This window comes from Stegostoma tigrinum, chromosome 37 (assembly GCF_030684315.1).
Source record: "Stegostoma tigrinum isolate sSteTig4 chromosome 37, sSteTig4.hap1, whole genome shotgun sequence".
NCBI classification, from domain to species: domain Eukaryota; kingdom Metazoa; phylum Chordata; class Chondrichthyes; order Orectolobiformes; family Stegostomatidae; genus Stegostoma; species Stegostoma tigrinum.
Window position 1 is genome coordinate 20855646 of NC_081390.1, and position 260986 is coordinate 21116631.

Here is a 260986-nt window from a genome sequence, read left to right on the forward strand (position 1 = left end):
ACGTGTGATTTTCAATCTGTTCTCTAGTTACCTCAGATGGCAGACAAATACCACACTGTGTGCAACAATGATACACAGCACGATACTGAGCAGTGCAACAACCATTTAACAGAGTATCCAAAATGGTCTGATGGTTTAGCAAAAGAAGACAGGAGTCAGAGACAGCATGTAACCTGCTCGGAGAATCTACTACAAGGGATCATAGTCTCAGGATAAGGAGTCAGTCATTTATGAGTGAGTTCAGGAGGAATTTCTGCACTCAGATGTTTGTGAATCTTTTATGCTTCCAGACGGCTGTGGATGTTCAGCCATTGATCATGTTCAAGACTGAATCATCGAATCATTGTGATGGTGAGAAAGGAGGTCATTTGTCCCTTTGTGTCTGTACTGGTTCTCTGAGCATTTTAATTTAGTGTCAACATCCTGCCTTTTTCCTGTAAACTTATACATTGTTGCTATTTAATGCCCTCTTGAATGCTTCAATTAAACCTGTTCTGAGGAAGGGTCACTCAACCTGAAACATTAACTCTGACTTCCCTCCCCCATGCTGCCAGACCTGCTGAGCTTTTCCAGCAATTTCTATTTTTATCTCAATTGAACCTGCCTCCACCAGACTTTTCAGTGAGCATATTCCAGACCCTAACCTTTCTGATGTAAAAAAAAACCTCACCTTTGATTCTTTTGCAAAGCAATTTAAACTGTGCCCTTTGGGTCTTGATCCCTTTTATGAATGAGAACAGTTTCTCCCTGTCTACTCTCCCCAGGCAACTCATCATTTTGAAAACTTTTATCAAATCTTCTGTTGCCTTCTTTTCTCTGAGGAAAATGGTCTCAATTTCTCTAATCTTTCCTCATAATGGAAAGCTCTCATCCCTGGAACAATTCTTGTAAATCTCTTCTGTGCTTTTTTTAATGCATTCATATCCTTCCTATAGTACAATATTCCAACAGAGGTCTAACCCCTATCTGATGCATGTTCTGCAGAAACTTCCGGCTCTTAAACAACATGCCACGATTAGTGACTCCTGAATTCTGTATGCTTTATTAATAATACTCTCTTAAAGATGCCAGTCCTGCCATTATTATGAGTTACACACACAAACATTCAGGTTTCTCTGCTCTGGTACACTCTTCAATATATGACCCTTTTATGTTATATTATTTCTCCATGTTCTTTGTACCAAAATGTATCACCTCATACTTCTCCACATTGAACTTCGTCTGCCAACTATTTGCCCATTCCATCAACCTGTCAATGTCCTTTTGAAGTTCTACACTGTCCTGGTCATATGTTTATGATTCTCCAAGTTTTGTATTACCTGCAAACATCGAAGTTGTTCCCTGCAGTCAGCAGAGGTCTGAGTACTGATCCTGGGAACTTTGCCTACAAACTATCCACCAGCCCAAAGAACAGCCATTAAGCATTGCTCAAGTTCCTATCCCTCTCTTACTATCCCTTCTACTTCATGAAGTACAACTTCCTTTATGCAGCTATTGTGCGGCAAGCATCTTTTGGAAGTTCACATACACCATGTCAACACCTTTTTCTTCATCAACCCTCTCTTCTACCTTTTTGAAAACTTCAGAAAGTTAGGCAAAAAAGTTACTCCTTTAACAAGTTCAAGCTGACTCTTCAAATCAATATATAGTTTTCCATATGACATTTAATTGTATGCTGAATAATTAGGGTAGCATGGTGGCTAAGTGATTAGCACTGCTACCTCATAGCACTAGGGATCCAGGTTTGATTCCAGCCTCAGGGGATGCATGTGTGTGTGCGTGGGGTGTGTGTATGTGTGCGTGTCGGGTGTGCATGAGTGTGTGTACATTCTCTTTGTGTTGGTGCAGTTTCCTATGGCTTTACTCACAGTCCAAAGGTGTACAGGTTAGGGTGGATCGGTCATGCTAAATTGCCCATAGTATCCAGGAATGTTAGGTGGGTTAGCCATGGGAAATGCAGGGTTGCAGGGATAGGGTAGGGGTCTGGGTGGGCTGCACTTCAGAGACTTGATGGGATGTAGAAATTCTATGATGAATTGTTTCTTTTGTTTGTCCATTGGATATGGATGTCACTGGCTAAGCCAGCACTTATTGCCCATCCCAGTTCTAGAAATTTCCCCACCACTGACTTTAAACTGACTGGTCAGTCAGTTCAGGGCTTGTCTTTACAATCTTTATGAACACATTTATAATGCCTGCAATTCTCCAGTCCTCCCATACCATCTGCAAATCCAGGCAGATTGAAAGTTGAATGTGGGCAAGATTAGCGCCAGAGCCTCAGTAATTTCCACTCTCACTTCCTTCAAAATCCTTGGATGTATCTCATCTGGTCTCGGATAAATCTTTGGACATGTTTCCCCGTGGCAGGCTGATGGAGAAAGTGAAGTTACATGGGGTCCAGGGTGTGCTAGCTAGATGGATAAAAAACTGGCTAGGCAACAGGAGACAGAGAGTAGTAGTAGAAGGGAGTTTCTCAAATTGGAGACCTGTGACTAATGGTGTTCCACAGGGATCTGTGCTGGGACCACTGTTGTTTGTGATATATGTAAATGATCTGGAGGAAGGTGTAGGTGGTCTGATCAGCAAGTTTGCAGATGACACTAAGATTGGTGGAGGAGCAGATAGTGAAGGGAACTGTCAGAGATTACAGCAGAATATAGATAGACTGGAGAGTTGGGCAGATAAATGGCAGATGGAGTTCAATCCGGGCAAATGCGAGGTGATGCATTTTGGAAGATCAAATTCAAGGGTGAACTATACAGTAAATGGAAAAGTCCTAGGGAAAATTGATGAACAGAGAGATCTGGGTGTTCAGGTCCATTGTTCCCTGAAGGTGACGACGCAGGTCAATAGGGTGGTCAAGAAGGCATACGGCATGCTTTCCTTCATTGGAGGGGGTATTGAGTACAAGAGTTGGCAGGTCATGTTACAGTTGTATAAGACTTTGGTTCGGCCACATTTAGAATACTGTGTACAGTTCTGGTCGCCACATTATCAAAAGGATGTGGACGCTTTGGAGAGGGTGCAGAGGAGGTTCACCAGGATGTTCCCTGGTATGGAGGGTGCTAGCTATGAAGAGAGATTGAGTAGATTAGGATTATTTTCATCAGAAAGACGGAGATTGAGGGGGGACCTGATTGAGGTCTACAAAATCATGAAAGGTACAGACAGGGTGGATAGCGAAAGCTTTTTCCCAGAGTGGGGGACTCAATTAGTAGGGGCCATGAGTTCAAAGTGAGAGGAGGAAAGTTTAAGGGAGATATGCGAGGAAAGTTCTTTACGCAGAGGGTGGTGGGTGCCTGGAATGCGTTGCCAGCGGAGGTGGTAGACGCAGACACATCAGCGTCTTTTAGGATATATTTGGACAGGTACATGGATGGACGGGGTGAAAATAGACACAGACCCTTAAAAAATAGATGACAGGTTAGACAGAGGATCTCGATCGGTGCAGGCTTGGATGGCCCAAGGGCCTGTTCCTGTGCTGTAATTTTCTTTGTTTGTTCTTTGTGTTATGAAATCTGGAGAAATGAGGTTCAGGCAGGAAAGCAGGGAGAAAAAAAACAGTCACAATATTATTGAATGCCAGAGGAGGTTCAAGGAATCAGACAGTCCACTTCTCTAGTTTTTTTGCTGCTCTTATCATCCTCGTGGCCTTAGTTACAACTTGTAGCCCAGTCTTGTGATGCATTCTATAAAAGTATTTCACAGAGCCCCAGTTTTGTAATCTGAATAAATGTGAAATGTAATACAAACCAAAGTTTATATAAAAGCCCTTGAACTACACAAGAGTGTTTTAAAAATCCTATTTTTTTTCTACAACTAAACAAATTATTGACAGTTTTTAAAATTTTGTCAGATGACAACAATTATTTGGGATTGTTAGATTCTTTCACACAATCCTTGAGAGTCATTATGACAGATATATCATCGAGGAAACCTAAAGACCTATAATGTGACTGAGCTTCAAGATTAAACACAACTGGAAGCTACAAATCTGTTTGGGTGCTTGATCACGTAATCAGGGAGAAATGCACCATTTCTCTGAAAACCTGCCATCTGATAAATCCCAGACCAAGCCTACTGCAGGTTCTAAAACACATAGCATGCATTTCCTTTTCTTCAATTCAAAGCACAAAGGCATGTCTGATGCACAATGCCATGATCCCCACACTGAGAGGGCCCAGAAGCAAGGCTCAGATGAAGCCCAGCCAGATTGGGGATCGAACCCTGTACTGTTAGATTTCAATGTGATCCCCCGACTGCTAGTCGGCTCCGAAAGGAGTCTGAGTTGCTGAGGTAACATAGACTTCTACATATTGTGGCCTGGAGCTACTGATAGTAATAGTAGAGGCTTCAATGTTTTTCCACCCCACACAGCTCACTAGACATCTCTCCCACTGGCCTTTGGTGGGCAAAGAGAACCTGACAACTAGGCACACTGTCCTCATCCATCAAGCCCTGGATTGGGCTCAAACCCAGAACCTCTGGTTCTGAGGCAGGAGCAAGAGACATTGCTCTGGGAATACAATTTAGGGCTGGGGAGACTTGAAAACGGTGGACCTGAGTCTCAAATGACATCGCCAAATTTTTTTGTAGAGCATTACTTGTGTGAGTTTACTTAGTTTGGTAGCACTTGTCTCCTTGAGAAAGAACATTGTGTGTTCTAGCCCTGTTTCCTGACTCCATGTTATATCCGAAGTGAGACTATGTGCAAGTACCGAGAGAGTGCTGCGAGGCCAATCAATCCCAGACATGAAGAATCACGATCATTGCCTATTTCCTGAGCATGTTTCAAAATTGTCTGGTGTTATTCCGAGGGCAGCAAGTTGCTCAGCTCAATGATTCTCCCTGAATCAACATCCCTCAAAGCTATTTTACAGTCATAAAATCCCAACAGTGTGAAAGCAGGCCATTCAGCCCATCAAACCCACATCAACCCTCCAAAGAACATCCCACCCAGTCCCATCTCCCCTATCCCTGTTACCTTGCGTTGCCATAGCTATTGCAACTGGCCTGCACACTCCGGGCAATTTATCACCTAACCTGTACACGTTTGGACTGTGTGAGGAAACCGGAGCACCTGGAGGAAACCCACGCAGACATGGGGAGGAGGTGCTCGCGGGTGGAATCGAATCCAGGTCCCTCGGAGCTGTGAGATAACACTGCTAACCACTGAGCTACTGTGCTACACATCATATCACTGGTTGAATCATTCTGACTGCAGATACATCAATTGTCACTGTACTTAGAATTATTGAATACCGCAGGACGGAAACCATCCTGTTCTAAGTTATTTCCCCACGTGATCTATCCAATGTAATTTCAGCTGATGCTCACTTCTTAAATCATTTTAAAAGCAATACCAGCTTCATATCACTTTAAAGGGAAACTAGTCAAGCAGATAAAGGATGTAGGAATACTGTGGAGTTGCAATGATAGATTATATGAGGAAAAATTGGAAAAGGACTGGATGGAGCATTAACACACTGTGGACTGGATGGGCCATATGGCATGTTTCTCTGCTGTTTGTATTGCTATGTATAAAACCCTTCTTACAGTTGCACTACATCCAGGAAATGAAGAACCTTTGAGGTGTAGCTGCTGTTGTAATGTAGGAACCACAGAAGTTAACTTGCACACAGCAAATTCCCTCAAACGGCAATGACTTAATGAGTAGGCAGTCTATCGCTAGGTAGACGGTTTGACGAATAAAGATTTGTCAGAACAGTCTAACAACATCCCGGGAGTTACCACTGAACAGAAGCTGAATTAGATTAGCCATATAAATCCAATGGTTACAATGGCAGGTCGGAGAATATTGCGGTGAATAACTCACCCCCTGACTCTCCAAAGCCTGTCCACTGCTCATAAGGCACAAGTCAGGAGTGTGATGGGATACTCCCCACTTGCCTGGATGGGTGCAGCTCCAACAACACTCACACTTGGCACCATCCAGGTCAAAACTGCCTGCTTGATTGGCACTACATCCTCAAAAACTTACTTCCTTTGCCAAATTCGCTCAGTAGCAGCAGCGTGTGCCATGTGCAAGATGCACCGCAGAAATTCACCAAGGCCCTTCAGCCAGCACTTTCCAAATCTACAGCTGCTACCATCTGGAAGGACAAAAGCACCAGATATTTGGGAATACCACCACCTGCAAGTTCTCCTCCAAGCCACTCACCATCCTGACCTGGAAATATATTGCTCTTCCTCCACCGTCGCTGGGTCAAAACCCTGGAACTCCCTCCGTAAAGACAGTTTGGATATCTCTCTACCAAGTGGACTGTAGTGGGCAAGAAAATAGGTCACCACCACCTTCCCAAGGACAGCTAGGAATAGGCAATAAATGCTGGACCAGCCAGTGACACCCACATCCCATGAATGAATGAAAAGAAAGACCCTAAAGCAAACTCCTTGCTCTTCTTCAAAATGTGGAATCTTTCAACTCCACCTGAGAGGGCAGAAAGGACCACAGTTTAGTAACTGAAAAAAAACTAGCACATCTGACAGAGCTGCCTACCTATAAACTACACCGATAATTCAGCCAGAAGCTCCAGGTCAAATTTCTGGAGTAGGAATTGAACCCATAAACCTTTTGAATCAGAAGCGCACAATGCACTGAGCCACAACAAACAGCTGGCAATGCAGTGATGCGTTTCTACATAATGTTAGGCGTGCAGCAGACCGTAAAGAAATATTTCAAAAATAAACTTTCCCTGTCTGAGCCATCACAATCATCTCAGCTGACTATTTCGTGACCACTTATTGTCCTATAAGCCTTACCTTGTGTAAGACCAACTTGATGAGATTCAGTTTCAACAAAAGATGAATAATTGAACTTGACATCAAAAGTAGTTATTTCTACTTAACAAAATCTTGGGGAAAAATGTTGCCCATATACAAAATGTGGTTTCTAATTCTTAAACAAGTGAATATAGCCTAAGAATGAGGGCCAGGCCGATCAGGGGAGCTGTTCTAGTCATTGCTAATTCAATTATTAAATTTAAATCTGAGATGACTCAATTTATAATTATGTAAGGATATGGGCCCAAAGCAGGCGTGTGGAGTGAGGCTACAGATAAGTCACGATTCTACCGAATGGCAGAACCAGCTTGACGGGTTGAATGGCCCATTTGTGTTGCTATGTTCCTAACTGAAAAGCCGCATCCTATGCAAATAGAACATCTGAGGATTGTTGGAAATTTTTCAGCTCACAGCACTATTTCTGCGAAGCCTTTAATGGGATTGTCTCAGGACTAAGAGTCACAGGTAGAAAGGATAATGCTTGCCTTTGTTGATCAGTGCATTAGTATAGAAGTTGGGAGGTCACGTTGTGGCTGGACAGGGCATTGGTTAGGCCACTTTTGGAATACTGTGTGCAGTTCTGGTCTCCCTGCTACAGGAAGGATGTTGTGAAACTTGAAAAGATTCAGAAAAGATTTATAAGAATGTTGGCAGGGTTGGACGGTTTGAGCTATAGGGAGAAGCTGAGTAGACTGGAACATCACACAAGCTGAGGGGTGACCTTATAGAGGTTTATAGAATCGTGAGGGGCATGGATAGGGTAAATAGGCAAATTCTTTTACCTGGTGTGCGGGAGTCCAAAGCTTGAGGGCATCGGTTTAAGTTGAGAGGGGAAAGATTTTAAAAGGGACATCAGAGGCTACTTTTTAACACAGAGGGTGGTGTGTGTATGGAATGAGCTGCCAGAGGAAGTGGTGGATTATTTAATTATACAATATTTTAAAGGCGTCTGGATGAGTAATTTGAATAGGAAGTGTTTAGAGGGATATGGGCCAAATGCTGACAAATGGGACTAGATTAATTTAGGATATCTGGTCGGCAAAGACGAGTTGGACCGAAGGGTCTGATTCTGTGCTGTACATCTCAATGACTCTCTGACTAGTAATCCAGAGTCCAGGATCATGCTCCAGCGACACAAGTTCAAATCCCTCCCAGGTAGTGAATGACATTTTCTATTCAATTTCATTGAATAAATCCGCACTAGAAAAGTGCGGATGGTGACCATGCAACTACTTTTGATTATCCCAAAAGCCCATCTGGCTCTGATAAGAGGAGGAAATCTGCCATCCTTACCTGGTCTGATCTACATGTGACTCCAGACACACGGCAATGTTCATAACTCGTAACTGTTCTCTGAAATGGCTTAGCAAGTCACTAGGTTCAAGAGCAATTAAAGATAGGTAATAAATGCTAGTCTTGCCTGTGCAGCACATAGAAAATTAAAGGACGCACCTTCAGATACATTTGCTTATGATCTGTGCAACAGTATCTAGAACTTCAACTAGTGTAGGTTTGTGCTCTTACAGTCAGTCAGAGAGTTAAGGGCTCTCTAAACTACCCGAGCAGCAAGATTAGGCTTTTCTTTGCTTTAATGGCAATATCCGAACTACCAATTCCATTGCACTGTGTAGGCTATTAAACTGCTAGTTGGGGTCTTACAGCCATGGTACAGGCCATTGTTCCTGACAATGGTCTTAGAACATCTGACTAGAGTCATTACGGCACTAACCTGGGGCCTGAGAGCCATTAGTACAGATCATACAGTTACTAACTAGGCTCTGAGACTGACCAGAACAGCTATTGGCACTGGGGGGATCTTTAGATAATGTAAAAACAATTCGTAATAGCTAGTCCTGCATACTTCTCACAAACCTCGTGTAGTGGTTGTGACCAGGGCAAGCCAGATGGATCTCTTAGAATATGATCGCCCTGATTGGAGCTGTTAACTGGCCCAATCAGGGAGTCCTGGCTGACAGATATAAACAGGAGTCTCAGGAGTTCTGCTCACTCTAAGAGTTGGGTCTGTTGAAGCTGGATTGGCTCAAGGACTCCCTACGTCAATAAAGAATGATTAGTTGATGGGATAACACCCTCTGTGGAGTTATTTCACTTCATTTGCATGACGCTAACCAGAGGTGCTGAATGGAATTTCAAAAATCTTGAGCGAATCATGCCAACTAGGTAGAGATGAGTACTGAAAAAAGGCCTAGACTTCAATAGAATGGATTGCTGGTGACTGATTGGGTCAAATTGTAGAAATGTCCCTCAAGTAGATTAGTTTAGTTTTGTCATTTCAACATGTAAATAACACAGGAAATAATTGCACTTTCCTGCACTCCAGCAATGACAGTCATTAAGAGAATCTACCTCAATATTCACAATTCCTCATGTATGAAGCATGCTCAATGATGATAATGTCATACTCCCTTTATTCTTGTCCAAAACAATTAAACAACTCTCGATATCTTGCTAAAATACCAGGAGATCGGGTGATTTGATGATAAGACCAAAGGTTGAACCTGTCCATCTTTGAGCTCCCTCTAATTAACCATGCACATGCTGTCCTTTATTGCTCATCCATCAAGCCTTGTGCACCCATTGTCAGTTATTGTCACTTTTTACAATTCACATGTAGTAAAGAAATATGCTATTTATCACCACTCAATAGCATTTCACAAATGGGGAAATTGCTCTGACTACTGCATAGAGCTGCTTTAACCTTTTTTAAATCATGACTAGAAACACCAGCAGCCTCATGAGAACATTTTCAATGTCTGCCCATTCTGTGACACATTATATTAGTGTCCACGTTTATGTAGTCATCGTGTCCATCTATATCAGTATCTATTAGTTGAATATTAGCATCAGCTACAACTCACCATGTGTCAAACACATTTCTTACACAGAAGATTGTGGCTTAAACCTCAAAGGAAAGGTCTAAGTGCAGAAGCCCTAAGCGCATAACTGAGGGAGAATGCAATGTTTGGGGTGTTGCCATATGAATGACATGTTAAACCTGAATGGTTATGTGCAAATATCCTACAACCCTATTCTAATCCAGAGAAGAGCAGGAGAATTATCACCAATATTCAATCAACACGAGATAAAAAAGATCATCCAGGCATAATTACATTGCTGTTTTACAGGAGCTTTCTGAGTACGACTTGGCTGCCATGTTATCTACTACATTCCAACAGTGAATATACAGTCCTATTCCGCCTCAATCCCTCCCTTAGGTTAAACTGCCACTACTCATTTATCATAAAAGAGCAGCCCTATGGCCCACTGGGACTATGGCAACTTTACCTTTACACTTGCAAGGTACTCTACAACTCCAGAGGACTTTGGCGAGTCGTGAAAAGATTTAGATTTAGATTTAGACTTTATTGTCATGAGTACTCAAGTACAAATGTACAGAAGTACATGAGAAGTTTTAATTGTTGCCACATGCACAGAGCAAGCTCAGTACATGTACATAGGTACAAAATCTTAAGAACAAGGTGGAAAGAAAGGAACAAAGTTAGATGGTAAATATCACAGTCACTTTCATATACCATAGAAAAAATTACAAGTTAAACATTTTACAGTCCTTTTTAGTATTATATGGGAAAATAAATAAATAAAGTTAGAAGTTTGACCACTGAAGTCTTTCTTAAGTGCTTAGCCATATTGGGACTGCACCTCCTCCTTGGGCTCAATCTCCTTCGCTTTGGCACACTTTCCCCAAGCTGGCTCAACCTCCCCTGCTCTCGTTGTCATTGCAGATGTTCAGGGAACCTCCATTGCTGCTTTGGATCACAGGCTGCCAAATCCTCCATCCAGGTGCCATCTGCACCAGGCCTCAGCCATGCCTTTGCCGGGCATCAAGAACTCACCCAGAACCATAATATTCATTCCATTTCAGGAAAGTAGGAAGACAAATCCCAATGCCTATGTTGCCTTGTACCAAGTGAATTTTTCTGCATGTCTGGTATGGAAAACTCTTGAAGTCTCCATCATTTTACCAGCCCATTGGGCTGCTCTTCCATTAGAGAGAGAGAGACAACTGGTGGTGGTTTAACCTGAGAGCCACTTCAGGACAGGAGACAGATTGAAAAGGAAAGCTCTTGATCGCAACCTCAGCCAGTACAGGAAATGAACCCACTGCACTGGTATCACAGTGCATTGCAAATGAGCTGTCCAGCCAAAAGAGCTAACCAATCCCCCATCTAGCAGGACTCCATAGACACATATTATCAATGTTCAACTTCTGTGGCATCTCCACTATATTAGCATCAGTACAGGTGCAGTATACCCATGTGCAACTCCCCGTTCTGCTCCCACTCTTCCCCGCACACCCATCCTTACCCTCTCACACCCTACAGAGAGATGGGATGGGACTGCTCAAGATCATTGCATGGCATTAATTATCGAGCAGGGATATTTATTCTAGCCATCAATCCTGACTCACATCAGATAGCTGAGATGAAAGGACGTTATTTTCAGACACACAATTTGGCCCCAGTATTCTATGAATATTTTAAACATTAAACAGTGAAACCAAACTGGTTGAGCACGCATTCCATCACATCTGATGCCTCTCTTTCACAATTCTGAAAGCCACAGCTAGGAAACACATTTGCATCCTGCCTCTCACATGTTTTGGAGAATTTGGCTAAGAATGGCTGTGTAGAGGCACCCAGAGGCAAGCTTCCCAAACTGTGGATCTCAAGATGAAATTGTGGGGCCATGAGGTCCTGGGCAATAATTGCTGACCCATGGCCCCATCAGTGGTGCTTTGAGACCTGATTCCTACTGCAAAGACGCTCCCCGCTCTGTGGCAGGGTCCACCGCACCTACTTGACAGATCAAACACCCCCCTAAAACTTCTCACCACTTGATATGCAAACACTGTGTGCATACTGAAAAAATGTTTGGCAAGCACTGGGCTAGAGGTCCTGCTAGGCTTTGAAAGATTCTTGTAACTATTCTCTGTAAAAGGCCCTACCAGATCACTGGCTGCTGTCTCTATAGACAGGGATGACTGGTGGTAGTTTAACCTTAAACTGAGGATAGCCATACCTCAGCTGAGGAGAAAGTTTGAGAAAATAACTTCCTCGTGCATGATGTGGAGGTGCAGACTGGCGTGGCCCCAGTCAGAAGTCACACAACACCAGGGTATAGTCCAACAGGTTTATTTGAAATCACAAGCTTTCGGAGCGCGGACTTCACCTGATGAAGGAGCAGTGCTGTGAAAGCTTGTGATTTCCTGCTGGACTATGCCCTGGTGCCACCTGACTTTGGACTCAGCTGGCACAGAAATTGAACCCAGGCTGTTGGCATCACTCACCATCTGGCCAACTGATCTTCAAATTTGTACCACACTGGCCTTCCTTGACTGTTCATTAGTCTAGCGTAACATTGCACCAGTCATATCCTCACAGTTAGATGCACCATGTTACATCACTCTCCTTTTCAGATTAATAAGGCTGTTTCTGTTAATGCACTGCTCCTCCTGATAAAATTAACTAGGCATGCTTATTGCTCTACCAATCCACTCTGTGTAAACACTAAACAACAACTCAAGTTTCACAAACACAGTGTTACAGTGGAACAACGTCAACAAATGGATTGTCTAACCAGGAAATGGACTGCCACGTTACACTAGCTATACTCCAAAAGGAACCTGAATTACACCACAGCCAATTTTATAGCCTCAATTTTTTTTCACAATTGATTCAACCATCATTTATCATCCCAATCATAGCGTGGGATGCAATTACAAGGCGATGACTCTCCTCTGGCCAATAATCCCCAGTGATGAGAATATTAAGCAGAAAATATTTTTGAAAATAAACTTGCATTTAAAAGAGCATCCCAAAACATTTTAGGAAGTGCAGCAGCCAATTTACAAATAGCAAGCCCTCACAAATAGCAAAGTGATAATGACCTATTTTTATAATGTTAGTTCAACTATAAAAGAGGACACAGAGCTGAACTGCCCTGCTGCTGATTGAAATATTGATCTTTTTAGGGAAGGTAATGTGTGTAGTTGTAACGTTCAGGGGGGCCAAAGTTTCTAAACCCACCATGGGAACTAGTAGAATTTATATTCAGTGAATGAATTCTGAATTGAGAGCTAGTCTTGCTAATGGAGACTATGAAACAATTCTTGATGAAATCCTTCTGACTCACCAATGCTTTTTACGTTGCCTTTGTTAAATTACTGCCTGTGGCAGCTTGCTGTGCAAAATTGACTGCCTTTGTATCTAGGTGTAGAGCTGGATGAACACAGCAGACCAAGCAGCATCAGAGGAACAGGAAAGCTGACAAGGGTCTAGGCCTGAAACGTCGGCCTTCCTGCTCCTCTGATGCTGCTTGGCCTGCTGTGTTCATCCAGCTCTACACCTTGTTATTTCAGATGCTCCAGCATCTGCAGTTCCTACTGTCTCTGCCTTTGTATCTTCATTGCAATAATAATTGTATGTTAAAAGATAATTAATTGGCTGTAAAGACATCTAAACAAAACCAAATGTGCCACATAAATGCAGGTTTTCTCTCTCCTCTACCTTGTCCTCTCTCTCTTTCTCCTTTACTGTCACCTGCAAACATTGCAGAGAACTGGGTGTGAGACTCCTAGGGAACTGGGTAAGTGTGCTTTCGTAATTGCTAAAGTGGCAATCAGCCGCTGATGGATGAACCCTGCACATCAACACAACGAGCCAAAAAAGCCGAGAGATTCTGTCTAAGCTGTGTCTCAGGTGAGCGGTGAACCAGCCACACTGGAATAAACAGATTGTAAATGATGAAAGCCAGAGCTCAGGCCACATCAGATAGAAAAGTTAATTTCCCGTTTGTCGCTCCCTGCTCTGTTTCCATTTCTCTAATCCTGAACTCTCGAACCGTCTCATCCTGCATGGTCTTGATATATTTCGCTGCCAGTGTGGAGTAGGGGGCCTGGGAAGGAGAGGGTTGGTTGAGGAGTGGGGAGGGCCAGTGTACAAAAGGGATACAGAAACTGATGGGTCATCTCACCTTTGATGCATCGGGCGACAGCTCTGGGCTGGAAGTAGGAAGACAGATTTACAGAAATGTACATCACTGTGCCAAGTGGAGCATCAAAAAATTGTAATGAAATATTAAGACTGTGAAAATCATCTAACCTTGCCCCTCAATCATACTTCATGTTGTTGCTGATAGTTACATTATCTTGGCTGCTGAAGGAAATTATGTAAATTGTGTTGAGGTTCCCCCATATTGCTACAGTCTATCATACTTGATGCTGTCATTACTTACTCCAAACTCAGGTATGATAAAAATGACCAGCTGCAAATAATTACTAAACTAGAACATCAAAAGACTTTGAATGGAAACACCTTTCAGTGTGAGAAAAACCTACACAGACACAAACCAATATGCACATAGAGAACCATACACACACACACACACACACACACACACACACACACACATGTGCACACACGCTCCGCACAAACACACACATGCGCACGTGCCATACACCCATACACACATACATACATGCTCCACACACTCAGATACATGTGCGCACATGCTCCATAACCCGAGCACATGCTCACATGCATCACATACTCAAACACACATGCACACCCCTTTCCATACACCTACACACATGTGCGCACCTGCTCCAAATACCCACACATGTGCACACATGCTTCATACACCCAAACACATGTGCACACTCTTTTATCATACACCCACAAACAAATGCACACATACTCCACACAGTTTTCAGTGAAGCATTTTGCAGCATCTTTCATCAAACATCTCAAAATGCGTTACCGACTAATTACACATTTTCCTTTAAGTGTAGTCAGTGTTATAATCAATGAAAGACAACTGCTAATGCAGCAAGGCATCACAAAGAGAAGCAAGATAAATGATCAGATAATATGTTTGTGGAGCTGATGGTCCAGAGATAATGTCCACCTGGATGTAAGAACCAGAACAGCAGTAGGCCATTCAGCCCATCAAGTCTACACTCTGCCATTCAACACGATTGTGGCTGATCTCTTCCCAGGAGTACATCCAGTGAAGTTATTTGCGTGTAACTAGGAAATAAGAAGAGGATGATCACACTGTTGTGATTGTACTATTGATTCCCCTAACAGTCAGCAGGAAATTGAGAAACAAATTTGTAAGGAGATCTCATATATCTGTAAGAATGATGGGGTTGTAATGATGGGGGATGTCAACTTTCCAAACAATGACTTGGGCTACCATAGTGTTAAAAGTTTAGGTGAAGAGGAATTTGTTAAGTGCGTACAAGAAAAATGTACTTACTCAGTATGTGGATGTGCCTACTAGAGAAGGAGCAAAACATAACCTTCTATTGGTAAATAAGGCAGGGCAAGTGACTGAGGTTTCAGTAGGGGAGTACTTTTGGGGCTAGTGATCGTATTTCTATTAGATCTTAAAATAGTTATGGAAAGAGATAAACCTGATCTAAAAGTTAAAGTTCTAAATTGGAGGAAGGCCAATCTTGATAGTATTAGGCAAGAACTTTCAAAAGTTGATTGGGAGAGGCTAGCCGAATGTAAAGAGATGGTTAGAAAGTGGGAGGCCTTCAAAACTGAGATAATGAGAGTCCAGAGGCGTTTTGTTCATGTAAGTGTGAAAGGCAAGGCTGGTAGATGTACAGAATGCTGGATGACTGAAGAAATTGAGGCTCTGGTCAAGAAAAAGAAGGAGGCATGTGACAGGTATAGACAGCTGGGATCAAGTGAATCCCCAGAAGAGTATAAAGGCAATAGGTGTATATTCAAGGGGGAAATCAGGAGGACATAACGGGGACTTGAGATAGCTTTGCATTAAGCAAAATCCAAAGAGCTTCTACAAATATATTAAGGGCAAAAGAGTAAGTAGGAAGAGAATAGTACCTCTTAAAGAACAACCAGGCCATCCATGTGTGGAACCACAGGAGATGAATGAGATGCTCATTCTAAATGAGCATTTCACATCAGCATTTATTGTGGAGGAGGATATAGAAGTGAGAGAACTTGGAGAAATAGTTATATATTGAAAAGTATCCATGATTATAGGGGAGGAGATGCTGGATGTATTAAAACATGGTAAGGTGGATAAATCCCTGGGACCTGATCAGGTCTATGTAGAACTCTGTCAGAAGCTAGGGAAATGATTACTGGGCACCTTGCTGAGATATTTGGATCATCGATAGTCATGGGTGAGATGCCAAAGACTGGATGTTGGCTAATGTGATGCCACTATTTTAGAAAGGTGGTTAGGAAATGTCAGGGAACTGTAGATCAGTAAGGCTGACATCAGTGGTGGGCAAGTTGTTGGAGGAAATCCTGAGGGACAGGATTTACATGCATTTTGAAAGGCATGGACAGATGAGCAATAGTCATTGTGGTTTTGTTCATGGGAAATTGTGTCTCAGTAACCTGACTGAGAGTTTTTTGAAGAAGTGACAAAGGCGATTGATGAAGTTGGAACAGTGAACATTATGTGGACTTCAGGAAGGCATTCAACAAGGTTCCACATGGTAGACTGGTTCGTGGGGTTTGACCACATGGAATCCAGGGATAGCTAACCATTTGGATACAAAATAGGCTTGTAGGTAGAAGGCAGAGGGTGGCAGAGGAGGGTTACTTTTCAGACTGGGGGCCTGTGACCGGCAGTGTTCCACAGGGATCGGTTCTGTGTCCTCTTTTGTTTGTCATTTATATAAATGATCTGGATGAGAATATAGAAGGCCTGGTTAGTACATATGTGGATGGCACCTAAATTGGTGGAATTGTAGATAGTGAAGAAGGTTTGCTAACATTACAAATGAATCTTGACAAAATGGGTCAATGGGCGGAAAAATGGCAGATGGAGTTCAGCCTGGATAAATGTGCAGTATTGCATTTTGATACAACAAATGAGGGTAGGACTTGTACAATTAATGGTAGAGCCTTGGGTAGTGTTGTAGAGCAGAGGGACCTCAGGGTGCGGGTACATAATTCTTTGAAATATGTGTCACATATAGATAGGGTGGTTAAAAAGGTATTTGGCACAATTGCCTTCATCGCTCAGCCCTTTTGAGTATAGGAGTTGGAAATTCATGTTGCAGTTGTACAGGACGTTGGTGAGGCCTCTACTGGAATAATGTTTCCAGTTCCGAATGCCCAGTTATAGTGAGGATATTATCAAGCTGGGGAGGGTTCAGAAGAGATTTACCAGGATATTGCCAGGTATGGAAGGTTTGAGTTCCAAAACAAGGCTGGAGAGGCTGGGACTTTTTACATTGGAGCGTAAAAGGTTGCAAGTTGACCTGCGAGAAGTTTATAAAGTAATGAGAGGTATATGGAGTTAATGGTGGTTGTCTTTTCCATAGGATGGGAGATTTCAAGACTAGGCGGCTCATTTTAAAAGTGAGGGGAGAGAGATTAAAAAAAGACAGGAGGGACAATTTTATTTTTATACAGAGGGTGGTTCTCATGTGGAATAAACTTCCTGATGAAGAGGTGGATACGGGTACAATTACAACATTTAAAAGACATTTGGATAGATACAAGAACAGGAAAGGTTGGATCGATATGGACCAGGAGCAGGCAGGTGCGACTAGTTTAGTTTGGGATTATGTTCAGCATGGACTGAAGGGTCTGTTCCCTTGCTGTACGACTCTATGACTCTATGATCAATGCTGGATTCACTCCTTTTTGTCATTGAAATAAATTATTTGGATATGAATATAGTAGGAATGGTTAGCAAGTTTGCAGATGACACTAATATTGGAGGTGCAGTGACAAAGCTTATCTCAGAGTACAACAGGACCTTGATCAGATGTGCTAATGGGCTAAAGAGTGGCAGAGCTAATGGTCTGGCCCTGGGGAGTGTTGCCGAACAAAGAGATCTTGGGCTGCATGAAGCTGGAGAAACAGGTGGACATGGGAGTGAAAAGAATGTTTGGTACACTTGCCTTTATTGGCCACTGCTTTTAGTATGGGAGTTGGGATGCCATGTTGTGGCTTTATAAGACATTGATTAGGCCACATTTGGAATCTTGCATTCAGTTCTGGTCTCCTTGCTCTAGGAAAGGTGTCGTTAAACTTTAAAAAGTGCAGAAAAGATTTACAAAGATGCTGCCAGTTTTGGAGGGTTTGAGCTATAGTGAGAGGCTGATTAGACTGGGGTTATTTTCCCTGGAAGCATCAGAGGGTGAGGGGCATAGATAGGGCATATAATCAAGATCTTTTCCCCAGAGTAGGGGAGTCCAAAACTAGAGGGTATAGGTTTAAGGTGAGAAGGGAATGATTTAAAAGGTCCCTAAGGGGCAACTTTTTCACACAGAGGGTGGTGCATGTATGGAATGAGCTGCCAGAGGAAGTTGTGGAGGCTGGTACAGTTACAACTTTTAAAAGGCAACTGGATGGGTACATGAATAGAAAGGATTTAGAGGGGTATAGGCCAAGTGCTGGTGAAAGGGCCAAGAATAATTTAGGATATCTGGTCGGCATGGTCGAGTTAGACCAAAGTATCTGTTTCCAGGCTGTACAACTCTATGACACCAGCTACAACACTGCTGTCCTTCTGCAAAATAGTGCCACTGATCCTTTACATTCACCTGATAACATGGATGGTAACATTTTTTCTGGTGGAGGAGACCTGCTGACAATGCAGCGCATGCTCAGTACTGTACTGAACTGTCAGCCTGAATATATGCTCAAAATCTCTGGATCATGAACTCTTGATCTGCTGACTCAAAGATGAAAGTGGAAACACTGAACTCAGGCTGCTATGCAATGTAGAGAAATAAAAACACTGTCAGGGCATATTAGCGTGAAGGCTGGAGTACACGGCATAAAACACAAGCTCTCCTTCACATTGGAGTGTTTGACACTGTCGTTGGAAATGAAGTGGAAAATGATGCTTTCCTTCAATTTGACATGAAATGCTGTTCATAAACTAAATCAAATTGCTTTGTTACAAACTGAGAACATAAACAGCTTTATTTATGTGTATATAATACATAAAATATATATAAAACAGCTTCACTCCTTGGAAGTTTTGAAAGAGTGTTGGTTACGCATTAGTTCCCAGCCATTGGGACAAGGGAGCTGGATACAGAAAAGCACAACTGTAAAGAGAGTGCAAATTGGCAGCAGGATGTCAGCCATTTGCAGGAAATGTAGCATTTTCCTTTGCCAGGGAGAAATATTTGAAGTCTTATCTCTCTCACCCAAACGGTGTGGGTGATAGAACTGAGTCAAAATGACACACAAGAGCATAGAATAGTCAACACAGGAACAGGCCCTTCAGCCCACCATTTCTGTGTTAACCATGATGGCATTCTAAACTAATCCCATCTCCCTGTACACGGTCCATATCCCTCTATTCCCTGCCTGTTCATGTGTCTGTCTAAATGACTCTTAAATATTGCGACAAGAGAAAAGTAGAAACTTGACTCAGAGTTTGACCCTTTCCAGAACAATAATGGTGGTTCAATGTTGAGTTGTCTTTCCTTTTCTATCCTTTGCCCTCCTGCTTCACTGCAATTGGTGATTCAAATGAGGTTTCAACAGATGCTGGCAGAAGCACAGTCAGATGTAATCATGAGCTTTCCTCAATGTAGGTGAATAAAGCAGCATTGAGTTGTGTTCAAACTGACCTTCTGGCCACAATGCAAAATGCTTCCCACCACTGAAGAAAGGTAATCACTGAGGTATCTGCCCAGATTATGTGCCTGAGTCCTGCACTGGCTCATGTGCAGCTTTACAAAGCTGGGCCACACATCAGCCATGCTCTTATTGAATGGCAGAACAGGCTGGATGGCCTCTTCCTGGGTCCAATCTTCTGTCAAATTTAACCTGGGGAACTGATACTATGTTTAATGGCAGCAGCCAGAAGCTTTCAAAGATCAAGAAGGAATGTCATGAGACTCAAAGGGTCATCCAATTTCTCCCTATTCAAGTCAAGTCAACCATACCCTTATTTAGGAAGCACATCCCCTGGCGTAATGGTGCACTGTCAGAGGTGCTATCTTTCAGATGAATCCTTCAATCAAGACTCCACTGGGGAGGTGATGAATAGTTGACTGAATGTAAATATTAGTGCTGATGTAATAAAGCAATGAACTGCGGATGCTGGGAGTCTGAAACAAAAACAGAAATTGATGGAGAAACTCAGTAGGTCTGGCAGCATCTGTGGAGAGAAATCAGAATTAGCATTTTGAGTCATGACCCTTCTGTTCTGAAGAAGGGTCACTGGACTCTGAGTTATTGTTGACACAGTTTTACTCTCCACCTCAGATGATTTCACATCAAAAAAATCTCAATATATCACTCTGTGTTTACTGTTTAGGTTCAAACAGCTGAACAAATTATTAAATAGCTGATGGTGCAAAGATTGCCGAGACACCATTAAACTGCAATTCAGAATAGCTTTATAAAGTTTTTTTTTATTAATGCTTGTTCTCTTGATCATTGGATCAGCTATCATACTTCTTGGCAAAAGTAACAATCCATCTCTCATCAACTAACTGCAATTCCTGAGTCAGAGATGGAGATTGATGACAGTTACAGATTAAACATAGGCAGGCAGGAGATATTTTTTCACCTTCAAAGCTGTTTTATGGAGCCCATTAAGTCACCATTCTCACTAATCAATTGAGCTTTGGAATTGTGACAACTGGTTTAATCCCTTCTTATAACCTTCTTTCTGTTCTTTTACCAGAAGTGATGGAATGAAGCAAATTCAGTGTATTATCTCCCTGCTACAGTAGCACATGGATAAATTTCGTACCAAACATCAAGCCCTGTCTAGTGATTGTGACTGTCTCCCAGTTTTGGTCACATGTGGTGCCTATATATTCTCCACAATCATACCAGCAAAGTCACAACTTGTGCATCCCTTTCAGTCACACACTAGTAGAGACAGTGCGTGCACTGCTCATTGCTGACTGTAGCGTAATTCACTCCTGCAAGGCTATGGGAGTGAGGTGGGCTCTGTGCTCATGAGTGTCTGTAAATTGTCCGCTTTGGACTCCACTTCTCATCACCCAGTGTCGACTGTTGTGAAAATGTGGCTGAGAGTTGTCTCTTGTTTCTTGTGCATCCAACTGACTGGATATGTGCAGAACCAGTCTGATGTTGCGCTGCAGTTACACTGCACCGACGACAAGTCATGGTAATGAGAACACAGTAACTAGTAGCTAGATTGCCCATAGTATCCAGGGAAATTCAAGCTAGATGGATTAGCCATAAAAGATGCAATGTTACAAGGATAGGGTAGCGGGCTGGACCTGGGTGGGATGCTCTTCAGAGGGTTAGTGTGGATTTGGTGGAATGAATGACCTGCTTCCAATCTGTAAGGATTCTATTATTCTATGGTTCTAGGAGTCAGAGAGGGCAATTCAGTCCCTTAAACCTACACTGCCATTTAATATTATCATACATGACCTCATCTCAGTCTCAATTCTACTTCCCTGCCTGCTCCCCATAACTCTTCAATATGTTACTAATTAAAAGTCTGTCTACCTCCTCCTAAAATTTACTTACCAGCTAGGAGTCCATGGTACTCTAGGGTAGTGAATTCACAACTCTTTGAGAAAAGTAATCTTCCTTATTTCTGTTTTAAATCTGATGTCCCTTATCCTAAAACTTTGATCTTTTGTTCTAGAACTGTCCCACAAGATGGGTTCCCATTGCAGCGTTCCACTTTCAGATTGGCATCTGTCTCTTGGATTGATACCATCAAATTGAGATGCTTTCACTATAAGACTCAAGATGTAGGAGCAGAATTGGACCATTCAGCCCATCTAGTCTCCTCTGCAATTTGATGAAATCATGCCTGGTCTGATAATCCTCAACTTGACGTTCCTACCTTTTCCCCATATCTCTTAATTCTCTTGATTAAAAATCTGTCCACCTCAGCCTTGAATATTCTTGACGACTCAGTCTTGACAGCCCTCTGAGGTAAGGATTCACCATCCATTGAGACCCACAAAATTCCTCCTCAGATAAAAGTAGAATACTGTGGATAATGAACATCTGAAACAAAGAGAGAATGCTGGAGAAACTCAGCAGGTTTGGCAGCATCTGTGGAGAGAGAAACAGAGTTAATGTTTCAAATCTGATATAACTCTTCTTCAGAACTCAAAACCTTTCTCATCTCTGTCTTAAACGGGTTACAACTTATTCTGAGATGATGTCCTCTGGTCCTAGGCTCTCCCACAAGGGGAAACAGTCTCTCTATATCTATCCTGTCAAGTTTGTGAAGAACCTTGTATGTTTCAGTAAGATTTATAGGAGAACAAAAGTGCCCATCCACTTGAGGTGGGACATTAAGCCATGTTCCAAATTTTCCAGAGTTCACTTCTTTTGCAAACCCAGGCACCCAGAATGGTCCGTGAGGCCTGTAATTGAACTTAGGAAATCTAAAGTCAAAGAAGATTGAGTCAGAAATTGTTGTCAGATCAAGACTTACCTCTGGTCCTCTGATAACTTGCTTCTATTTCCCTTCCTTAGCTCTACTTTACCTTACAACTACAAGGGGCCATGCCCCTTCTCGCTACACATGCTCCCTTTATTCCCTGCTTCTTCTTGAGGTAATAACATAATCTCTCTAATAACTCACCCAAGTGACTACTTTGTGAATCTAAACAGACTCTGTGTGCAAGATAACAAAGTATGAAGCTGGATGAACACAGCAGGCCAAGCAGCATCTCAGGAGCACAAAAGCTGACGTTTTGGGCCTAGACCCTTTATCACTGTTGAAGGGCCTAGGCCCAAAAAGTCAGCTTTTGTGCTCCTGAGATGCTGCTTGGCCTGATGTGTTTATCCAGCTTCACACTTTGTTATCTTGGATTCTCCAGCATCTGCAGTTCCCATTATCACAGACTCTGTGTGCAGACTGGTTGAATAGTGAGTTGTCATAGCCAAGGCTAAATCTGCCCATCACATCCAAGAATTATGCCCATCTCTAAGTGTGGCCTCTTACTATAGAATCCATACAGTGTGGAAACAGGCCATTCAACCCAATAGATCCACACTGACCGTCTGAAGAACATCCCACCCAGACCTATCCCACTACCCTTTCCCATGGCTAACACACTTGACCTACACATCCCTGAACTCTTTGACTAATTTAACATGGCTAATCCACCTACCCTGCACATTTTTGGACTGTGGGAAGAAACCAGAGACCTCAGAGGAAACCTGCACAGACACAGGGAGAATGTGTAAACTCCACACAGACAGTCGCCCGAGGGTAGAATCGAACCCAGGTCCCTGGTGCTGTGATGCAGCAATGCTAACTGCTGAGCCATCCAGCTGTCTTCTGTATAGCTTACATCTCTTGATCCAAAATTGGCACCATGCCTTCAACCTAGCCCAGGTCCCAAGCTTTGGAATTCTCTCCCTAATCCTCTTGGCTTCTCCCTTCTGCTAGAAGATTCTCATGCCCCAATCTTTTGGGTAAGCTTTTGATCACTTTCCTGATATCTTCTGTTCTGGCTGGTTTTCCCCTCCCCCTTTATATCCCTGTGAAACCCATTCTCACTTTGGCTATGTTGGAGGTGCTACATAAATTCAAATAGTTGTTGTGTCCATCTTCAGGATATCAAACAGAGATGAGGTGCAGAATCTACCATGCTCATAACTTTATTTCTTTAAGGTGTAAAACACACTGTAAGTTATGAAACAGACACAAACGCAAACAGACTGTGTGTGCAACTTTTAGGGTCACAGCAGACAATCTGTCAAACAGAGTTACAATATTGTATACACACAGAACATAGAATCCTTAAATGTGAGCACTCTTATAACTACTTACACAACAGGATTCTAGCTGAATCATTGGAGTATAGAGACACCAAATCCCAATAATGCCCTCTACTCTACTGTCCTGTCTGAAATATGTTCACTGAACATTGAGCTTAGCTACTACCAAATGGGTCATGTGCCAATGTTATTCCATCACTAAATATCCACTGGGGGAAGGTAAGGATTAGCCATGTTAAATTAGTCAAAGAGTTCAGGATGTAACTTTGATACGGTCAGATAAAAATGGCCTCTGGCCTCTCTAATTTACAGCTTCGTAAAACGCTGTGACGTCCTTTGCAAACTGCCCATTAACTCTTAAGTGTGACTCCAGGCTGTTTGCCACCAATTCCATGGGCAGGACCTGATCCAGGTATGGTGTGCTCAGTGTCGAGCTCACTAACCCAGGCTGAAGTTGCCTCCTTCTACAGCCAAATTTTCCTTTTCCTCCTCATCGTCTCAGTGAGAGTACCTTCACATCATGGACTGCAGCAATTCAAAAAGACAGTTCACCACTGCCTTCTCGATGAGCATTTAAAGATTTAAACATAACAAATGCTGTGACGCCCACATCCCACAAAAGTATAAACATATACATTAAGTTGACAGAGGGTTGTTTCAATGTCATCAACTCAGTTAGAAAATGCTCTGATAAAAGTGACCCCTTTTAAAGAGCCTAACCCTAACCCTTTATTAAGAGGAAAATTATATCGTGAAAAGCAAAGGAACTTGTATCAAGTCAAATCAGATTATCTCTTTATAACTTAATCCCTCTGATGTCACATTTTATGATAGGCCTTCAGCTTATTAACAGGCTGTCTGTGTCCTTCTTAAGGTCTCTGAGAGACAGGCAAGGTCATGAAGGGAGCCTACAGGCAGCAAGAGTTGAACATCACCACCAGCTGACTCAGGGGTCAGTCTACAGATGGCCACACGTACAAACAAAGCAGCAAGAGCTGGCCATTCAGCCCTTTGACCTTGCTCCAGCATTCAGCAAGTGCATGGCTGGCCCAGCTATGGTCTCAACCCTACATTTTTTGTTCCTACACCTGATAAAAAAAACTTTTTCATTCCCTTGTTAGTCTAGAATCTATCTACCTCAGCCCTAAAAATATCCAATGGCTCTACCTCCATGGCAGTGAATTCCAAAAACCCATAACCCTCAGAGGAAAAAAATGCTCATTTCTGACTTAAGCGAGACACTTTTATTTTTAAACCATGTTCCCAAGTTCTATTCTCCTCCACAAAGGGAAGCATCTTCTTAGCAGCCTCCCCATCAGGTCCCCTCAGAGCATGTTTCAATAATGTCATTTATCTCAAAACTCCAATGAATATGAGTCCAAGCCATCAATAACCTCAATATCACAGGTGTCAGTTGAGTGAACATTTGCTGAAAGGTTTCTGTTGCATTTGTAGATATTTTTAATCAAATTAGTCAGATGTCTAATTATGATAATAATTATTTAGTGTACAAGGCTATGGGCCAAGAGCTGGAAGATGGGATTCAAACAGATGTGTTTGTTCCTGGCTGGCGCAGACTGGATGGGGTGAAGGGGATTTTTCTCTGTTCTGGAGATATTACATTTTATGATGTATTTCTGGAGCAGGTGGGTCTTTTGGTCCAGAGGTAGGAACACTCCCGCTGCATCAGTTAATATATATATCAGTCCTTAAATAAGGAAATTAAACAATATATTAGACCAATAGGCCACATTTGACCATTTCCAGTTCATTGCCAAGTTAAAGTTTAAAGACAGTCATGTCCAGCCCTAGATAAGTTTATTACCTATCATAAACCTTAATGAAAAGCCAACAACCTCAAAGCTAAACTGTGGACCTGTCTTAGAAGCTGCCTGACCTGCTGAATGTTGTCCAGCAAAATTCTGCTCTTATTTCAGATATTTAAAAAAGAATCTATTGAGGGATGATCTGACATTCTGCTACAGCAGGCAGGACTTGAACCTAGGCCTTCTAGCTTTGAGATAGGTGCACTACTCCTGCACCACGAGAGCCCTACAGCCATCACAGCTCAGTTAAATCAAAGCCTGACTTGGCAGTCCATTGTTCCAAATCCAAACAATCTGTGTCCCTTTGTGATGAAAGATAATGGGAACTGCAGATGCTGGGGAATCCGAGATAACACGGTGTGAAGCTGGATGAACACAGCAGGCCAAGCAGCATCTTAGGAGCACAAAAACTACTAAGATGCTGCTTGGCCTGCTGTGTTCATCCAGCTTCACACTTTGTAATCTGTGTTCCTTTGATTAGATTGATACATCCCTGTGATGGTCTCGAGGAAATCTCTACACCATAAAATGAATTGACCAACAGCCTGAGGGCTCTTGTGGTGCAGCGGTAGAGTCCCTGCTTCTGAGCTGAAGGCCAAGCTTCACGTCCCATCTGCTCCAGAGGTGTGTTTATAACTGCTGAGCAGATTGATTAGGAAAATGTCTATAATGACTGTTTGCCTGACTAGATACACAGTCGTCTCTTATGGTGCAATGGTAATGTCCCTAGCTCGGAGTCGGGAGGCTGGGTTCAACTTCTGGTGCTGGAGGAAGGTCCAATGGACAGATGCCACTACAATCTCCCCTTCCCCCACTGCATCCCTAAACCAGCCCAGTTCATCCCCTCCCCCCACTGCACCACACAACCAGCCCAGCTCTTCCCCCCCACCCACTGCATCCCAAAACCAGTCCAACCTGTCTCTGCCTCCCTAACCGGTTCTCCCTCTCACCCATCCCTTCCTCCCACCCCAAGCCGCACCCCCAGCTACCTACTAACCTCATCCCACCTCCTTGACCTGTCCGTCTTCCCTGGACTGACCTATCCCCTCCCTACCTCCCCACCTACACCCTCTCCACCTATCTTCTTTACTCTCCATCTTCGGTCCGCCTCCCCCTCTCTCCCTATTTATTCCAGAACCCTCACCCCATCCCCCTCTCTGATGAAGGGTCTAGGCCCGAAACGTCAGCTTTTGTGCTCCTGAGATGCTGCTTCGCCTGCTGTGTTCATCCAGCCTCACATTTTATTATCTTGGAATCTCCAGCATCTGCAGTTCCCATTATCTCTCTCTCCACTACAATCTCACCCAACTGCTTTGGGGTGCAGTGGCAGTGTCCCTATTTCTGAGGCAGGGGGCTAGGATTCACCAGCTCCAGAGGTGTGTCACAACATCACTGAGCAGGTCGATTAGGAAATATCTCAACGAAATGCTTTCTTTCGATCATTACACCTTGTGGTTATTTCTCTGATTCCTTCCCCCCACCCACCGAACATGCACTGAATTCTATTTTTAGCTTTCTTAAAAAAGAATGGTTTAGCAATAAGTGCTGGAGGCTAGTTAACATTTCTGCTATCATCTTGCTGCTTGGAAACGTAGCTCCAGCAGCGGAAATAAGCCGTTTAGCAACAATTTGACTGAAATGTTTTTTGCTTCTTTTGAGTGCGTGGGGGGGCTCTTCGCTTTAACATTTGTAAAGACAGCAGTGCATGTGTGTGTGTGTGTGTGTGTGTGAGAGAGAGAGAGAGAAAGCGTCTCAGATGGTACAGTCCTTATACCAGATTCACCCTCGCATGTCTGTTTAAATACAGCCCTCCTCCTCTGGAACCGCGACCCCCTTCTCTCTGTCTCTGTGCAGAACCCTCTTAAGAGAGTAGTGTCTCCGTCCCGAAATGGATCACCGGATCCCTCCGGTGTCAGCTAAGGGATCTCTCGGCGCCTAGCAACAGCTGCCACCGGACGGCAGACAGGTAAATGAGCTTAGCTTCTGCATTTCTGTTCCAGCCTGAGCTAGGGACAGCAATTCAGACACCGTGATAACGTGGCTTAAAGTACACAGTGAGTGAGCGAGAGAGCGAGTGGTCATAGCGCAGGGATTCCCTTAACACTAAGCTTCCAAAATAGACACCAAACGCTACTCTGAGATGGGCTGTTGGGTGGATACAATCATTTCTACGCTCATTCAGAAATTTACCCGATCTGTATAGCAGGATAATGTTCCTCCCAGTTCTTCCTCTTTACTGATTCACGTTTTGATGTTTTTGTACTGCTTCCTCTGAATTTAAAGCTTTAAACGTCTCACTGGGAGCTGTCAAAGGCTTTGCCCCCCCCTTATTAAAAAGGAACAAACCATTTAAAATTCTACTATTCCCTCCACAACAGCATCCACATCCCTAAACCAGCCCATCACCCACCACCCCCAACACGAGACTATTCTTGCACAGTTCTCCCACCTCTCCATCTTCATAAAGGGCAAGACAGACTTATCTTTCATCACTGTTGCAGGAAGTGCCCCCAAGTGTCTCGGAGTCAAACTAAACGCCTTTAAAGTGATCTCAGAGATAGTAGGAACTGCCGATGCTGGAGAATCTGAGGTAACAAGGTGTGGAGCTGGATGAACACAGCAGGCCAAGCAACATCAGAGGAGCAGGAAAGCTGACGTTTCGGGCCTAGACTCTTCTTCAGAAATGGGGCCCAGACCCGAAATATAAGCATTCCTGCTCCTTTGATGCTGCTTGGCCGGCTGTGTTCATTCAGCTCTACACCTTGTTACCTCTTACCTTTGAAGTGGGACCACTGTTATGGGAAATCATTTAGGTGTGGGCGTTGTTTCTGACTGGCCAACAATGAGGGGTTCCATTGGAAAGGATACACATATTTGGATGGTGACGACTTGTAATGTCTTTGAGGACTCTCCTCTCTTTCTCTTTCTGTTGCCCTCACCATGCTACTGGCCAGGTTCATGCTGTGATTGGGAGGCAGGTCAGTACAGAGAGAAATGTGTGGCTCGCTAAAAAATATACTTTTGCCGCTGTCAGCGATGGTCAACATTGAATAAGTCTGAGCATTTTTTGGGTGAATATATTGAATGGTGGGAAAATGTCATCCAGGGTTTTTCCCATCATTGTGACTTCTGATTGTTGGGACTTCAACAGATTCTGATAAGATGGACAAAGAAAACTGTTCCCTTTGGTTGACTGTCATTGTGTGAGTGGACGCACATGTGGGATAAGAGGGATGTCAAGAAGAATATGCTATTATCATGTGAGTGCTTATGACCTGGAGGGCCTCATTATGAAGGTGTTGGGTGCAAAATATTCGGGCACCAGTGTGGGCAGCCAGTGGCTTACAGGCCTGGTCAGCCCATGTGTGGAAGCCTCCTGTGCTGATGTAATGTTTCTCTGTAGTCTGTTAATCTGCCTGCAAGGTTTATCCTCTTGACTTTATTTCTTGTTCTCTAACTGATACTATGAATCACCAAGGTAATGTATTTTATTTTTATTTCTCTCTAAGATTTGTACCTACGTATTTTGTAACCAAGATTAAGTCATGAGGGCCTAGCTTATGTCAGGGGTGTCGGGGAGGTAGTGGCCCAGTGGTATTATTGCTGTACTGTTAATCCAGAGACCCAAGTAACATTCTGGGGACCTGAGTTCAAATCCACACCCTGGTGGATTGTGGAATCTAAATTCACCAAGACTGTAGAATTAAGAGCCTAATGATGACTGCAAGTTGTCAGGGGGAATAAAACCCCGCTGGTTGGCTATACCCAAGATGGTGGTGGCAAAGTAGCAGTGTTCAGGCTCCTGTTCATCTGTTGTTTTAGGGTTGTACGGTGGCTCAATGCTTAGCACTGTTTCCTTACAGTGCCACGGATCCAGGGTCAATTCCATCCTTGGGTGACTGTCTGTGTGGAGATTGCACGTTCTCCCTGTGGCTGCGTGGGTTTCCTCCAGGTGCTGTATTTCCTGCCTGCAGTCCAAAGATGTGCAGGCTAGGTGGACTGGCCTCACTAAATTGCATGGTGTTCAAGGATGTGTACATTAAGTGGGTTACACGGGGATGGGTCTGGGTGGGATGCACTGATGAGGGTTGGCATGGACTTGTTGGGCTGAAGAGCCTGTTTCCACGCTGCAGGGATTCTGTGACATTTTAAACTTTTAACCGTACTTCAGTAATTGCATGCACAGGACAGTAAATCTAATTCTAAATATCAATTATTTCAAAAGGAGATTGGATTGGCAATTTGTGGGAAATAAACTTGCAGGGATGCAGGGGGAGTGGGTCTGCCTGAATTGCTCCACAGAGAGCGAGTAAGGACTCAATGGTCCCAAGTAGCCTTCTGTTCTGTAAATACCTCATGGTCCTGGCAACATTTCTCCAGTCCTGGCATTGTTTGCCACATGACTGAAGTTCACTTTCAAATTTAAAGGGCTGCTATTGCCAACTGACACTGGTTTTTGGTGCCATGGACTACACTGATTCTCTGTAACCATGTCTGTCCTTGATGAGCCAGGGTTCTATGGGGTTACATTTTGAGGCAGGATCCATAGATGGGGGGAGGGCAGCACAATTTCACAGATGTAGAAAGTAAAGTCACCTTGGTACAGGGGGTTGTTGTCTTAGAGAAGGGTCACCACGCCTCAGGTAAGGGAAATGGTTGAGAAGGAAAGTCCTTCAGAATAACGTCACCCAATGTGGAAATTGAAGTCATACTTGTCACATCATCCTGCACTGCAAACCAACCGTCTGATCAGCTGAGCTAACTGTGCTGTCTCTGAGATGTGAACCATTGTTGGGTCAGAAATTTAGTTCTGTTTGCTCATTTCACAAGACAGTCAGTCTCCTCTGTGGATGATAAGCTGCATTTGTATTGTGCCTTACAAATAAGTAAAACATCCCAAGGTGTTTTGCCATAGCACACTCCAACAAATTTGAACCTCGGCCAAGAAGGTAGATACCAAGGGCAGATGACTAAAAGCTTAGACAAAGAGGGAGTTTTTAAGCAATTAAAGAAAAGCCCAGGGGGTTTAGGGAGGGATCTGTAAGTGCTGCAGGAATATGTGGGTATGTTCAGTTCCTAATGGCTATATATTGGTAGGGGAAGATTAGGGTTCTACTTCTGCCCCTGCTTGGTCGCGTTGCTGGTGTAGGTTAACCAGAGACATTGATCAAGGTTCTGGATTACAAGAGACAACAGAAAGGGAGAAGCTGTCGGATTGTTGAATGTGCAGTAAATGTCAATGAAGCAATGTAGTCATCGGGAGTGACATTTTCATTCTGCAAGTGGTTAAAATCTGCATCTGGGGCAGATGGATACCTGAGCGTACAATAACCAAGGCCAGGGCTTAGGGTGGGGGCGTGAAGAGGGGTGGGGAATGGTTGCATTCCTCAGGTTGGGGGCTCAGTCCAGGAGCAGCATGGGAGTCAATGACTTATGCCTCTGCTCCTCATTAACATCAGAAATGCACTGCCTGAGAGTGTGGTGGTGGCAGGTTTAATCAAAGATTTTGAGAGAGAGTTGGATTGTTACCTGTATAGGAAGAATGTGCAAGGTTACAGGGAGAAAGTGAAGGAAAAGCGACGGGTGCAATGCTCATTTAGAATGCTGTTGCAAACACAGTGGGCTGAATGGCCTCCTCCTGTGCTATAGCCATACTGTGATTCCGTCAGGTATTTTGCATCTTCAGGTATCATTTGACATTGTCCCACAGAAAACATTGATTAACGTAAAAATTCTTGGGACCTTGAAGAGTGTTTGCAATCTTGTTAGTTTCCTGGAAATGCAATTAAAACACAAATTAACCATTGGGCTATGTAGCCAGTACACAGTGGTGTGAGTGGGTGGACTGCACCACAGAATAAGAATTGAAAATGGGATTATGAAGCTTTAATGAATGATTAGAACAGCTTAAATTCAAAATCTGGAACTGGAAGATTTAATCAACTTTATTGTTGACTATGGAACTCTAAATCAGATTGATTAATATGATTCCATACAATGTATTTTAGATCTGTTGGACCAGGATCTAACGTGTATAATTTTTTTAAGAACTTGCACTTCTAAAAGGCCTTTTGGGAACTGGCTAGCTCAGCTGGCTGGACTCTGGTTTGCAATATTGAGAGATGTGAACAGTGTGGGTTCAATTCCTGTACTGGCTGAGATTACCTTGAAATACTCTTTATCTCAACTTCTCCCCTCATTTGAGGCATGGTGAGCCTCAAGTTGAACCGCCACCCGTTGACTGTGTGCCTCCCTCTCTTTTTTAATGGGAGAGCAATCCTAAAGATGTTGTCAAACTTGAATGGGTGCAGAAAAGATTTACAAGGATGTTGCCTGGGTTGGAGGGTTTGAGCTATCGGGAGAGGCTGAAATAGGCTGGGGCTGTTTTTCCTGGAGCATCAGAGGCTGAGGGGTGACCTTATAGAGGTTTATGAAATCATGAGGTGCATGAAAAGGATGAATGGCCAAGTTCTCTTTCTCAGAGGTGGGGGAGTTCAAAGCTCGAGTGTATAGATTAAAGGTGAGAGGGGAAAAAATTAAAAGGGACTGAAGGAGCAACTTTTACACACAAAGGCTGGTGAATGAATGGAATGAGCTGAGGAAGTGGTGGAGGCTGGTACAATTACAATACTTAAGAGGCAACTGGATGGGTATATGAATGGGAAGGGTTTAGAGGGATATGGGCCAAATGCTGGCAAATGGGACTAGATTAATTTAGGATATCTGGTTGGCATGAATGAGTTGGACTGAAGAGTCTGTTTCTGTGCTGTACGACTTTGGCAATTTAACCTTCATGCAGAGCATTTCACAACTCCTGGACACCCAGAGCATTTTGATAGCCAGTGAAGCACTTTTTAAAATGTAGTAACTGTTGTCGTGAGTGCATTTACTTCTCTGCTCCCCCACATTAGGACACTTCAACCTAAGGTTACGAAAGGCGCTACACAAATGCAAGTTCTTCCTTTGTTACTTTCATTCTGGGTGGTGTCCTGGACAATCAGCCAAAAGACACCTCACCACGCAAAACAAAAATGCTACTTCAACGTCAAAATTCCCAGCTTTTGAACGTGCTAACAATTGGATCTAACATGTATAATTTTTTTTAAGAGCTTGCACTTCTAAAAGACATTTTGGGAACTGGTTAGCTCAGCTGGCTGGACTCTGGTTTGCAATAGTGAGAGATGTGAACAGTGTGGGTTCAATGTTTTTTTTAAAGCTACAGGACCCTGTGTTATCATAGAATCATCATAGGATCCCCACAGTGCGGAAACAGGCCATTCGGACCAACAAGCCCACACTGCACCTTCGGAGAAAATCCCACTTGGACTCATTCCCCTGTCCTTTCTATGTAACCCATGTCTAATCCAATTTAATTTACACATCCCTGGACATTAAGGGAAATTTCCCATGGCCAATCCACCTACCCTGCACACCTTTGGACTGTGGGAGGAAACCAGAGCAAACCCATGCAGACTCAGGGAGAGCGTGCAAACTCCACACAGTCGGTCTAGGGTGGAATCAAACCTGGCGATGGGTGAGATGTAGAAATTATGGGGCGTTATTATCAGACCGCCATGCACAGCAAAGTCTAGGTGCTGCAGAGCAAAGTGACTCAAAGGTAGCTCCTCACAATGAGGGCTCTCAGGTGTTCGCTTTCACTGAGAGACACCTGTAGTAAACTGATGCCGCAGCTGCTGCCTCCACCTGACACAGCAGATTGGGAGCAACCATGTGGAATAATGAGATTATTCGCAACTCTGCTCTGTTTGTATCTCTTCTTCCTACCCCCCTCCCACCAAGTCCTTTCAAAGTATACTCCTCCCATTACCCCCTGTGTTTTAGCCTGCAGAACCTGTTCAATGCCAAGATACTTTCTGAACTCTGCTAGCTGCTTTTAAACCACTTTTTTTAATGGTTAAGAGTGTGGGTGGCATTGAGAAAGCAGACAGAAAGTGATGCAGCCCAGAATGCTACCTGAAGCTGACATTTTTTAGCAAGCGCTGTGGCCTGCGAAAGAGAGGCCCTTTTTGCAAAGCTGTAATCATCACCGGATTCCTTCTTCCTACTTAATTAGAACCTTGCTCTTTTGAAGGAGCCTTGTGAACACTGATTGCACAGTGCATTATCGTTTCCACTCGTGAGGTGGTTCAAATCAGCAGCAAGTGGCTTCTGAGTCGATGACCTTCATCAGGGGAAATATTCACTCAGGGCAGGGAGCTCCCCTAACACAGACTCCCCATAAAAGCTGCCCCAGGTGTTTTACCATTGCATAAGTCATTTTTGCAATCATTACTCTCCGTCACCAATCAGTAAAATCTCACAGCTCTCATAGGTTTATTGCAGGCAGTAGTAATTTCACTCATAATCCTTGAACAGCAGGCTAATGTACTAGGGGCATGGGCTCAAATGGTAGATGGCTAAAGTTTGATTACAATGTGGACTTAGCCAGTGATGCCCATGTAACTAGATTAGATTCCCTACAGTGTGGAAACAGGCCCTTCAGCCAAAAAGTCCACACCACTTCTTGGAGCATCTCATCCAGGCCCATTCCCCCTATAACCCACACACCCCTGAACACTACAGGCAACTTAGCATGGCTAATCCACCTAGCTTGCTCATCTATGGAAGGTGGGAGGAAACCAGAGCTCCCGGAGAAAACCCGCACTGACGTGGAGAGAACATGCAAACTCCACACAGACCGTTGCCTGAGGCTGGAATCGAACCCAGGTCCCTGGCACTGTGAGGCTGCAGTGCTAACCACTGAGCCACCATGCTGCCCACTAATAGCAAATGTAAAACCCCATCTGGTTCCAATGAAGGAAATCTGCCCATGGATGCTATGTGACTCTAGAATCATAGCAATGTCTTTGACTCTTAACTGCCCTCTGAGAAACTGGGGAGTGGCATTCAATGTTGGCCTAGTCAGTGACAGCCAGGGTGAAAGAATAAAAAAGTTATTTAAAAAAACACCTTTTTTTATTCATTTATGGAATTTGGGCATTGCTTGCCCTTGAGAAGGTGATGGTTAGCTGTATTCTTGAACTGCTGCAGTACATTCAGCGAAGGTTATTATGTTATACTGTGGTAAATTGTGTATCTGAATTAATGCATCATATTGTATAACGTTGCACTCTGGCTAAGTTATATTGCATGGTCTACATTGATCTAGAGTCTGTTCATCATTCAGCATTTGGCATTTGCAATGATGAGGACAAATCTCTGGGGGTCTTGACTCAAAATGATTCTTGTTCCCTAGTAAACCTAAAAAGCTATTGGGTTGTGGAGTGCTACATTAAGTACGGTGTTGTTTGGAGAGCACTGTGAGGATCTCAGTCTGGGCTGTTGCTTTGACCAAATTATTTCTAGCACATCGAACGGGTCCATGCTTCTTTTTCTGCTGCTCATGAGCTTTCTCCTACCCCATTTCATTTCACCATATCACCTCATGAGGAGATACTATCCTAGTGACATTATCACTGGGCTGTTAATCCAGAGACAGAGGTAATCATAGAATCACAGAATCCCTACAGTGTGGAAACAGGCCATTTGGCTCAACAAGTCCACAACGACCATTGGAGCATCCCACCCACACTCATCCCCCTTTAGCCCACCTCAGCTACACATCCCTGAACACTGTGGGCAATTTAATGTGGCCACTCCACCTGACCTGCACATCTTTGGACCGTGGGAGGTTTTGTGGGTGGCTCTGACCTACATGTGACTCCAGACCCACAGCAATTTGGTTGACTGTTAACTGCCCTCTGGGTCATTAGGGATGGACAATAAATTCTGGCCTGGCCAGCAATGCCCTCGTCTCGTGAATGAAGTTAAAAAAAAAGACTTCTCCACCTTTCACCCTCATGTGAGCATAAGAAATACGCCAGACCATTTGACTCCTCACACTTCCTGGTTGATCTGATCATGGCTTCAGCTCCACTTTCCTGCCTGACCCGTAACCCTTGACTTCCATGTAGATCCAAACAAGATATTTAAAGGTTGTTTAAAACGTGTAAGTGCCATTTGCCTTCCCTTTATTTACCTTTATGTTCATTACATGGGAAGTCAGGGCAGCATTCACTACCCATAAGTAATTGCCCTGGAGAAGGTGGTGGTGAGCTGCTTTCTTGATCTGTTGCAGTCCATCGGTTGTAGGGACACTCACAGAACCATTAGGAAGGATATTCCAAGATTTTGACCCAGTGACAGCAGAGGAATGGCAACTTAATTCCAAGTTGAGATAGCGTGTGACCTGGAGGGAAACCAGGAGGAGGTGGTATTCACATATATCTGGAGCCCTTGGATACTCTATCCGTCTAGAAGAATGAGTTGTAAAGGACCATTGAAGGAATTTGGTGAGCTATTGCAATAGTGTGTTTTTTGGGATCAACCTCCACATTCTTTTGATTTCTCTGTTGGATTTATTTGTAACTATCTTAAACATCGGCTTCCTGAATATGCTAAACACTGTCACACTGATGTAGAACTGTGTGAGTTGTGCAGTGGTTCCCTGATCAAGAGCCATATTAAGCGTTACAATCAATTCCTTGCTGTAGACATTGTTTGTGTTCTTTGTAACATCCAAATAATTTTTGAATGATCATGTTTTCAGTCACACAGGTTTACCAGATTTTTTTCGTTTCAAGAAATGCTTTATTCATAAAGATATCTTTGTATACATTCATAGTCATTAAAGCAGTTCTGTACAGTGGTGGATGAAGATGCAAACAAAAACTGGAGTTTGACTTTATCGAACAAACAAACTAAACCCTTTCTTACGTGTACAACTTAGCATTTACATATATTTGAGGCATCAAGAGGATCTGATAACTGAACAGTCTCCCATTTAATTTTGGCAGAAGATCTTAAAAGGTGATCTCTTCCCCCTGCACCTTGGCAGCAGCTGCCCCAAGCTTTGGTGTGCCCCCCAGCATTTAGTCCTGGACCCTGGAATGTGCCAGTCTGTAACACTCGGTCAGGGCCAGCTCCATTGTTGTACAGCAAAGGAATTGGGGTGACCTATCTTTGGGAAGAGAAGCAGAGGTTCATGTCCTCTGCCTGAGTGTCCCCCAGTTTTTGAAATGTGCTGATGACTTTAAATTCATTTCACCATAGGCTTCGTTGTCTCACAGTTGGGTGCAATCCACATTTGTCCTTTGGCTAGAAATTGCCTGCGTAGCTAGTTTGTTCCATTATGCAGTCTCCAGATTGCTGCAACGATAGCAGCAGGCATTAACATATTAATATTCCCTTTAATTGCTAACCAATTATCATTGGTCGCAACAGAAGTGCTTCCAGTAGAATCTGTCACATTGTCAGTTTGTCACCTTGTTTACTCAGAAACAGCTTGTGAGAGGTGCCCTGAGAAAAGTGACAGAAGTCCTGGTGTAATACACCTCTTTTTGATGCACTTTTTTCTTAATCCAATCTTTTTAAAAAGTTTTTAAGCAAAAGGCTGGAAGACTTGGAGACAGATCTAAGTTGAAGCTGCATTGATGCTTTTCGATGACAGCCTGAGCTGTTTAAGGGTTGCCAACTCTGATTGGACATAACCGTGGAGATTTCATCCCATGACTCCCTGATCCAACCCCTAGTCCCATCTCCAGTACTTTTTAAATCTAAAAAATGGAAACGTTCAAACAAACTGGAATGAACCATAGAATTTTTAAATATCTTATTGTCTCTATAAATGCCCAAATTGATGGCAAATAGATTCCAGGACATTGCCATGCACTCTCCAGAGCATCAAAGAGCAATGTTGGAGGGATGGTGACACTAGACTTTCAGCTAATCTGTGAAGTAACTTGATCGCCTCATCTTTCTGATCTCAGACAGACAGGCCAATCAAGATGCATCTTCTTAATTGCAAGACTTTTTGAGACTCCGCTCCATCCTTATCACCTGCAATGTCTTCCAAAATTTCAACTTACTCACCTCTGTATTTAAAATCCTGTTGTATTGTCATCACTCTCTCTTTCTGTATCCTGCGTCAGATCTTTAACTTGCAGCTGAAGAACTGTTTTCTTGCCTTAATACACTTCCCTCTCCCCCAATAACTTTGTACAATTGTTGGTTATTTTGCCTTCAGCCTGCTGGGCCCCTTGCCTTGAAATTCTCCCCAAATTGCTTTGTCCCTGCCTGACACCTCCACCCCCTTTTCTTTGTTAAGACCTTCCTTAAGACCCACCTCTTTTAGCAAATATTTGGCCTGGAATCATTCCTACCACCCTCCTGGCACCATCTCCTAACTCTACTTTTGGCTCAGTTTTGCTGTTGTACAGAATTATTCAGGACTTACAGTTGAGCATTCTACCTGTAAACATTGAACCTTTTTACTTACTGCATTTTTGATTGTGGACTGAAATGAGCAAAGAACGAAGGATTGTGAAAAAGATCGCTTTGCATATTAAAAGTAAATTACTGAACAGCATTGTAAGTGGTGTTTACACTGCTGCTTTGTTCAACCAAAATTGGAAGTCATACGACACTAGGTTATAGTCCAACAAGTTTGTTTAAATTCTGACCTGATAAAGGAGCAGTACTCTGAAAGCTTTTGTTTGCAAATAAACCTGTTGGACAACAACCTGGTGTCGTGTGACTTCCAATTTTATCCATGCCAGCCCAACACTGGCATCTCCTTGATAATAAAATGTGGGGCTGGATGAACACAGCAGGTCCAGCAGCATCTCAGGAGCACAAAAGCTGACGTTTCGGGCCTTGACCCTTCATCAGAAAGGGGGATGGGGTGAAGGTTCTGGAATAAATAGGGAGAGAGGGGGAGGCGGACCGAAGATGGAGAGAAAAGAAGATAGGTGGAGAGGAGAGTATAGGTGGGGAGGTAGGGAGGGGATAGGTCAGTACAGGGAAGACGGACAGGTCAAGGAGGTTGGATGAGTTTAGTAGGTAGGAGATGGAGGTGCGGCTTGGGGTGGGAGGAAGGGATGGGTGAGAGGAAGAGCAGGTTAGGGAGGCAGAGACAGGTTGGACTGGTTTTGGGATGCAGTGGGTGGAGGGGAAGAGCTGGGCTGGTTGTGTGGTGCAGTGGGGGGAGGGGACGAACTGGGCTGGTTTAGGGATGCGGTGGGAGAAGGGGAGATTTTGAAGTGGTGAAGTCCACATTGATACCATTGGGCTGCAGGGTTCCCAAGCGGAATATGAGTTGCTGTTCCTGCAACCTTCGGGTGGCATCATAGTGGCACTGCAGGAGGCCCATGATGGACATGCCATCTAAAGAATGGGAGGGGGAGTGGAAATGGTTTGCGACTGGGAGGTGCAGTTGTTTATTGCGAACTGAGCGGAGGTGTTCTGCAAAGTGGTCCCCAAACCTCCGCTTGGTTTCCCCAATGTAGAGGAAGCCACACCGGGTACCCTATTTATTCCAGAACCCTCACCCCATTCCCCTCTCTGATGAAGGGTCTAGGCCCGAAATGTCAGCTTTTGTGCTCCTGAGATGCTGCTTGGCCTGCTGTGTTCATCCAGCCTCACATTTTATAATCTTGGATTCTCCAGCATCTGCAGTTCCCATTATGACTGGCATCTCCTTGTTCAACCAATGGGGAGAATGGTTGCAGATGAGCTGGCACTACAGAGTGCGTACACGCAGCAATTACATGACTGGTTTGTGGAGTTGTGACCAGTTGCAATGACAAAAGCCATCTGCTTGCTGACTAGATCATTTGTTCCCCTACAGCTGAATAATAAGGCCGGAACTTTCAAGAAGGGGAGGTGGTGTTTCTCTGTAGTAGAAATCACTTGCTCCCTGAAGAAAACCAGCATAGTGAGTGGAACCAGGTGGGGGATCCATTGACTATGAGGTCCATGATTGGGGTTTTTAATCTTTGTCAACGAGGAAGCCCTAACTGACCAATGTAAATAGAATGTTTAGAATGTCCTCAGTTCAGGGGACTGACTCTGAGTTGGTTGGCCACAGCCAGTGTACTATGCCCAAGTAAATAAAGAGTGACTTGATGATGGGATACCGACCTCTGTGCTGTCAATTCAGCCAGTTGTCTTACCCCACTGATTGTTGCAATCTGTTACTTTTAACCAGTAAGGCAGAGAGCATTATATTTTGTGAACCATCTTCTGCAAGAAAGTAAACGGTACCTGGAAAAGAGAGATTGAAGACCAGCAAGTCCTGGCAAACAGCAGGATCATCTTAACAAACTCTGTGGATAAGGGCCAATGAACTGCCTCCCCCGTTATTTTTCCCCTTGAGCCTTTGTACCAATGTTTTTCTCTCTCTGTGTGTATGTCTGTGCGCGTCTGTGTGTGTGTCTATGTATTGCTCTGTGTGTGAGTGTCTGTGTGTGTCTGTGTATGTGAGAGGAGGTTTACATGGGGGTTAACATTTTAGCTAATAGAGTTATATGTCAACAGTTCATAGTTGTTAATGTCTTGTTAGAATTTCTTTGTAATAAATAGTTATTCCTGTTAAGAGTTGCTCTGAACAAATAAGTAAGTTGGGGAAATTTTGCATACTTTGATAAAAAAACTTATGTGATTACTCCGGGAATAATTGGGTTTGATTTTTCAGCGTGCTAGCTCAGTGACAAGCCCAACCAGTCCATGCCACTGACGCTCATGATGAAGCAATTGTTTATCTAGTGACAGTGCTGTGAGGTTCCTTGAGATTACTTTCCTCTATTTAAGGTACAATACAAATGCAGGTTGTTGTTGTTGAATCTCTGGACAATCCCTAGGCACCAGATCTCCAAACATGGACTGCAAACAAGTGGAAAATATAGCATGCTTCATCTTTGCTTCTGCAGCCCCTGCTGTCACTAGACTCTCCTCTCGGACCCTTTTCTCAACACGTGGCTGTAACACACATCAGCTCCATCTAATCTGTTCGTGTTACATGTAACCAGATAACATGATGAGCCAATTAGCTCCTTCCATTACCTGACCCCCATCTGGCTGAGATAAGGTTACAGCTTGCGAGAGCTTCACAAATCCCCCTGGGCAAGGAAATGATCCATCTGTGGTGAACTCCTCCACATGCTGTCAGGAATATCTCGGTGTCTGCTTCAAGATGTATATCGGCAGGATTGTGTAAGGCATACACCTTTCCTCAATTGGTGTCACTTCCACTTTTTCAAATAAAAACTATTATTACGTGTTTTCCTTGGGCTCCATTTAAACTGCAGGAAGCCAGTCACTGTATTAAATTGAACTCATAAATAATAACCACAGCCCAGCCCTTGGGTGCAGTGTGTCAGTGCAGGGTGGGCTGTGGACTGGGTGACGGGAAGTTAGAATATATTATTAATAACACTTTGCCTTTCTAGGACCCATGACCGAGGGACTGTCCTCTCAATGAGCTGTTAAACCGAGGCAGTCTCTAATTAGCTTCCGGTGCTTGTCTTTTCTGTTGATCGAAATCACAAATTCTTCGATTCATCCGCAAGCTTAAAGATACCGTGCAGTTTGAGTCTTCTTTAAAATATGTGTATCCAAAAATGCATTTCCATAATGCAGAATGTGGGTATAGGCTAGATGTCAGACGCATGATAAAATTCCCCAGAGTGTCGTGAAGTCTTGCAGCTTCTGCCCATATTTCTTTTCTGCACCTTCAGAGCTGAATCTGTTCTTGATCGGGGGACAGATAATCTTGTTTAAAAGCATTTGATCTCCTGAATTCCCTCTGCCTGTCTGGTTGGGGGGAATTAGAGATGAATTTTCAAGATTGCTTACCTCCCCTGTCTGACCCTGGCTTACTGCCAGATCTTGCCTACCCTTAGGCATTGTCACTCTGATCTAGAAGGAGGAGGATCAAGGAGGTTGTTGAGGTTGATGGGAGTGAAATAGAGACAAAGAGCAGAACTTTACTCCATATCATTTGCTTTATATTTTCTCAAAGATTAGGTCTTTGACTGTCTGCAGATTAATCACAAATGGCCATTTGAAATCAAATGAGTCCTTATTCTGGACAATAAACAATCAAGTGGTGCATTGAGTATAGGAGTTTGGACAGCCATGTTGTCGCTGAACAGGACATTGGTCAGGCCACTTTTGGAACAATGCATTCAATTCTGGCCTCCCTGCTATAGGAAGGATGTTGTGAAACTTAAAAGGGTTCAGAAAAGATTACAAGGATGTTACCAGGATTGGAGTGTTTGGGCTATAGGGAGGTTGAATAGCCTCAGGCTATTTTCTCTGGAGTATCAGCGGCTGAAGGGTGACCTTATCTTCTCAAATCTCAAATCTTCTCAAAACTAGCTGGTTACCTTATACACTTCTTTAAAATCATGAGGACTGTGGATAGGGTGAATAGTCAAGGTCTTTTTCTCCAGGATAGTGGAGTCCAAATCTACAGTGTATAGGTTTAGGGGGTGAAGTGAAAGATTTAACCTAACAGACAACCTTTTCACGCAGGGAGTAGTACGTGTTTGGAATGACCTGACAGAGGAGGTGGTAGAGGTTGCTATAATTACAAGATTTAAAAGACATTGGAATGGGTACATAAGTAGGAAAGGTGTAGAGGGATATGGGCCAAATGCTGGCAAATTGGACTAGATTAATTTAGGATTTCTGGTCAGCCTGGACTAGTTGGACTGAACGGCCTGTTTCTCTGCTGTGCAACTCTATGACTGTAAAAGCTCATAGGCCAAATTTCCCAAATCTGATGGATGTTACAACTGAATTAGACATTGCAAATCTTGGGTGGACTTTAAACAAGGGATGTTCATTTTTTTATACCTTTTTGCAAAGACCCTTGTCCTATCCTGTACCTTTTAAGACAGTTATTAGTCATGTGACATTCTGTTATAAAACTGCCACTCCCGCTGTGTAATGAAGCCCCTGTAGTCTGTTCATTCAGTCAGCTACATACATAAGGCACAGTAGCATCAGCACAGAACCCATGCTTTGTGTAAGTCTGAAATTGTTGCTATGTACTTTTATTTAATTCATTCATGGGATGTAGCCATTGCTGGCTAGGGATCATTTATGGCCCATCTCTAATTGCAGTTAAGAGTCAGCCACATTGCTGTGGGCATGGAGTCACATGTCGGCCAGACCAGGTAAGGACAGCACTTTCCGTTGCTAAAGGACATTAATGAACAGACAGGTTTTCCCTAACTGTTAACAATGATTTCATGGTCAGCATTAGACTCTTAATTCCAGAATTTCTTTGTTGAATTCAAATTCCAGCATCTGCCAGGACAAGATTCAAACCTGGCCTGAGACTTTACCTGGGTCTACGAATTAACAGTCTAGCAATGATGCCACAAGGGTATTACCTCTCCAAAGTTAATTAAATACACTTTAAACAGTTGTTTCAAGAAGAATCCTTCTTTGATATCTCACTTCTTCTAAAGGTTTCAATGGAAAGCAGTGATTGTTCGGAAGGAATAATGTTGAATTCAGCAAAATTGCCCAAATACCTTTTTGTTTGTGGTATCTTGAGGGGATTGGAGACAGTGGCCTGAGAATCTGGAGAACTCTGTCAGCTCCATCTTGTTCATATCATGGAGCCACTGGAACGGGCAGTCACGGTTTAATACTTAAGACAGTAAGATATGGAATTAGGCCATTCGCCCCATCGAGTTTTCCCCACCATTCAATCATGGCTAGTATGTTTCTCAACCCCATTTTCCTGCCTTCTCCCTGCAAGCCTTGATCCACTTACTAATCAGTAACCTATCTATCTCTGTTTTAAATAACCGTGGAGAACAGTATGCTGCATGCGAACTTGGGGAAATAAATTGTGATGTCTTGAAGAGTGTCCATGTTATAGAAGAGGAGGTGTTGGAAGTTTGAAAAAGCATTAAGGTAAATAAATCCCTGAGACCTAATGAAGTGTATCCCAGGATGGAAATTGTGGGACCCTTAGCAGAGATATCAGTCTCATTGACAACGATGGGTGAAGTGCTTGAAGATTGGGGGGGTGTCTAATGTTGTGCCATTATTTAAAAAAGGCTGCAGGGAAATGGCTGGGAACTACAGACCAGTGAGTCTAACGTCCGTGATGGATAAGTTGTTACGAAGGATCCTGAGAGACAGGATCTGCAGGCATTTGGGATAGTCAGCTTGGCTTTGTGTGGGAGATGATATCTTACAAATTGGATTGAGTTTTTTGAAGGAGTCACAAAAAAAATAGATGAGGGCAGTGCGGTAGGCATTGTCTACATGGACTTTTAAAATGCCTTTGACAGGATTCCACATGGTAGATTGTTGAGTAAGATTAAATCTAATGGGATCCAGAGAGAGCTAGCCAATTGAGTACAAAATTGGCTTGACGCTAGAAGACAGAGGGCGGTGGTAGAGAGTTGCTTTTCAGACTAGAGGCCTGTGACCAGCGGTGTGCCACAAAGTTTGGTGTGGTAACTACTGTTATTCGTCATTTATATAAATGATGAATGATAAGAATCTGGTAGGTATGGTTAGTAAGTTTGTGGATGACACCAAGATTGGTGTTACAATGGATAGTGCAGAAGGTTATCTGGCAATGCACTGAGATCTTGATCAACAGACCCAGTGGGCTGAGGATTGGCAGAAGGAGTTTAATTTAGATAAATGTGAGGTATTGCATTTTGGTAAGGCATACCGGGGTAGGACTAACATAGCCAATCGTAGGCCCGTGGGGAATGCTTCAAAACAAAGAGATCTAGGATTACAGGCTCATTGCTCCTTGCAAATGGAGTCAGAGATAGACAGGGTGGTGAAGAAGGCTTTTGGCATGCTGGCTTTCATTGATCAGAGCATTGAGTATTGGAGATGGGACGTCTTGATGCAGCTGTACAGGGCATTGGTGAGGCCACATTTGGTGTACTGCATGCAGCTCTGGTTGCCCTATGATAGAAAGGATATTATTAAACTAGAATGAGTGCAGAAAAGATTTACTAGGATGCTGTCTGGACTGGAAGGTTTGAGTTATAAGAAGAGGTTGGATAGGCTGGGACTTCTTTCACTGGAGTGCAGGAGACAGAGGCATACAAAATCATGAGAGGCATAGATAAGTTGACATGTTTTCCCTATGGTAGGGGAATCTAAAGCTAGAGGGCATGGGTTTAAGATTAGAAAGGAGAGATACAAAATGGTCCAGAGAGGCAATTTTTTTCATACAGAGGGCGGTGAGTGTCTGGAATAGGCTGCCAGAGGTAGTGGAGGAGACGAGTACACTTTCTCCATTTAAGAAACATTTGGACACATACATGGATGGGATAGTTGGAGGAATAGTGACCAAATGCAAGCAAATGGGACTAGATGAATTGTGAACACTGGTCAGCATGGGCAAGTTGGGTGAAGGGCCTGTTTCCGTGCTATATGACTCTATGACTCCATGTCTTGGCCTCCATGGCCCACTGCAACAATGCATTCCACAGATTCAACACTCTTTAGCTAAAGAAATTCCTCCTCATCTCAGTTCTAAAGGGTTGTCCCGTCACACTGAGGTTATGCCCTCAGATCCTCGTCTCTTCTGCTAGTGGAAACATCTTCTCCGCTTCCATTGTATCCGGGCCTGTCAGTATCCTGTAAGGCTCAATGGGATTCCCTCCTCATCCTTGTAAACTCCATTGGGCATAGACCCAGAGTCCTCAACCACTCATATGACAAGCCCTTCATCCCTTTGACCATGTTTGTAAACCTCCTCTGCACCCCGTCCGACACCAACACATCCTTCTTGGATACAGGGCCCAAAACTGCTCACTTGAAGGATGGTGTTTTTGTCACCGATGGCAAAACCAACAAGCCCCATGGACAACTTTGGCTTTCCGTGGAAGAGATAATGCAGGACACTTCACAAAACAGACGTCCATGAAAATAAATCCTGGTGTAGGAGGGAGCAGTAAGACGAGAAGGACACAAAATGGGGCCAATGAAATTGATCTTTGGGATGTTTGTTTAAAGGCTAAGGGAGGTTTCAGTCAGAAGCAGGCCAAAGATCTGCCAGCAAAGAGGAATAAATTTATGCAGAAACCTGGAGCCGGAGGAAATGAGTGAAAGAGAAGGGGATTTGAGGATACAGAAATCCTGAGGTAACCTGGAGCAAGGTTGTGAGGTGAGGCCAAGAATTTCAAATATAACATCTAGGCATGGTGCCAACCTAGATTTTTTTTGCATTCAACCAAGGCCAGGGATTGGGTTGAAGCCAATTTTGTTCTGACTCGTGTCAACAGTGTGATTGTCCAAATTGCAGAATTTTCAATCTCATCCAGTTAACCTTACTGCAACTGAGTTAATGTTTCGTCGGTTTGCTTCTTCAGGTATCCTGAGGGCAATGGAATTCATTTGTGTGCACAATTTAGCACTGAATGTGAAACTGAGTTTCTAGTACTCGACTACTTATTATTGTAGTGATGTCCACTGGGCACAACAGTATTGCTCCTCCAAAATTATAGCTAGGGCAGGCAAATAAATATCTGTTCATTAGGTTCATAAACACAGAGCAAGACTGGTGACGGTGGGAGGAATCTGTTACCTTCCTTTTGCTGTTTGCTCTCATTGTAGTAAACAAAGGAGCTGAGTGGAAATTGTAAAGGCTTGTGTTTATCATCTTTTGATTAAAACACTTCAGAGGACCTAGGAGGAAGAAGCCTGACCAATATAGGTAGCATCCTAAATGCTGTTTCTGCCTCCTGACCAGTGTTTTATTTGCAGGTCACACCTGACCAGAAGCTGGTTAAAATGTGGAACTGTCCACCAAATGGACAGGTCCAGGTGAAGGTCAAGATATATGTGAGCAGAAGCTGGATAAACACATGAAGCAAAACAGAATAGATGGGGCTGTGTTGATGAACTTGAGTGAGAGAAGGCTCACACAGACAGTAACCACCAGAATAGACAAGTTGGGCCAGAACAGCATGTTTCTCTGCTGTATAATTCTGTATCATAGTGAACTCCAAAGGCCAGTGGATCAACAACATGTATCTTCAGCTGTTTGCAATGAGCAATGGGCTGACCATATCTAGCCCACACATTTCTTCTAAAGTTCTCGCCTGGGACATGGCTGTCACTGACTAGACCAGCATTTAGTAGGCCTGGAGAAGGTCAGATAGAGCTGCTATCTTGAAGTGCTACAGTGTATGGAAGGTAGGGACACCCACAGTGCTGTTAAGGAAGGAGTTCCAAGATTTTGATCCATCGACAGTTACAGAGGACGATACATTTCTAAGTCGGGATGATGTGTGCCTAGGAGGGGACCTTATTTGTTGTGGGCCTTCCAAGTATTTTTTGATATATCGTTTTAGGCAATAGAGGATGCGGGTTTGGGAGGTGCCATTGTTGGAGTCCCGGTGAACTTCCGCACTGCACCCTGTAGATGTTTCACACTGCTCTCGCTGGTGGAAGGAGTGGACTTTTACAGATGTGTTGCCAATTAAGGAGGCTTCATTTTCCTGGATGGTGTCAAACTTCTCGACTGTTGTTGGAGCTGCAGTCATCCAGGCAAGTAGGGAATAATCCAGGGATTGACCCTGGACTCGATATTAACTCTACTTTCTCTCCACAGATGCTGCCAGAACTGCTAAGATTTCCCGGCAATTTCTGTTTGTGTTTCCGATTTCCAATATCCATAGTTCTTTGGTATTTGTATTCTGTCATGCTCCTGACTTATGTCTTTTAGATTGTGGACAGGCTTTGGAGAGTCAAGAGCTGAGTTACGTACTGTAGTATTCATGATCTCTGTCCTGTTCTTGTAGTCACTTGATTTATGTGGCTAGTCCAGTTCAGTTTCTAATCAATGTTAACACCGAGGATTTTGCTAGAGGGTAATTCAGTGACAGTAATACCACTGAATGTCAAGGGTCAATGATTAGATTCTCTTATTAGAATGACTATTGCCTGGTATTTTTGAGGTGCAAACGTGCCACTTATCAGGCCAGCCTGAATGTTTTCTAGGTCTTGCTGCATTTGGATATGAACTGCTTCAGTTTGAGGCATTGCAAATGGGGGTGAACATTATGTGATTAGCAAATATTCCCAATTCTGACCTAATGATGGAATGAAGATCATTGATGAAGCAGCTGAAGTTGGTTGTGCCTAGGAGAGTGGGACACTACCCTGAGAAACTCCTGCAGAGATATCATGGTGTTGAGATGATTGACCTCCAACAATGAAAACCATCTTCCTTTGTCCCAGAGATGTCTATAGCTGGAGGAGAGATTTCCTCCTAACTGCCATTGACTCCAATTTTACTTGGACTCTTTTGTTCATATTTTTGTAGCAAGCTTCTAATGCAGTCAGGAGCCCAGTGGGCCTGGTAGAACCCAAACAGAGTGTCACGCCTTTGCTGAGTGTTATTCCTTTGCAAGTACTGCGTGGTAGCACTCTTGATAACCCCTTCCACACTTTGTTGTTATTGGCAAGTAGACAGTTTGTAAAATGCAGCCCAGTGTCCAACATTATGTGTGATTCCACGATTAGATGACATTTGATAAATAATCCCAAGCATGCATTACACCGATGACCAATTTAGGATTGTCAATCAGACTTATAATGTGACCCGCTTGCCTTTACTGGAAGCCACATATGGGGTTTTCCGAAAAAGAGTCCCAACCCGAAAACATCAACTTTCCTTCTCCGCTAATGCTGCCTGACCTGCTGTGCTCCTCCAGCTCCACACTCTGTTGTCTATGAATACACAGGGCCCCAGTTTTTGCTGATACTTGCAATATGTACAAACACAGCACATGTTCCCACTCAACAAAATAAGTGACAGCTATTCATTGGTTCATTTCTGAGGGCAACACATTGCTCTATCAGAGTCAACCCGGTTCATTTAAAATGTTAACACAACTTGACAGTTAATTGTCAATCATAAGTAACTGGTGCATTATTTATGGCAACACCTCCACCAATCAAAGTCCACTTCCTAGCTAGTCAACACTGTTGCAGCATAAATTTTGATTTTCCCCATGACTGCTATTCTTGTGAATTGCCCTGATGAGTACAACACACAAGGCTTTAATAAAATAATTAATTTTCCACAAAACCCACATGTAATAATTGTCTAGATGGTATCAGGGGTCTTATTCCACTTCCAGTCCTGCCCCACAGGCTTCTAAAATGTGATGCTGAACTGGAGACAATTGAGGAAGAACTCCCAATTATTCTTTCCCAGTAATATAAGATGATGCACCCAAAACCCATCAAATATTCATTGCACTGAGTCTTCTTCAAAGGCTGGCATTTGGAGGCAATGTCAGAGTCACTATGACATGATGAATTGAGGTTGAGTGGGAAGGGATGCCCTTAATAATTTGTGCTGAATAGTGATTGTGGTTATGTTTTTAAATGGAGGCTAGCCAGTGTGTGACTGTCTTCACTATAAAGCTGGAACAGCTATCTATCATGTCCCAGTGGCCCAGGTGATGACACAAAGCTGGAGTTTGCAGCTTGTGTGGTTTGTTGCACAGTCATAGATATTGCCTTAGCCGAACCACCTGATTACCTCAGAACTTGTAATTCTTCTATAAGCTTTCCCACTGTCAACTGGAAGTCGGACTGTTTTATGTTAGCGTTAATATTTTCCCGAGAAGCAGGGCCTGTAGGAAGCTTAGAGAGGTCTCAGACCATCGTCCTGGTTTGCAAGTGAGATGGAAAAGATCACAATATCAGGTATTTAGCTGTGCGAGCCTGCTCTGTAATTCAGCAAGATCAAGGCTGATTTTCTATCTTAACTCCATCTTCCCTCATGATCCTCTCATCTTTTGATACCCCTATGTTATTGACCGGTGTCTTTTCTATAATATTCATTTATGGCTGGTTAGTTCAGCATTTATCGCCCATCCAGAGGAAAGTTAAGAGTCAGCCACATTGCTGTGGGTCTGGAGTCACATGTTAGCCAGACCAGGCAAGGACAGCAGTTTCCTTCCCTAAAGGACATGAGTGAAACAGATGGGTTTTCCCTGACAATTGACACATGGTCATCATTAGACTCTTAATTCCAGATATTTATTGAATTCAAATTGTACCATCTACCATGGCAGGATTTGAACCCAGGTCCCCAGAACATTACCTGGGTCTCTTGATTGAAAGGCTAGCAATAATACCACTGGGCCATCAACTCCCCTAAATATGGGGATTTTGAGCCTTGAATATATTCATTGAGCATTATTAACTTTTCAAAAGATTTATTTCCCTTTGAACAAGGAAAATTCTCCTCTGCCCTAAATGGCCAATGTCTTTGTTTTGACGGTGACCTTTTTGATCTAGATAGCACAGCTAGGGGAAAGATTTTCTTGGCATTTCTCTGTATATGAGTCTGAAAGCAGCAATACTGAGGAGTGTCTCAAGCACTATCCACTATGATGATATCACATAGACTTGTGGACAGAAAAGCCTAAGATCAAAAAAGTTTGAGATCCAGCATCCTGTCCTCCTCAAAGTCTCTGCAGCAGTGTTTGTAAAATTAATCTAACCTGGAACTAGTTGCTAACATGCAATAAACTATATCCTGTTTAAAAGAAACTCTTCTGATTGGACCAGTAAATGTTTTTTCCTCTACTACACCAAACCAAACATGTCTCGTTGCCTCCGACACCTTGCTGCAGGAGCTCCTATCTTCTTCAGGGTGAGCTGCATGCCTAAACAACACTACCCTACCGAAAGAAAACAAGGAACTGCAGATGTTGGAAATTGGAAACAAAAAACAAAAATTCCTGGAGAAACTCAGCAGATCTGGCAGTATCTTTGGAGAGAAAGCAGAATTTACTTTTTAAATCCTGTGACCCTTCTGAAGATGCTACCAGACGTGCTGCGTTTCTCCAGCAACTTCTGTTTTTGTTTCACTACCCTATTAAATCCTTTCTAAAACCAAAACAAAATCAAATAGATTTGTTCTGGTTACGTAGGCATCATCTATTCTCTTCTTAGAATGTAGGGATGAAGTGGATCTAGGAGCTTGTCCAAGGGTGGAATATTCATGGACATGAGATGAGGACCCACTTTGGTCTCAGCTTTTTGATTGCCTCTTGTTCCAGTCCAGGATCCTGGTAACATTGGCTAGACCCAGTCTCAAGACCTATTTTGTGATCATTTCCCGCCCCCGCCCACCCCACTGAGACTAGTATCACTGATTCTGGAAGCACCAACCTGCTCAGATGTCGAGACAAAGCAGGTTGCACCTGATGTTCACAACCAATTGGCAACAAAGGCATTTTATCTTGGTGGGGCTCCTAATCTATCACTGATTCAGACTTTAATGTTGGAAGATGATGAATCAGAGAAGAGGAGAGTAACTGGTTTGTAGACCTTAGACCACAGCTCACTTCCTGTGCTTGGGCAGCCAGCCATCATCTGGAAGAGGGAGGGAAATCCAACACCAAGACAACAACCTGAAAACCTTCTCCATGACACCCTTTCAGATGGCTGTTGGAACAATGCATGATTGACAAAGGGGTCATGGATTATGGGGAACAGACTGAAAAGTGGAGTTAAGGTTATATCAGTGATAATGGGAACTGCAGATGCTGGAGAGTCCAAGATAATAAAATGTGAGGCTGGATGAACACAGCAGGCCCAGCAGCATCTCAGGAGCACAAAAGCTGACGTTTCGGGCCTAGACCCTTCATCAGAGAGGGGGATAGGGTGAGGGTTCTGGAATAAATAGGGAGAGAGGGGGAGGCGGACCGAAGATGGAGAGAAAAGAAGATAGGTGGAGAGGAGAGTATAGGTGGGGAGGTAGGGAGGGGATAGGTCAGTCCAGGGAAGACGGACAGGTCAAGGAGGTGGGATAAGGTTAGTAGGTAGGAGATGGAGGTGCGGCTTGGGGTGGGAGGAAGGGATGGGTGAGAGAAAGAGCAGGTTAGGGAGGCAGAGACAGGTTGGACTGGTTTTGGGATGCAGTGGGTGGAGGGGAAGAGCTGGGCTGGCTGTGAGGTGCAGTGGGGGGAGGGGATGAACTGGGCTGGTTTAGGGATGCGATGGGGGAAGGGGAGATTTTGAAGCTGGTGAAGTCCACATTGATACCATTAGGCTGCAGGGTTCCCAAGCAGAATATGAGTTGCGGTTCCTGCAACCTTCGGGTGGCATCATTGTGGCACTGCAGGAGGCCCATGATGGACATGTCATCTAAAGAATGGGAGGGGGAGTGGAACTGGTTTGCGACTGGGAGGTGCAGTTGTTTATTGCGAACTGAGCGGAGGTGTTCTGCAAAGCGGTCCCCAAGCCTCCACTTGGTTTCCCCAATGTAGAGGAAGCCACACCGGGTACAGTGGATGCAGTATACCACATTGGCAGATGTGCAGGTGAACCTTTGCTTAATATGGAAAGTCATCTTGGGGCCTGGGATAGGGGTGAGGGAGGAGGTGTGGGGGCAAGTGTAGCATTTCCTGCGGTTGCAGGGGAAGGTGCCGGGTGCGGTGGGGTTGGAGGGCAGTGTGGAGCGAACAAGGGAGTCACGGAGAGAGTGGTCTCTCCAGAAAGCAGACAGGGGTGGGGATGGAAAAATTTGTTGGGTGGTGGGGTCGGATTGTAGATGGCAAAGTGTCGGAGGATGATGCGTTGTATCCGGAGGTTGGTGGGGTGGTGTGTGAAAACGAGGGGGATCCTCTTTGGGCGGTTGTGGCGGGGGCGGGGTGTGAGAGATGTGTTGCGGGAAATGCGGGAGACGCGGCCAAGGGCGTTCTCGACCACTGTGGGGGGAAAGTTGCGGTCCTTGAAGAACTTGGACATCTGGGATGTGTGGCCTCATCGTGGGAGTAGATGCGGCGGAGGCGGAGGAATTGGGAATAGAGGATGGAATTTTTGCAGGAGGGTGGGTGGGAGGAGGTGTATTAGATTGGCCATCTTCTCTACAGATCTCTCTCATGCCCTCTTTCATCAGTTCTGAAATTATTGTGGGATTGTGTCTAAGAATATTATTCAGTTTGTTTGGATGTGATATAATGCACCGCAGTAACCATTCCACACTGCGCTGGGATCTGAACTCAGAACTTCGAGTTAGGTACCATCTGTACGTGATGATCAGCAGGTTTCCTTGCCCGCGTTTGACCTGATACTGTTCAACCTACTGGGGTTTGGAGCAAATGTTGAGGATTGCTCACGTAACTCTGTCCCAAACGCATATCCTTTGTGCTGCCCACACTTCTGCTTGGTCTACCCTGCTGGTGGGTCAGTTGATACCCAGGGACAGTGGTAGTGTTCTCTGGAGTATTGTCTGAGAGGTATAATTCCATGACTAGTTTTTTCAATCTGTGTGACAGCTCTCCCAATTTTGACACTAGGCCCCAAATGTTGGTAAGCAGGACTTTGCAGGATTGCACAGGGCTGAATTGTCACTATCAATGCCGGCTGTCCAGCGACCTTTCCTCAGAACCTGAGCTGAAGCATTAACTCTGATTTCTTTTCTTCACACATGCTGTCAGACCTCCCGAGCTTTTCCAGCAACTGCAGTCTTTGTTCCTGATTTACACCATCCACAGTTCTTTCGGCATTTGCTTATTTAAAGAATTTCTTGTACCCTTCTTGTAACTGAAAATGGTGCCGGATTTTGGTGAGGAAACATTTTTCACACACCTAGTGTATGTGACGATAAATTATTTATTCATTCATTCATACAAATCCAGGTCCACAGGACATTACAGTGTCTCCCGGATTGCTAGTCCAGCAACAGGCCACTATACTCTGTGCTTACTTTTATTCCCACTGAGATCAGGCCTTCACTGACTAGTACAGCCAAAGGCTGGATCATGTCTGTGTTGTCCGTTCCTGGAACACCAGTGGCCCATTTCTGAAGCAATTGTCTCTATTTGCAGGATTTACCCACAGGTTGCCAGAGCAGATGGGATGCCAGATGTCACAGCAAATGGCAGAATTCTAATCCTGCAAGTGCAAGTGACCCTTTGGACCCATGAGTTCCTAGGTGAGAGTGTAGGTTGCTGTTGCATAAAGAAGGCATTTATATCGCACTGGAGCACAGCTATTGGGATGCCATGATGAGGCTGATGCCTTTATAGGTCTCCCCTATTCCTGCAAGGCCCTCCTGCATGGGACAAACCAGTCCGTGGCAAAATAGACGCTGCTGCAAAAGTGCCTTTGGTTAGGTTACAGGAGGAATATTCTTTCAACAGTAACAATTTGCGTTTGTGCAGTGTCTTTAACATAGCAAAATGCCCGAAAGCTTTTCACACAAATCTTGTTGAACAAAGTTAGACAGCAAGCCACTTAAGGAGATAACAGAACAGGTGAGGAAACAATTGGGCCAAAGACGTAGGCCTTAGGAAGCAACCAAGAGGACAAGAGAGATTTAAGGAGGGAATTCAACACCCTGGGCAAAAAATGGCGGAGCAATGGGAAGCACAGCTCATTAGGCTGGATATTTCGACTGCTTTGTTTCACCTGTCCCGGGAGATCACACAGGACTGGATGAGGTTGGTGTGGGGGGAGGGGAGATCTGTATTCCATCCTCCATCAGGCAGGGCATCATCTCAGTCAGATGGACTGAAGCCTTTTCTTATCTCTGCATTCTTGATCTGAGGTGTATAAACGAGATTCCGTCAGTAAATAACAGAGTGTGAATTCAGTCTATTTATGAAGCAAATTATGACAAATCTACATTTATGAAGGTGAAAATAGGCTCATTAATCTCTTGTTTAAGAGCGCGGAGAGAGCCAAGCTAAGCATTTAAACTGAAATTCCAATCATTATGCAGTATTAGTGGCTCCTACAGTACAGAAATATTTTTCTTGAATTCAACACTTACTCACTTGTTTGACATATACCTGACATAAGTAGAACAAGATGCTCATCATGGTCAAATTGGCACTTGACTGAAAGAAAATTACGTACCCCAGAATAATTGAGTGTTGTTACCACCCTCTCTGAGCTAATCACAACCAAATTAACGTGATGTCAATATTATCTCCTGAAGGTGGCAACTCTCATTGTCAAAGGCACCCATTATCAGTCCCTGTAGACAATACTGCCAACGCTCTAGGCATTAAAGGTTATTCTCCTGATCACTAATCCAAGTGAAACCCAATGAAGGTATTTTCTCATCAACCTCTTCAGGGATATTATTGACACACCTGAGGAGCAGGTGTGATTTGAACCAAAGCCGCCTGGTCCAGAGGTGGGGACGCTACTACTGTGCTGTGAGACCTGGAAGACCCATTATGCATCAATTAATTAATTGGATCAGGATGGTGGTGCAGGCTTGAGGGGCTGGAAGACCCGCTAGGTCTTCGGGTCTAATTATAAGTATGTGTAGGTAAGTGGGTGTGGGTCACAGAATGTCCTGTGAGAGGCATGGGGTTGAAATGAGAAGGGCAGGAGTTCTTAAGACAAAAGCGGTTTTCAAGGTGTTAAGAGGGTGAAGAATGAGTGAACAAACACCGCAAGAACTGCAGACGCTGTAAATCAGGAACAACAGCAGAAGCTGCTGGAAAAGCTCAGCAGGTATAGCAGCATCTGTGAAGAACACGATCAGAGTTAACATTTCGGGTCGTGTGACCCTTCCTCACAACTGGGACACCAGACCTGAAATGTTAACTCTGATGTTTTCGTCACAGATGCTGCCAGACCTGCTGAGCTTTTCCAGCAGCTTCTGCTGTTGCTGCTGTTGTTGTTGTTGACTGGAAGGTCAGGGGATGGCAGGGTGTGGTGTGGAATAGCAATGGAGTAGAAAATGTGGGAAAGAGGGAGGGGAAGAGTTGCCAGGAACCACCCAACAGCAGGCAATTTCAACAAACAGAGCCAAGGAACCAGAACCGAACTCTGGTTGGACAGAGAAACGGTAAATGGTGTGACTGTTTAAAAAAGGTGTGGAGAGTGTGTGTGTGTGTGTGTGTGTGTGTGTGTGTGTGTGTGTGTGTGTGTGTGTGAATTGATCACAGCCTGTTCCTGCTAGCAATCACCTCTGTCAAAGTCCCACATTAATCACACTCTATTCATGCATGTGAGCACAGGAATAGCAGTGAAGGTGTTTGACTATATTTAAGATTTTCTCTTCAGCTGACGCTGTGTACCTAGCAGGGAGTTGGGGTGCTGTACTCTTCTGTAGTGTCGAATTTAAACTGATCAGATGCCCACTGATGTGAGAGATAGGAAGAAGTGAATGTTCCAACAAGTCATCTGCACATGGGAATGTTTAGGACAAACTCCAAGCTGAATAAGCATGAACCCTGGGTTCCATTATCCTTCCTGAGGAATTCTGAGTTTAGCTAGTTAGAGCAGGAAGATCCCAAGTTGATAGGAAGAGGAGAAGGCTGTTCAGCGTGTTGTCACACCATTCTGATCTGTGAGGTCCCTCTATTCTCCATGGGGTAGCACTGCGGTTAGCGCTGCTGCCTCACAGGGCCAGGGACCCCGATTCGATTCCAGCCTTGGGCAACAGTCTGTGTGTAGTTTGCACATTTTCCCCGTGTCTGCGTGGGTTTCCTCCAGCTACTCCTGTTTCAGCTCACAGGTGGATAGGCCATGCTAAATTTCCCATAGTGTCTACAGTTGTGCAGGCTAGGTGGATTGGCCATGGGAAAATACAGGACTATAGAGGAGGGAGGGAATGCTCTTCAGAGGATTGGTGTGGACCTGACAGGCCGAATAGCCTGCTTGCACACTAGGTATTCTGCATTGGAATTGCTGCAGCAGTGACAATGCTGACAGAGTTATGAAACACTTCGACAGGATTCCCATTCTGATGCTCAATGATTACGCGTGGATCCAGGCAGAGTCAGAATTACTTTTGGCAATGTGTAGCCCCAGCTTGCTATGAGGATCCAAAGGATAAGGGACGTAGTTGGAACTGGTACCCCATAAGGAGTTAAGGGCTTGAGAAGAGGAATAATAGAAACTGATGAGAAACTGACCAGAAGCCAATTAAAGATAACAAAGTGTGGAGCTGGATGAACACAGCAGGCCAAGCAGCATCTCAGGAGCACAAAAGCTGACGTTTCGGGCCTAGACCCTTCATCAGAGAGCTGATGAAGGGTCTAGGCCCGAAACATCAGCTTTTGTGCTCCTGAGATGCTGCTGGGCCTGCTGTGTTCATCCAGCGCCACACTTTGTTATCTTGGATTCTCCAGCATCTGCAGTTCTCATTATCACAGAATCCAATTAAAGTTCTGCCATTCGGCAGAATACAACTGATCTCTCTGGAGATCTTCACGACCTTAACATCCTCCCCTCCCAGCAATGGGAGCCATTTAAATTGACAGGTCCTTTTTTAATGTCTACAACAGTTCACAAAACTGCACATTGACCTGAAATGTTGAAGTCCCAAGCTGTTTCACACCAGCAACAACCTGCATTTATATACCACCTGTTAAATGTACCAAGTTGTTTCACGCAAACTATGTCAGACAAAAACATGAGTGATCCTCATAAGGAAATGTTAGCACAAATGACCTAAGATGGTTGGAAGTGTTACTTGTAGAGGTCAATAAATTTTTCCAAATTGAAATTCTAATTCTTACAAGATTTCAAATTTTAAGACTTTCGCTGTAACAACCAAACCAAAACCGTTCAGCTAGTTTCCTAGTAGGCAGCTCATCCTCTGCAGTGAAGATAACCCATTTAAATATTTTAACGTGATCAATAACAATATCTCCTCTGCAGTACAACAGCTCTCCACAGAATGACAGTCTTTATCAACAATAATGTCCATGTCAGCTTCTGACAGAGTCATATCACCTCATTTCACTGACCCGCAATGATTCTGACCATTGGAAGATATTTCCTTTCACTTTCAGGGAATTTCTGAGCCAACGACTTCAATAAGATTCACTCTGTTGGTTTCTCCTCCTGGCCTCTTCAGAGATGGCCTTCCCAAGTCTTTAGATTGCCTTAAGGTACACCTCTTCAGTCAGAAACCATTCTCTGTTATAACCTCCTGCCTGGTAGCTTGCAGAGAACTTAACAATTTCTCTTCTATCTGCTGACCGCAGCAGCTGCAATTCTTTTTTGTCTTTGCCAGACCTCTCCCTTCTCCTGTCAAAAAGCTCAGGCACTGAGAGTCTGTCCTCTGGTAGTGTGGCCACTCCTGCCTATGTTTTCAGATGTGAAGGCAATGCTCCAACTAAGTCTCAACCTGGATCCCCTTGTTTGCATTGCTAACCAGTCTCTTGCTGTCAGGCAGAATTTGAAACAGAATGATCACCTGATACTCTTCACTCCTGCACTTTACTGTGAATCAAAGCAACAGTTACAAAATATTGTCATCTTACAGGACAACATAAACAAAATAGAGGAAGGTTTTAAAGGGCATTGGAGAGGAAGAGGGGAAGGCAGAGAGATTTAAAGATAGAATCCCAGAGTTTTGACAGCCTAAAGCACGACTGCTAACAGTGGAATTCTGAAAATTGAAGACGTGCACGAGACAGCATTGGATGAGCATAGAAATCTTGGAGGGTCGTAAGAGCAGTGAGACTACATTGGAATTTTAGTTTGAAGCAGAATTTTGAAATGGAGCCAGGGACTACCAAAATAGGAATCATGACAAGCCTCCCAGTTCAGTTTGATAAGTGAACAAGACTTGGTGTAAGAGAGATAATGGGAACTGCAGATGCTGGAGAATCCAAGATAATAAACTGTGAGGCTGGATGAACACAGCAGGCCAAGCAGCATCTCAGGAGCACAAAAGCTGATGTTTCGGGCCTAGACCCTTCATCAGAGAGGGGGATGGGGTGAGGGTTCTGGAATAAATAGGGAGAGAGGGGGAGGCAGACCGAAGATGGAGAGAAAAGAAGATAGGTGGAGAGAGTATAGGTGAGGAGGTAGGGAGGGGATAGGTCAGTCCAGGGAAGACGGACAGGTCAAGGAGGTGGGATGAGGTTAGTAGGTAGATGGGGGTGCAGCTTGGGGTGGGAGGAAGGGATGGGTGAGAGGAAGAACAGGTTAGGGAGGCAGAGACAGGTTGGACTGGTTTTGGGATGCAGTGGGTGGAGGGGAAGAGCTGGGCTGGTTGTGTGGTGCAGTGGGGGGAGGGGATGAACTGGGCTGGTTTAGGGATGCAGTAGGGGAAGGGGAGATTTTGAAACTGGTGAAGTCCAGATTGATACCATTAGGCTGCAGGGTTCCCAGGCGGAATATGAGTTGCTGTTCCTGCAACCTACGGGTGGCATCATTGTGGCACTGCAGGAGGCCCATGATGGACATGTCATCTAAAGAATGGGAGGGGGAGTGGAAATGGTTTGCGACTGGGAGGTGCAGTTGTTTGTTGCGAACTGAGCGGAGGTGTTCTGCAAAGCAGTCTCCAAGCCTCCGCTTGGTTTCCCCAATGTAGAGGATCGCCCAAAGAGGATCCCCCTCGTTCTCACACACCACCCCACCAACCTCTGGATACAACGCATCATCCTCCGACACTTCCGCCATCTACAATCCGACCCCACCACCCAAGACATTTTTCCATCCCCACCACTGTCTGCTTTCCGGAGAGACCACACTCTCCGTGACTCCCTTGTTCGCTCCACACTGCCCTCCAACCCCACCACACCCGGCACCTTCCCCTGCAACCGCAGGAAATGCTACACTTGCCCCCACACCTCCTCCCTCACCCCTATCCCAGGCCCCAAGATGACATTCCACATTAAGCAGAGGTTCACCTGCACATCTGCCAATGTGGTATACTGCATCCACTGTACCCGGTGTGGCTTCCTCTACATTGGGGAATCCAAGCGGAGGCTTGGAGACCACTTTGCAGAACACCTCCGCTCAGTTCGCAACAAACAACTGCACCTCCCAGTCGCAAACCATTTCCACTCCCCCTCCCATTCTTTAGATGACATGTCCATCATGGGCCTCCTGCAGTGCCACAATGATGCCACCCGTAGGTTGCAGGAACAGCAACTCATATTCTGCCTGGGAACCCTGCAGCCTAATGGTATCAACGTGGACTTCACCAGTTTCAAAATCTCCCCTTCCCCTACTGCATCCCTAAACCAGCCCAGTTCGTCCCCTCCCCCCACTGCACCACACAACCAGCCCAGCTCTTCCCCTCCACCCACTGCATCCCAAAACCAGTCCAATCTGTCTCTGCCTCCCTAACCTGTTCTTCCTCTCACCCATCCCTTCCTCCCACCCCAAGCCGCACCTCCATCTCCTACTTACCAACCTCATCCCACCTCCTTGACCTGTCCGTCTTCCCTGGACTGACCTATCCCCTCCCTACCTCCCCACCTATACTCTCCTCTCCACCTATCTTCTTTTCTCTCCATCTTCGGTCCGCCTCCCCCTCTCTCTCTATTTATTCCAGAACCCTCACCCCATCCCCCTCTCTGATGAAGGGTCTAGGCCCGAAACGTCAGCTTTTGTGCTCCTGAGATGCTGCTTGGCCTGCTGTGTTCATCCAGCCTCACATTTTATTATCTAAGACTTGGTGTAAGTTAGGATTAAGAGCAGCGGAATTTTGGATGAGCTCATGTTTCCAGAGGATGGAGTTTGGCAGGCCAGTCAGGCCATAGCCAGGTCTAAAGGAAACAAAATGTATGCATTCTTCAGCAGCAAATGAGTTGTAGTGGAGGCAGAAGAGGTAGAAGGAGAGGATTTGAGGCTGACTGCTAAATTCTTGTACTTGGATACAACACCTAATGGATTTTTTTTGGATTAGATTAGATTCCCTACAGTGTGGAAACAGGCCCTTCGGCCCCACCAGCCCACACTGCCCCTTGGAGCATCCCACCTAGACCCATCCCCCTATAACCCACATACCCCTGAACACTACAGGCAATTTAGCATGGCCAATCCACCTAGCCTGCACATCTTTGGACTTAGTTGTCCGACTTGGTTGTTCTGTTGAAATCCAAATTTCTTCTAAATCTGGAAAGTCAAAGGAAATGAAGGAAAATATTTTCATGTTGTCTGAACATAAGCTCTTCTACAAGCAAGTCAACCTTTACAAGGCACAATATCCATTGAGTCCACCATTTGCAGTTTAATATTGTTCAGGGCAAAAGCAGAAGTGGCTGGAAAAGCTCAGGAGGTCTGGCAGCATCGTGAATTAAAAATCAGAGTCAACGTTTCAGGTCCAGTGACCCTTCCTCAGAACAGTCCTCTAATGTATACCTTCTACAAGATGCACTGCAGAAATTCACCAAGGCCCCTTAAACCACTGTGCTAGGGGGGGATATGGCCTAGTGGCATTATCACTGCGCTGTTAATCCAGAGACCCAGGTACTGTTCTGGCGACCTGGGTTCAAATCCCAACATGTGGAATTTGAATTCAGTACAAGTAAGCATCTTACTGATGACCATGAAACCATTGCTGATTGTTGGGAAAATCCCATCTAGTTTACTTATGCCCTTTAGGAATCGAAACAGCCATCCTAAGCTACATGAGACTCCAGACTCTCAGCAGTGTGGTTGACAGGGATAGGCAATAAATATTGGGCTAGCTAATAATGCCATTCTGATGAATGAATAAAAAACCTTCCAAGCGCACAATCTGTACTACAACAAAGGACAAAGGGAATAGATATATGGGAACACCATTTGTAAGATTACCTCCAAGCCACCCATCATCCTGATTCAGAACGCTACTACCCCTCTTTCACTGTGGCTGGGTGAACATGTTGAAATTCCTTTTCTTAAACGCCCGACAGATGTATCTATGCCATGTGGATTGCAACAGTTCATGAAGACTGCTCTCCATCACCTTCTCCAGTACAGCCAGGGATGGCAATAAATGCTGGCTCAGGCAGTGGTGCCAACATCCCATGGCAAACAACCATCTTAGGGGAACAATAAATACAACCTTCCTAGTGTTGACCAAAGCTGGAGAACTATTCTTTTTTAAAAGTTGCTCACTGGAGTCCCAGAACGTTCTCGTTAATTCTCACCCCAGTTACAGTGATGTGACTGAACAGTTTGGTTCCTGACCATAAACATGATTAATTTAAGTGCTTGTGGGCAACAATTGGTCAAATGTTTCAATGTGCAACTAATGCTATATGCTAACTAGTGGGAGTACAGGTCCATTAAGAGGGCGCTGGGAATTCTGGAATATTCTTGTTTAAATCACTGTGCATCTAACTCGACAGTTATACAATAAAGATTTGCTTCTTTGTATGAGATTGCTGTGATATAGACTGTTCTGCTCTCTAATGCCTCTTATAATGAACTGTAGCAGTACAGTAATTACCCCGAGAATGTCACTGCACTCGTGACATTGCAGAAGTTCCTTTGAATTTGTAATTGACATCTGCAGGGATTTTGGCATCTTTACAATGTTAAAGGTTAAGGGACAGGTATTCACATTGTCTGGTTAACAGTCACATACTGAGTGGTTTGGTAGTAATTATATGCCAGAAACAATGTGTTATAACTATGAAAAGTGCAAATATTATTACATTAGCACCTTTTATTGCAATGTTGAAATGTTGCCAAAGTTCCTGAGACAGTCAAATGCAGTTCCTGTTCCTCTGAAGGAAATGTGGTAGCCTGTGTACACCAGTGCCATCTGAAAGTTGGTGGTGAAGTGAAGAACATTTCTGTGCGTCCGAATGAGTTGATAGCCCAGACAAATAGGACAAATAACTGACCTGCTGCATGTGGTTCTACAGCTATGAGGCACGCTACAGCAACTTACCAAAGCACCTTCAATAGTACTTTACATTCTCGCACTCTACACCTCGAAGAACATAGAGTCATAGAGGTGTACAGCATGAAAACAGACCCTTTGGTCCAACTCATCCGTGCCAACCAGACATGCTAAACAAATCTAGTCTCATTTGCCAGCTTTTGGTCCGCATCCCTCTAAACCCTTCCTGTTCATATACCCATCCAGATATCTTTTAAATGTAATTGTGCCCACTCCCACCACTTCTTCTGGCAGTTCATTCCACACATGCACCAATCTCTGTGTGAAAACATTGCCCCTTAGTCTCTTTTAAATCTTTCCCATCTCACCTTATACCTATGCCGTCTAGTTTTGGACTCGCCCCACCCCAGGGAAAAGACTTTGCCTATTAACGCTATCTGTGCCCCTCTCAATTTTACAAACCTCTATAAGGTCAGCCCTCAGCCTTCAACACTGCAGGGAAAATAGCCCCAGCCTATTTACCTTCTCCCTATAGCTCAACCCCGGCAACATCCTTGTAAATCTCCTCTGAATACTTTCAAGTTTCACAACATCCCTGCATGGGAGCAAAAACAGAAACTGCTGGAGAAACTCGGCAGGTTTGGCAGCATCTGTACAGAGAAAGGAGAGTCAGCATTTTGGATCCAGTGAACTGGACCTTTCAACCCAAAACATTAAATCAGCTTATTCTCCACAGATGCTGCCAGACCTTCTGAGTTTCCACGGCAGTTTCTGTTTTTATTTCAGATTTCCAGTGGCCACAGTTCTGTGTTTTATTTTGAGCACCTCATTATTGCTGCCCACATTGTGTCCTACTTATGTCCTACTTATGTTCTGTTCATCGTGAAGTTGCACCAGTGTTCTAAAGCCCTTTTTGGATCAGCAAGGATAATGGACATGTTGGATTCATTGCAAATTAGAACATATTCAGCAGACTTTAACTTAAGGTTTTATCCCAACATTTCTGCTCTGGGACAAACACAAAATCTTCACTCTGAGGTAATCTACTTCATTATCTATCCAACCCTTCTCAGGAGTATTTTTGTATGCAGCCATCCTATTCCAAGGACTTCACAGGACTTTCCCACTCAAAGTCAAATTGATATGCAAAGTAACTCTCTCTCTCCTAACTGTGGGCTTTCTCCTTACATTTAAATAAAAACCAAGCAGCATAAATCTCTCACAAACTTTGAGACCTCATTGATTTGTGACACAAGATAAGTAATCTAAATAAACAGAAGTTCAGTAGCAGTGTACAAAAGCCATTAACTCTAAGGCTGGGCATCAAAAACTGCTTTTAAAAGAAATTACTGTGGCAACAAAAATGCTTTACAAGTTAATTATTAACTTAAGACTCACAGAAAGCCATTAGTAATTAATGCAAAAACCACAGACCCAACGCATCAATAAAAACATTAAAAATTAAATTTATCAGTCCTACAGTTTATCACACTGCACATAACTCCGTGAATGTGAAAGCATCCTAGGGGAAGCATCAAAACTTCCAAGTGTTGATAATAAAAAATTTTCTTTGAACACCATTGGAAATGTGAGGGTGGGGGTGTGTAGGCATGTTCACTGAGGCTATTTGGATGGAGGCATTAGAGAAGTGAGAGCATGTGATGAAGCCTCCAGCAGAACATCCAGAGTTGGCAACTGTATTTCCAATGGGAATGACCTCTGCCAAATTCCGCCTGCCGTTTGGTTTCTGCCCAAGGAACTCCACTTGGGAGACATAGGGATTAAAGATCATTTCAATGGCCTCAGCTTCTTCTCAAAGACTGCTGAGCTCCCTGGTGTTAACCCTTCATGTGGAACACTAGCGTGGACTAAATGGATGTAGAAAGCTTTTCATTTCGGAAACATTCTTAGTGACTGTGCCGAGCAACAAGGAACTGGATGGAGAAGAGGTCGAATTGATATAGTACCTTCAATATGCTTTATATGCAGTGGTTTAAGTTGCAGATGAGAAAAGCAGCCATTCTGCACACAGCAAGATCCCATTAAACCACTATGAAATGAGTCACTAGATGACATGTTGCTCATGCCATTGGTTGAGGAGGGAGCATTGGCTCACACTCAGCATCAGCATGCTCTTCCTCTTGGAAAGAAAATTGCATAAAAGCAATGAAACCCAAACGCATGAACAGTAGCCAATCCTATAAAGATTTGATCAGCCACTCGGGGTTTCAAGAAGGAAAAGGTTTTTTTTGAAAAAAAAACACTCAAAAATTGACTTAAACTGCTCAAAGACTTATGAGTTCCTGCAGGCTATCTTGTGTGTGTTTATGATTTCCTGGTCAGTATCAAATGGCAAGAAATGGAGGCTTTTGCTTTATGACGAGAATAGGTTGGGCTTGTGCTCATTAGAATGAGAGGTGTTTTCTTGTCGAAGCATACAGGGTTCGTAGGGGGCCTGACAGGTTAGATGAGGAGATGTTGTTTCCCCCTTGTGGGAGAAACTAAGCCCAGCAGACAAAATCTCAGTAAGGGGGCACCCATTTAAGGTAGGGGTGAGGAGTTTTTTATTTCTGTCTGAGGATGGTGAATTTGTGGAATTCCTTTCTATAGAGAGCTGCAGAGGTAGGTAAGTATATTCAAGGCTAAGATAGACTGATTTTTTTTCATCAGTAAGGAAATCAAAGGTCATGGGGAAACGGGGAAAAACATGGAGTTAAAGATTATCAGCTCAGCCATCATCTCATTGACTTGATGGGCTCACTCCGGGTCCTGTGGCTCCTTTGTCTTTTGGTCTTACAGCAGAAAGTGTCATCACTAAGCTTGTGGGCAGCACAGTGGCTCAGAGATCCAGGTTCAATTCCAGCCTTGGGTGACTCTCTGTATGGAATTTGCCTGTTTCTGCTGGGTGCTCTGGTTTTCTCCCACAATCCAAAGATGTGCCACTTAACTGGATTGGTCACGGTAAGTCTGGAGTGATGGGGTAAGTGCTTGAGTCTGGATGGGATGCTCTTTGGAGAGTTGTTGTGGGCCAAATGACCTTTTTTCTATGATGTTGCTAGATATTTCCTAACCAACGTGTTGAGAAATACAATAACACAGCTCTGGAGCAGGTGGAACTTGAACCTAGGCTTTCTGGCTCAGAGGTAGGAACACTACCAGAGCCTTCCAATGTTGCTGCACAGAACACTGGAAAAGGAAACCCCTCCCCTTTCAGTACTGACCTCATTTGAACAAATACTGAATAATTACCTTTAATAATCTCACGTTGGAGCTGTTTAAAACATAAGGCATTAATTAACTGCTTGGTCCCCAGGTTCAGGATCAGCCATAGTGCCATGAATGATATCTGTGTTATTACATTTACTTTCATTGGTATTCCATAACTAACAATGTAATGCTTATCAAATAATTACTTATTGATTGTAATTTATATGGTAATCCTATTGCTATTGCTGTTGGTGCAGTGTAGTGCCAGACCTGAAGATGTCATTGCACATTAATAACTTTGCAATTACATCCACATGACATGTAACCAATTCTAATGCAGTGTTGACAAATTGCTAGTGTTGTTCTCCATGATTGTTCCCAGTTTCTACTTTGTTTGGTGCAGTCAGCACTGCTAATTCTCAGTCAGTGCCATGAAATGGGGAGCTCTGTACCTGTCATGTGCTTATGATAGTGTGGAGTTGGTTCAAGTGCCTACCTGTTCACTTAAAAGTTGCTCTCAAACCCTCAAAGATCCGTAAGGTTTGTATTGAACTGAATAGAGCCAACCAGAATCGCTGAGATGTGTTGAAATGTGACAGAAGGTATACTGCCCGCTCGTCAGAGCTCAGCCTGAGTTTAATAGCATGTTATGGTCTGGAAGGAGACCTTTCAAGTCTACCACCCTTCGACATCCAGCACGTCACCCTGTTTCTCAAACAAAAAGGTATTAATTCACGGGACATGAACATCATGAGTGAGGCCAATTTCTTTTTACCCGTCCTCTTTGCATTTGAGTTTTCTGATTTGCTGACACATATTGGGGAGCAGTTTGTTTTTGATTCATTTATGGAAAGTAGGTGTAACTGCTGTGAGGGAATTTGAACCCTTGTGCCCAAGACGTGGCCCTTTCGATTAAAGGGAAGACCTTTTAGAATGGAGATAAAGTGAGACTTCTTCAGCCAGAGAGTGGTGAATCTATGAATTCACTGCCACACAAGGCTGTAGAGGCCAGGTCACTGAGTACATTTAAGTCTGAGATAGACAGGTTCTTGATTACCAAAGGGGATCAAGGGTTATGGAGTGAAAGCAGGAGAATGGGGTTGAGAAACTTATAAGCCATGATTCAAAGGCGCAGCACACTCAATGGGCCAAATGGCCTAATTTCTGCTCCTATGTCTTATGGTCTTATGATCATTGTCTCCAATGAAGAATGAGAAGCCTTGTTAAATTACTTTGATTTGTAGTCTCTGATTACTGTATGTGACTTTCCACAGGCATTAGGTTAGACAGCTTTTGTTAGTTACCTGTTAGACCCAAGAAATTTGAAAAATAATTTTACAAAAATACATTGCCCTTTATTTAATATGAGTTTGAAGCTTCCCTATCCTTCCTCAGCTTGGCAATTTGATATTATCATTGGTTTTCAGCTTTTATGCTTCTGGTCTCAGTCTGGCCGTTGGGTCAATGGCTGGTGACTTAAGACATTGGAAAATCACAGTCACAGAAAAGGTACGTCCTGAACTTTGGTAATGAACAGGCAACCAAAAATATGTTGAGTTGTGCAGGACATTGATGAGCTTCTTCTGGAATACTGTGTCCAGTTCTGGAAGCCCTGTTACAGGAAGGATATGTATTAAGCTGGAGAGGGGTCAGAAGAGATTTACCATGATATTGCCGAGTATGGAAGGTTTGATATAAGACGAAAGGCTGGATATGCTGGGACTTCTTTCACGGACACGTAGGAGGTTGAGAAGTGACTTTGCAGATGTTTATAAAATCATGAGGGCTATAGATAGGGTTAATTGTAGTAGTCTTTTCCCTGGGATGGGGGATTTCAAGATTAGGGGACACGTTTTTGAGGTGAGAGGAAGGAGATTTTGAAAAGACATGAAGGGTAATTTTTTTTTCACACAGACATTGGTTTGTGTGCGGAATGAACTTCCTGAGGATGTGGTGGATGCAGGTACAGTTACAGTGTTTAAGAGATATTTGGATAAATAGCTGAATAGGAAAGGTTTGGAGGGATTTGGGCCAGGAGCAGGCAGGTGGGGGTGGTTTAGTTTGGGATAATGTTTGGCATGGACTGGTTGGACTGAAGGGTCTGTTTCCATGCTGTCTGGCTCTATGACTCTGGAGGCTTACTCAACTGTCGCCCATTTCTTAGGGCTTCCCACGTTCCTCCTATGATCATCCCTGTGCTTGCTGACCTACTGATCAAATCCCTTCAGTTCTCATCTTTCCCTATTTCCGTAAACTTCTCCAGGTCTACAAGCCTCATTGTAGTGGCTCATCCAATTTCCACCTCTTGTGCATCGCCTGCATTCTTCACCCAGTCATTGTGGGATGGATCTTCCGGTCTGTTCTCGGAATTTGGGGTGCGTTGTGACATGGGCAGGAGTTTGTTAAACTGCTGAAGAGGTATGTCTACAGTTGCCTGTTGATTACCAAAGTTCAGGATGTGGCTTTTCAGTTTTGCAATATGGATGGCATGACGGTGTGGTCACGGGGCAAGGAATTCAGAAATACAATTAATATTCAGGGGACTCAGGTTTCAATCCCACTGTGGCACACAGTGGAAGTTGAAATCAACAATAAAATCTGCAGCTAATCTAGTGTTGGGTGTGAAACCATTGTTGATTGTTGTAAAAACGCGTGTGGTTCACCAGTGCCCTTCAGGGAAGGAAATCTGATGTGCTTATTTAGCCTGGCCTACATGTATCTCCAGACTCACAGCAATGTGGTTGACTCTTAGTTGTCCCGAGCCTTTTCTTCAAAAGGAATTAAATTGAACAGTACACCAAAATCAGAAACAATAGGCCAACTGAACTCAGTTAACCTTACAAAGTTCTCTCTCCCAACGTCTGGAGGCAACTCCCAAAAACGGAAGAGTTGTCTCACCGATTACTCAAGCAAGAGCCTGATGTGATCATATTCATGGAAACGTATCTTGCAGTCAAAGTCTTAGACATCAGCATCACCATTCTTGAATATGTCCCGTCCCTCCAGCAAGACAGACCCAGCAGATGTGACAGCATAGTGGTATAGGAGGATGTTGCCAGGCAGTCTACAACACTGACTCTGGATCCCACAAAGTATCATGGTGTCAAATCAAATATGGGCAAAGAGTTTTCTTTGGTAACTACATACTGCAATGCCCTCAGCTAATGAAACTACTCCTCCATGTTAAACTGTAGTGAAGATTTGTGCTCTAGAACTTGCCATACCCCGAGTCAAGTTGTTCCACCACACTTGCAAACTGATATCTACCCAATGTGGAAAATTGCCCAGTTATGTCCTATACACAAAAAAACAGGATCAATGTAACATGGCCAATTAGCACACAATAAATCTACCCTCAATTTATCAGCAGAATGATGGAAGGGGTCATTAATAGTGCTATCAAGCAGCGCCTGGTTAGCAATAACCTGTGCGTTGAAGTTCAGTTTGTCTTCCATCAAGGACTCTCAGCTCCTGCTCTCATTACGGCATTGGTTCAAAAGTAGAAAGAAAAGATTCCATAGGCTTAGTGAGAGTCCCTTGACATCAAGGGCCACACTTGACTGAATGTGGCCTCAAGGAGCTGAAGCAAAGCTGGAGTCCGTGAGAATCTGGGAAAAAACTCCCAGCTGGTTGAAGTCACACCTAGTGCAAAGGAAGAAGGTTGTGATTGTTGAAGGTTAGTCATCTCAGTTCGATGACAGCTCTGCAGAAGTTTCTCAGTGTAGTGTCCTAGGCTCAACCATCTTCCACTGCTTCATGAATGACCTTCCCTCCATCATAATGTTGGATGTTCGGGTATTTTCAAACGATTGTACAATGGACAGCATCATTTGTGATTCCTTATAGTAAAGCAGTCCATGTTCAAATGCAGCAAAACTTGGGGCTGTGAAGTGGCAAGTAATATTTGTGCCACACCTGCTCAAAAATGATCATTTACAAGAGGGAACAATTTAACCATCGTTCCTTGATATTCAGTGACATTACCCTCACTAAAGCATCAACTATCAACATCCTGAGTGTTACCATTAACCAGAAACTACTGTGGTCTAGTTATTTAAATACTGGCTACAAGAACATGCCACAGGCTAGGAATCCAGTCATGAATACTTGACCTCCTGACTCCTCAAAGCCTGCCTACGATCTCTGAGACATAAGACAGGAGTGCGATGGAATACTCCCCACTTGCATGGATGAGTACAGCTCCAAAAACTGTCAAGAAGTTTGACACCTTCCAAGACAAAGCAGCACGCTTGATTGGCACCACATCCATAAACACCCACTCTTTCCACCACCAAGGTGAAGTTGCAGCAGTGTGTACTATTCTCAAAATGCACTGCAGAAATTCACCAAAGATCCTTAGACAGCACCTTCGAAATCTATGACTTCTCCCGTCTAGAAGGGCAAGGGTGGCAGATACACAGAAACACTATACCTGCAGGTTCCCCTCTCCAAGCCGCTCACTATCCTGACTTGGAAATGTACTGCTGTTATTTCAAAGTCACAAAATTGTGGAAATCCCTCCCCATCAGCATTTTGGGGGACACCTATAACACATTGACTACAACACTTCAAGAAGGCAGCTCACATCACCAACTAGGAATGGACAATAAATGCTAACAATAAAAACCAGCAATGCCCATATCCCATGAGTGGTTTTTATAAAACAAATCCTTCTCTAAACGTTCTTGTCATTTGTAGTGATTGGAACTAGGCAAAACATCTTTGACTGTGAGATCCTTCATTGGTGATAATGGGAACTGCAGATGCTGGAGAATCCAAGATAATAAAATGTGAGGCTGGATGAACACAGCAGGCCAAGCAGCATCTCAGGAGCACAAAAGCTGACGTTTCAGGCCTAGACCCTTCATCAGGGGGTTGTTAACCTGGGCCAATCAGGAAGCCCTAACTGACAAATATAAACAGGAGATTCGGAATCTCCTCAGTTCAGGGGATGGGCCCCGAGCAGCACTGTGCCCAAGTAAATAAAGAGTGACTTGGTGATGGGATACCGACCTCTGTGCAGTTATTTCAGCCTTCCAACCTACCCTTTCATCTAGACGCTTGATCACTAGCCCTAATGTCTCCTTCTTCTGCTTATTGTCACTTTTTGACTGATTACTCTGTTTCTTAGAATGTTTTATCCCATTAAGTCTATTGTTGTATTGTACGTAGGTATTCCTGACACGTAATGTGAAACCTTGTGAGCACTCAATTTGTTTTTAAACGATCGTTTATTCATTAATGTCAGCAGTGCTCATGGTTTAGAGGCACAAACCTTGGTCCAGCTGTGGACCTTCGGCTCAGAATCTGCTGAGTCAGAAGTGTGTGTGTTACAATGAAGTTGGCTGATACTTAACAAAGTGTGGTGTAGAAATTCATCATGTAGTTAACAATGATGTATGGCAGTTCACTCTTTGAACTGAAATAAATATCTCAATCCAACTCTGCAAATGTAATTATAACAAATCCTTAAAATGAAACAATGTTGGGCCTCTTGAATTTGATTAAAATGGAGGTGGGTAGGGAGGCTGCCACCATCTGAAATAAACTGATAGACTGCACAGGGTAAACGCAGAAACATGAGCAAGCAGTTACCTTGTCACAATCTCATTAGCGTCACAAAAGCTTATTATTGGGACTTGTCCCCCAAGTCACTGCATATGCTTGAACTTAAAGTGGGCAGACAACAGAATCTTGACAACCCTTGATTTTCTAATCAGTGAGGCTGAGTTAGCTCAGAACTGCCAAGAGGATTGAAGTATTGAAGAGCACTTAATTCTACCACTGTATATGAGGGTTTGTGTTTATGAAAAGGGTTGGAGAGGAGTCAAAATTAATTTCCTTTTTTTTGTATTGCGATATTTTTAGGAAGACATGACAGATTTGTGTGATGCAGCTTCATTGACTCTTACTGTTGCAGCTTGCTTTGGCAATTGTTATTGATTAAATTTATTTGGTAGATGTTTCTTGGAGAAACAACGGAAGTTGAACGAAAGGGGTGGTCACGTGAGTTGAGCTAGCTTGAGGGAGAGGTGTCAGAGAAGCTTCCCACTTGGTCTGATTCTCGAGTAATCCATTGTTGACTGTACTGCAGGGTGATATAACTAGAATTCTGATCACTAAGAGATTTGAGGGATATGGAGAGCGGGCAGGAACATAGAGTTGGGGCAGAAGATCAGCTTTGATCTTACTGAATGGTGGAGCAAGCATGAGAGACCATATGATCTCCCTCAAATGTGTTAATTGGAATTCTCTCTGAAAAAGTGTAAGGTTATTTATTTGTGGAGGACGATAAAGTAGGGGATTTATTCATTAATTCATTCAGTGGTGGTCCCTCACAGATGAGGATGACTCTGTTCCGCTCTCAGGGTGAGTCTGTAGGTGGCTGTTGGGGCAGGAGGTGGTCACAGAAAGGGGTAGGTGGGCGTTGGTGTGGCAGTGCACGGTTTTTGGTGTTTTTGCCTGGCTTCTGCTTCTACCCGATGGCAAAATGAGGTGTTCAACATGCTTCTCCTCCACTTTGGGCCAGTGATTCCCAGGTGTTTGTGGGAATGGCACACTTCCCCAGTGAGGCCTTGAGGGTATCACTGAAATGCTTCCTCTGTCCACCTGGGGTTGCTGTATCAGTAGAGAACCTGCTTGGGGAGTCTCATGTTGGTCATGCAGATGACATACCCAGCCCATTGTAGCTGATCAAGGTGGTCGGTGCCTTGATACTGGGGATGTTGTCCTGGTTGAGAACGCTGGTGTTGAGGCATCTTTCTGCTCAGCGGATTTGCAGGATCTTGTGGGGGCAGCCTTGGTGGTACTAAATACACAATAAATAGGAGGCTATTGAGAAAGTTAGAGGAGTGTATGTTCGCAGGTCTCTGAAGTCAGCAGGGCAGTCAGTTATGGTGATAATGAAGGCATACGGCTGCTTTCCTTCATTGGGTGAAATATTGAATACAAAAGCAGGGATGTAATACTGAAACTGGGTAGACTACAGCTGGAGTTTTGTGTACAGTCCTGGTCACTTTACAGGAAGGACAATAAGATTTAAGAGAATGTTGTCAGGACTTGAAATTTGCGGCTTTGATGAAAGATTGGATATGGAGTTGTTTTTCTTACAGCAGAGACATTGAGGGGTGACTTTATCAAGGTAATGAGGTGTGTGGATAGAGTCAACAGTAAGACTGACTTTCCCTGATGAAGACATTATATACCAGAGGGCTTGGGTTTAGGTAGTTGGCAAAAGGATTAGAGAGGGCATGAGGAAAGCCTTTTCACGTAGAGGATGGTGGGTACCTGAAATTCACTGCCTAGTTTGTTGGTTGAGGCAGAAACTAATTTAAAAGGAATCTGAATCTGGACTTGAAGGGCTGTAACCGACCAGAAAGTGAGATTAGAGCAAAAGTTGATCTTGTTCAGGGTAAAAGCACCACAAATGATTTAGATGCTTTGGGGTAGGTACAGGAATAGGTTTCCACTTGTTGTAGTTATCAAGTAGTGGCACTAGAAATTCACATGTGTGGAGGCTAAGGCTAAGGTCAGTGCTGTATCCTCCATTCTGTTCTCGAATGTTAACAGCAGCAGCATTGCATGTAGCTTGTGTGAGGGTATCTGTGGAATGTGTGGACTTAATTCAGTCACAGTTTGATGGGAAAATGAAAATAATTGTCAAGAAAAATGAAGAACAATGTTGACTATTCTGTGCTTGACAGAAAGGTATTTGCTTACTGCGGGTTTATGGAATAGGATTATAATATGAATCAAAAGGTGAGAAACAGTGTGGGGTGAAGTGTACACAAAGTGGATAAAACTCAATGAGTTTTGAAATCTGCATCTCAAAGTGCACTCATTGACCTAAAGCACACACGCTTTTAAAGTTGAGCTCCATTAATAATAGCTGAACAGATGCATTTAAGTTTCATTTTAAATCAACCTTGAGCCAGCAGGTTGCATCCCTGAGCACTTGCACCTGTTTTCTCAAGTGAAGCCAAGTTGCCTCTCAGTTTCTCAAGTCTGTTTGATTTTCTTTCAGTGAATCTTCATGCTACTCTGGTTAATTTGCCAGCCAGTTGCATTTGGAGCAGATATGGGGTTAGGGGGAGAACATGTTTAGATTGGAAAACGTTTAAAGAGAGTGGAACCATCAAACTGCAGTCAAGAATCCTTGACAAGTCCAAATTTCTCTCTTGTTCATGAATAATTTAACCTGGTGTTGGTGAATCCTTGCTGTGCATATCTCATCAACACATTGTAATTGGACTATATTTTAGCACTAGTTTGTGCTGATGCATTAACTAACAACATTGTATTATGATTCTATTGACGTTTTTACTGGACAAATCAAATTCCATTCTGAAATCTAGTTTAAAAGGGTGTATTTTATTCGTTTCAAGGAGGTAGTCTTTTGTTGAACACACTGCCACATAGCTGGTTTTAACAATACAACAAAAGTTTATTACACAAAAGAAGATAAAATAGAATAAACTAAATTACTTACATAATAAGCATGTTTAAAAATGTCAATCTTCCAAGTAAAATACAATCCCATTAACCCCAACAGCATTCCTTAACAGTATTCACACCAGGAGTTGTCATCCATATCACATCTATAGGGGTCACCTAACTCTAGCTTGAATTCTGAAGCTTGAAAATCTCTTTGAAAAGAGTCTTCATACACCTGACTTTGAACTTTCTCAGATTCAAATACCTGCATCAGAGTTTAACTAAACATTCTGGTCTGGAGCTTTTAAACTTACACTGAAGTAACCTGTTTCTTATCAGTTCTATCTTCTTGCCTCAAGAGCAACTGTCTCACACAGCTTCAGTCAGGACTTCTGTAAAACCTATCAAACTGAAAGTAACCCTTTACAAGTTAATGATGATTCATCTAAACTGAAGAAGTACGCAAATTCCATAATTTCTAACTGAAGCTTAATGCATTGCACTACTAATTCTGTGCTTCTAAAGCTCACCTAATGTAAACCCAAAATAATAACTCTAATTTCTCTCCACTGCTGCTCAGACCTGCAGTGCTTTTCCAGCAGCTTTTGCTTCGGTTTTTGATTTACTGCATCCACAGTTCTTTTGGATTTTGTTTGATCAATAAAATCCCGTTAGCTTCCAAGAATGATCTTGCTCATACTGGTTTTTAAAACAAATCATGATGGCTGCAGAAATACTTGAAAATTGATGATTAAACCTCTTCTCTCACACACAAACACACATGCCATTAATTCAAAATGTGAATAAAAAAATCACAATTGTCGGAGCACCTTCGCTGCATAAACATTTTTTAAAAATTCAGTCATGGGATGTGAGCATTGCTAGACGGATCAGCATTTATTGCTCCTCCCCAGTCAATAGTCAATCACATTGCTGTGTGTCTAGAGTCACAACAGATTTTCTGCCTTCCCTAAAAGGCATTAGTGAGCCAGATGGGATTTTACAACAATTGGCTATGGTTAGATGGTTGTCACTAGGCTAGTTTTTCTTTTAAACTCATTCCTTTTTTTATTGTCAGTGGGATATGAACACGTGATCCCAGAACATTAGCTGTTCTGATTTACTAGCCCAATGACATTCCCATTACAATGGCATTGTCCCAAAGCAGCAGATGAAGAAGGAAACTATAGTCTCATAGGCAATTAGAGATGCCCAGTAAATGTTAGTCTTGCTGGTGATATCGCATAGTCAGAAGCAGCATCAAAATAGACTATCCATCTTGTTTTGTCTTGTAATCAGTAGAGTGAAATTGTTAATTTCTGTGCTGGAAGCACCTACAATTCTAGGGCTGTTCTAGTACAAGCCCCCAGAGATGCTGTTGCTGTAGACCACATTTTGCAGTGTAAGCACTCATCTGTTTGTCAAGCAGACATTCATTCTTGAAGCAATTAGTTGGCTACAGATCTGCCATGATTTTATTAAATGCCTGTGTACCAGGCTTTAAGAGCATGGGAAATAGGAGCAGAATCAGGCCATTCAGCCCCTCATACCTGCCTGTAATTCTTTAACATCAGAGCTGATCTGCCTCAGGGCTCAATTCCTCCAACTCTTCATAGCCCTCAACTTGCTGAAATCTCAACTTACCTCCTCTTTAAATACTTCATGAGCTGTCTGCACAGCTCTCTCTAGACATCCACTACCCTCTGGGAGAAGAAAAGAATTTCCTTCACAATGGCCCTCTTCTGCTCCCATGTTAAAAGCTTTACAATCGGGGATAGCAGCTCCCGATCTTTGACGCAAGTGCAAAGGCAAAAAACCGCACCTTGGAGGTTAGAGAGACAAACCAATGCGTTGAATTCACTAAAAACCAACAGGGTTGGTAACCCCGGTCAAACTGGAGCATCTTGTTTTTATAGAATCCCTACAGCATGGAAATAGATGCTTCGGCCCACACCAAACTTCAGAGCATCCCACCTGGACCCATCCCCTTATAAACCCAAGATAATAAAATGTGAGGCTGGATGAACACAGCAGGCCAAGCAGCATCTCAGGAACACAAAAGCTGACATTTCGGGCCTAGACCCTTCATCAGAGAGCTCTGATGAAGCCCTCTCTGATGAAGGGTCTAGGCCTGAAACGTCAGCTTTTGTGCTCCTGAGATGCTGCTTGGCCTGCTGTGTTCATCCAGCTTCACACTTCATTATCTTGGATTCTCCAGCATCTGCAGTTCCCATTATCATTCCCCTATAAACCCACCTAGGCTGTACATCCCTGAACACTACAGGCTATTTAGTGTGGCCGATCCACTTAGCCTGCACATCTTTGGAGTGTGGGAGGAAACTGGAGCGCCCGGAGCAAACCGGCACAGACATGGGGAGAATGTGAAACTCCACACAGTCAGTTGGCTAAGGATGGAATTGAACCCAGGTCCCTGGTGCTGTGAGGCAGCAGTGCTAAAGACTGAGCCACAGTGCTGCCCCTAAATTGGTTTGTGTCCCATCTTGGCCCAGGGGGGTAAAAGTTTAGTCACAAACCCCACTACAGAATGTATAAACACATCAATCATAGTCAGCTCTCAGTTCAACACGTTGGAACATAGCCTGTTGACTGTGGCTGTAACTGCATGCTTGCTTTCATTGACTGATGTACAAGAACACCCAGATCTTGTTGTACTTCCATTGAGATAGTAATCTGCCTTCCTGTTCTTGCCACCAAAGTGGATAACCACACATTTATCCACATTAAACTGCATCTGCCATGCACCCGTCCACTCACCTAGCCTGTCCAAGTCATCCTGTATTCTCATAACATCCTCCTCACATTTCACCCTGCCACCCAGCTTTGTGTCATCAGCAAATTTGCTAATATTACTTTTAATGCCTTCATGTATATCATTAGGTAGGGGATAGGTCAGTCCAGGGAGGACAGACAGGTCAAGGAGGACAAGAAAGTTGCAGTGGGAGAGAGATTCCCTGAGGTTGGTCCGGAGGGAGGAGGCTAACTTCTTCAGGTTAGGCATCCCTGGAAGAGGCTTCGCAATGAGGTTAAAATTGTGATCAGAGATAATGGGAACCCCAGATGCAGTTAATGTGCTCTGCCAATCAGAGATGATGTAATGATTACACACTAATAGATAGGGAAAGAGAGAGAGGGTGTTAAATCAAAATGGAGTTGGACGGGGAAGTAATCCTTTCACACACACACCCCCCCCCCCCCCCCCCCCCCGCCCCCGTGCTGCCCATCTCTTTCGAAAGGCTTTGCTGGGCTTCCTGTCAAGGACACCAAGGTACAAACAGAGCCACGGAAGAGAGGCTGACAACCAGGAAACATGACACCCCCCCACGACCCGCTATCTGGGCCTGTGGATGGTTATTTTAATGTCTTATGTTAATTAAGTTTTGGGCAATCAATTTGCTTGATCAAGTTTGAGGTAGATGATAAAGTCGAAAGCATTGAAGTGCTTCATCTTTTGCTTTCAGCCAATTCTGCTTCCAGTCTATGAGATACCGGTTTGGAATATCTCTGCGATGTGGGTCTCGACACACACACTATTCCTGAGGTCGCTAACTCTTTGTCTCTAAAGCTGTTCAACTCATTAGTATGTTGTAGCATTCCTTCATTTATATCTGCGTTTAGCAGGTTAGAACATAGAACAGGTCTTACGAGGAAAGGCTGAGGGACTTGAGGCTGTTTTCATTAGAAGAAGGTTGAGAGGTGACTTAATTGAAACATGTGAAATAATCAGAGGGTTAGTTAGGGTGGATAGGGAGAGCCTTTTTCCTAGGATGGTGACGGCGAGCATGGGGGGCATAGCTTTAAATTGAGGGGTGAAAGATATAGGGCAGATATCAGAGGTAGTTTCTTTACTCAGTGAGTAGTAAGGGAATGGAACACTTTGCCTGCAATGGTAGTAGATTCGCCAACTTTAGGTACATTTAAGTTGTCATTGGATAAGCATATGGACATACATGGAAGCAGCATCTCAGGAGCACAAAAGCCGACGTTTCGGGCCTAGACCCTTCATCAGAGAGGGGGATGGGGAGAGGGAATTGGAATAAATAGGGAGAGAGGGGGAGGCGGACTGAAAATGGATAGAGGAGAAGATAGGTGGAGAGGAGAGTATAGGGATCCTTACCTGGTCTGGCCTACATGTGACTCCAGACCCACAGCAATGTGGTTGACTCATAACTGCCCTCTGGGCAATTAGAGATGGACAAAAAATGCTGCCTAGTCTGTGATACCCTCATCCTGTGAAGGAGTAAAGGGGAAACAAACTTGACCTGATTCTCAGATAATGAAATGTGAGGCTGGATGAACACAGCAGGCCCAGCAGCATCTCAGGAGCACAAAAGCTAACGTTTCGGGCCTAGACCCTTCATCTGATGAAGGGCCTAGGCCCGAATCGTCAGCTTTTGTGCTCCTGAGATGCTGCTTGGCCTGCTGTGTTCATCCAGCCCCACATTTTATTATCTTGGATTCTCCAGCATCTGCAGTTCCCATTATCACTTGACCTGATTCTCCCTCAGTTATCTTCACCACCCCTGTGGCACTCGCTGTGGCTCAAGACTGGTGGCACTATATAATCTCATTGTTATATGTACCTTCACAGGGCTGAAAAGAAATTACCCACTGTTCTAGCTTCTTTAGTGGAACCGTTTGATTTTATCACAGAAATTTTGTCTCTGAATCATTTTCATCGCGAACCACCTTCATTCTGTGTACCAGTTTTGGAAGACCATAAACCTGAATAAAATCAAATCATTGTATAAATTATTCAGAAGTTGGAATATATAATCAATTTTTTATTGCCTGTATCCCTTCATGGATTCGTAAACTGGGTCACTCACTGCCTTCATTTTCAAAAGTCAACTTGTTTTTGGAAATATTAGTTTGTTCGGTACAGTGTCACCCATTGCTGTCATTTCTCACATAACTTTGCAAAAGTCTCTTCCCATCTTTATTTGCCACAGAATCATAGAATAACAGCAGCAACTTGAATTTACATAGCACCTTAAAATGTCCCAAAGCACTCTGCAGAAATGCTAGAACTTCAAGCAAGTCTAACATATAAGGACAACTGAACACAGTGAACCCACATGTTGAGGTAATCAGATGAAGTGCAGGGATGGATTCCCTCACTATATCCAACAGAATGGGGGTTGGCTTAGCTTAGTTAGCTGGATGGCTGATTTGCAATGCATGATTAAAACCAACATCATTGGTTCAATTCCCACACCAGTTGAGCTTGCTATTGAAAAGGGTTCTCCTTCTCAATATTTCCCCTTAAAATCAGGGGCCTTCCATTTAAGGAGGAGATGAAGGAAGTTTTTTTTAATCAGAGATGGCCTCCCTCAAAAGGCAGTAGAAGAGTGTGAACATTTTAAAGATAGATCTGATTAGGATCTTGATAAGGAAAAATGGTGAAAGTCATCAGAAGTGTAGGCAGGAATATAGAGAAATCAGATCAGCCAGGTTTTTATTAAATGCTAGAGCAGAATCATAGGACCAACATGCATAGTCCTGCTCCCATTTTAACACTTTTCTATTGGACAAAACTTGACACTTGAGTCACATTAGGAGATTTTCAGAAAGGAGAAGTTTGCAGAGCTCAGTTTGAGGAAGTATTTAAAGGACAGACAAAAATCAGTTCAGAAGGAATGATTAGGATAACCATACCCATGATGGCTTGTTAAAAGAGCTACCAAATTAGTCTGTCACACCCATGCCTTGTCTCTGAGCTGGCATTGACATTGTAGACCAAATAATATCTGTCACTGCTTACCTTATGTTCTCTTTTAAGATGCTGCTTTAGACATAGCTGGGCCACTAAGGTACTAAAACAAAGTTGCTGAAAAAGCTCAGCGGGTCTAGCAGCATCTGTGAAGGAAAAAACAGAGTTAACATTTCGGGTCTGGTGACCCTCCCTCAGAACTGAGCCACTAAGATATTAATTTAAAAAAAACAGAAATTGCTGGAAAAGCTCAGCAGGTCTGGCAGCATCTGTGGAGAGAAATCAGGGTTAATGTTTCCGGTCGAGTGAGCCTTCCTCAGAACAGGACGGCCTTGGTCAGCTTTCCTCATATCATCAGGCAGACACAATTAACTTTTAACGGTTACAGATATATCAGCTTACTCCAACATCTCAGTCACTATTTTCCAAATTGTAACACTGTGTGTGTGTGTGTGTGTGTGTGTGTGTCTGTGTCTGTGTGCGTGTATAAGAAACAAATTTCCCAATTGCCCTTCGATTTGCTCACTAATTACCTTAGCCTGCTGCTTTGGATTACTGACCTTCCCACAGTGTTCCATAGTTTAAATGTCTTGCTTTTCGTGATGAGGCTGTGACTTTTGTAACTTAGCAAAATGTGCTGTACTGGATTGGTTAAGCCTGGGTGTGAACTCTGAGCAAAGTAAACAGCCCCACAGAAGCTGTTAGAAGCAGAGATGTAACAAGTGCAGGCACTTTGTGATTGAAATCATAGTAAATAAACCTTTTGCATACTTAGAAACTAGTGCCAACTCTGTATTACTCTGAGACAGTCAAACATATAAAAGATACAAACAGGATGCTGAAAGAACACAGGAAGCCAGGCAGCATCTGGAGGAAAGGAGCAGTCAATGTTTCAGGACTGAAGAAAGGTAATACCTGAAACATTGACTGCTACTTTCCTCCAGATGCTGCCTGGCCTGGTGTGTTCATCTAGCTCCATACTTTGTTATCTGTGTTCTTCCAGCCTGCTGTTTGTCTACCTTGGATTCCAGCATCTGCAGTTTTGTTGTCTCTGTATAAAAGATACAACAACTGCTGCAGGTAACAACATTTTTACCCACCTTTTCTATTAAATGCCCTATTCAAATATTTATGTAAATACTGTATTATGGATTGGTTGCTGATTCATATCTGGGCTATGGTAAAAGAGGATGTTAATTCTGAAGCTGGCTTTCTGCCAGGAGAGGCAATGAAGGTAGTGCAGTTCAAAAAAAACAACATTGAAGAGTGTTTAGGTTTAATGGTGTAAATGTAGCTCAGCGGAATAAACCACACATGGAAACAATCAGACAGAGGTGTGGGGATGAACTCCTTCCACTGTACCCAATAGAATGGGGATCTCTTCAGCTCAGTTGGCTGCACAGCTGGTTAGAAATGCAGAATGACCCCAACAGCTTGGGTTACCGTGAAAGATCCTTCTTCTCAATCTGTGTCCTCACCTGGGGCATGGTGACCCTCAGATTAAGCTGCCACCAATCATCTCTCTGTGATGAGAGAGCAGCCCCACGGTCTGGTAAGACTGTGGTGACTTTCACCCAACAGAGTCAATGAAGCAAAAGCAAAAGGTGTGACCTCAGTTAATCACCTTCTATCTCAATGCCTCCTCTCTCATGACCTCCTGGCGTTTCCGCAGCTACAGTACAGAAAGAATGCTGCACTGTCAGAGCTGCACCTTTCTGATGAGATGTCAAAACTGAGGCAAAATCAACTGCTTCATCTTTCTTCCAAGAAGAAGGGAATTTTATGCTTTTTCTCTACTGAAATCAATTATGGGAGGTGTTCAACACACTGTCCACTCTCTAATCGCTGCATTAGTCTATAACCCAAAGTCAACATAATCCACAAGGTACCTGATTAATTGGCAGCACTAAGCCAAGCGGCAGCACAGTGACTCAGTGGTCAGGACTGCTGGCTGACAGCACCAGGGATCTGGGTTTGATTCCACCCTCTGGCAATATCTATGTTACGTTTGCACATTCTCCCTGTGTCTGTGTGGGTTGCTGCTGGGTGCTCTGATCTCCTCCCCCGGTCCAAAGGTGTGTAGACTAGATGGATTAGCCATGGTGAAAGTCAGGTTATGGGTTTAGGGTAGGGAATGGGTCTGGGTGATATGCTCTTCTTGGACTGGACTAAATGGGCCAAATGGGCCAAATGGTCTGCTTCCACAGTGTATGGATTCTAAGAGTTTATAAAACCTGCAACCCAATCATTCCAAAAGTTTATTTTTTGCAAAGACAAAAAAAGAACAAACTCACATTATCAAAGAAATATATTTTTTGTGCAAGGCAATGTGAGGGAGAGTAGGGTTTTTGCAGAAAAGCAATCTTCCCAAACCAGGCAGCATCTAAATATTGCAACAGGATCAGCCTTGCAGCAACTTGAGTGGCCTGTAGTTTGATCTTAACTTAGTGCGTTGATGTTTTGTGAATTTTTGATTGAAGATCAAATGCTGCTCAGTCTTCCAGAGATCTGGATAATTAAAATGATCTGAGGAAGTGTTCCATTTAGACAATGCATTTTGAATTGCAGATTTTTATTTTGTTTCCATAACAGTGCACTATACAATCTGTTCAATCTGTCCTTTAGCATCGGGACGTGGGTTTGATCTCCGGCCCGTATCTACCCCATGCTTGGTGATGATTGGCACCAGTGCAGCAAACTCATCTTCCAAGGGAACTGGAACATTGATCTGGAGTTTCAAGGTAAGCCTTTGCATGTCAGAAGACTTCAGTTGACTAATTGTAGGTATGCTAGATTTTATATTTTCTGCTTATGTTAAACTATTAAAGCTGAAACAATTGGGTTAATGGTTCCAGCTTCTGATATTCAAAGCCCTGGTTAGGTCACACCTGAAGCGCACAGCACTCAGGCATCACTTCTTAGGAAGCACATATTAGCTTTAGAGGGAGCACAGCGATAGTATTCTACAATAAGACTTGGACCTTAATGGTTAAATTACAAGGAGCGATTTATACAAAGTGTTTCCCAGTATTCCCAACTGAATATATTCGGAATTGTTACGTCTTTGAGTTTTGCCAAATTCTGAGAAATGTTCTGTTTTGTTTTTTGGGTCTCTTTCAAAATCCTTGGGCCAGACATCAGCAGCATATCTGACAGTCTATCTGTGACAATTCTGTTGCAATAGGAAATTGTTGAGAAAACCTTTAAATCTGGGAGTTATTTTTTGTTGTGTGGGATTTAGGATTCCCCTTTATTACACAGGAGCTGAGAGCATTCTGTTCTGTACTTGCACTTGATGTTCAAGTTCAGTCTCCTGAAGACTTGACACAAGTCATTTAAGAAGTTCACAATTTGCCTAATTATTGAAAGGTTCCAAAGGAGGAGACAGACCCCAATAGATAGGCATTGATGTTATAAGCGACAATCATTGTGTAGTCAGGGAGTATCTAAACCTGGAGTGAGTCAATAATGAGTACATATACATGCTTATAAAATGGCACAAATGTACATGAACATGAAAATTACAGGCAAAAGTAGGTCAGTCAGCCCTTTGGGAATACTCTGCCATTCAGTAACATTATGGCTGATCTGTTTGTGTTTGGAATTGTGCATTCCCATCTATTGCTAATAATTTTTGATTTCATTGCCTAACAAGTAGCAAACTACGTCCCTCTTAAAAATATCCAATATCCCATCTCCATTGCCTTTCTGAAGCAAGGAGTTCCAAAGTCACACGGCCCACTGAGGAAAAGAAAATTCCTCTCAACTCTATCCAAACAGGGTGGCCTTTAATTTTTTAAACAGAGCCTCCCAGTTCTGAGTGCACTCACATCTTTCCCACATGTACGTTGTCAGGACCATTTTGTATATTTCAACTCGGGAGCAAGAACATGGCTAACTAGTCACAGAACTTTATCCCAATGCCTAAATCAGCAACATTGGGCCTTACTCACATACATAGAACATAGAACACAGAACATTACAGCACAGTACAGGCCCTTCGGCCCTCAATGTTGTGCTGACCTGTCATACCGATCTCAAGCCCATCTAACCTACACTATTCCATGTACGTCCATATGCTTATCCAATGACGACTTAAATGTACCTAAAGTTGGCCAATCTACTACGGTTGCAGGCAAAGCGTTCCATTCCCTTACTACTCTCTGAGTAAAGAAACCACCTCTGACATCTGTCCTATATCTTTCACCCCTCAATTTAAAGCTATGCCCTCTCATGCTCGCCGTCACCATCCTAGGAAAAAGGCTCTCCCTATCTACCCTATCTAACCCTCTGATTATTTTATATGTTTCAATTAAGTCACCTCTCAACCACCTTCTCTCTAATGAAAACAGCCTCAAGTCCCTCAGCCTTTCCTCGTAAGACCTTCCCTCCATACCAGGCAACATCCTAGTAAATCTCCTCTGCACCCTTTCCAAAGCTTCCACATCCTTCTTATAACGCAGTGACCAGAACTGTACGCAATACTCCAAGTGCGGCCGCACCAGAGTTTTGTACAGCTTCACCATAACCTCTTGGTTCCGGAACTCGATCCCTCTATTAATAAAAGCTAAAACACTGTATGCCTTCTTAACAGCCCTGTCAACCTGGGTGGCAACTTTCAATGATCTGTGTACATGGACATATCTAGCCAGTTGTTGGCTGTCCCATTCCCAGTTACCTGAATTGATAGTCTCAGGATCATAACACAAAGAATGATGACAGAAGAAAAAAAACCTTTATCATAGAATCCCTACAGTATGGAAACAGGCCATTCAGCCCAACAAGTCCACACTGCCTCTCCAAACAGCATCCCACCCAGACCCATTCCCCTAATTTCCTATGTCTAACTCACCTAACCTGAACATCCCTGAACATTATGGGGGAAATTTAGCATGGCCAATCCACTGAACCTGCACATCTTTGGAACTGTGGGAGGAAACCAGAGCACCCAGAGGAAACCCGTGCAGACGTAGGGAGAGTGTGCAAACTCCACACAGACAGTCACCCGAATCAAACCCGGGTCCCTGGCACTGTGAGGCAGCTATTCTAACCACTGAGCCACTGTGCCGCCATTGGTTAGGGCTCAAAATAGACCTAGAACTCGAAAATAACGAGACAATGATCCAGGCAACTATCTCACCTAGTTCCCCCTGACAACGCTTAAAAGATTTTTCACAACCTTCTCTGTCAGCAGCTTTCACTAATGGATTTTGAAGAACATTCTTTACATTTCAAGTCATATTCTGCAATCTATTTCAGTCATAAATTACACAGCTCTGCTTATTCCTGACGATTTTATTAACACTTAAAGATAATTTATGGAAAGTTTAACCTAGTGGCTTTTTTTCCTGGATTTAATCTGCATAACGTTAAGCTTTCTAATTTTTGAACGTAAAAGTGATATAAAGTGGAATGCCTCTCCTGCAGAAACCGGAACAAATGACCATTGTTAATGGTGTGAATTAATGTGATAGGATATTAAATACGAAAAGAATTATACATCAGGTATACCATTGTGGTTGCCGCAAAGAATGAACGATCTGTCACCTCCCTGGCGCAAGTGGTTTACAATTCCACTCAGAAACTAGTAATTTTACAACCTCAGGGATCTCTTTGATGCAAAAAAATTCTGAGGTATTTGGACCAGAAAATCAGGCTCAGTTATTGCTACAGTACCGAATAACAGCAAAATTCCCGGCATCTGTATGTAAAAATACATTGCAGTTGGAGACCCCTTCTGAGTATTGGAAATTGCTCTGGAAAAGGTCCCATAATGCGATGTGCTGCGATGAATCATTTTTTCATCAGCCTTAGCGTGACTGAATCCTGCTGAAAAACACAGGCAGCCAACGCTGCAGTGATTAGTACAGTAATTTTATTAGCCTCAATTTTAAAAATCGCACCAATCTACAAAGCTTTTGCTTCATAAACCATTTAATCCACCATTCATCTGGTGAGTGTACATGAAAATATTTCACAGAATATCTTATTTTACATGGCCTTTATTTAGCTAAAATATAGCAATGGTAATGATTCGTTTCTCTGGGTTATTTGTCAAGATATTCCTGCAATCGTCACCAACCAGCCCTCACCTCTGGCTTCCAACCACCCCCACGTAAACATTTATTGAGTCATACAGCATGAAAATAGACCCTTCTGTCTATCTAGTCTATGTCGTCCATGTTCCCAAAGTGAACTAGCCCCACTTACGTTTGTTTGACCCAAATTTAAAGTCTTGCTTCGGCAATAGGCAGCCCACTTGCTGCTTGGTGTCAGTTTTGGTTTGTACCAGTCTGTTCTTAGTATCTGATCTCGCCATCGTACAGAGTTAGGTCTCCCCCCGCCCCCGGAGGAGGTACCAGGTTATCCTCCCTGCAATGAAAAAGCCTCGCAGTCAGCATGCCTCTATCAGGCCAGGGTAGTGATGTGCATGGCTGCCTGACGCAGCTCTTGGATGGAAATTTAGGAAATGCATCCACAGCTGATAACCCATCTACATAATCTGCCATACGTTGCTGGAGATCAAGGAGTGAAAGGATGCAATCAAAAGCTATCCTCACAATCACCCAGTGCTCCCAAATGTAAAGTCAGCCTGCCCACTTGCTTCTGCTAAGTAGGAGGTGTGTGCCACTGATGCAGTGGTAGGTCCCAATAGCCAATGTACCTGAGATCAGAAAACTTATCATTGACTAATTCTTTGGTTTCATTCATTCGATCCCCTTGGGTCACCGTACCCATGATTCGCATGACTGGCTTTATGCAGCTCTTAAAACATTATCAACTGTGTGGTTCTATTTTGGTGAAGTTTCACCAACTCATTTCTACATGAGCATGCCCCAAAGTGATGCTTTTGGTGGGTAAAATGGTTCAAATGCTGTATCTGTTTTGCGCTCCTTCCAAACAATAATTCTCAGAGGTTAAACAATATACAGCTCAGAATGTTGTATATACTTTCTGAAGAATTCAATACAATGGAAATGACTGGTCCATTGGAATTCAAAGTTTATCAGGAATTGAGTGCTATATATACATAGTGTATGTGTTGTGTTCAGGCATGGAATTTTGAAACAATTTGAATTAAAATATATCTATGATGAGCCAATAGTCAAACATTTAGTCTGAGTAATAATGTGCTAATTCACAAATACTATTGTAATAACTCAGGAAGCCTGGCTGAGAAGGAACATTGTTTTTTGTCGAATATCAAATGAGAGTCACAACTCATGGCGTACATAACTGGTCCCAGTCTGGGACCGACAGTTCTGCAGACACATGCCTGGGTCTGCTTTCTGAATTTTATTTTAAATCCAAAAGAACTGCGGATGCTGGAAATCTGAAACACAAACAAAAACAGAAATTGCTGGAAAAACTCAGCAGGCCTGGCATCATCTGTGGAGAGAAACCAGAGTTAATGTTTCAGGTCCAGTGACCCTTCTTCAGAACTGTTCTGAAGTTCTGCAATTTCTGTTTTTGCTTTATTAATTTTCTTTTTATTTATCCTATGGCTTTCTAGTCAACCTGTTCAGAGATATTCTTGTGTGTTTCTGGAATAGATGGAACTTGAACACAGGCCTCCTGGTCCAGGGGTAAGGACATTATCACTATGCCACAAGTACCTTTGGTTCTGCTTTACAAAGAGCTTGGGTGACATGGTCTAGCTGGGCAGGCCATTGCCTATTACCAAAGGAAGTCATACACATTGAACTCACATGCCTGGGAGGGATCATCACACCAGTCTGCGGCTGAGACAAAGTTTCTGCTGCCTACGGCTTTACAAGTCCTGAACCCTGTTTACTTCTCACATCTTGACTCCTACCTCCCAAAATAATCCTTTCAAATCATGCTCCTAGCCCAGAAAGCTTCCAATGGCCTCAGGTCCACCCCCACCCCCCGCCTCCCCCATCGTATCACTCTCTCTCAGTTGACATCCTCCAACCTTCCAAAATGAGTTTATTGTACATTTCACCATCCTGCCAACCTCCCACACACACACCCTTTCCAGCAGGGCTAGAGAGTTTTGCGTCTGTGATAGCTGTATTGTTTCATTGTGAATCTTTTCCTTGTGGCTGACTCTGTTCTGTATCTTCATACAGAGCATCTTCAGAAACTGTTGGAGTATATTCAGTCACCTGCCTCCAACTCTTCCAAATGTCATCAGCTTCTATGTCCCCATTCACCACATGTGAAGTACCTTAGAACTTCTTGCAACAAGGCAGGAGGTAACTTTACAAAATCAAGATACAATTTTTTTTTCACTTAGATTCTGACTTTCCAACTCAGGCTGGGATGTTGCTGTGCAGTGAGGCAAGCAGTTAGATTCCTAAGAGTGATCTATTCTGCCACACATGGTACACATCGGATTGAAGAGATAGAAAAGGGGTTACTTGAAGAAAGTTTACAATACTTTACAGGGCCCATTCCTTTATTGTAAAACAAATAGCAATAAGAATATAACAAAGTGTGGAGCTGGATGAACGCAGCAGGCCAGGCAGCATTTTAGGAGCACAAAAGCTTTTGTGCTCCTAAGATGCTGCTTGGCCTGCTGTGTTCATCCAGCTCCACACTTTGTTATTTCAGATTCTCCAGCATCTGCAGTTCCCATTATCTTAGCAATTAGAATATTCTTTGTCCTGTTATGCTGCTAAGACAAATTTACACAAAATTATGTGGTAAAGAAATCAGTATTACAAAGATACTTTATATTTAATATGATTCGAAGGACTTGAGTTTTAAATGTTTGCAGAAAAGGAATTTATTTCAAGCTTCCAGGGCATACCTGGAGTGATTTCTATAAAAGAGGCCACTGAAACGACATTGGAGAGTATGTTAGGTGACTGGTGATAATCGGTTGTTTTGTAATAGACTCTGCTGCAGCTGTCTTGAGCGGTGACTGGAGAGCTGCTTGTTTTATCTAGTTTTGTTGGAGGAAAACCTGCTAAGGACAAGCTGATTTGAAAGAACATGTGCTGTGAACAAGCTCAGCTGATCTCTTACATTTCTGAATAGAAAACCCTCTACATTGGTTGAGAGAGCAAACTATTTATTCTTTTGAATGGAAATTGCAGGATTGTATCTCCTGGGCAAGCTGTAACTGTGAGATGCAGAGATACCTGTGCATGATTAGTGACTTCACCACATGCGCCAGAGAATCAGAGCAACTGACTCCAGAACATCCTTATCCTTTAGCTTTGAAGAAGACACTGACCAAAGTGACTTATTTTCCAGAAAGCCAGGTCTATTGAAGAAATCTCCTTCTTTGTCTGTTTTCCTGAAGAACGAGAGTAAGCGAGAGGGATGGAGGGAGAGAGAGAGTGTGTGTGTGTGTGTGTGTGTGTGTGTGTGTGTGTGTGTGTGTGTGTGTGTGTGTGTGTGTGTGTGTGTGTGTGTGTGTGTGTGTGTACACATGTAAGCGTATGCATTTTGGGAGACGTTAACAGCGGTCAACATTTATACTTCTTTTTGAAATAAAAACCCAAAGAACTGTAAGAAACTACAGGGAGTTGTCAACACAGCCCATGCTGTTTTGTTTCGATGCTTCTTTTCTGATCCACTTATGGAATGTGGGTGTCACAGGCTGGGCAGCATTTATTAACCATATTAGTTGCCCTTGAGATGGTGTCAGTATGCTGTTTTCTTAACTGCTGCAGTCTATTTGCTGAAGGGACGCTCACAATGCTGTTAGGGAGGGAGTTGCAGGTTTTGACCCAGTACGCTGAAGAAATGGTGATATATTTCCAAGTCAGGGATTGCTCATAACTCGGAGAGGTGTTCCCATGTAACTGCTGCACTTGCCCTTGTGGGTGGGAGTGGCTGTGGGGTTTGGAAGTTGCTGATTAAGCAGCCTTAGTGAATTTCTGCAGTGCATCTTGGAGATGGTAAACACTGCTGTGACTGAGCATTGGTGGTGGAGGGAGCGGCCGGCTCTCCTGGCTGATGTCAGGTTTCATAGAACATAGAACATAGAAAAGTGCAGCACAGTACAGGCCCTTCAGCCCACGATGTTGTGCCGTGGAATAATCCTAATCCAAAAACAAAATGACCTAACCTACATTCCGCTCAATTCACTGCTGTCCATGTGCACGTCCAGCAATCGCTTAAATGTCACTAATGACTCTGCTTCCACGACTTCCACTGGTAAACTATTCCATGCGCTCACAACTCTCTGGGTGAAGAACCTCCCTCTGACATCTCCTTTATACCTTCCTCCTAACACCTTAAAACTATGACCCCTCGTGGCAGTCAATCCTGCCCTGGGGAAAAGTCTCTGGCTATCGACTCTATCCATGCCTCTCATTACCTTGTACACCTCGATCAGGTCACCTCTCTTCCTCCTTCTCTCCAGAGAGAAAAGTCTGAGCTCAGTCAACCTCTCCTTGTAAGACAAACCCTCCAGTCCAGGCAGCATCCTGGTAAACCTCCTTTGCACCCTCTCCAAAGCCTCCACATCTTTCCTATAATAGGGCGACTAGAACTGGACACAACATTCCAAGTGTGGTCTCACCAGGGTTTTGTAGAGCTGCAGCATAACCTTGTGGCTCTTAAACTTGATCCCCCTGTTAATGAAAGCCAAAACACCATATGCTTTCTTAACAACCTTATCCACTTGGTTGGCAACTTTGAGGGAGCTATGCACTTGAACACCAAGATCTCGCTGTTCCTCCACACTGCCGAGAACCCTGCCTTTAATCCTATAGTCAGCATTTAAGTTCGACCTTCCAAAATGCATCACTTCGCATTTATCCAGGTTGAACTCCATCTGCCATTTCTCAGCCCAGCTCTGCATTCTGTCAATGTCTCGCTGAAGCCTGCAATAGCCCTCGGTACTATCAACGGCACCTCCAACCTTTGTGTCATCAGCAAACATACTAACCCACCCCTCAACCTCCTCATCCAAGTCATTTATAAAAACTACAAAGAGCAGAGGCCCAAGAACAGACCCCTGTGGGACACCACTCAGCACTGACCTCCAGGCAGAATACTTACCATCTACAACCACTCTCTGCCTCCTGTCAGCCAACCAATTCTGAATCCAGACTTTCTTGACTTTCTCGAGAGTTGTTGGAGCTGCATTCATCCAGGCACGTGGAAAGCATCCCATCAAACTCCTAACTTGTACCTTGTAGTTGTTGGACCAGCTCTGGAGAGTCAGGAGTTAACCACTGCAGGATTCCTAGCCACTGATCTATCTTGTTACATTTTTTGAGTAAGCTTCATTTGTTAATAAACCCATAGTTGTGTTTATTACACAGCCTGGTTGTTAGATTCTTTGGTTTTGAATTGCTTTGATTTGATTTGTTTTGTCACATGAATCTCTGTACAGTGAAAAGTTTTGTTTTGTTTGCAGTACAGGCAGATGATGCCATACAAAGTGCATTAGGGTAATAGAATAGACCAAGGAATACAATGTTACGGCTGCAGAAAAGGCACAGAAAGAGCAATGTCAACATTAAATTTAAAATTTGACAGATCCATTCCGAAGTCTGCTAACAGTGAGGAAGAAGCTGTTCTTGAATCTGTTGGTACGTGTATTTATGCTTTATTTTATCTGCTGGCTGACAGAAGAGGTTAGAAGAGATTTTAACTGAGGTTGGGAAGGGTCTTTAATTATGTTGGCTGCACCGAACCCCAAATCAGCAAGCGGTAAAGATGGAGCAAATGGATAGAAGGTTGGCTTGTGTGATGGATTGGGCTGTGTTCACAACTCCCTGTAGTTTCTTACAGTCCTGGGCAGAGCAGTTGCCACATCAAGCCATGATGCATCTGGGCAGAACACTGTTTATGATGCATCTATAAAAATTGTAAAATACAAAGTATTGAATTGTCCTGGTAAGTAGAAAAGCTATTTTTATTTTATACTGTGACCCATGAAGTAATTATCCTGGAGTAATAGTGCACTCCAGCCTATTTCATAACAGCATTAATGTTCTTTGAAAAACATCTTCATATCTCATCATTTTACCATAAGGCTGCAAGAGAAAGCAAGGTCCTGTGACAAAGCATGACTTCCTACCATGATGTGTAATGTGCCTCATTGTGTGATGTGCTAATCAGACCTAACTCCATTCAACTATACAAACCTGTTCCAGGTGCCATAAATACATGACTGTTAGAAGTCGACAATTCAGAAGGGACCTCTTCACATGGAAAGTGGTTAGAATGTAGAACTCACAACTGCAAGGAATAGTGCAGGTGAGCAGAGCCAAGGAGAATTTAAGTGGAAATGAGATAGATTTGCAATGGAAGATGGAAGGCTCCATGCTGTTGAGGTTGGATGGAGTGGAATTGGAGGAGCCTGGTCTAGAATATGAGCACTGACTCTGTTCATTTAGGCTGAAAGGCCTGTTTCCAGAGCTGTGAATAATGTGCAGCTGTAATACTGTGTAAAGCAATAACTGAAGTGAGTTCACCTGTGCTCATTTACTCACTGCTTGTCCTTGCATCAATTCTGAGCCACTCTGGTGCTACCTGTTTCCTTAGCAAGATATATTTACTGTGCATTGAATTTCAAAGCTACTGCAGGGAAGCCTGAGAGTTGAAAGCATCAATAAATATGATCTATGCACAATTAAAATTGGGCAATTATTCTGCCCAAGAAACATATTTCATGCTAGCCTTGTAATCTCTCTCTATCTGTGTCTACACGCAGTGGCTGGATTACTTAGCTCTGCTGGAAGCTGTTAACCCTTTACTCTCCCTCTTTTCAGTGACACTGAGCACCCTGATTGTAGACCAGGTTTGTTTCAAATAACTATAACCAGTGGAAAATGACCGTCATGTGTGAAATTTTCTTGCAATCTGCCCTCACAAGCTCCCCAACATATTGCATTAAATGTAGGATTGTTGAAAAATAAACTTGCATTTATATAGTCCCTCCTATGACCACTGGACATCTGAAAGTGCCTTGCAGCCAGTAAAATACTTCTGAAGTGTGGATCCCATTGCACTGGCTCAATGATGGAATCTCGCTGAGCATTCAAGGTATGGTAGCTCATTGTTTAGCACTGTTGCCTCACAGCACCGGGGACCCAAGTTCGATCCTGGCTTCAGGCAACTGTCTGCGTGGAACTTACACATTTTCCCTGTGTCTGCATGGGTTTCCTCTGCCTGCTCCACTTTCCTCCTACAGTCCAGAGACATGCAGGTTCGGGTGGATTAGCCATGGGGAATTGCCCCATAGTGCCCAGGAATGTGCATATTAGATGGGTTAGCCATGGGAAATGTGGGGCCTGGGTGGGATGCACTTCAGAGGGTTGATGCAGATTGATGGGCTGAATGGCCTCTTTCCACAACGTAAGGATTCTACGATTCACAGTCTTATGCATGAGGGGTGCTCGGAGAGGAACCCTAATAGATACTGGGAGATTGCATGTTCCTGGACAATGGGAATTATTCACTTCCAGGGTGTAGCCGATGAATGACTTTAATTCACTCACTGGGTTTAGACTTCCAATCAATGGTCTCAAATGATATGGTCAGAAAATAAATGAGGTCAAGTGGGTTCACCAACTTATTATAGCCCCAACCCTCTCCTATAGACTTTTTTTTATGCAACGGCCTTTTATCTTTGTAGAATGTTTCTCCATAAGCAGCCTTCTCCTTCTCTCCATTTCTCCCTGTCCTGTGCTTTTTAACTCACTTTCCCACTTTTCCTTATATCTCCAAATTGTTCCCTCCTTTCCCAGCGAAAGAGGGAGAGAAAACTATGGAATGCAATTGACAAGCATTGGATGTCCAATGACAAACTGGAGAGTGACTTAGAACTTCCGATAAGGATCATCATTGACCAGAATCTGACAGCAAGACAAGCCACGCATGGAGCCCCGTGGATTAGCTGATCCATCAGCAATGGTCAGACTCTCTTAATCCTCACATTAATTCATTTTGCTGCTGCGTGAAACCTTTTATCCCGTTTATAGACAGAAACAGATGACAAAAATCTCATTGAATGACTGATCATCTGATTGTTGTGAGTGTTTGGAAACTTCTCAGTACAGGAGCAAACACATGCAAAATGGTGTTTTCACTCAGCCCACAGCATGGACTGTATGTGAGCCCAAAGGGGGCAGGCTGTGTCTCGCACTCGCTGCTGTGAACAACAGAAAAGACATTGATTCCACCGCATATGGACTGTTACCTTTCAAGAAGGCAACCCACTAGCACCTGCTCCGAGCCACTGAGGGACAGCCAAATAGTGCCAGTAATACACACACCTTTACCAACCAATGGGCTCTTGCCTTTCATTGGGGATTAAAAAGAATGGCGACTCCAAATGAAAGACATGGACTCAGTCTCTGGTACAGTGGGGTGCAAGAAAACACGCAACTGTTTAGGTGGAGTGTTCCAAGATGTCCTTTGGCCCATCAAACCTGTGCACTTGATTTAGCAGAACAGCTGTTTATCACTGTATTGAAAATGTTTTCCCTTTTGACATTTATATCCAACTTCCCTTTAAAGGTTGCTATTGAGTTTGGTTCCAGCTCCCCAAGTGTCTTTCAAACCAGAACTACCTTTTTTTTAAAAATCTCCTCTCTTACTATTCTGCCAATTATCTTAAATCTGTGTTATCCTGTCAGTCAAATGTTTTTTCTTTATTTACCCTATCAAGATGTGTTGGTGTAGTGGTAATATCACAGGGCTAGTAGGTCAAAGTCTCTGGCTAATAGCCTATAGGACTGAATCCACTTTTAGAATACTGTGTACAATTCAAAATCATAAACCAAAACAGAAATTGCTGATATAGCTCAGCAGGTCTGGCAGCATCTAAGGAGAGAAATCAGAGTTAATGTTTCGGGTCTAAGAATGGATCAGAGCAATCCCTGTTTATGTTCCTGAACTAGAGGGCATAGGTTTAAGGTGAGAGGGGAAAGATTTAAAAAGGACCTGAGCAGTAACTTTTTTCATGCAAAGGGTGGTGTGTATGTGGAATGAACTGCTAGAGGAAGCGGTGGAGGCTGGTACATTACAACATATAAAGGGCAACTGGATGGGCACATGAATAGGAAGGGTTTAGAGGGATATGGGTCAAATGCGGGCAAATGGGACCAGAGCAGATTGGGATATTTGGTCAGTGCAGATGAGTTGGACCGAAGGGTCTGTTTCCATGTTGTGTGACTCTATGACTCTAAGTGGGTTAACTCCTGCAATGTGAATCCTCTTAACCAGTTGGTTTGGTTCAACAGCAATTAGAAATGGGCAATATGCAGTGTCCATTCCATAGGAACCTTTTTCCATCAAAACATACTAATTATGGAACAGAAGACTAGCATTCTGTCTGGGAGGCTCACTTAAATAGCCCCTTTATGATCGCAGTTTCTCTGGTTCCTCTACATCACTGGAGTTCCTCATCTGAGATATCATTCTGATAAATCTCCACTTCATTTTTTAAAAAATTCATTCATGGCATGAGGGCGTCATTGGCTAGGCCAGCATTTGTTGTCCATCCCTAATTGTTTAGAAGGTGGGTAAGAGTCGACGGCGTTGCTCTGGATCTGCAGTCACATATGGGCCATTCCAGGTAAGGATGGCAGGAACAAAAACAGAAGTTGTTGGACAAGCTCAGCAGGTCTGGCAGCATCTGTGGAGAGAAAGCAGAGTGAAAGTTTCGGGTCCAGTGACCCTTCTTCGATTCCGAGTTTTCCTAGCAATTTCTGTTTTGTTTGGTTGAACGTTCGTGAACCAGATGGGGTTCAGATGATCAGATCAGATCAGATTATCTTTAAGGACTAGCCATTAATTCTGACAGTGCAGTGTTAAAATGTTAACCAGGACACCAAAGATGATGGTGTAGCAGCTCTGTGACTAGTCTAATCATCGAGAGACCTGTTCAGATCGTCAGTGGACATGGGTTCATGGCAACTGGTAGAATGGAAATTCAGTTGATAAATGTGGAGCATAAGTTTAGTCTCAGTCGTGATGACCATGTAACGAGGTCAATTGTTGGAAAATCCGAGTTGTTGAGAGTTTGAAACCTGCAGTGCTTACCTGTCTTAGAGTCATACAAACCCTTCTGTCCAACCTGTCCATGCTGATCATAATCCCAAATGAAACTAGCCCCATCTGCCTGCTCCTGGTCCATATTTTCCCGCTCCTGGTCCACATCCCCCCAAACCTTTCTTCCTCATGTACTTATCTAAATGTCTTTTAAATGTTGTAACTGTACCCACACCCGCCTCTTCCTCAGGAAGTCCATTCCACATGCAAATGGCCCTCTGCATGAAAAATTTGTCCCTTCATATCTTTTATAAATCTCTCTCCTCTCACCTCAAAAATGCACCCCCGGTCTTGGAAGTCCCCCATTCCTAGGAAAAGACAACCACCATTAACTCTATCTATACCCCTCATCATTTTATAAACTTTTATGAGGTTGTTTAAACCTTCTATGCTCCAGTGAAAAAAGTCCCTGTCTATCCAGCCTTTCTTCATAACTCAAACTTTGACCCCTCCCACAGCAACACCCTCTGAGCTGGCCTCAGCAAGCACACCCCCCACCCCACCAGTGCAAATGCAATTTGAAAGGACCAACACATGCTGACTTTGCCATTGTTGCCCAAACCCCATGGAAGGGCCGAAACAAGAGAAAGCCACTCAGCCTGCCAAGTCCACCCCACCGTTCCGTCAGATCCCAGCTGATCTGACATTAACCTCACTACTGCTTTGCTGCATATCCTTGAAAGAAGAGATTGTCCTGCCAAGTTCTACTTCAATATAGCACCATGAAATCTCATATCTGGCCAGACAGGTCAATGGGGCCTTGTTTCCACCTACCATCCACTGTACTGGTTTTTGTGCTGAAGCCCTGCCGTAGGGCTTGACCCCAGAACCTTGTGACTCAGTGGTAAGTGTGCTACCAACTGAGCCACGGCTAATATTGCAAGGCAGTTGAAGAATAAGGTCTGAACAGACATGATGGATGAATGGCTTCAGTTTGCACCATGATTTCTCTCGGATCTATGACCTCACTGTGGGATTTAACTGTGTGCTCTGTGCTTACCTAGCTCAGTACTTCAAGATTATAGCATGTGAAGCATTGGAGAGTTGAGATGAGGCATTAGTGAAGAGCAGGCCTTATGTTTGAAGGAAAGAAACACTTGCTAAACATCAGCACTGCAAATTCAATTATACTTGATCACCTCACATCCCAGTAATTGTTTACTCAATTTTCCAGCGATGAGCAAGTTGTTTGGGCGGGGAGGTGGAGAAACTGGATTTTGTCCATTGAAGGTGCACTCCCCATAACGCACACACATCTAAGTTATCGAAGAATGCTTCGGGCTGCTCAGCAAGGCATGCGTGAAATTGTAACAACATTAGTGGTGCCTCTTAGCTTTGTTTTAATTTGCTGTTACATTGAATGAAAAGGTAAGAGCAAGAGTCAGAAAATCACTGTCTCTCCGCATCCTTTCTGACTTTGGCAATTTGCCTCCGCTCCCAATGCTGCTTATACCTGCCCAAGAAAATGTCAGCACTGAAATATTTTGGAACAGAAAGAGTTCTGCGTTCATGTAGCACCTTTTAGTCCCTCAGGTCCTCCTGAAAAGGGTTACACAATCAATTAGAATCATAAAATCCCTACAATGTGGAAGCAGGCCATTCAGCCCATTGAGTCCACGTCAATCCTGCGAAGAGCATCCCATCCCTACTCTGCATGTCCCATGCATAATCCACCTAACCTACACATCACAGGACAATTTAGCATGGCCAATCCATCTAACCTGCACATCTTTGGATTGTGGGAGGAAACCAGAGGAAACTCACGCAGACATGAGCAGAATGTGCAAACTCCAGACAGACAGTCACCTGAGGGTGGACTTGAACCTGGGTCCCTGGTGCTGTGAGGCAGCCGTGCTAACCACTGAGCCACTGCGCCACCCAATAGCACTTTAAATAAAATCAGAACCAGAAATGCCCAGCAGGCCCGGTTGTAATATGCAGATAGACAGCACCAAAGTTAACATTTCAATTTCTGGTGCCCTATTGTCAGATTCTTTCATCAATTCTGACTGAATGTCACTGACTTGAAACATTATCTCTGATTCTGACTCCATTGGTGCTGCACTGAGCATTTGCACCTGATTTCATATTACCAATATTTACAGTATTTTGCTTTCTCCTTGCATTAGAGTCACTGATGTAATGTAGAAACAAATCCTTTAATTTATTTGGAGAAGGTGGGTGTTGTTTGTTGAGCAAACAGTCATCACCCATCCCTAACTGGCCTGGGGAAGATGGTGAGATAGCAAGGTGTACAGCTGGATGAATACAGCAGGCCAAACAATATCAGAGGAGCAGGAAAGCTGACTTTTCGGGCTTAGACCCTTCAGTCCATCTACTATAGATAGACTCACAGTGCTCTTTGGAAAGGAGTTGCAGGACTTTGACCCAGTGACACTGAAGGGGGACAGCGATATATTTCCAAGTCAGGATAGTGAGAGGCTTAGAGAGGAGCTTGCAGACGGTGGAGAGGTGTCCCCATGAATCATCTGCCCTTGTCCTTCCAGATGGTAGTCATCATGGGTGAGGAAGGTGTTGCCTTGGAGAATTACTGCAGTGCATCTTGTAGATAGTACATACTGCTGCTAAGGAGCGTTGGTGGTGGAGGAAGTGAATTTTGATGGACTCTACGTACTGCAAGTCACTTTGGCAGCATAATGAGCAGACAACATATTGTTTTAGAGATGACTGATAATGGGAACTGCAGATGCTGGAGAATCCAAGATAACAAAGTGTGAAACTGGATGAACACAGCAGGCCGAGCAGCATCTCAGGAGCACAAAAGCTGACATTTCATCAGACAGCCTCTCTGATGAAGGGTCTAGGCCCGAAACGTCAGCTTTTGTGCTCCTGAGATGCTGCTCGGCCTGCTATGTTCATCCAGTTTCACACTTTGTTATATTGTTTTAGAGATGTTGATTGAAACAGAAGCAAACAATGGGACATTAGAGAGAATTTCCTGTCCTCATCTGAAGTAGTGCATTGGATCCATTGAATTCATTTGAGAGGGCAGTTGGGAATCTCGGTCTTAATGACTGATCTGCAAGACACTACCTCTGACACTTCAGCACTCCCTCAGTTATGCAGTTTGTGTTTTTTAATTCACAGGATGTCACTAGCTAGGACACCATTCATTACCTATCTGTAATTTCCCAGGGAGCAGTTAAGGCTCAACCTTATTGCTGTGGGCCTGGAGTCATTTAGTAGAGCAAACGAGGTAAGGATAGCAGTTTCCCTTGCTGAAGTGTACTACCCATTATCACTGTACTACTGAACCTGATGGGTTTTTCCCCAACAATCGACAATGGATTCATGGTCATCGCTAGACTCTTTTAATTCCAGATTTTTATTGGATTGAATTCTACCATCTGCCGTGGCAGGATTTGAACTAGGGTCCCCTGAAAGTTTCCAGGGTCTCTGGAGTAACAGTTGAGCGATAATACCTCTAGGCTGTCACCTTCTTGTTGCAATCTTAACATGAGATTTGAGCTCAAGCCTCTGGACTGGGACAAAGGGATAAGAGTATGAACCACAAAAGTATGTGTGTCACTTTAATATTTTTCAGAAAGCAGAGTTAAATGAGAATGGAGATGGTGAATAGTATCACGGCAGGTGACGAAGAACAAGAGGATCGAACAACAGCTCACTATCCTTTAATCTATTCACCTTACATCTTCAACAATGAAGCTCAATACGCTGTGCTTGATTTTTGACTTTGTGCTCATGCGAAAACCTGGAGTTAAATATCATTGCATTGTTTCTTATGTAGCCCTGTGCCTGAAGACAGGTCCCACAGACAACAGTGTCATGTCCAACATGAGTAGGGCAAAGGGAGCAGGTCCCAAATCCATGCCAGCCAGAATAGGGACTGAACTCCCATGCTGTTAGTACAACACTGAGACCACACTACCTGCCCATCCAACTGAGCCGGTCAATCCATGCAGTGTCTGGGAGATTAAGGTCTAACTCATGGAGACTCCATTATGAATGGCAGTGTACAAGACAAAGGTTGTACCAGGGTACATAATGACATCTTTAAGGATTGAAGCTATGAGTGAAAGGTATAAAAACCAAAAGAACTGTGGATGCTGTAAATCAGGAACAAAAACAAAGTTGCTGGAAAAGTTCAGCGGGTCTGGCAGCATCTGTGGAGGAGAAAACAGAGTTAACGTTTCGGGTCCGGTGACCCTTCCTCGGGTCTATGTGAAAGGTGAAAATTAAGTGAAAGGTATAAACTGATTATGACATTTCATGGAATTTAGAATGTGTGCAAACCCATTCACTTGTGGACTGGTACAAAATTGACATTGGGAAGACCAATGATAGTCAACCATATTGCTGTGGGCCTGTTATATCCAATAACAGGAAAACTTGCAATTATCCAATGTCCTTCATAACCTCTGAACATTTTAAGCCACTTGACAGCCAGTTCAGTATTTTTGAAATGTTAGTGTAACATAGTAAATTTGTGTTAGTCAACTTGCGCACAGCAAGATCCCAAGAACAGCTATTTGTTAATAACCAGATAATCTGATTTCAGTTATTGAGGACTTAATATTGACGTGTTACTAAGAATGAGTCCCTCCCCTTTCTTGCAAATAATGCCATGGGATTTGTACATCTGTCAAAGAAAGGAGATAGGGCATTGGTTTAAGGTCTCTTCCGAAAAATGGCACTTCTGACCAACACTAATAGTTGATCAAACAGAATCCTGGCAAATACTTTGTCAGTAAAAGTCCACAACATTTCAACATTACTTGCTCCCAGTCTTCACCAAATTGTCCCTTAATTGACCCTGTATTTCCTGTGTCCATCTGGTCTGAGGCATCCCCCAGACCGAAACATACTGGATGATAATTTGCACCACTCCCTCAGCACCATTTTAGTAATTTCTAGTGCTGAGATCCTGGTGTTTAGGCCCTAAGCTCTGTAAGATGCTCTGTCTTTCTAGTTCTCCATCCTTTGAAGGAGAAAAAGTTAATACTGAAATCTGTTACTAGTTGGCTATATCAGTTGTGATAGAAGAGATCACATGGCAGAGATGACACAGTGTGGAATCTTGTTCTTAGTCTAAGAGTGTACAAAGTTCATAGAACAGTTAATAAAAGGTCATTTCAGACTCAAATTATATCACTTTAGTTTTGCCCATTACCCAACGTCTTCCAAGACACATACTATTGCAACAGATCTCCCTTCCAGGTAATTCTTAAAACCCAACTCTTTATACAAGCTTCTTTTTTTCCCCTTTATTCCTTAACAGGATGAGGATGTCACTGGCTGGTCAGCATTGATTGTCCATCCCTAATTGCCCAGAGGGCAACTCAGAGACAATAACCCTGCTGTGGGCCTGGAGTCACAAGTAGACCAGACCAAGCAAGGATGGCAGTTTCCTTCCCGAAAGGACATGAATGAACCATATGTGTTTTTCCCAACAGTCGATAATGGATTCATGGTCATCATTAGACACTTAACTCCAGATATTTTATTGAATTCAAAATCCACCATCTGCCGTGGTGGGATTCAAACCCAGGTCCCCAGAATGTTATCTGGGTCTCTGGATAACAGTCCAGCGATAATACCACTTGGCCATTGCTTGCCCTATCTCTATGTGGCTCAGTGTTATTGCTCCTGTAGTGTGGCTACAGAGTTAGAAGATGCCATGTAAATGCAATTTCTTGTTTTGTTACATGGGCAGGATTAGTCAGGACTGATGGAACCTTGAAGGCACAGTCACCACATGGTGTCACAGTGTTGCCTCACTGCGTCATTGTGGGGGCAAGGTAAGGGCAGGGCATCGGAAAGTGCCGCTCTTGCATATTCTGGAAAAGATTGAGCTCCAAAGCAGGAACTTGTCAGATGTGGGCTCACCTTGTGACAGATAAAGACAAACCTTCCGACTGTCGAGCAGACACGGTGTTGCAGCCCATGGGGAGTTAGCGCCCACTGAGTGAGACAGTGGAGTGGCCTTTACTTTCTACTTCCGTTTCACACTCCACCAGCCCGTCGAGAAAGTGGCAAAATAAAAGCCCTTGCGAAAGGGCTTTCTCACGCGTTGTCGTGGAGACTGGGCCAAACCCACACCCACATCTCTTGCTGCACACTTCCTGCAGGAGCCGCCCTCAATTCTGTGCATTGGGTTTTTGTTTAAGCCACAGTGCAGGGTGATTGCACACTTTCTGTCACTTTTATGTTGCAAAGACGGAAGTGCACTCATCAGCAACAACAGTCACTTCTTCCAATGCATCATGGGTTTATTCCACTCCAGTTACCGTGTCACTTCCTTCCGGCTTTGTGACACCACATGAATTCGCTCACTGAGAAAGACATCTTCTTGACAAACACAGAGAGAAGCTCAGTATCTAGACATATCAAATCATATAGTATGGAAGAGGCCATTCAGCCCATCAGGTCTGCAGCAAAAAATACTGCTCTAAATCTTCATGAGTCCCACTTTCCGGTGGTTGGCCCATAGACATAAATGCTGTGACTTTTCAAGTGCTCATTCAAGTACTTTTTAAAGGTTGTGAGGTTTCTCACTTCAACGACCATCCCGGGCAGTCCATTCCAGAGCCTCACCACCCTCTAGATGAAAACACTTTTCTTAATTCCCCTCTAAACCTCCTGCCTTTCAAATTAAAATGCTGTCCCCTTGTTCATAGAATAGAATCATCGAATCCCTACAGTATAGAAACAGGCCATTTGGCCCAACCAGTCCACACCACCTCCCCGGAGAGCATTCACCCAGACCCATTCCCCTACCCCTGCATTTCCCATGTCTAACCCACCTAACCTAAACATCCCTGGGCACTATAGCATGGCCAATCCACCTTAACCTGCACATCTTTGGGCTGTGGGAGGAGACCAGAGCAAACCCGCGCAGACACTGGGAGAATGTCCAAACTCCTAGCAGATGGTCACCCAAGACCCTGACGCTGTGAGGCAGCAGAGCTAAGCACTGAGCCACAGTGCTTCCCCCGATCCTTCAACTGAGGACGAACAGTGGCTTTCTAACCACCCTATCCATGCCGTTCATAATCACTTCAATCACGTCTTCTCTCAGCCCTCTCTGCTCTAAAGGAAACAACCTGAACTGATCCAGCCTCTCTTCATTGCTAAACAGCTCCATCCCGGGAAATATCCTGGTAAATCTCCTCTGCAGCTCCATCGTATCTGTGGAGAGAATGTTGATGTATGGCTCCTCTCTGGAACCTCTTGTGGTTGGCGCAGTAGCATCTTGGCATTGCCACTCTCAGACCATCACCATCCCCATAGCACACCCACAACCAAGCCGTAAATAGTTGCCAATCACATACAAGACAACATGCCCCAGAAGAGTGCTCAGGAGCACACTAGATGTTTGTGGCTATTTTGAGGCCAGGGTTAAGCTGTGACATTCCGAGGTGGCACATAGGAATGCTGTTGCTGTTGCCATGACAATGGCTGGGAAAAACTTTGTGGGATTTTCTGAGCTCAGGTGGACTGCAATCGAATTAGGTGATGGGGTCAAGGTCCCTCACCCCCTCACCTCCCCCAGCCCACCCCGGTGTGGTAGACCACAGGAAGCTGGATGGGCCGAGCCAATGTATTAACACAGTGTGAACAATGGGAATTTTACCTGGCGAAGGAGCAATCTCATTTATCAATCCCTTCACAACCCTGTTCCCATCCCATCTCTATAACAATGTGCTCCCCCAATTTTTCCACTTTTCTACCTCCAACCTCCTGCATTCACACTTTACCCTCCTCATCCCTGTGACTGTATCATCACCTCCCTCGGGCCCACAGTCTGCCATTCCCTCCTCTCCCTCTTTAAGACCCACGTCCCCTCCAAAAATCTCCACTCTTGCCTCTGAGTCACAAAATCCCATTTCTAATGCCCTCTCAGGGACCTGAGTGTGAGAACAACGCTGGTGCAGTACTGAGGGAGGTGCTGCTCCATCAGAGGTGCCATCTTTCAGATGAGATGCTAAAATGAAGCCCCAGCTATCCTGCTCAAGTGGGTGTAAAAGACTCCACGGTATCAGAAGAAGAACGAGAGATTTAACCACCCAGTGCACTGACCATAATATTTATCCCTCAATCAACATCATTGCATAAAAACGATTAACTAGTCATTATCCCATTGCTAATTTTGGGACCACCACAAACTGGTGTGCCTAAAACTATGACAGTGGTTACACTTTAACTGGTTATAAAACACTTTGAGGCATCTTATGGTTGTGAAAGATGTTAAATAAATGCAAGACTGGCTTTCTTTTATACGACTTCCATGAAACAATACAAGAATTTCTTCCATATGAAAGGGGCTATGGAAGTGCAACCTGTTATTTTACAGCCTGAGTCAATGGTCTACTCTAAATCTTCCTTTCCCCACTTCACCCTTCACCCCCTTCAAATTGACCTCCTCAATTGCTGTGAAGTTCAGACAACTCAGAAATGTTCAGCTTTTTCTCAAGAACCCTGAGTACGCTCAAAGCTGCCCTTATGGGAATGCGATGTCCCAGTGATATTATCAGTGGACTGTTAATCCAGCGACTCAAGTAGAATCTAAATTCAATAAACATCTGAAATTAAGAGTCTGATGGTGACCATGAATCTATTGTCAATTGTTGGAAAAACCCATTTGGTTTGCAAATGTCCTTTAGGGAAGAAAACTGCCATCCTTACCTGATCAGGCCTATGTGTGACTCCAGAACCACAGCAATGCGGTTGATTCCTAACTGCTCTCTGCGCAGTTAGGGATGGGTAATAAACGCTGCCAAGCCAGAGATGCCCATATCCCATGAATGAATTTTTTTAAAAAATCCAAGTTAAAATAGCCAGATGAGCTTGTAACATGGCTCATTTATTGTAAGCAACATACATTCATAAACAGAGACCCATACATTGCATGTGAAATGAATGTGTTTTTGAATTACCCAAGGACTTCAGGAGCCTATAGTTACTCATTGCTTTGACTATGGCAACACCTTGGCCAGTAAGAGCCATTTTGCCAACCAATCAGCACCCTTTCCTCGTCTAGGATAAGTTGTGTGAGCTTTTGACATTTGGCAATCTTGCAGTTGTCTTGATAGTGCAAAGTGAGAAACTTCAGGAACATGTCTCTTGTTTCAGCAAGATCCAACAATGCCTTAGGTTTTTGTTTTCCGAGTGACTAAGGTGTGGAACAGGAATGCCCCTTGAATTTCAAGTCTTAATTTTTCCATCTTTTCCCCAGGTCAAACTCCCAACCCTCAGGCAGCCTTTCTGGGTGAAACTGACACAGTCAAAAAACACTTGTCACTTTTGAGCTTTTGGAAGCAGCTCAGAGAATTTACCAGTAAAATACCCAGGATGGTCGGATTATCTCATGAGGAAAGGTTAGACAAGCTAAGCTAATATGTACTGGAGTTTGAAAAAGTAAGACATGACTTGACTGAAACATATCAAATGCTGTTTCTAAAAAAAAAATGTTCATAGTATATTGGCGTCACAGGCTGGGCCAGCATTTATTTCCCATCTCTAGTTGCTCTGGAGAAGGTGGTGGTGAGCTGCCTTCTTGAACCGCTGCAATCATTTAGTGTAGAGGCACCCACGTTATTGTCAGGGAGGGAATTCCAGGATATTGACTCCATGGCAGTGAAGGAGCGGCGATATATTTCCAAGTCAGGATGGCGAGCACCTTGATGGGGAACTTCTGTTATGATGATGTTCCCTGTGTATCTGCTGCCTTTGTCCTTCCTCATGGAAGTGGTTGTGGGTTTGGAAGGTACCGTCTAAGGAACCTCGGTGAATTTCTGTAGTGCGTCATGTAGATGGTGCACACTGCTGCCACTGGGTGTCAGCCATGGAGGGAGTGGATATTTGTGGATGTGGTGCCAAACAAATGGGCTGTTTTTGTCTTGGATGGTGTCAAGCTTCTTGAGTGTTGTTGAAGCTGCACTCATCCAGGCAAGTGGAGAGTATTCCATCGCACACCTGACTTGTGCCTTGTAGATGGTGGACAGACTTTTGTGGGTCAGGAGGTGAGTTACTTGCTGTAGGATTCCTAACTTCTGACTTGCTCTCGCACCCATAGTATTTTTCTGGCTTGTCCAGTTTAGTGCCTGGTCAATGGTGACACCCAGGAAGTTGATAGAAGGGAATAGTGATACCTAAAGAATGTCGACAAGGTTGAGGTAGGTCAGTGGTTGGCACTACTGCACCAGGACCCGGGTTCGATTCCACTCTCAGGTAACTGTCTACTTGGTATTTGGACATTCTCCCCTTTTCCGTGCATAATTCCTCAGGGTGCTCTTCCCATAGCCAAAAGATGTGCAGGTTAGGGTGCATTGGCTATGCTAAATGCCCATAGTGTCTAAGGTTGTGTTAACTAGGTGGATTAACCATGGGAAATACAAGGTTACAGGGATAGGATAGGGTGGTGGGTGTTGACGGGATGCTCTTCAGTGGGTTGATGTGGACTCAATGGGCCAAATGGTCTGCTTCCAGAATGTAAGGATTCTATGTGGAAAGTTTGTTTCCTTTTATGAGTGAACATGGAACTAAAGATCATAGTTTAAAAATAAAGATTCACCCACTTAAGGTAGACATAAGAAGTAATTATTTTACTTTCTGAAGGTTGTGAGTCATCAAGATCTGCAGCACTTTAAACTCTGTTCTTCAAAAAGCCGTGGAAGTGGAGCCTTTGAATATACTTAAGGCAGAGGTGGATGGATTCCTGGTAAACAAAGGGGTGAAAAGTTATCAGAGGGTGTCAGGAACATGGTGTAAACAAATCAGCCACGATCTTATTGAATAGTGGAACAGATTCCGGGGGCTAAGTGACCTATTCCTGCTTCAAATTTGTGCATTCACATATATTCACACCCAGTTGACCCCAAATTGGGTCAAAATCCTTGAAGTCCCTCCCTAAGGACATTGCAGGTCAATCTACAGCATGTGGACTGCAGCGGTTCAAGAAGGCAGCTCACTTTTCAAGGGCAGTCAGGGACAGACGATAAAAATGCTGGCCCAGTCGGTGACGTCTACGTCTCGCAAGTGAATAGAGCAATCCACAAACCTTCAGGGCCTCATATTAATCCTGTGCAGCTGAGTGGGTGTTGCATGAATTAAAATTTGGTCCCCATGTGTTTGCTATGCTATCTGGAGGGGGATCTGGAGGTAAGCCATATTTCAGTCTCTCCTCCAAGTGAGTTTGGGGAGTTTTGGCAATTGCAGGCCACATAAAGCTTACTCACCAGGAAGACCTGAAGTGAAACCCATTAATTAAATCCACCCTGGGAACAGAGGAAGTTTTTTCTTTATTCATTCATGGGATGAGGGCGTTACTGGCTAGGCAGAATTCATTGCTCATCCCCAATTGCCCAGAGGGCACTTAGGAGTCAACCACATTGCTGTGGGCCTGGAGTGACATGTAGGCCAGACCAGGTAAGGATGGCAGTTTCCTTCCCTAAAGGACATTAGTAAACCAGTTGGGTTTTTCTGACAATTGACAATGGTTTCATGGTCCACGTTAGATTCTTAATTCCAGATATTCATTGAATTCAAATTCCACCATCTGCCATGGTGGGATTCAAACCCGGGTGCCCAGAATGTTATCAGAGTTCTCTGGATTAACAGTGATAATACCACTAGGCCGTCGCCTCCCCAAAGCAAAACTTCCTTGGGCACCCGAATGCACAGTCAGATCACAGTGAGATCACAATCTTGACGCTAGTGTGAGGGGGCGTTCGGTGGGCATGGGGACTGGTGACATCAGATTGAGGTCAGTCACTGGTGGTAACTGGGGGTGCTTACAGGAGTTTCAGTACTCTGTGGGCTTATGTTGAATCACAAACGTCGCTGGGTGTCAGCACATTGACTGTGTCAGCACAGCTTGTAGGAATCCTTACAGCCAATTCTCAGAGTTTTGGGGTCATCAACCTTCACACTTTCAATCTGAGTGTCAGCTATATGCATTTAATACTTCATACAAGCAAAGCAAAACTGATTCATTTTGATCTGTGTACTATTTTATTCAGTTTGGAACATTTTAACATGTCAAAGGTGTTACATCAACGCAAGCAGAGCCTATCCCTGCTCCTAATTTATACATTTGTATGTGCACACGGACCTCCAATATTAACCCTGTGTATATTTTAGGAGAATTCATGCCGCTATCAAGTTAATGATACAGTTCTAATGATCAGTCGCTCATCGGGGATTCAGAAACTCGGTAGGTTAGTTACTTTAAAACAATAAAACACATTGTGAGTTATGAAGCATTGCAGCTGACGAAATGATTTCTATGTGTGCAGCTCGCGCAGGCACAGCAGACTAACTGATCAACAGAGTCGCACAGTCATTGAGCTTGGTCAAGATAGAAATTGAAGATTTCTTGCTATTCATCAAACCAGAGATACGGAAGTAGTTCAGGTAAAATGGTAGGGAGGTAGATAAGCCATGAATGGCAGAGCAGGATCCATGAACAGCTTCTCTTGGTCCATTGTTCCTGTTAGAATAATCAAATCCCTACAATGCAGAGAGAGGCCATATGGCCCATCAAGTCTGCACCGACCCTCCAAAGAGCGTCACCCGGAGACCCTGCCTCTACCTTATCCGCATGCCTAGCCTCACATCCCTAGCACTACAAACAGTCTAACATGGCCAATCCACCTAATCTGCACATCTTTGGACTTTGGGAGGAAACCGGAGCACCCATGGAAAATGCACACAGACACGGGAAGACCGTGCAAATCCCCCACAGACAGTCACCGATTCCAACCCAGGTCCCTGGTGCTGTGAGGCAGCAGTGCTAAACACTGAGCCACTGTGCCACCCGCAGTGCATGGAGTCTTTAAAGGTAAGCTCTCAGCTAAAAAAGGTTATACAGAAAATGTGTGTAAAAGCGATGGGGGAGCAGATTCAATGGGCTGAATGGCTTAGTCCTGTTCCTATGTTGCACCTCTGGAACTGAAACAGCCGATAACATGTCTGTACACTTAACTCTGATTGTCCACTTCATTTACAAGGCTATAGACTGATTTTCCCAAATCCACAGCTCCCCAGTGGGAATTTCATGGAAAGATCCTCAGCGAGGATCAATATTTACAATCAGCATCATGATTGCCAACCTTCTAGGTTTTTTCTGGGATTGAGGATTAATTTCCCAGACACTGCTTTGAGCAGTACCCCTGCAAGAAACCTCAAGTGGGGTTAGACAGAGTTGGCATTGAGACAGGGCAGTCAGAAACTTCCATGATTACACTAACCAAGAAGTGCAGCAACCCTATCATGCAGTGACCCTGACAAAAAAAAGACAGAAGTCGCAAGACATCAGGTTATAGTCCGTGATAATGGGAACTGCAGATGCTGGAGAATCCAAGACAATAAAATGTGGGGCTGGATGAACACAGCAGGCCCAGCAGCATCTCAGGAGCCTCTGATGAAGGGTCTAGGCCCGAAACGTCAGCTTTTGTGCTCCTGAGATGCTGCTGGGCCTGCTGTGTTCATCCAGCCTCACATTTTATTGTATTGATCAGGTTATAGTCCAATGGGTTTATTTCAAATTGCAAGCTTTTAGAGCACTGCTCCTACATCAGGTGAAGTCCGTTTTGTCTGGTGAAGGACCAACACTCCAAAAGCTTGCAATTTCAAATAAACCTGTTAGCTATAACCTGGTGGCATGTGACTTCTGACCTCATCCACCCCAGTCTAACACTGGCACCTCCACATCATGACAAAAAATAATAGTGAGATGGAGAACGTCTCATTGCCCTGGTTCTGACAATTTCCATGAACAGATGCAGGACTTTTACAAATATGAATGCATGCCAAACTTTGCTGACCTAGTGAATCCTGTTTTACTCACTCAGGGTATGTGGACTTCATTGGTTGAGCAAGCATTTATTGTCTGACCCTAAGTGTGAATTCAGAAGGCAGTGGTGAGCTGAGTGAAGCCGGTATTATCCAACAAACCGCAGCACCTGGGAACAGGAGGCAGTCACTCCTTCCTGGAATCTGCCTGGTCAGTCACTCACTTTGGTCACAGATGACCTGTATTTTAACTCTGACCACCTGCCTTGCATCCAGAACTCTTATATTTAGCCTAAAATCCATTCATCTCACTTACAAGACTTCCAGTTGATTCCCGACATGGGATGTACTATCGCTTAGCTGCTAATCCAGAGACCCGGCTAATGTTCTAGGGACCCAGGTTTGAATCCCATCACGGCAAATGTGGAATTTGAATTCAATAAAAATCTGGAATTAAAGACTTTAATGGTGGCCATGAATCCATTGCTGATTGTCAGGAAAACCCATCTGGTTCACTAAAGTCTTTTAGGGAAGGAAACTGCCATTCTTACCTAGTCTGGCCTACATATGAGTTCAGGTCCACAGAATTTGATCAGCTCTTAACTGCCCTCTGGGCAACTAGGGATGAGGAATAAATGTTGGCCCAGTCCACGATGCCCTCATCCTGTGAATGAATTAATAAAACATCATTTCTGGGAAAAAGAGTCCAGGATTTTCACTGAATTTTAGGTGAAGAAGTGCTTCTTAATGAGCATGTTTGAATTGGCTTTGAATTTTAAGGTGATGTCCACTTGTTCAGGACCTTGCCTGGAAGAAATATTTGTCCATCTCTTGACCTACCAATTGTGTTAGGTTCTTGAGTAGATTTGCAGCTCAGTTTGTGGATACTGTGGTTGGTTGGCTCGCCGAGCTGATTCATTGGTCCGCAGATGTTTAATTACCCTGCTGGGGAACATTATCGGTGCAGCCTCCAATGAAACGCTGTTATGTTTTCCCACCTGATATTTAAACACTGGGATCCATTGGAATTGGTTACTGTAACCAACTCCAACAGACCCCAGAGTTTAAATATCAGGTGGGAAAACATAACAGCGTTTCATTGGAGGCTGCACCGATAATGTTCCCCAGCAGGGTAATTAAACATCTGCGGACCAATGAATCAGCTCGCCAGAGAACCAACCACAGTATCAATTGCATTAATCTTCTTAAATACCTCATGGTAGATGGTATCCAGATGTTATCTGTCATGTTACTGTGATAAAATGCACAGAAACGGTGCTTGTCCTGAACTATAAAATTCTAACGGGCTAGCCAGGGTAGATGCAGGAAGGATGTTCCCGGACTGGAGAGTTAAGAACCTGAGGTCACAGTCTAAGGGTAAGGTAAACTATTTAGTACTGGGATGTGAAGAAATTTCTTCGCCCGGTGTGGTGAGCCTGTGGAATTCACTTCCACGGAAAGCTGTTGAGGCCAAAACATTGTATGATTTCAGACAGTTGGGACTAACACTTGGGGATAAAGTGATCAAAGAATATGGGGGAAACAAGCTATTGAGTTGGATGTTCAGTCATGATCATATTGAATGGTGGTGCATGTTTGAAGGGCTGAGTGGCCTACTCCTGCTGCTATTTTCTATAAGTTCATGTTTCTATAACAGCACCGTTGAGGAAAGGGACTAGGGCACATCACAAATGTTGTGATGATTGAGCCAGGAGTGAGGTAGGGGCGAAGGTTCCCCTGGCATAACGTAATATCGAAAAGATCCTCAAAGTCAACTTTCCAATCTCTGTGGCCCACAACACAATGAAACTGTGTAAGATAGCCAGTCAGATTCCTCAGTCAGATTTGGTCTACCTGTTTACAGTTTGTTCACCTGTCCCACCTCACAGACCCCATCAGAATAAGGGATCACAAATCAGCCTTGAAATTAAGGTGAGCGATTTCACTGTGGGTTGTGGTGAACCACACTGGGAATGGACACCTGAGGGAATATTTGTGAGAGGAATCATTTCGAGCAGGCTACGAGACAGAATCCAATTCAAGTGCCTTACAAAAGGGATCTCTTAAAGAGACTGCAAAAACACATCAAAAAAAAGTGTGGAAAATAAATAACATGAAAAGTAGTGGGGGTGTTTGGAGGGGGTGGTGAGAAAATTCATCAGAGACACATTAATAAGATGTCATGAATCATTTGGACAGAGGACAAGCGAGTTCAGATGTATTTCCCCAGTGCAGAACAATTTCGCAGTAAGATTTTCTTTGGCAAGTCATATGTTTTACTGTAAACCACTTCCCAACTGTGCTTTTAGAAAATAAAAGAAGCAAAATCTTGACTGTTTTGAAAAGAGGAACACGTGTTTGTGTTCCATGCCTGCTACTTCATTGTGGAACACAAATAAGGAATGCTGTGAGTGGGAATGATTGATTGATGTGTGAACTAAACAAGGCGACCAGCTTTCTAAAATCCTGGTAGTTTGTTTATTTGTAGCAATCCCCTCAGCTACCAACAACACAGCCCTACCAAAAGCCCCTCCGCCATCACATCTAAGTCACATCATTGGGGAATGTCAGTGTGTCTCACAAAGGGGAATAATACTTGGACAAACACAATGCTGTTGTGTGTTTGCCTGCTTCTTGAAATTTCCAGATGTCTCTGTGGCAACTGAATCTTGATCAAAATAAAAGACAAGGAGTTTCCAATTTGGGAAACTCAAAACCTCATTTACAGACACATTGTTGCATGAATCATAGTTTTCTGCAAAAAGCTGGGGCGCTTTCTACCACATGTCCCATGAAACCTTTTATTTGGCAGTTTGAACGGAAGCAAAATACTGAGGCATCCAGCTGTTTTTCCTTCAGTTGAAATAGTGTTGTATTCTTCTCCCCCCTCTCTCATTAGAAGGTCTCTGGTTTGACAGCGTTCACAACAACACCACCACTTGCCCTTTACCGAATGTCTAGAAGTTGTGTTTCCAAACTCTCGTAACCAGTATTCCTGAAGTTTTAGTCATCTGAACACTTGCCCAGTCATACTACCTTTCATTTCCCAATCACCAAATTGTTACATGAAAGTTAAAAATAGACATGGTTCCTGAAATAATTCCACGAAGAATGGCATCCTATCACCAAGTCACTCTTTATTCACATGCCACTGACCCAGCTAGCCTAGAGTGAACAGAACCTATCCATTGAATGCCTCTTTGTTTTTCAAAGAATCACTGCAGTGTGGAAGTGAGCCATTCAGCCCATACTGACCCTCTAAGGAAATCCCACCTAAACCCAGCTCCCTCTATCCTATAACCCTACATTTGCTATGGCTAATCTGCCCAGCCTGCACATCCGTGGGCACTATGGGCAATGTAGCATGGCCATTCCATCGAGCCTGCACATCTTTGGACTGTAGGAGGAAACTGGAGCACCCAGAGGAAACCCACACAGACACGGGTAGAATGTGCAAACTCCGCACAGACAGTCGTCCGGGGGGGGATGGAATTGAGCCAAGGTCCCTGGCACTGTGAGCCATTTTGCCAACACTTCCGTTTATACTTGTCAGCCAGGACTCCCTGATTGATTGGACCAGATTAACAGCCCCAATCAGGGAAGTCATTGTATGAAGTCCACCTGGCTGAGCTCATTCCAATTACTACAGTTCCTTTCCTCTAAATTTTCCTCTGGATATTAATTCCAAATCCAGGAGGCATCAGGGCACTCCTGTATGGTTGAGAACCACACCTACTGGACCCTACAGAATGCAGAACAAGACACAGACTAGGAGCAGGCGATAGTTAATGCAAAGATAAAATAAGGGGTAAGAAGACATTTTGTTCACTCAGACGGTGTTGAGTCTTTGGAACTCTCTTCTGAAAAGCTGGTGGAAGCAGAATCTTTGAATATTTTCAAGGCAGACATAGCTATAGATTCTTGCTGAGCAAGGGGACAAAACGTTATCAAAGAGGCGGTGCAACAATCTGATTAACCATGATCTTAATGAATGGATGGAGCAGGCTCGAGAGGCTAAATCACCTTCTCCTATCCCTAGTTTATATTGATGAGTGCGGCTGAGAGGCTTTTTTTTTTAGCTACTAGAGCTGGAGGTAACGTCAGTGGATTAGTACTTCAGTTCCTCCAAGTAGCCATTAGAAAATGTTTTCTAACTAAGCAGCAATATCAGTAGATGCAAGATAAAATGACAGACTGAGGAGGATGGTGTAGGTCCTAATTCGCTCTCACTGACCTACCAACAATTTGTGTCCTCAGTTCCGACACGGTATTGTGCTTTCCCAAGTGGTGCCAGTGCTGGGACCTTGGTTCTGTTTAGAATTGTCTGACTACACCTTCCCATTGCTGCAGACGTTCGCTCCGTGTTGGACCAGATTGAGCAAATTGTGCACAGACCCAGGTGCACTGCAGTTATAAGGGGATTACATCTCATCATGAGCTATTGGCTATCCTACACCTTTATATATCAAAGTCAGATGGATAACCAATTTTGAAAAAGGATATGGAAATGGCCTTTCCATGTTTGTAGCATATTCCTTGTCTGAAACTGTGGTTTAAAGTAATATTCCAGTTTAATGTTTTCTGCTTTAACAATGTAACAGTGACTGCGCTCATTCTACAACATGGCGGCAACTTGAGAAGGAGCTTGTCCACTCCATCATTCCTTTTCTTTTTTTGTCACTTTATTCCCTCCATTGTCTTTTCTTTTCTCCTCTTCTTGGCCTCCCAGCCTCTGGCCTCATGCTGTCAGAACTCTTAGCCTCTGCACGCAGCCTCCAACCTCTGAACACATTCCACCCCCCCCTCCCCCCGCCCACGCCCCACTCCGGCCTCTGCACCGACCTGACAAGGCATCCTCTCGGCCTGGCGTAATGGCCTGGCATGGAGCCCTCACAGCCCGGCATGGCCATCCCCCAGAGGCGGTCCCTTGGCCCAGTGTGGCCTCAGCATGGACTCCCAGTCTCGAGGTGATTCCAGTGTGATCTCCCAGCCTCGTGAACCCTGAAGTGAAACCCAGTTCAGTCTAGAGTCAAGGCCCTGTGCGGACGTGGGTGCTAGGTACCAGCATGGACTGGATTGGAAGATCATTGTTCTGAACTTTTGTTTTCTCCATTTTATGTTATTCCTGAAATTTGCTTTTTTGCTCCTCTATTTTTCTGTAACTGAAGATGCTGTACCTCGGGACCTTGTACGTAAGATGGTGCCATAAGCGATGACTAAAACTTTTATCTTAGATTTATCTTACAATCCCTACAATGTAGTAACAAGCCCTTCGGCCAAACAAGTCCACACCAACCCTCAGAGCATCCCACCCAGACCCATTCCCCCTAATCTACACATCTTTGGACGCTATGGGGCAATTTAGCACGGCTAATCCACCTAGCCTGCACATCTTTGGACTGTGGGAGAAAATCCACGCAGATACGGGGAGAATGTGCAAACGCCACACAGACAGTCGCCTGAGGGTGGAATCGAACTGCTGGGAGGCAGCAGTGCTAACCGCTGAGCCACCGTGCCGCCCCATCACTGTACTCATTTGAGTCTATGTGACAATGAAGCTAATTCTAATGAATTGGCACTGAGGCACATTGTGATATCTGAAAGATGTGAAAGGCTCCACTCTATAAATTCATGATTTTATGATGGGTAACGGCAAGGTTATATCAACATTTCATGGTGCTTCATATCAAATCAGATGTATTACTGAGGCGCATTGGGTGATATTAAATCAGGTGGTTAAAAGCGTGGTGAAGGAGATGGATTTTGAGGGTGTCTAAAAGCAGGAAAGGGTGAAATGGAGAGACAGAGAGGTTTTGATAAGGGGACTTCATAACTTAGAGCTCGTGCAACAGTAGGCACAGCCAATGTTGGCGCAATTAAAATCAGGAGCACTCAAGAGGTCGGCAGTAAAGAAGCGCAGATATTTTGACAGTACAGATTAACTATAGAAGTTCATCTTTGGGATCGTTTATTAATACTTGGATTGCTGAGTTAGAAGCTTGTAGAAAATCCCACTGTAGAGAAGATGGCACAAGATCAAGACCAAACTGCAGCCCAGTACTGAGGGAGTGCTGCACTATCGTTACTCAATGAAAATTCAAACTAAGACCTTGTCTGGCCCCTGATATAACTCACACCATCACATTTCTTTAGTAAGGACAAGCAGTAGAGCCCCCTTGCTATCCTGGCTGATATTTAATATCAGTAAGGCAGATTTTTGCTTATCATTACATTGCAGTTTCTGGGATCTTGCTGTGCAATTTCTCATATCACAGCAATGGCTAGACTTCAGCGAATCCTCAATTGACTGTAAAACACTTTAAAATATCCTACAGTTATACAGCTCCTTTTGGGTCATGCCTTTCATAGGTCCCAACGTTCTTTTAAACATAGATGCACCTCGATGAAAAAAATGACAGTGCATTGTGCATTACACAGCAAAGCAGTCCCATTGTTATAAATCAACAAGAAATTCCAAATTATTGCGAGCAATGCCACACTGGTATGTAAATAGCTTCATAGAAGCAGAAATAAATTTAGCCATCTTAAAAGCATCCTGTCACGTATTTTACAATGCAATTAAACAGAAGCCATCAGTCAGCCCAGAAGTTATCGCTGTAACATGTAATCAATGGAACAGTAAAAGATTGGGCCCAGTGTCAGTGCAGCTGCTTTCCTTTGTTATCTCATGTGAAGAAATACATAGAAGTGACTGCTCGGAAACAGGCCATTCAGCACAACCCATCAACACCATCTCCATCTAATTCTGTTCCCACTGCTCTGAATCTCACCCTATTATCATATTCTTCTGTTTCTTTCCCCTCATTTAGTGATCTACATTCCCTTCAATGCATCTCACTGCAGTGACCTCCACGCTCTTGTTGTTCTCTGAGTAAAGAAATTTCTCCTGTGGCCCCCACTGAATTAATTAGTGATCAGCTCCTTGTTCTGGCTTCCAGTTTTGGGCTCCTGCTGCAAGTGGAAACATTTGCTCTCCAGAAACCTTGTCAACACTTCCCTCACTGTCTGGAAGACCTCCAGCAGCCCTCAATCTTTTGCAGATAAAAATGTGCCTGTTTGTTCAGGAGAAGAACGAGTCATCTCAAAGAGCTCTTTGAAGTTTCAATCTGGGCAGATGTCCTGGAGATAACACAGAAAGTACTATGTTTAGTCTGATGCTAACGCCTGGCCAGGTTCACATGCAAATCTACACCTGTTAGGGATGCGTACTGTTCATTTCAGCTATGAATATGCTGTGTATACAATGGTAGAGAAGCCTTACTGTGGCAGTGGTGTAGTGGTAAAGCCGTTAGACTGGTAATGTTCTGTGTACCTGGATTCAAATCCCATGGTAAGCAATGAAATTTGACTTCAATAATAAATACCTGGCCTAATGGTGGCCATTTTTGATTCTCATTAAGAACGCATCTGATTCATTAACGTCCTTCAAGGAAGGTAATCTGACAACTTTACTTGGTCTGGCCTACACATGATTCCAGATCCAAACAGTGTGGATGGTTCTTAACTGCCCTCTGGACACCGAGGAAAATAAACGCTGGCTTAGTCAGTGATAGAACATCGAACATAGAACAGTACAGCACAGAACAGGCCCTTCAACCCATGATGTTGTGCCGACCATTGATCCTCATGTATGCACCCTCAAATTTCTGTGACCATATGCATATCCAACAGTCTCTTAAATGTCCCCAATGACCTTGCTTCCACAATTGCTGCTGGCAAGGCATTCCATGCTCTCACAACTCTCTGTGTAAAGAACCCGCCTCTGACATCCCCTCTATACTTTCCTCCAACCAGCTTAAAACTATGACCCCTCGTGTTAGCCATTTCTGCCCTGGGAAATAGTCTCTGGCTATCAACTCTATCTATGCCTCTCATTATCTTGTATACCTCAATTAGGTCCCCTCTCCTCCTCCTTTTCTCCAATGAAAAGAGTCCGAGCTCAGTCAGTTCACTTTCCAAGAACAAACAGTAAGAAAGCATTCCCATATTGCTTTGAACTGTCTGCAGTGCAGGAGTGTACAGAAATTAATAAACTCTACTTGAGAACGTTCAGAAATTCAGATGATATCACAGGAGACCTGAAGTGAGTTTGAAGGTATACATTTGTTTCAGGAGACACTTTTCCTTAAACGTACATGCGTCGCAGGGATAGTATATTCTGCTCGCTCCTACTCCTGTCACACTGATGGTTTATGATCACAGGAATTCAATATAAGTTAGTATAAAATGACATCCGCGCTGAAGGATTAATGGCTGGTAAATAATTACTGCACATTTAATCAACAAATAACCACAGGAAGTAGAAAGATAAAGAAAGATATATATCATAGGCAGACCAAGAAAACGATAAAAATGAGAAAGAAGACAAATAGACATTTTAAATTACATTTTGTTCGCATCTCTTGGTTCCCAAGTTCTGGTTCTGCTAGCAACAACAGAAAACACTGTAAACACGCAGCAGAATCTTCATCAGTTCTGAAAGTGAAATGATGGGTTAATCGTTTAGAATGAAGACCCGACAACCAAACTCAGAATGTCTCTGAAATCCCGCAGTGTACAGTTTGCTTTCTTACTGAAAAAGCAACAACAGCTGTGTGCACCCAGGCTGTGCCTCACTGCTCCATGCTGAACAATTGTTTTACTCTCACTCTTTGACTGTGGTTTCATGCCAGGGTGATCTATTTTTGTCCTTGACTACACTCAAAACAAGACATTTGTTTTTGCGATTACAAAACCATCAGCTACAATAAGACATTCCAATGGGTATCTCCCAATTGGCACTGCTCCTGCCCCAACACACCCAATGTGTTCATACCATGATCATGTCTGCTTCATCGAGTCAATGGGCGGAATTTTCCAGGCAGAGTGACTTCATTAGGCAGGATGTAAAAATTCATTTTCTCAGTTAATGTTTGCTATTGAGGTCACCAAAACTTCCAGCAAGTTCAGCTCTCCCAATAGTGTTTACATTAAGTAGAAAGTCATAAATGCCCATAAACACCTTAGGCCACCATGAGTTATATTTGAGGTCTGAACATGCATGTTCACTAATGTGGTTGTGTGTGTGATGCATGGACTTGGCAGCTAAACTTCTAAACTTCTAAGCTCCGGTGAACATAAAGCTTTTCAGTAACTTGGCTCCTGTATAACCAAAGATAGTAGGAACTGCAGATGCTGAAGAATCTGAGACAACAAGGTGTAGAGCTGGATGAACACAGCAGGCCAAGCAGCATCAGAGAAGCAGGAAAGCTGACGTTTCGGGCCTCGACTATTCTTCAGAAATGGGGGAGGGGAAGGCTGTTCTGAAATAAATAGGGAGAGAAGGGGAGGCAGATAGAAGATGGATAAAGGAGAAGATAGGTGGAGAGCAGACAGTCATGTCAAGGAGGCGGGGTTGGAGCCAGTAAAGGTGAGTGTCGGTGGGGAGTTAGGGAGGGGATAGGTCGGTCCAGGGAGGACGGACAGATCAAGGAGGCAGGATGAGGCTAGTAGGTAGGAGAATGGGAGTGGGGCTTGAGGTGGGAGGAGTGGATAGGTGGGAGGACAGGCTAGGGAGGTGGGTACGAGCTGGGCTGGTTTTGGGATGTAGTCTCCTTTACAAACAAGTTTCTTTTCACACAAACACTGAGTGTCAGTGATGTAGCCTGATTGAGTTAACTAGCCCATGAGAAGTCTCAGTCACACACAAAATGTAAAAAGGGTGAAGTCTCAACAAGCCTACAGGCCTGTTTACAGTGACAGATTATTTTCTATTCATTCATGGGATGTGGGCTTCAGGGTCTAGGCCAGCATTAAAGGCAGTTGAGAATTAACCACATTGCTGTTGCTCTGAGTCACATATAGGCCCAGACTAGGTAAGGACGGCAGCTTTCCTTTCCTAAAGGGCTTTAGTAAGTCAGATGGGCTTTTGTTTTCAACAGTTGAAAGCAGTTAATTTCAGATGCTTATTGTGTTCAAACTTTGCCATCTTCCATGGTGGGATTCGAATTTGTGTCCCCAGAACGTTAGCCTGGTTGCTAGCCCAGTGACATTAACACCACTCTTCTGTGGCACAAGAAGGGCTACATTAGGCCAACGACCCCAGCAAACCAAGACATATAAATAACAAGCGGGACAGCACGCCAATGCTTCACCAGAGGCACCCAGATGATGTTACTGAGCAGGGCGACAAAATGTCTACAACCAAACACTCCAGCTCAGTGAGCAATTCTGCAAACTCATCCACAACCTGAGCGACACATCTCAAAAACTTTTAGGGGCTACATTAGTGACAGCTATTGAGGCACAAGAGGCACCCGATAGAGATGCCTGACACTAACATTCTGTGTTGACAGTCCTGAGCAGTAGCAACCTTAGAATGCCAACACACACTCTTTGGGCATAAAGCAGAGGGTAGATGGTGGCATATACCCTGGTGGTGTGCAGCAGATCAGTCACCTTCTGGTGGCACAGGAACCTGGGCTCTTGAACCACCCACTGGCATTGACCGCCACAGCTACCTCTTTCCAGGCTGTTTTCCACTCGCCAGGACAGCTACTTGCTGCAGCCCATTAGATGGAAACAGCTTCTCTCCTTGGCAGCCTTCATGAGAACATGGAGGGAGGCATTGCTAAAGTCTGGCCTCCGACCTCTCCAGGGATGACCTGGAGATGCCAGTGTTGCACTGGGTTGGACAAAATCAGAAGTCACACGACACCAAGTTATAGTCCAACAGGTGTATTTAAAATCACAAGCTTTCAGAGTGCTGCTCTTTCGTCCTTGACTATTCCTGCTTATCTCCAGGGAGTGACGAGCAGTGGGTGAGTGATATTCCTGGCTTGCCGAGAACAGAATGTTGGATGGGTGCGCCAGCCTGGAAATTGGAATCTTATGGTACGGAACTTGCTACCCATGAGATTTCACCCATACATGCAAATGTAATGAACTGAATAGAACGTAAATGCATGGGAAAATCCAACCCGCAAATGCCCTCACTACAAAACCCACCATATATTAGCCTGGATAGAGGATTGGCCAACTAATTGAAGACAGAGAGTTGGGATAAGGGGGAGAGTTTTCAGGATGGCAACTTGTAGCTAGTGGAATGCCACAGAGATCAGTGCTGGGTTCGCATTTATTTTTAATGTACATTAATGACTTAGCTGAGGAAAGTGAATGTACCATGACAAATTTTGTGTTTTACATAATAGTTGGGAAGGTGTATCTGACACGTGGAATCTGGAGAGGGATAAGCGAGTGGCAAACTTGGGAAATGTAAAATCTGAGGTTATAACCTTTGGCAGGAAGAATGGAAGAGCTGAAGTGTTTTTTTAAAAGAGGTGAAGACTGCAGAAGGCTGTAGCCCAGAGGGATTTGGGAGACCTTGTGCATGAATCATAAAAAGCTAGCATGCAAGTTCGCAGGAAATGCAGAAGGCAAATGGAATGTCAGCCCTTGTTTCAAAGGGAATAGAGTATAAATATAGGAATATCTAGCTAAAACTAGACAAAACACTCATCAGACCACGGCTGGAATATGGTGAATAGGGAATCCAGGGTTATGGGGAAAGGCAGGAAAGTGGAGTTGAGGATTATCAGATCAGCCATGATCTCATTGAAAGATGGGGTGGACTCGATGGGCTGAATGGCTTACTTCTGCCCCCACATCTTATGGATTCCACCCAAGGTGTTAACCTCCACATTCAAAACAAACACACAGGTAAAGTTAGTGCAAGACAGTTGTTAGGAACATAATAGAGTATTTCCCTGGATGGACGCAGCTCCAACAACACTTAAGAAATTTAGCAGCATCCAACTTCCCTGATTGACACCTTATCCACCGCCTTGGGCATTATTACCCTTCGCCACCAATGCTCACTGGCAGCAGTGTGTACCAGCTATGTAATGCACTGCAGAATTTAACCGAGCTTCTTAGACAGCACCATCCAAACCACAATCTCTACCACCCAGAAGAGCAAGGGCAGCAGGTACATGAGGCTATCACCAAGTTTCAAGTTTCCTCCAAGTCCACACCATCCTGACTTGGAAACCTGTTGCCCTTCCTTCACGGCCATTGGATTAAAATCTTGGAACTCTCTCCCTAATCGCATTATGGGTCTACCTCTAGCACATGGACCTTTCACAATTCATTCGCAGGATGTGGGCATTGTTGACCAGGCCAGCATTTATTGCCCATCATTAATTGCCCACAGCGAAGTAAAGAGTGAACTACATTGCTGTGGATCTGGAGTAACATGTAGGCCAGACCAGGTAAGGATGGCAGTTTCCTTCCCTAAAGGGCATTAGTGAACCAGATGGGTCTTTTTTCACAACAGTCAACAATGGCCCCATGGTAATCATTGGGATTTTACTGAATTCAAATTCCACTATCCACCATGGCAGGATTTGAACCCAGGTCCCCGGAACATTACCCGATCTAATGATAATACCACAAGGCCTTCCCTGTGTGCAGCAGCTCAGGAAGGAAGCTCACTACTACCTTCCCAAGGGCAGCTCAGGATGGGCAGTCAATGCTGGCTGTCCCGGTGGTGTCCACATCCATGGACATATGAAGCAAAAGCAAACTGCACAGAATGAAAACTGGCCATTTAGCCTGACTGGTAAATAAAGGTCATGAACCTGAAATGGTAGTCCCGTTTTTCTCTCTCCAAATGCTGCCTAACCTGCTGAGCATTTCAATACCCTTATCTCAGATTTCCAGCATCGGCAGGATGTTGCTTTGGTATTAGTGATCTATATAGGCATTTACACTCTCCCCAAACCCCTTCGCAACCCTCATCATCGCACTCTCTCAACATCACCCTGTGTAATTATCCCTATTGAGCATAAAATTTCAGCATGGGAACTCCGGTGCAGTGCCAATGGATTGCTGCACTGTCAGAAATGCCACATTTCAGATCAGATGCTGAACCATGGCAGCACTCGACTGTTGGGTTGGTTGAGAAACGTGCTGTTTCAAAGATGAGAAAGAAAGTTGGCCCTTCAGGAAGAATTGGGGCATCATAATTAGACGAGAGAGATTCAAGGAAATTTGCAATTTGAGTCACTGTCACCAGCAATGCCAAAAGAGCGATAGAGGCGGTTCCATTGTGAATGTCCTAATTTGGATAAATACTTGAATGGAAAATAAGTGCAGGGTTATTATGGATGAGGCGTGCTGACTGAATAGCATAGGTTTGAGGGCAGAAGGAGCTCCTTCCGGGGCTGTCTTATCATCCAAGCTCACATTTGACATTTTGCGTACCCATGTTAACTTTGACTAGAGGTGCACTGGATAACCTGAGTGGATGTCACTAGCAAATTAGCAGCGACAGCTTGGAAAAAAGATGAATTATTAATCTCTGCTCTTGAAGCAGTCAGTTTTTCTTTTCAAAAAAAAAACACAGATATTTTTCTGCAGCTCCTCACTGCTGCTTCTCATGCACCATGGAAACCAAGGCCATCACACTCAGCTTGACGAAGTAAATGCTCCTGACAGTCTGTAAAAATAATGGTATTTATTATTTATCATTGACATTGCTTTTGTTTCATTAATCTCCGAAATGATTGGGAGATGACACCTGGATCATGTGGCTGCCTGTTAGATGGGCACAAGCCAAAGACAGCTGTAGCCATTTACTACCAACACTCCGCAGGATTCAACAACAACGATGTATTCACATAACACCTTCAATGGAATAAATTACCCTGAAGCATTTTACAGAGGTGGTCATCAAACAGAATTGTCACCGAACCACATGAGATATGAGGCCAAGTAACTTAATGCTTTGCCTAGGAGGTAGGTTTTTGGGGTGGCCCGTTGGCTCAGTGGTTAGCACTGCAGCCTCACAGCACCAGGGACCCGGGATCAATTCCAACCTCAGGCGTTTGTCTGTGTGGAGTTTGCACATTCTCCCCGTGTCTGCGTGGGTTTCCTCTGGGTGCTCCAGTTTCCTCCCACTGTCCAAAGATGTGCAGGCTAGGGTGCATTGACCATGCTAAATTGCCCATAGTGTTCAGGGGTGTGTGAGTTATAGGGGAATGGGTCTGGGTGGGATGTTTCAAGGGGTGGTGTGGACTTGTTGGGCCAAAGGGCCTGTTTCCACTCTGTAGGGAATCTAATCTAAAAGGGTGAAGATGGTTAGCACAGCCCGTTGGTTAGTATGTAGGTTCAGTCAGTTGCCTGGATGACAGGTTTGAGATGTACAGTGATGCCAACAGCTCTGGTTCAATTCCTGTACCAGCTGAGATTACCAAGAAGGACTCTCCCTTCCATGGTGACCAGCCTCCACCCAGGTTAAACCACACCAGTTGTCTCTGTCTAATGAGAGAGCAGCCCCATGGTCCTCTGGGACTGTGGCAACTTCAATGCGGACAGCCTGGATCCAGTTCACATTCTAGCTGAAAAAGGGTCCCAACCTAAACGTCTCCTTTGGTGCTGCCTAGCCTGCTGCGTTCCTCCAGTTCCATGCTGTGTTATGTCTGACTCCAGCTTCAGCAGTTCTTACTATCTCTGGCTGAGTTAACGTTGGCACCTGCTTACTCAATTGCCCCTACCTATTTGATGCAGACTGTTGCCCCTCAAGCGTGAGAACCAATTATCTCTAATATATTGATTGTCCCTTGTGGACTATGGCTGATTACTCACCTTTGAGGCAGGGAGAGAATTCCAGAGCTTTGGGACTGCCATTGTTGGAGTAATTAAAATGAGTCATTCAAGATTTCAGAATCGAGGAGGGGCAAGACCAAGAGAGAATTTAACAAGGGATAAAGGACAGAAGGAGAATAGGAAGAGCTCACCATCACCTTCTCCAGGGATGGGCATGGAAAACTGGCCCAACCACCAAACCCACATCCCACAGAAGAATTAAGGAAAAGCAGAAAAGAAACACAATTTGGCCCATCATGTCAGTGTCAGCACAATTCACTATCCAGTCAGTCCCCAGATTGCACTCTGAGAGAGCAAGAAAAAGGAGAAAGAGGTTGGGTATCCTTTACTCACATGCCCAAAAGCTGAAAGTTCCTCAAAACCAAAGGTCTCTTGAAAATGGGTCCAAATGGATCTGTAGACATGGTGAGTTTGGGCCCTTTGGAAAAACCTTCCGTTTTATGTCTGTTTATGTCCTTTGAAAACAAACTTCACTTGGACCTAAAAGTGAAGATTTTTTTGCCAAAAGGTCTGAACGCACTTGTGGGGATAAATGCATACAAAACTGAGAAGGTCACCGCATAGATTATTACTCTGTACTTAGAGAATGACTGCATTAATACAGAGAAAGCAAAGGGAAAAAAAAAGAACTTGCGTACAAAGGACATCCTGAATTTGTGAAGGGCGCTGACATGTTTCGCCTCCAATGAAGAATTTTTGAAGATTGAGAAAACAAAGGGAACATTGCGGCTGATTTAGGCACAGCAAGATCCCACCAACAGCACAGTGGGATGAGAGCCATCAGATCATCTTTTCAATGACGTCGATTGAATAGATATTGATGGTTGAAATTGAGCCCCATGATTTCTATCTCCACATGAAAGGGCTGAGGGCAGGGGGCTGTGGATTGTTGGTTCTTAGTGATATGTGACATCCAACTGTTGACTTTAGCTCTGCTGCAGGCATAGGTGGTACAGGATCCTCAGGCTTTGACGGTCTTAATGTTTCCAAGCTCCAGCGTTGATATACAACAGGGTTGACTAGTACTCGTCTGGAGAGAAATAGGAGGTTGGAGGCAGATGAGGAGGCAATGTTTACTTGTGGCTTCACTCCACTGGGGCTGTCTCACATGCCCTGGGAGATGCCCAAATGAGTGGGCTTCTAGGAATGGACTAGAGACAGACTGGCATCTTTTCAATGTCAGAGGGGGTCTGTGCACCAGACTTTCTGGCTGGTATATGTTCCGCAGATGTTTCCCACGCTACCTTTTGTAATTTGGGCTCCGGTGCCGAGGAGAGAGATGTCCTGCCTCTCAACACCCAGCACCAGTCATCAGTGGTTTGCAGGAACTGGGGTGGATTTGCTTCTGTCACACTCCCTGCTTTAGGCTTGCTGCTCCAGAAATATGTGACCCTTGGTGTTTCATCCCTGTCTCAGTGGATAGCTCCTGTTTCTGAATGAGAAAGTCATACAGCCAAGTCCCACGCCAGAGATATGAGATCACAAATCTGGGTTGATCCTGCAGCATTGTGCTGATATCAAAGGTGCTTCATTTTTATGTGTGCTGTAGACCCAGAAGTGTTCTCTCTGGTAACATGAACAAAGAGACTGGTTTCTTATTAAGACCATAATAAAATGTAGGAATAGAAGAAAGCCCTTCAAGTCTGCTCTGCCATTCACTGAGATCAAGGATGTTCTAATAATCCTCAACTCCACTTTGCTACCTTTCACTTACTTTGATTCCCTTACTGACTAAATGTCTACCTCAACCTTGAATATACTTAATGAACCAGGCTCAACAACCCTCTGTGGTATAGAATTCCACAGATTCACCACCCTTTGAGAGAAGAAATTCCTCCTCATTTCTGTCTTAAACATGTGACCCCTTACTCTGGGATTGTGCCCTGTGGGACAAGTCATAGAATCACAAAATCATAGAATCTCCACAGTGCATATAGAGGCTATTCAGCCCATCTAGACTGCAATGACCCTTCAAAGAGCACCCCACCCAGACTCACCCCGTAAACACAATTTCCCATGGCCAATCTACCAAGCATACACATCCCTGGACACTGAATAATTTAGCGTGGCCAATCCACCGAACGCACAAATCTTTGGACTGAACTATTGCGGGATTTATTCATCAAGAAATATATTGCAATTCTATCATAGATATGTGTGAAGTCAAACTGATGGACTAACTGAAGGATTGCACAGTCCAGTAGTAACACTTCAAGAAGGAACCAATCTCTTCACACAAGAATATCACAAGACAAGAACGCACACTGATGTTAGCACTTAACTCTCTTCTAGGTGTACACTTGCCTGATTGTATGGACTTTCAACATCACAACAAATGGCACCTGAAGCAAAACATGCCAACGCACTATTCAGAGATGAGGAGAGTTCCCCCAGTGTGTGGACCAATATTGATCCATCTGAAAACAGTACTGTTTAAAAATGCAAGAGTTGATTTGGTCATTATCATATTACTGTTTGTGGGAGCATGCTGTGCATTAACTGACTGTATCATATCAGTGATGACATTGTTAAATGATCAAGTTGCCTGTAAAGCAACTTGGGATGCCTAGGGGATGGGACGTTGCTGTATAAATCTGGATTCTTTCTGCCCATAATCACAAATGTCACTTGTCCATTTTCAAGGGGTGATGTTTACGGGACAGTTGTTACTTGTTGTTGCATTCTGCTGTGGGACACCTATGAGTGTCCTTTTCCATACGCTCACTACTTATCGTTTTCATTCCTCAGCCAATGGCACAGGAGTTCTGCCTGCAACACATTTCCTTGCCAGCCTTTACACTTTAATGCATACCCAATGTATACATACCTGTGGGGGCATTGTCCAGGGATTGTAAATGGTTTTCCAAATGGTCTTCATCAAGTGTCATCTGCAGCTTGGAAGAGATGTTTCACTTGGGGCCTGCAGCTAGGTCAAACAAAGGGCAATAGATGTTGTTAGTTATAGGAAGGGCATAAGCCTGACCTCTGTCAAGCTGTCATCCCTGGTCATGCCAAATATGAATGCACTGAAGACAAATGCATCTTGACGTTCCATTCTGTGCCAGTGAACCCTGGGGTTAAAAACCCGGGAGATAAACTTGCAAACCTCAAAGCTAATATGCCCTGTGACAGCAAACTCCAGTTAAAACACTTCACAGTGCTTTCCATTTATACGGGAATAACATTCAGAGAGAAATCAGAGAAAGGATCTGCATCAAAGCCCTGAAGCAGTTCAAGAGAAGGTTAGATACAAAAATAGAAATGTTGAAACCAGACTGGTACCTGAAAGCACTTTACCCTTCCTCAAACTCATTGAGAAGTCAAGTTGAAAAAAAATGACTGGATTTAGACATTTTCATTTTCAGAATACGTGATTATAAAACCCAGAATATCTCCCTTCTCCCCGATCCCCCTCATGTCCCCTGTTGCCTGTCTCCTGCTGTGCCCCTACAGCTTTTTTTGTTACCCACTTCTGGCACTTGGTCTCTGTCATTTTGTTTTCTTGCTGTCTCTTTCTGGTCTGGCATTCTCTCTATACACCCCACCACAACTAGCCAACAACAACTTACCTTCATATGACATCCATGTTCTAAAATATTCCAAAGTGTGCCTCCGGAACATAATCAGAAAGTAATTCACACTGCATTAGGATAGGTGAGTGGAGAAGTGGGTTTTAAGGAGTGTCGAAAAGGATGAGGGAGAGAGAGAGAGGCAGAGAGGCTTATAGAGGGAATTTCAGAGCTGAGCTGGCTAAGGTACTGCCTCCAATTGTAAACATAAGGATAAGAGTTTTGCAATGGATCCATTACTGCGTGAGAAACCAACCTAAGTCATTCTACAACATTTATTAGTTTCCCCAGTTGCCTCCCTCGTACCTCTACCTAGCTCTCAGCCATAACCCTATGGTTTCTGGTTGGGTGTCCCCGTTAGTAATTTGTTTCTTGAATGTTCCTGTGGATATGGAAAAGTTTAGCCATGAAGCAGGTGGGGATCAGTGAGACAAGGTGCTGGAGACATTGATCCTTTTCTTGAAGCATGAGTGTATACATTGTCTTGTCCCAGCAGAAGGTGCTGTATTGGGATTTAGAAAAAAGTTATATTCATTGACATTTGGTGTCCGTGACAAAGGCAACAGTTATTAACCATTGTAGACAGTGGTGGTGAGCTAATTCTTGAACCATGGTTGTGTCTGCGTAGGGAAAGTACACCCACGGCACAGTTAATGGGTTTCAAGCATTTGCCATCGTGACAGTGAAGGAATATCATATTGTTCCAAGTTGAGATGATATGTGAGTTGGAGAGTCGCTTGCAGGTGATTGGTGTTCCTATGTACCCTAAATACCTCTCCTTGTAAATGCCAGGCTGAAAAAGTGCCATCGAAGCAGTTTCAGCCAGCTGATGCATTGCTCCTCTGACAGCACCTTCCAAACCTGCGAGCCTGAGGGTCAAGTGTAGCAGATACATGGGAACACGACAATCTCCAAGTTCCCTGCCAAGCCATGCACCGACTTGACCTGGAAATATATGGCTGTTCCTTCACCCTCACTGGGTCAAAGTCCTGGAACTCCCCAGCAGCACTGTGAATATATTTATACCCCATGAACTGGAGTAGTTCAAGAAGGCAGATGTTCTCCATTAGGACACTAAGAATGGATGATACAAGCTACCTCAGTTGACAATGCCCACATCCTGTAAAAAATTAAAAAGGAGTACGTCCTGTAGAAGGTTTGTTAGTCAATAGGATTGGAATGGGAAGCAGTTCTAATGATATTACAGCTGTTATCAGTTTCAAATAATGGATACATTAGACGCCCTACAGTGAGACTGAAGCATTGTAATTGAGACGTCCAGTACTTCATTACTGCAACACGAGAACTAGTCTCACTCAAATAAATAAGGTGCCTAAGGTGAAGATAGCGAGTCACTCGTCAGAGCGAGAATAAAAAAGTCAATTCTGTGCGTGACTCTTGATTGAGAAGTCTGGAGTTAGTTTATCAGTTCTGAATCAGCATCTTCTCTGAAAAGCCGTTAGCTAAATAGTTTGTCAAAGCAGGGCAACTGGGGATGTGCAGAGTTAGGATTCTAGGCAAACAGACTCTCGGGCCACATTGCAGGTGGTGACTTGGTGTTGTCGCTTGTATTTCAACTGAGGAGACTCCAACAGACTTGGTTTCAACTTTTGGATATCTTCATGAAAACAATTGAAGTTCCAGCGTAGGCACAGGTCAGGTTGAATTCTAGAAGAGACCCAAATCAGCTTTGTGCGAACCTAGATCAGTTTTGAATTCAAGTATAAGCCCAGATCAGAGGGTAGGAGCAGAGTGACCTTGATTTATAAGTACACATTTTTTTTTATAGGTGGCAGAAGAACCGGTGAGAGCAGTTAGTAAAGCATGCAATGACCTGTGTTTTATTAATAGGGGAATAGAGTACAAGAGCAAGCAAGTGATGCTGACTGTTAGACCTCACATGGAGTATTGTGTTCATTCTCGTGAACCACACTATTGGAAGGGTGTGAATACATGGGAGTCGGAGTGCAGAAGAGATTTACAAGAATAGTTCCAGGAGTGAGAAACTTCAGTTATGAGGCTGAGAGGAGATCTGATAAAAGTTTGCAAAATCATGAGAAGTCTGTATGGAGAATGTAGGGAGAATCTTGCAAAAGGATTAAGAACAAGAGGGCAGTGATGTAAAAATTTGCAAAAAAAAGTGACGTGATGTGAGAATTTCTTTTTCACAACACCAGATTTTTGAGGTCGGGAATGTGCGATCTGGAAATGTGGTGGATGTAGGTTCAAGTGAGGCATTCAAGAGGGTGCTGGAATGGCTATTCAAATAGAACCAATGTGCAAGCTTAAGGGGAAGAGGCAGGAGAATGGCGCTAACTCATGAAGTTTGGTTGGAGAGCTGGAGCAGATGCTTTGGGCTCAAAAGCCTCTTTCTGTGCTGTAAGACTCCCGTGATTCTCCTGTGATTCAGATCAATTTGAATTCTACTGGGAACCTGGTTTTGTGCATGGCTAGAATGGCTTTAAATATGATAGTTTCTTGCTCACTAGAATTGGAAGAGTTTGGGTTTTGCAGGAGATCCCTAGGTTATAGCAGGCAGGTTCATTATTGGGTATTGCACCTCATCAGGGGGGCAGCTGGCCCCTGTGTAACAAGGAGCCTCATTTAACAGGGTCCTCAAATTTAGTCTGTGACCAATATTTAGGAGAAATGACTCCACTCAGCAGCTTGTCAATCTTTGGAATTCTCTACATCAAAGAGGTGTGGATATGCAATCATTCAGCGCATTTAAAGCAGTGATCACATTGAGCATAGACCATGCATTTATTGTGTACTTCTTGTCAGCCCCTTTTGTTACTGCAGCCCCTGTAGTGATTGTAACAAGGTTATTCAGGTGGACCTTGTAGAATATGAGTTCCCCAACTGAGGCTGTTTACCTGGTCCAATCAGGGAGCCCTGGCTGACAGACAGAAACAGGAGTGTCAGGGGTTCTGTTCACTATGAGAGCTGGCTCTGAAGGAGTTGGATCAGTGTCAAGGACTCTCCACTTGTAAATAAAAGCTGACTTGATGATGGGATACTGGCCTCTGTGGAGTTATTTCAGCTCTATTTCTTTCATAGGAAGGATGGATGAGATTCGTTGACAATATCAGAGTGTCAAATGAATGAGCACCACTCCATTTTTCAGTGCCTGTCCCCAGATTGATCTGTCTCTCCAAGTACCACACTCAAGTTTCAATGAATGTCAGTGAGTGACCTCCATTATTCATGGGATCTAGGGAAAACGGAGCAAAGACTTACATTCATCTAGCGCCTATTCTGACCTCACGTCATCCCAAGACATTTTGCAGTCAATGAAGTGACTGTTTAATATATGAAATGCCATGGCCCATTGTACACAGTATGCTCCCACAATTAATGATGATAAGAACAAGATCACTTTTTTCTGGTGATGTTGGTTGAAGCACAAATTTTGGCTTTGGGGGAAAGAAGGAAAATTCCTCTACTTGCTTTGAATGGTGTTGTGGGAGGGGTGTTCTACCCCAGTTATAATCTCTTCCACCAGGCAGAAGATACAAAAGCTTAAACACATCTACCAACAGGTTCAAGAACAGCTCCTTCCCAGTTGTCATTAGAATTTTCTGAATGAACCCCTCACATTTCAAACCTAATGTTGATCTTGCCGTTATGCACCTTCTTTCCAGCCATAGCTTTGTATTCCTCACTCTGTTCCTTGATCTATGATCTTTGTGTGGCATGATCTGCCTGACTGCACATAAAACAAAACTTTTCACTGAACCTCAGTACGTGCCCCAGAGGGTGGTGAAGCCAGTCTCATTAGGGGCATTTAAGTGGCTATTAGTTAGGCATATGGATGATAGTATAAGGGAAAGGTGGAGGTTAAATAGATCTTAGGTTTAGGGTAAAAGTTCTGCACAACATCGTGGGCCAAAGGGCCTGTACTGTGCTGTACTGCTCTATGCTCTATGTTCTATGTGACAATAATAAACCAAGTTAAATCAAAACTATGAGAATAGATAGGGCCTCTGTTCCAAATCACATCTCTGACAGTATGGCCTTCCTCAGCACTGGAGTACAGTGCCAATCTAGATTGTCTCAAGTCAACAAAAGTTAACTCGAGTCATCTAGAGTGGAATTTGAACCCATGACTTTCTTGACTGATGCTAAATTTATGCCAATAATAAGTTCAATGAGTGTGTGAACATTTCAGTGTGGAAATCGACCACCCCCCATGGAAACACTCCACCCCTCAGTGTTAGCTCACAGGTCAGTTTCGGTTCTAAGATTCAAGAATGCAATTTTATTTGAGGAACAGAGAAGAAGCTTAGAATTTTTTTGAATGGTGTGGTTTAAACTTTACTTCCCCTCACATGACTGGACAGTGGTGTGTTCAAAAGTCAGACTGTCTCGTCTACATCATGACATTGTTGGTTCCCAAAACACACCCATCTTGTTACATTGGAAAGGCTGGGCTCAAAAGTGTCATAAATAAGGTTGTCAGGCATCTCCATGAGTTACCCTTAGTGACCTGCCAAACTCACCTTGCATTTATGTTACCAGTCAAATATCCGACTGATTAGACTCGAATGAGTGGATGGTATTCCACTTCGGTCAGTAAGTGCTTAATGAAGGTGAGCCAGTATTGTATTCCACTGACTGCAGCACCCGTTGTAGTACTGGGCGAACAAGTCAAGAGATTTCCCAACAACAACCTGTATTCATATAGCAAATTTAGTGTTTTTCAAATGTCTCAAGGCACGACGTGGGAGTTATGTAGCTGAAGTCACTAAATCTGGTGGATTTAGTGTCAAAAAGGGAAAAGTAAGCCTGAAAGCTGGCAGATTGTTGGAGAACTCTGCCTGGTACATTTGAAGTCCTTCATGGAAGAGAGGCTGTCACTCCCTTACAAAGTCTGTTCTAAAGTGACTTCTGAATGGCACCTCCAATGACCTCGGGTGGCATCTTGGGATGGGCACATTGGTACCGCAACCTCTTCCGTTTCATGAGAACAATTTCTTCAAATATCCATCTTGAGAAATCAAGGCCACTTAAGTGCATTTTTTTTCTCAAAATATATCATTCCCTAAGTGGCTGTGATTGGATGTTGACACTGAGCTGCAGTGGAATGCGACTATAGCCCAACAGATAGGGGTCACTTTCAGTGATGGGGGAACCAGAGCTATTTGTCACTGTGACAACCAAGGATATCACACCTCTAGTTGAGGGTGGAATGGTGGAGAGAGAAAGACAAATGCAGGTGATTCACAAATATCTTGTTGAAGGGAGACAGTAATATATTTACAAAGTCACTCGGCTATTATCCTGACACCTGGGCTAATGCTGTGGTGATAGGATAGGGGAGGTAATGGCCTCGTGGTATTATCACTGGACAATTAATCCAGAGACTCAGATAAAGTTCTGGGACCCAAGTTCGAATCCCAGCAGGGCAGATGGTAGAATTTGAATTCAGTAAAATATCTGTAATTAGGGATCTAATGATGACCATAAATCCATTGTTGATTGTCATAAAAACCCATCTGGTTCACTAATGTCCTTTAGGGAAGGAAAATCCCACCCTTACCTGGTCTCACCTATGTGTGACTCCAGACCCACAGCAGCATGGTTGACTCTGAACCATCCATTGGGCTATTAGGGATGCGCAATAAATGCTGAATGGTCAGCGAATGCCCTTAAAAAAAATTCAAACTCCCCCTCAACAGCTGTTGGAATTGAAATTCAATTAATATTTTGACAATATAACACTGGTCTCAGTAGCAGGGAACATAACCCTCTGGTACTGAGGATTATAAAATCCCATGATGGTTCACTCGTGCCCTTTAGGGTAGGAAATCGGCCATCCTTACTCGGTCTGGCCTGCATATAATTACAGGTCCACTACAATATGTTCGACTCCGAAATGACTCAACAAGGCAGCCACATCAAGGGTAACTGAGGATTGGGCGACAAATATCTGGCCTTGCTGACGTCCTGCAAAAGAATACTAAAAAGTGTTTAATACTGAGAATATTTACTGAGCAACTCCCTTTAAATGCATGCAAACTCACCGAATACAGAGGAAACAGTTAGAAAGGACACATGGAGATGTTTTCTTAGCAACTTGGCCAGAGATGTTATTACACATCTCTGGAACAGGAAGGACTTGAACCTGAGCCTCCTGGCTCAGAGGCCAGTTAGTCAGTCATCGGTGGTCCCTTGCAGATGAGGATGACTCTCTTCCATTCTTGGGGTGAGCCGGTACATGGTTGTATAGACCAATGGGGCTACCGCAGGCTCTGTTACACTTGGGACAGGAGGTGGTCATGGGAAGGGGTGGGTGTGTGTTGGTGTGGCAGCGCGCTCCTGGTGTTGTTTTTGCCCGGCTTCAGCTTTTATCCCCTTGGCAAGTCTTGAGGTGCTGTACGCCTTCCCAGATGCTCCTTCTCCATGTTGAATGGTCTTAGGCCAGTGACTCCCAGGCGTCTGTGGAAATGCCACACTTTCCCGGTGAAGCCTTGAGGGTATCACTGAAATGCTTTCTCTGTTCACCTGGGGCTTGCTGTTTTGAAGCTGGGACTAGAGTACCTGCTTGGGGAGTCTCATGTCAGTTATGGGGCTGACGTACCCAGCCCATCGTAGCCAATCAAGAGCAGTCAGTGCCTCGATACTGGGGCGGGTGGGGTGTGGTGTGTGGTGTTGGTGTGTCTTCCCAGCTGATTCACAGGATCTTGCACAGGCAGCGTTGGTAGGACTGCTCCAATGCCTGGAGGTGTCTGTTGTACACAGGTACACTATCACAGCACAGGAGCCGTAAGAATACAGGGAAATGAAATGAAGAAATATTGCCCAGCTGACAACATCAGGATATTACTGGCAGTAGTTCATTCCAGGTTCAGATGGCTCTGATACACTGCAGAGGTTGATGAGATGGTTGCTTTGTAAGATCCTGCACCATCTGTTATTCCATGTATTATTTAGTGATGAAGTATTTCAGTTTCGAAATAAAGAACTAGTTTGGCTTCTAAACAGAAGATTGCAGTGCACACTTCTGGCCATCCTATAGATGCGCTTCAACCTGAAGCTGCTTCTTCTGTTGTTCCAAGACGATGCACTGAGACAATTAACAGTTTTGCTCTACTCACACTTTCTGCCTGCCTCGTGCTTAATTTACTTAATGATCGGTTGCACCTCCATATACAATCAGGTCAGTTACATCTTCAAAACCTGGATACAGAATCAGCATTTCTCGGTCAGTAACAGATCTCGCTTCTGAGTCAAAAAGAATTGAGCACAAAACTCCAAGCTGGCATTCCAGAGCAGCACCGATGGGGTGCTGCACCATCAGAGGAGCTGTCTTTCAGATGCCTTATTAAACCGGGGCACCAACTACCCACTTGAGCAGAACTTAAAAGCACCCATGATAGTATTTTAAGGCAGACCATATGAATTCTCCCTGGTGTCCGATTTGATATTGATCACTATGTTGTGGGTGGCACGGTAGCTCAGTGGTTAACACTGCTGTCTCACAACGCCAGGGTCCCAGGTACAATTCCACCCTCGGGTGATGGTCTGCGTGGGTCTTTGCCGGGTGCTCCAGTTTCCTCCCACAGTCCAAAAATGTGCATGTTAGGCGGATTGGCCATGCTAAATTGCCCCATCGTGTTCATGGATGTGTAGGTTAGGAGTGTTAGCCAATGAAATGCAGGGGTACATGAGTAGGGTGGGGGATGCTGTTTAGAGGTTGGTGTGGACCTGTTGGGCTGAATAGCCTGATTCCACACTGTAGGGATTCTGTGGATCACATAAGGGAAAGAAATATGATCTGGATCTCACACTGCTGTTTTGTAGGAGCTACAAATTTGCTGCCATGTGTCCTAAATTACTACAGTGAATGCACTTCACAGACAATCATTGACTGTAAGGGGCAGCACGGTGGCCCAGTAGTTAGCACAGCTACCTCACAGCGCCAGGGACCTGGGTTTCATGTGACTATACATTTGAAAATATGCAAAAGGAAAACTGAAGCTGGAGTTCCAGAATCAACCAGTAGCAATAGATTAATACCTGGCGGGTTTGTTCACTTTCTTGGGCTCAGCATATACTGAGGGGTACTTGGAGTTAATATCGTTCAGCTGAACAACAGGAAAGATGTTAGATTGAGGAAGTTATTTCAGATTTGGAAACTGTCAGCGGAGGGAAAAAAGGAGCCAAAATTCAATTCAAAATTTCCAGTCATCAACAGGAGAGGGAAAACAAACATTGAGAGGCCAGAGAGAAGATTATCTCTCTGAAAATGAGGGCAAGATTGGAAAGCAGCACAACAAGAGAAAGATGACAATGTGCAGAAAGTACACAGCCGTATGTGTCATGCCCAATCGTATATCCTTGGCTTAAATGCAGAACTAATTGATCTTCAGTACAGAGGACAGAAACCTGAGCTGATTTAACGTGCCAACTTGCACTTTGTGAATAATCTCAGGATTCTGTTCCCAGTGATGCTTTCTCAGCACGGAGTGCCCAATTTATAATCAACCTGATATCTCACCCTGTTTTATTTCATCTCTGCATGAGTGCGCCACTTCTTGGTTTGTCAGTAGGGTAGCGATTTATGTTAAAAATGATCACAGAGTTGATAGATTGCAATGAACATTCATCTTCTCACTGATGCCCATTGAAGGAAAGAAACTGTCCTTTGTCTGGTCTCTATGTGACTCCAGTCCCATACCAATATCATAGACTCTTCACTTCCCTTGGCAATTCTGTCACCAGTGCCAGTGATCTAAGATGAGTAATATTTTGAAAGAGAAAATATCTGATGGAGCTGATGGACCTCATTGTTTATAAAGGCAAAATAGCGCAAATCTGCAATAAACACAGAGAATGCTGGAGAAACTCAGCAGGTCTGGCAGCATCTGTGCAGAGAAAAACAGGGTTAACATTTTGAGGCCAGTGTGACTCTTCTTCCGAAGAGTCAACATGTTAACTCTGTTTCTCTCTCCACAGATGCTGCCAGACTCTCTGCTCAAAAGCCATTCCAAATGCCTTCCATTGAGAGACACCACCTTGTGTGTTGGAGGACCAACAGTTAGTGATGCTGTTTTTCTTTCATTCTTTTCTGGGAGATGAACATCACTGCAAGGCGAACATTTGATGCTCACCCCCAATTACCCTTGAACTGAATAGCTGGCCAGGTCAGTCAGGAGTTCACCTGAGAATCTGCCACATCATTATGGTCTGGAGCTGAGCTTAGGCTAGACTGGGTAAGGATGCCAGATTTCCTTCCCTTAAGGATATTAGTAAACAGTTTTATTTTCAATAACAATCAATGATAGTATCAGTGACCATGTCAACTGAGAATAACTGTTTGATAACAGATTTCTTGGTTGGATTTAAATGTTGCCTGCTGTTAATGGTAGGATTGGAGCTCTCTGGATGACTAACATAGTTACATAGGGGAAATTGATGGCCTGGACCAGATTATCACTAGATTATTAATCCAGAAACACATGTCATGTTCTGGGATCTGGTTAATTTCCCAACATAGCAAATAGTGGAATTCAAATTTATTAAATCTGGAAGTGATGGTCCAGTGATGATCGTGAAATTGTTGATTGTTAGGGGAAAATTCCATCTGGTTCACTAATGCCCATTAGAGATGGAAACTGCCATCCTTACCTGGTCTGGCCTACATCTGACTCCAGACCCACAGCAGTGTGGTTGACTCTCAACTGCCCCCTGGGCAATTAGGGATGGGCAATAATTGCTGGCCCACATCCTGTGAATTATTATTCTTAAAACATTACACCACTGCCTCACCAGAGGACTGCCAATGGACAACACTAAAAAAAAATTCTATTGAATCAGGGATAAAAAAAAATGAACAGGCCAGCACTTCTAAAGCATTCAATCATGTGCTGTCTGTGTTGCTATGGAGACGAATTCCATGGCCATATTGTAGGTGGCAGTACCAGTGAGATATGTACGGCTAATGTATTCTGGTGGATCTGGGTCCGATTACGGAAAAGAATATTGGTTAGGCCACAAGACCTGAGACATTTAGCAGTACCATTGGATGTTTTGATGGCTGACTTGAAATTGTGGCATGCCCTTTGACACTTTAGCATTCCCTTGCACTGGGATCAAGGTCAGATCATGGAAATCAAAGTCCTGGAAACGAACATGGGAATTTAGCAACAAAACTTTCACTACCTCTCTCATAACCCATGCCTAAATGATACCGAATGGAAATATAGTCAGGTGTTTTTGGCCAGACAGTGGAATTTTACTTTCTAAATTAGCCAGTATGCTGGGATTTCCCTATCTGGCTTTAGAAAGGAAAATTTCAGAAGCAGGATCCCAGTTCCTCTCACTTCCTCTTCAAGCACCTCCGATACCCAGTGTGGAGGAGTGCAGCTGATTTCCTTCCCTTAACACAACGTTAACCTCAGCTCTAACTTCAGCAAAAGACGTCAGTCCCGTCGCTAGGCAACAGCCAGGCCTTTGGAGCGCCACACAAAAGAGCCTGCCCACACATTTTGAAATGTCCGCAATGCATTTTGCCTCTGTGTTTCCCTTCAGCCTGGCTTTGGTGACCTGGACCACAACCAGTTACTTAGCAACTGTCCCCTTCAATCGAGATTTTAACAGCATGTTTGCAGCTCCCCCCCACCCATATTGGGTGTTCCTACACGGCCACATTGGGTATGGGGTTGTTGCTTGTTCTGTTTGTCAACATTGATGCCTTCTGTTCCTATATTTAGGCTTATTTTAATCCTGCCTTTTGCTTTACAGGCAGCACCATTCTTGGCTGAAACTCAAATCTAACGTGAAGCAGCTGTGGCTCAGTAGGAAGTAAATAGTAAAGTCACTGTTGTCCCAGAGGGCTGCTCTCTCATTAGAGAGAGACAACTGGTAGTGGTTTAACCTGAGGGTCACCACACCTCAGGGGAGGGGCATATCACATTCAGGGTAACCTCATCTGTTGCAGGATTTGAACCTACACTGTTGGTGTCGTCACTCGGCATTGCAAAACAGCCGTGCAGCCAACTGAGGTAAACAGCCCCTGTATCTCAGAGACCATTAGCTATGGATTGACCGAACTTAAGTGCGGAATTTTGGCCGGCACTCTGTGCAACACGGGCTGCTGTGATCTGTCAGAGATCCTGTCTTTCTGATGAGGCACCAAACCATGGCCCAAGTATCCTTTCAGGCCAATATGAAAGGTCCTGTGTCACTATTTTAAGGAAGCTGAGGTCTTTTGCCAGTGCCTTGGCTAATAAAATATCCTTTGACCATCATGAATTCAAAACAGATTGCCTGGTCATTACCATTTTATGAGGTTTGTAGGGTCTTGTCAAGTCTATGCGGCTGCCATTTTTGTTGTGACAGTGACTATAATCCAAACAGACTTCGCTGGCGATTGGGGGTGCGCTACTGAGGCTGAGGCTGTGAGAGATGTTACAGAAGTGCAACACAGTGTGGATCTGAAGGAACACAGCGGGCCAGGCAACATCAGAGGAGCAGGCAAGTTGATATTTCGGTTCAGGGCCCTTCTTCAGAAATGCCTCTTCCAAGGATGCCCATTGAAGAAGTTGTCCTCATCCCTTCAGAAAATCCCATTTCTGAAGAAGCCGACCCAACCCAAAACTTCCCTGCTGCTCTGATGCTGCCTGGCCTGCTGTGTTCATCCAGCTCTACACTGTGTTATCTCTGACTCCAACATCTGCAGTTCTTGCTATGTCTATGGACATGCAAGTCTTTTTTGGCAATTGAGTGCCAATGTTAGACCAGTTTGGTGAGGCTCCATGCTTATTTTTAGTTGACAGGCTATAGTCAGGGGCCGCAGATCCACAGCAAGGTCTCTGGGAGCAGAAATTTGTAAAATATATCTGCTGGATCTTCAGTTAGTTAGTGAATCTGGGACTGACCCTATTGACAGCCATATCTCTTCATTAGCGTGCTACAGCTACATCTGTATCAGTTTTGTAGGGACAGAGATTTGACTTTGAAGCATAGATACTGAGAAATGTTTCCATTCCAGAGGACTATAAAGAGCAGAAGCAGGCCATTTAGCCCATCAAGTCTGCTTTGTAGTGAAATGTCCTAATGCCCTTCTCTGAACTGTGCAGAATTTGACTGTACTCCACTTAAGGATATACTATAGAAAATGAAAAACATTTGAAGAATCTTGAAATAATCAAGGACATAGCATGATTAGACTTAGGGTGCAACTTCTTCATGCAGAAGTTCGTGCGTATATGGAATGAGTTGCCAGAGGAATTGGTGGAGGCTGGTACAATTACAACATTTAAAAGGCGTCTGGAAGGCTATGTGGATAGGAAGTGTTTAGAGGGATATGGATCAAAGGTTGGCAAATGGGACGAGATTTATTTAGGATATCTGGTCAGCATGAACAAGCTGGACTGAAGGGTTTGTATCTGTGCTTTATGTCTCAATGACTCTAAATTGGCTCAGTTTTAAACTTAATTATTCTCTGTGTATTTTATTATCTTCTTTCAGACCCACAGCTTAGAAACTTAGTAGCTGTGGGCACTCGACTTTTCATTTTAAATTGCCCTTTGTCCCCTCCCTCCCTAATCTCTCCTCCAATTGTTTTTGCCTTTTGTCAGTGAACCCTTTCTTGAACTCAGTCCTCCAATCAAATATTCCCCTGACGAGCTCCAAGCAGCCAGACATGATGGTGAGACCAATCTACAGTCATCCAATAAATATGATGACAGGCGTAATAAGGGGCCTGCCTAACCTTGGAACCCAAGAGTGTTGCTTAGAACTCAAGTTTACTGAATGCGACAGGCAGTGATGGATGGCCTTTGGTCAAGGCTGAATTCAGAAGGAACTGTTTGTAAGTCATTTACTGAGTTATACGAAGCATTGGATTTCCCAGATTTGGGCAGTAGGTAGCCCTGCCTTCTGACCTCCAACGTGCAAGCGATTGTCCTCCAACTTCATTGTCTTGCTCCAGGGGTGACAATTCCACCTTGAATTTGATACCTTCAGTCCCAGAAGCCAGATTTCAAGGGCTCACATTTAAGTGCAACTGTCTCTCAATTCCTCACTGAGTAACTTTAATGAGTCCCTTGTAAGGCTGAACCCATTCTGGGAGCCAGTGCTTTGAGACTAGTTTATATTGTACCTGACTTTAGCGAGTAATCATTGTACATGTCTTTGTCCATTTTCAGTGCCAGCATGCATGTGCTTTAGTTTTAGTAGGTGAAGCAGGCCTGGATAATGTTTTCATTTCCACCACCTGTTACAAAAAGCTTCGGTCACTCTATAGTGAGAGAGATAGCACGAACTGCCGATGCTGGAGTCAGAGATAACACAGTGTGGAGCTGGAGGAACACAGCAGGCCAGGCAGCAGTGACTGATCTGCAGGCAGTTTGCTAATGGCCTGTCCATAACCAAAACGTCACAGTGATGCACAGCACAGGAACAGACCCTTGGTCCAACTCGGCCATATCCTTAAGTTAATTTAGTCCCATTTGCCAGCATTTGGCCCATATCCCTCTAAACCCTTCCTATTTATGTACCCATTCAGATGCCTTTTAAATGTTGTAATTGTACCAGCCTCCACCACTTCCTCTGGCAGCTCCTTGCATACATGTACCACCCTCTGTGTGAAAACGTCACCCTTAGGTCCCTTTTAAATCTTTCCCCCCTCACCTTAAAATCTATGCCCTCTAGTTTTGGACTCCCCCACCCTGGGGAAAAGACCTTGACGACTCACCCTATCCATGCCCCTCATGATTCAATAAACCTCCACAAGGTTACCCCTCAGCCTCCAATGCTCCAGGAAAAATAGCCCCAGCCTATTCAGCCCCTCCCAGTAGCTCAAACCTTCCAACGCTGGCAACATCCTTGTCAATCTTTTCGAAACATTTTCAAGTTTAACAACATGTTTCCGATAGCAGGAAGACCAGAATTAAACACAATATTCTAAAAGCTACCTTGACTCTTCCAGTAACAAGCTGCACGACAGACCGCAACTTTCCCCCCACAGTGGTCAAGAACGCCCTTGACCGCGTCTCCCGCATTTCCCGCAACACATTCCTCACACCCCGCCCCCGCCACAACCGCCCAAAGAGGATCCCCCTCGTTCTCACACACCACCCCACCAACCTCCGGATACAATGCATCATCCTCCGACACTTCCGCCATCTACAATCCGACCCCACCACCCAAGACATTTTTCCATCCCCACCCCTGTCTGCTTTCCAGAGAGACCACTCTCTCCGTGACTCCCTTGTTCGCTCCACACTGCCCTCCAACCCCACCACACCCAGCACCTTCCCCTGCAACCGCAGGAGATGCGACACTTTCCCCCACACCTCCTCCCTCACCCCGATCCCAGGCCCCAAGATGACTTTCCATATTAAGCAGAGGTTCACCTGCACGTCTGCCAATGTGGTATACTGCATCCACTGTACCCGGTGCGGCTTCCTCTACATTGGGGAAACCAAGCGGAGGCTTGGGGATCGCTTTGCAGAACACCTCCGCTCAGTTCGCAGTAAACAACTGCACCTCCCAGTCGCAAACCATTTCCACTCCCCCTCCCATTCTTTGGATGACACGTCCATCATGGGCATCCTGCAGTGCCTCAATGATGCCACCCGAAGGTTGCAGGAACAGCAACTCATATTCCGCTTGGGAACCCTGCAGCCCAATGGTGTCAATGTGGACTTCACCAGCTTCAAAATCTCCCCTTCCCCCACCGCATCCCAAAACCAGCCCAGTTCGTCCCCTCCCCCCACTGCACCACACAACCAGCCCAGCTCTTCCCCTCCACCCACTGCATCCCAAAACCAGTCCAACCTGTCTCTGCCTCCCTAACCTGTTCTTCCTCTCACCCATCACTTCCTCCCACCCCAAGCCGCACCTCCATCTCCTACCTACTCACCTCATCCCACCTCCTTGACCTGTCCGCCTTCCCTGGACTGACCTATCCCCTCCCTACCTCCCCACCTATACTCTCCTCTCCACCTATCTTCTTTTCTCTCCATCTTTGGTCCACCTCTCCCTCTCTCCCTATTTATTCCAGAACCGTCACCCCATCCCCCTCTCTGATGAAGGGTCTAGGCCCGAAACGTCAGCTTTTGTGCTCCTGAGATGCTGCTGGGCCTGCTGTGTTCATCCAGCCTCACATTTCATTATCTTGAAACCTCAGATAAATGCAGGTTTCTACTCCCTGAGCCTCAATTGAGAAGTCACTGTAGCCCAGTAGCAGAATCACCTCTCTGCTCTGCCCTCTGTCTCCTCAATTCCCTCTCTAAACCTACCCGCCTTCTCTACTTCTCTCGGGAATCAATGACCTTGAGGTATTATCACTTGTCTATTAATCCAGAGAAGCAAGTAATGTTCTGGGGAATTCCAAGATAATAAAATGTGAGGCTGGATGAACACAGCAGGCCAAGCAGCACCTCAGGAGCACAAAAGCTGACGTTTCGGGCCTAGACCCTTCATCAGAGAGGGGGATGGGGAGAGGGAACTGGAATAAATAGGGAGAGAGGGGGAGGCGGACCGAAGATGGAGAGTAAAGAAGATAGGTGGAGAGAGTGTAGGTGGGGAGGTAGGGAGGGGATAGGTCAGTCCAGGGAAGACGGACAGGTCAAGGAGGTGGGATGAGGTTAGTAGGTAGATGGGGGTGCGGCTTGGGGTGGGAGGAAGGGATGGGTGAGAGGAAGAACCGGTTAGGGAGGCAGAGACAGGTTGGACTGGTTTTGGGATGCAGTGGGTGGGGGGGAAGAGCTGGGCTGGTTGTGTGGTGCAGTGGGGGGAGGGGACGAACTGGGCTGGTTTAGGGATGCAGTAGGGGAAGGGGAGATTTTGAAACTGGTGAAGTCCACATTGATACCATTAGGCTGCAGGGTTCCCAGGCGGAATATGAGTTGCTGTTCCTGCAACCTTCGGGTGGCATCATTGTGGCAGTGCAGGAGGCCCATGATGGACATGTCATCAAGAGAATGGGAGGGGGAGTGGAAATGGTTTGCGACTGGGAGGTGCAGTTGTTTGTTGCGAACTGAGCGGAGGTGTTCTGCAAAGCAGTCCCCAAGCCACCGCTTGGTTTCCCCAATGTAGAGGAAGCCGCACCGGGTACAGTGGATGCAGTATACCACATTGGCAGATGTGCAGGTGAACCTCTGCTTAACGTGGAATGTCATCTTGGGGCCTGGGATGGGGGTGAGGGAGGAGGTGTGGGGGCAAGTGTAGCATTTCCTGCGGTTGCAGGGGAAGATGCCGGGTGTGGTGGGGTTGGAGGGCAGTGTGGAGCGAACAAGGGAGTCACGGAGAGAGTGGTCTCTCCGGAAAGCTGACAGGGGAGGGGATGGAAAAATGTCTTGGGTGGTGGGGTCGGATTGTAAATGGCAGAAGTGTCGGAGGATAATGCTTTGTATCCGGAGGTTGGTAGGGTGGTGTGTGAGAATGAGGGGGATCCTCTTGGGGCGGTTGTGGCGGGGGCGGGGTGTGAGGGATGTGTTGCGGGAAATACGGGAGACGCGGTCAAGGGCGTTCTCGATCACTGTGGGGGGAAAGCTGCGGTCCTTAAAGAACTTGGACATCTGGGATGTGCAGGAGTGGAATGTCTTATCGTGGGAGCAGATGCGGCGGAGGCGGAGGAATTGGGAATAGGGGATGGAATTTTTGCAGGAGGGTGGGTGGGAGGAGCTGTTTTCTAGGTAGCTGTGGGAGTCGGTGGGCTTGAAATGGACATCAGTTACAAGCTGGTTGCCTGAGATGGAGACTGAGAGGTCCAGGAAAGTGAGGGATGTGCTGGAGATGGCCCAGGTGAACTGAAGGTTGGGGTGGAAGGTGTTGGTGAAGTGGATGAACTGTTCGAGCTCCTCTGGGGAGCAAGAGGCGGAACAGTCCCTCTTCCGCACCTACACAGGCCCCAAACCCCACCTCTTCCTCCGGTACATTGATGACTGTATCGGTGCCGCCTCTTGCTCCCCAGAGGAGCTCGAACAGTTCATCCACTTCACCAACACCTTCCACCCCAACCTTCAGTTCACCTGGGCCATCTCCAGCACATCCCTCACCTTCCTGGACCTCTCAGTCTCCATCTCAGGCAACCAGCTTGTAACTGATGTCCATTTGAAGCCCACCGACTCCCACAGCTACCTAGAATACAGCTCCTCCCACCCACCCTCCTGCAAAAATTCCATCCCCTATTCCCAATTCCTCCGCCTCCGCCGCATCTGCTCCCACGATAAGACATTCCACTCCCGCACATCCCAGATGTCCAAGTTCTTTAAGGACCGCAGCTTTCCCCCCACAGTGATCGAGAACGCCCTTGACCGCGTCTCCCGTATTTCCCACAACACATCCCTCACACCCCGCCCCCGCCACAACCGCCCCAAGAGGATCCCCCTCATTCTCACACACCACCCTACCAACCTCCGGATACAACGCATTATCCTCCGACACTTCTGCCATTTACAATCCGACCCCACCACCCAAGATATTTTTCCATCCCCTCCCCTGTCAGCTTTCCGGAGAGACCACTCTCTCCGTGACTCCCTTGTTCGCTCCATACTGCCCTCCAACCCCACCACACCTGGCACCTTCCCCTGCAACCGCAGGAAATGCTACACTTGTCCCCACACCTCCTCCCTCACCCCCATCCCAGGCGCCAAGATGACATTCCACGTTAAGCAGAGGTTCACCTGCACATCTGCCAATGTGGTATACTGCATCCACTGTACCCGGTGTGGCTTCCTCTACATTGAGGAAACCAAGCGGAGGCTTGGGGACTGCTTTGCAGAACACCTCCGCTCGGTTCGCAACAAACAACTGCACCTCCCAGTCGCAAACCATTTCCACTCCCCCTCCCATTCTCTAGATGACATGTCCATCATGGGCCTCCTGCAGTGCCACAATGATGCCACCCGAAGGTTGCAGGAACAGCAACTCATATTCCGCTTGGGAACCCTGCAGCCATATGGTATCAATGTGGACTTCACCAGTTTCAAAATCTCCCCTTCCCCTACTGCATCCCTAAACCAGCCCAGTTCGTCCCCTCCCCCCTCTGCACCACACAACCAGCCCAGCTCTTCCCCCCCACCCACTGCATCCCAAAACCAGTCCAACCTGTCTCTGCCTCCCTAACCGGTTCTTCCTCTCACCCATCCCTTCCTCCCACCCCAAGCCGCACCCCCATCTACCTACTAACCTCATCCCACCTCCTTGACCTGTCCGTCTTCCCTGGACTGACCTATCCCCTCCCTACCTCCCCACCTACACTCTCTCCACCTATCTTCTTTACTCTCCATCTTCGGTCCGCCTCCCCCTCTCTCCCTATTTATTCCAGTTCCCTCTCCCCATCCCCCTCTCTGGTGAAGGGTCTAGGCCCGAAACGTTGGCTTTTGTGCTCCTGAGGTGCTGCTTGGCCTGCTGTGTTCATCCAGCCTCACATTTTATTATCTTGGAATTCTCCAGCATCTGCAGTTCCCATTATCTCTCATGTTCTGGGGACCTGGGTTTGAATCTCACCACGGCAGATGATGGAATTTCAGTTCAATGAAAGTCTGGACGTAAGAGTCTAACAATGATCATGAATCCATTGTTGATCGTTGGGTGTAAAACCCATCTGCTTTGTTAATATCCTTCACGGATGGAAACTGCTGTCCTTCCCCTGGTCTAACCTACATGTGTCTCCAGGCCCACAGCAATGTGGTTGACCCTTAACTGCCCTCTGGGCAATTAGGGATGGGTAATGAATGCTGACCTAGCCAGCAATGCCCTGATCCTGTGAATAGACAACAAAACACACTGCTCCTTAAAATATACCTCTATTAGCAACCTTTTGGTCGCCTGTGTTAGGTGACTAGGAACTGAATCTTAATTTTTTTTAACAGATCCCAAGATAGATAGATTTTTGAACAGTAAAGGAATTTAGGGTTATGGTGAGCGGAAGGCAAGTGGACCTGACTCCACGAAACCATGATCTTATTGAATGGTGGAGCATCCCTGAGGGCCAGATGGCCTACTCCTGCTCTCATTTCTTGCCTTCTTATGCTGTTATGTCCCAGTTGCATTGAGTTTTTGGAGGGTGTTTTGCCACAAGGTCTAGATGCTGTGAGCAGCCAGGTAGGCTCAGAGTAAGAGGGCCCTAAAAGAGCAAGGATAGAACGTAAAGATGCAGCCAATTCCAGTCAGTGAGCAAAAGATTGGCAGCAGTGCATCAATTTCTGCCAGTGTAGCTTGCAAGGCAGCTTCACAATATTGAGCATGGTGGCTCAGCGATTAGCACTGCTGCCTCACAGTGCCAGGGATCTGGGTTCAACTCCACCCTTGGGCAACTGTTCATGTGGACCACGCACATTCTCCCTGTGTCTGCGTGAGTTTCCTCCGTGTGCCGGTTTCCTCCCACAGTCCAAAGATGTGCCGGCTATGTTGATTGGCCATGCTAAATTACCCACAGTGTTCAGGGATGTGTAGATTAGGTGGGTAACAGGGTATGGGTCTGGGTGGACTGCTCTGAGGGTCAATGTGGACTTTGTTGGGCCAAAGGGTCGGTTTCCACACTGTAGGGATTCTGTGAGTTTGCTTAGATGAGAAGATGCATATCCATGATGCAAGTTGTAGTGTTAATGCATTTAACAAGTGTTAATCCCCAAGCAGCAGCGCTGCGCTGTACTGTCAGCTGAGAATCTTGCCACTTCACTTGTGGAAATCATAAAAGATGGAGCAAGATGATCTCGATGTGCTGGTGGGCCTCGTTGCATTTATCGCCTGAGTCTGGCTCACATCTCACCAGAGTCCATGTTGCCAAGACCCCGATAAGATTCCACTCTAAGTGTCAAGTTCATGCACAGCAATGAAGTACTTTGGGACATTTTACTATGCAAGGGACACTTAAACAAATGCAGTTTGTTGCTGCCATTGATACTGTATGACGGTGTTGATTGATAGGACATTGAGCACCCATGGAATGGAGTGTGAGTGAGCTGTTAGCATGCTACTTACGCAAAAGTAATTTTTGGAATAAACTCCAGATTTGGGAACTGTCGGCCCAGGTTTTATTTTATTCACTGATTGACTGTGGGCGTCACTGGCTGGTTGGCATTCATTGCCTATCCTTAGTTGCTGTTGAGAAGGTGGTCGTGAGCTGCCTTGTTAAACCATAAGACCGTAAGATATAGGTGCAGAATCAGGTCAATCCATCCACTGAATCTGCTTCACCATTTGATCATGGCTGATATGTTTCTCAACTGCAATCACCTGCCTTTGTCCTGTAACCCTTAATGTCCACACTCACGAAGAACCTATCTCTGCTTTAAATACACTTGGCCTCCATAGCCTTCTGTGGCAATGAGTACCGGATTCACCAAACTCCTCCTCATCTCAGTGTGTTGTCCCGTTCACTCTGAAGTGGTGAAATACTCCAATTAGATAAGTAGGCAAAAGGGTGTCAGATGAGGCAAGAATTTCTGGGCTTGTACACTTTAGCAAATTTTTATACATTATCCAGGCCATGTGTCAGTAGTTGCAATTGCAAGAAAATTGTGAATGACTTTGAGGTGACTTTGTGTGAATACTCGAGTGCTGGCAGTAATGTTAATATTAGAGTAACACAAACACTTAAATGATTCCGTTTCGTGCAGATGTACCACTATCCCCCATCCCCAAGTAAGGCCATTTATTCAGACTGCTTTACAGAAAGAAGTGGGCCAAAATAAAACAACTGGCTATCTTCAGACTCCATCAGTCGGGCAGCTATGAATAATGACATGATCTAATCACTTGGTGAGTGGTTAGTAATTTTCAGAAATGGTCATGTAGTCAAAGGAATTTGTTTAAATGTCAGCGTGATATAGAATTCATTCTTCGAGATACACCAGCGATTGTGGTGTGGAGTGGTTTCCAGCATCACAGGGTTTGGGTTCCAAAGAAACTGGACCGTGTAATTGTTATCAAGGTTCATAAGCCAGTACATGATGTCAAACAGGCACATCCAGGAATCCTTAGGTCAGAGCAACACAAGGGAACACAGGGTTAAATTGATAAAGGCAAGTTTGAACTGATCCTATTCTAAAGAGATCATCACAGGAAATGGACTCCCAGAGGAGTAATTAAAGCAACAAACCCATTGAATCATTAGTTGAGCACCAAAGGGTGAATAAGTGAGGTCAAAATGAATTTCCTTTGTTGTTTGCATGTATTTTTGAGCTTAATTTGTGTGCTGAACTATTAACTGAAGGCTGTGTAAAGGAGAGGTGTCACGTGAAGGTAACTGAAGGATGGGGGTTTGCTCCCTGTGCCTTTTAGCGACACTGTTTATCCTTTAGAACTTGCCTATGACTGTCAGAGGTTCAACTCTAGCGTAGCGACATACACAAATCAATTATTGCTGGTGATGGTATTTGAACTGGTGCATGAAGTATTTTCTGAAGAGGTCTTTGAATGGATCAGAGGCTGCTGATACTATTCATAATGTCAGGGGAAGCAGAAAGCTCAGAGACAAAGGTAGAGGGACCTAAGAGGTGGCTTGAACTTGACAGAAATGCGAGACTCCATGTCAGGATTTATTTATCTTCAGCTTCAAACGTGACCATTCTGCTTTTGTTTCTTTCTTTGCTGATTTTGTTTTTGTTTGCAAGACTGCTTGCCAAGCAGCAAGTTCCTAGCTTTGATTGTAGGCATCGTTATTGAACAAGTAAGGAGTGAGGTGGCCAAGCGTGGTTTGAATTCCTCTCAGCCCTGTAACAAAGTGCCGAGTGCCAGCCCCTACCTCAGTAACCAATGTTTCTGAAGTGCTTTAAGATCAGGCAACATGTTTAGCCACTTAAGGTGGCTAACAGAGCAAGTGTATCATTTTAATTCCGCACCCCAGTCATTTCCGTGGCCTTTGGTGTCAGCCTTGACTCAGTGGGTGGCATTCTCACCTCTGAGTCAGAAGGTTGTGTGTTCGGTCCCCTCAGATGAATGTGAAAGATCCCTTGGTAAGAGGTGAAAAAAATGAGGGGGTTTCTCCCTGACGTCCAGATCAATATTAATCTCTCAAACAACATTATGAAAAGGACACACAATCTGTTAATTACCATGTGACTATTTTTGGGAGCTTGCTGCGTGCAAATTTCCCACTGTGTTTCCAAATTACAACAACGACAACTATTTAAAAAGTCCTGAATTGGTTGTAAAGTGTGTCACTTTGTTCAGTGGCCATGATAAGTGCTACCTCAATGAAAGCCTTTCTTTTGTTTCCATTGAGAACCAGATTTAAGGAGATTGGGCAAAAAAATGCAATGGTGCCATGAGGGAAAAAAGTCTTTTGGCACAGTGAGTCCTTAGGACCTTGAATGAGCTGCCTGAGATACAAGATCAGTCAAGGAATTCAGGAGGGAATCGGATTATTATTTGAAAAGGAAGAGCATGTGCAGGACCATGGGAGAAGGTGGGGAAATGATATTGGGTGGTCTGTTCCATCAGAGGTCAGCACTGACCCAATGAGCTGAATGGCTTCTTTGCTGGGCTGTAAAGATTCTGTGAGCTTATAAAAGTCTTGCAAAATGCCTTATAGCTAATGAGGTTCTGCTGGAGTGTAGTTGCCGCTGTGGTTTAGGTAAAGTAGCAGCCAACTAGGGCAGGAAGTGGGATAGAAACTCAACAGGTCTGTCAGCATCCGTGGAGACAGAGAAAAACGGCGCTGACACACTCAGGAGGAGTCACATTGCACTCAACATGTGAACTTTGCTTTCTGTCTACAGATGCTGCCAGATCTGCTGTGTTTCTCCAGTACTTGTTTCTTTCTCAGATTTCCAGTATCCAGTGTTTAGGGTGTTATGTTGTGATAGTGCTACTGGATTAGCAATCCAGAGTCCCAGGTGAATAATCTAATGGCCATTGCAGATGGAATAATTTGAATTGTCTAAAATTTGGCCTATTGACAAGTATGTAACCACTGTCAATTCTTGTAAGAACCCAGCTGATTCCCTGATGTCCTTCATGCATGATGATCCACTATCCTTGGCCAAGCTGGCCTACAAATCCACAGAAATTTAGTTGACATTTAACTGGCCACTGGGCAATAAATGATGGCATGGCTAGTAATTTGTGCACCTCATGAATTAATTTTTTAAAAATTGTACACTGTTAGGTCTCATAAAACCAGTAAGATAATGGCCACGTAATCCATTTTACAGATACTTGGGAGAATGTTTTTCTTTGACTAATGGCTGCAGGGTCTTTGTTTAAGCTTGAAAGGGAAAGGCAAGATCTTGGTTTCAACTCGTTGGAGTTTAGAAGAATGAGAGGTGAATTTATTGAAATCTTTCAGATTCTCAGGGGGCTTGGCAGGATAGATGTTGAGAGTTTGTTTCCCCTTGTGGGAAAGGCTAGAAGCAGTGGGAATAATCCCAGAATAAGAGAAATCCATTTAAGGCAGGGATGAGGAGGAATTCCCTTCTGTCAGAAGGTGGTGGAATTGTTTATTGCAGAGGGCTGTCGAGGCTGGTAGTTAAGTATATCTGAGCTGAGCTGAGATAGATGGATTTTTAATCAGGAAGAGAATCGAGGGTTATGATGAAAAGGCAGTTGAGGATTGCCAGATCAGCCTTGATCTCATTGAATGGCGGAGCAGACTATTTCTTCTCCTATGTTTTATAGCTTTACATCTCAGTTGAACCTGTGGTATCTGGGTTATTAAACTAGTGACAATAACTGTACACCAAAGCACAATCCCTCCCACCTCAACCTACAGGTGACTCCAGATCCGCAGAAATGTTCCTCCGACAGTTCTGCTGAACCCTAGCACCACTTCTGAGAAAGACTCCACTTTAATTTCTGTACAGCAGTTTTAAGCTTAATGAGCAGGAAAGATAAAAATCTTCAGGATTCAGTATGAAGTGTAAATATGTCAAGATGCAATACCTTGATATGAAAAGAGGAACAAAAAGTATTAATCTATCTTACTTGCCGGCTATTCAGTAACACGATCAAGAATTCAATTAAAGAAGATTAGTTCCATCCACTTGAACCAAGCCATTCAGTGCTTATATGGAAAGAAGCAGCAGGTTGGTTAATAGCTTCTGGTGGGAACCAATCCTTGTCGAGTACAGTGGACACAAACAGGTGTAAGGGTTAACTAGAAATCTTAAACCATTCTGAGATGCCTCAGGAGTCCATCAACACATGAGCTGCCACAGTGGATTGATGTATGTTCAGTTTTCTGGTGACATTCCTGACTGGAATATATCCTTCAAGTTGTGTTAGATTGCTGTCAAACCTGGTGTGTTCCCAGTGAAATCTTAGAGCACTGTAGTCGTGAAATGAGTGGCAGGTATCGTGGGAGGTCTCGTTGCAACTCGTCAGCTCAAACCCAATTCGATGACCTCTTTCTTTCTTTGCCCTTCTTACTCTGTAATTTAATCTTTCTGATCCCAGTTGCTGTAATCACTTGCTTTTTATCTAACTCAAGGAAGTATTTGAAAGCCAAGGACATATGTGTGTGTGTGTAATCCATGAACTAATGTTGACTGTGCTTCAAGAAGCACCTGTCTTTAAATGGTAAGAATGAATAAGCAGGTTGCAAATGTTTGTTCCTCTCTCAAATATTGTCATGTTAACTGCTGATGCAATGGCAAAATCACCAGAAATCTACCACGCTGGGCTAACATTCTGGGCATATGAGTTTGAATCCCACAGTGACGGATGACGAAATTTGATTTAAAAAGTCATCTAAAGGTGGCCATGTGACCCGGGTGAATTGTGGGGAAAAAAAACCATCCAGTCCACTGATGTACTTTAGGGAGGGAAATCTGCCATCCATACCTAGCCTAGTCTAGCCTACATGTGACTTCAGACCCACAGCATGTGGTTGACTCTTAACTAACTTCAGGGCAATTAGGGATGGGTAATAAATGCTGGCCCATGAGGTGAACCCCCACATCCCATGAGAAATTAATAAGTTTCACCCTGAGTATACCAACTTGCTGGATATGTCCTCGTTCTCAGAATAACCATGTCACCCACCATTCGTGACCTGGATCTCTTCACAGAATTTAGCTTTTAGCTTATTCTTTCATTGGATGTCGGAACCATTGACATTTGCTACATATTCCTAATGAACTGAGTGGCTTGCTAGACCCTTGAGGAATGCAGTTAAGAGCCAACCACATTACTGTGGATCTGGAGTCACCTGTAAGCTGAAGTGGAAGGGGCTATGTATTGGTGTGGAGGTATTGTCATTGAGCTAATACTCCAGACCCCATAGGTTCAAGTCCCACCACATCATATGATGTAATTTAAATCCAATAAAAGCCAGGAATCAAAATCTAGCCTCATGGTGACCCTGTAAACATTGTCAGTTGTTTTGAAAACCCATCTGCTTTGCAATTGTCCTTTAAGGGAGGGAAATCTGCCATCCTTACTTGATCTGCCCTCTATGTGACTTCAGACCCACAGCCATGTGGTTGACTGTTAACTTCCCTCTGAAGTGGCCCTAGCAAGCCATTCAGTTCCTGGGAAGTTAGGAATATGGCAAAAAAAATGCTGGCTTTTCTAGCGAAGTCCAAATCTCATGAAAGATTTTTTAAATTAAAAAGTAAGGACATTGCTTATTAAGTCTGATGGATTTGTGTGCCAATTGATGGTAGTTTCATGGTCAGTGTTGTCACTGAGGCTAGATTCCAATTCCATATTGATTGAATTTATACTCCACCAGCTGCCTGGGTCGAGTTGTCATTAAGCCACTGTCTCCCTCCCCCCAAAAACAGATATAGAGAAAGGCAAGTCTTATGAGGAAAGATTGAGGGAGCCCAGGCTTTCTTCATTGGAGTGAAGAAGGATGAGAGGTGACTTGATAGACGTTTACAAGATGATGGGAGACATGGATAGGGTGGTCAGTCAGAGACTTTTTACCAGGGTGGAAATGACTGTTACAAGGGAACATAGTTTTAAGGTGATTGGAGGAAGGTATAGGGGCGATGTCAGACGTAGGTCCTTCACACAGAGTGTGGTGGGCGTGTGGAATATGCTGCTGACAGGGATGGTGGAGTCAGATACTTTAGAGACTGGCGAGTTTTGAGAAGATTTGAGAAGAAAACTTTAGAGACTTTTAACCAAGTCTTGGATAGGCACATGGAGGATAGTAAAATGTAGGGTATGCAGGGTAGATTGATCTTAGTAGCATAATAGTCGGCACAACATCATGGGCCGCAGAGCCTGTACCGTGCTATATTGTCTATGTTCTATCTCCTTGCATGCAATTTAAAAATGAGAATCCCTTCATCACAACTAAACATTAAAATAATTGCTCCGAGCTGTAGTAGCCAATATTAAGATCTGCACTTTCAGAATGTGGCAGGGGCTCAGAAATTAAATCTGTATGAAGAGGTTTGGTACTGGGGTGAAAAACATCAGTTCTGTGCGAACACTAAAGAAAACGGGAGGTCCCCTTTTCAGCAGAGAAGGTCAAAGGAAGATTTGATAGAAGGAAATTTAACAAATCAAAACCATGAACCGTTTTGACAGAATAAACAGCAGCAGCAGGTAGCCAGAGGGAGCGCAGATTTAAGGTGAAGGCAAAATACTGCATATGCTGTAAATCTGAAATAAAGACAAGTGCTGGAAAAGCCCCAGCTGCCTCTGTGACACATTTCAGATGATTAGCAAAAGAAACAAAGGTGGTACGAGCATTTACAAAGTAATTCATGGTGAGTTATGATAATCTGGAAGACACTGTCTAAAGTGGGCACTGGATTTAGTTTCAAATCCATCTTTTGAAAGGTAATTGCATACATAATTTAAGGGGAGATGTTTGCTAGGCTATGGCAAAGGAATGGGGTGTGGAATTAATTGGATAATTCTTTCAAAGAGCCAGCACAAACAATGGGCTGAATGGTCTTTTTCCAAGCTGTGTTGTGCTTAGATCCTACATCACTTTAGCTTGTTCAGTAATACAGACACCACTTAGCATTACTCCTACAACTGTTTATCATGCAGGTGTCAATCAGTAATGGAAATGTCTTCAATATTTTAATCAGTAATTGGGTAACTTGAATCTATCAGAGTGATCAACTTTCAAGCATTATCATAATGAGCTGGTATTGACGCTGGATCGTTATATCCACGATATTAAGCCTTTTTAAAACCAATTGGCAACCAAACCATTTTGACATATGCTTAATGCTACTAAATTATTGTGCTCATGATGGAAAATTAGAAGGTTACTGTCTGTAATGATGTTAATACTGTTAATGTTGACAATCACATGGTAGGTATGTGCAAAGATCATTTGTCTCAACTTAGCTCCTTCACCTTGTCGTTGATCCTAGTGCAGTCAAGACACAATTTGAATAATTTCTTCTGACTTGTACTCCACTCGGTTTGGATTTATGGATCAGTAACTGGATTGAATTAACAACAATTGAGCTGGCATTTTTAAATGTTCTTTGTATTTTTTAATTTGCACTGAGGGTGCGTATTGATTTTTAATCACCATTCTCACTTTAATACTGTTGTATAATGTTAATTAAAATTTTATCAACCAAACTGCTGAAGACTCTATATGGTTACCTTACAGGGTTAGTGTTGATGTTGAATTGTTTATATAATACATCGCTTCTGGACATTTATGACTGATTCAGAGAAGGTAGTGGCTGCAGTTCTGAGACAGTCCCTGCAAAATGATGATTCTGGAGTGTTTGAAAGTACAGCCTTTAAATAGAGGTGTTTTCTGAACATCACACCTTTCCACTTCGGATGGATACAGAGGCATTGAAGCAACAAAACTGCAACATTTCTTGGTTTATTTAAATATTGCTGTGAATTAATAATGACTCCTTGCTTCTCTACATTTTACAGTGAAATATTATTTCAAGATTGATATGAGGTTAATGCTGGAAATGTCTTGCCTGCCCACTGAACCTCAGACACTAATTTGCTGAAAATGTTCTGTGTTCCATGACCTACCCCCTGGGCTAGTGCAGATGAACTATATCTTCAAAACATTGGTAGATATAGCTTTTGTAGGTAAAGGCATTAAGTGATATGGGGACGGTAGGGGGCAAGGTGGGATGAGGGGATTGAGATTGATGATCATATTGAATGGGAGAGAAAGCTCGAAGGGTTGAATGGCCTACTCCTGCTATCTTCCATGTTTCTGTTGCTATGCATTCCATGTCCTCCCTCCCTACCCCAACAGCCATTATATGATTAGTGAGGTGAGGTTAGCAGCTGCGCAACCAGTGGTGTGGTGTTTGAATAACTTTATTGAAATGTGATCATCTCCAATAGATATGTTTTCTGCCTTCAGACCCTGCCTCAGTGCTGACCTGAGCACATAATCCAGGCTGGTGTTCCAGGCCCACTATTGAGGGAGTGCTGCACTGCCATTGGTACAGTATTCCAGATAAAAAGTTGACCTGAGGCACTGCTTTGAAGAAACATTTGGCAGACAAAAGCACTCCTTAGTGTGCTGGCCAGTCTTGTTTTAAAAATCATTCATGGAATGTTAGCATCACTAGTAAGATGATCCTTCATTGCCCATTCCTAATTGACATTGAGAAAGTAGCAGTGAACTGTCTTTATGAACCACTGCAGTCCTTGAAATGTAGGTCTACCCGTAATACTGTTAGAAAGCGAGTTCCAGGATTATGACCCAGTGGTAGTGAAGAAACAATGCTAGAGCTCTAAGTTAGGATGGTGTCTATCTTGGAGAAGATCTTGCAGGTCATGGTGCTCCCAAATATTTAGCGTGCCCTTCTAGGGGTAGAAGCAGTGGGTTTGGGAGGTGTTGTTGATAAGCAGCCTTGGTGAATCGCTGCAGTGCATCTTATTGATGGCCCATAGTGTGCTTTCGTGGTGCAGGGAGTGAATGCTTAAAGTGGCAAAGTGGCAGATGGTGTGCTGATCTAGAGGACTGCTTTGTTCAGCAAGGTGTCGACAATGAGACACAGTGGGTTGAATGGCCTCTTTCTGCACTGTAACAATTTTGTGATTCTGTGCATTTGCTCTGACCATTTATTGTTGAATAAACCAGAGTAATAATCCATTTCTGATCTTCATTTATCAAAGGATTTCAGTTCTCTTTTCAGAAGTATGGAAAATTGCAGCTGATAATATGTAATAAGATGCCAAATCAAGAATCAGCTAACAAAGAAGTTGGATTACACTATTGTATTTAGCTAGCTGTTGTGCTTTTTGGGCACAGCCCTATATATTAGACCTTCAGAACACCAATAGAATAGAGCAGTCCCAATATATTTGAAGTCTCTGGCAAAAACTGCAATTAATGGAAAGGTAGATGCTGACATGAGGCAGAGGAATAGAAAGGTTACTGAAAGGAGGATATGAAGGAAGGCAGGAATCTAGAATGGAATACAAACACCAGGACAGCTCTGTTAAGTGGAATGACCTATCCTGTGGTGTTATATTCTATGTAAATTTGTAATATTGTTTTGTGTCAAATACTGTTAGTTTGGTTCAATTGGAAGCAGTGTTGCTTCTGAGTCAGTATTACTCTGTAGGTTAGTGTTTTTACTTTGGGTTACTACCAGATTTTTCTCAAAATGCATGTGATTCTCTAATATTTCCTTCGAAAAGCAGATCTGCCATCCTTTCTTAGTCCGACCTACATGTGACTCCAGATACACAGCAATGGTTGATTCTTAACTGCTTTCTGAGGTGGCACAGCGAACTTATGTTCATGAAGTTGGCTTAACATTAGCTTCTGAAAGAACATCAGCAGTGGAAAATGATCTTGTCAGTGATGCCCATTGCTGTGAGTTAGCAATTAAAAACTCATAAACCATCTCAGAAGTACCGAATGTCAGTATTGCTGAAAAGAGAAACATGTTGCTAAAGCTTTTCGTCTAATATTCATGACTACAAGAATGCCAAATTTCAAATCATCACAGCATGTATCTGCAAACAAAAGGAACATATTCAGGACTTGCAAATTTTGAACTATCTTAGAACTTGTGGAGCCTATGACTTACACCATGGGAATGGTGCAGGCAATTAGAGCCCACTGGCCAATCAATCAGCACCTTTTTTTCCCCCAAGCATAAATTGTTATGATTATGTGATATTTGGCATTCTTGCATTTGTCCTGGTGAGACCAAAACGACAAGATTCAGAAACTTGTTTCTATTCTGATCAAAAAAAATGAGGCTGATGATCCAGTAAGATAATGAAGAAGTCCAGAAGTCAGGAGGTGGCAAATATTGTGGAGTTTGAGGCAGGTGATCACTGTGATGGTTGGAGGCTCAGTGCTAACTGGAATCCAAAGTTACAAACAGCTGAAGAAGGGTCAGCCTTCCTGCTCCTCTGATGCTGCTTGGCCTGCTGTGTTCATCTAGCTCCACAGTGGTTATCTCACAGACAGCCTGGTTCAATCTGAAAGAGTTTGTATGGAAGAGAATGAAGCCAATGGCAAGCAGACTTAATTCGTGCTGAAGAACAGAGATGATGTGCAATCCAGTCAAAGGCAAAAGAGAAGTCAACACAGAATAATTCACATCAAGCACAATCACCAAGAATATGGTTCGAGTCATTTCGTGTTGTGTAAGCGTTTGGAAATCTAATTGGAGGAATTCAAATGGGAATTTCAGGGAGAGATTAGCTCAGGTTAATTGACACAATAATGAGAAACAAAATGAGGAACAAATACTCCTCAGTAAATTGTTACAACCTGGAATGTAGGGGCTGAAAAGATGACAGAAGCAGATTCAATGGTATTTTCAAATAGACTTGAATACTTAAAGGCAAAAAACTTAGAAAGCTATGGAGAACTGGGGAGGTGGAATGGGACGACTGTAATAGCTCCTTTAATAAACCAGCAATGACATGAGGAGCTAAATATCATTCCACCATGCTGTATCAGTCTATGCTTTATTTATAATTCTGTCCTGTATTTGTCGATGATTCTGTGCTGTATCTGTCTATAATTCTCTCTGTATCTTTTGATAATTCTATGCTTTATTTGTAATTCTATGCTTCTATTTATACACTTCTACGATTTATGATTTCTAAGATCTTCCAAGCCACTAAAGTAAGTTGGAGAAGTGTAATGGCATAGGAGTTAGTGTTGGTGTGAGGTTGGGGCAAGGGTCGTCCATTTAGTTTCACCGGCAGTTCATTCATTATGGATGGGTAGTTAAAACAATCAATCTGAGCACAGATTAGACTACGAACAAAGAAATTAAAGCAAACAGCAATAATTGCTTGAAAGCAAGTGCTGGTTTGTCACTTAAACATGTTATCTGTTATCCGACCGCTATAGGGATAACAACTGGTCCCAGGGCCCTTCTCCACTCCACAGCCGATATGAATGAATGAATGAAACTTGCCTGCTGTTAAGGAATGAACTATCCCCTCAGGACCTTACCCCAACTTTATCACAGTCCATTGGGAGGAAGGTATTGTTGCTTGATTGATGGCTCCAGTCCCTGACCTATGGCTCCTGATAGTCCCTAACTGTGTTCATGTTTTGCTCCTACCGAAAAAAATCTCACCGATTGCAAAATGTATAAACAGGCAGATATGCAAACATCGTTGTTCTTAATGAGGTACAGGAAAGATGTGTGGCCAATAACAGGTACACAATAATCCAGTGAATAGAAAATTCAGCATCAGGCAGACGATTGCAACATATAAATGGAATCATCTATTAGCCCTCACTAGAGAGATGGATGTAGAAACGAGGCTAATAGTGCCCTTGGGTTACTGGCTGTACAGTGAAAGGTCTTTCAGATGAGGCAATATGCCAAGGCCCTATCTCTGGTCTCAGACAAAAGGCTGAAGCCATGACTTACAGCTTGATTAGGAAGAAGAGCAGGGGAATTGTTTGCCAATGCTCAGTCCAAACAATTTCTCTCAACCAACTTCACTGAAACATCCACAAGATCATTTGCTTCATTGCTGTTTTGTAGGAGCTTGCTGGGTGCAAATTGGCTGTAGAGCTATCCTACATTACAAAATTGACTGCACTTCAAAATTTCTTAACTGTTTGTCTTGGCCTCTGAACTGTGTGGTAGGAATCCTTGTGAATAAGTTTCTTCCAGATGACCGCTATTTTTACAGCAGTTGGAATTAATCTGTGAGGTGCTTTGAGATTGTGCACGGTGCTAATCAAAGTCACATTGCGATTTACCTGAGCTTGGTTGCAGGAAAGTCCCTGGAGGGTTGACAGCATTAATTTAGGGATTTCTGTGAAACAGCCGTGCCAACTGATGGGAGACTCTGCCCAAACACAATGGAGAAAGTTTATTCAGGAAGGCACTGCGCAAATTGTGAAACTCCACCAGGAGCATGTGGGGGTGAAGCTGAGGCAATAGAGAGAATGCACTAACCTCCAAGCAATCCATCTGTTCCACCCTCAACACCAGCCACACCACATGGCACAGTCTGCAGATCAAACATGGGACTTACCAGCCATCTCAGAACCCATCAAACTCAAGTAGAGATAACAAGGTGTAGAGCTGGATGAACACAGCAGGCCAAGCAGCATCAGGGGTTCAGGAAAGTTGACGTTTTGGGTCTGGGCCCTTCTTCACAAAATTTTTTTCTGAAGAAGGGTCCAGGCCTGATACGTCAGCTTTCCTGCTCCTCTGATGCTGCTTGGCCTGCTGTGTTCATCCAGCTCTACACCTTGTTATCTCAGATTCTCCAGCATCGGCAGTTCCTACTATCTCCAAACTCTAGTAGAAGCTGGCTGACCTCAATTCTGAGGGACCGACGAAGAAGGATGATACCACTGTGTATTCTTCACCTGTCTCTTCCTGTTTCAATGCATCTGCATCAATTTCAAATGCTATGTGTCTCAGTAGTGTCCACTAGCCTTTGCTATTTATAGAATACGCTCATAGAATCCCTGCAGTGTGGAAGTAGGCCATTCAGCCGATTGAGTCCACACTGACTCTCCAAAGAACATCCCACCCAGACCTACTCTCATCCTATCCCTGGAACCTTGCATTTCCCATGGCTAACCCACTTAGCCTGCACATTTCTGGGCGCTAAGGGCAATTTAGCATGGCCAGTCCCCACTAACCTGCACATCTTTAGACTGTGGGGGAAACTGAAGCACCCGGAGGAAATCCACGCGGACACGGGGAGAGTGTGCAAACTCCACACAGACAGTCACCTGAGGTGGAATTGACCCCGGATTTCTGAGCTAACCTCTGAGTTAGCTGCCCCTCCTAAACTCCTACAATCACTCTTATAGTTTTCCAACCCCTAATTTTGTCGTCATCAGCAAGCTATGAACAATGTCAAAATCATTCAGAGAAAGAGATCCCTGTGCACAACGCTCCCACTTCCTACCAATGCAAAAGCATCCATTTAGCTGACACTGCTCCCTGGTCATCTCACTATCCATGTGCGATTCTCTCCTATTATCATGAGCTACTGTTTTCATTACAAGTTTCTTATCTGGCAGCTAGTCCAGCACATTTTAAAACTCCATCTCCCCATTAACATTTTACGATATTTGTCCCTCACCTTTCCCTCAAAAAAATTGCAATTATGTTGGTCGAACTACGATTCGTATTTTAACAGTCACAGATTCTCTGCTTTGATCCAGGAGTTTTATCAGCTGGAACCTTCCGCACTCTCTGAGGGCCAAAGTCAGAGGCAGGAGGGGCACTTAATTAGGCAGGGTGCTGGCATACCTAGACCCCACCAGCTTCTCACCTTTGCCGGGATTATGTTTAATGTGGGAAAACTGAGTTTAAAACCTCGCACCCTGCTGTCAGTAGAGGCACTGAAGTTGCCAATTAATGACCACTTAACGGCCTCATCCCACCACGTCTGGGATTAACACAGTGAGCCTGTGACCACGTAGTGTTAGATAACAGCTGAAACTGTATGACCAGTGTCTCTCCTCCTGAGTAGTGGGGGAGTGTGTCCCTCAGTCAAAGGAACCCAGTGCCTGGAGATCGAGGGGCCCACTGAAAGCTATGCCTTCTGCCATTGCTGCTGACCCCTCTCCCCATGAAACTCACCTGTGAAACTCCTCCTACCTGTTACCTGGATTGTTTTATTCCTGGGACTCCAGTGTTTTTCCCAAGATTTCAGTCAATGAGACATTCACTCATAGGCCTTGACTCTACGAGATGGCCTACAAATGCCCTTGGGACAGCTTGTCCAATGATGGCTTGTCAGCATACCCATTGACCACCAACAGGAAACTAACACAACCTTGGCACTATCCATTAATTGTGAAGTGAAGTCGCTGTTGATTGGCAAAAGTGACAACTAATTCACGGATAGCAATGAGATAATTAGTTAGCTTTTGGGTGGGTGTTTGAGGGATGATGTTTAGCCAGGTAGTCACCTGATCCCAAACATGCTACCTCTGCTCACTTGTGGATGAGCCTGAAACTACAGGTTATAAATCACAGATTGTTTTATTAGTGACTGTCAAGAATTGAGGAGAACTTGAGCAAGCAGGGTCAATATGCATCTATAAGGGAAAGCAAGTGATAGCACATCACAGGGTAAGAACACTGAGAAGGGCAACTCACCTCCTGACTCCCCAAACGCTGTTCACTACCTCTAGCCAAGAGTGTGATGGAATACTCCCCACTTGCCTGGATGAGTGCAGCTCCAACAACACTCAAGAGGCTTGACCCCATCCAGGACAATCAACTCACTGTTTGGGAGAGAGAGATAATGGGAACTGCAGATGCTGGAGAATCCAAGATAACAAAGTGTAGAGTTGGATGAACACAGCAGGCCAAGCAGCTTCTTAGGAGCATAAAAGCTGACATTTCGGCCCTAGACCCTTCATCAGAAAAGCTTTTCTGAAGAAAGGTCTAGGCCCGAAATGTCAGCTTTTGTGCTCCTAAGAAGCTGCTTGGCCTGCTGTGTTCATCCAGCTCTACACTTTTTTCACTCCCTGTTTGGCACAACTTTCAGCATTCTTTCTCTCCACTACCCATGCACAGTACCAGTGTGTACCATCTATAGGTTGCACTGATGTAATTCACCATGCTCCTTAGACAGCAAACCTCCTCCAAACCTGTGACCACAACCATCTAGAAGGGGAAAGGCAACAGATACATGGGAAGATCACTACTGCACTCCCCTCCAGTCCACTCACCATCCTGACTTGGAAATATATCAGCATTCCTTCACTGTTGATGGCCACAATTCCTTCCCCAGTAGTATCATAGGGATCTGTATCTAGCCATTGGACTGCATGATTCATATGCGCAGCACACTACTACCTTCTCAAGAGATAATGGGGATGAGCAATAAAAGCTGGCCTCCCCACTTCCCATGATTGAACATATAAATAAACAAGTACATGAGGGAGAGAGGAATAGAATGATGTGCTTATAGGGTGAAATGAAATGCAAGGAAGTTCATATGAAGCAGAAACACTGGCATCGACCAGTTGGGTCAAATCACCAGTTTGTGCCTCTGTCTGTTTTACACTGAATTGTCAGCTTCTGTGATATGCTCAAGTCTCTGGTTTGAATACAACTTTCTGTCTCAGAGGTGACAGTGATAACATTGAAGCCAAAGTTGACACTATTGAATATGTTATGTTGCAACGTGATGTTGATTGTTGACATCTATGCCACATCCTGAACACTATTCTGAGTCCATCATCCCTTTGTTCCTCAATGATTCTCCTCTGTCATTTTAGTTATTTATAAGAACAAGTTCAATAAATCATTTTTGGAAAATTTGATGCTTTTCTTTACATTACTGCACACACTCAGCCTACATTCTTACACTTTGGCATCTTCAAAATTGTGAATAATTATATTATATTGACTCACATTGACTTAATTTTCTGTTGCCAGTGGAGGATTGTTTTCTCTCTAAGGTCATTGCTAGGAAATGTGCATTACACAAGCAATATGAGCAGTTGCAGGGACCTGTACAAGTGACGAAGCCCTGCCTGTTTGCAGTAAGATGAAGCTTGCAGAAGGTTTGTGCTTAGAATTGAGATATCTGTAACTGAGTAACCCCTGTATATTTGAAGATAGTGTTTAAAAAATTTGCATTTATATAATATCTCATCGCCCATTTGAAAGTCTCTCAAAATACTTTGCATAGGAAACACTCTTGGAGAGTGTTAACTACAAAGAAAGAGAAATTGATGCATTTATCTAGCCCTTTTCGTCACCTTAACTCATCCCCAAAGCCAATGAAATCTTTTTGAAGTGAAGGCTCTGTTGTAATGCAGGAAACGTTGCACTGAGTCAAAATCCATTCAACCCAGCAGCCAGTCTTTATACACCACATCTTCATACTTTAATTCATCCACCTCGCATCAGGGCACCTTTATGGAGCTGGTAAAGTACATTTTTTGAAGAGTGGTGACTGCTCATAATGTAGGAAATATGGCTGTTAATCTACGTACAGGAAATATAGTGCCATGGGGTATTCTTTGTCATACTTGAGAGATGCTGTCCTTTGTACAAGTCCGTCTATCCAGACAAGACTGTTGTTTATAGAAAGCATCCATGAGGAGGAGGTTCCGAGTCTTTGTGCTTGCTGTTAAGCAACTTCACTGAGGATCACTTGGCATTGTAGTCAGAAATCATGTACGCACTTATCACCTGCAGTGATAAACTGGCCTTAGCATTGCCCAGCAGCTCAGTACCTGCTGGAAAGCCTATTTGATAGCAGTGGCCCTGTTGTCTGGTTTCATCGCTTGTCTTGATGTGCAACAGTTAGGACCCATCACAACAAATAATGCTTACAACCCGCTGCTAGACCTGAATAAGACAGGTTGTCTGTGAGGTTAGCTGTTTGGTGGCACAAGCTGAGAAAGGCTATTTGTCTTTTGCAAAACTGAACTAAACAGTCGGGATAGGTTGCATTGATGAGGTTTATTTAGAAGATTATGGTGTGATCTAATTAAGGCTATTTGAGAAGTTGGCTGAGTAGACAGGCAGAAACTATTTCCTCCAGTGGGTTGGGTCCAGCACCTTCAAGTGAAACTGAGCCATTCAAGAGTGATGCGAGGAACCAGCTGTTCACACAAAGGCTAATGGAAATTTGGAATTCTTTTGACAACCCCTCTCCGCAAGTCAAAAGGCCGCAGACAGAGGATCACTTGAAATTTCAAATTTTAAAATGATGGAATATGGTTTGGCAGAAGTATCAACGAATAAGGAACCAAGCCAGGTAAATGGAGTTAAATTGGGGAGCAGCTTCAGTCTAATTAAATGGTGGAGTGTAATGGAATCTCCAGCATCTGCAGTTCCCATTATCTCTGATATTATCTTGGAATCTCCAGCATCTGCAGTTCCCATTATCTCTGATAGCTTTTGTGCTCCTGAGATGCTGCTTGGCCTGCTGTGTTCATCCAGCCTCACATTTTATTATCTTGGAATCTCCAGCATCTGCAGTTCCCATTATCTCGGACAGCCTTCTCTTGTCTTCCTACAATAGGCTGACTTTGATATTTCTGTGGAAGATCTCAAATAACATTGCCATGGACAGTTCACTCTGTTCCTTAGGTGAGGATCTCACTTTGTTAGAGCTACTTAAAATTTAGGTTAACATTCCAATATGGAATTTTGCCTCAATGGTATGGCCCTTTGAATCAGGGATTAAACTCAGTTCCTGGCAGTGTTAAAAGAGTCAATCTCACACACAAAAGGAAATCTCTGAGTCCATTTAATCTATACTGGCTCTCTGTAGAGAAAAGATTAGAATCCCTACAGTGTGGAAACAGGCCATTCAGCCCAACAAGTCCATACCAGCTCTTTGGAGAGCATCCCATCCGGACTCACCCACCCCTTCCCTAATTCCTGCAGCCCTGCTTACAATCCACCTGGCCTAATCCTGAAGAAGAGTAATAACCAAAACATTGGCTGCTCCTTTCCTCCAGATGCTGCCTGGCTTCCTATGTTCTTCCAGCCTCCTGTTTGACTACCCAACCTGCACATCTTTGGACATTGGGAGAACATGTAAACTCCACATAGGTGCCTGAGGGTGGAATTGAACCTTTGATCCTGGTGCTGGAAGGCAGCAGTGCTAACTACTGAGCCACAGTGCTGGATAGAGCTACCCCTGCTCTACCCCTAGCCCTACAAGTTTGTTTCTCTCAATGACCTGACCAGTTTCCCTTTGTTGATCATTTCCATGCCTACTGGTCTGAAGAGGAGTTTCTCGTTCCTGGCCTATTTAATGCACACATCCACCCCACCTGTGTAGCTGGCACTGAGGCAGACCCGTCCTTTGAATTTCTGCATCTCCATGCCAACTGGAAATCAAGTAGTCCAACTGAGATGTCTTGAGATGATTAAAGATTGTGTTTGTTCTTTCTCTCCACCCTATCTCCAATGAGGAGAAGGGAGGGGAGAATCCTTCCTTAATATTATCAGGGTTTTCAAGCCAACTCAATCCAAACATGGTTTTCCTGAAATAGATGAAGGAGAAATGAAATCCTTCTCTGCAGGTCCATTCTTGCAGAAACGGGAGAACTGCATTCAGATTGAAGGATCAGCCAGGATCATGTTGAATGGCAGGTTGGACACGACAGGCTGAATGGCCTGCTCCTGTTTTCTAATCCACATCACCCTGAGGCATTTTTTCTTGCATGGGAGCCAGGGGCCCAGTTTTGAGACACTCCCTAGTCTTGGATTCTCCTGAGTTTAGACTAAGGCAAATGAAGTCCAAGCAAAAGAACCCAGTCAAAAGAGAGGAGGGGAAGATTTGTTTAGAAAGGGAAGGAGTTGATTCCAGTCAGAAATCCCAGAGTAAAGAGAGAGGGAGCATCCCCAGGAGCAAACCTAATTGAACAGTTCAGTAAGTATGTGTGTGTATGTGTGTGTGTGTGTATGTCTGTGCCAGTGAGTGAGTCAGTGTGCATGTATGTATGTGTTTGTGTGTGTATATGTCTGTGAGTGAGTGTGTGTTTCTGAGTGTATGTCTGTGTGTGTGTGTATGTGAGTGTGTGTGTATGTGTCTGAGTGTGTGTTGTGTAGGTCTGTGTGTGTGTGTGCGTATGTGTGTACGTGTGTGTGTATATGTCTGTGCGTGTGTATGAGTGAGTGTGTGTATATGTGTGTGTATATGTACATGTCTGTGTGAGTGAGTGAGTGTGTATGTGAAGGAGAGAGGGAGTGGGGAATTTGGCTCTCTCCGGGGAATGCAGTAACTCCGAACACCTTAACAAATCTCTGCATTGGATTCGAAGCAGCGGGTGTTCTGGGGTCTGGGGGCCTGGGGAGGGGGCGAATTTCAACCTCGTTACCCAGACAGGGAGAGGCGGAAGGAAGCTGGCGGGCTGATGTGGGCACAGTTGCGAATGTGTGAAGATATATATAGAGAGAGGGAGAGAGGCAAACTCCGCATGTGGGCAGAACTGGCATAGATTTAACCCTTTCTAGCCCGCAGCGCAGCGCTTGACTATTGCTTACAGGAGTGCAATCGGTTCTTTAATGATCGTTCTTTATTTTTGTTTTTTAAAAGCCCGGAAACGCACGATTATGCCCCTATTTTCTGAGGAGTTGTGTGATGCTTGCATATGTGTGTGTGTACAGCCGCAGCTTGTTTTTTTTATTCTTATCATTTAAAATGTGAGCCAGTTCTAGATGGCTGGCAGTCAATACGGTGTTTGTACGTGGACTCTACCCTCTCATCTCTCCCGGAGACTGCTTCTGTGGGAAAGAAGCTGATCGACTTTATACCGTTTCAGGTGAGTCCCAGTGCTGTGAATGGGTCACTCTGCTCCTGCTGCAGATTTCAGTTTAAACTGAGTGGCTTCCAGTATAGTCTGTCTCTCTCTGTCTCTCTCCAAGCTGATCTCTCCTGGTTGTGCAAAATAGCAGTGTTCGGTGGAATATCTCCAGCCTATTATTTAATTATTTTGTGTTTTCCCCTCTGTGTGTGTGTGTGTGTGTGTGTGTAATCCTGTGCCATGCCCGCTGATTGCAGATTATTGCGTTCCGCTACGATTTGCAATAACTGCACTTGCTCTTCAATGTTGCAACGCAGGAAAGGACCGCAAACATGAACCCAGGGAGAAACTTCTGCCCCTCTGTCCGTTGGACCCAGTGCGAAGCAGAGAGGGAGAGAGACAAACAACAGGTTTCCCACTTCTCTGGGACTTTGCAAGCTTCCCCCGGGGCCCCAGCCGCCGTGTTTTGGGGGAGCTGGGAGACTGAGATGTGAAGGTGGAGTAGAGAGGGGAGTGGGGAGCTGGGGAATTCTACAGCGCACTGAGGCTGCTGTTTCTCATTTTCTGCCAGGTCAGGGTCTTGTTTGTTTATCTGAATGATGCCCTTCCTCTCCAAACCCCTTCCACCCCCTCCCTCCCTCTTACCCGTTTATGTTTTGACATTGTGATACCAGTCAGTGCCCCTTTATTTGACAGACAGTATGCAGGTGCACAGTGGCTGACTGTCCTCTCATGAATGGCAAGCAGACCCATGTCACTGCAGTATGGCATCAGTAGGCCCAGGTGGGGCCACAGCAACACAGGTATGTGGCTATCTCTCATGTGTCTGTTCTGTCCTGGGACTGGGGTGGGGGTGGGAAGACGCATGGGCACTTCCAACAACCTACAGTGTCTGTAAGACTGGGTATTGAGAGCGGGGTGGGGACGTGGTGGTGGGTGATCTCAGCTGGGCAGTTTTAAGGCAAACAGAAGTTGCTGGAAAAGCTCAGCAGGCCTGGCAGCATCTGTGGAGAGAAATCAAGAGTTAACATTGTGGGTCCGGTGACCCTTCCTCATTAACTCTGCTTTCTCTCCACAGATGCTTCCGGACCTGCTGAGCTTTTCCAGCAACTACTGTTCTTGTTTCTGATTCACAGCATGTGTGGGTTTTATTTTCCAGTTTTTACTGGATATTTTCTAACACTGTGGAGCACCTGCAACACCAGAGTTTGAGGTGGGGGGGGCGGGGGCGGCCTCAACTTGGCACTTTTAACAGGGTACAGCAGCTGTAAGACCGGGTATTGAGATGGGGAGGGTGTGGGTTGAGGAGAGAGAGAATTTGCAACCCTTTGCTGAGAGATGAGGATAAGCGTGTCTCAAATGGTTCACAGTGAGCAGCATCTACTATGCTGGTGGTCTGGATAATGAGGCAAAACACATGAATTTAGCTCTTCTGAAGAAGGGTCCAGACCTGAAATGCCAGCTTTCCAGTTCCCCTGATGCTGCCTGGCCTGCTGTGTGCTTCCAGCTCCACGCTGTGTAATCTAATTTCAGACTCCAGCATCAGCAGTTCCTACTATCTCTGAATTTACCTTGCGGTCTGGTGCACAGGTGTTCCTACCCAGTTTCCAGGCTGAATTTCCACAAGTCTTTGTAGGCTGTAAGACACATGTACTTGGGCAAAAGCTAGGGGTTTAGAGCCTGGGATGCTACGGAAGGTGTGTGCAGCCTTTCAGAATGGTTTGTCAAACTCAGGTTTTATTTTTTTCGGCAATCAACATGTCCAGAGGTATTATTACACGTTGCTGGAGCAGGTGGGACTTGAAGCTGCGTCTCCTGGCTCAGAGATAGGGATGTTACCACTGTACCACGAGAAGCCCCTGACCTAAGTTTAGGGAAAGTGATTCACACGGTGCAGGTGAGAGACAGCGGTCTTCATACCTGTTGCAGTGTGTGCAGGTTAGGGAATCCCCATTCAATAAAGATGCCAGCTATTCAACTTACTGTGGGATCTTCTTCTGCATGAATTGTCCCTTATGGTTGCCTGCATAAGAACTATCTGTACCTCAATGTGATTTTGTTTTTTGTTTTGGGCTGCTGTTAAAATATGTCAAGAATTCACGAGAAGATTTGAGAAACTGTGATGTTTGTTCCCACGAACAGTAGTGTAGATGCATTGAAGGAGAAACTGTGTTGGAAAAATGCGAGCTGGTGCTCATATTGGGGAGAGGGTGGATTGGGAGCTTATATGGAGCATAAAAGCCAACATGAACTGGGTGGCTGAATGGCCTCAGAATCTTGTTGTGCAGGATACATTTCTGTGTGCCCACCAAACCTCCCCCTGTACTGTATACCCGGGAGGGGTTTTTGTTCTGTAGTAGTGGTGCCTCTCTACCTCTGGACTAGGAGGCTCAGATTCAAGACCCTCCTGCTCCAGAAGTGTGCTATAATCTCTTTGAACAGGTCGCTTAGAAAATAGCTATAGCCCACCCTCCCTTGTCCTTTATTCATACAAGTCCTAACAGCTCACTGAATCCTGCAGAGAACTGGAGGAATCTGAGATCTGCTGATTGCACACAAGGGGAACAACATTGTTTTTGACCCACGCGAGAGAACTTCAAAAAGGGATGTTGCACATCATGACCTTCTGCTGTTTACCTCATATATTTTAAAACAAAATCCCAGCAGTATCTGACTAAGTGCTGTTTAGAGACAGGTGGCCAATGTTTTCTTCACTTCAAAGAGCCTAATGTGCCTCCATTCAGGACAACTAACAGCACTTAGCCCTAAGTGAGGTTGAAGAGTTAATGACAGGTGTTGTGGAGGTGCTTGAAGGCACTGATCTGATGGGGCTTTGTAAATTGATCTTGCCCATTTAAGCCAGTGTCAGGAGTTATTTATGCATGAATTGTATTACTGTGTAATTTCAGGCTGTGTGGTTTTGCTGTGATTGCTCTGTGATTTCCTTCAGCCCTACAAACTTCCAAGAACAGTATGCTCCTCCAGTTCTGGTCACAAGTGCAACTTTGCTTTTAACCATTCCACCATCAGCAGCCATGCATTCAGTTATTGCAGCTTTAAAAATTCCTGCAAAACCTTTCTGTTTCTGTTTCTCTCTCTCTCTCTGTCTGCTGGTCTGTCTATCTCTCTCTGTCTGTCTCTCTTTGTCTCTGTCACTCTCTGTCCATCTGTCTTGCTCTCTCTCTGTCTGTCTCTCTCTCTGTATCGGTCTCTCTCTATCTTTGCCTCTGTCTCTATCTGTCTCCCTCTCTGTTTCTATCTCTCCCTGCCTCTCTGTCTGTCTCTGTCTCTCTCTTTTCTCTCTGCCTCTGTCTCCTTGCAGTTCAAAAATTCTCAAAATACGTCGCAGTGGCATTTACCAGCCAAACTGGACACTGGGCAATGCAAAGAGACATTAGGTCAAGCAGCTAAAAGTTTCTTCAAAGAGATCAGTTTTAAGGAGTGTATTAAAGGAGGAGAGAGAGGCAGTGATGTTGACAGAGGACATTTTAGAGCTGAGAGACTGTGCAACTGAGGATAGTGCCACTAACAATGGGGTGATGGAGAATGGGAATGTGAAAGAGCAGGAAATACACAGAGGTCTTGAGTGCTTGTAAAGTCACTGTAGTCCTATAGGTCTCTCATTATAGAGAGATGACAGGGGTTGGTTTAATCTGTGGGTCACCCTTCCTCAGGCAAGGGGAGAGGTTTAGCAGGTAGTGCCCTAAGCTGGTATAAGAATTGATCTCACACTGCTGGTGTCATACTGCATGGCAAGCCAGCTGTCCAACTGAGCTAACAATCCCCTTGTAGGTTGTAGAGCTGGAAGAGGTCAAGAAATCAGGTAGGATTGAGGCTTTAGGATGGATTTAGGAATGGAGCATTGCCAGAGGAGCAGACACAAGTGCGATGGGTGAGTCAGGATATGGGTAGCAGAGTTCTGGATGAGTTTGCTGTCACTGCAGTGTGAATGCCCTTTCTGATTGATTTGCCTTTGAGGTGATGCCATGGCTTTGTGTAGATGAGGACGATTGTTTATTGGTAATTCCTGGCTTGCAAGCATAAAAAAACAAAATTCTTGTATACCCAGCAACCAGTTTGGATTAACAATCAAGAGTTCCCAGCTCAGGAGCCAGTTATCTCTCTCTCTGCAGTGCCTAATTTCCATGCAGATCCAGCCTGAATTTCTTCTGTTCTGACCTGCCTTTTTTCCAAAAGCAACACAGTTTTTTTTTGAGCATTTCTCCCACACACAGACGTGAGCTCCTCAGCCAGCCGAACATGAAGATAAGATTCTCTCCCCATTTAATCATTCTAGTCTGTGAGGATCTGGCTGCTGCCTGTGACTTTGTGTGTGTGTGTGTGTGTGTGTGTGTGTGTGTGTGTGTGTGTGCCTCCATAATGTGTTAACCATGTGCAGTCTCCATGTGACCAGCTGGTGTGTACTGACAGAAAAACAGAAAGGCTGGAGAAACTCAGCAGGTCCAATAGCGTTTGTGGAGGCAGATCCAAATCCAATATGACTCTTCTTCAGATATCTGGCATCTGCACTGTTTTGCTTTTATTAGGGAAATAGGGCTGGAGTCATTTTTGCTGCTTTTAAACTTGGTTCTGTCGAAGGGACTGGATACAGGAGCACAAGAGGAATAGTGGCTTGACATTATACTGTTAGGATGCATTTGGGTAGATTCCTTCCAGCGACAGAGAATGCAATGGCTAAAGCTATACACCGCCTTCTCTCTCACTCTCCACCACCACCCCCAACCCTCCCTCCCATCCTCCCCCACCCCACTGAAACGCCTTTCAATTTAGGTTCAACCTTCCTCCTCCAGAGTCTTAACCCAAGAGAGAGAATTTCCTCGTAAGTTACAGGAGTCGTGTGCAAAGATGTGACCTTATGGGGATCAGTTTATTCCAAGTTTGCTTTTACTTTCCTGCCCCATCCAATTTCATTCTGATTGTTTTGTGTCACCTTCTTCGTGTAGGTAGGAGACAGAAAGAGATAGATAACCCAGGAGGTCTAGAGAGGAAATCCCAGAGATTGAGGCCTAGGGGGTGCCCAGACAATGTCTGCTGGGATAAGTAACTCACACTGGGTCCGTCTCAGTGTTTATCTGTTCTTCCATCTCTCTCTAATCTTCATCAGCCCTACAGTCCTCTGATCACATTGCAGCTCCAATTGTGCCCTGTCACTCATCCCCTGTGCTCAGTATATCAGAGATATACAACGATTACTCACTAAAGTCAGATACAATATAAGCTAGTCTCAAAGCACTGGCTCCCAGAATGGGTTCAGCCTTACCAGGGACTGATTAAAGTTACTCAGTGAGGAACTGAGAGACAGTTGCACTTAAATGTGAGCCCTTGAAATCTGGCTCTAAGACTGCAGGTAATCATGTCTTCACTTGCTAAGCTTTAGAACTGCAATCCCTAAAGTACTGAGCCCGTCTACCTCCCACTTATCCTTTAGGATAAGTCTAACAACCTGTATCTTTTATCAAATGCTTGGCCACCTGTCCTAATATTGCCTTTTTCTGGCTTGGAGTCAGGTTTGAGTTGATATTTAATCACTCCTGCCAACGACCGCAAAATGTTTCACTCTGAATGTAAATGATGGTATATAAATGCAGTGAAGTTTAGTGAAGTTTTCTAGTTTCATTTCAGCTAAGGCCAGGTTCAGAAAGCTGTCTATGAATTGATGGATTTATTTGACTTGCCTCTTTGCTGTAAAGCCACCAACTGCTGGCCACTTTTGCTTTCAAACTCCAGCCTTGCTCTTAAATTGATTGTACAGACAGCAGGAGGCCATTCAGCCCATTTGTACCATGCAGATGTTTGGCACAGCTGTTGGTCTTGCTTCCCCTCGTGCTGCATCGGGACTTACTTCCTCTCGCGCTGCACTGGGACTCGTTCCCCCTCGCTCTCCACCAAGACTCGCTCCCCCTTGTGCTGAACCAGGACTCACCTCCCCTCACCCTGCACTGGAACTCGGTTCCCCTTAAGCTGCACTGGGACTCACTTCCCCTTCGCTCTGCAGTGGGACTCACCTCCCCTCGCGCTACACTGGGATTCACCTGCCCTCGTGGTGCAACGGGGCTCACTTCCGCTCGCTCTGCACCGGGACTCACCTCCCCTCGCTCTGCACCGGGACTCACCTCCCCTCACGCTGCACCGGAGCACACCTCCCCTCGCGCTGCACTGGGACATATCCTCCCCTTGCGCTGCACCAGGACTCATTTCCCCCTCGCACTGCACTGGGACTCACCTCCCCTCGTGCTGCACCAGGACTCACTTCCCCTCGCTCTGCACCGGAGCACACCTCCCCTCATGCTGCACTGGGACTCACCTCCCCTCGCACTGCACCGGAGCACACCTCCCCTCGCGCCGCACTGGGACTCGCCTCCTGTCATGTACCGGGACTCACTTCCCCTCGCGCTGCACTGGGACTCACCTCTCCTCGCACTGCACTGGGATTCACTTTCCCCTCGCGCTGCACTGGGACTCACTTCCCCCTTGCACTGCACTGGGACTCACACCCCCTCACGCAGCGCCAGGACTCGCCTCCCCTCGCATTGCACCGGGACTCACTTCCCCTCACTCTGCACTGGGACTCACCTCCCCTCGCGCTGCACTGGGACTCACACCCCCTCGTGCTGCACTGGGACTGACTTCCCGCTCACGCTGCGACTTACTTCCTGTCGCACTGCACCAGTTCTGTTGGAAAGAAAGAGAAAGAGAAAAGAAGGAAAAAGAAAAGGTGGTGCTCAGGATCTCCATGTGGAGTGGCCATCTCTGCTTTTTTAAAAATGGATACAAGATAAACATGCTTTCTACAGACTGGAGAGATCACAACTAAACCGATACACAGTTGTCGCTGACATGGTCACTGCACTTCAAGTAATTAGAGTCATAGAGTTGTGCAGTATGGAAACAGACCCTTCAGTCCAACTGGTCCATGCTGACCGGGTATCCTAAATTAATCTAGTCCCATTTGCCAGGGTTTGGCCCTCTATACTCTTCCTATTCATGTACCCATCGAGATGCCTTCTAAATGTTATAATTGTACCAGCCTCCAAAACCTCTACTGGCAACTCATTTCATACATGCACCACCCTCTGTATGAAAAAAATTGTCCCTTAGATCCTTTTTAAATCTTTTCCAACCCACCTTAAATCTATGCCCTCTGGTTTAGGACTCCCCTACCCTGGGCAAAAGGCCTTCGCTATTCACTCTATCCATGCCCCTCATGATTTTATAAACCTCTATAAGGCCTTCTTACCTTTACAGCTGCTTTCCCCACCTTAAAGAGACCCCTTTATTCCCCTGGCCCCACCCTCACTTCCCACCCGTGTGATGGTCACTTGCTGTGCCCGTGGTAATCTTGCTCACTGGCACCTATCCCCCTCTCACTCTTCAGTCCTGCCTCTGCCCATGAAGGAACCAGCCTCTGGATAGTCAGCTCCTGAGAGGTTCACTGTGTTCTAGGTGTGTGGTGGGGTAAACCTTTCACTGATGGGTCAACCATGGGATTGGGCCGTTTTGAAGAGGACTGACAAGTTCCTCCAAGACCCACCATGCCATGTAATTTTGACCATTGGTTGTGAAATATATCTGTGGCTGTCAAGCTCAAGGTTGGTGTCCAACATGGAGCTTCCAGGCCAGAGCCAGGGACACTACCCACTTCACCACCTGACCTCTTAAAAACCTGTTGTATTTGGAGGATGTTGTGAGGTTTATGACAGGCATGACAAGGCACTACATAATTGCACATCTTTCTTTTCAAACAAAAAGCCTCATTGCTGCAGATACCATAGTGGGAAGACTGTACCCAAGCTGTTAAACTTTATTTCTGTCAAAGATTTAGAAATCACAAGCCAGGGCTACGACTGGTAATTCAGCTACAGCATCTGTGCATAGCAGTGATAAAGTGTCTTCATGAGACATGTCACTAAGCTTAACACTGGCCTTTAAACATATGAAGAGAAAGAACATAGTACGCAGGTTATATAAACGCAATCATCTCTGGCATTAATGATGCATGTTGTTGTTGTTAAAGGTGAGATCCTCGGAATATTGAGAGTGGGTGTCATTAAAGTACCATCGATGATATACAGCTCTTTGGAAAAATAGCCTAGCCAGGTGATCAGATGCAGAGCACAAGCACAAAGTTAATGTCTTCATTACTTTTCTCTCAGATGGCAACGAGAACTGCACGCTAACCATTAATTGAGCTGCAAGACAATATTACTGATTATTTTCTTCGCTTTGGCACTTTCAATATTTATGGACACGGAGTCAATTTAGTCCAGTCTTGGTTGTTGGCATATCAGAGAATGGCATGGCCTCCTGTTTTTCAGTCACCCACCTGGGCTATAAACTCGGGAATCCCCTTCTTACACTTCTCTGGCCCTTCACTTACCTCTCCTCCATTGAGACACTGTATAAAATCTACCTGTCTGGCCAAGCATTCAGTCATCCATCCTCATTTGGCTTCCTCCCAAGTTTGTGTTTGACAGTGTTCCTGTGGAGAGTTTTACGATGTTAAAGGCATCGTTTTAATGCAAGTTCGTGTTGTATAGCCGTCTCTTTCTCAGTTTGGGACATTTGAGTCTGGAATCTGTTTGAACCTTTCCTTTCAAGAGCTGAAGGAGAAGAATTTAGGAGCAGGAGTAGGCCATTTGGTCCCTGGGGCCTGCTCTATTATTTAATAAATTGATGAATGCTGTGATTCTGATCTAGAGCCCACTTCCCTGTCGGTCCCCGATGTATCACGAAAGATAAAAAAGGATAAAAATCTATTTTGTTCTGTATTACGTCTTCATGCGATGTGAGAATCACTGCCCCAGGCCAGCAATGTTAGCTCATTCTAATTACTCCCAATAGCTTTCTAGGCTATTTAAGAGTTAAGAGAAACGACATTGTGCATCTGGAGTCACATATAGGCTAGACCAGATAAAGACACCAGATTTCATGTCCTAAGGGGGAATCAGATGAATTTTTAAACCATAATTCACAGGAGTTATATGGTTGCCATCAGGCTGACTTTTAATTCTAGAATTTTATTGAGTTCAAATTCCACCTCCTTATTCCGGTTCCCCCCCGCCACCCGGCCAACTTCCCGTCCTCTTTAATCTCCCCTTCTGAAAAAGATCTGGCTTAAAATGAGCTTTGACTCCACAAGCGGTACCCCAACCAAGTGTTAATTCTTCTCCTCAAATCTCAGGTAATTGCTCAATGTGAGATAAAAACTGAAAGAGCCGTCGATGCTGTAAATCAGGAACAAAAACAGAAGTTGCCGGAAAATCTCAGCAGGTCCGGCAGCACCTGTCAACAGAAATCAGAGTTAATGTTTCAGGTTCTAGATTGCTTTGGTCATTGACGTTATCACTACCACAACGCTCTGGTATCGATGCAACATTACACGTGTGGGATGAACAGGGTATAATTAAACAGATTCACCACTCATTAGAGTGGTGTAGTTACAGTTAGAACAGTGTTTCTAAATAAGAATCAATAAGCAATGCTTCTATGTGCAGAATAACAGCATTACCATTGAAAATGGATATACACAGCTACAGCGATGAAAAACTTTGTGATGTTTGGAGATAGTGGGAACTGCAGATGCTGGAGGATCTGAGATAACACGGTGGAGAGCTGGATGAACACAGCAGGCCAAGCAGCATCAGAGGAGCAGGAAGGCTGACGTTTCGGGTCGGGACCCTTCTGTACATTTGTACTGTTTGCTATTTACTTCAAGCACAGCCCACACTAGATTATAATGTACACTGGTCTTACCCAGTTCCTTCTGGTGCACAAGGTGGCCTGTTGATATCCAGATTGTGCTCAGCAATCCCTCCTTATTCCGCTAATTCCTCAATGCTAAATAAAAACTGAAAGAACTTCAGACACTGTAAATCAGAAACAAAAAAACAGAAGTTGCTGGAAAAGCTCAGCAGCTCGGGCAGCATCTGTGGAGAACAATCAGACTTAATGTTTCGGGTCCAGTTCTGAGAACCTGAAACATTAATTCTGATTTTTGTTCACAGATGCTGCCAGACCTGCTGAGCTTTTTCAGCAACTTCTGTTTGTGTTATTGTTGCTCAACGCTGGCAGTTTTGCCCTCCTGGCTTGAGAGCACCCTAGCTCATTCCAGCAGAATATGGGGACTCGAGACTGAACTTGGAGGAGATCAAGACTTCATCAATGAGGTACAGGGTGGGTCCCACGCTCACAACAAAGTCTTTCATTTTCTGAAGAAGGGTCTAGGCCCAAAACGCCAGCTTTCCTGCTCCTCTGATGCTGCTTGGCCTGCTATGCTCATCCAGCTCTACACCTTGTTATCTCAGATTCTCCAGCATCGGCAGTTCCTACGATCTCTAAATAGTGACTCGAGCTTGTTTGGGTGACTCAGTAGCACAGGGAGGCTAGCAGTGGTTCGGTAGAGCTATAGGGCACTCTGTAAGAGATTGCAGGAGCACTAAGAGAGGTGACAAGCTTTAATTCATTTACAAATCCCTCCTTGGTCTCACTTCTCCATATTTCTGTAACCTCCCCCTGCATCTTCCAACATCTCTGTTGTCCTTTATGTCCAGCCTGTTGAGATATACACTTCTTAATTTCTGCACCATTAATGGCTTTTATTTCAGCTTTTCTCTATCCTCCTTTAAGAAAGGCTCTTTTAAAGCCTCCTTTAGGACTAAAGGTTTGCTAACCAGTGTTAAGACCTCCTGGTGTAATTCAAATTTGTTAGTTATTATATCTCCTCAAGTAGCTCAAGTTTTTGCCTAAAAAATCCTCATTGGAAGTGTTTTGGGATGTTTTACCATGTTTATTTATTTACTTATTTCACAAATGGTTTAGCTTGGAAGATGGTTGTTCTGAACTTCTTGTTTTTGCAATGCTGGACATTTTATTTCTCTGTTTTCTAAGATCTTACAAGTGAAGAAGCTGTACCTCGGTACCTTTATACCTAAGATGGCACAATCAGTGGCGACATGTAAAATTTTCACTGTATTCATTTGACAACAAAGCTAATTCAGTTCAAATAAGAATTCCTAGAGGCAAACATGTGACTCCAGACACGCAGCAATAATGTAGTTGATTCTCAACTGCCTTCTTTGATGGCCTTAGTGATGCACTCACTTCAAGAGCAATTACTGTGTGCAAATCCTGCGAAAATTTCTTTCTATAAAGTCGTTGCAGTAAAAGTTCAACATATGGTGGGTGTGGGGGTAATGGAGTGTACTGTATTTAATTGCAATAAACTGTTAGTAATAAACGAGACTGGCTGGATAATGAAACCCCTCACCATGAACCCAAGTTGGATCCAGCTCGGAAAATACGCTGCTCGATGATCATAGTCATAGAGATGTACAGCACGGAAATAGACCCCTCGATCCAACTCGTCCATGCTGACTAGATATCCTAAATTAACCATTTGGCAGCATTTGGCCCATATCCCTCCACACCTTGCCTATTTATGTACCCTTTTAAATGTTCTAATTGTATCAACCTCCAGCACATCCTCTGACTGTTCCATACACACACTAGACTCTAGTGAAAATGTTGCCACTCAGCTCCTTTTTTACATATTTCCCCTCTCACTGAAACCTATGCCTTCTAGTTTTGCACCCCCTCACCCCTGGGAAAAAGACCTTGGTTATTCACCCAATCCATGCCCCACATGATTTTATAAATGTCTATAAAGTCTCAGTCTCCGATACTCCAGGGAAAATAGCCCCAGCCTACTCAGCGTTTCTCTGTAGAACAAAGAACAGGATAGCACAGGAACGCGCCCTTCAGCCCATGATGTTGTGCCAAACATAATGCCAAATTAAACTAATCCTTTCTGCCTGCCCTTGGTCTATATCCCTCCATTCCTTGCATATTCCTGTACATATCTAAAAGCCCTTTAAATGCCCTCATCATATCTGCGTCCGCCACCAGTCCTGACATGCATTCCAGACTCCTACCACTCTCTTGTGTAAAAAAGATTGCCCCTCACCTCTCCTTTGAACTAACCCCCTCTCACTTAAATGTATGTTCCCTAGCATTAGACATTTCAAGTCTGGGAAAAAGATTCTGACCATCAACCCAACTATGCATCTCAGAATTTTATATACTTCTGTCAAGTCTCCCCTCAGCCTCTGTCACTCTAAACAAAAACAAACTAAGTTTTTCTAACCTTTCCTTACAGCTCATATCCTCAAATCTGGGAAATACCTTGGTAAACTTCTTCTGCATTGTCTCCAAATCCTTCATGTCCTTCCTGTAACGTGACAAACGGAACTGACTGCAATACTCCAAGTGTAGACTAACCAAAGTCTGAGTGTAGCCATTTGGTCAGGAAGAACTTGAGGATTTCCAGCTCAAAGTTACCCTGAATTCATCATTGAGCCCACATTGAGAAAAGTTGTTGTGATTGATGATGTAGGTGTCACACCAGTTTGGATGGATTAGCTCAGGTCAGATTGTGGGAACATGTGCTGCCAGGAGATTGCAGTTAACTGTGTTTGAATAGACCTCAGCGCCTGAGTTCAAAAAGAAAATTAGTCATGTATCCATCTGGTCACCTATTTTGGGCACCTCCGCCTTCTCAGACTAGGGTGGAATTGAACTCAGTTGTGATGCCTCTTGTCGTTGAGCAGTCTGGTGCCGTTTGCTACCAGAGCCTGAGAGATTCTTTCAGACAGTGAGGAGCAATGAACAGTAATGAAACGACACTCTGGCACCTTCAGCAGGAATGGGAGAGAATGGGTTGAGTTTAGGGGGTGTTGCCACTTGGTGTGGAGACCAGACATAGGAAAAATCTTCAGGATTTGATGTTCTTTTCGAAGGTAGCAATCAGCACTTGGAATGGGTTCTGGGAAGGTGTGAACTTTGAATCAGTATACTCATTGCATAACGTTGAGGTTGTTGACTTGCTCCCTGAGCTGGCTTGTTCTCGTTCAGATGTTTCATCACCATGCTGGGTGACATCATCAGTGGAGCATCCAATGAAGCAATGTTGTTTTACTCCACTTGGGATTTATGCATCTGGTCCGTTATGGTGAGTACAGATATAGTACAACATAAATTCCAAGTGGAGTAGAATAGCATCGCTTCATTGGACAACCAAGTCAACAACCTTACCCACAACCGGAGCTACAGATCTTTGCCAAAACCTTAAATTGCATAATGTTTCTTAAATTATTATTTTTCAGGATTTTTTTTATTGGATGTAGGCATCACTGTCATTCCCATTCCGTGTATGAAGTGGAGACTACACAATAGTAAGCTCAGGGTCAGAAGATTACGGATTTGAACACCACTGCAAACTATAGCACACAATCTGGCCAGCAGCCCCAAGTCAGAGGACTAGCTGTGGAGTCAGAGAAAGTTTACTTTGGGGCATTTGGCTATGGCCCTACATAATTGGACTGGTTGATGGTCTCAGGATTCAGGATAGGGCACTTAGAACAGACGTGAGGAGAAACCTCTTCAACAGGTGAGCCTGGGGAAATGTCTGCCATAAAAAGTAGTTGAGGCCAAAACATTGAATGTTTTCGAGAAGGAGTTAACTACGCTTTTTAAAGCTAAAGGGTTTCGGGAATAAGTGGGAACAGGGGACTAAGTTAGATGATCAGCTATTATCATATTGAATAGTGCAGCAGGCCCAAAGGGCTGAATGGCCCACTTCCAGTGTATTCTATGTAATAAATCCCATATCTCTATACTTAAAGGACTGAATGCTCTCACACCCCTTTGGCTGACACTCCTCCCCCAATATGTACAACAATATCTTAACTGGTTGCTTGATTTCTTTGTTGAGATGTTGGTGTGTCTCAGTTGCTGCTTCTGTCTATGTAATAACAGCCATTGTAATTGGTTGCCAAGGGGATGCATTTTTTAGATGTTTTGAGAGACACGATAAGAAACAGGTGTCTCTGAGGTAAAGGTAGGTCTGTCTTTTCTGTCATCTGTTTAAGTTTGAAGTTTGCCCAGTGCGAAGAAATGAGTCTCCATCTGTTCGCTATCTGGAAGCTTCCTGCATGAGGTGACTTTAGACAGTTTAACACCAGTTGCTGACAATGGTCAGGGGTAACAGGGGGATCACCAAAGGGCATTGGAAACCTGCCTGGTGGGTTGTATTGTTGACCCACAGGAAACATTGCTGCCTGTTAAATGAGGTTGTGTTTGAGCGTTCTGCAGACACACATTCCTTGTGTTGTCCTGCACAAACGTTCTACAAGACAAGTTAAGAAAGAAAAGCAATAAATGGCTGGTGTGTTGACATTTGCAGGTCAACAGTCTGCTGCGTGTGGGGGCGCAGTGCAGATTTGCGAGGGATTAGCTACTCGGTGTACCTGCAGCTGACACTGGCGAGAAGGATAAAACATTATGGCATGGAGTCTTGGAACTGGGTTAATTCCTGATGGACAGTGAATGGGTACTTTTACCTTGACTCAAATTTTCTCAAATTTAACCCCATTGGCATTCATTGTAAAGCCAGTTCACAACCAACGAAGGTAGGATACTTATTACATATTGTGTGGTGTGTAGGAACAAGCCTTGCTGTTTACAACAGAAGTCCTGACGACCCCCCACAATAAGAGAAAGACCATTTGTTTGTCGTGGTGTCTCTCTATCTATTAGTTGTGACACCATCAGGTCTTCTGTGACAGTCTTCATGTAGCACTGACTGGCCCAGCGGAAGGCAGTGTCTTAGTGTTATGTAACTGGGCTAGTAATGCAGATATCCAGGCGAATGTCTTCGGTCCGCCTCCCCCTCTCTCCCTATTTATCCCAGTTCCCTCCCCCCATCCCCCTCTCTGATGAAGGGTCTAGGCCCGAAACGTCAGCTTTTGTGCTCCTGAGATGCTGCTTGGCCTGCTGTGTTCATCCAGCCTCACATTTTATTATCTTGGATTCTCCAGCATCTGCAGTTCCCATTATCTCGAATGTCCTGGAGGCTTGGCTTCAAATGCCACCATGGCAAAATGATGGAATCTATTATAATGGTGACCATGTAATGACTGTTTATTGTTGTGAACCCATCTGGTTCACTGATGCCCTTATGGACAGGATATTGCTATCCTTACCTGGTCTGGCCTACTTTTTACTCCATACCTACAGAAATGTGGTTGACTCTTAACTGCTATCTGGACAATTAAGGGCAGGCAATAAACTGCTGGCCTTGCCAGGGATGCCCGCATCCCTATGAACAAACAAAATAAAAGAAATAATCAACAAGCAATATGAGATATCCCTCACAGCAGCCCTCTGTTCCAGAAATGCATGCAAGTAGGCCTTATTGAGACTGGTCATGTAGGTAATGCAAAACAGAACCATCTTCAAAACTGGGACAGTGTCTATTTAACCACAAAGTCAAAAACTGAAATAGCTTTTGAATCTCAAAGTGGTTCATCCATGCTTGGTCAGTCTGAAGTACATTGAGTGTTCCTACAAAGCATTTGTACACAGCAAGATTCCACAAGTCAATGCTTTCTTTTTGATGGTGGCAGCATTTGTTGAAGAGGAATATTGGCCAGGGCAATCAGGAAAAGTTCCTCTTTCATTTATCTCCGACTGCCCAGACGTCCAGCCAAACCAGAGGGAAGGATAGAAAGTCAGCATTACGTCTTCTTTGAACAGCGCAGTCTCTCATCGAAATCTCAATTTTTCCTGGAGTGAGGGCTTCATCTGCCCCAAATTGACTGTATGTACCACCAACTGAATGGATATTTACTGCCCATTCCTTGTTGCCCTGGAGAAGCTGGTGGTGAGCCATCCTCATGGATCTCTGCAGTCCAGTTGGTGTTGATACATCCACAGAGCTGCTGTAAAGTTCCAGGGTTTTGACCCAAAGACCCTGAAGAAACAGTGATATAGTCCGAAGCTGGGATAGTGAGTGGTTTGTTGGGGATCTGCCATGTGCTGGTGTTCTCATGCTTTTTCTGCCGTTGTCCTTCTGAGTTGCTCCAGATCATGGTTTGGAAGGTTGTGTCAAAATCCTCTTGATCCAAACCTTGCATTTGTTCTCTATACTGACTGTATTGTTGCAGAGATAATAAGCTGGATACTTGTTACTCAGTGAACTTAAAACTGCAACATTGACATGAAAAGCAACCACAGCTTATCACAGATTCTGTAGAGCTGAACCTTTTAGTGAGAAAGACCGACCAGAGTAGGAAGTAAGGTTAACATAAGAGAGATAGAGGAAATTATTGTCAAAGGAACCTTATGGGAGAGTAGATTGAGTTCTGGATACTTGTTCTACAGTAGCTGACAACTATGCTACCCAGGATAGAGAAGAGGCAGGGACCAGATAGCTAAGATGGTAAGAACATAACATGTATAGGAGCAGATGTAGGCTATTCAGCCCATCAAATCTGCTCTTCCATTCACTGAAATCATGACTGATCTGATGACCCTCAACTTTACTTTCTTGCCTCGTCCCTACAACCCTTTATTCCCTTATAGATTAAAAACCTCCTTATCTCTGCCTCGAACATACCTAACATCGTCAGCATTGGTAGTCCCTCACAGATGAGGATGAATCTCTTTCACTCTCAGGGTGAAAAATATTCAATGCCTCTCATTCTTGTAAATTCTAGCATCAACAGGCGCAAACAAACCAACCCTTCTCTTACAGCAGTCCCATCACACCCAACAACAACCCAGTGAACCTTCTCTGGACTGTCTCCAATGCCAGTCTGTCTTTCCTTAGATAAGGGGGCCAAAACTGTTCACAGTATTCTATCTGTGGCCTACAGTTTGAGTAAGATTTTCCTATTCTTATGTGCAAGTTGGAAGAGCAGGGTGAGATAATGGCCTAATTGTATTATTGCTGGACTGTTAATCCAAGACCCAGGTAATGTTCTGGGGACTCAGGTTCGAATCCCACTGTGGCTGATGGTGGAATTTGTATTCAATAAAAATCTGGAATTAAGAGCCTAATGATGACCATGAATTCATTGTCAATTGTTGGGGAAAAATCCATCTGGTTCACTGATGTGCTTGAATGGAAAGACACTGACATCCTTACCTGGTCTGGCCTACATGTGACTCCACACCCACAGCAATACGCTTGATTCCTAAATGCCCTCTGGGTAATAAATGCTGGTCTGGCCAGAGATGCCCTTGTCCTAGAAGAACAAGATGGCACTGGAAATGATGCGGAGGTAGGCAAGTGTGACCAATGCAAGGGAAAGATTTGGAAATGAGGATAAAGATTTTAACACCATGTGAAGCAGTGATATTTGTCATGACAACCACCTGCCACCTTCAGAAAAGCAATCATTTGAGGGTTGAAACTGCCTGCTTGAGTGTTTGTAATGTTATAAAAACACAGGGCGTTGCAGAAGTTGGCAGCAGCTTCACACAACAGCTATAAGTCCTTCAGGCTGCACTTTTTATCATTTAGGTCTTAACGTCAGCTACTGCATTGGGATTACTGCCTCATACAAACTCTAGGGTATCCAAGATTTTGATGTAGTTAGGATATGTTGCAGAGATCAGAGCCAGCACCAACTGAGACACTTGGCTGCAGGTTAACTGTGTTATGTTACAGGTTTCCATCCCTAATCTTTTCTCTAAATGCAGTCACTGAGTTGTCACAACGCAAAATAGCCTGCCATGTCTGTGCCCTCTCTCTGAATTAGCGATTTATCTCTTGCCCCTCCCTGGTCCTCTCCCCCATAAATTTGCACTTTCTACTTTTTCAGATAATGATCCAATTCCCTCTTGAAAGGCTCAACTGAACCTGCCTCTGTTGTGCTGTCAGGAGCAATTCTAGTACTACTTGCTATGTGAAAAGGTTTTTCTTTTCCTCACATCGTTTTTGCTTCTTTAGCCAATTATCCTAAATCTATGCATTCCCCTTCCACTAGGGAGAACGGTTTTTCCCTCACCTTGGTGTCTGGACCCCTCGTGAATTTATTTTACCTCAGTCACAACTCCCTTCATGCCACGTTCCTGACCATTTGACCTAGAACTTGTTGGGAGGGAGGAGGTGCTGGTCTCTTACAGGGCGAAAGTGCCAGCCCTGGATGGGTAAGGACCATCAGTTCCCCCTTGCTATCCACACTGTCCTTTCTGCGCAAAAAGGAAAGGTTGGACCGAGATGAGAGTGATTCATAGAATCCCTACAGTGTGGAAGCAGGCCATTCAGCCCATTGAGTCCACATTGGCCCTCTGAAGAACATCCAACCCCCTACCCTATCCCTGCCACCCTGCATTTTCTGTAGGTAATCCACCTAGCCTGCACATCCCTGGTCACTATGGGCAATTTCTCATGGCCGGTCCACCCTTACCTGCACATCTTTGGACGGCGGGAGGAAACTGGAGCACCCGGAGGGAATCCACACAGACACGGGGAGAATATGTAAGCTCCGCACAGACAGTTATCCGAGGCTGGAATCAAATCTGGGTCCCCGGCACTGTGAGGCAGCAGTGCTAACCGCTTGAGCCACCGTGACATCTATTCCTTTGAAGCACAGTCATAACTGAGGTGGAAGTAGGGTTGGCAGTATCTAATCATCTGGAGAATGGTAGTGCTGCAATCCCACGGTCAAGCATTGACTGGAAAGTACATCAGAAAGTAATTCCACACATTCTGGAGGCAGGCAACTCAAAATATGTGAAGGGAGAGAATTTACTGGAAAGGGGAAGGGAAGTGAAATCAATTGGTTGAATACTGAACAGCCAGCAAAAATAGAGTGGACCAAAAGGCCTCCCTTATGCTCTGCTATCACTCTAAGATTATATCAGTGGTGCTAATATCCTGGTAGAGGCAAGTTGGACAAGTACACAGCTGATGAGTGAATTTATGTATGGTTTTTAAGGTGAAGCGAAACCCCTATTGGACACTTGCTCCCTCACCATCTCCCTCTCTCAATGATTGTATCTATGACAGGGAGAGGGGGGTGGGCATCAGTACAATAGAGAATAAAAACAACATGTTCATCTGCAGGTTTGGAACACAAACTATTTTTGGGTGTTTTGTTTTAGAGTGGAGGAGCTTGACCTGTTCCCAGCCAGTTCCTCCAGTTTTACCTGTAATAATTGTTAGTGGCATTTTGAAGTTTTATGTCATTGTGCTATTGTTGTGAGCTGTTTTACTTGGAAGCACAACGTGTCAGAAAAGCACCATCCCACTTGTTAAACACTCTCACGAAAGGCAATAGATTGCCAAACACTCAACAATAGCATTGTAACCTCTGGACTGTTTACTGTGTTCCTTTGCTTAACTCCGGAAAAGTTTTAAGGAGAGTCCTTTAGGAGATGAATGTAATACATGGTCTGGTGCAACCAGGTTCATAGCTCCTCAACACACTTGTATCAATGTTTCACCCTCTGAAATGGGGCGATAATGGGCCAGACATGCAGCAGCGACCCTGGTTCAATGACTGAGGGTGTGCTGCACTGTCTGAAGTGTTTGCTTCTGGATGAGATGTTAAAGCCGTGGTTCCCTCTTCCAGAGGAGATGCTTTAAAAAAGAGGAGAGGAAGAGTGACCTCCAACACGTCACCAAAACAAAACTACTCTGCTCACTCGGAGAAAATCTAATATAGAACATAAAACATTACAGCACAGTACAGGCCCTTCGGTCCTCGATGTTGTGCCGACCTGTCATACCGATCTGAAGCCCATCTAACCTACATTATTCCATGTACATCCATATGCTTATCCAATGACGACTTAGATGTACTTAAAGTTGGCAAATCTACAACCGTTGCAGGCAAAGCGTTCCATTCCCTTGCTACTCTCTGAGTAAAGTACCGCAGATGCTGGGAATGTGAAGCAAACGCAGAGAATGCTGGAGAAGCTCAGCAGATCCGGCAGCATCTGTGGAGAGAGAAACAGAATTAATATTTCGGATGTGATATGACTTCTCAGAATGGTCACTGGTCCATTATTTGTGGGGCCTCACTGTTCTTTTGGTTAAAAAGATTTTCTGTCCTCTTTCTCACTTCACAGAAGCCATGACATAGAGGTACCGATGTTGGACTGAGACAAAATCAGAAGTCACATGACACCAGGTAATAGTCCAACAGATCTATTTGAAATCACAAGCTTTCAGAGCACTGCTTCTTTGTCTGGTGAAGGGGCAGCGTTGTGAAAGCTTGTGATTTCAAATAAACCTGTTGGACTATAACCTGGTGTTTATGTGACTTCTGGCTTTGACACTTCATAGGAACATAGACAGTAAGGACATGAGGCCATTCAGCCTGCTCCACCATTCATTAATGATCATGGGTGATCATCCAACTCTGTACCTTGTTCCCTCTTTCTCCCCATACCCTTTGACCTCTTTCCCCCGATTAACTATGGCTAACATCTTCCTGAAAACATTCAATGTTTTGGCGTCAATGGCTTTCTCTGGTAGAGAATTCCGCAGGCTCCCCACTCAATGGGTCATCTCAGTCCTAAATGGTCTACCCCCTACCTAAAACCTGTGTGACCCTCGTTCTGGACTCCCCCAGTCATCAGGAACAACCTTCCTGCATTTACCTTGTCTAGTTTGGATGCTCCCCAAGCCATGAAAGAGTACGTAGGTGGACAGAGAGCTGCCTAGCTGGGCCATTGCTGCTGTAGAGTTTGGTACTAGTTGGAGAAGGTTAACGAAATTAATAAGAATCATACCCAACCTGCTTTCAGTGCTGCCAAACTATTCTTGATCCACAGGAAATCCCCATGTACAAATCTGTTTTCATCATCTTGTCAGTTTGTTGACAGTTCTTCATTTATCATTGGTCCATCAACATAAACTCTTTTGACAGGCATTTTACCAACGTGTTGCTGATTGAATGGTGTACCAGGATGCTGGCATTGGGTCAAGACACTCTGCTTGCATTTTGGATCCAACTAACAGCATCGCGTGGAGAAAGTGGCATGTGACATTGACATCCTGTGGGTCTGACTGATGTTTGCCAGACGTTAGTGCAGTAAATTACTGGATTAGCTATGCAGCATGGCATCTTAATGGTTTTAAAAAAGGCTCATTCTTAGCCGCTCTGAGCCACTCACAGTGAATCGACATATCAGTGTCTCTACTGAGGGAGGTAGAGATTATGGCTTTGAAGTTAACCTCTGCAAGTGATCCTTTTTTTGGTGGGAGTTTTGAGAATGTGTCTGTGTGTGAGCAGTACATCATAAGCCTTTAACTGCTCAATAACCAAGGTACAAACAGGAAGATATGGAGAGTTCAGTTGGTTGCACCTGGGAATAATGTACATAGCAGAATATGCGATCATTGAATCCCTATGGCGTAGAAGCAGGCTATTTGGCCCATCAAGGCCACACCAGCTCCTCCAAAGAGCATTGCATCAAGACCTATCCTGTCCCTGTAACTCTGCATTTCCAATGCTTAATCTATCCCGAGACAATTTGGGCAATTTAGCATGGCCAATCCACCCAACCTGCACATCTTTGGACTGTAGGAGGAAACCACAGCACCCAGAGGAAGCCCACACAGACACAGGGAGAATGTGTAAAGTCCACACAGTTGCCCCAGGGTAGAATCAAACCCAGGCCCTTGGTACTGTGAGGGAGCAGCGCTGACCACTGAACCACCATGCCATCCCCACCAGGTGATGTAAGCTTGCACTTAATCTCCACTTCTTTACTTTGCTGGTTGCTGTGTGAAGGATCACTGAGCTCTCATGTTTGTAGCTCACTGTGTATATGTGTGGTTACATGCTCCAACCCAGCCTGAACAACTTCCCTGTCGCTCTCACACAAGTGTGTTTCATGATGCTGACTTTATCAAAAACAAAACACCAACACCATCAAAGCTTGAAAGTATTTTTAGGAGAAATTTGCTTATAAGACAATGAAGAATGGAATAATGTGAATCTGATACAAATTACCACAGTGCCTATCTAATAAACCATTGTGTTGTTTAGCTCACACCTTTATCCTATCTCGCAAATATCCCAAAGCATTTTGAATAACGGTGACTCCTGTTATTGTAGGAGAGCCAGTAACATTGTGATAATGTAACTAGGTTGGTAAGCCAGAGCCCCAGGCTAAAACCCCACCATGGCGAGATGATGTATATTGAATGGAATAAAAAAGCAGGTCTAATGACAATTGTTATTTGAAAATAACATCAGGTTCATAAATGTCCTTTCGGGAAGGAAACATGCTGCCTCTACACTGTCTGGTTTACAGATAGTACCATGTCACACGTAATAGTGTTGATCTTTGGCTTTCCTCCTCCACAGTAATGGCGTTGACTCCTAACTACTCTCTGGGCAGTTAGGGACCACCAATACATGATGGCTGAAACAGTGGTGGCTAAACAAACAAATGTTTAAAATACACATTGTATCATAAGACTACATGACATAGGAGCTGAAGTAGGCCATTCCAGCTACTGAGTTTGATCAGCCATTCATTGAGGTTGATAAGGGAGGCAATGGCCTAGTGAGTGGTGTTATTGCCGGACTGTTAATCCAGACACGAAGGGGATGTTCTGGGGACCTGGGTTTGAATCCTGCCAAAGCAGATGGTGGAATTTGAATTCAGTGAAATTCTGGAATTAAGAATCTACTGATGACCATGAGTCCATTGTCAGTTGTCAGGAAAGCCCATGCAGTTCACTAATGCCCTTTTGGGAAGGAAACTGCCATCCTTTCCTGGTCCATATTACATGTAACTCCACGCCCACAATAATGCAGTTGACTCTTAACTACCCTCTGGGATGGGTAATAAATGTTAGCCTAGCTAGCAACTCCCTCACCTCTTGAATGAATTTTGAAAAAAGAGATTGTGTTTGATCCAATAATCCCCAACCCCACTTGCCTGTCTTTTTCCTGTGACCAGTTTAATCGCCCTCCTTTCTATTTGCCTCCCCTTATTCCAGAAATGCCCACAGCACCCACAGAGACGTTGCTGGGATTGATTATAGGGAGGGGCTGAATAGGCTGGGGCTTTTTCCCTGGAGCATCGGAGGCTGAGAGGTGACCTTATAGAGGTTTATAAAATCATGAGGGGCATGGATAGGGTAAATAGACAAGATATTTTCCCCAGGTAGGAGGGTCCAAAACTAGAGGGCATAGGTTTAAGGTGAGAGACAGAAAAGATTTAAAAGAGACCTAAGGGGCAACATTTTCACACAGAGGGTGGTGCGTATATGGAATAAGCTGCCAGAGGAAGTGGTGGAGGCTGGTACATCTACAACATTTACAAGGCCTCTGGATGAGTACAAGAAAGGGAAGGGTTTAGAGGGATATGGGCCAAATGCTGGCAAATGGGACTAGGTCAAATTGGGACATCAGTTCGGCACTGACGAGTTGGACAGCAGGGTCTGTTTCCATTCTGTACAATTCTACGACTCTATGACAATAGCCAGGGAGTGAATGTCTGATATCCTGCACAAACTGATAATCTCTTCATGGTACTTGTGCTTTTATACTTGTATTCTCTTGAACATGCTTCTAAAAAAATGACTTTGAACCACATCTCACGTGCATTCCCACTTTTACATCGCTGTTGCATTTGTGCAATTCGCAATTTTCAATGGAACAACTTTAAGTGTTTAACAGCAGATACATGGGAAAACCTCTGCTGTCAAGTTCCCCTCCAAGCCAGTCACTATCCTGATTCGGAAATGTGTGACCATTCCGTCACTGTCACTGGGTCTAAATCTTGAAATTCTCTCCCTAATGGCATTGAGCGTCAACCCACAGCAGGAGGACTGCAGAGGTTCAAGAAGGCAGCTCACCATCACCTTCTCAGGGGCAACTAGGGATGGGCAATAAACACTGGGCCCTGCCTGTGACGCCACATCCTCCCCACGAATGATTTTTTTAAAAAGTGAAACATTGGTTCCTCTGGGAACCCACGTTAAAACAAGAGTTAGGTTCTGTGAGGTCTTCCTTACCTGAAAATAAACATGGTACCCTGCAAGTTGGAATATATTGTTACTGAATTTCTATTTTGTGAATGAAATAACTTTAAAATATGTAGAAAAAATGTAAATTTCTGGTTGCAGTCCACCAAACCCGCATCCCGTTCCTGGTTGCTGCAGATCCTTCTCCTCCCTGACACTCTGACAACCTGATCCACAGTGACTTCCAGCACTTTTTGTTTTCAGCTCTGATGCGTATTACCTTCACCTTCTAGACCACCCACCAACCTCCCCACCGACTCCCCCCCCCCGACCCGCACCTCCCCCGTCGAAACTGGAGCCAGAGGCCCCCCTGCCCAGGGGCTGCACCAGGTGCCCTTTACTCATCAGGCTGCAGACCCCCAGCCTGAGCTGTTGCTTCTTGTTGCTTATGCTGTGGCTGATGCCAGAGAGCATCTGTTAGAGAGGCCGCAGCCCCCTTCTCCCTGACTCCGTGGTGAAGCTGCTGCTTTTTAAAAATTTATGCACAGGGTGTGTGTCCCTGGCTGGAATAGCACTTATTGCATGTCCCCTAGGTGTTATTGGGAAAATGGTGCTGGACTGCCTTCTTGAAACGCAGCAGTCCATGTTCTGTAGGGTAGACCAATAATACCGTTCAGTGCGGGGTGTGGGGGAATTTCCAGGATTTTGACCTGGCGGTCAAAAGAGCAGTGATATATTTCCAACTCAGAATGGGAAGTGGCTTGGAGGGGAACTCGAAGGAGGTGGTGGTTCCCATGTATCTGCTGCCCTGGTCCTTCTAGGTGGAAGTGGTCGTGGGTTTGGAAGGTGCCGCCTGAGGATCTTTGGTGAATTTCTGCAGGGCATCGCATTGATAGTACACACTGCTGCTACTGAGCGTCGTTGGTGGAGGGAGTGAATGTTTGTGAATGCGGTACCAATCAAATGGGCTGCTTTGTTCTTGCTGGCATCAAGCTTATTTGGTGTTGTTGGAGCTGCACCCATCTGGGTAAATGGAGGGGCGTTCCATCACATTCCTAAATGGTGCCTTATGGATGGTGGACACGCTCTGGGGATTCAGGGGTGTTACTCACTGCAGGATTCCTAGCTTCTGACGTACTCTGGGAGTCACTGTATTGAGAAGGCTAATCCAGTTGAGTTTCTGGACAGTAGTAACCCCCCGCCCCCCCCCCCCCCCCCCCCCCGCCCCAGGTTATCGATAGTGATAGTGAGAAGGGGGATGGATTCAGTGACGGTAACACCTTTGAATGCCAATGGATGATGGTTAGATTGTCTGTTGTGGGGGATGATCATTTTGTGGCTGACTGTGGGCCTTGGTCTTCCTCTTGGCTGGCAGGGTACTAATCACGATGAAGCACAGGAATATCCTGGGGGTAACCAGCAGGAATAGCTGCCTTGGCCTCTCACAAAGCGGCTACCAGGGATCAGCTACAATGTAGTCAGAAGAAACAGGAGACCTGGAGCCTGATATGTGAAACTCCCCAGTGCAGACCTCGAACAGCAGAGCCTCAGGATCCACCCTTTGTGGGTCAAGCACAGGGAGAGGCCACAAACCAGGAAGTCTAGCACCAGATGGGAGGAATCTGAGATCAGGGAGCAGGCTCAGGTCAGAGAGTCAGAACCAGGAGTGGCAAGGCCAAAATGATGCCCATCAAGCCATGTTGTGATGTTAAAAGCACACCAACTTTAAATGGGGAATCTTCAAGTAAGGAGTTACTGCAGCTCTTGTGTAGCATCATATGGAATGTTTCTATTCACTTTGTATGCCCACTGTTTGTCTCATTTCCCCAGCTTCATGACTTTGCATTTCTGCACGCTAAGTAGAGCTAACCCAATCTTCAGCTCTGTTTCCTAAGTTGTCCACACCCCTGTGTTCCACGAATACCCAATGTTTTCTGAACCCTCCTAATTTGCCGTTATTGGTGTACTCAGATCAACATCCTTACAATCCTTCTTCCATACTTGGTACAGCAGCAACATTTCTGCCTCCTCATTGAGGGACCACCACTCTTTTTGATTTGACATTTACCAACTAATTAACTTCCACAGAATTTTATGACTCAGCCAGTTAGTCATGCAATTAAGAGCTTTCTCTACACTGTGCCCTTTGATCTTGTAATCTCCAGTGTGGCACCAAGCCAAAAGCCTTTACTAAACTTTAAATAGACTAAACCCCACTGTCCACCCCTCCCCCTGCTTTGCATGACAACGACTAAAAGGATTCATTGAGATTTGTTGAGTATATGCTACCACCTGCACAGCAGCATTCATAGTGACTTCTGTGTTTCCTGATGCTTTGCACCTCTTTCCTCCAGGACATTTAGTGTTAATGTATCCAATCCCATTTATCTAATGGTTTGACATCCCAGATTTGTTCCATTATTGGAAGCCAAAAGCATGATTTCTTTTTCCCTTTGTTCATTTACAGGATGAGGGTGTCACTGACCAGGTAGCATTTATTGCCCATCCCTAATCGCCCTGAGCAGGGTCTAGAGTCACCTGCATTGTTAGAGTGACATGTAGGCCAGACCAGGTAAGGATGGCAATTTCCCTCCCTAAAGGACATTCGTGAACCAGTTGGCTTTTTTCCAACAGTCGACAATGGGTTCATGGTCATCATTAGATTCTTAATTCCAGATATTTTATTAAATTCAAATTCCACTGTCTGCTGTGGTGGGATTCGAAGCCAGGTTTCCCAGAATGTTATCTGGGTCTCTGGATTACCAGTCCAGTGATAATACCACCTGGCCATTGCCTCTCCAAGTGTACTGTGTAACCAGACGACTCCAAAATGTTTAAAATAATTGGGGGTGGGAGAGCCAGTGAATATAATAGAATCAGAAACAGAAATTGTTGGTAAAACTCAGCAGGTCTGGCAGCATTGGTGAAGAGAAAGCAGAGTTAATGATTTGGGTGCAGTGGTATTTCCTCAGAACACTGCACTCTCCACAGATGCTGCCAGACCTACTGAGATTTTTCAGCAATTTCTTTTTATTGTTTCTGATTTCCAGCACCCTCAGTTCTTTGGATTTTAGAATCAAGTAGAAATATGTGGTCTCCAGGTTTGAACTTGTACCAGGCACACCGACAAGAATGAGGAGCAGGGCTTTTAGGATTAAGATGAGAAGGGATTTCTTCATTCAGATGGTTGTAAATCTTTGAAATTCTTTACTCCAGGGGTTATGAAAGCACAATCAGGTTTCAGATGGAGATCAGTAGATTTCTGGAGACTAATGACATCAAGAAATGCAGGAAATATGTGAGAAAGTAGCATCAAAATAGATCATAGAATCTCTACAGTGTGGAAACAGGCCATTCAGCCCAACAAGTCCACACCACCCTTCCAAAGAGCATCCCAGACTCCCCTACCCTTTCCCTGTAACCCTACATTTCCCGTAGCTAATCCACCTAACTTACACATCCTTGGACACTGCGAGCAATTTAGCACAGCCAATCGACCTGCCGTGCACATTTTCAGACTGGCACAGGGAATGTGCAAACTCCACACAGACAGTTGCTTGAGGGTGGATTTGTACATGGGTCCCTGGTGTTGTGAGGTAGCAGTGCTAACCACTGATCTGCCATGATCCAGTTGAAGGGTCGATCAGCCTCGATGGGCTGAATGGCCTACTCTTTGTGTATTTCTACAAAGAATTTTTAACCCATAGTTTCTGTGTTATTTACATTTAGAAATTGATACTTTTATCACCTCTTTCCAAGCAGCACATGTATAAAATTGTGCAGATGCTGAAAATCTGAAATGAAAATTGAAGATCCTGGAAATTCTCTGCAGGTCTGGCAGCATCTGTGGAGACAGAGGAACAGAGTCAATGTTTCAATCTGTCCTTATGTTACTTGAAGGATTTATCCCAGAAGACATTGTCAGAAATGTAACTTATTTTGTTTGTTACTGGCCCTGTTGGGAAGGGCAGCAGTACATAGTGCCTTGCTGATTCTCTCAATGGTTGTCATTATGTGGAGGAGCTGGTGTTGAACTGGGATGGACAAAGTCAGAAGTCACACAGCACCAGATTGTAGTCCAATGGGTTTATTTGAAATCACAAGTTTTCAGAGAGCTACTCCTTCAACAAGCGAAGTCACCTGACAAAGGAGCAACGCTTTGAAAGCTTGTGATTTCAAATAACCCTGTTGGACTATAACCTGAGAAAACAAGGTGTAGAGCTGGATGAACACAGCAGGCCAGGCAGCATCTTAGGAGCACAAAAGCTGACGCTTCGGGCCTAGACCCTTCATCAGAAAAAGTCGTGTGACTTCTGACTCCCTCAATAATCTTAGTCCCCTTTCTCTCTCATTTCTCTGTGACTAATTTCAGGATTGATTGGCTCTTCTTCCTCTATCCTACACTTTAATCTTTTGTGGGGAAGATGCTTCTCAGAATGACTCATAATCCATGTCACAAGGGACACATTCAGAGCATTCCCCAGTCATATGTTATCAGCACAGTTCTCAAATCTCCCAAAAACCGGACTTCTTCCTTTGTCAACCGCTTTCTCAGAATGCATAAAGTTTCACATTCCATTTTTACCACAATACTTATCCCATTTTACCTTCTCTATACCATTAGCTTTTATCGAAATTCACGTTGGCCTGCAAAATAAATGATTGCATTTCTGGAAAATTCATTGACTGCAAAGTTCTGCCGTAAGGCAGTATTAAAATGTAGTTTCTATTTCAAACGAATCCACTATTCCCAGCCCATTATCTGTTTGTCTCTCACTCTCTCTCCCTTTCTCTCTTTCTGTTCATGAACCTGGACTGTTTCCCTGTGACGTTTCTCACTGTTCTACCTCCATGCCACCACTTGCCAATCCCTTATGCTTGCTTCCTGACTCTTTTAAAATTCATCTGTGGGATGTGGGTGTCGCTGGCTGGGCCAGCATTTATTGCCCATCGCTTGTTGCCCTTGAGAAAGTGGTGATGAGCTGCCTTCTTGAACTGCTGCAGGCCACCTGCTGTGGGTTAACCCACTATGCCATTAGGGAGCGAATTCCAGCTCTTATTAAGTGCTTTTAGTTCTGGCTCACAGGGCAGTGTTCTGTTCTCTGTGACTGAAGGCTGTAGCTTCTAGTCCCCCCCTTTAGTAACTCCAGTAGATTTTCTGTGTGAACACTGCAACACACACTCAATGCTGTGCAGTTAAATGCTTATTCTGTCAGTTGCCATGGAAAACAATCCGATGCCACCACATTTGACAAATAGGCTCCCTGGTGATCAGATCAACATTTCTCTCTCAATCAATATCACTCAACCAAATGATCTGGCGTTTCTCTCAGTGCTGTGTATTGGGAGCTCCCGCTGCTCACAATGGATGTATGGCTTACACTGGAACAGTGACGAATGCAAAAATGCTGGAAATCACAGTAGGTCAGGCAGTGGAAGCCCACTGTGATTTTCAGCACTTTTTGTTTTCAGTACAGACTCCAGCATCTGCAGTAATTTGCTCATACTGAAACAGTACCTACATTTCAACAGCTTTATTAGCCATTGGATGCTTTGTGATGCCCAGAGGCTGCGAAAGACTCTACCTAAAGGCAAATCATTCCTTTCAATATTCATTTGATCTCATGTGTTCTGACCTTGACTCATATCATCAACTCCCCTGTTCTTCACAAAAACACGAAGGCTCTTTCTGGTTTCCGTGATTACTTGAACCATGAGCGTTCCCATATTGAGTCTGCCTTTGACAGCAACACTTAAAAGTTGCCAGTGTGTCACCGAGATCTGGGTTTTCCCCACTTGGTTACTAATCTGAGCTGTGAGAGTGGAGGGAAACTCCCAACCAGCCATCTGTCTTCTCGAGCCACAGGACAAAAAATGGCATTTGGACAGGCAAAAACCAAAGGATCCTCATCTTCCTCAGTGCCTAGCAACTGCAAGGGTGGAATCCTGGGGTCCACTCATCTGTAGATTTGTGGGTGTTAGAGGAGAGAACAGTAAAGGCTGCCAGAAGCATACCAGTCAACAATCAACCCTCAACAAAGCCATATACAGGAGCGGAGGCCAGATACTGGCCTTGCACTAATCCAACCCTTCTGTCCCATTCAGTATACTTGCACTAAGAGACCACGCTCTCCCAGGCCTACACTGCACCTCCCCAAGAAGAGGCCTGGAGCCCAACATCTGTTGGCCTGTTGCACCTTTCCCTTCTGCACAGGCAGTGTCCTCTCCTTAGCGTCAAAAGGCCATCGGTTCAGGCCCTGCTGTCAGCAACTCAGTACAAAATGTAGACGGACGCTGCAGTGCAGTCCCAAGGGAGTGCTGCATGGTCAAAGGTGCCGCCTCTCAGATAAGAAATTAAACACAGGTCCCGTTGCCCTCTCCAGTAAAAGATGCCGTGGCACTATTTAGAGAAGAGCAGCTGTGTTGCCACTGGGCTTCCTGGTCAATATTTAGCCGTCAATCAGCATTAGTCATAAAAAAATGAAAATTATCTGGTCATTACCACATTGCTATTTGTAGAATGTAGCTGTTCATATATATCAGCATTTCCTGCATTACCACAGTGACTGCATTTCAAAAACCACTGGCTGGAAGGACACTTTGGGATACCTTGAAAACATGAAAGAGGCTATATAAATGTAAGTCCTTCTCTCAACATGCAACTACATTTGATTCTGTGCCTTTGCACTGAGAATGGTGAAATGCCATGAGGCAGTGACCAGAAAAATATTGCTGTTCCATTTTTACATCACTTAATACCACCATGCTGTGGTTTGCAAGTTCAAGGACAACAGTGAAATGCTGAAGGCACAATACCAGGTGCCTACTTAAGGGATAAAGTTCTGTTTCCATGATGCTATTGTTCACACATGTGAGTAGAACACAGAGTTGACAAAGAGCTAAATAAGTGTGACATCAACACCAAATGCTGGGAATTAAGATGCATGTGAAGCTTGATTTTATAGATATTTTCTAATTGACCTGTATCAGAGATATGATTACACACCTTTGGAACAGATGGGACTTGAACCCAGAACTCATGGTCCAGAAGTAGGGACACTATCTCTGCTCCACAAGAGCCCCGATAGATTGGTTTTATACCTCTGTGTGCATGAGAAGCTAGTCTTGCGCTAATAGCATGCATGCCTAAGGGATCATCTCAAAACTATTGGCGCCTCCCAAAAGTTGCTGACAGCAACAACCTACATAGTTGAGAACATAAAAGGAAATTCCTACCTGAGGCACTTTGCAAGCAGAATAACAACAACTTTATGTGATCACTTTCACGTCATGCAATGTCCCATAAAGCAAAACATAATACCGAGCCAGGTAAGGTAATCTTAGATATCAGGTGACCAAAATATCAGTTGTTAAGAAGTGTCTGAAAAAGAAGGAAAGTGCGGTAGAGAGGTAATTGGGGAGGAATTCCGGAGTTTGGGACAATTCGCGCAACAAAAGGCACATCCATCAATCGCAGAGCAATTACGATTCGAAGCATCGAAAGGATCAAGAATTGAATTCAGGACAATTTAAGCCAGGCTTAGAAAATGATTTGACACTTAAGCCTAGTCCACATCGACTTGTACATTTTTCATGGAAAAGTAAACAAGAAAAGACCCATCTTCCTATGCTGCGATTTTCATTTTAGTGTTGAACCAGTGAGGCCCTGTCAAAAGGTATGACTACATGTTGCTCCCTGACTCCTAGCTGGACCAATGACAACTGCCTGGGCTGTACCATAGTCTTAGAGCATGGAGCTCTGCATCTCAGCTCAATTTCTCAGAGGTCAAAGGAAACAAGGGCAGCCCAGATTGCAAGGATTGTTGGGGAGTGGTAACCTGTTAAGCCTTTAACAAAAGCAAATAACGAAGAGGCTGGAAATCTGATACAAAAGCAGAAAACACTGAAGAAACTCAGCAGGTCTAGCACCATCTTTTGGAGTACGATCTTTACTCCCCTTCAGTTCTGAAAAAGATTTTCGTACGCAAGTGTTAACTCTGTTTTCTCACAGTAGATGCTGCCAGATCTGCTGAGTTTCTCCTGCACTTTCTGTAGTTATTTCTTAAGTCTTTCACTGGTTAACTGAAGGATAACATTGATCAAAGCCCATCAGTCAGTTCCCTCTGAGAATCTCTGAAACACACACTTGCAGCTTATCTACCAGGTTTGATTTCGATTTAATTTGATTTATTATCGCCCCACGTACCTGGGCACAGTGAAGAGTTTAGTTTTGTGTGCAGTGCATGCAGATTATACCATACAAAGTGTATCAGGGTAATAGAATAGAGCGAGGAATACAATGTTTTGGCTGCAGAGAAGCTGCACAAAGAGCGAGGTCAACATTAAATGTGAAATTTGAGAGATCCATTCAGAAGTTTAATAACAGCAGGGAAGAAGCTGACCCGGCTGTGTTCACAACTCTGCATTAGAGATGAAAATTTACCACTTTTAAGTTAAGAATGAGTTACAGAAAGTGGGGGAAAAGTACAGGAGCATTTAAGACTGTTTCCAAGATCAGATGGGTGTGTGCACTGAATGAATATAATCTGTGTGAAGATTGTTCCAAAAAACAATGATGTCGAACTCTGGGTGTTGCACAATAGAACAGAAATGTTATTAAACTTATACAACAGTCTTTAACACTAAAAGTCACTGCACTATGAGAGACCCAGCATTTTATAACAGGTCAGTACAGTGGAAGATTTATTCAGCATAAATTTAAATCTAACCATGGCACTTATAGGATTCTTAAAATGCATTTTCTTCTTAAAGAAGCCAGTGAAAGGTGTTTTTTGAGTGTTCTGCCATTGCCACTCAGTCAGTGGTTCCTAAGCATGATATTATGTCGATAATATGAGTTAACATGTGTAACAAGACCTGTGCTCTCAGACCTACATTGGCTCCTGGTCAAGTGATGCTTTGAGTTTAAAATTCATCCTCATTTTCAATCTCCCCCTGGCCTCGTCCCACCACTCTGTCTCATCCCATGCCATAACCCTCTACAGTCCTGTACCTGCTGGTTTCTTGAACATCTCCCGGTTTTAGTTGTTCCACCAATAGCCACAGGAACCACAACTGCCAAGGATCTAGGATCTGAAAATACCCTCCTTGCTGGTTTTTGGTTCTCTATATCTCATTGATACTTTTTAGGATTCTCCTAAAGCCTATCTTTTGACCAGGCATTTGGTTCTTTGACCTAATATCCTCTTTTGTGGCTCATGTGTCAGATTTTGTTTGTTCATGTTCCTGTGAAGTACCACTTGAGAGATGTCAATTTGATTTGAGTTATTATTGTCCCAAGATACAGTGAATAGTATTGTTTTGCATGCTAACCGGGCAAATCATACTTTACATAAATGCACCAGGGTAATAGAACAGAACGCTCGATGTAGTTTTAAAGCTACAGAGAAAGTGCACAGCAAGATTAACTCTAATAAATGAGAGGTCTGTTCATAAGTCTGATAACAACAGGGAAGGAGCTTCTCTTAAATCTGTTGGAATGTGTTTTATTCACAAAGACACTACTTGCTGTTCCATTATTAGCGCTCCCTTACTTTTATGAGAATTCGTCCCTTTTTGGAGGGAGCTGCTGAGTTTTGATCATGGTTTCAGGGGCAAAGTGGAGAAAGTCAGGAAATAAGTTTTTTTTTGCTTCTCAGTTGTTCATCACTCTTTGCAGGTCAATGTTGGTTGAACATTTGACAACGGTAACATTTACAGGCTGCAAACTTGAGAGAGGAGTCTACTTTTCATTGTTGAATTTACATAATTTAAGATTAATTGGCCTAATCCAATAACACATCATGCCTAATTAGGATAGTAATTATATTTGTTCAAGTTCAGTAAGGTTACTTCCTGTAAGATGGGTGAATTAACCTAATTTGTGTATGCAAACGGTAACTAATGAAGAGGAGTTCATGGTTTTGTTATCCCTGATAAATGAATTACTGTACCCTCCAAGTTTCATTATGGCCTGTTAGTTTGATGCAGTTTTGCCTACTTTTACGAGCCACACCTAGGAACCCAATTGATATCACAGTGGAGTACCAAGAGTTAGCTTCCTTGCCAGAGATACAGACCTGTGTGTCAGCCAGACTTAAGAAAATTGCAGAATAATACCATCACAGAAGCAGGCCATTCAGTCGATTGTATCTCTTTGATAGACCGATCAATTAGTGCATGGGCATCTCCAAATACTTCACTGACTGTGAAATGTTACAAATCTAGTAACTGGCTGGGTAATTGTTTTTACAGCAAGAGCCCACAAACAGCAAAAGAGGTAAGTAATCTGGAGTGTTTTGCTAATCTTTGTTCAAGTTAAGGGCAAAGATTCTATAGTCCTACCGAACCATAGGGCTGCTCTCTCATTGCAGAGAGAAATGACTGCTGGTAGTTTAACTTGAGGGTCACCATGCGTCAGATAAGGGGTGAGGTCGAGAAGGAGAGTCCTTAATGGCAAACGCAGCTGATGTGCAGATTAGAAGCATGCTGCTCACATTACTCTGCGTTGTTAAACCAGCCATTCAGCCAATGGTACACTGTCGAACAAGGCCATTCAGCCCATTGAAAAGTTGTGTTGACTCTTTGAAAGAGTTTTATTGGGGGGGGCGGACAGCAGGGCAGTGGGGAGAGGATGGCAATGGCACGGTTTTGACCAGAGTCTTTCTTCTCCTACATTGCCTTTTACCTTCACCTGAACGTACAGATAGGGCCTCAGAGTGTATTCCATTCTGAAATAAACAGCACACCTGATAGTGTTGCACTCTCCTAGCAGCATAACAGATGGAAACTAGTCTTGATATTCATGGTGTCAAGTAATCACTGAGTTTGTCCCCAGTCTCACTATTCCATTGCATGGGCTGATTCAGTGTTCTGATTACCCCATGTGCCAGGACACCACATACTGGACTTGAGCATGGGTCATGGTCCTATAATGTATCTGTAATGAGTTACTGATCTTGGACAGCTTGGCTTGGGCTGGCATTTTCACACACGTTACTTAGAATTGGGTGAATGGGGTGAAGGGAGTGATAATTTGAGAACAGGGATGGGGTGATCAGACAACAATTAGTGCCTTTAAACAAGTAATACATTCCAAAGTCCCTCACTGGAGTGTAAGTGGCAAAAAGTAGTAAAAATGTAAAGTCATAGTTCTGATGGGCTACAGGGCTGCTCTATCACTATAGAGAGACTGGCCATGATTTAACCTGATGGTCACTGCACTTCAGGTGAAGGGAGAGGTTGAGAAGGAGAGTAACCTTAGCAGAAATTGAACTCATGCTGTTGGCCTCACTCTGCTTTGCAAACCCAGCTAACCAACCCTAATAAAAATAAGACCAAACACCAGATTTAAGAATAGAGATAACAACGTGTGGAGCTGGAGGAACACAGCTGGCCAGGCAGCATTAGAGGAGCAGGAAAGTTCACATTTCAGGTCAGGACCCTTCTGAAATTTCTGAAGAAGGGTCCCAACCTGAAGCATCAACTTTCCTGCTCTTCTGATGCTGCTTGGCCAGCTGTGTTCCTCCAGCTCCACACTGTTATCTCTGACTCCAGCATCTGCAGTTCTTGCTATCTCAGAGATTTAAGAACAGCTTTTCCCCCACTGTTATCAGACTTATGAACAGACCTCTCATATATTAAAGTTGATCTTTCTCTACACCCTCTCAGTAGCTGTAACACTATTATGCATTCTGCTCTATTACCCTGGTGTACTTATGTAAAGTATGATTTGCCTGGTTAGCATGCAAAGCAACACTTTTCACTTTTTCTGAAGCTCATTTCTGAAGAAGTGTCCCGACCCGAAACGTCAGCTTTCCTGCTTCTCTGATGTTACATGGCCTGCTGTGTTCCTCCAGTTCCACACTGTGTTATATCTAATACTTTTCACTGTATCTCGGTACATGTGACAGTAATAAAGCAAATCAAACTAAATAAACAAATACAAAAACAAAGTTGCTGGAAAAGTTCAGCAGGTCTGGCAGCTTCCGTGAAGGAGATGCTGCCAGACCTGATGAGCGCTTCCAGCAACTTTGTTTTTGTTCCTGATTTACAGCAGCCGCAGTTCTTTTGGTTTTTAAATAAATAGATATTATGACAGCTGTCTAAACTCTTCAGCCAAAGAGCTAGGTTTTTGAAGAGAATTGCCAGAGAGTTTTGGAGGGAATTCCAGCCTTGTTGAGCTGATCAGGGTTAGGGTAAATGGTTCTGGAATCAGTAGGTCATAAGGCCAGTGTTACAAAAAGCGGAGCTTCAGGGCAGTGAATGAGAAAGTGGCGAACGACTTCCGCACGCTTTTTGTAATGAAGGGGAATTTTAAGACTGTCCCTAACGTGGGTGTTCAGCTGTTAGATTGGCCACTGCCGGGTGTTGGGGAGGTGCTAGAACGTATCAGCTTTCTCAATACGGAGAGTGAAACCTGTCGGGTCGGTTGCTTTGTAAGGGAAACTGCGGGGCAGGATCAGGAAAGGGGAAGGACTTGAATCTTGTTTACAAGGAGTCCCAGGCTGAGCACGCACACAGACAAGAGTTGGTGCATGAGAGAGAGAGAGCAGGGAAACTACACTGGGAATTTATGCTTTCGTTTTTTGGGGAAGTTTGTTTCCTTCATCTACAGCCCCAAGAGCTATAACTGCCTGGTGCCTATACTGTGTCAGAGAGAGAGAGAGAGACAAGTGTGTGTGTGTATCGCTGGACGATGAGGGTAAGGAATTGAATTTATTTCTTTTTTTGTTTTTCCTGGTTGAGAGATTCCATGGTGGTGTAGAGCTGTGTGTAAGCATTGAACGAATCGCGCTGTGTTTCCCTGTGTCAGACCCAACTCCTCTCTGTGACTCCTCATGTCCTAATCAACCTGCTCAGAAATGCTGTTGCGGGCTGATGCGACTTTAACGTGGTCCAGAGGTGGGGACGCTACCACAAGAGCCCTTGCCTGATGGATGGGGACCAGGGATCAGGAATGTGAAACAGGTGTATTAACCTAGTGTACAGTTTGAGGGGACTGTCGTTCTTGTGTGTAGAGTGACAGCGGGTTGACCTAGCTCCTGCCTAAACCCTGAGAATGCACTGAGTGGAGGGGTCTGGGGCGGGGGGGGTGGGGGGTGCTGTGAACAAGGACTGTTTAAAGCCCAGTTCCTCCCGTTTATACCTTCACCCTGCACCTATCTGGGCGACCACCGCCAAGTGAGGCCAGTCTAGGGCTCACAGTGTAGGACTGAGGGAATGTTGCACGGTCTTCCAGAAGCAATCTCAAACCAAGGCATCTGGAATATACCCCCAGGAGGGGCTTTTGTGGAGGACAGATGGTGTGTCCCTCCCCGGGCTCCCAAGACCCACCTGCCCCAGAGGGATGTCACAACATATCCTAAAAAAAACTTACTGTATTGCCCAAAGTTTCCATTGGGCAGTTATCCGTACGCACAACCCTTACCACCCCCACCCCCTTTCGCTGGCGAGCTATCGCCGTTAGTGTTTGTGGGATCTTTCTGTGCTATTCCCCCAGTGACTGCGCTACGCACTGTGCAAATCGGAGTGGGCCCTGGGAGCTGCTCCGCGTTGAGTTTTGGTTTTTCTTCGCTCGCACAGCGCGCTGAGTTGCTGCTAGTTTTTTCTCAACGACCATGTAACTGATCACTTGCTCAATACTATTAACCGGCCTTTGCTGCTCTGTGTGTGCAGGGATCAGCTCGTCACTGGTTTGTTGGCTCCTGTGAGACTCAGTTATCTGTTATAGCTGATGCGGCTGTTGTGAAAGAAAAAACCACTGTGCTATCACCTAAATAAAGAAATGTCACTTATATAGTCCCTCTCGTGATCTCCGGATGTCCCAAGTACTTTCCAGCCAGTACTTCTCAGCCACAATGCATGAAGTGCACAGCCAATTTACATAGAGCAAGGGCCCACACAAAATGGCAACATGATCCTTTGTATCGTTGCTGCTCGCCGGATAAATATTGGCTTAGGACGTCAGTGACAGCTCTTAGTGCCGTGGGATCTTTCTGATTATGGCTGAGGTGGGAGTACTCTCTGATTATTGCTGTGGAGTGCCAATCTGAAAATTCCCACTCTGGTACCTGGAGTGGGACTCGAATCTTCAACTGTCCCACTCAGAGGCAGAAGAGCCTGCCTATTGACCCAAAGCCTTTCATAACCCTCACTGTATGTCCTCCTATCCCTCTGGCTGCCTGCACCTAACAGTAAGCTCAGTTGGCTGGTTTATGAAGCAGAGTGACAACAACAGGGCAGGGGAGACCACAACTAGAGGGCATATGTTTAACATGGGAGGGAAAAGATTTAAAACCGACCCTTTTTCGAGGCACCTTTTTCATGCAGAGCCAGGGGATGTGGTAGAGACTGGTAGAATTATAACATCTAAAAGGCATCTGGTTGGGTACATGAATAGGAAGTGATCCAAACGCTCCTAAACGGGACTGCATTGATTTAGGATATCTGGTCGGCATGGACAAGTTTCCGTAATGTACATCTCTAACATTCTATAACAGCACAGGTCCAATTCCTGTGCTGGCTGAAGTTATCATGAAGGTCCTGCTGAGACCCCCTTGCCTCAGATTGTGACCCTCTGATTAAACTCCACACCAGTCATCTCTGTCTCTCCAACGAGAGAGCAGGACTGTCGTGACTTTTTGCAAGTACTTTGCTGGATGTTGACATAATTAAGGAGTTCCAGCGCACAGATACTATCTGCGTGGCACGCTACACCAGTCGGGAACAGGCTGTGTACATTGTGCGCACACATATGTCAGTTTTTGACAGAAACCTTCTGCTTGTCAAGACGAAGAGGTGACAGAGTCGGTGTATTTTTAACTTGCTGCTTTCGCAAGGCTGTTGATGAGCTGTGAGCAACACATGGGAATGTAAGTGAGCTGGAGTTTCTTCTGGTGCTGGACACAGGATACTTGATAAAATGTTGTTTATTGTATTTGCAGGTTGCCCTTGTCCTTCACTCACGTCATCCTTTCAATGCAGTATGTCACATGCTGCATGTTCTCTGAGCCCCATCTTAAAGTCAAGGATGGGAAAAATAGAGGCCACTTATGTCTAGTTTGATAGTTTTTTTTGAAAAAATTGCACAACTCCTTGTGCTGTGGGTGTTCTTACTGTCCGTAGTTGGCCCTTGAAGAGGTGGCATGAATTGTTCTTGAATTGCTGTAGTTTGTCCGATTTAAGGCTATTTGTACAGCTCTTTTTGGGAAGGAGTTCTAGGATTTTGACCTAGCGACAATACACAACAGATTTCAAAGTCAGGGTGGTTTGTAACTTGGAGAAACTTGCATGTGATAGCGCTCCCATTACATGCCTATACAATAACATTATATAGTGTTATTTCCTAGAATCCTCCTTTCATAATGGATTCACTCAGATCTTTCTGCGTACTACCCATGGCCCTCAAAGTCTAACCCCAAGCCCAGGAGATCCAATTGTTACACTAATCAGAACATTTTAGTATTCAGTAGCCCATTTGCTCTGCATCTTAGAGTTAAGAAGGTGCAAGATTGTGAAAGGTGGTTCATCCTCTGGTATTAATCTTCCCACCTGCATTTTTGCATTGTGAAGCCTTGCAATGGGATGCTACTTCATTGCATAGCTGGTAACTCCAATCTCTCATAGAACTTTGGAATTGCAGAAGAAGGACATGTAGCCAGTCATGCATGCATTGGCTCTCTCTGTGTAAGAGCCTTGCAATTAATCCCGTTCCCCTGAACCCTGCCCACAACCCCCTGCAGTCTGTTTTCCCTTAACCAGTTCCAATACCAAGTAGGTGTCTAATGTTTATATTTTGGGGAAGGTACTAGGACCATTACTGGCTGAGGAAGCCTCTCCATGAGCACCCATGTTCTTTCAACCACAAGAGGGAGCCCCTCCATGCAGGCATTAACATAGCCTTTGCATTGGAGTGGCTTCACAGTTCAGGAATTCACCCTCTTTAAGTACAGAGGATTTGATAGAGGTATTTAAAATCAGGGCATGCTTCAATGGGATAGATCAGGAGAAACCATTACTTTCACAGACAATTCAATAAGCTAGAGGACAGAGATTTGACAGAACTGACAGAAGGCTCATGAGGAGATAACACTTTGGAGCTGGAGGAATACAGCAGGCCAGGCAGCATCTGAAGAAGGGTCCCGACCCGAAATGTCAGCTTTCCTGCTCCTCTGATGCTGCCTGGCCTGCTGTGTTCCTCCAGCTCCAGGCTGTATTATCTCTGACTCCAGCATCGGCCGTTCTTACTATCTCTGAGGCTCGTGAGGAGAACATTTTTGATGCAGTAGGTGATTAGGATAAGAGATGCACTGTCCAATAGGGAACTGGATACAGATTTCCTTTGAAAAGGAATGGGATATATACTTAAAGGAAAAGGTTTCAAGGACTAGTGGGAAGGATGAGGAATGGGCCTAACTGAATTGCCCTGTGACAGAGGAATGGGTTTATTTTTCCCTGAACCGCACCTTCTCCAATCTTTGCAACCCATCACCCTGCATTACAGTTGAGTTTACAGGTGGGTATCTGAACACCTCAGATGCCAACCTTTTGATCAGCCCCACGTAACTGTTTGGACACTGAGAGGACTTCAGGCCATGTCCTCACATCTCCTTGAACTCATGCTGAACCCATACGATGGGCCGAACAGCTTTTTTTCTGTGCTGTATTATTTTATGCTTTATTTTGAAATAAGGAGATGGCCTGTGCCTCTAAAACTTCCCAGTCCTTTGCTGTGTGTGTGTGTGTGTGTGTGTGTGTGTGTGTGTGTGCCTTTTTTCCTCTCTCTCAGCATTGGACCTGGGAGCAGGAAGTGCAGCTGATGAGTTCAGGGTTCTGCTTGTGTAGCTGGAGATTGCTTTCTTTAAAATACCTCACATCTTAGTCTTGAGCATTGGCTTGTTTTTGGTAGTGGGCAAGTTTCCTGTCGTGCAGGGCTGGAGCGCACAATGCAGAGGTTAATCCTGGTTGATGAACGGGGTCAGGGAATGACATAGTAAGCACTTGTGGGCATTGTGTTATCCAAACAGGGCCCATTCTCCAAGCCAGCTTCTAATGGCTGTTTATGCACTGTGTATTTTTCAGTTTTGAGAGTTAAGAACTTGCATTTACATATTGCCTGTTACAGATTCAAGACATTCAGATGTACTTTATGAACATAGAACATAGAACAGTACAGCACAGAACAGGCCCTTCAGCCCACGATGTTGTGCCGACCATTGATCCTCATGTATGCACCCTCAAATTTCTGTGACCATATGCATGTCCAGCAGTCTCTTAAATGACCCCAATGACCTTGCTTCCACAACTGCTGCTGGCAACGCATTCCATGCTCTCACAACTCTCTGTGTAAAGAACCCGCCTCTGACATCCCCTCTATACTTTCCACCAACCGGCTTAAAACTATGACCCCTCGTGTTAGCCATTTCTGCCCTGGGAAATAGTCTCTGGCTATCAACTCTATCTATGCTTCTTATTATCTTGTATACCTCAATTAGGTCCCCTCTCCTCCTCCTTCTCTCATGGTCAGCAAAGTAATTTTTCCAGGTCTAATTCAAATATAATACAGGAAAATGATGTCTGCACTGAGCTAGATCCTACAAATAGAAATGTGATAAATGGTCAGATTTTAACAAGTGCTAGAAAACTGAAATTAAAACTAACAACTCGAAGTAATCAGGTGGTGTGTCAGATTCTGGCTAACATTCCACGTGTGCACCAAGCATTACTGAGACCTGGATTACTGACTCCTAAAACCTGAACCTGCCTATTCTCTGAACAGACACTGATGGTGACAGAGTGTATCTCTGGAATGAGATAATGGGAATTGCAGATGCTGGAGAATCTGAGATAACAAAGTGTGGAGCTGGATGAACACAGTAGGCCAAGCAGCATCTTAGGAGCACAAAAGCTGACGTTTTGGGCCTAGACGAAGGGTCTAGGCCCGAAACGTCTGCTTTTGAGGTCCTAAGATGCTGCTTGGCTTGCTGTGTTCATCCAGCTCCACACTTTGTTGCTTTTCTATTTCTGGAATGTTCTGTTTCTGCCTTGCTTTCAGTATGGTTTGAGCCCCCATCTATAATCCACTTTTCTCCCAACATTGACTTCTCCAATTTTTGGAATCCATCATCCTTGATTACATTTGAGGACTTCTCAGGCAGGTACCTGGAGAGTTCAGATACCACCTGTGCTCTGTGCTCTTAACCCCACCTCACCCTTGTAGACACAGAAAGGATTTTAGATTGAGTCTGCACACCTCTCTGAATGCCCTGAATTGCTTTTGTATCTGGTCCTCAAATAATCGATGAATTTATAAAATTAAACAATTAAAATCTGTTCTTAAATGGTTCCAGTGTACTGTAAGTGAGATTAGGTGGATAAAAAGCTGGAATCCCTGACCTCACTATAATAGTTTGGTATGAACAGCAGTGATAGACGCAATTGTATTCATCCCAGGGGAGCTCATGAAAGGTATGATGGATTATCTGTTCATGGGTCTTGCTGCATGCAATCTAGTTGTTTCATTCCTTACATTGTAACAATGACTACACTTCAAGAAAACTACTTCATTGGCTATGAGGCGGGTTGAGAGGTGCCAAGGTTATAAAGGCATCATTTAAATGCAATTTTTTCCACTTCATGGAAGGAAAAGGAAGCTACTTGTTGCATTACAGCGTGAGAATGCTCCCAATATGAATAATTTTTCCTGCTCTCTTTCTTTCTAGGAAACTATGCCCCAGACATCAATTTTTCCAAGCATGCTTGGCACTGGCTGTAGTGGTCATGCCCAGCCAGATTTGGAGGAGAAGTGTGTGGATCCAGTGTACCAGGATGGCAGTTTAGTTTCAGGGTCCCTTGAGGTGCTCATTGAACACTTGGTGCCCACTGTTGACTATTACCCTGATGTGAGTATTCTGCAATGCTTTATTCCCTTTCCCCTTCATCCTTGAGATGCTGTTCCCCTTTGGGTGGTTTGCCTCCATGTTATAGTTACAGGAATCAGCCATTGAGCCTCTTGGGTCTTTTACTGCTAGCCATTGAGATTATGCAACCTGACCTTAAGGGATAATAGGAAGGCAATGGCCTAGTGGTCCTGTCACTATACTGTTAATCTGAGACCTAGGTAATGCCCTGGAGACCCAAGCTTGAGTCCTGCCACAGCAGATGGTGGAACTTGAGTTTAACAAACACCTGGAATTAAGAGTCTAATGATAACCATTGCCGATTGTCAGAAAAAACCCATCTGGTTTTAAAAGGAAGTTGCCAACCTTACCTGGTTTGGCTTACTTGTGACTCCAGCCCCACAGTGGTGTGTTTGACTCTTAAACTGCCATCTGGGCAATTAGGGGATGGACAATAAATGCTGGCCTAGCCAGCGATGCCTTTATCCCATGAATTAATTTTTAAAAATCATTGACCGACAATCCATCAATTTCAGTTCTGAAATAAACAATTGATTTTAGCTTTCATTGCCATGTACAGCAGAGGGTTCCTAACTTCCACTGCCCTTTACAAGATGATATACATCCCATTTTGAGCCTTAGTGAGTCTGGTTCTAATTTTTAGACTCTGCTGTCTAGTCTTAGACTGTCCAACCAGTTGAAATGGTTTTGCCACATCTACCCTCTTTGTTCCCTTTCATTATCTTGAACCAATTGATCAAATCACCCATAGCTTTCTAAATCTGAGGGACGTCAACCCTGGTTTGTTCACCTGCCTTTGTAACTTCACCCTTGAAGTGCATGGGTGCAAAGACACAGGGACTGATAGAGGGAGACTTCTCGGTTAGGAATTGATCTCCCTGCTGTTTAGCCTGTGGAGTTAGGTTGGGATGAAGAAACTGAAGGCATTGTTGCTAAGTTTGCAGACCACACAAAGAGGAACAGGTAGTGTTGAGGAAGCGGGAGGCTCCAGAAGGACTTGGACAGGCTTGGAGAGGAGGCAAAGAATGGCAGTTGGAATACCATGTGGTAAAGTATGAGGTTATGCACTTTTGGTTGGAAGAATAGAGGCACAGGCTATTTTCTAAATGGAGAAAGGCTTCAGAAATCTGAATTACAAAGGGACTTGAGAGTCCTAATTCGGGATTCTATTAAGGTTTATGTTCGGGTTCAGTTGGCATTTAGGAAGGTAAATACAATGTTAGCATTAATTTTGAGAGAGCTAGAATACAGGAGCAGGGATGTACTGCTGAGGCTGTTATAAGGCACTGGTCAGTCTGTATTTGGAACATTCTGAGCAGTTCTGGGCCCTGTACCTATGGAAAAATTTGCTAGATTTGGAGGGTGTCCAGAGGAGGTTTACAAGAATGCCCCCATGGGTGAAGGACTTTGTCATCTGAGGAGTGGTTGAGGACTCTGGGTCTGTACTCGATGGAGCTCAGAAGGATGAGGGAAGTTTCATTGAAACTTACAGAATACTGAGCGGCCTGGATAGAGGGGACGTGGAGAAGATGTTTCCATTGGTGGGAGAGACTAGGACTCGAGGACTGAGCCTCAGAATGAAGGGACGACCCTTTAGAACTGAGATGAGGAATTTCTTCAGCCAGAGGGTGGCTAATGTTTGGAACTGATTGCTGCAGGAGGCTGTGGAGGTCAAATCGTTGATTGTATATAAACAAGACATAGAAAGGTTGTTACAGAGATAGTAGGAACTGCAGATGCTGGAGATTCTGAGGTAACAAGGTGTAGAGCTGGATGAACACAGCAGGCCAAGCAGCATCAGAGGAGCAGGAAAGCTGATGTTTCGGGTCTAGAGCCTTCCATGTACTGTGGGGGAGAGGTTGGTGTGAGTGAGAGGGGTGGAGAGGTTGAGGTGATCAATGTCGTGACGGCAGTTGGAGATGAAGAGGTCGAGGGAGGGTAGGAGGCCGGTGGAGATGAAAGGATTGAGGGAGGCTAAGGTTCTTGATTAGAAAGGGAATTAAGAATTCCAGTGCGATGGCAGGACAGTGGGATTGAGAAACACATCAGCCATAATCAAATGGTGGTGCAAACTCAATGGGCTTAATGGCTTAATTCTACTCCTCTACCTCATGGTCTTATGGATTTCAACTTCCTACCTTGTAGTTTCAGGGCACTTTTTTTAGTTCTGACAAATGAAAATGTACCTGTTTCTTTTTCTTGCCCCCAGCGGACGTATATCTTCACCTTTCTTCTGAGTTCACGTGTCTTCATCCACCCACAAGAGCTCTTGGCGAAAGTTGGGCAGATCTGCACAAAGCAGCTGGAGACGGGGACCGAAGCGGACAAGGTACAGAGCAAGATGTAGCATCTGTTTGCTTTTTTAATCATGTCTAGCGCTGGAGGTGGAAATTCAACCATGCTGCATACTGCCTAGAATGTATGTATCTATTTTCTCTACCAGGGCGCCAGGCAGAATGGCTGGGAAGTGGGCAGTTCAAGGTTGTGGGTGCCCAGATGCATTTCTGAAAGTAACTGGCGGCCATCCTGAGTTGCAGTGCTCTCAGACATTTCATTTGGAGACTGGTGTTGTATTGTTGCTCAGATGTCAGAAAGGCACTAAACCTTTAAGACATTATAGTTAACATCATGACATGTGATGCTCCAGTATAAAATCTAACTCTTTGCTCATTCAGTCAGTGGTAGGTTGGTCAGATTGCTTGTTGGCCTATTAGTCAGCCTCTTACCTACTCATGTAACACAGTAGCAATCTAAATAAGCATATAACGAGATTAGATATGGAAGTCTGCCATATTCTGTTAGTTTATATAGTAGATAATAAACTTCCAGATATCTGACTCAACATGAACAATGATGGCAATGGGATATGTTAGCCCATATAAGATACACCATATAGACATTGACAGTTGTAGAAGCACAACATTGACGGCATATCCTGTACCCCTCCCAGGTCACCAAGAGATACTATAGCCCCCCTACTCCTCAATTAAGGGAAAACCCAGCTTTCCTCTGAACAATGCCATGAAACACTTAGCCAGGTCCCAGCTTAAGCATTTGTCGGACTACATGTTTGTTTATTTTCTTTTGCTTGAATTCGTATTTCTCTTACTGAAGAATTAAACTACAACAGATGAAGGGAGAAAGGCTCTTAACAACAGAGCAGTGCCGGCAGCATGCGCTCGCTGACAAGGGGGCTGGCTGTGAAATTATAAAATGTGTTTTTGACACAAACTCAAAAGTGTACATGCCTACAGCCAATCATGTGAAATCTGGCAGCTCTGACTAACTCGTTTGTTCAACAGGAATGGTCTGTGAGACAGAAATGTGATTTTACACAATGTTGCTGCAAAATATGGCAATATCTGCTGGGTAGCAGAAGGGAAGTTTAACAGTTCTCAGCTCAGATCTGTGCCTGCCTGTGGCAAATAGCTGTGACTCATCTGTCTTTTTTGTCTGCAGTACCTGGGAAGCATATAATGGAGGAACTTTCATTTTCGGTGGTGTCCTTCACCATCTCATAACCTCATAATTTGTTTTACAGCCAGCATGGACATTTTTGAAGTGTGTACTTGCTGTGGTAATGCAGGAAACATAGCTGTCAACTGCACAGAGAGCAATCTTCCACAAACAACCATGTAATAATGACTAGATAATCTGATTTATGGATATTGATAACTCTCCTGCTGTGCTTCAAAGCAATACCATCAAACAGCACCGAAGAAGGCCCTTGATTTAAGACCAAAAGACCATAAGACATAGGAGTGGAAGTAAGGCCATTCGGCCCATCGAGTCCACTCCGCCATTTAATCAGGGCTGATGGGCATTTCAACTCCACCTACCCGCACTCTCTCCGTAGCCCTTAATTCCTTGCAAGATCAAGAATTTATCAATCTCTGCCTTGAAGACATTTAATGTCCCGGCCTCCACTGCGCTCCGTGGCAATGAATTCCACAGGCCCACCACTCTCTGGCTGAAGAAATGTTTCACCTGAACAATGGCACCTCAGACAGTGCTTATTTTTAATTCATTCACGGGATGAAGGTGTTGTGTAGTGAGACCAGCATTTATTGCCCATCCCTAATTGCCCATTGGGCAGTTAAGAGTCAACCACATTGCTGTGAGTCTGAAGGTATATGTAGGCCAGACCAGGTAAGGATGGCAGTTTCCCTCCCGAAAGGCCATGAGTAAACCTGATGGGTTTTTCTGACAATCGGCAATTGATTCATGGTCATCATTAAATTCTTAAACTTCAGGTTGTTATTTTTAAAAACTGAATTTAAATTCCGCAATATGCCATGGCAGGATTCAAACCCAGGTCCCCAGAACATTACCTGGGTCTTTGGATTAACAGTCCAGCAATAGTAGCCCTAGGCCATCACCTCCCCCCTAGGAGGTGTGGCACCTCCCCAGCGCTGCACTGGAGCATAAGCCAAGATTTTTGTGCTCAAGTCTCTGAACCCATAATCTTCTGGACTCAAAGGTACAGATGCTAGCCACTGAGTTGTTACTGTTGGAAGTACCACCTTCCATTTTTGCATGGAGCCCCATGTTCCAGAAGTCTCTCCGTTCCCTGGCAGGGGTTGAAGTCACTGGTGCAAATGCACAGCAAGGCTCTTAGTGTCCCATCTGCTGGCAAAGAGAGATCAGCATTTCCAACGAGGATCCTTGGTCAGAGCTACATTCAGGCGAGCGACTGTGTCCATGTGAGAGCCGTCCTTCCACAAATGGTCACACATCTATTAGGTCCAGCATTTTAAGGGTTTAATTTTCCAAATTCCATCATTTTCTTCTTGTCTGTTTGCAGACAGCTTGGGATTGTAAATAAGACGAGAATTTTTCGAGAGTAGTGCATTGCTGCTTCCATTCCTCAGCTGGCTGTTTCCTGTAGGTCATGGGTCAGTGCACTCGCTGAGGGTCCTCTGTCATGTTTGATGGAAATTATTTGTCTGTTAGTTTGGCAATGACAACTATCCATCGCACTGAACAAAAAATACAGAAGCAGCAACTTGAATTGAGATAGCGCCTCGTTAAAAATGTTCCAGGATGCTCCATGAAGATCAGACAAACTTTGACACCGAGCTTTAGTGATGGATGAGGTGGAGTCTAAGGAACCTCTTAAAAATGGAAGAGAGAGGCCTGGGGAGAAAATCTTAGAACTTGGGATCAAGTCCATTGAGCATGTGGGCATTGATGTTATGCATAACTAGAGTCATACAGAATAGTGGCAACTCTGAAATAACTCAGTGTGGAGTTTACACATTCTACCTGTGTTTGCGTGGGCTTCTTCTGGGCGCCCCAGTTTACTTCCACAGCCTAAAGATGCGCAGAGTGGAATTAGCCATGGGAAATGCGGGATTATGGGCATAGGATAGTGGAGGTTCATCTGGATGAGATGCTGTTTGGATGGTAATTGTGACTCGATGACCTGCCAAAATGGCCTGCGTCTACCCCATAGGGATTCTGTGATTAATGATTATAAACACAGAATGCTGGAGAAACTCAGCAGGTCTGGCAGTGTCTGTGAAGAGAGAAACAGACTTGAAACGTTAACTCTGTCTCCGTTTCAAGAAGGATATTAAACTGGTGAGAATTCAGAAAAGATTTACCAGGATGTTGCTGGGAATGGAGGGTTTGGGATGTAAAAATAGATTGGAGAAGCTGGGACTTTTTCCCCAGGAGTGTCCTTATTGAGGTTTATAAAATCATGAAGGGCATAGATAAGGTGAATAGCAGGTGTCTTTTGCCTAGGGTTGGGGGTGGAGGCACATTTTTCAAGGTGAGAACAGAAAGATTTAAAAAGGACATGAGGAGCAACTTTTTATTACACAAAGAGTGGCTCATATGGAATGAACTGCCAGAGGAAGTGGTGGATGTGGGTGCAGTTACAAGATTTCAAAGACATTTGAAAAAACATATGAATAGGAAAGCTTTGGAGGGATATAGGCCAAGCACAGGGAGGTGGGACTGGTTTAGTTTGGGAACCAGGTAGGCATAGATTGGTTTGACTGAAGGATCTGTTTCCATACTGAATGACTCCAGTATTCTCTGTGTTTGTTTCAGATTTCCTGCAATATTTTGCCTTTTATTCAATGCCAGCTCCAGTTTCAGTACTTACTTATCTGTTTTCCCTTTTTGTCTAATTGCCTTCCCTTCTTTCTTTTTTTGCCTTCTTCCCTTGCTGCATTCTTTGCCTTCACTCTGTACGTCACTCAGAATTCCCCTTGACCTGGATACTCCCTCTGACCTGGTGGTTTTAGCTTCACTCACTCACACACCAGTGGCTGGTGTGCAATTTCAAATGAGAGCATGGTTTTAGAAACATCATTAGGTTAGTACTCTTTAAAAAGACGGGCACGCTGTCAATTAGCACAAGTTCAGTCCCTGGCTCACCAGTATTAGAAGCTCTTTGATTGCATAATGAAAATATCACTGGGTTCTGATGTCTGATTCACCTTTTTGTTCCAGTCAGCCAACCAACCACTGAGATGAGCAGCCAGATCAAATATTTGTCCTCTATCCTAACTCTCTCGTACTAACAGAAATCAAATTTTGTTTTGTTTTTGACTATTGCGGATTTATTTTTCCCCAGTGAAAGTTTTCTGTAATTGGCGCTAAACATTGCAGGAGTTAAAAGCTTTCTTGCGTGTTTCTCCTTCTCCTGCCCAGCCCCACCTGACCCTCTCGCACTCTCTCACTCACCAGACGCCCAGTGTTTTCCTATCCATCCCTTTCGTGCAGGGTCTAGACAGAGGTTGAGGTTGAACATCTGACAGCATTCCTCCTCTTGGCCAAATTCCACAGTTGTCTCCAGTGACGTCAAACAGTTGAGAACAGGCAGTGCTCCGTCGCATGTTGCTCATGGCTACATTCCAAATATCAGGCAGCTTCACATGCTACACCCGTCCTTTCTAATCTTTACCGTGAGAACACTTTGTTTTAGGCAGCAGGGGTTAGCACCTGTGGCTGTGTATATCTTTGTAACTATTACTTGTCCTCCCGAGACCCTGTTAGTGTTGTAGGGCTAAAGACACACTGTGGGTCATTTACCATGCTAGGCGCTGAGTTGTCGCAATGCTTTTAAACTGGTTTTGTGTAAGCATACACTCCCAAACGATGTGTATGTGTGTAGATTCAATCTATCTCACAAAGTGTTTAAGCAGAGGGATATTCACAATCATGGCACAACCTCAGGAAACCCAAGGAAATTTTCACATTTGGGTTCACTCCCGGATTTATTTTAAGGTTTGGATATCCAGGTTTGGCTGCAAAACTTCCTCGGACAACTTGTATTTGGGAAGGGCTCTGTTATTAAAACTCCCCCTTTTACCCTTTAAGATACTTTACCATATTTCCATAATCTCTACAGGCCCAACCTTGAACAGATCTGTCAGCCGCTGATGACGCTATTCAGCTAGTTTGTTAGGTCTTTTCAAATAATTAACATCAAACATTATGTTCAAATATACCAATTGAATGTTTTTGGATGGGTACTGTCTCTTTGCTTGTTAATCCTCCGTGGCCTCTTGTCACTGCTCCATCTCTGCAATCTCTTCCAACTCTACAATCCCTAATCCCAAACTGTCAAACTTACTGATTCCGACCTACAGTGCATCCCATTCTTCGTTGTATTCCAGGATGCTTTGCAGTCTCCTTGGCCCAACATTCCCCAGAGTCCCCTTCCCAAATCTCCTGTTTTTCTATCTCTCTGTTTCCTCCTTTAGGACCCATCTCTTTATCATGGTTATTTCCCTGTATCTCCTTTGGCTCAGCATCTGTCACAGTGAAATACTTCAGGCTGTTTTACTACGCCATAAAGCACTATGTAAATGCAAAGTGTTGTCGTTGCCACACGATTAAACTCTTGGCTTGTTTTCCCACAGGTGAAAGTGAAGGAATTTGTCCCAAAAATCATCCAGCTGCTGACTGAGTGGACAGAAACATTTCCACATGATTTTCAGGATGAGAAATCTATGAAGGAACTGAAGGACATTACTCATCAGATAGCACAGTGCGATGAGGTGAGGGGTTCAGCGGGGGATGGGAAGGATTTCTTTAAAAAAACTGATGTAGTTCTTTACCGTTGTGCACGTGTTCTTTGTTGAGAATGTCCACAGAATTTAATGTTCCCGTATTGCAGGATATTTTGCAATATTTCGATAAAGAGGTTTCCAGTAATGTTTTCACTCCAACATGTTGAGTGTTAGCCTCCTTCCTCAACACTGCACCCCCCACCCCTCCCCCCCAACACCCCAGTCCCCAGCCTCCGTAATATCAAAATTACTGTTCTGTGCGGAGATTCTGGGAAGCTGGGGCATTCTGTCCTTCGAGTGAAGAAACTGAGGGTAGGAGGGGTAGGTGGATTTATTACAACTTGTTCAAAACCGAGGAGCCTCGGTAGCTAATTGAAAACTGTTTGCATTGGAAGAAAAGTGAGTATACAGTGGATACAAATTTTTAGCAATTGGCAAAAGAAATTGAATGGGATGATGAGGCATATTTATTTCAATCAGTGAGTTTTTATGAACATTGCCTCAAAGTCTGGATTTAATTCTAACTTTCAAAAAGTATAAATGTCTTAGAGACACTTACCACCTTTAAGAAGCTTCTTAAAACATACAATTTAGTCCAAACTTTGTCATCTGTCCTAATATAGTAATTACTCACTTAACGTTCTAGTTATAATACTGAAAAGTACAACATTACCTGGAACAGGGTTAAGTGAATTATTTTTTTCTTATTAAAAGTAATGTAAAAGCTAGGTTTTGAAGAATCCTTCCCATCTTAAAGAAAACATTATAAACTGAAAGCTTAAGTATTGTACATTGTTAAAGTACTGTAATTGTAAACACAATGAGATAAATGTAAAATGCAGGACAAATAAGATATAGTAAGAACTTGCAATGCTACCTCATTGAGTGTTTTTAAGGCAAAGATAGATTTTTGAACAGGAAAGAAATTAAGGGTTATGGTGAGCGGGCAGGTAATAGGAGCTGAGTCCACAAAAAGATCAGCCCTGAACTTATTGAATAGTGAAGCAGGTTCGATGGGCCAGATGGCCTACTCCTGCTCCCGTTACCTCAGTGAAGCACCTTAGGAAGGTTAAAGGCGCTATACAAATTTTAAGATGTTGCAACCAGACAGAACATTTACTCGGGAGTTCAATACACACTTCCAAAAGACAATGTTAAGGGATCGGAAGAGAGCCAACAGGCTGGATATGGAGTTAATGTCTGTGTGGTCACTCAATGCTGAAATTTCCTTGTCTCAGTCATTTAGGTGAAGGACCATCCTGGGGGTCACTGAGCACATTGCAGTTTTTGAGGTCTTTGGCATGTGCCCTCTCAGTGAGAATCAAACTGCTGAGATCAAAACAGACCCAGAGGAGCTTCTCATGCAGAGCTAATGGAATCTGTTTTGCAGCTCAAAAAGACAGACCCGCACCCACAAATTCTCATGGCTGTCCAATCTTGGGAGTATGGAAGCTGGGGGCCAGCACAAAGGGTAGAGTCTTCAGCCTTTTTGGGGAGGGGAGTTGTGGAGTGAATGAGTGTGCATTCCATCTTTTCATTTTCTCTGCACAACATCTCTCATCATTCCACTTCCTCTTTCTGCACCCTGTACAGATCAGGATGTAGTCATTACGACAGTAGCGAAGGAAAAGTAAAACATCTCCATGGTAACAAAATGTAGGAGATTCTTCAGGGCCTGTCACAAAACCCCGAGTGTGTTAACAGTGACAAACAGTTTTCAACACATCAGTGTTTGGGTTAAAGCCAGCAAGGGGTTAATTCTTTGTCTACAGTTCCAAGTTGTTTGGGAAATATTCATCCCAGTTTAGGCAAAAAGAAACAGAGTAGCAGCAACTATTAATGGAATGTTTAGCAAAGTGAAGCCAGCACATTCTATATTCTTGTGCTGAGACTCCTCCCCCCGCCCAACTCTTCACAAATAATCCATCTCATTCAATCCCACAATAGCGAAGGCACAATCAAAGGAACTGCGTGCAGTCAAAACCGTTGAGAAAAGTGCTGCTTGAAAGGAGATACCAAAGACTGAGATGAAGTAAATCAGACCCACCACATGTTTTCATTTCAAGGCCGCAGGGCTCCCCCAGAAGTCAGGCTTCCCAATCAGCCTCATGTGAAGGAGCTTTCTTTCCGAACGGAGAATTTGACAGCTCACAGGGAGCTATCAACCCTTGTGCTGGCTCTTCTGGAGGGTTCCTCCAATCAGTCCCCCTGTTTTATCCGTGGCCCTGCATTTTCTTCTATCAAAAGATGCCACCACCTTCAGGCTATAAGTTGCAGGTCACGACAATTTTGCCTGAAAGTCACACGAGGATTTCTCCAGGTAGACCCTAGCAGATGTCCTGTAGAAATGGTTGCCAACACAGTTTTTCCAGAGTTTCAGCTTAAATTCTTGTAGACGATTGGGAGAAACCCCATGCAAGTTTTCTGATGTCACTGATTACCAAGCTGGCCTTACGCAACTTAAAGCTGCCTTTAGTTTAAGGGACATCCCGTTATAATGCAGAAGCCTGAATAAATATTTGGTGCTTTCTTGTGTTTTTTCTTGTTTCTACTAGTATGTCAGCGTTATTGGGACTGCAACTCCAAATATAGAAATTATGAGGAAACGTAGTCTATTCGGCCCGTTGAGCCTGTTCGGCCATTCGATAACATCAAAGCTAATTTGATATTATGGCCTGTACTTTCCTGCCTTATTCCCAAAATCTTTCACTCGCTTACTGCCTAAAAAAAAAATTCAGTGACTTTGCCTCCACTGCTTTCTGTTCCACAACTAATAAACCTTTCACACAGTGGGGAGAAAGTATCTCCTCAGCTCCATCTTAATGGCAGACTGTTTATTTTTAGTGAGTGACCCCTAGTTGGAGTTTGGCCCGTAAGGAGTGCAGCATGAGCTGAGAATGGCTGCTCAGCAAGGCCAATGCCGGCATTACCCATTTTCAGAATACCTTTCCCATTGCATGCTACCTGAAGGGTAATAGTTACTCTGCTCACCAGGTAGTCATTTAACAAAAGTGTTCCTGTAACTTTCAGTTGTAATCTGGACCAGGACTCCTTTATAAAAGCAAGCCTGAAATTCTGGAACAGTCAGAACTTCTAAAGCTCATATATCTGACCCAGTCCTGATTTGCCTTTACATTCAAAGCAAACTTGATTTGGGTTGTATAACTGATTTTTAAAAAATTCATTTATTGGCTGTGGGCCAGCATTTATTGTGCATTCCTAATTGCTCAGAGGGCGGTTCACAGTTGTCAACCACATTGCTGTGGGTTAGGAGGCACACATAGGACAGACCAGGTAAGGATGGCAGATTTCCTTCCCTAAGGGGCGCAAGTGAACCAGATAGGTTTTTATAACAATTGACAGTGTTTGCATGTTTGTCGTTTAGCCAGCTTTTCTTTATTGCAGATTTTTATCACATTTAAATATTACCATCTGCCATGTCCCTAGAGCATTAACTTGGGGTTCTGGATTTCTAGTCTAATAACATTACCATATGCCACCACCTTCCCTTGATTCACTGTTATACCACAAACTGTGCCGCTCATTAAATACCTTAGTTTTTGTTACACACCAGTGCATACCTTCTTGTTTATCCCCATGTGTCCTGAGGTTTAGGGACATAAAGCTAGCTGTTTTATGCTTATGCATATCTGCTTCACTAGTGGTAGGTACAAGTGATTTGGATTATATTTTTGATATCCAGGAATGCTTACTGATGCATCATGGCTCCCCAGTGTAATGCACATGCCTGCCTCCTATCCTGCAGGCTCCACCTGTTCTCTGTATGACAGTGTTTCATCTCTGCTCATTTCCCTCAGGAAAACTCCAGCGTGAAGAAAAGCATTAGTCAGATGACCCAAAGTCTGATCCGCAGCCTCTCGAGCCACAGCCAGTACCAGGAGGCACGGGAGATCATCAAACCATCGGTCACGGACAAGCAAACCATCCTGAAACCCAAGACTCAGTCCAGTCAGAAGGATATACTGAGTGTCTGCAATGACCCCTGTGTCTTGGCCCAGCAGCTCACCCATATCGAGATGGTAGGTGAATGCTTTTGGGGACTTCACAAAGCTGCGTATCAGAAAGATATGAAACGGTGCGGGGTCAAGAAAAGAAGCATTTAAAAGGAGTTTCCGAGTTACCAGTGATGATTTGACATGCACAGATGGTTTGTTTGTCACAACACTGCCCTTTCACCCTCAAACCTGGCTGCAGCCCATTTTTACTGTTACCACAGTTGAGTAATGAGGGCTGATTTTCAGAGTGTGCTGTCCTGGCACACAGTCTCTCTTGAGCAAACAGGGAGTAAGGAGCTAGATGGAATTGCAAACTTTAGGTCAGGGACTCATTAAAATACGGAAGCATATTGTTCAACCTGCAAAGACTGTGCTGGCCTTTTTTTTTGATCCATTAGACCTCATAGAATCCTGCTCTTCCTAATGCACCATACACCTTGTGTTACCTTTTTCTTCAAAACAGTACATTTTCATCCCCTTCTGAATGAACTTTTGTGGATCCTTTTTGAAAACCAGTCTGCAGCAGAGGGTTTCACATGATAACCCAGCTGCTGCGTGTAAAGAGATTTTTTTTCCCTAATCCCTTTAATTCTTTTAGAAATCAGCGCCCTCCCTTTACCATCTCAATGGGCAGTGACAGCAACCTTTCATCACTTAGCTTCATAATTTAGAGGTTGCAGGGGTGACTGAAAGACTTTTTTCTCTATTCGAATGTCTTTACACCGTAAACTTTACTGCACTGTATCTGAGGGTGGGAATACTCTAGTACTGTCTGTGATGTGTACCCGATTTTAAACATGAAAACTGCGTTTCTAAACAGTGATTGGTCTGGCTGGTAACCATGTCCAAATCGATATCTCCTCTATTCCTGCAGGAACGATTAAGACACATCACTCCAGAGGAGCTGGTGCATATATTTAACCACATGGATTCAATGGACAATCACAAGGTAGGGATGTGAAGTTTTGCAATGGTCTGCCTTCAAGCTTCTCCAGGCAGCCCTGCTCATCCAGAGTTTAGCCTTTGAACCTCAACGATTTTCTGTCATTAGTGAGTCGTAACAGGCTGTTTGTTCTGTGAAGAATGTCTGTTTGTGTTTGTGCAATTATTGTGTAACACCGCTACATGTTTCAAGCTCAGTTGGTTGTACAACTCTGGCCTCCCAATGTCGAGATGAAATAGGAGGAGAAGTCAGGCCATTTTGCCCCTCAGATACTGCCCTCTGCCGTTCAGTAAGATAACGGCTTACCTGTTTGTGTTTTCAATTCCATACTCATGTGGTCCCTTTGATTCCCCCGCCCAATGAGAATTTATCCTCCTCTTTCTTAAAATATACTCAATGATTTCAACTTGATTACCTTCTAAGGCAGAGTTTTTCAAAGCTGCACAAGCCTCTGAGAGAAAATCATGTCTCCTCATTCCTTTCCCGAAAGGGCTACCCATAATTTTAAAACGTTAATTTCAATCTAAGACAATACTTCCAGTGTCCAGAGATGTGCGGGATAGGTGGATCGGCCATGGGAAATGCAGCACCATGGGGATAGGATTGGGGGGTTTGTCTGGGTGGGGTGCTCTTCGGAGGGTTGGTGCACACTTGGGCTGACTGGCTTGCTTCCATGCTATAGGGTTCAATGATTCTGTGATTTCTAGACTCACCCATAAGACAAGGTGTCTTTGCAAAGTTCACCTTGACAAGAACTATTCAGGATCTTATACAAGTCAATTGAGCCACACCTTGCCCTTCAAACTGAAAACTGTGAGAAACAGGAGTCGGCCGTTCAGCCTCTCAAGCCTGCTCTGCCATTCATTAGAACCGTGGCTGATCCAACGCTCCTCACACCCACTTGCCTGTCCTTTTTGTGCCGTAACCCTTGGTTTCCCCTCTGATTAACAATCTATCTGTCTGTGCAGTGGGGACAAGCCCAGTCTGTCCTACCTTTCCTCATAATGAAACCCATTCATTCCAGTTCTAAGCCTGCCAAGTGAGTTAATGCTCTTCTAGCTAAAGAAAATATTTCAATGGAGTATGCTCCTTTTCTAATAAATCACAAGGTAGTCTGCCAAACCATCCGGTTACACAGCTGGATGCCATTTTGTTCACTGTTTTAACTCGATGCTGATCATGCCTTTCACTTAGCCACCTCCCTCAAGTTCCAACACTGATGTTTAACAGCTGGTGGGCCACTCGTTTAAAATGGCTCCAGGTTGTTTAAAATGTTCAGGTCTCCCCCCCACCCCATGTCCTGTCTGCTGCCTCCTCCTTCCCACCCATCCAACTCCTTCCCCCTCCTTCCCACGCCCACCCTCCATCTCCTCCACCTCCCCACCTCTGTCCCTCCTCCTTCCCCTCCCCCAGTACAGCACTCCCCTACTCCATCCCCAAAGCCACACTCACCTCTACCTCGTCCTTCCCTGAACCCCTCACTCACAACTCACCTCGTCCTCCTATCCACACCCCCCGAATTTTGTCCTCCTGCTCCTCCCCTCCCTACCAGCCGGAGACCCGGCGTGGGCTGGTTTTGACAGGATTGATACTGGGTTTTAGTTGTGGCTCCGAGTCCGGATTGGAGCCACCGATTTTACTCAGCAAACAGCTGGAAAGAGACAGAGAGAAATCTTAAACCACAAGGCTGCCTGCCTGCATCAACGCCCTCCGGAGTGTTTCGTTTTTGGGATGGAGTGGGGTAGTGGTGTCAGAAAATCATTTATCAAAGTTCTTTGTGTTTCAGCTGCTGGTCAAAGTCTCGACATTTATGTTTATGTTTTAAATTCTGCTTTTTTTCAAGAGCTGTCGCAGTGACATCAAGAAGACCTGCAACTTGGAAGCGTGTGACAACTGGTTTAATCGGCTCAGCTCTCTAGTTGCCACTGAGATATGCAGAGTGAGTTCACAGGAATGAGTGCCTTGCTTCTGGCAAGCAATTACTCACCTCAGCTGCCGTGTGGTGGTGTGTGTCAGTAATATTAGCTGAACACTTGCTTCAGCCCATTGTCTCTGTGCATTTTGGAGATGGGGAGAGAGTCACCCAGGAAAGCATCCCCCCCCACCCCCCATCAAAATCTCCAGTTTGTGTCTTTGGCGGGGCTACACTTTTTATTTTGCTACATCAGTGTTTTGATCCATTCCCACAGTCCACGAAGGTTCTGCAAAGTTTTCACTCTCGTGCTGTGCTCTACACAGAGAGTGCTGGAGAAATTCTGCTAGTTTGGCAGCATCTGCGGACTGAGAAACTGTTCATGTTTCAAGTCTAAAAGGACTGTTTTTCAGAACTCTGCGGGTCTGTTTGTTTCAAGTTTTCAAACTCTGCAGTTTTTTTCGCCTTTTATATAAAAGTGTGTTCATTGTGTGACAGGTTGTGCAGGCGAATATGTGATTGATTGGAGGGAGGAGATGAGAGGGTCTGCAGAATCCTAATTGACTATGCAAAGTCTTCCTCCTGCATGTGTACCCTTCTCACAGAGGCATTATCTAATTGCAGGTTGGGAAAAAGAAACAGAGGACGCGAATGTTGGAATTCTTCATTGATGTGGCACGGGAATGTTTTAACATCGGAAACTTCAATTCCCTAATGGCTATTATCTGTGAGTATGTTCTCTTAGAAACTGTCTGGTTCCTAACCCCCTGCCGTTGCATATCTTCACTTTTCATCACTCCACTGTTGGTAGCCAAACTTCTTAGCTCCTGAGCTCTGAAATTCCATCCCCGCCAAATTAAAATAAAAAATCCCTTCTTCCGCAATAATATGAGTATTATGTCACAGAAGGAAGCCATTCAACCCATCTTACCTGTATCAGTTCTATTACTTAGTGCCAATTCTCTGTTTTCACTTGTTCTCTGCCCCTCCCACCCCCACACACAGCAGACCATTTCCTGCTCCCCCTTTTTTTGAAAGCTGTCTTCTAACCCAACCGCTACTCAACTTGCCAAATATCCCCTGATGTGGCTTCATGTCAGATGTTGTTTGTGAAGCCCCATTGGATATCTTACAATGTAAAAAGCGCGGTGTAAATAAAGCTGATGCTGTCATGGTTCTTAGAATCCCTGCAGTGTGGAATCAGGCCATTCGGCCCATTGAGTCCATATATCCACCCCCCCCACCCCGGCGTACCCTATCCCTATAACCCTGCATTTCCCGTGGTTAACCAACCTAGCCTGCACATCTCTGTTTACTTTGGGGCAATTTAGCATGGCCAATCCACCTAACCTGCACATCTTTGGACTGTGGGAGAAAACTCACACAGAACACAGGGAGAACATGCAAACTCCACACAGACAGTCACCCAAGGCTGGAATCAAGCCCAGGTCCCTGGCACAGTGACGTAGTGATGCTAACCACTGTGTCAGATTAAGGAGAATGGACTCTCTGTCTTCCTGTTTCTCTGTGTCTCTCCCTCCTATCTACTGCTGTCTGAATAATAAAAGCACACAAGTACAGTTTCCTCACTGATAGTACTTGTGTCCTTCTGTCTCAGCTGGAATGAATCTGAGTCCTGTTGCCAGGCTGAAGAAGACATGGTCCAAAGTCAAAAAGGCAAAATTTGAAGTTTTGGAAGTAAGTATTGTGTGCGTGTGTGTGTGTGTGTATACGTGTATGCGCGCTCACGGTTTCTGGAAATCTTTTCATTGCTTCTTGCACAATGATGATTCTAAAATGATTAAAGAGGAGCCATTGCAAATCTAAGTTTCCCTACTTTTCCGGGTCTTCACGCTGCAAACTTGGTAGAATTGTTTTCCTGTGTGCCCTATAGACAGATCTTCCCAGCCTCTTGCTTATAGTCCCAACAAGTTACTTGGCTCAACATAAACTCTCAGCAGGCACGTGCGGAAGCTCACTGCCACCCTCTCAAGGGGCAGTTGGGAATATAAGAAATAGAAGCAGGAAGCATCTGGCCCCACCCCCTCATTCAATAAGATCATGGCCAATCTTTTGGTGGACTCAGTTCCAACTTAGCTGCCTGCTTACCATTATCCCTAATTCCTTTACAGCTCCAAAATCTATCTATCTTTGTCATAAAAGCACACAACAAGGTCACCTCAACTACTTTGCTGGACAGGGAATTCCACGGATTCACAACCCTTTGGGTGAAGATGAATAAGAGATGTCAGCATACCCAAGGAGAGGATAAACAAGAATATCTCAGTAGAGGGATGGTGAGCGGGATAGGGTTGGATTGGTAGTTTGAAAGGAAGAGTTGCCAGGGAATTGCTCAGAAATGTGAGAGAGTTATTCTGGTGCTGAATTGTTCTTGGGGGGCGCAGAGGTGTAAAAGGTAGAGAGTGCGATTTCTTGTATTTTGGATCAATAGTTGGCCTGCCCCTGTTTAATTGCTCTGTGATTACAGCACCACCATGTGGCAATGCTTTGTCTAAATGGCCCCATATCCGCAGGATGTTCTAGGATTTGCACTCAAATATTTACACTGTCACGTACAGGAATGTGATCTCCCTGAGCATCAGATACAAGAGCTCTGCCCACAGGACCTGGGTACCCATTACCAGCCTAAACAATAGCATGGGTCTTCAAAGTATCCTGAGTATTCCAAAAGATGATCAGTGCAGCCTCAAAAACATTATGTTCATTGTAAAGTTTATTTGTCCCACAGCTGTGATGCTCACAGAAAATACTTCAGGTTGAAATTGTTTTGACTTGAAGAGGTGTGCATGAAATTCCTCTCTGGTGTTTTAACAGAGGCCATGACTTGCTTTAAATGGGTCAGTGTCTCCTGTAAAACAGCACAAACATATGCTGAACAAAAACACAAGTTGCTGGAAAAGCTCAGCGGGTTCTGACTCACAATCATGTGCTGATATTGCCACAGCACCATTTTGAGATTCAGTGTATTAATGTTGTTTGTTTCCATCCCCTACTCCACATTCCATGACGTGGGAGCATCATTTATGGCATTTACAGGATGGGCATAGGCCATTCAGCCCATCATATCTGTGTGGATTCTTTGGGTTTTATTTGATGACTCTACCACATCCTGACTCTTGGCCGTAGCCCTGTACTTTCTTCTGTACATGTGTGCATCAGTCACAGTGGGGGCTGGGGAAGTGAAGAAAATAGGAGGATGAACCTTTTACACAGCAAGTGGTATTGTACATGCTGCTGACAGGGTAATGGAAGCAGAGAACATTAACAACATCCAGAGGAACAACATCTTGAGGGGAATAAATTTGCAGTGGTGTGGGGATTGAATGAGATAATGGGACCTACTGGACTTTTCTATGGTGAGCTAACACAGACTCAGTAGGCTGAATGCCATCATTTCACAATAACTTCCTTTCGAACATGGTATAAACTACTTCCACCAGTCTTCCAGGCAGTGCACTCAAGACCATAACAATGTGCTACCATTTCATTTTTCAAAGATAAATCCTTCTTTCCGATCTAAATTTCTGGCATTTATTTACATGCATTTCTGCTTATCCTTCCTGCAAAACCACACCTAGTCCCAATCTCCTGTGGATGCTAGTCCCTGTATCTGGGTGAGCCCTTTCTCCCTCGGGGTCAGAATGAAGGCATGTGCTTTCACTGACATACACAAACCATTGGTAAAATAATCAAGAAAGCTTTCAACCTAACGCCAGATCGTGTGTTTTCTTTGTTTGGTTGAATAGAATCACATGGATCCGTCCAGCAATTTCTCTCACTATCGAACAGCGCTTCAGGGGGCAGTGCAGAGATCGCAAACAGCACACAGCAACCGGGAGAAGGTAAAAAAAACCCATCACTATAGCAAGATGTTACTCAATTCTAATTATCTGTCAGGGAAGAACGGCCAGCCAGGGTTCAATCTTGTCTCTTCTGTGGGTATCAGTAGAGGTTTATAGAACCCATGACACTCTATGTAAGTGGAAATGCATCAGTTGAGAAAGGCCATTTGGTCTAAATGGTTATGTTTGTGTTTATGCAGTGCTCAAGTATCATCCGCATTAATTCTGTTGGCCCTGTCGGGATAACTGACTATCCTTTTCTTACATATACATTCCTAACCATTCCTCAGTGCATGGAGACATTGTAGCCATTTAGCCCATCAAGCCTATGCCTGCTCTCCACAGTGCAATCAAAGAATCACCGTAGAATCCCTACACTGTGGAAGCAGGTCATTCAGCCCATCAAGTCTGTACTGATCCTTCAAAGAGCATCCCACCCAGACACCCCATCCTGTAACCCACCTGGCTTACACATCCCTGGACACTGGGCAATTTCCCATGGCCAACCCACCCTAACCTGCACATCTCTGGATTGTGGGAGGAATCTGGAGGAAGCCCATGGCAACATGAGGAGAGGCCTGTCAGTTGGTTTTCTTTTCCCCAGGCTCTGCCCTGCATGTTTGTTTCTCCGAAGAGGCCATGAAATTTCCTTTCCAAAATATTCACAATCCATGCCTCCAGCACCTTCACAGGCACCAAGCAGCTTCCAAAATATTCACGTCCTCCACCCCTGTAGCTATGGGTGAAAACGATAAATATGCGTCACATCGTCTTTGTGCTGAAAGGAACAGCTTGGCCCTCACCCCTACCCCTCAGCTTCCAATCTTTCTGGGTTCTTTACGAAACAGCCTCACCCTAGTTAGTTTATCACGCAATAGTTATTGAAAGAACGCAGGAATATTATCCACAGCCAGCTTGTGTTCCTCCTTTCATCAAGCCCATGCACAAGAAAGAACAGATTATCTGACTGCATGCCTCATTCATTTCCGCGGGAGCTTTCTGTATGCGGCGTGTCGTCTGCGTTTGCGAACATAATAATGAATGAATACACTTCAAACCATTGTTATTGTGTGTGATGATTGAGAGACATGATAAGGCACTGTGTGAATGAGATAAGACCGGATAAAGTATTACCATTTGGTTTTTCAAATTTCCTTTAATTAAAAGAGCTATTTCTGATTCAGTAACTCAAGGGGATAAATTGTTTCTTTTTGTAGATTGTCATTCCAGTATTCAATCTCTTCATTAAAGATATCTACTTTCTGAACAAGATTCATGCAAACAGGCTGGCTAATGGGCAAATTAACTTCAAGGTAAGGAGGCTAGCAGCAACATCTCACACTAAACAGATTTGTAGTAGGTAGCCATTTCACGGTTCTGTAACAAGACGAATAACGCCACCTGGTATTATAATATTTTTCCCTCTCTCTCTCTCTCTCTCTGCAGAAATTCTGGGAAATTGCCAAGCAGATCAATGAATTTATGATGTGGAAACAGGTCGAGTGTCCCTTTGAGAAGGACAAGAAGATCAAAAACTATCTCCTGACAGCTCCTGTTTACACGGAAGAAGGTAGATGCCTCATGTCAACAAGCTGGGCTTGGGAGACTCATGCAACATCATAGCGTGACATGGTCCACCTCCATCACACTAGTAATTTTGGTGCTTCAGGTATCTGTTTAGTGAGGGACATGAGAAGTCGTTGTTGACCTACCTAGATTGTGACTTGATACCAGCAGTGCTACTTTTGAGTTAGATGCCCCCTTTAAATCGACCACAGCAACAAAAGACAGTGCTTTGAGTAAAAGTGAGCATCAACTTCTACATTAAAAGCAAGATACTAGAGATCTGTGTCCTGGAGTGTCAGTGGAGAGGGAAACCAGGTTAATATTTTGAGTCCCAGTTTGACCTCTTCGGACCTGTCAGGTTCAGTGCAGGTTGGTTTCTCCCAGCTCTTGCTGACGTGAGAGAATCCCAGTGCTATGGGAGGGGCAGATGAGGTAGAGACAGCATGAGGGAAGAGCAGAGACTGAAAGGATGAGAGAGAGCATGTGACTGGAAGGAGGGCAGGGGGCTTTGAGGAAGAGGTGTGGAAAGGATGAAGTGGGTAAAGATAGCGAGAGAGCAAGCTGCAGAGGGTGTGCGCGCGCAAACAGGGAGCGGGAGCAAGAACATGGACATGGGGAAGGAGACAGGTGTGATGATGAAGTTAAAAACAAAATCTACCACAAAGTTTCTGTTCAGGAGAGGCTTTAACACAGACATTCCACTTGGAAGTTCTAACCACCGTGGTGTATACACTTCTTATCACCTTTCCTGCATGTCTTCCTGCTTAATACTGTCGTGCAGTGCAACCTGTGAGTCTGCAGCAGAGCCAGAAAGGGCCTGCTAACTGGCAGCGATTGATCTGTTGTTGATCTTTGACATCAATATACCTGACAATTAAGCATCCACAGCCCAGTGCAGTAGAGAATTCCAGTTTCATCGAGTGAAGAAACTTCTCCTCATCTGCCTTAAGCAAGGTGGATTGAGATACATTCAAGAGAGACTGTAATTGAAATCATTATGGATCTAGCTCGCCTGAACATTCTTGATGCTGGCACAATGAGAGTGATTTAAGCCCATCCTGTCTATGATGAAACTGTAATAAAACACTGAGAATGCTAGAGAAACTCAGCAGGTCAGCGGAGGGAGAGAGACAGAGTGAATGTTTTGAGCCTGGTATGACTCTTGAAAACTGAACGGGCTGGAACTCTGGTCTTATACTGTGCTGTATTCAAGAAATATATCCATTGGAGTGCCCTTTCCTAGGCATCTGCTGTCCAATGAGTTGGGTTAAAATTCACCACTGGTTGTCCATTCCCAGCAATAATAAGCAGCAGACTTATCAAACCAAGAAGTTGTATGGTAGCACGCATCTGTCTCAGATTTGGAGTGATGTGGTGTAAAAGGTTTACCTCTAAAATTTTCTCTCTCTTCCAGCACTTTACTTAGCTTCATTCGAGAGTGAGGGGCCAGAAAATCACATGGAGAAGGACAGTTGGAAGTCACTCAGGTACCAGTCCCCTCACTTCTGTTTCCTATCCTTTTGAGCACACTGTGGCTAAATTGGCATCAAATTGTGTGCAAATGGGTCCATATTTTAAGATCTAAGAATACGCGAATGTTCTCTGAGCTCAGTGGTAGCAATTGCACTCCTGGGAGAGAACAGTAAGGGTTTAAGCCCCATTCCAGGATTCAGTGCAATTTAATACATTAATTTAGTTTGACAAAACATCAGCAAGGTGACTCTCTTTTTGATTGTAAGAATAAATTGGCACAGGTAAAGGTTTGAACAACAGCCGGACTGCTTCTCAAATGGAGGTTTTGTCCAAATTGGATATTGAGAGTGCATTTCCTCAGTAATCCAGGGTTCTGACCCTCTTCCAAGGAAGATTAGAGAAGGAAAAACGCTGAAAAGATTTACCACACTCTCTGTTTCACTTAACTTGCATTATTAGACAAGTGGCCACCTCTGTTTCTGCCTGGATGCATTCACATGGGCTGAACAGTCTTTCCCCCATGCCGATGAGGATGAGAGGCACAAATTTCCACATAATTCTAGTTGATTCTTGCCTGTTTGGCTTCAGATAAGACCTTGTGCATGCTTGTAATTTTTTCCTTGTATTACACGTCAATTTCTGTCAAATGGTTCCTTTTTTTGGGTGGGTTTTAAAGACTAGCGCTCTAAACATAAACCGTCTCGTGTAGATCCATTTTGGCTGTGTCATCTTTGGTACTAGCCTTGCCTCTGAAGTAGAAGGGTGTACATTCACATCCCCCTTCAGGACTTAAACAAACATACATTGGTGACTAAAGAATGAAAGCCAGTCTTTAGGTGGAGACAGTAAACCAAAGCCCTACCTGCTCTTTCCAGATGGATGTAGAAAATCTGATGGCACATACTTCGAAGAGTTTTCCTTGGCCAATATTTAATCCTCAATTGGTACCTTGAAAATGAACAGATGACTTGAACATTACCACATTGCTGTCAGTGGGAGTTTGCTGTGCAAAATGTGGCTGTCACATTTCCTCCACTGCAGCAGTGTCTACACCTCCTAAAGTACAACATTATGTATTTTTAAAAAAACTCTTTGGGATATTCTGCAGTCTCTGTTGCCTCTTTGCATCATTCCTTTGGAAGAATTGCTTAACTGGTCATCCAGTTCTGTTGTATCAGGACCTTCCTGTAAAATAACCACGACATTGCTTAATATAACAGTTGCTGCACTCCAAAGTAACTCACTATTAGTGTCACGTATTGAGGATGTTGCTAAAGGAGGTGAGCAGGGGAAATAGAATGAATGGTACAGCCACTGAAAGTCTCAATACACCCTGGAAAAAATACTACAACTCCTTGCAAACTGCAGTGACTGTGCAGGAAGTTATGAATGACAAGTTGAACAGCAAGAGAATTCACTGGAAGCCACCCAACCCCTCTCCTTCAGGAACATCTCTACTGCACCAAACAGGGATTAAATTTACTGGCCCCTGACAGACTACATTCCTTCACTCCCATAGCTATCGTGTTCAGCTCAACATTTTACACAGCAACGTTAGTCATTGGATTTATTACAACATTGTTTAGTTCCAAAACCATGAGAACCAGGTTATATACACAATTTAATATGGATTAGATCCAAATTGCAGACAACAAAGAACTTCAGATGCCAGAGACAAACAAAAACAAAATTGTTGAAGAAATTCGGCAGGTCTGGCACCATAAGTGAAGAAATACTAAAGTTAACATTTGGAGTCCAATGACCCTTTTGAAGAAAGAACTCAAAAGTTTAACTGTTTCCTCTCCACTGATCAGGCTAGGCCTGCTGAGTTTCTTCATTTATTCTGAATATGTACAGTTTGCAGATTTTTCCTCATCTTATAATCTGAATATCACTGGTAGTTAAAAGACAAACTCATCATCATCAAGGGTATTTAGAGAATATACATTTTTAAGCCGATCACTCAGTTTCAAACTTTAAACTATGAGAATAAACATTAATGTATAATCTGAGGCAGCATGATGGCTCAGTAGCATTCCACCCTCGGGTGCCTGTTTGTGTGCAGTTTGCACATTCTCCCTGTGTCTGCGTGGGGGCGCTCTGGTTTCCTCCCACATTCTAGAGATATGCGGGTTAGGTAGATTAGCCATGGGAAACTGCCGATAGTCCAGGAAGGTATCGGTTGGGTGGGTGGTTACGTGGATAGGGCATGGGTTGCTCTTTGAAGGGTTGGTGATGGGCTGAATGGCCTGCTTCCACACAGTAGGGATCCTAATTTCTAAAAAATTCCTGTGCTAATTTGAACAGTGCCAGGCCATATTTAAAGACTGACCTGAACAGGAAAACATGACCTCAGTTGAATTTATGCACTGAATCCTGGAGAGGGGGCTTAAACCTTAGAGGTTGAGTTTGCGGTCACTGCTAGAAGTAGACCAGTACTCCAGGGTCATGTTAAATGATTAACTCCTTAAGTTTTGACATATTCATTTTCCCTTTCTCTTTTTCTTGGCAGGGCAACTCTGTTGAACAGGGCATGAAGGAACCACATTGTACATATTAGACACTTCAAACCATTTGCACTGCGACAGATTTTAGCTCCAGTTGGATGGATTAAAAAAAAGAGACTTGACACGGTCAATGTTGCTTTAAAATTTGTAAATTTTGGTCTTGATTCAGCCTCTGGTCATGACTGTACAGAGAGAAAGAGAGAAAGGCCAATTGATGGGGCTTTGGTCCTGCTGGTTGGGATACGTATGTTAAACGCCTTTTACAGCAGACTTTGTGCTTTGACTTGTATAATAAATGGAAGACAAAGAGAAGGCAGGAGATTGACTTTTGCCATGGGGCAGGACCCTAAACTGAAGAAAAGCATCATGGGAAATCCCTGGCTGCTATTTCCATGGATACCGGTAGAAAATAAATAGGACAATGGCAGCCTGTGAGAAATTCCTGCTACTGTCAATTCATTCTTTGTTTTGTGATAACTTGCTGCTTCTGTGAGAGAGAGAGAGAGAGTTAGTTACGGGTATAAACAGAATTGAAGGAACTATATGTTGCACCATAATTTTACTGTTTTACGGACTGGGTGATGTTGGAATGTGGGGAGGGGACATTTGGTGGGGGCAAGGGAAGGGGACAAATTGGCAGAGTTTAGACAGGCTTGGTCTTGAGACCATCCTATGAGGCAAAAGGGATCTTTATCCAGCACAGAATGTTTACTGATGGTTTTACACTGGCTTACAGAATGACCACAATGTGATGCACAGGATTGAAGCTGCCCTTGTCTTCTGTGCTAAAGAAGTGTGCAGATTGTTTTGTGTTGTGCTTTATAACTCACATTTTCGCTGCTCTATAGGACTGAAGAACTGTTTCTTTTGTGCAGGGAACAGGCTCCACTTTAGATACTCATGCACTTGAATGAAGGACACAATGCAGTCATTGTTTCACATTCCAGTCTGTAGCCCAGTGGAATGGAAGGTCCCTAAGGCTGCAGGAGCCAGCATTGCCCTGTCTTACTGCAGTGTGTGCATGTTGATGCTGTTCCAACTCAATCCAATCTCAACTTTTTAAAACAACTAATTAAACTTTGTAAGAAAACTATTTCGGAATTTGAAATGTCACTTTTTACAAGACAGCAAGTCTTAAAGTTTTCGGCTCACTGTTTAAATTTTCTAATCCATCACTGTGGATTCATAAAGAAAATTAGTTGCAATATATCATAGATCACCCTTTTCCCCACTCACAGAGTAAAGGAACGGTGTAGGATTGTCAATAGATAACTTCAGGAATATCGTACAGAGGTCTGTGTCTCAGATGGTGAAGATGCAAGTGTATGAGGGACCAACCAGCTTAATGATCAAGAGGAGGCTGAAGGAGACTGACTCCATAAATAACAATCACAAACGGGAGGCAATGGCCTAGTGGTATTATCACTGGATTGTTAATCCAGAGACCCAGATAATGTTCTGGGGACCCGTGTTCAAATCCTGCCATGGCAGATGGTGTAATTTAAATGCAGTAACTGTCTGGAATTAAGAATCTAATGATGATTGTGAATCCAGTGTTGATTGTCGGGAAAAACCGCATCAGGTTCACTAATGTCCTCTAAGGAGGGAAACTGCCATCCTTACCTGGTCTCGCCTACATTTGACTCCAGACCCACAGCATTGTGGTTGACACTGAACTACCCTCTGGGCAATTAGGGATGGGCAATAAATGTTGCCTAACCAGTGACACCCCTCATTCCATGAATGAATAAAGGAAAACAAACATAAAGAAACAACCTGGGAATGAAGATGACAAAAATAAATCCAAAATGATGTATTCTGGCACAGTGTTAAGAACTCTTCACATGGAGATTTACTGACAATTTGAACTTTGAACCTGGATGGTGTAGTCAGGATTTGGGTAAAATTGGCTACAGTGTGCACAATCCATCAATGTGTGTCCCTTTATACAGACAACAGATGATTTTATCCAAGAATGGGATAACAATAACAAGGTACTGTTAGCACCTAACAATGCCTTAGGCACTGGGATACATTTATATCTGTGCCATTGATAATTGGATGGATTTCACGGTGAGCTCCCTGTAGCAGTTACTCCAGTTAAGACTAACTATAATCTTGAGAGGGATCAGAATCCACTCTGAACAATCTGTGAAGGTCTGCTCAAAGGCGTAGAGGGTTGGACACTTGGTGATTCACAAAGTGCCCCATGCATGTACACACAAGACATACGAAAACAGGAGGAGGCCCATCAGCTACCTCCTACCCAACCACCAATGGATTCTGCCATCCAGATGACCATAACATCCTCATTCCCAACTTATTCCCACTCCCTGTTCCTTCCCAAGAATTACTGATGCCTACAGTTCATCCTGAGAGTTACTAACCAAGGTGATTGGTGTTGATCAGCCAACAAAAAACTCAACTTTGTTTCCTGAAAAATCCCTCAATGACAAAGCACAGCAGACTCAGTCATCAGAAAGCAAGAAGGTTGAGCTCTGGTTATTCTAGAACCTCCGTCCTCGAAACCTTATTGGCCTGTACACCCAAGGCTTATACCATATTCTCATTACCCAGAACCCATTGGGATTGTGCCATCTTCACACTGGCATGAATTGGCATAATCCTATTTTTCTGCATATCTGCTCTGAAAATGAGTTTAACCATAACTGCAAGTTGCTACCAAGGAAACTTTCATTTAATAGATCCCTGTTCTGCCAACTCTAAAGTAGTCATATTGGGAGCATCCTGAAGGAAACATTCTTAGGGTGTTGTGAGGAACAAGATTGTTTTGAAAAATAAGAGGATTATGATTTAGTTATGCATTTGACACCAAGTTCTCTTCCTTCCTGCCACCTCCTCAACCGCCACGGCCCATTAAAATTAAAATCCATTCTGTTATTGTTGACTTTATACGTTAGAAGCAACACCGTTCATTTTATTTTATCTCTCGAACAATACCGGCAGCACACACTTCAGTATGGCAACCTGCAAGGTCTCCAAGTATCTACTTGTAAAATATATAAACCCAGCTGAAGATAACCATAGTCTTCTCCTGCTTTGCAAGAACACTGCTGTGGTCTGGGTTTACTGACCCACAGCACCCTGGCAAAAAAATATAGGCAGACAAGAATAAGTACAGTTTTCACAAAGTCCGCAAGTCATTTTCTGGAGCTGCGCACTAAGGCAAAGAAATGCAAACATTAAAGAAATATTGTGTCCTTGGGAAAAAAAAACACGGGAGGAAGTTGAACTGGATTTGCTAACACTAACTTAAGTACAGCAGCTGCTTAATACATTGTGTAAGTGGCAGCATCCTTTATTCGAAAAAGTCTTTCGTGAAAATGCACTGTGGGTTGCAAATATGATTGGGAGACAAACCTCACAGCACTTCAGCCTCCTTTGTGTGGAGGTGGCTTTCACAGGTCTCTGTGGCATCTGCTCTGCAATTTAATGCAATTTAAAAAGGAAGTGTATAAATTTGCCCCTTCCCCTTAAAAATGAACACCTCCCTTCATTTTCTTGCACAGGAAGCATCGCTTCCCAGTCAGGAAAAGACTCAGCAGCAGTCCTTTTATTTTGTTCTCCTGTGAAGGGTTCACTGTTTAGAAGCACTGAATGTGTCGTACACCACTCTCAATGTTTAAGTTGTTGGTTTTTATAAAGGATACTACTATGGAAAATAAATTATGTGAAAATCTTACTGACTGGCTATTTCAACTTTGATTGTTCTAATTGCAAATTTCTAAATTGCTCAGTGTAGGCTTGTTCCCTACAAAAAAAGGCTTGGTGTCTGGCAGTGGGATTTGCCTTTGTCTTGAAAAGGGAAGGGTGAGGCTGGAAAGGTCTGCATGTTGACAGGGGTCTCCCCCTGCTAAAGGATGTGATTTTTACAAAAATGTTCATTTCACCACTAACACAGATGGGGCATCCGAAGAAAACCACTTGCTAGCACATTACGAATGAGAACCAATGTTGCACAGATTAAATATTAATTAAAAACTAGCTCTCGTTCTGTGAGCTTGCTCACAGGAAAACTTGTATTTATGTAGCATCTAGTATTTACGTGGATTGAAATTACGAGGAGAATTTTGACAACGCAGATATTGCCAAATAGGAGCTAAAACAGGGAAGCAATATTGTAGAAGATAGTTAGCACCTGAAGGGTCAAATAATATCAAGAACATACGAAAATATGAGCAGGAGTTGTCGATTATCCAAAATACTCTGATAGTTGATAGGATCATGGCTAATCTAATCATAACCTCAAATCCACATTTCATCTGCCCCATTAACCTTTCACCCTCTTGCTTAACAAGGATCTATCTACTCCTGCCTTAAAATTATTCAAGGACTTTGTTTCCACCACCTTTTCAGGAAGTGTTCCAAAATCTCACAGCCCTCAGAGAAATAAATTTGTCTTATAAGTGTTAAATGAGTACCACTCTGCTTTTAAACACTGACCCATACTTTAGATATGCCCCACAAGAGAATCATCTTTTCCATAACTACCCTAGTCAAGACTTTGAGACTTTTTTTTGTTTCAAGTCACCTCATACTCTTCTAACCTCCAGTGGATACAAACCCAAGGTCAGCCAGGTGGGCCTCATAGACAATGACTTCCCTAATTGGAGCTGTTAATCTGGTCCAATCAGGGAACCCTGGCTGACAGGTATAAATAGGAGTCAGAGGTTCTGGTCCCTCAGAGTTGGCTGTGAGAAAGCTGGATCAGTGTCAAGGACTCTCCATGTGTAGATAAAGAGTGACTTGGTGATTGGATACCAGCCTCTGGAGTTATTTCACCTTCCCTGTCCCTTTCCCCATAAGGCAACTACCCAAGCCTGATATTAGTCTGGTAAACCTTGTGTGAACTGCTTCTGGTGAACCTATATCCCTCAATTGGGATGATTTATGCACAGTACTCCAGATGTAGTCTAACCACCGATGTGTATGACTGAAGAATAATCTCTCTTCTCTTGTATTCAGTTTCCCTCATAAATGATACCACTCTATTAGCTCTCCTAATTACTAATCTTTTGTGATTCAGGCACAAGAACTACCGGATCCCTCTGCATCCCAGAGGTCTGCAATCTCTCTTCACTTAGATAATGTTTTCTTCAACTCTCCCACTGAAAATGGACAGTTCCACATTTTATCGCATTATATCCAATTTGCCACATCTTTGCCCATTTGTATATTTTTTGGAACTCCTTGTGTCCTCTTCAAAATTAACTTTCTAACTTTGTAACATCACAAATTTAGCATCTATACTTTATACCGACTCACCCAATTTCATCAAGGTCCCAGCACCGATCTCTGTGACAGAGTGCTTGTTACATCTCGCTAATCTGAAAAGGACCCATTTAAACCAAACTCTGCTTCCTGTTGGCTCGTTAACTTTCTAACCATGTCAATACATCTCTTTTTTCTGCAATAACTTCTGATGTGGCACTTTATCAAATGCCTTCTGGAAATCTTAAGTACAGCCCATTCATTCATTCCATTTCTCTACAGCGTGTTACTTCCTCTAAGAAGGTCAATAGATTGGTTAAACAGGTTTTCCTCTTCACACAGCCATTTGACACTGATTACATTTGTCTTATCCAAATGCCCTGTACAACTTCTTTATTAACAGCTTTAATAACAGCTTCTAGCAATTTTCCTATGACAGAAGTTAAGCGAACTATTCTCTAGTTTTCTACTTCCGTCTTCCTTTTCAAAGAAAGGCAGTCATTACATTCATGATAATGGGAACTGCAGATGCTGGAGAATCCAAGATAATAAAATGTGAGGCTGGATGAACACAGCAGGCCAAGCAGCATCTCAGGAGCACAAAAGCTGACGTTTCGGGCCTAGACCCTTCATCAGAGAGGGGGATGGGGGGAGGGAACTGGAATAAATAGGGAGAGAGGGGGAGGCGGACCGAAGATGGAGAGTAAAGAAGATAGGTGGAGAGGGTGTAGGTGGGGAGGTAGGGAGGGGATAGATCAGTCCAGGGAAGACGGACAGGTCAAGGAGGTGGGATGAGGTTAGTAGGTAGCTGGGGGTGCGGCTTGGGGTGGGAGGAAGGGATGGGTGAGAGGAAGAACCGGTTAGGGAGGCAGAGACAGGTTGGACTGGTTTTGGGATGCAGTGGGTGGGGGGGAAGAGCTGGGCTGGTTGTGTGGTGCAGTGGGGGGAGGGGATGAACTGGGCTGGCTTAGGGATGCAGTAGGGGAAGGGGAGATTTTGAAACTGGTGAAGTCCACATTGATACCATATGGCTGCAGGGTTCCCAGGCGGAATATGAGTTGCTGTTCCTGCAACCTTCGGGTGGCATCATTGTGGCAGTGCAGGAGGCCCATGATGGACATGTCATCAAGAGAATGGGAGGGGGAGTGGAAATGGTTTGCGACTGGGAGGTGCAGTTGTTTGTTGCGAACTGAGCGGAGGTGTTCTGCAAAGCGGTCCCCAAGCCTCCGCTTGGTTTCCCCAATGTAGAGGAAGCCGCACCGGGTACAGTGGATGCAGTATACCACATTGGCAGATGTGCAGGTGAACCTCTGCTTAATGTGGAATGTCATCTTGGGGCCTGGGATGGGGGTGAGGGAGGAGGTGTGGGGACAAGTGTAGCATTTCCTGCGGTTGCAGGGGAAGACCACTCTCTCCGTGACTCCCTTGTTCGCTCCACACTGCCCTCCAACCCCACCACACCCGGCACCCTCCCTACCTCCCCACCTATACTCTCCTCTCCACCTATCTTCTTTACTCTCCATCTTCGGTCCGCCTCCCCCTCTCTCCCTATTTATTCCAGAACCCTCTCCCCATCCCCCTCTCTGATGAAGGGTCTAGGCCCGAAACGTCAGCTTTTGTGCTCCTGAGATGCTGCTTGGCCTGCTGTGTTCATCCAGCCTCACATTTTATTACCTCAGTCATTACATTCAATTGTTTACCACTGAATGGGAATGTCCAGGAGCCAAGACAGCTGTGGAAAATTAAAACTAAAGCATCCATTATCTCACTAATCAAAATTGTTTTAAAACTCTATGATAAAGTCCACCAATACCTGAGCACTTGTCAGCCCACAGCTCCAATAATTTACTACTTCTCCGGTAATTGTGATATTCCTGAGTTCCTCCCTCCCTTCCGTTTTCCACCTTATTGCTGCTTCTGGGATGTTGCTTACACCTTTTATATTGAGGACTAGTACAAAATATTTTGTCACTTGATCTGCAATTTACCATTAGTAATTCCCCAGTTTGTGATCCCAATGTTTACTTGGTTAATTGTTTTCCGGTTTAAACATTTATCGAAACTCTTAATATCTGCTTCTATATTTCTGGTTGGTTTTCTCTCATTCTCTACATTTTTCTCCCAATTTTGTTTAGCAATTCTTTGTAGGTTTTATGCATTCTATTCAATCTTCCAACTTGCCAACTGTTTTTTGCACAATTTCAGGGGTTTTTTTTACATTTGATATTATTTTTGAGATTGCCATTTAATCACGAATGGTGAATCCATCCTTGAAATTTTTGTTTTTCATTGGAATATATCTACCACTTAAATATCTGCCACTGCATCTCTATTGACCTATCTTTAACTCAATTTGCCAATTCAATTTAGCCAGCTCTGCTTTTATGCTCTTAGTTAAATTATCAAAGATTGTCTCAGACCCACTCCTCTCTCCCTCAATCTGAATGTAAAATTCAATCATGTTGTGGTCGTTGTTATTTGGGGACACCTTCACTGTAACATAATTACTTCGCCCTCATCTATTGCATGAGATAGGCTCTGCCAATCAGGATGTAATGTACTGAAAACAACAAATGCTGGAGATCACATTGGGCCAGACAGTATCCATGGAGAGAGAGCAAGCTAACATTTTGAGTCTAGATGACTCATCAGCACTGAAGTGAAGTGTGGAAGGGGCAGCATTTGTGCTATAGTTGACTGAGGTTGGTGTGCTGGTGGCGGGGTGTAAAATGCCGGGGGAGAAAGGATGTTGATAGTTCCGATTAAGTGATCGGAAAGTGAGAATGTAAGAACAATGGTGTGGCTAACTACCAGATTTGAAAGTCTGGAGGTGGGGCGAAGGGTAAAGAGAACATGGTGACAGGGAACATAACAAGTAAAGCTAAAAGAAATGGAAGAAATGGGAGTCAGTTCACCATTTGAAGGTGTTTAACTCAATATGAAGCCCAGAAGGCTGTAAAGTGCCGAGTGTGACAATTAGATGTTGTTCCTCCAGGTTGTGTTGTGATTCCATAAGACATAGGAGTGGAGGTAAGGCCATTCGGCCCATCGAGTCCACTCCACAATTTAATCTTGGCTGATTTCAACTCCACTTACCCGCACTCTCCCAGTAGCCCTTAATTCCTTGCGAGATCAAGAATTTATCAATCTCTGCCTTGAAGACATTTAATGTTCCGGCCTCCACTGCGCTCTGCGGCAATGAATTCCACAGGCCCACCGCTCTCTGGTTGAAGAAATGTCTCCTCATTTCCGTTTTAAATTGACCCCCTCTAATTCTAAGGCTGTGCCCACGGGTCCTAGTCTCCATGCCTAACAGAAACAACTTCCTAGTGTCCACCCGTTCTAAGCCATGCATTATCTTGTAAGTTTCTATTAGATCTCCCCTCAACCTTCTAAACTCTAATGAGTACAATCCCAGGATCCTCAGCCGTTCATCGTATGTTATCGTAGTCATTGGAAAACTGCAGCATGCCGAGGACAGACACATGAGCACACGAACAGGACACTGTGTTAAAATGGCCGGCTATGGGAAGGCCGGAGTCATGCTTGCGTACAGACCAGAAGTGTTCTGCAACGTAAACATTCCGTCTGCATTTGGTTTCTCCAGAGTAGGCGACATTGGCAAAACAATTGTATTCGTTGCACCCACCCTCACTTACCAATCACTTAATCTGAACTATCAACATGTTTTCTTCCCAGCGGTTTACACCCCACCAACCTGACTTCCCCTCCCTCAATTATACCATAAATGCTGCCCCCCTCCACACTTCACTTCAGCTCTGATGAAGAGTCATTTGACTTGACACATTAGCTTGCTCTCTCTCCATGGCTGCCACCTGACCCATTATCATCTCCAGCATTTGTTGTTTTCAGTACGGCACCTGCACTAATTTGCTTCTAGGGTATGGAGTATTGTTCCTGGGAGGAGTGAACCAGTGCTCGATTTGTTATCAAAGTTGTGAGACTGTTTCGGCAGCAATGTGAACGTTATCCTAAGTAGATGTCTCACAATAGATCATCCATTATCTTAGAGGTAATGGAAGTAGCTTATTCAGCAAAAAAAATGTCTTTTTACTGTTCATACAGCTGACCTTCTGCCAAAAACATTGTTTTCTTGCCCCCATGACGTCTATAGCAAGGAGAATTGGTGGCAGTGAACTGCCCAAAGGTTCTCAGGCCCACAGCTATAATATTGGGAACAGAAATGAGGATTTCACGCATTTATAATAAGAAAGCCTAACGACAGGTGTGGAAGGATCCACTGTTTCACATCTGCAGAAATGTGATGACCTGTAACTTGCAAAGTATTGATCCACCATTAAGCCACAGGATGTAATCCAGCCATTCTGAGATTTGTTGTTCTCTTGAGTGCAATGTTTTGCAAATATCAGCAGGAAGGTAGGATTAAATTAAAGGATCAAAGGCAATGGTATTATTGCTGGACTATTAATCCAGAGACCCAGGGAATGTTCTGAGGACCTGGGTTCAAATCCTGCTATGATAATCAATTTTTTAAAAAGTTAAAAGTGCGGAGAAGGAAAAGGATCATAATCGATTGCTAGGGAAAAACTCATCTCGTTTACTGATGTCCTTTAAGGAAGCTAACTGCTGTCCTTACCTGGTCTGGCCTACAAGTGACACCAGACCAACAGCACTGCAGCTGACTCTTTACTGCCCTCTGGGCAATTAGGGATGGGCAATAAATGATGACCCAGCCAGAAATGCCCTCATTCTATGAATGAGTTTTGTTCTAAATGCTGCACATCTGAATTAAATACAAATGATGCTGGAAATGCTTCAGCAGGGGAGAGAGAAACAGAGCTAAGATCAGAAGCTGATGACTTTGTGCCAGAACTGCACAGGCTGAGAATTTCCACCATTCACTGTTTTAAAATCAAAAGGTGCTTTGATAGAAAATCAGGAGTGTGTAAAGACCACTCCACCCTTATGTCATGACTATTGTTCTACATTGTTTCCTCAAATGTTCCCCAAAGAATCTTTGCCTCAGAGTCATACAACACAGAAACAGACCTTTCGGCTCACAATGTCAGTGCAGGACAAGAGCTATTCTCTAATTACCTGGTACTTTACCTGTGGCCAGCGAAGTATTAAATATATTCACTCGGACCCAGGCAATCTCCTCCTTTGCCTCCACACCAGCCCTTGGTTATATCTCAACAGGCCCCTAGAGATTGACATACCTTTATGCCTGCTAAAGTCTAATATATCCTCCTCATTAATCGTGACATGTCCTAGAATCTCTCCCCCAACTGATTTTTCCAGCTACTACACCTTTTCCTCTGTGAATGCAGATGAGAGGTGCTTATTTAAGACCACCCACATCCATCAGCTCCATGCACCAGCTGCCCCTTTGATTTCTAATGGGTACCACACTTTCCCTGCAATCCTCTTACTATTAATATGTTTAGAAAAAGCCTTGAGGCTTTCCTAGCTATTACATGGTCCCTCTTTGCCCTCCTAATTTCCCTTTGAAGGAACCGCTACACACTCTATACCTTTGAAGTGCTTCTCTGTTTTTAACACACTGTGCTTGACATATGGGCAGCACAGTGGCTCAGTGGTTGGCACTGCTACCTCATAGTGCCAGGGATCCAGGTTCAATTCTAGCCTCAGGCAACTGTCTGTGTGGAGTTTGTACATTTCCTCTGGGTGCTCTGGCTTCATCCCACAGTCCAAAGATGTGCAGGTTAGGTGGGTTTGATACAGTACATTGCCCATAGTGTCCAGGGATGTGTAGGTTAGGTGGATTGGCCATGGGAAATGCAGGGTCACAGGGATAGGTGTGGGGTTGGTGATCTGAATGGAGTACACTTTGGAGAGTTGGTGGAGACTCGTTGGGCCGAATGGCCTGTTACCACACTGTAGGGATTCTGATTCTGTTATGTTTCCTTCATTTTCTTTATCAAACTCTCAACATCTCTTACCATCCAGGGTTCCCTGGACTTGTTTCCCCAGCCCTTCACAGTTAGAGGAATATACTGACACTCACTATACAAATTTTAAAAGACTCCCAATTCCCAAATGTAGACTTACCTTCAAGTAGCTACTTCCAATCTTTGTTTGCCAGATCCTGTCTAACGATATTGAAATCGACACTTCCCCAATTTAGATATTCACTTTTGCACTATCCTTATCCTTTTCAGCAATGACTTTGAAATTTACAGAGCTATTGTCACTACCCCCAAACAAACTATAAAAACATAAGAAACAGAAGTAGGCCATTCAGCCCTTTGAGTCTGTTTCAAAGGATCATGGCTGACCTTATAATGCACAATTCTACTTTCCTGACTTTTCTCCAAAACCCTTGATTCATTTACTGATTAAAAATGTGCCCATCTCTGTCTCGAATATACTTAACGATCCAGCCTGTGGAGCCCTCTGCTGTGGTGAATGCTATAGATTCACTATCCTCCGAAGAAAGTTCCTTCTCTTTTTTGTTCTAACTGGGGGTCGCTCTACCTCTGAAATTACATGCTCTGGTACTAGAATCTCCTACAAGGAGAAACAACATCTCTACATCTACCTTGTCAAACCCCCAAGAACCTTGTACCTTCAAGCCCTTTGTCAATAAAAACTACATTCTATTTTACTTTTTCTTCCGATTCTCATCCTGTCTCTCTCTCTCTCTCTCACACACACGTACACACACACACACACACACACACACACACACTCTGACAGTTCATTGTAATTTTCTGTCTTTCATACTAATTTCAAAGCCATTGTATTCTTATTTTCTCTCAAACTGCCTTCTTGCTGCTCTCTCTCTCTCTCCACACTTACATTTCCCTCTCTTCCCTAAAAGCTCTCTTTCAGTCTCTCACCGTTCTATGTAACAGCTTGATTTCCTTCACACTCTCCACCTCAAACAACTCTTCAGTCTCTGGCAATCGGTTTTCATTCTGTCCGACATGCTCCCTAACTGTCCCCTTTAACACTGCTGTCTGTGTAATCTCTCAAACCCTGTCCAGCTGTTTCCTCTAATGCTTTTTTTCATCTGTCATAGTCTGTCTGACATTCCCCTCTACCAGCACTTTCTTTCTGTTGTTTTCCTCTCTCTATCTCTCTCTCGCCCCAATGTTAATTGCCTTTCTGCCTGTCAGTTCGAGATCTCCCACTTTCCCCAACAATTCTGTTCTAGAACTCCTTCCAGTTTGTAAGTACACCAGCTCAACTGCCCTTCACCTTTCCCACGATGAAAGGAACTGTGGGGGGGGCGGGGAACAAAGAAACACCTCCTGGGAAATGCTCCCATGTCTCCCGTTCCTTTGTAATTGTGCCAAGAGACTGCCAAAAGGGAATGTTTCTGAATTGCAGGGCTGCCCCGGGGAGTGCAGAGAGCTAGAAGGTGGGTAAAACAGGCTGGTGGCTCACCTATCCACGGCAGAGAGCTGATAAGAGAGACTTTGAACAGCCAAGGGCTTAAATGGATTGTTTGAAGCAGTTGTTGATCGTCCAGCTCTTTCTGCTGTATTTAGCCCTTTGTCAGGACATGCCTGTAGGGGCTGTCAGCCTGCGCCGTCATCACATCTCACGGAGGAGTGTACTGGACATTGCGTTTGTCCTGTGGTGCTACAGGAGCCGCTATCAGTTCTCCATTTACAGTGTGAATGGCTACGGGTGCTACTGTGGGAAAGGGGGCGATGGGGTGCCACTAGACGACTTTGACAACTGCTGTTTTAATCATGACTGCTGCTACGAGGAAGCCCTGCAGGCATCCTGTGCCAAAGGCACCAACGTCTACTTCAAGCCTAACTACTCCCTGTGCAAAATGGGCAGGGCAGAGTGTCCAGATGGCTCAGACCCCTGCTCCAGTGACCTCTGCCTCTGTGACAAGCAGTTTGGGGAGTGTTTGACTATCGCCACCTATCGAGATGAGTACTCTAACTACCAGCAGAAGTTCTGCAGTGAGCCCAAACGGAAATGCCCCCAAGAGGAGAAGATCGACATGGAAGGGGACACCAGAAGATAGAACAGAGGCCTCACTGGCTTCCATTGGAACTTAGAGTCTGTGTTTCTTGAAAAAAAACAATTATATTCCTGTTAAACTTTATCAATGGGCATTTTTGCCTAACATTTACTGCAGTATTAATAAAATCAACTCATGCGTAGGGAGGAGAGAGAAGAGCAAGTACTATCTCTATTTTGGCAAATAAGCTCCCCCTCCGTCCACCCTCCAACTCCTTCCCTCATCATGGGGCAGGCTGTGCAATGCAGCACCTCATTGTCAGGGAATGGTCCATCTTTAATCAGGGTGTTGATATTTCCAACCCAAAGGGGCTCTTATGGCGCACTGGTAGTGTCCCTATGCCTGGGTTCAAGCCCCATGTGCTCAGGAGTTGTGTTATAACAGCATGTTAATTAAAGAACATATCTATTTCCAAACCAAAAGGAAAAACCAGTAAAATTGCCAACTGACACCTGGCATTGGGCCTGCTCTCTACCTCTAAACAAAACACTGCACAGCTACCTCAACCAGGACCCACAGGTTCCCATTCTAAAGGCAGCTACATTATATTCCACCTGCTTTTGGCCACGTGTTGGCTGCGGTTGCTATGAAGAATGTAGCAACACATTGCAACGTAGCGACGTAGTCGTGGAGACAGTAGCATAGCAACAGAAAGATGAGCGAGGCAACATAGCAACATCAGCAATGGCCCTGGTATAAGCTGTGCAGTCTGAAATTAGTGTGTGGAGAAAGATTGCAATGGGAGAAATAGACTGAACCGAACCCAGTCGTATAGAATGCCAGTTGCTAAAACAGCATGTGAAATAGAGGTAGCAGAGGGAGAGGAAGATTTAATCCATTTACTAGCCTCCTAGCAGGTGGTAGTGTATGAATTAGGCATCACGCAAGCTGCAGTGTGTTTGTTGTATTGCTTTAATGTTGAAGAGCTATCGCTTTACATACCAGTTTTATTTTAAAAGAATGACCTTTTCCTTAAAAACAGAAACAGAAGAGTGGATATCTGTTTATGATATCATGTTGTTTTTAGACACCACTTTTCTCCTGGTCCTCAGCAGCCCCTCCTTGGATGTCTCTTTGATTGTTTTAAAGACAATTTTAGCACAGAAGGTGTTTAAACACAAGCTTAATGGTGGCATGAATAAATCATTTACTTTACCTGGGCTGAGACCTCTTTAACAAAAGCAGCTACTCGCGAACACATCCAGGTGCATGTTAGTGAAAGCACGGCTCAGATGCTATAACAGGCTGTTGGGTCAGATACACCGTGCAGACAGACCTCAAGTGAAGCTCAGATGCACCCAAACTTCCCCATCTAAACGGAAGTGTGTGTGTAGCACTTTGTGATTCTGTTGTGCAAATCCTTCCCAGTCACTTCTTCAAACTGCAGGAGCTGGGGACAGCCATTTGACTGATGAAGTTGGGGGGGGTGGAGGGTTCTTGGAAGGGAAAATGGACCAGCATTTACTGCCTATCCCCGATTACCCCTTGAGAAGCTGGTGGTGAGCTGCATTCTTGAACCACTGCAGTCCCATGTGCTGCATGTAAACCCACAACGCTGTTTGGGAGGGAATTCCAGGATTTTGACCCAGCATCTAAATTGACATGGATTAGCCACTTCTCTTGCTGGCCCCCAGTCTCTTCCTTATGTCTGTCCTTCCTCCTCTTCCCACCCCATTCCTGGTATCTATATCCCACTGCTCCACTTTCTCTCATCATCTGTCTACCCAGCATCACAGTCTGAACCACAATCCTTTGTTTTTAAGCAAACACTATCTCATTTGTTTGCCTGTGAGTGACTGAGATTTAGTATGAGGTCTGATGCCTCATTTGCAGGAGTATATATAGATTCTAGTGCTGTGGTGTTTCCATGCTGTTGTTGTATTAATGACTCACCGAGAATTGGCTGAAATCCCATCAAGACAGTTTGAAGAATTGAATTTTGTTTCCAAATACTGGAATGAAAACATTGATATGATAAGAGTCAGATTGTGGTAAAAATAAACTGGCTTGCCAATGCTGTCTGGGGCAGAAAGCCACCCGTCTCTAACCAGCCTGGCTCATAAGTAACTCCAATCTGACCAACCTCTCAGAGCCATTTGGTTGCATTAAATCAGAACGAGGAGAGGCTGACAACAAACATCAGAATCCACAATTACACACCATGAGGTTTTAAAATAATTACTAGTTTCATTGCACAGTGATCAGCAACTGCAGCCCAGCAAACTATAGCATAGTTCAATAATTTCTACCCTATCTTTAAACTGTTCCTAAGCTGTCAATACAACATCTTCCACATTCCTCCTCACTTCATCCACACAGTTAGAAATCAAAATTGATCCTACATTAAAGATCCTACTCAGTGGTGTAGTGGTAATGCCACTGGAGTAGCAATCCAGAACCCTAAACCGATATTCTACAGGTTCAAATCCCATCATGGTGGATAGTAAATTCAATAAAATCTGGAGTGAAGCAGTTGGCTGAATGGTCATGTTTCCCCAACCAAAAACTAATTAAGCTGGTGAAGTTTGGTTTTGCAGAAAGCAGTCGAGACCAAAGCATGATTTCAATAAGGAGCTGGATCTAGCACTTGGGGCTAAAATGATCAAAGGGCATGGGAGAAAAAGCAGGAACAGGGAACTGAATTTGGATGATCAGCCATGGGCATAATGAATGGTAGAACAGGGCTAAAGGGCCTAATGGCCTGTTCTATGCAAAAACCCACCTGGCTAACTTTAAGGAAGGAAATGTGCTGTCCTTACCTGGTCTGGCCAAACTGTGATCTCAGACCCACGGCCATTTAGTTGACCCTTAACTGCCCTCTGGGCAACTGTGGATGGTGTATCCACTGACATGCAGACGTCATGAACAAATAACAAAGAAGTGTTTCATGTTTAAACAGTTATTGCTGCTTGTGGGAGCACGCTGCATGCAAATTTGGCTGCTCTATTTCCCAAAGTGCAAGTCTGGTTGCATTTCAAATGTATTTATTTAGCTGTGAAACTCTGTGGAACTTGCAGTAGTTGCGAAAGGTGACAGAGAAATGCAATTTTGTTGGAATCTGTACTGAAAACAAAAAAAATGCTAGAAGTAACAGAATCAGTGGAGAGACATCAAGCTAACATTTCAAGACTAGATGACTCTTCATCAGAACAATTTTGTTTTCCCTTGTGTTTTGAGTATTTTAAGTATGAGATGGTGAATGAGTAATAGGGGATTTCTAGTGCTCCTGTTTGCACTGAGTGTGTCCTGATCATTTCAACCGCCAGTGATTTTAGTTAAAAATAACCTCTCTTTGAAGTTCATAATAAATGACTTGCAAAAATCAGACCAGGATATTTTTTCACAGTGAAATCACAACTGAACGTGAAACAATAACATTTGATAACAAAAACCCGGTTGATGTTCATTTTTTAACTTACCTTTACCTTTTTCTTATATAACAGTCTTAACACAACATTAACTCCAGCCCAGAACTCTGAAGACCAGGAAGTGCAGTGACACAGATAGATTCTGATACTGTGCCCCCTACATGTCTCATTTAACCCCCTGTATACCTCATTTAACCCCCTGTCACTGTGGTCTTACCTATTGGCATGCATACAGTGAAGCTTCAGTTTTAGACATGAAGTTAATTGCCAGGACCCAGTTATCACAGCAAAATCAAAAAACATGACTGACTTACTGATGGTGGTTAATAGAGAAAAAAAGGACACTGTGGGTGAAATGGTGATGGAGAAAAAAATGTTTAGTTGTGTGTGTGAGCACTTCAAGATGTAAAACCAATCACAGTGAAATTGGGATTCACATCTTTACCCAGAAAAGGAGTGTGAAGATGGAACCATAGAGGAGGAAAGAGTATAGCAAGAAGACAACACAGCAAATAAAAAGGGGAAGAAGGCTAAGGCACCAGAGCAAAGAGGAGGAAGCTATGGCCATATATCAAGAATGAGAAGGACATGGTCCTACATCAAGATGAAGGTTGGCAAAGAAGTTCTCTCTTGTAGGACAAATAGACCAAATGGCCTATTTCTATGCTGCAGACTGGCTCTAAGGTGGCAGTGCTACAATAGGAAATCCAAACAGGGGATGACTTCGAAGACTGAATAGGATTTGGCTCTCTGATTGGATGCAATCACATTGGATGCAATGATCACACAGCTCGAAATCATCCTGCAGTTGGTTCTCTGGCACCCCCAAATGCACAATGTCCTACCCTTTCACACTGATTCGACAATGATAAGACTCTAATCATCCCATTGGATAATTCCAGATGCCAGTCAAGCAGCCATTCCATCCCCATTTCCAATATTATATTCATTATATTTAATTAAATATGCCTAATTATATAGTATTTCACTGTTTTGATCTCTTCACTTTAGGATTGATTAATCGGGTAGAGGGTTATATTTCAGACTGGAGGCCTGTGACTTGTGCCTTGAGGATCGGTGCTGGGTCCACAGCTTTTCAGCATTTATATAAACAGTTTGGATGTGAACATAGCAGTTACGGTTAGTAAGTTTACAGATGACACCGAAATTTGTGGTGTAGCGGACAGTGAAGAAGAGTACAACAGGATCTTGATCAGATGGGCCAATGGGCTAAGGAGTGGCAGATAGAGTTTAATTTAGATAATACGAGGTGTTGCATTTTGTTAAGGTAAACCAGGGCAGGACTTATACAGTTAATGGTGGGACCCTGGAGTGTGTTGCTGAACAAAGACACCTGGGACTGCAGGGTCACATTCCTTGAAAGTGGAGTTTGAGGTAGACAGGGGAGTGAAGAAGGCGTTTGACAAGCTTGCCTTCGTTGGTTATTGCATTGAGTATAGGAGTTGGGATGTCATGTTGCAGCAGTACAGGACATTGATGAGGCCACTTTTAGAATACTGTGTCTAATTCGGATTGTGCTTCCATAGGAAGAATGCTGTTAAACTTAAGAGGGTGCAGAACAGATTTACAAGGATGTTGCAGGGAGCGGAGGGTTTGAATTGGGGAAAGGTTGAATAGGCTGGGGCTTTTTACCCTAGATTATCAGAGGCTGAGGGGTGACCTTATAGAGGTTTATAAAAGCATGAGGGGCATTGATAGGGTGAATAGACAAAGTCTTTTCCCCAGGGCAGGGGGGAGCCAAAACTAGAGGGCATAGGTTTAGGGTGAGAGGGAAAAGATTTAAAAAAGACCTGAGGGGCAACTTTTTTACAAAAGATGGTGGTGTGTGTGTGGAACTGCCAGAGGAAGTGGTGGAGGCTGGTACAAACATAGCATTTAAAAAGCATCTAGATGGCTACATGAAAAGACCCAACTGCTGGCCAATGGGACTAGGTCAGATTTTGATAGCTGTTCGGGAGGTGGACAAGTTGGACCGAAGGGTCTGTTTCCATGCTATATGACTCAATGGCTCTATAATCAGATTGGAAACAGCTCAGTAAAGGGTCACTCAGCTGATTCCTGTAATGAAGAGGCTGTCTTCTGGGGAAAGGTTGAACCGGTTGAGCCTATTTCTATTAGAGTTGGTGATCTTATTGAAACAGATATCATTCTGAGGGATGTGGGCAGGTAGATACTGGGGGGATGTTTCTCCATGTTAGAAATCTAGAACTAGGAGGAATATTTCAAAATTAATGGGTCTTCCATTTAAGATAGTGGCGAAGAGGAATTCCTTCTTTCAAAGTGTGGCGACTGTTTAGAATTCTCTGGCCAACAAGCAATGGAGACTGAGTCACTGAATACATTCATGGCTGAGTTTGACTGATCAATAAATGAGTCAAGGGGAAATGGTAAAGAGGCAAGGAAATACAGTTAAGACTCGTATTCTCCCTAACTCTTTTTTTCCTGCTGTCGACAGCTTCCAGAACCGTTAGCCTCTGGTCCTGTGCACTTTAGAGGGCACAATGGTTAAGAAAACAATCAGATCTGCCAGGTGATGAAGCGGGTTGAAGGGAGCAGAGCAGCCACTCCTGTTTCTATTTCCTCTGTTCTTGCCAAAAACAAGAGTTCAAAGACACTGAAGAAGCAAATCTCTATTTTCCTCCCAAGTTGCCCCAATGCTTAAATATTTAATTTCTGGCAATCCTAGGACAAGCCAAAGCAGGCAGGCATCCCTGAAGATAGCTGTCCATATGAGAGCATTGAAGATTCTGAATCAAGTTCAGTAATAGCTGCAGAAACCTGGCATGTCTGGCTTCATCTGTGGAGACAGAAACAGAGTTTATATTTTGATTCCAGTGACCCTTTTTCAGAACAACTATGAAGAAGGATTACTGGATGTGAAATGTTAACTCTGCTTTTGCTCTCCACAGATGCTGCCGGGCCTACAGAGTTTCTCCAGCAATTTCTGAACTTGTTCAGCATCTTCAGCATTTGCTGTTCTTTGTTTCATTTTGGGATTCTGGAGCCTTGTTCTCAGAGCACAGTCAGGAATCGTAGAGTCATACAGCATGGAAATAGGCCCTTCGGTCCAAACAGTCCATGCTGACCATAATCCCAAACTAAACTAGTTCAACCTACCTGAGCTTGGCCCACATTCCTCCAAATATTTTTTTCTTCATGTACTTATATAAATGTGTTTTAAAGTTGCACACACATCCACCATTTCCTCTGGAAGTTCATTCCACACAGGAAACACCTGCTGCAGCAATATTGCCTCTCATGTCTTTTGAAATCTTTCTCCTCTCATATTAAAAATATGCCCTCTAGCCTTGAACTCCCCCACCCTAGGGAAAAGACACCTACCATTCACCCAACTATGCTCATGATTTTATAAACTTCTGTAAGGTCACCCTCAATCCCCTGTGCTCCAGTGAAAAATGTTCCAGCCTGTCCAGCCTCTCCCCATAACTCAAACATTGGTCAATGACAGGGTCTGCGCAGGTTTCAAGTGGGGGTTCTGTCCCATATGTTGGTCATCTTGCACCTGGTTGCATGCTCTCTCCCTCTGACTGAGAAAGTTGTGGGTAGAAAGGTCATTTGGGGATTCAAACACAGATCCCTAAGATTGTGAGATAACAAGGTGTAGAGCTGGATGCACACAGCCGGCCAAGCAGCATCAAAGGAGCAGGAAAGCTGACATTTCAGGTCTGGAACCCTTCTTCAGAAATTTCTGAAAAAGGGATTTCTGAAGAAAGGTCCAGACCCGAAACGTCAGCTTTCCTGCTCCTCTGATGCTGCTTGGCCTGCTGTGTTCATCCAGCTCTACACCTTGTTACCTCAGATTCTCCAGCATCGGCAGTTCCTACTACCTCCAATATGATGTTCTGGTGCTCTACTGCACTGGGGGACTGCACTGCTAGAAACGTTTTTCTCGACGAGTCATTGAACAAAGGCCACATCTGCTCTCTCAGGTGGATGTAAAATATTCCACATCACTGTTCTGAGGAAGATCAAGAGAGTTCTAAGGTGTCCTGGCCACTATTCATACCTTATATTTCAAAGTTTATCCTCATCTGCAGATTCTTCCATGGCGTCTCCTATCCTGATCTTTGATCTCCTCCAAACCCACAACTGTCCAAAGTTCCTGCCCCTTCTTAACCATGACCCCTTGTGTTCTGCCTATTATTACTGTTTCACCATAGGTGTTAGCCAACATCACACACACACTGTCTGATCATTGCAGTTTATGGGAGGGTTGCTCTGTGAAAATTAGCAGATGTCTTTCCCACACTGCAACGGTGATTACACTTGAAGCCTGAAGTTGTAAAGAATGCTACACAAATGCAAGAATCCCTATGGCATTCCCTACCACAGAAAGCAGTTGCAACCATTACATTGTACAATATCAAGGCCCAGCATGGACTGGGTTGGAAGAATGTTGTCCTGAATTCTTTTCTCTCCATTTCATAATTCATTCCTAAAATCTGCAATGCCGGACTTGTTACTTCTCTATTTTTCTAAGAACTGTAACTGAAAAAGCCATACCTACAGACCTTTGAATCTAAGATGTCACTGTAAGTGTCCACTTATACAATAAAGCTAATTCTATTCTAAGAAGGAGTTGGTTATAGCACTTGGTTCTAAAGTGATCAAAGGGTATGTAGGAAAAGTGGGAATAAGCTCTGGAGTTTTATGATCATATTGAATAGCGGAGGAGGCTCAACGGGCTGAATGGCCTACTCCTACTTTCTATGTTTCTTTATTTCAACTGTCCTCAGAATCAGGGCAAGCTCATGAACCTCCTCAACTTGCCATAAGGAAATATAAGACCTGGACTGCTTTTTCTCAGGCTACAGCTGTACATTTGCTGAAATTTGATCATAGCTACAGTCGGCATTCACTCTCAGAAGAACAAGAATGTCAACTGAAAGTTTTGATTAAGGACAACTCTTGAGGCTTAACAACTTAATTGAGTTTATCTTAAAGCTTTGGGAACGAAGCCGCACATCAAACAGCTCAACGGCTGTTAGTCAATCCCTTCACCAAGGATGATATGATAGCACTGCCTGGGTAAAGATGAAAGGACATTAAATTCTGTGAGCTGCAGCCTGATCTGAAATCTCCTTGGGGAAAAATTACTGATGGAATCACAGGGACCTGGGGCCTGAAACAGTCAAACACAAACTCATCATTTTGCCATTTAGAGGGTGGGAGTGAGGAAGGGCAAAAAGACAGGAAAGGAGGCAAGACAGTGAGAAGGAAGAAGAGAGGGAGCAGATTAAGTGAGAAAATAATGATACCATGAGAATGAGGAAAGAAATGGAAAGAGAAAAATACACAGATGAAGTGAGAAAATGAACAACAGCACAAAAGAAGGGGAGACAGATTCATTACAGCTACTATGTGAAACATACAGCACAGAAACTGGCCATTCAACCCAAACTGGTGACTCCTACTGTTCATAGCACACAAAAACCTTTTTCCATCAGACTGCATCCAAGATCACAGAATCCCTATACTGTGGAAGCAGGCCATTTGGCCCATTCAGTGCATACTGACTCTCCAATGAGCATCCCCACTACCCCTGTAACCCTACGTTTCCCATGGCTAACCCAACCAGCCTGCACATCCCTGGACACCATGTGCAATTTAGCACAGTTAGTTCGCCTAACCTGCATGTCTTTGGACTGTGGGAGGACACTGGAGCAAACCGACACAGACATGGGGAGAATGTGCAAACTTCAGATAGAAAGTTGCCCATGGCTGGGATCAAACCCAGGTCCCTAGACTCTGAGGCAGCTATACCGACCACTGAGCCATCATGCCGTCCAGCATGAGCAAGATGCATTAGCAAATGCCTCAATGTCTCTCTTCTTCTTCTTATTCATTGCTACCACTTCCTATGATAGTGAATCCCAACTTCTCACCACTCTCTGGGTAAAGAATTTCCCATTGGATTTATTAATGACTGGGTTGTATAAATGACACCACATTTGGAATTTCCCAGAAGAAATACACCCTCTATTTTGAACTTGTCAAATATTTTCATAATTCAAATACACCCATTAGACACTTCTAGCCTCCCTTTCCCTTGATTACAATAATATCGTCAGCCCTCAAACCCCTCCCGTGTGAGATACAAACTCAGAATGTCAAATTATGCCAGATTGTCAAAATTTATTACTAAGCTGTATTATCTTGTTGCAATGTCACTTTGATAACTAGTGTTGACTCCTTCAGCCTCTCCCTTGCCTACACCCCTCAGCTTTTTCCAATACTGGGCGGAAAAGCTGTGCAGTGAGATGATCAGGCTGCAAGGATGTGTCGTGAGTAAAGCTATTATCATTCTTGGCTATTGTATGTGTGTAGAGAGATAAGAAAGGGATGTGTGAACAGCACTGACAGGCCAACAGGCACTTTAACCAAGCTAATATTAATTCCTCCCATGACCAATATATATCTAGCAAGGCTGGCACGGTGGTTAGCACTGCTGCCTCACCGATCCAGGGACCTGGGTTCAATTCCACCCTTTGGCAACTATCTATGTGAAGTTTGTATGTTCTCTCTGTGTTCCTCCCCCAGACCAAAGATGTGCACGTTTGGTTTATTGGCCATGCTAAATGTAGGGTTACAGGGAGATGGTGGTGGGATGTGAAGCCCTTCAGAAGGTCAGTGTGGGCTCAATGGGCCTGCTTTCACACACTGTAGGGATTCAATGATCTTATGATGCACCTTTCATTGCAATGTCCTATCGTATTTCACAGGAGCATTTTGACATAAAATGTGACATTAGGCCAAATGACCATGACACATTCAAATAATAGACTTTAAGTAATGTTTCAAAAGGTGAAGGAGCGGTGGAGAGCTTGGTGTCAAGGCAATTAAAGGCATGGCTACCAATGGTGAAGCTACTATAACAAGGGGACTGAATTAGTGGTGTGCAGATACTTCAGTGGTTTGTGTGATTCTAAGAGATTACAGAGATAAGGCACAGGCAAATTCATGGAAAATGGTGAGAACAAGTCAAGAAATTTAAAACCAAGATGATGCTTGACTAGGATCTAAAGCAGGTCAGAAAGCACAGGGATGATAAGAGAACAGGTCTGGGTGCAAGTTAAGACGATAATCTTTAAGTAAGAATCCAGACTGTCATGGATAGGCCTGGGACAGCTAATAATTAGATACCACACTGTGAACAGCAAAGTGTGGCAATCCTCTAACATGATCTTGGGACAAGTCAAGACTGAGGGGTAAACTACTTCAAAGGAATTAACAAGGGAAAGAGATTAAAAAGATTAAAGAGAAAACAATCATCCTGGACGAGCTTCGAGCTTCACTGAACATGTAGGATATCCATGAGGAAAGTGATGACATTCTGTAAATACTACTGGACTGTTGATGTAACAGCCCAGCCTAATGTTCTGTGCACATGCAATCAAAGGCCAATGTGGTCGATGATAAAATTTGTATTCTGTAAAATCTGGGATTAAAACAAAGTTTAATGATGACCATTGCTACTCATTATAAAGACTCATCTGCTTCACCAACAGCCTACAGGGAAGGAAATCTGTCATTTTTAGTTAGTTAGTCTGACCTATATGTGTCTCTAGACACAAGGCATTATGGTTGACTCTCATCAGCTCAAAAGGCAAGTGTGACAGGCAGCTAATGTTGGCCTAGCGAGTGACATCCACATCCCATATAAAAATTAAAGGAAGGATCTGTCCCTGCGTTAATTTCTCCTTTAATCACTGCTGATACCTTGTGATATTTGTTATATCTTTCATTGTGTGGTACTGGATAAGATATGTTTGACATAAGTTCGCTGCCATCAATTTTGCTTTGTCTTGGGTCTATCTCATGATTAGTGTTAGAGAACATACCAACCTTGAACATTTACAGAAGAGGCCCAGTTCTTAGATAAGAAGAAGGTTTATTGCATGAGAGTGATAAGTACAAGTATATTTGGTCAGACACCATATCTAGGGCAATTAAAACAAAAAAATTGCAAAAGCTGGAAATCTGAAACAAAAACAGAAAGTGCTTAAGAAGCCCAGCAAATCTGGCAACATCCATAAAGACAGAATCCGAGTCAATGTCTCAAATCCAGTGACCCTTCGTCTGAATATTAGTTGGAAACTGACAGATACATCTGCAATCTCCCAAAAGCCTGGGTATAACTCACTGTCTCCACTCACAGACTGTGTGACATTAGTACAAGCAGTGGAGCTCAACGTAACATGAACATTGACACTTTCAGAACCATTACCTTATACAACATCACATTAGAATTGATACAGGCTCAACTGGGATGCTTATGTAGCACGCCAGCTCCCCCTCCTGGCAACTCTATCATTTGCAGCTGAACCATCTGTCCAGTTCCATGCAAAGATGTGTTTTAAGGATGGTTGGTGATAATGGGAACTGCAGATGCTGGAGAATCCAAGATAACAAAGTGTGGCGCTGGATGAACACAGCAGGCCAAGCAGCATCTCAGGAGCACAAAAGCTGACGTTTCGGGCCTAGACCCTCTCTGCTTTTGTGCTCCTGAGATGCTGCTTGGCCTGCTGTGTTCATCCAGCTTCACACTTTGTTATCTTTTAAGGATGTTTGTTCAGTTCTTGAACCTATGCAACTTTTAACTCTCAATGATAACAACAAAGGACTCCAGATATAATTATGTGATCTTTTGTGCAGTGCTTTTGCTAACCTCTGGATTCCACAATGCTTTAAAGCCAATTTTTCACCCAAAAATGTATGAATAAGTAAGTTGTAGTCACACCAACAATATTTAATACTTAGCCTACACTGTACTAAGGTAAGACATAAGAAAGTGAAGGCATTATTATGAATTATTGTGTGCAATTTGCACATTTAGATTGCAAAGTTATTTTTAAATGTCCGCCTTTATCGTAAATCCTATTTATACAAAGAGATAGAGACAGAACATTGTTCTTTGGGAGGTCTTTGTGAGTGGTCTTCACTGTTTACACAGGAGAGGTGCCAGAAAATTCACTGATACCTCCGCAGAGCCCAGTTGACCAAACAGTGTTAAAAGGACAGAGTAGGGTATTATGTGGACATGAGGTACTTAGCAGCCCAGAGTCAGGTACAGTAACATGTAACTTCCAGCCTCCCGATTTAGATTCACTCAGAGTGTCTTACTTTTGGGGTGAACTCCCACTGCTCCTTAAAAGACCACTGGTTCAGCCACCTCTATATTTAGCCCCAGTGGTTTCTCTTACCATTATGGGCCCCACTCCTTACAATCCCCTTGGCCAGGAAATTTCTCACTGGTAACCCATGTACCAAAGCCCAGATCCCAAAGTGCTTTACAACCAACAACTTAGTTTTAGTTGGAAAGTCAGCAGCTGGTTTGCACACAGCAAGCTCCCAAAACAGCAATGCGATGATGGCCAGATCACTTTTATCAATATTCTTTAAAGGAGAAATCAAAAAGGACTTCAAGTAGGACTCCTCAAACTAATTCAAAAGTGCTTCAGGATCCTAACAAGCACAGAGAGGGCAGATGGAGACTCAGTTTAACATCTCATTTGGCCTATTGAGTCCACACTGATCCTCCAAGGACCATCACACCCAGACCCACCCTCTCTACCCTATCCCTGTATCCTGCATTTCCCACAGCTTATCCACTTCGCCTGCATATCCCTGGACACTATGGACAATTTAGCATAGCTAATCCACCTGACCTGCATTTCTTTGCAGGAAAGTGGAGCACCTGGAGAATGTGCAAACTCCACACAGACAATCACCCGAGGATGGAATTGAACCCGGGTCCCTGATGCCATGAGACAGGCAGTGCTAAACACCAAGCCACTGTGCCAAAAGAGATAGAAAGCGGGCAGAGAAAGGGGGTCAACAGATGAAGAAGAAACATACACTGGAAGCTCCAATTCATTTCACTGGGTCCTAATCTGTACTAAACAAACTTGAATGGTTAATTCTTCATGCATGTTCAGGAGTTAAATCTGCGTGCTTTGAACAAACCCTCCAGTCAGTCACATTGCTCTTTGCAGGTTATACTACATGACCCTCAAGTAACCTCAAAACCATCTGTACTTCAGCATTTTGCAGGACCAAGTAAAAGACAACACAATGCACACAGTGCTTCAGCATTTATTGAGAAGGCAATCTCACCCACTCTTAAACATTACTTTCCCTAGTTAATGTGGGTGAGACTGTGAGGGGCATATGGAAGAATGTAAACATACCTCAGAGCATAATTCATCTTCAGACACAGTGGGTACAAATAGGACACTGTTGTTACATAAAGCGTTGAAGGAGGCCCCAAGGCAAAAGTGCCAGGGAGAGGATGTTTCCACTTGCATGGTTCTCAATCTAGCAGCATAGTGAGTCTCCAGGGAATTTAATCTACCTTGTAGATATCGTTCATATGAATAAACTCTCCCATCCTTTCCCCAAGCCTTTGCATCAGCGCCCTGTAAATGGAGCCTGTGAATGGTTCTAACTTCAATACATAGTGGTACACATTTAACACATCCAGTTCGGAATGGAGGGAGATTAAATCAGGTTGTTTCTGACAGGCAATATTGCTACCCTCTCCCTGAATCATGAGATCAATCAAGCCTTGTGCAATACTGTACTGAATGAATTCAATGA

At 44.1% G+C, this 260986-nt stretch overlaps 2 protein-coding genes across 7 annotated transcripts; both read left to right on the top strand.

Moving 5' to 3' along the window:
* The first annotated feature begins 27135 nt into the window (after positions 1 to 27135).
* On the top strand, positions 27136 to 237458 carry LOC125467564 (ras-GEF domain-containing family member 1A-like). Of its 6 annotated transcripts, none has more exons than XM_059640273.1 (15): positions 27136 to 27338; positions 81784 to 81899; positions 209248 to 209427; positions 211655 to 211774; positions 217326 to 217463; positions 221294 to 221515; positions 222366 to 222440; positions 224278 to 224373; positions 224971 to 225073; positions 225965 to 226044; positions 228114 to 228209; positions 229427 to 229522; positions 229656 to 229779; positions 231190 to 231262; positions 233761 to 237458. In XM_059640273.1, exons 2-15 carry the CDS (start codon positions 81834 to 81836, stop codon positions 233783 to 233785), a joined length of 1494 nt encoding a protein of 497 aa, XP_059496256.1. In that variant the 5' UTR covers positions 27136 to 27338; positions 81784 to 81833; the 3' UTR covers positions 233786 to 237458. The 6 variants fall into 6 exon arrangements, with proteins under 6 accessions (XP_059496256.1, XP_059496257.1, XP_048419549.2 ...); XM_059640274.1 differs by lacking the exon at positions 27136 to 27338 and adding an exon at positions 167425 to 167531 and having other exon boundaries at positions 81799 to 81899; XM_048563592.2 differs by lacking the exons at positions 27136 to 27338; positions 81784 to 81899 and adding exons at positions 166376 to 166746; positions 167425 to 167531.
* Positions 237459 to 246434: 8976 nt separating this feature from the next.
* Positions 246435 to 246980, top strand: LOC125467454 (basic phospholipase A2-like). The gene has a single exon (XM_048563277.2). The coding sequence runs from the start codon at positions 246435 to 246437 to the stop codon at positions 246978 to 246980; it is 546 nt and encodes a 181-aa protein (XP_048419234.2).
* The last annotated feature ends 14006 nt before the right edge of the window (positions 246981 to 260986 follow it).

Coding starts and splice junctions, on each gene's coding strand:
- LOC125467454 (XM_048563277.2), top strand. CDS start 246,435: ATGGATTGTTTGAAGCAGTTGTTGATCGTCCAGCTCTTTCTGCTGTAT.
- LOC125467564 (XM_059640273.1), top strand. CDS start 81,834: ATGATTGGCACCAGTGCAGCAAACTCATCTTCCAAGGGAACTGGAACA. Junction 222,441..224,277: donor ATTCAATGGACAATCACAAG/GTAGGGATGTGA, acceptor CTTTTTTTCAAG/AGCTGTCGCAGTGACATCAA. Junction 224,374..224,970: donor TTGCCACTGAGATATGCAGA/GTGAGTTCACAG, acceptor ATCTAATTGCAG/GTTGGGAAAAAGAAACAGAG.